At 50.6% G+C, this 211,919-nt stretch overlaps 12 protein-coding genes across 30 annotated transcripts; 8 read left to right on the plus strand and 4 right to left on the minus strand.

Moving 5' to 3' along the window:
- The first annotated feature begins 6,382 nt into the window (after positions 1-6,382).
- Positions 6,383-55,694, plus strand: Mtmr14 (myotubularin related protein 14). 4 transcript variants are annotated; one of them, XM_042679809.1, is made up of 19 exons: positions 6,383-6,621; positions 10,154-10,302; positions 16,664-16,772; positions 24,900-24,975; positions 25,294-25,354; positions 29,184-29,306; positions 30,575-30,648; positions 34,297-34,367; positions 35,320-35,394; positions 39,646-39,712; positions 40,056-40,141; positions 40,392-40,468; positions 40,686-40,722; positions 42,797-42,867; positions 43,443-43,501; positions 43,650-43,788; positions 44,489-44,668; positions 51,661-51,811; positions 55,106-55,195. In XM_042679809.1, the coding sequence occupies exons 1-18, from the start codon at positions 6,466-6,468 to the stop codon at positions 51,791-51,793; spliced, it is 1,743 nt and encodes a 580-aa protein (XP_042535743.1). In that variant the 5' UTR covers positions 6,383-6,465; the 3' UTR covers positions 51,794-51,811; positions 55,106-55,195. The 4 variants fall into 4 exon arrangements, with proteins under 4 accessions (XP_042535743.1, XP_042535744.1, XP_042535741.1 ...); XM_042679810.1 differs by having other exon boundaries at positions 51,697-51,811; XM_042679807.1 differs by having other exon boundaries at positions 6,385-6,621; positions 51,656-51,811; positions 55,106-55,694.
- A 1,290-nt stretch (positions 55,695-56,984) lies between these two features.
- Cpne9 (copine family member 9) lies at positions 56,985-78,904 on the plus strand. Its single transcript, XM_042679811.1, has 20 exons — positions 56,985-57,070; positions 57,849-57,889; positions 58,005-58,051; positions 58,127-58,230; positions 58,534-58,570; positions 58,965-59,044; positions 64,165-64,228; positions 64,838-64,941; positions 65,088-65,192; positions 66,096-66,137; positions 66,427-66,502; positions 66,594-66,647; positions 67,259-67,320; positions 68,173-68,219; positions 69,145-69,326; positions 69,509-69,636; positions 76,397-76,499; positions 76,966-77,023; positions 77,347-77,420; positions 78,530-78,904. The coding sequence occupies exons 1-20, from the start codon at positions 57,003-57,005 to the stop codon at positions 78,713-78,715; spliced, it is 1,662 nt and encodes a 553-aa protein (XP_042535745.1). The 5' UTR covers positions 56,985-57,002; the 3' UTR covers positions 78,716-78,904.
- A 3,108-nt stretch (positions 78,905-82,012) lies between these two features.
- Positions 82,013-100,475, plus strand: Brpf1 (bromodomain and PHD finger containing 1). Of its 7 annotated transcripts, none has more exons than XM_042679849.1 (14): positions 82,013-82,236; positions 84,222-84,830; positions 89,639-90,598; positions 91,442-91,604; positions 91,985-92,116; positions 92,464-92,610; positions 93,384-93,693; positions 94,018-94,338; positions 94,632-94,916; positions 95,380-95,527; positions 97,617-97,753; positions 97,856-97,974; positions 98,311-98,465; positions 99,622-100,475. In XM_042679849.1, exons 2-14 carry the CDS (start codon positions 84,232-84,234, stop codon positions 99,803-99,805), a joined length of 3,660 nt encoding a protein of 1,219 aa, XP_042535783.1. In that variant the 5' UTR covers positions 82,013-82,236; positions 84,222-84,231; the 3' UTR covers positions 99,806-100,475. The 7 variants fall into 7 exon arrangements, with proteins under 7 accessions (XP_042535783.1, XP_042535784.1, XP_042535786.1 ...); XM_042679850.1 differs by having other exon boundaries at positions 82,128-82,236; positions 94,021-94,338; XM_042679852.1 differs by having other exon boundaries at positions 82,128-82,236; positions 92,464-92,592; positions 94,021-94,338.
- A 1,982-nt stretch (positions 100,476-102,457) lies between these two features.
- Positions 102,458-108,980, plus strand: Ogg1 (8-oxoguanine DNA glycosylase). Of its 3 annotated transcripts, none has more exons than XM_042680095.1 (7): positions 102,458-102,721; positions 103,045-103,292; positions 104,424-104,603; positions 106,213-106,394; positions 108,252-108,402; positions 108,524-108,577; positions 108,760-108,980. In XM_042680095.1, exons 1-7 carry the CDS (start codon positions 102,495-102,497, stop codon positions 108,978-108,980), a joined length of 1,263 nt encoding a protein of 420 aa, XP_042536029.1. In that variant the 5' UTR covers positions 102,458-102,494. The 3 variants fall into 3 exon arrangements, with proteins under 3 accessions (XP_042536029.1, XP_042536027.1, XP_042536028.1); XM_042680093.1 differs by having other exon boundaries at positions 108,524-108,573; positions 108,776-108,922; XM_042680094.1 differs by lacking the exons at positions 106,213-106,394; positions 108,524-108,577; positions 108,760-108,980 and having other exon boundaries at positions 108,252-108,345.
- A 43-nt stretch (positions 108,981-109,023) lies between these two features.
- On the minus strand, positions 109,024-120,420 carry Camk1 (calcium/calmodulin dependent protein kinase I). 2 transcript variants are annotated; one of them, XM_042680096.1, is made up of 12 exons: positions 120,367-120,420; positions 118,467-118,581; positions 115,582-115,713; positions 114,278-114,352; positions 114,021-114,159; positions 112,949-113,075; positions 112,778-112,853; positions 111,706-111,818; positions 111,176-111,254; positions 110,978-111,065; positions 109,347-109,464; positions 109,024-109,241 (listed from the first exon to the last, which is right to left on the minus strand). In XM_042680096.1, exons 2-12 carry the CDS (start codon positions 118,547-118,549, stop codon positions 109,159-109,161), a joined length of 1,113 nt encoding a protein of 370 aa, XP_042536030.1. In that variant the 5' UTR covers positions 118,550-118,581; positions 120,367-120,420; the 3' UTR covers positions 109,024-109,158. The 2 variants fall into 2 exon arrangements, with proteins under 2 accessions (XP_042536030.1, XP_042536031.1); XM_042680097.1 differs by lacking the exon at positions 120,367-120,420 and adding an exon at positions 118,875-118,995.
- A 9,766-nt stretch (positions 120,421-130,186) lies between these two features.
- On the minus strand, positions 130,187-140,604 carry Tada3 (transcriptional adaptor 3). The gene is made up of 9 exons (XM_042679642.1): positions 140,372-140,604; positions 139,534-139,758; positions 137,121-137,371; positions 136,888-136,993; positions 134,878-135,019; positions 134,683-134,786; positions 133,123-133,232; positions 132,189-132,374; positions 130,187-130,709 (listed from the first exon to the last, which is right to left on the minus strand). Exons 2-9 carry the CDS (start codon positions 139,738-139,740, stop codon positions 130,517-130,519), a joined length of 1,299 nt encoding a protein of 432 aa, XP_042535576.1. The 5' UTR covers positions 139,741-139,758; positions 140,372-140,604; the 3' UTR covers positions 130,187-130,516.
- A 416-nt stretch (positions 140,605-141,020) lies between these two features.
- On the plus strand, positions 141,021-153,160 carry Arpc4 (actin related protein 2/3 complex subunit 4). The gene is made up of 6 exons (XM_042679643.1): positions 141,021-141,209; positions 144,546-144,664; positions 145,735-145,846; positions 148,105-148,200; positions 150,012-150,182; positions 152,288-153,160. Exons 1-6 carry the CDS (start codon positions 141,207-141,209, stop codon positions 152,291-152,293), a joined length of 507 nt encoding a protein of 168 aa, XP_042535577.1. The 5' UTR covers positions 141,021-141,206; the 3' UTR covers positions 152,294-153,160.
- Positions 153,161-156,516: 3,356 nt separating this feature from the next.
- On the plus strand, positions 156,517-178,210 carry Ttll3 (tubulin tyrosine ligase like 3). Of its 4 annotated transcripts, XM_042679639.1 has the most exons (15): positions 156,517-156,595; positions 158,535-158,703; positions 158,817-158,914; positions 160,606-160,734; positions 162,462-162,576; positions 163,255-163,353; positions 164,682-164,880; positions 167,138-167,286; positions 168,735-168,978; positions 171,493-171,928; positions 175,937-176,109; positions 176,714-176,790; positions 176,956-177,182; positions 177,350-177,458; positions 177,644-177,933. In XM_042679639.1, exons 1-15 carry the CDS (start codon positions 156,548-156,550, stop codon positions 177,841-177,843), a joined length of 2,472 nt encoding a protein of 823 aa, XP_042535573.1. In that variant the 5' UTR covers positions 156,517-156,547; the 3' UTR covers positions 177,844-177,933. The 4 variants fall into 4 exon arrangements, with proteins under 4 accessions (XP_042535573.1, XP_042535571.1, XP_042535574.1 ...); XM_042679637.1 differs by having other exon boundaries at positions 176,956-177,458; positions 177,644-178,210; XM_042679638.1 differs by having other exon boundaries at positions 156,548-156,595; positions 158,538-158,703; positions 176,956-177,458; positions 177,644-178,210.
- Positions 178,211-181,656: 3,446 nt separating this feature from the next.
- Positions 181,657-184,953, minus strand: Rpusd3 (RNA pseudouridine synthase D3). Its single transcript, XM_042680151.1, has 9 exons — positions 184,814-184,953; positions 184,516-184,634; positions 184,119-184,163; positions 183,937-184,030; positions 183,344-183,451; positions 183,175-183,259; positions 182,878-183,001; positions 182,544-182,683; positions 181,657-181,925 (listed from the first exon to the last, which is right to left on the minus strand). Exons 1-9 carry the CDS (start codon positions 184,936-184,938, stop codon positions 181,734-181,736), a joined length of 1,032 nt encoding a protein of 343 aa, XP_042536085.1. The 5' UTR covers positions 184,939-184,953; the 3' UTR covers positions 181,657-181,733.
- A 207-nt stretch (positions 184,954-185,160) lies between these two features.
- On the plus strand, positions 185,161-189,559 carry LOC122108170 (transformer-2 protein homolog beta-like). Its single transcript, XM_042680152.1, has 2 exons — positions 185,161-185,249; positions 187,963-189,559. Exon 2 carries the CDS (start codon positions 188,004-188,006, stop codon positions 188,835-188,837), a length of 834 nt encoding a protein of 277 aa, XP_042536086.1. The 5' UTR covers positions 185,161-185,249; positions 187,963-188,003; the 3' UTR covers positions 188,838-189,559.
- Positions 189,560-193,695: 4,136 nt separating this feature from the next.
- Positions 193,696-201,785, minus strand: Cidec (cell death inducing DFFA like effector c). Of its 4 annotated transcripts, none has more exons than XM_042680157.1 (6): positions 201,700-201,785; positions 200,247-200,324; positions 198,825-198,984; positions 195,455-195,613; positions 195,186-195,376; positions 193,696-194,246 (listed from the first exon to the last, which is right to left on the minus strand). In XM_042680157.1, the coding sequence occupies exons 2-6, from the start codon at positions 200,297-200,299 to the stop codon at positions 194,084-194,086; spliced, it is 726 nt and encodes a 241-aa protein (XP_042536091.1). In that variant the 5' UTR covers positions 200,300-200,324; positions 201,700-201,785; the 3' UTR covers positions 193,696-194,083. The 4 variants fall into 4 exon arrangements, with proteins under 4 accessions (XP_042536091.1, XP_042536092.1, XP_042536089.1 ...); XM_042680158.1 differs by having other exon boundaries at positions 201,735-201,776; XM_042680155.1 differs by lacking the exon at positions 201,700-201,785 and adding an exon at positions 200,519-200,576.
- A 3,610-nt stretch (positions 201,786-205,395) lies between these two features.
- On the plus strand, positions 205,396-207,983 carry Jagn1 (jagunal homolog 1). The gene is made up of 2 exons (XM_042680161.1): positions 205,396-205,553; positions 207,049-207,983. The coding sequence occupies exons 1-2, from the start codon at positions 205,465-205,467 to the stop codon at positions 207,509-207,511; spliced, it is 552 nt and encodes a 183-aa protein (XP_042536095.1). The 5' UTR covers positions 205,396-205,464; the 3' UTR covers positions 207,512-207,983.
- The last annotated feature ends 3,936 nt before the right edge of the window (positions 207,984-211,919 follow it).

A 211,919-nucleotide genomic window follows, 5' to 3' on the forward strand; every position in this document is an offset into this window, starting at 1 on the left:
AATAAACTACTCAGAAAAAGCTCGAAGTGGCGCGTGGTCTCAAGTGGTAGAGCGCTAGCCTTGAGCACAAAGAGACTCAGGGACAGCGCCCAGGCCCTGAGTTCAAGCGCCAGGACTGGCAAAACACCCAAAAATAACAGTGCCTGCCTGGAGTATGTACATCCTAAGTTCAAACCCCAATACCATCCCCACCTCCAAAAAAGGGTGAAAAGGCAGCCACAGAATGACCAAAGCTCTTCGCAATTTATATATTTCAATTTGTATCTAGAATATCCAAATGTCTTCTACAAATCAGTAAAAAAAAACAAACAAACTAACAAGTCAGTAGAAAAGTGGGCAAAAGGCATTCACATGAAAAGTTATATTCAAACTAGCAATAAATGTAGCAAAAGGTGATTAACTTCATTAATCAGGGATATGCAAATTAAAACCAAAATTAACTCTGCTGAACAAGCCAGATGCAGAAAGTACACATTGTATGATTCCGTTTATAGACATGTCTAGTGACAGAAAGCAAATCACTGGTTGCTGGGGACAGGGATGAGTGGTGTTGGCCGAGAGGAGACTTAAGGGAACTTCCTGAGAGGGGTTGATACAAATGCTTGAAATCGTGATTATGGAGGTGATTTTATAATTTGGTATCACTCGTCACATGGATGAAGTGAGTGCATTTTATTGCATGTACTCTGTATGTAAACAAAATTGCTTTTGGCTGAGTGCAGTGGTACATGCCTGTAGTCCCAGCTACTTGGGAGGTTGAGGCAGGAGATTGTATAGTCTAGAAGTTCAAGGCCAGTCAAGGTAACAGTAAAAATATCAAAAAGAACAAAAGTTTAAAAGAGTAAAATTGATCGATATAGATTGGTTGATTATTGAGTGTGTGTGTGTGTGTGTGTGTGTGTGTGCTAATCCTGGGGCTTGAACTCAGGGCTTGAGCTCTCTCCCTGAGCTTTTAAACTCAAGGCTAGCATTTTGCCTACCATTTGAGCCACAGCTCCACTTCTAACTTTTGGGTGGATAATTGGAGATAAGGTTTTCAAGAACTTTGTTGCCCAAGTTGGCTTTGAACTGCGATCCTCAGATCTCAGTTTCCTGAGTAGCCAGGATGACACTTATAAGCTGCTGGCATGCTACTAAAATTGATTTTTAAAGCACACCACGGGGGATGGGAAGGTGGCTTGGTGGTAGAGGCTTGCCTAGCAGGCACAAAGCCCTGGGTTCCATTCCTCAGTACCACATACACAGAAAGAGCTGGAAGTGACACTGGCTCAAGTAGTAGAGTGCTACTCTTGAGCAAAAGAAGCTCAGGAACAGTGCCCAGGCCTTGAGTTCAAGCCCCAGAATTGGCAAAAAAAAAAAAAAAGAGCACCATAAGGTATCATTACATTCCCACAGAGCTGCTTTAACTAAAACTTCCCACAATAGAAAGGACGCAGAGACCCTGGAACGCTCACAGTTGCAGACAAATTATATATTTTTTAATTTGGCCAGTCATGGGGCTTGAACTCAGGTCTGGGTGCTGTCCCTGAGCTCTTTTGCTCAAGATTAGCCCTCTACCACTTGAGCCACAGTGCCATTTCAGATTTTTTCTGAGTAGCTAATTGGAGATAAGAGTCTCACAGCCAGCGTGGGTGGCTCTTGCTAGTAATCCTAGCTACTCAGGAGGCTGAGATCTGAGGATCATAGTTTGCAGCCAGCCTGGGCAGAAAAGTCTCTGTGAGACTCTTATCTACAATTATCCTCTCAAAAACTGGAAGTGATGCTGTGGCTCAAGTGGTAGAGCACAAGCCTTGAGCACAAAGAGGCTCAGGGACAGGCCCTGAGTTCAAACCCCACAACCGCCACCACCAACAACGAAAGTCTCATGGATTTTCCTGCCCAGGCTACAAGCGTAAGCCACCAGTGCCTAGGCTGTAAAATTATATTTATACTGATCCTGTCAATTCTACCTAGATATATGCATATATGCCTGAGAAATGTCTGTATAGACTTGCCAAAAAAATCTACTAAATAATTCAAAGTTGCACTATTTTAATAGCATAAAATGGAAATATATATACAATATATTTATTTCCATATATGTTATGGATATATATATATATATATATGATTTATTCAATGGAATAGCAACAAGAATGAAGAACTACTATTCTACTATGCAGAAACAGACATTATAAGTTGAGAGGAAATGGCCAAACACAATAAAGCACATATTGTCATTCCATTTGACTGGAGTTTAAAACCAGGCAGAAGCTGGGGTTGGTGTCTCACTCCTGTAATCCTAGCTACTCAGGAGTCTGAGATCTGAGGATCCCGGTTCAAAGCCAGCCCAGGCAGGAAACACTGTGAGACTCTTATCGCCAATAAACCACTCAGAAAACCAGAAGTGGCACTGTGGCTCTAGTAGTAGAGCACTTGCCTTGAGCTGAAGAGCTGAGGGATAGAGCCAACGCCCAGAGTTCAAGCCCCACAACTGACTAAATAAATAAAAAAAAATAAATAAAATACTAGGCAGAACTAACCTCTAGAGTTAAAAGTCAAGAAAGAAAAAAAAAAAGTCAAGAGAGTACTCTCCTGGTTAGGAGGTGGTTAGTGACAGAATTGGCAGGTGTTTCCATTTGTATATTTTGGCCTCTTGTGAATCTTGTAAGAAAATGAGGTCTTGGGGCTGGGAAGATGGCTCAGTGGTAGAGCGCTTGCCTTGCATGCCTGAGGCCCTGGGTTTGATTCCTCAGCACCACATAAAGCAAAATGAAAAAAGCCGGAAGTGGCGCTGTGGCTCAAGTGGTAGAGCACTAGCCTTGAGCTGAAGAGCTGAGGGACAGCGCCCAGGCACAGAGTTCAGGACCCACGGCCGGACCCCCCCCCCCCAAAAAAAAAAAAGGAAAGAAAAAAGAAAATGAGGTCTTACTGTTTGGGTTTGTTGTTGTTTGGGTGTGAATTTTGTGTTGTTTCCTTAAAGATAGAGTCTCAGTGTGAAGCCCAGGCTGGCCTCAAACTCTCCATCTTCCTGTCTCATCCTCTGTGGTGTGAGATTATAGATGTGTAGATGTGTTACTATGCCTGCCAGTAGATAAGTATTTTAATTAGGATCAAAATGACTATGATTTGACAACACTACACTTTGAGCTTTACATTTCCTGTAACTTAGCCAACTGGTTGGCTGATAGTCATGATGTTTTTTGTTTGAGACCATGGTCTTACTACATAGCCCAGGCTGGCCTCAGATTCCATATTCTCCTGCCTCTCAAATGCTAAGATTACAGGTATGAACAACCATACCACTTTATTTATTTATGTTTGTCTTTTTCTATGCCAGTGGGGCTTGAAGTTAGGGCCTGTGTGATGTCTCTTAGCTTTTTCTGCTTAAGGCTGGTTCTCTACTTCCACTTCCATATTTTGGTGGCTAATAAGAGTCTCAGGGACTTTTTTGCTTGGCCTGGCTTTGCTGAAATCCTCAGATCTCAGTCTCTTGAGTAGCTAGGATCACAGGTGTGAGCCATCAGCACCAGCCCATAGTGACCTTTCACAACCAACTTATAGCTAAATGGACCATGGCACATATATACAACAGATGGTGTTCTAGATCTTCATCTCCACAAACTAACATTTTTGAGACAGTACGCTTCATTGTACTACAAATCCCAATGATGTCAGACTGCCAATGGAGACATCTCAACTCTGCAAGTAATCTTTAGGAAAAGGCATTCAAGCACTCTTATGGTCTGGCCCCACCCCCTTCAGCAATGTTCAGGGTTTAGAGAAGTGATTGGATCTTCAGGGCTCTGACCTCCGTATCAATGGATGCACCCGTGATGGGTTCATCATTTGATGGGCATTTGGGAAGTGATGGTCTAGTTGAATGGAGTGGGTAGTTTGGGACATTCCCTTGGGAGCTATGTCTTGCCCTCTCCCTGGCTTCCATGAACAACTTTGCTCTGCCATGAGTTCTTTATCATGATGTTCTGCCTCACCAACACCTCGAAACCACAGAGCCCAGTGACCATGGCCTGAAAACCTGCAACTGTGGGTCAGGATAAACATGTCCTCCTTTGACCTGACTTTCCCACAGCAATTGAAAGGTAACAGAGACACCAGATGCCCTGCCCTAGTGAGGCAAAGCCATTAATGCATTGATCTCAACTAATGACAACCCAGACCTTGAAGAGACAGGTGTCTGGACCCTTTGAGCAATTTCTTCTGCACACATAGTCTTTGGTTCTTCATTAGTACTGTTGGCTCAAGTAATTTTCTTTTGTCTGTCATGCAAGAAACAGGTTCATTCCAGAACTATCTTTGTCTCGTGGTTTATAATTTGATTACAGAATAAAAGACTCTTATCCCCTCACCCTACCTCATACACAAAGTAACAGAATCATTGAAATGAAAATTTCACCTGTTATTGGGGAACTGAGACACTCTGGCTGGTCCAGTGTAACCAGCATGTGTTGGCTTCAAGGGTGCTGATATATATGTTGTACCTCAATAAAATGTTCATCAAAAGTACAAAATAATTTCAACTGTCTGAGAAAAATGCAACACAGATTGGTTATGAGGATCTTATGTGATGGACTGTCTCTTGCTTTATTCCCTTAGGTCAAGCAGAGCACCAGGTGCTTGCTCACCTGCTTGCCCTCAGACAAGCCATTTGGACCTGGACTCAGCTGAAATTCCCCTCACTCCAGGTGGAGCATTCCACTGTAGGCTTGGCCAAGGACACTGCCCTGAGCCCTCAAGAGACCATAGCCCATATTTTTATTTTCTGCTTCCTTGGTAAGCCCTATATAACCCATCCCAAAATCTAGTCCCTTGCACAACCTCCACACTGGTGGGAAGCTCTATGCCCCTCCCTGGCAATGAACAATCCTAGCCGTTGCTGAAGGGGTCTGGCCTATTCCTTTTCTGTTCTCCTCCATTTTCCTAACACCATTAAGGAACAGTATCAATCTTGTTGTTAGGGTTGTTAAATGGCCTTGTGAACATGTACTCCCCCCCCCCCTTTTTCCTTTTCGCCCTGGTCCTGGAATTTGAACTCAGGACCTTGCCCTCTTACTTGGTTTTTATTTCAAGGCTGGCACTCCACCATTTAAGGAACATTGAATATTTTGCTGGTTAACTGGAAAGGCATCTTCTACTCTTCTGGCTGTGAACCAGGATCTTCAGACCTCAGCCTCCTCAGTAGCTAGGATTAGAGATGTGAGCCATCAGGCGCCTGGCTTTTTTTTTTATTATTATTATTGTAAGGTCCGCTCCTGGATGGCGAGCAGACTCCACCCTCCTCGCAGCAAAGTCTCCACCCATTACCTGCGTTACCTAGGCAACTGGCACACCTGGAAGAGGTCACATCTGCATCCGCTGAGGTCACACCTGAATTTGATGTGGCTACACCTTTCTCCGCCCATACCCTAGATAAGGCCTAGCCCAGGCCCAGACGCTCTCTCTCGCTGCTCTTTTCTAGTTCTCTCTGCTCTCTTGCTGCTCTTTTCTAGCTCTCTCTGCTTTCTCTCTGCTCTAGCTCTTTCCTCTCTCTCCCAGCTCTCCCTCATTCCCAGGCCTTTCCCAGCCACGTGGAGTGGCAACTTTGCCTGGTCCCAGCAGGTCTACTGAATAAACCTACCCCTTACCTGAATACCACGTGAGTGCTGGTGCTGTTCTTACTCGGCAACCTCTTTTTAAAAACCTATCATTATTATTATTAGCTAATCTGTTAGAGGCAAATACTTAAGCACTCACAGATGACATAATGTGGTGGATGGGGTTTGATTTAAAATAAGTCCTGGGCTGGGCAGGCTCGATTGAACCGGAGCGATGGGCCTAAGTTGCTTGAGCCCGTAAGTACCTACCCGAGGGACCATTAAACTATCATCTCCACTTCTGTAGATGCTTAACATAGTCTGCCAAAATGGAAAGCGAGTAAGGCTATTAAAAAGAAAAAGAGAGCAGAGTTGGTGGGGTGATGCGCTGCGTGGTCGGGAGCCCTGGAAAAGAGCTTTACGCAATGCTGTCTTAATATTATTTATTACGGTTAATTTGGCTCCTAGCCCTGTTGGTTCCCTCCTCTCTCCGTAATGGTTTATCCCACTCTCCCGGGTTCTTCGCCACGGTTCCGTTCCTACTAGCTCCCAGGCTGCCCTCCCCGCCGGCAGCCCCAATGGTTTAGCCCGGCTTCCCCAGGGGAAACCCCGAAGGGCGGAGCGCGGGCCTCTGCCAGGGGCGGCGTTCCCCTCCGCGAGTCCACTTGGATCGCTCCGCGTCAGGGGAGGGCCGGTCTTCGTGGGCAGGGCGCGATTCCTGGGCTCTGATTGGTTACATCCGAAGTAAACATCCGGCGAGTTGGGGCGGGGCCGGAAGTGGGAGAAGAAGGCGGCGGCTGGGGCGGTTTTGGGAGCTTCGCGAGTCGGAGTCGGTGCCGCCGTGTGCCATGGGCTGGGCTGAGGCGCCCTGAGGGGCCGCGGGGGCTGGGCCATGGCCGGCGCTAGGGCCGCCGCCGCCGCCTCGGCGGGGACCTCTGCCTCCTCGGGCAGCCCGCCGCCGCCGGAGCCGGGGCTGGGGGAGCTGCTGGAGGAGTTCTCCCGGACGCCGTACCGGGCTAAGGACGGCGGCGGGACGAGCGGCTCCAAGGTGAGTCCCGAAGGGGCACCGCGGGCACCCCCGCCGGGCCGGGGTCCGGAGGACGGGAGCTGGGGGGAGCGCCCTGCGGAGGACGGGGCTTTCTCCCGGGTCGGGGCCCCCAGGGACGCGTGGGGCTCCGGACCCGTGAAAGGAGGCCGAGGGCCCGGGGCCGAGGAAGGAATTGCCCCTGGGGTTTGCCAGCAGGGTCCGAGCCGAGGGCTGAGGTGCCAAGGCCGGAGAGGAGAGCGGGAGGGAGACAGTATCCCGCCCAGCGTGCCGAGAGGGGGTGTCTGGACAAAACACCCCAAATCTTAAGTGAAAATAGGCTGGGGGTGCCCCCGGGTTAGAGGTCAGGTGGAGGGGGCCAAGGGTAGCGGGGCAGTTCGGAGTCGGACGAACCCGAGCGTGTCGCCTCCTTATAAGGGCCCAGCATGACTTCGGCCCAGCCCTCCCCTTCCTCCACCCCGCAGGAAGACAGTGCACACACACACACACACACACACGCACACGCACTCGGCCTCCACGTTACACACACACGCACACACACTCGGCTCCAGACACACACACACACACACACACGGCCTCCACGTTACACACACAGCACACACTCGGCCTCCACGTTACACACACACACACAGACACACACTCGGCCTCCACGTTCCTTCATCCGAGGTTCTCAGTTCCTCTTTTCCCTCCCACTCCCTTGGGGTTTCCTCGGGGCATCTATAATCACCAGACCTGGCCGGCTTCCGGCCTAAGAAAACCCACCTAAGCGCCGGCTGGTGGTGAAATGGGAATCTCACTGATCCTTTCACCTCTCCTTCCCACGTGGGTTTGGCAACTTCGATCAGATCAGCTTTCCAGTGCGACTCTCTTCCATCCTCGGCCTCAAAGCGCTGGGATTTGGCTGGGACATACTGTAGGTGGCATCTGCAAGTCTTTGAAGTAACTCAGGGAAGGAAGACCTCAGTAAGAAAGGGGCTCTCTTTCCAAATAACCAAGTGTTTTTCAGAGCATCAGCTGGGTTACTTGTTAAGAGTAACCTAGAATTGGCGCTTTTTTGGACTGTACTCTGGCATTTATTCTGAGGTTTTTAGTTTGCTAAGCAAGTACTCTGCCTTATACTCCAGTCCTTTTGGCTTTAATATTTTTTTATCTAGAAGGTAGTTGGGATTACAGACAGGTATGTACCAACTTGACTAGCTTTAGAATTTGCATTTTTTTAGCAGGCTTGATAATTACATACCCTGAGGAAGCCATTATGAATTATTAGCTTCCTGAGGGTTTTTTTTTGGACCCCTTTTGCATCTTACCCCTGAAAATTACAGTTGTCATGTTATACTTGACAGTAACCCCAAGCTAGCCTTAGTGTCTCTTTGGGATCCTTGAGCTCATTCAAAGTTGTTTTTTGTTTGTTTGTCAGATGGGGCTTGAACTCAGGGCCTGGCTGCTGTCCCTGAGTTCTTTTGCTCAAGGCTAGTGCTCTACCACTTTGAGCCACAGCTCCATTTCCAGTTTTCTGGTGGTTTATTGGAGAGAATAATCTCACTGTCTTTGAACCTCCATCCTCAGATTTCAGCCTCTTGAGTAGCTAGGATTACAATTCACCTGGCTGTTTTTTCTTTTATTGGCAATAGTGGAGTTTTAGGGTCTCAAGCTTGCTAGACTGTAGTGATGCTGTGGAGCCAGACCTCCAGCCCTGTTTTGACTTGTTATTTCCAGGATAGAGGTCTTGCCTCACACCTGGACCCATTCTGAGTTGCAGTCTGACTAACATTCCTATCATTGGTGGAACCACAGGCATGCCCCCACTACATTCGCTGATAGGTTGAGATGGGGTTGTACTGACTTCTATCTGGGCTGACCTTGGACCATAATCTTCCCATCCTCAACCTAGCCAAGTAACTAGAGTTACATGTGTGAGCCGTTGATACCCACTAGGTGGTTTGGTTTTGAGACACCAAGGTCTGCCCTGATGCCATACTGATATCCTGATTCCAAGTTGATCTTAAACATGGGGTCCTCCTGCCTCAGCCTCCTGTGCTGGGATTATAGGTGTATACCACCACTCCCGGCTTTCTTACAAAGTTCTTCTGATGTTAAGCAGATGGTGTGTAAGGAGGCAGTTTTTACTGATGACACTGACAAGAGTCTGAAGGTACTAGATAGGTTCAGGGAGGTAAGGAAAGCCTGCTGTCCAAGGAACATGATGGATTATTGCCAGTTATACTAGCTTAGAGTAAGAGTAAGGGTTGGTTTTTGGTTTTGTTTTGAGACAGTGTCTCACTGATTAGCCCTGGCTATCCTCAGACTCATGATGATCCTCCTGCCTCAGCCTCCCAAGTGCTGGGAGGACAGCAAGATTTCTTACATTTTATGGGTCGTCCACTCATTTGAAGTTAATGAAAGCTATACTCCAGCTGGGTGCCAGTGGGTCACACCTGTAATCCTTGCTACTTAGGAGGCTGAGATCTGAGTATCACAGCAGACAAATCCAGAGATTTTTTTTTTTTTTTTTTTGGGTCCGGTCGTGGGGCCTGAACTCTGGGTCTGGGCACTGTCCCTCAGCTCTTCAGCTCAAGGCTAGTGCTCTACCACTTGAGCCACAGCGTCACTTCCGGCTTTTTTCTTATGTGGTGCTGAGGAATCGAACCCAGGGCCTTGAGCATGCAAGGCAAGCGCTCTACCATTGAGCTACCTTCCCAGCCCCCCAAGAGATTTTTTTAAAAAAATCTCCAATTAACCAGCAAAAAGCTGGAAGTGTAGGTGAGACTTGAATGGTAGAGTGACAGCCTTGAGTGAAAAAGCCAAGTTATAGCATGAGGCCCTGAGATGAAGCCCTAATACTGGCACCAAAAAAAAAAAAAACAAAAAACTGAACAGCCGGGCCCTGGTGGCTCACGCCTGTAATCCTAGCTACTCAGGAGGCTGAGATCTGAGGATCGCGGTTCAAAGCCAGCCCGGGCAGGAGAGACCGTGAGACTCCTATCTCCAATAAACCACCAGAAAACCGGAAGTGGCGCTGTAGCTCAAGTGGTAGAGCGCTCGCCTTGAGCTGAAGAGCTGAAGGACAGTGCCCAGGCCCAGAGTTCAAGCCCCATGGCCGACCAAAAAAAAAAACAACTGAACGCAGCATGACATACAATATGGAGGCAATTCAGGATCCTTCCTGAAGCATTTCACATGTGGTGTAATTAACACGAGGGGCCTGTGACCCAGATTCATGTCTCTTCACAGCATTGAATAATAATAGTCAATCCCAGTGACCTCTCTAGATCCGGGGCTACTTAATTCTCAAATTCAGAACTCAGGAATCTTCCTGTTGTTGGTCGTGGGGCCTGAACTCTGTCCCCCATCTCTAGCTCAAGGCTAGCACTCCTACCACTTGAGCCACAGCACCACTTCTGGTTTTTTCTGCTTATGTGGTGCTGAGGAATCAAACCTAGGGCCTCATGCATGCAAGGCAAGCACTCTACCACTGAGCCACCTTCCCAGCCCAGAACTCAGGAATCTTTATATTCACTTCTTCTCCTCTGTACAGGTTGAGCGCATTGAGAAAAGATGTCTAGAACTGTTTGGCCAAGACTACTGTTTCAGCGTGATTCCAAATGTGAATGGGGATATCTGTGGCCACTACCCCCGGCACATCGTATTCCTGGAGTATGAATGTTCTGAGAAGGAGAAAGACACGTGAGCATCATGTGACTGGGGCCTAGGCACTCACCTGCAGCTGGGCAGGGTAGACTCACTTTCCCCCGGTGCTAACAGGGTGTGATGAGTTGGGATGGCAAGGTGGCATGACATAGAATGAGGGTTAGGAAGTCACAGCCTGGGATTATTTTACCCCTACTCTTCAGTTCATTGTTGTAAGACAGCTGTCACCACTTTTCACCTCTCTGTACAGCCTCAGTGGCTTTTGGGTTTTTTTTTTTTTTTTGTGAGTGTATGTGTCAAGACAGACAAGAGCATTTATCATATAGCCCTTAGCCCCCTAACGTCTAAAATTTGAGTTTACTTCCTGGCTGTCCCATTTTCTGGCTAAGCAAGTTATTTAACCTCTTTGTCCTCAGTTTTCTCATCTATAATTCCCTGCCTCATCTTAATTAATGCCTATAATGACTAGTTAAAACTCTAGAAAAGGTGGCTTGATCAGTACCTACTGATAAATGGTGCTAGTACATGCTGACATGTTTGTTGTAAGAATTAGAAATAAGAGCTACCTTTTTATTTTATGCCTACGTGGCCTGAGTGTTTTATGTAAGTAACAGTTCTTACCAGAGCAGACACTTAAGCGCCTGATGCACGAGGTAGCCCCTAAGTAGTAAACGGACAACTGATCAAACATTGAGGCTCCAGAGTTGCTTTTTTTCCTAGTGTATGTGTGTATTTGTTTTTGAGACAAGGTCTTGGCTATGTAACTACCAGGCTAGCCTCAAAATATCTCAACCTCTCTAGGAGGCTGGGATTTCAGGGTTGCATCAAGACATTTAGCAACAAGACCCCATCTCAAAACTTGGCAGTTCAAGCAATGTAGCAACAAGACTATCTCAAAAAGAAAAAGAGAAAAAGGGGAGGGGGAATTAGGGGAAAAGGGAGGGGGAGAAAGAGGGAGAGAGAGAGAGAGAAAGGAAAGGAAGAAACAGCAAAAAGAGAAGAGAAGCTGGGTGTGGTGGTGTTGCATGCCTGTAATTCCAGCACTTAGGAGGTGGAAGCAGGATTGGAAGTTCCAGGCCAGTCTCGGCTACAGAGTGATTATAGACAAGTACCACCTCAATTTAGAATAGGGTCATGATCATCAGGCCAAGTACTTGAGGATTATGCGTGGGTGTTACTGGTTTTGAGCACTCATTAGGGTTATAGATTCTCTGGTAATTCTTCTGGGTCTTCAGAACCAGAATTTCCAGAATCTAATTTCTTAGATCTCCCTAGCTCATCTAAGCAGCTGCATGTCACTGGGATCCAGAGAAGACTTATGACCAGAGGAACAACCTAACTAACTCAGAAGGATTAGAGGGAAGAGCCTTAGTTTCCTCATCTGAAGGGTGGACATGTCTATAAAAATGCCTTGTAAGCTGGGCACCAGTGACTTACTCCTGTAAACTTAGCTACTGAAGAGGCTGAGATCCGAGGATCGTGATTCAAAGCCAGCCTGGGCAGAAAAGTCCCCGTGAGACTCTTATCTCCAATTAACCACTCAAAAACCAGAAGTAGAGCTGTGGCTCAAAGTGGTAGAGTTCTAGCCTTGAGCCAAAGAGCTCTCAGGGACCATGTGTAGGCCCTGAGTTCAAGCCCCATGACTGACTAAATAAAAATTCCTTGTGAGGTCATGCTGGGGTTCCCTAAAAAATGGATGAATTAAAGATTCTGTGGAGGGAGTGGAGGCACAGATTAGTTAATAGAGCACTAGCCAGTGAGCAAAATCGTCAGGTACCAAGTTCAAGCCCCTGTCTTGGTCCACCCAACTTAAAACAGATTCTGTGAAGATCCTAGAAATTGTATCACATCCTGGGGGTTTCTAAGCCCCTCCTGCTAGAGTTTGGTACATTTGCTTTCTCTAATCCTGTGACCTACAGGGCTTTGAGCAAGATTTGCTTTTGTTCCCCTTTTGCATTCTCATCAGTGCTGGCCAAGGAGTGGCTGGTGGTTTCATCTGTGTCCAGATGGCATTCTCAACTTTGTGATTGAATCATTGGGGGGATCTCTTCTGCATGGTGTCTCTGAAGTAGGGCCGAATTGTTTTCTAACAAGCTCCCAGCTAATGCCAGACTACCTTTTAGTAGTACATGGAAAGTGAAGATTGGGCCTCAACGAATCTTTTCCTGAAAGGAAACATTTTCATTGCTAATCAGGTCTAGCCATTAAAGAGAAGGAAACTAATGTTCACTGATTGCTTACTGGCTGGCAAGTGTTAGCATTTTGCACACCAGCCTAAGTTGTGTAACCAGCCCCGCAGTGAAGAAGACAAAATTACCCCATCCTATGGAGAATGAAGTTGAAGCCCAGAGAAGCAACTTGCCTCTGTTAAGGTCACCAGATTGGTGTTAAAAGCCAAGTTTCCTGATTCTTTAACCGGCTCCCCCTCTCCCCCTCCCAACCTTGTCCAGCAGGGCTTCACTGTCCAGGCTAGGACCACTGTAATACGTCACTCTAGGGAGTTATTGGAGGGTTGTGTTTTTTGCTTTTGTTGGTTTGGTTTTTGCAAGCTGAGGAATGAAACCAGGGCCTTTGGCATGGTAGGCAAATGCTCCACCATTGAGATATATCCTTGCTTTTTTATTATTTCTTTTTGCTGTGCCCAGGTTGGCCTGGAACTCTGAGTCCTCCCTCCATCTCCTGAGTGCTGATTACAGCCAGCTTTTTGCGGGGAGAAGGGGGCAATGAGGTCTCATTGCTAAGTTGCTAGTGCCTTGTACTTAGTCCTTCCTCAGCCTCCCAAAATACTTGACATCTGGGCCTGGCTCTGGAACTGGTTTTTAACTTTTCATGTCTTTCAGGGCCTTGAAGTGGTACAGAACTGATTTCGCATAGGCCATGCCCATTTGTTTTAGGAAAAGAGAGCTTGTTTCCTCCTTCCCTCCCTCCTTCCTTCCCTCTTTCTCCCTCCCCTCCTGTCCCTCCCCTCCCCTCCTTTCTTTCCAAAGGTCTGAGACTGGGACTCATACCTGACACTTTTCACTTATTGGCTAGTGCCATGCCTCCAACCCCAGAAAGGAGAGTTTGGATACACTTGAATGAGAACAAAATCAGTTGTTTGCTTCTTTATATATTTGGCTCTGGTTTTACTATGTCACTAACCAGACATGGTTAAACATGGTAGAACTAAATTCAGGAAGTGCTTTGGGCTAGTTAACAAACCTCCATAGTTAAGCCTTTCATGTCTAGGATTCGAAGCCTAGACAGATTGCCCTCAACAGCTGAGATACATTAGTCACCAAGGTTTCACTGAGCTACTGCTGGGTCACCTCAGGAATCAGTGAGAAATTGTGTAGATGAAGTCCTTAGCCTTAAAAGTCTGCTGGGAGGGGCTGGGAAGTTGGCTCAGTGGTAGAGCGCTTGCCTTGCCTGTCTGAGGCCCTGGGTTCCATTCCTCAGCACCACATAAGAAAAAAGCTGGAAGTGGCGCTGTAGCTCAAGTGGTAGAGCGCTAGCCTTGAGCTGAAGAGCTGAGGGACAGTGCCCAGGCCCAGAGTTCAGGCCCCACGACCGGACCAAAAAAAAAAAAAAAAGTCTGCTGGGAGACAGAGACCAGTAAATAAGCAACTAATAGTCCAAAAAAAACTAGAGTTAGGCAAGTAGAGGTGAGGTGCTTGGGGGATGTTGACTAAAGCCGTGGCCTTATTGGCTGTTCACAAGTTTAGAATCTCCTCTGGCCTGCTGACTTTTTTGTGTGTGTGACTTTGAGCTAGTACATTCCTAACTTGGTTTGTTTATAATAAGAGGCTGATGTGGATATAAGCCTTGCTTTGTATCTCATATCTTTTTTTTTTTTTTTTTTTTTAATTTAAAATTGGGTCTTGCTCCGCTGCTCAAACTGGCCCCAGTATTCCTGCTTTAGTCTTCCTAGTAGCTGGGAGTAAAGGCATATACCCACCACTATGCCTGAATTTCTCCTATCTGTTAAATAATAATAACAGCAGTATTTATCTCAGCAAGTTTTGAGGAACAAGCAGCCTAGCTGGTCTTAGAAGCTTCCTGATAGAAGTTACGTTACCTTATGTTCTTCATTATTTAAAAATAATTTTTGTTTGTTTATAAATGCTGCCCATGAAAAATAAAATTCAGTTAGTTGATTTAATAAAATACATGATGGGGCTGAGAAGGTGGCTCAGTGGTAGAGTGCTTGCCTTGCATGCAGGATGCCCTCGGTTCTATTTCTCAGCACCACATAAGCAGAAAAAAGCCAGAAGTGGCGCTGTGGCTCAAGTGGTAGAGTGCTAGCCTTGAGCTGAAGAGCTGAGGGGCAGCGCCCAGGCCCAGAGTTCTGGCAGCATGACTGACAAAAAATAAAATACATGTCAAAGAAAATTTTGCTACCTGAAAACATCTTGGTATAAATTTTAGTGTCTATTTGCAGACATAAATATGTAAGCCTACATTCAAAAATGAGTCTCATGTGCCAGACACACAGCTCTCTGCTTATCTCTGCAATAAAAAATTCTAAGGATAAATGGTAATAAAAACTAAAAAATAAAATAAAAATAGAAACTAGTTAGAAAACAGAGGTAGAAGTTGTTGGGATTTTTTTTTTTTTGGGTGGGGAGGGGCAGTTCTAAGGCTTCAACTCAGGGCCTGGGCATTGTCACTGAACTCTTGTGCTCAAGGCTAGCACTCAGCCAATTGAGCCACAGCTCCATTTTCGGCTTTTTGGTGGTTAATTAGAGATTCCTGCCTGGTTTGTCTTCAAATGGAGATCCTCAGAACTCATCACCTGAGTAGCTGGGATTATAGGTAAAGAGCCATCACGCCCAGCCTGAAACTCAGCTCTTTTAAGGAGAGAACATTAGTGTCTTGCTCCACTCTTAATGGCTAGTTACTTGCACCACTGGGAAAATTTTCCACTCAAACCTTTCTGCTTCTTGTTTCTCTTACTGCCAGTAGCTCTAACTGGCAGGGTGAGGCTTTTGCTAAAGGCTGGTTGGTGAATTTCTGAGTATGACCTTTCTTTTAGGGAAATGTGATTTGGTGTGGGTGGGGATTGCTGGAGCTCATTTCTAACCTAACTCTAGGAGTTCCCCTTTCGAACCCAGTGTACCCACTTCTGCACCACTCAGAGTCACTGATAGCTTCTGTTTCTTCTCCTTGACCCCAGTTCCCTGCCCTGTGACTGTTTGGACTGTTAAAGGTTAGGGTTAGGATGTCTTAGAACCATGTGTACCATGACCATGTCATCACATTCCCTAAAGAAATCCCAGAAGTTGCCCTGTGGTTTCCAGACGGTTCAGGGGATACCAGATCTTACTCTGAAAATAAAATGTTGAATACTGTCAACATAACCAATGTTCAACTTCCTGGGTGTAGTTCTGCCTCTTATTTACCAGTGTCTTTATCTGAGTTCATTTTAAAAAAAATCACAGATCCCATAAATATTCTGAAGCCAGAATTCTGTTTTAAGTGTGTGCGTATGTGCACATGCTTGAACACAGGTAGTGGAACTTGAACTCAGGGACTCCTGTTCTTGCTCAGCTTTTTTAGTCATGGCTGGTACTCTTAACACTTGAGCTACAACTTAGATTTTAATACTTAACATATTTTTCTTTTCTTGAAAAATTTAATGTACCAGTGCTCTGAAATTAGGAATTAATAGTATTCATTGAATTTCCAGTAAGTATTTTTTTGTTACTGTTTGTTTTATAACAATAGTGGCGCTTGAATTCAGGGTCTCGAGCTCTTGTTTGTTTTTATTGCTCAAGGCTTATGTGCTCTAGCACTTGAGTCACACCTCCACTTCTTCGCAGTGAGTATTCTTTTTGTTGTTGTAGTTGTAGTTGTTGTTGGTTGTAGGGCTTGACCTTATGGCCTGGGTGCTGACCCTGAGCTCTTTTGCTCAAGGCCTAGTGTTCTACCACTGAGACACAGCGCTACTTCTGGTTTTCTGGTGTTAATTGGAGTTAATAGTCTCTTTTTTTTTTTTTTTTTTTTGGGTCCGGTCGTGGGGCTTGAACTCTGGGCCTGGGCGCTGTCCCTCAGCTCTTCAGCTCAAGGCTAGCACTCTACCACAGCGCCACTTCCGGCTTTTTTCTTATGTGGTGCTGAGGAATCGAACCCAGGGCCTCGAGCATGCAAGGCAAGTGCTCTACCACTGAGCCACCTTCCCAGCCCATGGAGTTAATAGTCTCATGGGGACTTTTCTGCCCAGGCTGGCTTCGAACTGCAATTCTCAGATCTCAGCTTCCTAAGTAGCTAGGATGACAAGCGTGAATCACTAGCACCCAACCCAGTGGATATTCTTATATATGTTTTCAGACCTTGTTTGAATCTGTGGACAAACACACATAAATAGGTGGAGTTCCCACTGGAAAGCCATACTAACCTGCTCTTGCCTGTGTGTTAGGTTTCAGAGTACCGTGCAGGTGAGCAAGCTACAAGACCTCATCCACCGCAGCAAGATGGCCAGGTGCAGAGGACGGTTTGTTTGCCCAGTGATCCTGTTCAAAGGCAAGGTAAGGGCCTCCCTGTAGCCTCAAGCTCCAAGTCCTGTTATGCCTTCATGCACAATATAGAGTCTTTTAGTTCTCTACTAGCCAAAGATCAGTGGCTGGTTCCTGGGTTTCTAGTGTGGTGGGAAACAAGCCATAGAAAACAGATTTGAAGATGGTTTCAGGGCAGTAGGGGCAATTCATACCAGGGTACCCCATTGCTAGTTCAGATCCTAGTTCTAGTTACTTCCTACCTGAGCATGGCCTCAGTTCACTGAAGAATAAAGTGGAAGAAGTATATCTATATCAAAGCTTACAAAATCAAATATTTTTTCTTTTTTTTTTGGCATGGGGCTTGAACTCTGGGCCTGGGTGGTGCCCCTGAGCTCTTCATCCACCATCCCAGCCTCTATTTTTTCATTCTTTTCATCATTAAGTATTTATTGAACATACATTATATTCTAGGCTGTTTCAGACCTCGAGAAATAGCAGCATTTGAGGCAGACAAAAGGCTTCCCCGGGCTGGGAATGTGGCTTAGTGGTAGAGGGCTTGCCTAGCATGTGTGAAGCCCCGGGTTTGATTCTTCAGCACCACACAAACAGAAAAAGCTAGAAGTAGTGCTGTGGCTCAAGTGGTAGAGCGCTAGCCTTAAGCATAGGAAGCTCAGGGACAGCACCCAAGCCCTGAGTTCAAGCCCCAGGACTGGGGGAAAAAAAATCCTTCCCCTAATGAGGCTTATTATTTTAGTATAATTACTGTAGAGTTAATTCCCCAATATGACTTACTTTATCCATCTTGTCATCTTTTGGTATAAGTGATATTGCTTTAACGACAAAGGAAACAGGTTCAGGGTAGCTGAATAACTTGCCTAAGCTTACTTAACATAGAAAACAGAGCTTGGATTTGAGCTAAGTGTGGTGTTCTGTAATCCCAGCACTTGGGAAACTGAAGTAGGAGTATTGTGAATTCTAGGTTACCCTGGGCTATGTAGCAAGACCCTTCTCAAAAAAAAAAAAAGAAGAAAAAAAAAAGAAGAAAGAGCTGATGTTTGAAGCTCTCTAATACCATGTTGCAGTCCACACAAGGCAGCAGTGTGGACTGATGTCCTAACCAATCATTTGCAGAAAGCTGGACATGGCTTGAGAGTAACTGGAGAGCAAGCATGATGCGGATGGACAGTACAGGAGAACACAGAAGTGTAAGGGAGAGGTACCAGGAGGCCTCTACAGACAGTGAGGTTGGTGCATGTCATTGCAGACCATGGAGGAGACTAAATGCTTCTAGGGTGTTGGATTTGCCATGAAAGCCCTTGTGATTTTTGAGTAGTGAAGTCCAGGAGGGCGATGAGCAGTAAGGTAGCCTGCTGAGCAGGTGTCCAAGTACTCTGCAGCCTACAGTTGCAGTCACCCAGCATGGGTGGTGAAGGACTGAGGAGAAGAGAGGCTGAATATTGGCTTAGTCCCTGGTGTGTCTTTGTAAAGGAGAAGGACAATCAGGAAAGACAAGGTGGGAAAGGAGACTGTTGAAGGCTTTTTTGGGTAGATACTTTTTGGCAAAAGTATGTTGAGATAGTAAACCAGATTAAAAATATATACAGGTAAAGTATACACATATCCAAGTGCTTGGCCTAGAGATAGTTTGCTCACGGATCTTTATTTTACAGGAACCAAAGCTGAGTTGGAAAGAGATAGAATACCTTGCCTTCAGAATTATATAGCTAGAGATGGAAAGGGGTTCACGCAAGTATGTCTGTTCCACTTCACTCTCTCAACCTTTCTGCTAAACTAAACTATACAAACTCTTTTGACTAGAAGTGTTAATAAACGGAGTATGTACTCATTGAGACAAAAAAAAAGTATGTTGAAATGCTAGGTCCCAAATCCTTCCTCTTGACATTTAGTGAAGTTTACCAGTTAACAATTTACAGAGTGCTGCTCTGGTAGAGCACAGTGCTTGTCTTTAGAAATCACACGAGAAATACTACAATGTTTTCCCCAGGGTGGTTCACAGATCAGCAGTTCAAGGATGGACTTGTGGAAAATATTCCCTGTCAAATAGGAACAAGAAATTACATTTTATTTACTTATATATGTATGTAAGTATTTATTTTGTCAGCCATGGGGCTTGAACTCTGGGCCTGAGCTCTGTCCTTCAGCTCTTCAGCTGAGGGCTAGCGCTCTACCACTTGAGCCACAGCACCACTTCTGGTTTTCTGGTGGTTTATTGGAGAGAAGAGTCTCATGGACTTTCCTGCCCAGGCTGGCTTTTGAACCTCAATCCTCAGATCTCAGTAGCTAGGATTACAAGCATGAGCCACCAATGCCCAGCTTAAGAAATTACATTTTAAACTTAACCTTCCGTCCAGATTCACAAAAGTGTATCAATGTGTGTATGTTGACAAGGATCAGACTCTGAGGAGTCCTGTAGCAGTCCTTTGTCTGGAGACTGTGAGTAAGGAACTTGTGATTACATTTGGGAAATAGCACATTAAGCAACTCCAGATTCTTGGGTCTTAGTCCAGAAGAGAAGCTTAGACAGGCCCGTGAGGAAAGAGCCCAGGGCCAGCAAACTGCAGAGGGATGGCTTTGAGGTTCTTCGAGGGAACTTGCTGTGGTGGATTGGCTTCACTATGAATTCTGCCGCCTTCTCCCTTTGCATCTTCTCTTAGCTCATCCCTCTTAGCTTTCTGAATCAATGTCCACACATGGCACACCTGCTGCAGTTGTCTGTTCCCTTTGATGTAATTGCTGTGGGGACAGAGGGCTTGCTTATGGCCATCCTCCTGGTGAGCAGACTGGGCAGCATGAGAGTTCCTGCTCCATGGGAAGACACTGCTCTAGAGTAAGCAGTAGGAATCCCTAGTCTAGGTGGAGATCCACAAGACTGTCATTGGAATTTGAGTAGTGAGTATGGCATTCAGAGGGAGTTTGGAGAGGACATACTGCACTCCATTGAAAAGATTTATGCTGCGAACTGGTGACCAGGTCCTCAGATGTGTGGCTCACAGCAGCACTTGTCCCATATGCCAGGGTGGCAGTGTTCCTACCAACACTATTTCAGTGCTGCTTTCTTCTAGACTAGGGAAGGGAGGAAGTTTTGCTCAGAAATGCCTGTCAGCCGGGTGTTGGTGGCTCACACCTGTAATCCTAGCGCTGACTGAGGCGGCTGAGATCTGAGGATCGCGGTTCAAAACCAGCCCTGGCAGGAAAGTCCGTGAGACTCTTCTCTCCAATAAACCACCAGAAAACCAGAAGTGGCACTGTAGCTCAAGCGGTAGAGCGCTCTCCTTGAGCTAAAGAGCTGAAGGACAACGTCCAAGCCCAGAGTTCAAGCCCCACGACCGACCAAAAAAAAAAAAATGCCTGTGTCCTGTACCTTCCCAAACTCACTTCAGTATGGGTAATGCAACATGAAGTAAATGTCTGAATTTATCTCATTTCAGTTAAAGCTGTGACAGTCACAGCTTTTTTTTTTTTTTTTTGGTCCGGTCATGGGCCCTGAACTCTGGGCCTGGGTGCTGTCCCTCAGCTCTTCAGCTCAAGGCTAGCGCTCTACCACTTGAGCCACAGCACCACTTCCGGCTTTTTTCTTTTTGCTTATGTGGTGCTGAGGAATCGAACCCAGGGCCTCATGCATGCAAGGCAAGCGCTCTACCACTGAGCTACCTTTCCAGCCCCTAGTCAAAGTTTTATATTAAAAAATGTTAAAAAACAATTTACTTTGAGATAAGAATATCTTTTTTTTTTTTTTTCTTGTCCTGAGGCTTGAACTCAGGGCCTGGGTACTGTCCCTGAGCTATTCTATACTCAAGGTTAGTATTCAACCACATGAGCCACAGCGCCACTTCCAGCTTTTTCAGTTTATGTGGTACTGAGGAATTGAGACCAGGGCTTCGTGCATGCTAGGTAAGCACTCTATAACTAAGCCACATTCCCAGCCCTACATCTCCTTTTATACAAAGAAAATTTAGCATCCTACTTGATATATGCTAAAATACATGTCAAACCAGGTACAGGGTGCACACCTGTTATTCTACTCAGTAATTAGGCAGGAAGATCAAAAGTTTCAGGCCAGTCTGAGCTATATACTAAGACCATGTAAAAAAAAAAGGAGGGGGAGGGGAAAGCCAGGCACCTGTGGCTCATGACTGTAATCCTAGCTGCTTATTAGCAGGCTGTGATATGAAGGATTGTGATTCAAAAACCAGACCAGGCAGAGAAGTTTCTGAAACACTGTCTCTTAAAATAAACTCAGCAAAAAAGGACTAGAAGCATGGCTCAAGAGGTAGGACACCAGTCAAGGAAGCAGGCTGAGCACTGTGAGCCCCTAAGTTCAAAAACAAGAGGAAAGGCTGGTGATGTGGCTCAAGCTGTCGAACCCTTCTTTAGCAAAGGGAAGACACTGTTTCAGTCCCTGGTACCACCAAACTCTTTTATCTTCCCCCAGTTCTTTCTGCCTGTTGTCTCACATAGACAAGTAAAATACATACCAGGTTTTGAAGACTTAATAGACACATGCACATGCACACAAACACAGTTGGTTTCTTGGAGGATTGGGGACATAGTTGAGACTATGTAGCCCAGGCCTGCCAAGAACTTCTTTGTAGCTTAGGATGCCCTTGAATTAATTATTCTCCTCCTTCAGTCTGCCAAGTCCTGGGATCACAGGTGTGTTCCACCACACCCATTTAAATACTGATTTTTAAAGTAATTACATATTGGTCATATTTTGAATGTTAAGTAAAATTTTGAGTGTTGGAATTAGGTAAAATATTTCATTAAAAAACTGAGGCACCAATAGCTCATGCCTATAATCTTAGCTACTCAGGAGGCTGAGATCTAGGGATCACATTTAGAGCTAACCCAGGTAGAAAAATCCATAAGAGTCCTTCTCTATTTAACCAGATAGGAGGTGATAGGAGGTATGGCTCAAGTGATAGAAGCAAGCTAAGGTGAGAGGCCCTGAGTTCAAGCCCTAGCTTCAGCAAAAAAAATGAGTAATAAATCAGTTAAAATGTATAGTACTAAAGGGTAAAATATACTCCTATACCATTTCTCTTCGTGTTTCTTTGTAGCCTTTGGTGTCACATAGACACTAGAAAGGTTTGAACTCAGGGCCTATACTCACTAGGCTTATGCTCAGCCGTTGTGCCATGGCCCTCAACCCTGTATGTGTCTTTTAAACAGTTGAAATATGGGACAGTTCATCTTTGTTTCCTCCTTTAAGAGATAGAAATCAGATCAGTCACTTTTGTTTACTTATTGTCCTCCTCCTTTAGTGAGTTCTAGGGATTGGACTCTGGGCTTTGCACCTGCTAAACATGTGCTTTCCCACTGAGCTATACGCCCCGCCCCCCCCCCCCCCCCCCCCCAGTCCACTTGTAGTCTTTGTGGCAAGTTGGCCACTAGATTGGCAGATACTGCCAAGTGCTGTTCCACATGTGCAATTTAAACCATTCAGAATAAGCTAACAGGAGACCATTTGGAGTAAACCTTGCTAAGCTATAGAAGCAATGAACTATACTGTGGAGCCCCAAGGCTGAAGAATAGGTGTTGAGAGTTACCGTTGGTGATGGGGTGAGCTCTTTTGCCAGGCCTTGTCTGGGATCTTCTTGAAAAGTTTTGTCTTCTACTTGGGAACTTGGTCACTCATTCTTGTTTATTCAGCTATAATTTTTTTCTAGTTTATCAAGATTCTGGGTTTAATCCCCAGCAGTGAAAACAATCCCACAGCAATACCGACTATATTTCCTTGGTAATATCTTTTTTTTAAAGAGGAGTACTTTGGTTTGAACTTAGGACTTCATGCTTTCTATGCAGGTGCTCTATCCCTGAGCCATGCCACCAACCCTTTATTGCATTGTTTTGTTGAGATTTTTGGTTTTGGTGCAGTACTGGGACTTAAGCTCAGGGCCTTGTGCTTTTGCTTGAATTTTTCACTCACAGCTGGTATTCTGTCATTTGAGCCACACCTCCAGCCCAGCTTTTTGCTGGTTTATTAGAGATAGAGACTTGTGAACTTTTTTATTTTTTATTATTTTTGCCAGTCCTGGGGTTTGAACTCAGGGCCTGGGCACTGTCCCTGAGCTGCTTTTTGCTCAATGTTAGAACTCTACCATAAGCCACAGTGTCACTTGTGGTTTTTTCTGTTTTTGTGGTACTGAGGAATCGAACCCAGGGCTTCATGCATGCTAGGCAGGCACTCTACCGCTAAGCCACATTCCTCACTTTCTTGTGGACTTTTCTACCAGGCTGGCTTCAAACTGAAATCTTCAGATCTCATTCTCCAGAGTAGCTAGAATTGTAGGTGTTAGCCACTGGGTGTCTACCAAGTGTCACTGGTTATTTTTGAGATAAGCTCTTGCTTTCTGCCTGGTCCCGCACCTGGGCTGCAACCCTCCTATTTATACTTGATGCAGCAGAGTACACATTACCATATCCCACTTCTTCTGTTGGAGCGCAGCCTGAAAGCTTTTTTGCCTGGGCTGGCCTGGAACCATTATTGTCCTAATCTCAACATTCTGTGTGACAGGCATGACCACTATGCCCAGCTAATGGTTGGGGAGAACCTCATAAACTTTTTGCCCAGGCTTGCCTTAAACTTGCTTCTCCTGCTCTCAGCTTCCCAAGTTGCTAGCATTATAGTCATAAGCTACTGTGCCTAGCTGATCACTCCTTTTTTTTTTTTTTTTTTTTTAAATTCCTTTTTTTAAAAAAATCCAAAATACAGCCAGAAACTGTGGCTCACACCTAAATCCTAACTATTCAGGAGGCTGATCTAAGGATCATGAATCCAGCCCAGCCCTGGCAGGAAAGTCCATGAGACTCTTATCTCCAATTAATCACTAAAAATGCTGCAAATGGAGCTGTGGCTCAAGTGGTAGAGTGCTAGCCTTGAGCAAGAAAACTCAGGGACAGCACCTAGACCCGAGTTCAAGCCCCAGGATTGGCACCAAAAAAATAAATAGCTCCCTTAATTGTTCCCTTTTCCAGGCACTAGTCACTCATGCTTCAATCCTAGCTACTCAGGAGGCCGAGATACAAGAATTGTGGTTTTAGCCAGGCGCCAGTGGCTCACGCCTGTAATCCTAGCTACACAAGAGGCTGAGATCTGAGGATCCTGGGTCAAAGCCAGCCCAGGCAGGAAAGTCTGTGAGACTCTGATCTCCAATAAACCACTAGAAAACCGGAAGTGGTGCTATGGCTCAAGCGGTAGAGCTCTGGCCTTGAGCTGAAGAGCGCAGGGACAGTGCTCAAGCCCAGAATTCAAGCCTCACCACCCACAAAAAAAAAAAAAAGAATTGTGGTTTGAAAGGAGGAGGTAACAATGCTCGATAGGAAATGTACTCATTACCATACTCATGTAACTATAATCCCTCTGTACAGTATTTCTACAATAAAAAAAAAAAAAGAATTGTGGTTTGAAAGGAGGAGGTAACAATGCTCGATAGGAAATGTACTCATTACCATACTCATGTAACTATAATCCCTCTGTACAGTATTTCTACAATAAAAAAGAAAAAAAGAATTGTGGTTTGAAGCCAGTTCAGGCTAAAAAGTCTGAGAGACTTACCTCTAGTTAATCAGCAAAAATACCAGAAGCGGAGGTGTGACTCAGGTATTAAGAGTGCCAGCCTTGAGCCAGAAAGCTGAGTGAGAGCACAAGGCAAGCCCCAGTACCAGCAACCACCACCCCCCCAGCAAAAAAAGTGCTTCCTTCTAAGCTAAAAAGTTGCCACATGGGCTTTGTAGCAAATTCCAGCTTCTTGATTGTCTTCATTTCCTTCATGTCTCTGGGCTAGTTTTCCTTTTCTCCATCTGTCAGCTGGCAGTGATGCCCAGTGATGCTCCACCTTCCTCATGCCCTGTGAGGTGGTGGTGCTGTTTTGTCAGTACCATGCCCAACATGTGGTACCCGTGTGCCACCACAAGTTTTGTCCATTACTTTTAGTAATGGACAAATGCTTCAGATTTGGGGGAGAGACTCTGGATAAAGGTGGATTAAGGTTTAGACTGGGCTATGGTAGCATCTATCTATGCCAATAAGACTGGGAAGTGCACTAAGACCAAAGCTTCAGTAGCGCCAGGGGTTCTTTAGCTCTGCATGCTTCAGAAAACTGCCTGACGCTGAAAACACTGTTTGTCTTCCAGCATATTTGCAGGTCGGCCACGCTGGCTGGATGGGGGGAGCTGTATGGACGCTCTGGCTACAACTATTTTTTCTCAGGTGAATATTGAGCAGCTTTCTCTGGGACTAAGAATGAGAACCTGGTCATGAAGTAAAGCCCACAGCCACGGTGGCATAGGTGGAGGGTGCAGGCAGCCGGTATGGGATCAGGGCATTCCTTTCAACAGGAGCCAGGAGACAACAAGAATTCCCTCGAGAGGGAACTCAAGAGGACTGCTGTACTTACGGCCTATAATCCTGAAGGATACATGAGGCGTGTCCCTGGGAATGGTTGCTGGGATGGTGGCCCTGGTGGAATCTTCTAGTGGAATCTCCTGGTGGCTGCCCTCAGTGCTGATAGACTGGTTTCTCTGGCAGGGGGTGTAGATGATGCCTGGGCTGATGTAGAGGACGTCACTGAGGAGGACTACACTCTCCGGTCAGTGCTTGGCTGCTGTGGGCAAGGGTTGGGTTGGGGATGGTATGTGCCAATAGCAGCTTAATGCATCCTGGTAGTATGCTGTCATCACAGTGCAGGTGAGTGGATTGGCTCTTTATACCTATCTCCCAAGTCTATCCCCAGGAAATAGTGTACAGAATAGTGGCCTCATCCCAACACTGATTGTTGAATACCTGAGCAGTCTGCAGGCAGAAGGAAAGCACAGCAGGACCTCAGGATCCTACAGGTCCAACACAGTTCCCTAATGGCTGCATTCACTTTTTTTTTTTTTGGGGGGGGGGGTAGGGGAGTCCGGTCCAGTCGTGGGGCCTGAACTCTGGGCCTGGGTGCTGTCCCTCAGCTCTTCAGCTCAAGGCTAGCACTCTACCACTTGAGCCACAGCGCCACTTCCAGCTTTTTTCTTTTTGCTTATGTGGTGCTGAGGATTCAAACCCAGGGCCTCAGGCATGCAAGGCAAGTGCTCTACCACTGAGCCACCTTCCCAGCCCCTGCATTTACTTTAAAGTGTCTGTTGGGATGTTAATTACCAGCCAGGTGTTTCAAAATACCTGAGACAGGTATAGAGTGAGAGCCTGGAAGACTCATCTTTCTCATCTGCATGGTTAATACCACAGAAAGAACTTGATATAGCCAGATGCCAGTGGCTCACGCCTGTAATCCTAACTACTAAGGAGGCTAAGACCTGAGGATTGTGATTGAAAGTCAATCTGGGCAGGAAAGTCTGTGAGGTTCTTTTTTTTTTTGTTCAGTTGTGGGGCCTGAACTCTGAGCCTGGGTGCTGTCCCTCAGCTCTTATCTCAAGGCTAGCGCTCTACCACTTGAGCCACAGCACCACTTCTGGCTTTTTCTGCCTATGTGGTGCTGAGGAATCAAACCCAGGGCCTCATGCATGCAAGGCAAGCACTCTACCACTGAGCCACCTTCCCAGCCCCGACTGTGAGATTCTCTTGTTGTTGTTGTTGGTTGTGGGACTTGAACTCTGGTCTTGGGTGCTGTCCCTGAGCTCTTCAGCTCAAGGCAGGCTCTCTACCCCTTGAGCCACAGCACTACTTCCAGCTTTCTAGTGGTTTATTGGAGATAAGAGTCTCACGTAAGGGCTGGGAAGGTGGCTCAGTGGTAGAGCGCTTGCCTTGCATGCATGAGGCCCTGGGTTCAATTCCTCAGCACCACATAAGCAAAAAAAGAAAAAAGTAGTGGTACCATGGCTCAAGTGGTAGAGCACTAGCCTTGAGCTGAAGAGCTCAGGGACAGCACCCAAGACGAGAGTTCAGGCCCCATGACTGGACCCAAAAAAAAAAAAAAAAGAGTCTCACATAGACTTTCCTGCCCAGGCTGGCCTTTGAACTGTGATCCTCAGATCTCAGCCTCCTGAGTAGCTAGGATTACAGGCATGAGTCACTGGCACCCAGCCTGTCTGTGAGATTCTTATCCCCACCGAAGTACAAAAAACAAAACAAAAAAAAGGCTAGAAGTGGAACTGTGGCTCAAGTACTAGAGCACTAGCCTTGATCAAAAGCAGCTCAGAGTCAGCACCCAGGCCCTACCTTCAAGCCCAGGACTGGCACCAAAAAGAAAAAAGGAAAAAAAAAGAGCTTGGTACAAAACAGTGTTAATGAACCCTTCTAACACTTTCTTCATCACACCTATGCTGGACATTGAACCTAGGGTCCTATACATGCTAAGCAAGCACTGTACTACTGATGCATACCCCCAGCCCAATTTTGAACTCCCCCTTTTTTTTTTGGTCGGTCGTGGGGCTTGAACTCTGGGCTTGGGCGCTGTCCTTGCATTCTTCAGCTCAAGGCGAGCACTCTACTGCTTGAGCCACAGTGCCACTTCCAGTTTTCTAGTGGTTTATTGGAGATAAGAGTCTCACGGTTTGAACTACAATCCTCAGATCTCAGACTCCTAAGTAGCTAGGATTACAGGAGTGAACCACCAGTGCCCAGCTTGAGTCCCTTTAAAGGAAGGAAATGGGCTGGTTTACATTTCTTTTTTTTTTTGGTCGGTCGTGGGGCTTGAAGTCTGGGCCTGGGCACTGTCCCTCAGCTCTTCAGCTCAAGGCGAGTGCTCTACCACTTGAGCTACAGTGCCACTTCCGGTTTTCTGGTGGTTTATTGGAGATAGGAGTCTCACGGTCTCTCCTGCTCGGGCTGGCTTTGAACCTCGATCCTCAGATCTCAGCCTCCTGAGTAGCTAGGATTACAGGCGTGAGCCACCAGCTCCCGGCTGGTTTACATTTCTATACCCTTCCCAAATGGTTCCAAAACCAATACTACAGGGTATTTTTCAAAACTCCTTTGTGTGGTTGGTGTCGCATGGAAAATCTTTAACCAGAGTTGGGCATCTCTGGAATGCACCCTAGTAAGATCACTTGCCCAAATCATGGCTCAGAGCATGACAGAATGTCTTTCTGTGCTTGGGTTCTGCCATTTGCTCTCAAAGCAGTGGAGCTGGCTTGTGCTCAAGAATTTTTGGCTCTTCCAAGGTCAGGTGACCACTGCCTCAGCCAGGGCACCTTCTGCAGCATATGCTGTTCTTCTTGGAGACTGCTGGAAATGTCAAAGCATAGATGTTTTCTTTTGCCAGTCCTGAGGCTTGAACTCAGGGCCTGGGCACTGTCCCTGCTTTTGCTCAAGGCTAGCACTCTACCACTTAAGCAACACAGCACAACTTCTGTTTTTTTCTGTGTATGTGGTACTGAGGAATTGAACTCAGGGCTTCACACATGCTAGGCAAGCATTCTACCACTAAGCTACATTCCCACCCCCAAACATGGACATTTAAAGAAAAAAAAATTATTACTTGGGTGCTGGTGGCTCATGCTTGTAATCCTAGCTACTCTAGAAGCTGAGATCTGAGGCTCACAGTTCAAAGCCAGCCCATGTAGAAAAGTCCCTGTGAGATTCTTATCTCCAGTTAACCACTCAAAAACTGGATGTGGTAGAACACTAGCTTTGAGCAGAAGAGCTCAGGGACAGCACTTGAGTTTAAGCCCCATAACTGACAAAAGAAAAAAAAATAATTGGACAGCTTACTCTTTCTACTTCTACCCAAATCTGCATGGCTGATTAAAGGTAGCCTGGGATTCAAAAAACTTTATATCTTGATCCAGGTGCTGGTGGCTCACACCTGTAATGCTAGCTATTCAGGTTACTAAGATCTGAGAATTGAAGTTCAAAGCCAGACCAGGCAGGAAAGCCTGTGAGACTTGCCTCTAATTAACCACCAGAAAACTGGAAGTGGTACTGTGGCTCAAAGTTGTAGTGTTTCAGTGTTGAGCAAGAAGAATTCAGGGATAGCACTCAGTCTCCAAATTCAAGCTCTATGACCAAGAACAACAACAAAAAAAAACTTTTATATTCCTCCTTGCCTCATAGATCTACTAAGCAGAGGGAATTCATAGAACTCAAGTCTAAGAATTTCAGTCTGTTATAAGTGATGCATGTGGCTAAAAATGGTCCTAAACTGGGAGGGAGGGGAGACGGAGTGGAGAACAACTTTAATGGAATCTCAAAGACTCTATCAGCCACCAGCTGATGCTTTTTAGAACTGAGATTATGTTGAGTCTTCTGGCTTAATGTCAAGCCGTGCCAGAAAGCGCTCTCCCATTCCGACTGGAAATTGTGCTCCTCTTTGAAGTGTCCCAGAGATAGGGATAATCTCTTAGAAAGTCACCTTCTCTCCCTACTCCCTGTGCATCTAGAGAAGAAGAATAAAAGTTCTTGATAATGACAGCTGTCCTTTTCTGAAGGTGCTTTGGCTGAGTGAACACGTGGTGTAACTTTTCCTTCTGACTCTGTTTCAGAAGTGGTGACGTGCATCTTTTTGATAAAGTCAGAGGCTATGATATTAGGCTGCTTCGGTATTTGTCAGTCAAATACATCTGTGACCTGATGGTGGAGAACAAGAAGGTGAAGTTTGGTATGAAGTAAGTATAGGGCACCCACCCTGAAATGGGTCAGGGGGTCATAGGAACATGACAGCTACAGTGTGTGTGCTTGTTCTAGGACTGTCAGTGTATCTTATGCTGTGTCTTCAGATAGCCATGAAGGGTGTGTCTCTCTTTTGTAAACAAGAAACTGAACACAGAGAAGTTAAGTAACTTGCTGGAGGCTGCACATTGGTGATAGTGGATGTCAGGAGTCTATACCCAGTACCCTGCTGCCCCCTTCCCGTCTCTTTAAGTTCTGTGCCATTCCTAACACATTAGAATTTCTTTTAAAACAGAACCAACAATTCAGTGGGTTCCTAATTTTGATTCACTGATTACTGATATATAAAAATAACACATAAGGACCAAATATAACTGTATATACTAATGAAAAGCTTTAAAAAAATGGAACTTGGGCTAGTGTAACAAAATTGTAGGGACTTTTTCCAAAAAATTTTTTTGTCTTATCTGTGGGTTTTTTGTTGTTGTTGTTTGCCAGTCCTGGGGCTTGAACTCAGGGCCTGGGCATTGTCCCTAAGCTTCTTTTGCTCAAGGCTAGCACTCTATCACTTGAGCAACAGCGCCACTTCTGGCCTTTTCTATTTATGTAGTACTGAGGAATCGAATCCAGGACTTCATGCATGCTAAGCAAGCACTCTACCCCTAAGCCACATTCTCAGCCCTTATGTTTTGTTTTAAAGTAATATTTAATTATCTTAAAAGGTTGTCTTAGAAAATAGGGCATAATCAGGCTAAAGTCAGAGCTCAGCCTGCTACTGATATCTTGAACTTTGCTGTGCCCTTCTCCCTTTGTCAGGATGGCCCCCAGTGCCTTTCAGAGGCTGCTTTCCCTGTGTAGAAATGGCCTCTGTGGCTCTCAGAGAATGCAATAGAGCAGAGTTCCCTCACAGGCCCCCATTTCAATCATCTCCTTGATTAAATTTGTCTTGCTCCCCTTTCCAGGGTCAAAGTGACTACACCGCATGCATTGTGGGTATGTGTGGACAGTGATCCTCCAATTTCAGGTTCCAGTTGAGGCTTGCTGTAGTGAAAAAGACCTCTATCATTTGAGATGTTGGAGTAAGATAGAGAAGTTAGATTTCTTAATTGTACTGTTAAAGGTAGTTATTCTTATGTCTGAATGATAGTTTTGGTTTTGTTTTTAGCAGAATGCATCATTTAAAGTTAGGAAACACTCATTTGGGAAACTATGTTTGTGTGCGTGTGTTCAGATGCTCTAGCACCATGTGTTCCTATCTTAACAGTATAACCTCCTCTGAAAAGGTGGACAAAGCCCAGCGCTATGCCGACTTCACTCTCCTCTCCATCCCATATCCAGGTAGGAAGCTCTTTTCTAGTCAAGTGACAGGCTACCTAGGCTGCGGGACCTAGGGAGCCAGGAGCAAGCCTATGCTTAGGTAGGAGCTTGTATCCAGTTAGTGTGGACAGTTGGGCTTTAGTCACTAGGTGCTCACCCGATAGGTGGAATGGTGTCTTAGAAGGGCCTTTCAACTCTAGGTTCCCAGGATTGAGATCTTTCACTGGCACTCAGCAACAGTCAGAACTTGGAAAGCCTTAGCTCAAGGTTTTGTTGTGAAGATGAGATCATGTTCATCCTGCTCAGGCCATGAGTTGTGGGCTTTCATGCGAATGTTTTGCACTGATGAAGATATTTGTGGACGTTGCTCTTGGAAGCTGTTCTGGGAGTGAAAGAAAATGTAATTGTTATGTCCACAGGGGACTGTACAATGTTGCAGAGTGCTCTGGTGTCTGCACAGCCATGGATACAGCACACACAAATGTATATGGCCTGTGGCTAGACACTCTCCTTACCCTGGATACCCTGGTTACTGGAGGTGTGGTAGACCTGTACAGTGCTCCAGGCCTCAGTCATCCCTGCCTGCTGGGCAATGCCAGGCTTTGCTGGCCACAGCAGGAGGTGTAGAGTCTTTGAAACTCTCCTATTTCTCAGCACCAGCATCTGCCTTCAGTCTTAGCTTAGACGTCATCTCCTCAGTCCTGGAGCCACAAAGCCCAACGCAAGGGCAGGCTGGTGACAGCCTCATTCAGAACTGCAAATCATGTAGCACCTTGTAGGAGAGACTGTCCTTATCAGACAAGCTGGTGGTATTCAGACCCACCTCTTGTGTGACCTGGCACCCTTGTGGTGGCCTCCATCTTAGTAGGTTATCCCCCTCCTCTGCCAGTTCAATGTCCTATAGAACTGGTCCTAAAGCCATATGTCCTTGAAGAGCCCCTCAACTCTTCCAAGCTTTGTTTTCATCCTTTATACCTGAGGATACTGACACTTACTTCAGATAGCAACCTTAATGGCCTAATAAGGAATTGATGGAAGAAAGATTCTCTTCCCTAAGAGTATCCTGAATGGCTGGGCAGCTGAGTTTCAGAACTAGTATCCGACTCCTTGGAGAGACCAGGACAGGAGTGGGCAGGGGGGAGCACAGACCCAACTGAAGTGTCTGGACCGCAGGTGTGCCGTCTGAGGAGCCAGTCTTTGCTTTCTCTGCCTAGATTTCAGTCCAAGTTGGAATACTAGTGTGGTGTCCTTTATGCTGTAGTTTAACAACTTGTTACCAGACTCCTCATATAACACTCTTTGATCCTGTTACTGTCCTAATCCATCAATTTGACTGCAGTCCAGCTAATTTACAACTGAGATGTTTGTGGTGATGTCTCGTACCAGCAAACCAGGGATGTGTTTTCACTAGACAGCATGAGGGTTAAGTAAACAGTGGTACTTCATCCATAGAATGAATAGGATGTAATTGTAAAACAGTGCTCAAGATGGTGAGCAGGATATGATTTTTTTAGTACATTCCCATTACATGAAGGAAAAGAGACTTAACAGAAAATATGCCAAAATGTTATGATCTGTCTGAATGTTTTTCTCCTCTTCGCCCCCAATTTTTTTTTTTTGTATTTAATCTGATAGTTATATGTGTTGGGGATGTAAAAACAAAAAAGCAGGAAGTAGAGGGAGAACGCCCTCCAGATAAGGAAGACAAGGAGAATACTTTTTTGTCTGGTAGTACTAGGATTTGAACTCAAGGCCTCATACTAGGTAGGCAGATGCTATGCCACATGAGCCATCCTTCACCCTTACAGAAGCACCCTTTACTTGACATACTTATATTACTTTATAAAAAAGAAAAGTAAATTACCATTAGCTCAAATCATGGACTGTCTTTGATGCCTGCCATATAAGGATCCTCAGTTGAACCCTGTAAGTACCTTGAATCCCAGACAGGAACTGTGATGCTATCAGTTCTAGCTCTAATAATTAAAAAAAGCAGGGCTTAGATGAAATGGGAAGTGTTCCCTACCACTTCTCCAGGCACCAAAATAGATGAGGCCAAACCCTGCCCCACTGTCTAGCTTGTTTCCTTCTGAGTGAGTTGCTGCCATCACCTGCTTTTCTTCTCTGTGGTCTTGTCTGCTGATGGGTTCTGAAGCCTGTTCTGGTAGTAAGCATCAAGCGCTGTCCTGGGTACTGGGTCTCTTTGCAGAAGGGGATCCGTTTCTGTACCATGAGTTGTGTCAGAACTCAGCCTGCAGGATTAACCAGCCGCCGGGCTTCAGAGAAGCGGCATTTCACTGGGCCCTAAGAGTTCATTGATAGCTCCTCTCAACCTGGGCTCATATGCTCAAGAGCTCTGTCTGATATTTATGATTTTTCTTTCTCCTGGTGAAGCACCCTAGAAACAGGCTGAAGTGTTGTGCTGCCAAAGATTTCCTGACTTGTCATTCAGTAGCAGGACCTGAAGGGTTTATGTGGAATGCAAGTCCTGCAGGGGGGTGTCCCATCTCCACAGGGACAGGTGACCTCTCTCACTGCTCAAGTATATTTTTTTGGCCCGTAGCCCCTTTCGCTGAATTGAGACAATGGTTTTCTTGCCTTCCGGGACCTCACTAGACTTTTTGTGGCCAAAGCCCCGTGCTGTCTGAAGTCTGGATGGACCCTTGTTGAGGAACTGAGAACAACTGAGAGAAAGCCACCCCCAGGTGTCCTCTCCTGCCCTGTGGCTTGACACTGAGAGAGCTGCTAACCCCCGTCCCTGGGATTGTTCTTGTGCTGTCGTCACCCCACAAAGGCCAGCCATAGTTCGGGAGTAAGCCTTATCTCTCAGTCAACAGAACAGTTGGCTGAGCCATGGAACTCCTGTTGTAGTGTGCTGCCATTTGAGTGCTTCCTGTTATATATGTATAACTGTATTTCAGCCTTAAGCACCCATCCCACAAGTAAGAAAGGCCAGGCTTAGTGACTACGCAGCTTGTTCTCAGACAGAGCAAGGAGAAAGCCGAGATACGAAGCTGGAAGAGCTGCTGGAGCCGTCTTCCATCCACTCTGCCCCCACTGTTTCCCAGGCCTCAGCCTGCTTGAGTTTCTCAGGAAGTTTTAGTGAATGATGTGGAAAAGTACCCTTTGCCTGCTTATCTGGAGGAGGCAATGCCTCATGAGCACCTGTTGGGTTGCAGGTATTGTTCACTTCCTCTCCAGTAAGTTAGAAGTTCAGTCTCTACTGAAACTGTGAGGTTAGCATTACTGTCCTCGTGTTAGCAGTGAAGAAGACCAATCCTCTGTAACCGAGTGGTTGCTGAAAGTGTTGAGGGTATCACTGTGAGCCATGCTTTTGCCCACTAAGGCTGGCACCCAGACTACTGGGACAAAGAACCGGCAATGAGTGGGAAGTGACCAGATCCCAAGGAGCACAGATGGAACCGTGGGGACAGGTGGTACCTTGGGGCAGGTGTGTAGCTAGGGATCCAGAGAGGTTACCAGGGGCTTCCTCTCTGCCTCTGCCATTGCCCTTGCCAGTTGGCCTTGATCTTCTCTGGGGCAGCTGTGTAATTGTATATGAGCTGCTGGCTCCTTAGTCCTTCAGCACCAGGGCTATGGACTGGCTAGGGGTAAGTCTTCACCTTTGCAGTAGGACCAAAGGTGTCCTAACTCTGCCTTCTTTTCCAGGCTGTGAATTTTTCAAAGAATATAAGGACCGGGATTACATGGCCGAAGGGCTCATATTTAACTGGAAGCAGGTATGAGCAACAATATTTAACCTGTGTTTCTCTGTGAAAGGAGACTAAGGAGGACAGCTAGCTACATCTCTTTGGGAAAAATAACTACCATTTTTTTTCCCTTGCCTGAGTAGTCTCATTATTTCTTTTCTCGTCTATACATGTAAAATTCTTAAAATACATACTTTGGGCTGGGCATCAGTAGCTCACACCTCAGGAGGCTGAGATCTGAGGATCGCAATTCAAAGCCAGCCCAGGCAGGAAAGTCCATTACCTCCAGTTAACCAGCAAAAAGCCAGAAGTAGATCTGTGGCTCAAGTAGTAGAGCACTAGTCTTAAACAGAAAAGCTCCAGGATGGCACCCAAGCCCTGAGTTCAAGCCCTAAGACCAGCACAAAACAAAAACTAAAAAGTACTTTGTTCTATATGCCCCATTTTTGTTTGTGTGTGTGTGTGTTGTTTTGCCTTTGTTTGTTTGAGACAGGGTCTTTGTAGCTCAGGCTGGTCTGAAACTCATGGTTCCCCAGCCTCTGTCTCCTGATTACTAAAATTATAGGCATGTGGCATCACAACCTGCTCCTCTCCCTTTTTAATGTCTTCCATTCTAGAAGGTAATTTTTCAGGGTCAAAGTAGGAAAAGTTCTTCCTCTTCTTCAGTTCACTTTCTGCATAGAGTGGGAACAGCATTCTACTCATTCTCTAATCAACAAAGCAGGCATGGGAAATCCACTACAAGCTGGGTGCAGGTGGATCTTGCTTATTGCAGCAGCAAACACTACTCAATTGCAGTCATCTAATTTATACTTTGATTTTTTAAGCTCTCAGTGCCAGAGTAGCCCAAGCAGCTAGCCTAGAGAAGGCAAGAACTATGGAGAGATATCCTGCCTGTGGTAACCACAGCTTCAGAGCTGTGACATACTACAACCTCTTCTAGTGGTCAGTCTACATCTCACAGGTATCCTTCTGTTCCCAGGACTACGTCGATGCCCCATTGAGTATCCCCGACTTCCTGACTCACTCTCTGAACATTGATTGGAGCCAGTATCAGGTGAGGGCCTGATCAAGCAGGCAGGAGGGTGGTGGGACACCAGGGGACTCTGGATCACGAGATTCTAATACAGGCTTAATATTGTGATCGCTCTCTCCCCCTCTTTCTCCCTCTTTTTTCTCTCTCTCTGCCCTTCCTCTCTCTCCCTATTCCCTCTCTCCCCTTTTTCCCTCTCTCCCCCATTCTCCCTCTCCTCTCCTCTTCTCTCTCTCCTGTCTTTCTTCTCATTGGCTTTTGGCCCAGAAAGTCAGCTTTTTGAATGTGATTCATTGAAGGATTTTCATCCACCAGAGGGTTCTCTTTGCAGGGATCTCATGGAGCCCACTTCATGACTTTTCATTTTTCCTTTAAAATCTGTGTCCTGACAAAGAAAATGTAGAGCTGTCTGACCTCATTTGATTATAGGAACTTTAAAATTGTTTCCATTGTGTTTTTTTCCTGTCACTGTCTGCCACAGGAGGGCCCTGTTGTACTGAGTACATCTGTATCTTTGTCCTACAGGCCTCCAGTGGGCTCAGTTGCCACTTATTTGAAACAAGACAACTAGCCTTATTCCTGCCCCCTTTCCCACTTCCTGTTCTCTTTGCTTGGCTCCCCCCTCTCAGCTTCCTCTTGTCTGGCTGACACGCTGCCCCTCAGAATATGGCTCGGTGTCATCAAGAAGGGTTTCTTAATCTATATCTCCCCTCACCACCTCCTGTGCACATCTTTTATGGAATTTTCCACTGATTCTGTGAGCTCCAAGAGGATTGGGGGACCCATGGCTTATGCATGCATCCCCAGCACAGAAACAGGCATAGAGCCTAGAGCTTGAATAGCCAAGCCAGTGAATAATGAGAAGCATCTGCACCTCGGCTATTTTCCTCTGTCTCATCTGGACAACTCCCACACAGCCTCGAGGTTTCCCTTGCTTAGAGAGGCAAGGCAAGCCTACATCTGACAACTGCCCCCCCGCTTGTAACGACAGGGATCTTATTTATCTTTTCTCTGAGTATTCAACCCTAATCGCAGGATAGGTACTCAGCGGCTATTGAATGAATGAATGAATGTCAGGTGTCCCCTACGGTGGTATTAAGGGGGAGAGCGGACCAGTGGTGTGTTTTGGGCCTGATGAAGGAATATACCTGTCCATTGGTCTTACATCCCGGGCTGTGCCTAGACAAAATGAATGTCCAGAGGAACCTGCAGGCTTATGTCTTAGTCTGTTGTATGTAGAGGTCTCAGGCAGACCCTGCCCTAAGCTTCCCTTCTTGTCCCTTCTGGCACCTTTTTTTTTTTTTTTTCCATTATGCAGGTACAAACGTTCTGATGAACTACTCACCAAATAAGGTCTTAACTATAGGCCCCCAACATGCTCACTTCTTGAGAGGCTGAATGGCTTTGGGCAGAGTACTTCACTTTCCCCTAAAAGTGGGGTTGACAGCTCCTTTTCTAGGCCCTAATAGGATCCCTAGGTGCAGGTGTTCTCTGAAAGTGCCAAGCCAGGTTTCATGGTACTGAGGACACAGGCCACTGGCTAGTGTTTATTATGTCTTAGAGTCATAATAAACACTGATAAAATTGCAGTCTTCCCACAGGCCTTCTCTTCAGTGCTGCCCCGCTAGTTTGTCATCTTCAGTTCTGCCCTTTCCTGCCACTCAGCACTGGGGTCCCAGGACCCCAGTCTTCACCTCAGTGATTGTTTTGTCTATTGTCTACTGCAGGTGCCTCCTCCCAAGACATACTTGGGAGTTCTGAGTCAGGCCTCTGTGATCCTTGCAAGTGTCATTCATGCAGTCTGCTGTCCAAAATGAAGTTAGTGTGGACCACCATTTATCCAGGAGCTCAGACCTTGATGCTATCCATCTCCAAGCCCCAGTATTCTCTGGATCTCTGCCCCTGGTGAAACACTCCAGTCTTTACCTCCATCCATCTCTTGTGCACTGGGAGAGATAAATCCAGGGAGAGGCACCAACTTGTCACCTGCATATCACATAGGAAACGGAGAGAAAACAATTTAGCCTTTGAAGTGAAGGTAGAAATTTGCTAGGCAGGAGAACAAGTACCACAGGGATGGAACTAAAAAACATAATGCTTGTCCTGCTCTGCTTCCAGAAGCTTCCTGGGAAGTGGAGGATGAGCGGCAAGAAGTTTGAGTTTTCCCCAGGCCTTCCTGACAAGTCCCCTCAAACTTGTTCTTCACTTGTAGCAAAAGTCTCTACAGTGTATCATGACTAAAAATGTGGACTTTGTTTCATCCCTAAGCTTGGCAATGTGACCTTGGGCCGTCTTTCCATCGCTCTCCCTGTCTTATGGCTCCTGTCCCCAGCCCTGGGAATGTGCTTTCTCTCTCTGATTGTAGGCACCTCCTTCAGAGCTGCCCAGCTAGTTGACATTCCACAGAACCAACCTTGGTCCCTGCCCCTCCCTGGCTGCTGTACTTCCCCTCAGCCTGCCCACCCCTCACTGGGCTTCTGCTACAAGGCTCCTGCCTCGGTTCTGCTTCTCCTTGTTCCTTGAATCCTTGCTCCCTGGACATCTCTTGGCAGTGGTATGCCTCCCATGTCAAGCTCCATGCATTGAGAGACCCTTCAGTAGCTCTCCAGAGCTACTGAAAAGTGGGTCACAACTCTCTGGGGGTGCAGGAGGGTCAGGTAAATGAGCCTGCTTGAATTCCTGGGAAATCCATTGCAATTACAGGTGCTGCATTCCCCTCCCCTGCGGGAAGTGCTCTCTTGCTGGCATGCGCAGCCCTCTGCACACAGCCCAGAAAGCTGATAGGCAGTTTTGTCCATAGAGAGCAGAGGCTGTCCCCAGCTGGGGAAACGGGCTCTGCAGAACTGGGTCAGGCCCCTCCATGGAATCCCAGATTCAGAGTAGGTTGCTTCACAGGGCTTGGTCTAAACCTCTCACTTGGGCTTAGAACAGGTTTTCCTTATTTCCTATTTCCCACCTCATATAAGTCTCCTTTTTATCTGCCAAAAAGACTGTATTTATTACTCATAAAAAACATATAACCGGGCGTGATGGTGCATGTCTATAATCTCAGCACTGACAAGGCTGAGGCGTTACATGGCAAGGCCCTGTCTCCAGAAACAAAAGAAAAAAGTTAGTGACTAGCAGTGAAAAGTGGCTCATACCTTTGATCAAAAGCTGAGGTCTGAGAATCCATTCAGAGCCAGTCCAGGCAGAAAAGTCCTTGAGACTCTTATCTCCAATTACTCATCAAAAAAGCTAGATTAGAGAGGAATGGCTCAAGTGGTAGAGCACTAGGCATGAGCAAAAGAGCCAAGTGAGAGCACAAGGCCTTGAGTTCAAACTCTGTTACTGCTGACACAAAGTGAAACATGTTAAGAGAAGGTTAGTGCTGTAGTTGGTTTCTGTGATGTAAAGAGTGCAAGGAGAGGCAGAAAGGGCTCCTGGGGGCATTGAATCTCTGGGGAATGAGTGTCTCAGGTTATCTGGGGTTTGAGAGCAAAAGCCTTATCTCTTGTCACATAATAATGCTTATCAATTTTGCTTATTTTTTGTGTTGGGGATGGAACTCAGGGACTTGTTGTCCATGCACAAATATGTATGCTCAATCTCTGAGTTACACCCCCAACCAACGTTTTAGTTAGCTGGTATTTATTTTTGGCCTCTTTTTTTTTTTTTTTTTAATGGGGTATGGGACCTGAACGCTGGGCCTGGGTGCTGTCCCTCAGCTCTTCAGCTCAAGACTAGCACTACCACTTGAGCCACAGCACCACTTCCAGCCTTTTCTGCTTCTGTGGTGCTGAGGAATCAAACCCAGGGCCTCATGCATGCAAAGCAAGTGCTCTACCGCTGAGCCACCTTCCCAGCCCCTATTTTTGGCTTTTCTCACTATGTGGCCCATGCTGCCATGGAACTCGGATCACCCTTCTCTCTCTACTCCTGAGTGCTACGGTTAAAGGCCTGTGTCACCATTACAGGCCAGCATTTTGTTTGTTTGTTTGTTTTGGGTCCGGTCATGGGGCCTGAACTCTGGGCCTGGGCGCTGTCCCTCAGCTCTTCAGCTCAAGGCTTGTGCTCTACCACTTGAGCCACAGTGCCACTTCCGGCTTTTTTCTTTTTGCTTATGTGGTGCTGAGGAATCGAATCCAGGGCCTCAGGCATGCAAGGCAAGCACTCTACCACTAAGCCACCTTCCCAGCCCCGCAGGCCAGCATTTTGTTTTTGGAATATTTTAAACTCCAAACATGAATCATTAACATTTACTCCTAGATCCCTTTTCTCTCTTTTGCCCAACAGAGTTGGGACCTGGTGCAACAAACACAAAACTACCTGAAACTGCTGCTTTCTATAGTTAACAGTGATGGTGAGTCTCTCTCTCCCTGAGCCCTCAAGCCAGAGCAAACACAAGGCAGGGACATGGAGCAGTACCACCTACATCTCCTAGGTAGTCACTGTGGAGCCTAGATTCTTTCCCTGAAAGCACAAGAACTGTAGCCAAGAGAAGAGGTGCTACAGACCAAGGCATATCCCACCAAGCCAGCACCCACTTGTGGCGCTAGGCTGGAGAAGAGTCTTGAGGACCCAGAGAGGGCAGCGGGGAGGTTGGGTAGCCTGGCTCCTTCACCTGAGCCAGGGTGGCAATGCTTCCCTTCTCATCAGCCCCTGTCTGGTTCTTCCCTGGGCTCCTGTTGGTGGTGTGCAAGCAGATGACAGTGGGTTGCTGGTACACTGTATCTCAGGCTGGGATCGGACCCCCCTCTTCATCTCTCTCTTGCGCCTTTCCTTGTGGGCTGTGAGTATGGCTGGGCCCTGGGGTCGGGGAGTATTCAAGAGGCCCTGCTAATAACCTCCACCGTTAGGATACTGTGGGAACATCTCCAACGGGTAAAGATCTGGGGTGAGGGAACCACTCCCAAGGTGTCCTGCTTACCCCTGGTTTTGGGGTTCTTTGCCAGCCTGTGTTGTCACAGGGCCTGTGGATGGGGGGCAGTCCCAGGGTGAGCAAGCTTATGGTGGGAAGGCAGCTTTCCGGTCTCTTCCAGGATGGGCTCATCCACATGTCCCTGAAGCCTGCTGAGATCCTCTACCTGACTGTGGCCTACGACTGGTTCCTCTTTGGGTAAGCCTTTGTGGAAAACTGGACCTTGGGGTGGAATGGTGACTGAAATAGTGTGGTGGCTGCCATGTCAGGGTCACAAGAAGAGTTTGGTCCCCTGTCCCTTGGGAAGGACAGAGATGCTGACAGACCTCACCTGACTGTGTGTTGCTGGTGTCCAGATCTCCCTTGCCTCATTGTGGTATGGTTTCCTTTGACGTATGTGTTATCCTTTTTTCAGGCACATGTTGGTAGATCGGCTCAGCAAAGGAGAGGAGGTGAGTGCCTCTTACAGACTGTGAGCACAGCTCAAGGCTGACGGAGGGACAAAATGATGGACTGTCTGGTTGACACACTGCGGGGGGCTGCACAAAGTATGGTGGAAAAAATAGGAGCACAGAGCTCCCATCTGGACTTCAGGGTCCTCCTGCACCATGGAGAGAGCCCTGGGCGCTGAGCAGTTACCTAGCTGCCTAGGACCTATCTAGACAATTTCCTCCATTCTGGTGACCTGCTTTTCTGTGCTGATACCCACGAGCAGGTCTTTTTGTGCCCCTCATCCTCACAGCTGAAGGATAGAAGCACTTCTGTCTTTCTGGCACTTTTCAACCCCAGAGCCACCTGTGTATCCATGGTCCTGCCGCTCCTTGCTGCTGAACTGCGTCTAGACTCTGTCCTGTCTCTCCTGTCTCTCAGCATCCACTCCTCTCTCTCTGCCCATCCGTGCCTAGCCTTCTTGCTGCTTCCAAATCTTTGCCTGCCTGGTATGCTTGTTTCCCCAGCACACAGACCTGCAGTTGGACCCAAGGATGCCTGCCTCTACTTGTCTTCCCTAGAGCTGGAGTGACCTTCAATGGCCTATTTTGAGTTACTGATACCTCACTGAGGGACCCAGGTGCTCAGCATGGGAGCTGTTCCTCTTCCATCTCCCCACCCCAGCTTTGTGAAGCATCTTTCTTCTTTCTCATCCTCCTGAGCCTACCTCCTTCCTAGGCATCTTATCTCACACCACCTCCTTTTGTTGTTCCTGCTCAGCTGTTCCTCTCCCTACCAAATCTCTTCTTCTGAGCACTTATCACATCTGCCAGGACTGTGGAGCTTATAAGCCTGGTCCTCAGAGACCTCAGTGAACTGTCAGAGACAGCAAGCAACTTTGGCATTAAAATCTGGGCAGAAAGTCTCTTTGTAGCCTCTTGTTTGGGGATTTTGCTGGTTCAGGACATTCTGTCCTCCACCTCATCTCCCTTGTTCTCCAAAGCGGACCAGATGCTACCTTCAGAGACTCAGAGCGGTGATAGAGTTGAGCTAAGTGGGGTCAGAGTTCCAGCCCTGCGTTCCTCACCATGTGCAAGGGTCTCAGTAGCTGATCTCCAGGGTAATCGCTTCCCCACACCTAGACACTGACCTGCAAAGCAGCAGACAGAACCAAGGTCTATTAGGCGTCTTTGCCAGCAACCCTCCTTTGAGCTTCACAGAGTGCATTAGCACATTAAAGACTGAAAGTCTTTAATTTTATGTAACACAGTATTTTCATACTGACCTAACTTGAGCAACCCTCTGCTCTTTTGAGCAAATCTTTTGGGGCCCTGTGGGATACTGGGTAGGTGTTTCTCTGAGCAAGGGGTTTGTGGGGATTATTAGAGGCTTTTGTAGACCACACAGACAGAAGCCTTGGGTATCCACCCTGGAGTCCACTGGGGTGCTGGCTGGGCACTTATAGGAACCAGGTTGCCCATCTCACTCCCAAGCTAAGAGGGTCGCTCTGGGCCCTGAGTTCAAACCCAGTACTGCCAAAGACCTGGCCCTCACAGTTCTTGAGCAGGGCAGACACCAGGCCAAATAATGGCTACCTCCACTCCAGTTTTCTTGATCTTGTTTCTGAGTGACCTCTGCCATATGCTCCCTTTTCCTTTCCTGTATACCTGCTGTGTCATCAAACCCCAGTCCCAAGATCTTGCTCCCTGCTGTCCTCTGCCAGCTTCGTTTCCTGGGTTGCTAGATTGTTGTCTTCATCCTTCATCTTCAGCCGATAACAGGTTGAGAATGTGTGTTGAATGTGAAGGGGGCTTGGAAATTCTGACCTGGGCTCTCATTTCCTCCTTTACCCCAGCCCAATCCAGCCCAAAGGCGTCTCTTTACCAAACCCTGCTGAGCTTCATCCAAAAACTCCTGGGCCAGAATATCCAGTGGAGTGACTTCAAAGCAGGGCCTTCTCCACAGAGAGATTTACCAGAAAAACCAGCTTTTCACTCTTGGGAGTTCTGCTACTTCAGCCTTCCACACAAGCTAGCTGGTCAGCCTTTCTCTCTGGGAAAGGATATCTTACTGTATGTTGCGTTTTGTCTCCTTCAGATTTTTTTTTTCTGCTTCAATTTTTTGAAGCATATCACCTCTGAGGAGTTCTCTGCACTGAAAACCCAAAGGTAAGCGAGGCGTACTCTACAGGAGGCAAGTTACCACTTATCCCTGCCCAAATTCTCTGGCATGCACGCACTCCCTTCTTCTGGGCCCAGGCCAGGCATCCCTGCTGGGAGTCCTGAGGTGAGGAGGGCAATGAGTGATCTCTGGTGAGGAAGAAGAAGAAGAAGGCATGATACTGCAGGGAGAAGCCAGCCCACAGGACTTCCCACACTCCTAAGCTGATGGTCATTCTCCCTGGAGTCCCTGCTTCCAGCCTGGGACATGCAGGCTGCATGGCTGGTAGTTGTTTTAAAATCCAGAACCCTCAAGAATTGAGAGTTTGGTTGCCTTCCTACCCAAGGCTTCTAGCACATTAGACTTGAGTTCTCAGATGCCAAGCTAGTAAAGAGGAGATGGGAGTGCCAACCTCAGAAGTCGGTTATGTGTGTGGCATACAGAAACAGAATGGAGCCCAGAAAGGCCTACCTCTAGGTAGAACCTCCTCTCTGAGTTGCCAGGGAGTAGGAGCTATCCTCCAGGATGGGCAGGGTTGGAGGTTGGGAACAGAGGAAATTCCCTGCTTGGGTTCTTGTTCCAGGAGGAAGAGTTTGCCAGCCCGGGATGCAGGCTTCACCGTAGAAGATATCTGCATGCTGAGTGAGTCCATGGCCCCAGCGGGCTTCCCCTCCTCAGCATAGCTGAGTGTAGCCCACGCAGGAGCTGACCAGCTAGCTGGTGTGGAAGAGATGGTGGACTGGTGATGGGAGAGAATAACGTGCTGACCTGTGGCACTGGCTTCTTTCAGGGCGAAGAGACCGAGGCAGTACCACCAGCCTGGGCAGTGACTTCTCCCTGGTCATGGAGAGCTCTCCAGGGGCTTTGGGGAGCTTTACCTATGAGACTGTGGAGTTGGTCCCGGCAGGAGCACAGACTCAGGCAGCTTGGTGAGGAGCCAGACTGGGACAGAGCTTACAGCTGTGGCCCAGGGCCATCAGCCCCAGGGAGCCAGGCTAGAACCCCAGGAACAAAGGGGCCCTTGACAGAAGGTCCAAGAGCACAGCTCTATCTCCTGCTGTCTGTACGGGCACTCAGAGGCCAGCCATCTGGTTGATGAAGGGCACTGCCTGGTGGCCCAGGAGCATAAAGGGCCTGGCCTCCCTGTGGAACCAAGAAGCACTGGCCAGGTCGGGGAGGCTCCTGTCAGAGGAGCTCCCTATGCGCTGTGCCTGGTGGGGGAAGGGCAAGTTAGAGAAAGGAAACAGAATGTAAAACGGTGGTTAGTGACTAGACATACTGACGAGTCCCTCCATGGAGAACATGATAAAATCTGAGGCCCTAATGTCTTTCTCCATAGACAGTGGCAGTTTGTATAACAATTTCAGAAAGGGAAGCAGGGAGTTACTGTGCCTATTATCTAAGAATTATTTTCTGGCACATCCTCTGAGGCTGGTGGTCAGTGTAATTTGGATGCCACAGTCAGTCCCTCTATAAAGTTCTAGCCCTCGATGCCTGGGCCTTTGAGCCTGAAGAAGTACTGAGAGCCCACTGCCTGTAGCATCTTCCCCATAGGCAGAAGGCAGTCCCTGGGCTCCAGTGCTGGGCCTTCTAGGGGTCCCTGCTGACGGTCCTACTCTTCCACCTCAGGAGGAAGAGCTGCTCATCCTCCCCACAGAGTGTGCTCTGGAACCGGCCGCAGCCCTCGGAGGACCGCCTGCCTTCCCACCCAGGGCTAGCTGAAGCCAAGTCTTCCAGCTCCTCATCCTCAAACCATTCTGACAACTTTTTCAGGATGGGCAGCAGTCCCCTGGAGGTTCCCAGACCCAGGTGAGGAGTCCCAGGGCCTGGCTTACCAAGGCTGAGGGTAAGGATCCTGCACCTGAGCTGGTGTCTCTAGAGGTATCCTAGGTGGGATTCCTTGTTATATGGCCTACCGTAAAGAAGCTGCAGGCCCACTGTTGGGAAGATTTGTTAATGTTGGAACACAAAGCCAGGGCTGCTTTGTAGAGAGGTTTGAGAGTCCTTCCTGGATGGAACCTTGCCCAGTCCAGGGATCTCCAGAGAGTGCAGTGATTGTGATGTGACAGACTGGGAGTCAGGGCTGCCTCCGTGTGCTTCCAGTGATAGATACTAGCCCTCTCGGTACCGCACATTGTAATTGAAGAATCAAGTATAGATGTTCTGAGTCCCTTTGGTTCTCACATTCCATGTCCACGTTGGTGGGATAGTGAAGAGATGAGGCTGTGGGGAACCACAGCATCCCTACACACCTGGAGAAGCCACACCTCAGCCAGGATGTGTAGGGGCATGGCCAAGCAAGCTGATTAAAACTGAGCAGTAGGCCACAGGCTTAGGAGCGGAGGATGGACTGATGCTTAGGGAAACATTTCCCAATTGACCATACTACTTTATCCATTTCACACCTGTAAGGAAAGAATCCTATGGATCACTGTGCTTTCTCAAATTTTAACATCTAGTCCTTCTGGAAAGAACAAAGCAGTTGTGGCTCCAAGATACTCAAAGAATTCCAGGCTGCAAGAAGCATGAGTTCTGGGGTCCAACCCAGATCACAGCTCAGCTCTGCCATGTAATGTTCATGTATCTTCAGACTGTTTCCTCCCTGGTAATAGAGCTATTACAGGGAAAGACTTTCCAAAACGTCTGGAAGCCTCTTCCCTACTCTGGACAAAAGCAGGGAGTGAAGGAAGAAGAGCCAGATCCTCCTCCACAAGGAGGCAGGTGAGGTATAGGTGCGCAGAACCTCCAGGCTGCACTGGCCAGTCTCAGGTCCTGTGTGCTCACCCCTGCAGGTGATTGACCCAATGCTCTCTGTGCAGAGCTGAGTCTGTTAAACTAAGACCCGGAGACTTCTGCCCCACAGGGGTTATAGTAAATGCAGCTGACCAGAGACAGTGCCAGGCAGACAAGCCCACATGCCTATGCCCACTATCACCTGCCGTGCTCCCTAATCTGCATACCTGGCTGTCCTCAGGGTTGCTCAGGGGCTTCAGTGGCACTGTGGGACACTTTTTTGGCCGGTGACTGTCGCTCAGAGTTCCTGCCTCCTTTTTTTCTGTGCAATGTTGCTGGACAGAGGGAGGAAAAGAAGAGTCTATTATCTTCTGAGCCCTGTCCCAGTCTAATTGTGACAACAGCTGGGAGCGCCCACACTGACCTGCACTGGCACCCATTCCCACACCCCACCTGTGTATCCTCCTCTTCTTGCCTCGGATTCCACTTCTCAGTCCTGGGAAATCCTCTCATGAGAACTGTTTCTGTGGTGGATAACTTGTTGTTGATCCAGTATGAACACCAAGGCACCTCCTTGTGAGACTGGAGAGTTAGGGGCTCTATCTAAGCTCAAAGCCCTGCACCTAGGGCTAGGCAGAGTCTGGCATAGCAGGACCTAAATAGGCACCTTGAAGATAAGGCATGGGGCCTTGTTGTGAGGTGTTGGGAGGTTCTGCTCTATTCTAGGAGTGCCTGCCTAGAGTCTGGCCAACCAGATTCTACTGAATGTGATTTGTTTGCCAGAGGTTTTGAAAGATTAGATTATTCTGATTTGGAGCAGTCTAATTATGTATTTCTATTAACATTCAAATTAATTTAGTCTCTTTTATCTTAAAGTTCCTAAGGGATCCAGCCATTAGCAGCTCTGCCTGTTAGGTAACAGTAGCCAATCAGGTCTTTAGTGTGGCAGGAAGAACTGTACAGAAATCAATCCCTTGTGAAAGCTACCTGGGCCAGCCATACGTTCCTCCCAGCCTTTGTGTTCTGGGTTTTATGTGCTCCACAGGCCCCAGCCTCTCTTGAAGCTGGACTCCCTTGTGCAGACCCTGTGAGGTGTTGCCAGGTTGGGAGGGAAGTTCTTTAGAGTCCCAGTTCCACATCCCTCACAAGAAGGACAGGTGGCTTTTTAATACCTTTCACCACTGCTAAAACATCATCTACAGGGCTGGCGAGTGCTCTGAGCCCAGAGCAGCTCCCCCAGCTCTGACTAGGAAGTCACTCTGCCCCAGCTCAGCGGGGCCTTGGTCTCTGCTCTGGAGTCAGACATCTAGGGAAAACGGGATTGCTTGCACAGCATCATCCGTACCCAAGGAGGATGCTGCCACCACTGAGCTCAGTTTGAAGCCAGGCTGCCTGCAGAGCAGATGAACTTGTCTGAGGCTGACCAGCAGCCCGGTTGAATAGCTAAGTAGCAATACAGGAACCAACTGCCACTGCTCAGTTAGCTGCTCACCCAGCCACTGCCACTTGCTAACTGCCTCATTAAAAGCAGGGAGTTCTGTCCCAGGCTGTCTTTCCCACCTCTCTCCTCATCTCCCCCCCTTCTACCCCCTCATTCCTGGAACTTGATCTCTAGGCCTGGGCACTGTCGCTGAGCTTTTCTGCTCAAGGCCAGTGCTCTGCCACTTGAGTTCCACTGCTGACTTTTTGTGTTTAATTGGGGGTAAGAGTCTCATGGACTTTGCTACCCCAGCTGGCTTTGAACCAAGATTCCTCAGATCTCAGCCTTCTGAGTAGCTAGGATTAGTACCAGCTTGAGCCACCCGTGCCTGGCCCCCAGACAGTCTTTGAGGCAGAGAAGCCAGACTCCTCTCTGCAACACACAGTACCTATCCCATATCTGGTTGTTCCTTCCTGGGGCCCCGGCTCCAGGCTTGTTGAGAAGCAGCTGGCAACATAGGAAGCTTGAAGCCAAAAAAAAACTGCTGTAGGAGGACAGAAGTCCTCAGAGGATGATGTGCACGCTCAGTCCTAGTGCTGTTCACTCAGGACTTGGATGGGGCATCTTTGAGAAGCATCCTTGGGTGGGCCGATTGGTTCTGGAAGGATTAGTTTAGATTTGGTGACATACAGACCCCCCTAAAACCCTAATTTCACTCAGTACTAATTCCTTTCATGACTTTGTACATGTTACTTGATGAATTTTGTCTCCACTTTCTGGTCTGTGTAATCAGAGACCTAAGAGAGACAACTGCAGAGTCCCATTTTAGCTTTGTATTTTCAATTCTACTGCAGACTGGTTGGTTGAGATACTTCCAAATGAAAGTACCAGAAAACACATCCAAAACTAGTTCAACATTGTTTAAGAGAAAGATATGGAAGAGTCCAGTGGAAATGCAGCCTTGAGGTATAGCCTGATCCAGCTTCCAACTCCATTTCTCTGTGGTCTTTGTCTCCTACCTCCTTCCATGTGCCAGTTTGATCACCTGGCCAACTTCCTTCATTGTGGCCAAACTGCTGTTGGCAGCTTCTGAGACCACATCTGGCTTCCTTTCTCAAGCCTAGAGATCACTGTTAGAAAGCTTCATGCTCTACTTTGGTTGGAGAATATATATGTCCATCTACAAACCAGCCCTTATTGTCTTCACCCTTGTTAAAAAGGAAAAGCTTTGTACATTGGCTAGGATGGGCTTTGACCAGACTTCATTTCACTCAGTTTTGCCCTTCCTCACTGTGACTTAGAAAAAATCACTAACCTGAGCTTAGCTTCCTTTCATCCCAATTTTTCCAAGTGAGAACATTGATTCTGGGTTTGGATTGAAATGTGATAATGAAGTACCTAGCACATAGGTTTGTAAGCTAGAGCTGTGATTCAAGGACCTTTCTCAGTCATTTCTCTGCAGACCTATGGGACACTTGAGGGCACTGGCACCTGGTAAAAGGCCAGATCTAGCATCCCACCCAGAGCCATCTATTCTTGCCCGTGTTCAAGCTGCTCTGCTTGTATCCAGAAAGGACTGTCTAGAAGACCTGTGCTCTGGGTCTGTCTTAAGGCACCTGGCAGGAGCAGGAAGAGTGAGAATTTTAGGCTCTGAGCCAGGGCCTGGGCTGTGTCCTCAAGGAGTGAAATGTCGCTGAGAATCTAACCTCCTGCACAGAGGTTCTAGGCTCCAAGATGTGGGCAGATGACCTCTGTAGCTTTGTGGTGTTGTAGTTTGAGGGTAATTTGGTCATATTCCTACTAGTCCAGAGTGGTAGAGCAGTGGAAGGCAGAGCACATTGTAGGAGCACAGGCAGAAAGCCACTGTGATCTTACTAAGCAACTCAGATGAACCTGTATACGTGGCTGAATATGTCACAGCCAGGAGTCACACATGCCTGTAATCGTAGCTACTTAGGAAGCTGAGATCTGAGGATCTCAGTTTGAAGCCAGCTTGGACAGGAAAGTCTATGAGGCTCTTACATCCAATTAACCACCAAAAAGCCAAAAGTAGTGCTGTGGCTCAAGTGGTAGAACACTGGCCTTGAGCAAAAAAGCTCAAGAATAGCACCCAGGCCCTGAGTTCAAGCTGTAGAACTGGCATAAAACACCAGTGTAGATAGATGTAGGTCCCTCTTTCCTGGGTCTCTAGGTGGCCCTTGAACCTGCTAATCCAGTCCACTATTTCTGAAACCCTGCTTATTAAAGCATGCTTCTTATTTTCAAATGTGGGAACTGGTCACTTGCTACCTGTTCATTGACAAAACCTCCAACAGGAAGATTCATTTGAAACTTGTGTTTATCCTTGAAAAATGTCAAGGACCATCCAAGATGGCTGCCTACTGAGAGCTGTTTCTGGTCTGTAGGATCACATACCTTCTACTGCCCCCTGTGCTGCTTAACCTAACAGCCACCCTCTGCTGCCTTGGGTGTGCTTCTTGCTTGGACCCCAGGGAAGCAAAGGGAAGTTTCAACATAGGTGACCAGGAATCCTTGAAGGGAGCCAGGCTAGAACTCTCTCTGTTGTCTGTGGAACTCTCTGTTGTCGGTGGCTTTGCTAAAGGCAAGGTTATCCTTGGATTGCTTTAAGAGTCAGGTATGGTTAGGGGCATAAGAAATTTCCAAAGGGCTGGGAAGGTGGCTCAGTGGTAGAGTGCTTGCCTCGCATGCATGAGGCTCTGGGTTTGATTCCTCAGCAGCACAGAAAAAGCCAGAAGTGGTGCTGTGGCTCAAGTGCTAGCCTTGAGCTGAAGAGCTGAGGGACAGCGCCCAGGCCCAGCGTTCAGCCCCACAACTGAAAAAAAAAAAAAAAAACCACCAAAAAGTTCCCAAGCCAAGTGTTGTGGCACATGTTAAGGTTGAGGCCAGCCTGGGCAAATTTAGCAAGGCTCTCTTTCAAGAACAAAAGGGTTGGAGAATGTGTAGCTCAAGTGATACTATGCATGCCTGCAACTGTGAGGCTCCGTATTCCATCCACATTACTTCCTTGGTTGGAGGGAGTGACACCATGTTTCTTGCTTTCACCTTCCCAACTTTCAGTCCCTCAGCATTGGTCATTAGAGCCTGTTTCCTGTTCTCTATAGTGCAAACCACAGGAGAGACTGAGGAGCCAGTCTCTGCCTCTAGGGGGGTTGGGCTGGCTCAGAGCCCAGTGTGGCCTGGAAGAAGCCCAGGGCAGGCTTCTCCTGGGAAGTTGTCTCTTTGATTTACAGACTGCCTGAGCCCAGCCAAGTTTCTCCATCTAGAAACTAGGAAGCCCTGCTCTGTCAGACCCTAGAGGTTTCTGTCAGGTAGCAGACCATGTCCTGTTCTCAACCCTAATGGTGCCATCACAGACCTTGTAGAGCGTAGGACAGTGATGAATGTGGTGAGTCTGTATGTCACAGGGGTTCCAGTTCAGCACAGCTTTAACGTAAAAATCCATCTGTTCTCCGTTGTCTCAAGGTGGTTTGTTTCAGGACAAATCTGCAATCAGACTTGGGTTTACCGATCTCTCCCGCTCATTGGCTGTTGGGCCTCAAGCAAGTGTCATAACTCATCTAGGCTGCTACTTCCCCATCTGCAGCAGGATGGTTAAGGATCACCAGAACTGCATGGCTGGTGGGGGCTACCATGGGAGGTCTCCTTGCCAGCCAGCTGGGTAGGCCAGGGTCAGTGAGTGTTTTGCTCTGTTTCCCAGCCCCATTGGCAATTTGTGCTGTTTCTGGGACCCTGCTTGGGCCCCTTCCAATGTTGAGGAGTAAAGAATAAAGGGTCACACATCAGACAATGCACTCCGGGGACTGGGACCTGCAGTAGGTGATGGAAGCCCTTTGCTTGGTTCCTCCCTGTCCTCTCCTGACCTCCACTAAGCCAGGCTGCTACCAGGACACAGGAGAGGGGTTGGCTGTGAGGAGGGAGGAGGTGGCAGCCGTAGATTCCCAGCACATCTTTCCTCCCCCAGATCTCCATCAGAAAAAGGCTTGAGGAAGCTGTCTCGTTGCCTGCCTGATTCATCCTTTCCCTCTGGGCATAGCCCATGAGTTTGCTGAGTGACACTTCTGAGTACAGACTCTGGGTCCTGGAAGGCACTGCAAAGGAAAAGGGACCTCAGGGCTGCCGTCCACTCACTCTTCAATCTAGGTCACCACCCTTCACAGTTCCCAAGGGGCCTGTCCTCTCTCCCCTCAGATCAGATCTCAGCGGTCCTACATTCTGCCCTTCCCACCCTGCACATCTGCGTGTCAGAAAGAATGGGGGGCCCGGGCCCAGCCTCCTGCCTTGCTCCCTCCTTGGTGCTGTTGAGGTTTTGCTTGCTACATCAACCACCAGGACAAGCACGTCTTGCTCTGGCTTTGGATCTGACTCACCTCTTCCTCCCTGCTTTGCTTTGGTTCTTTTGCTTCTGTAATCTGCTGTACAAAGCACTGTCCTCGTAGCCAGGTGGACCTTACAGTCTCTTCTTTCTCAGGCTCTACTAACCCAGCTTTGTTGGCACTTGTGAAGGAAGTGGTTGGCTTTTGACTTGCAGACATGGCCCAGGGCCACTGTATCCCCCCAAGGCCTCCCTGTCAGGCACATAACTGACTATGCATCATCTCCCCTCTCTCTCTTCTCTGCCCCAGATCAGTGGACCATCCCCTGCCCGGATCCTCTCTCTCCACAGACTTTGGCAGCTGGCAGATGGTAACGGGCTGTGGCAGTATTCAGGAACGGGCTGTCCTGCACACAGACTCCTCTCTCCCTTTCAGCTTCCCGGATGAGCTCCCTAACAGTTGTCTGTAAGTGTCTTGCTTGAGGAGGCAGGATGCTCCCCTGCTCCTGTCACAAGCCAGTGAGCAGGCCGGACTGGTCAGGAACACGACAGAGGCCATCCCCAGGGAACCGCTTGGGATCCCTGCTTGCAGCTTGCTGGACTTCCCATGGCGCCAGGGAGGCTATGGGCTGCTGAGGAAGTGCATTAGGGTTCACGTTGACTCTTCCCAGCCTCCAAAACCATCCACAGTATGTCAGGTGTGCCCTGAGGGAAAGCTGGCTGGACTGTAACTATAGAAGATTCTATTTCTGTACAAGGCTTTGCCTGACATGAGAATCCTTTGAAAGCAGAACAGTGAGGTAGGAAGGTGGGTGTGTATGCTGGAGGCCATGGCCAGAGTGGTGCTCAGTCCTGGTCTGTACTTCTGAGCAGAGCCAACGGTCACTTTCTTGCACCCTCACACACTTACCTTGTGTGCCACTTTTGCCTTTGAGCAGCAGAAAGACTCAGATAACAATTCTAGATTGCATGATTGCAAAATCCTTCCTCCGAGGCTCCACAACTGGACTGCCATATCTTAGAGGACTTAGAAATGATGTGAGCCACTGACCCTGCCCCCTGCTTGTGTGCTGCTATACAGATGTCAGGCAGGGCTCCCTCCAGTGATAGGAAACAGGGCTTGCTCCCAGATGCACCCAGAAATGAGCTTTTCTCTCACCTCCACACTGAGGGCTAGATAGCTTCAAATGCTGGAGCCCCAACCCCTACCACCAGAATCCAACTCATACCTACACCTGCTGGCTGGCCGGAAGCAGGGTGCCTTGTGGTTGGACAGGAGGGGCTCTGGTTCCGGCTGAAGGCAGACAGGGGCCGCCAGACCTTGAGATCAAGGATTATGTTCACAGGTCCAGACCTTGTGGCTGGGAAGTCACCAAAGTGTCTTTGAGCCTCCTGTGCCTGGACCACCCTCCTTGCAGCCAGGCACTACATCTGAAGCAAGATAGCTTGGATTTTTAGAAGGGGGGGGAAAAGACTTGGACTTCTCATTAGGAACTTCCTGTTCAGCCAGAATGTCCTGAGAGCCATCTATGACAGCAACACAGACAGCGACCACCCTTCACCCTCCCCTATTTGAAGCACCACAGTGGGCAGTGCCTGCCTCAGGCCACCCAGTTCAGGCCCTGCAAATGGGGCCTCAGATTGTACTTCTGAGCCCCAAAGCAACCATCTAGGTCTGGAAAGTTGGCCGAGAACAGCTGTGTGATCTCAAGCCTCCAGGTGGTGGGTTGGAGTCCCGTCAGTTCTTGGTGAAGCTTAGTCTCAGGGAAACGTCTCAATCCTAGCGGCTCTGCCCAGCCGCTGTCTCAGTCATGGTCTCAGCCTTGACTTCTCCAAGTCTCTTAGCCCAGCTCTGGACAGGGAATGGCACTCCGGTAGGTCTGTTGCCTGCGGTCTGGGCTCCAGTTTTCTATCTCTGAATAGGTTGGCCTCTGTTCTTCTGCTTCCAGCCCAGGGGCAGGCAGGGGCAGGCAGGAGGAGCAAGTGTAGACCTGTAGATGTTCCATTTCTTCACTTAGGCTGGAAGCTAAGGGACACACTTCTGGTGTCCAGACCATGTGAAATGGAATAGAAAGTAAAGTTCTGGGGCCATGTGTCTTTCCCCAAACACACAGGGTTGCGCTCCCATGTCAAAGGAATCCCACACAAGCTCATTTCTGGTGCTGCTGCAGGAGCTGTTTGACTTCCCCCAAGCCTGCAGCTTCTCTCTGCTTCCCAGCCCAATCCCATCTGTGTGCTTCCTGGGCTCCTGCTTGGCCCAGTCCTCAGACCTCCATCTGTTCCCCTAAACCTTGGGCTTGGGAATGTGGCTGTGTCTGACAGATTCCCAGAGATAGTTTAGGGGGTAGGAAGGAATAGTCCCAGTGCCAAGGTAGATGAGAATTAGGGGTGCATCCCACAGCCCTGGGAGGACTCTCCAGTAGAGACTGTGGAGGGACAGCATGCAAGACCCGACCTGTCCACAGTGGGTGGAGCTGGTAACTTGGGCCTTATTTAATTTAAAAAAATATATTTTTTTTTTATTTAGTTTCAGTCTTGGGGCCTGAACTCAAGGCCTAGGCAACATTCCTTAGCTTTTTGGCTCAAATGCCACTTCCTGTTTTCTGGTGGTTAATTGAAGATAAGTCTCACAACTTTCTTGCCTGGGTGGCTTTGAACCTTGATCCTCAGAGCTCAGCCTCTTGAGTAGCTAGGATTATAAGCATGGCCCAGCTTCGGGCCTTTTTTTTTTTTTAATCAAAGACTTGATATTAGCCAGCCTCATATGGAGGCTGTAATGCCAGATAAAGAGAGAAGAGAAACTTCTGTCAGTGTCCAGAAAGGCCAGGGAAGGAGAAAGTATCAGCACACATCACCTGGAAAAACAATCATCTTCATCTTACCAGCAGTCAGGGACAGGTGTAGCTAAGCCTAGTGGTTTCTACCAAGAGACCTGGTCTCTGCAGGGCCAGAGCTTCCTCCCAAGTACTATCAGGTCCCAGCTTCAAGAAGGCTGAGGCTTCTAGTAGCTGAGGCCTGCTGCCCGATGGGGGGAGTTTCCTTACTGGAAGGTATGGGGGTGGGGGAGCTTACCTTAGCTTGTTCTTCCTAAAGTATGAAAATGAAAAACAGTTGCTTCTCTCCTCCCCTCCTCCCCCACCACCACAGGAATAGACATTTTCACAACAGAAAGTTCAGGTCAGTGCTCCCTTAAAGTTACTGTTCTGGGTACCAGAGGCTCATGCCTCTAGTCCTAGCTACTCAGGAAGCTGCGAGGAGGATCAAGGTTCAACACAGGGAAAAAAAGGAAGTAGAGCTGTGACTCAAGTGGAAGAGCCCTAGCCTTAAGCAAAATAAACTCTGGGACAATGCCCAAGCACTGAGTTCAAGCCCCAGGACTGGCACCAAAAAAAAAAAAAATGCGCACTGGTGGCTCAAGCCTGTAATTAATCCTAACTACTTTGGAGGCTGAGATCTGAGGATTGTGGTCCAAAGCCAGCCTGAGCAGAAAAGTCTGTGATACTCTTCTTTCCAATTAGCCACCAAAAAACTGGGAGTGTCACTATCCTTGAGCAAAAAGCTCAGGGACAATGCCCAGGACCTGAGTTCAAGCCTCAGGAAAGACAAAAAAAGTTATTGCTCTTAGGTGGAAAGAGGAGCCCATGGCCAAATATCTAAGCTATCTGACCAGAGGATAGATGCTGGCTGGATTCTGTGGTGTAAGGGGGGTGTTGGATCCTACCCGGTGTGAAGCATTCATTCTCTTCCCCCTTTCCCATAGGCTTGCAGCCCTGAGTGATCGTGAGGCGCGGCTGCAGGAGGTGCGCTCAGCCTTCCTGGCTGCCTACAGCCGCACCGTGGGGCTCCGGGCAGCAGCACCCAGTCCCTCTGGTGCCATTGGGGGTCTGCTGGAACAGTTTGTCCGCGGTGTTGGCCTCCGGGGCACCAGCACCACCACTTTGTGAAGCAGCCAGCCCAAAGTTTCCTGCTCCTCTCTCAGCTGAGCCTTAGTGGAATCAAAGCCATGCCTGGCCAAGGGATACTTGGAGTTCCGGGGCGAGTCTCACATCCCCGTTCACCATGCACATGGCAGCCCCAAAGCTGAGCAGGGCCAAGGACAGGGTTTTCTAACCCCCAGCCTCCTGACTGGTAACTGCTGCCCCTTATCACTGCCTCTTACCTACCCCACTCTGCAGAAGTCCATCAACTCAGAACTGTGTTGGATTTCCCTGGGGTCCTGTAGCGGCCCTGACATCATAAAGGAGCCCAATCTCAATTCTTATTTCCTGAGAAGGAGGGGTTTTCTGCACTGAGAATGAGGTGACTTGACACCAATCACAAAATAAAGTCAAGGTTTTTTGGAACAGCCATTCCTCTGCTTTCTCATTTGGTTACTCTTTGTAGCCATTTGGAACTATGTCTTTGTGTTGTATGAGTGGTAATTTGGTTTTGGTTTTTTTTATGGGGGTAGGGGAGACCTGGAATAGGAAAGTCATTAGAGTCAGCTTTGTCCTTCAACACTTGAGCTTTGAAGGTGGCCGTGGATGCCTGAAGTCAAAGTGGGAGAAGGGTCCCCAAACTCAGTGGGCCCTCGTCACCTATGGCTGTGATTCCAGGGCCACCTGGGATCTTCATTTGCTCAGATTAAGAAACTTCATCTCTAGCAATGTCTGAGGCAGCGTGGACCTCGTGTAAGGAGCCTGCAGCCCCTGCTCTCCCTGTGGTGGAGGGCCTGGCATCTGGATTTGGGAAGCAGTAGTTGGTGCACATGTGGAGGAAAGGGCCAGAAGCCTTTCGTACTGCAGTGTGAGCACACTGCATAGTGGATGTCAAAAGGCTTCAGAGGAGGCTGAGCCCTGGTGGCTCACACCTGTAATCCTAGTCTCAGAAGGCTGAGAGTTGAAGCCAGCCAGGGCAGAAGAATAACTAAGACATCTCCAGCTAACTGTCAAAAAGCCAGAAAGAGACATGTGGCTCAAGTGGTAGAGCAGTCAGCCTTAAGCAGAAAAGACTGAGGATCAGGGTCCCCAGTTCAAGCCCCCATGCTGGTAAGCACAAAAAGTCTTCAAAAGCCTGAGCAGGTTCTTCAACAGCTACCATGGATTTATTTTCCTGTTCTTAGATTGCTGGAGATCTTACAAATCTCCCAAGTAGGGGCTGTCATTGCCCAGGGATACTGAGAAACTTGCCCAAGGTCACACAGTTGTTGCTGGGACTAAGAACAAATGTAACTTCTCCTTTTTGGAGACCCAGGTAAACCAGAAATGGAAGAGACTGATAGGGAGCCAGGCTCTAGAGGCTCCGGCCCCGACCTCCGCCGGGTATTTCAGCACCAGGGCTAGTTCCGAGGCGTGCATTCCTGCCCTGACCGAAGCCCTGCTCCCGGTGCAGGTCAGAGTCGGGGTCCGGTCCGGGTAGGGTTCCCCACGCTGGCTCCCGCCCGCTCCCGTGGGGCGGGGGGCCGCCCGTGGGGCCGGGCGGGGCCGTGCTGCCATCTGGAGCCGCCGCCGCCGGCCACATAGCCTCAGCCACAGTCGGGGCGCGAGCGGAGGAAGCCGCCAGGGCTGGAGGAGCCGCCGCCGCCGCCGCCGCGCACGGGCCGCCCCTAGCCCGGGCGGCCGGGCACGCGGGCGGCCGGACACGCGCAGCCCCCCGCCGCTTCAGCCACTCCACCCACCATGTCTCTCGGCGGAGCCTCGGAGCGCAGCGTCCCGGCCACCAAGATTGAAATCACCGTGTCCTGCCGGTGAGCGGGCCGCGCTGGGGGGGGTCTGCAGACGGGGGGGGGGGGGGGACTAGACCCGAGGGGGGGCCGGGCCGCGCTGGTGGGGTCTGCGGACGGGGGGGGGGAACTAGACCCGAGGGGGGGCCGGGCCGCGCTGGGGGGTCTGCAGACGAGGGGAGAACTAGACCCGAGGGGGGGCCGGGCCGCGCTGGGGGGGGTCTGCGGACAGGGGGGAGAACTAGACCCGAGGGGGTCCGGGCCGCGCTGGGGGGGTCTGCGGACAGGGGGGGAACTAGACCCGAGGGGGGGCCGGGCCGCGCTGGGGGGGGTCTGCGGACAGGGGGGAGAACTAGACCCGAGGGGGGCCGGGCCGCGCTGGGGGGGTCTGCGGACAGGGGGGAGAACTAGACCCGAGGGGGGGCCGGCGCGGGAGACCCGGTCGCTTGCTGGCGGGATGGGGGGTCTCCAGGGGCAGCCTCGCCCCGCAAGAAGGGCTCCAGGGCGGGTCTGCGGCCCCAGGGGCGGGTCGCGGGGCCGGGCATGGGGGCCGAGCTGGGTCCCAGGACGACGAAGTTTGGAGCGAGCCCCTCTGCGGGGCCGGGGGGTGGGGGGGGCACACGGGCATCGGGACGGCAGAGGGGTGGAGGCGGCCCGGGTCCGGGCGGAGGTTTCCGGCGCTGTCCGGGGTGCCGGCACTGCGGGACACCCCACACACGGGGGGGGGGGGGGCGGGGGAAGGGGGCGCGATCCGAGCCCCAAGTCCCCAGAACGACCGCGCTCGGCGTCGCTTTCCCCCTAGGAGCCTGCTAGACCTGGACACCTTCTCCAAGTCTGACCCCAGTAAGCGGCCGCGGGGGCCGGGAGGGGAGTGGGGTCGGGACGCGACCCGAGGGCCGGCGGGCGCGGCGCGGGGTGCCGCCGCCCTGACGTCCCCCCCACCCCGCTCCCGCCGCAGTGGTGGTGCTTTACACTCAGAGCCGGGCCAGCCAGGAGTGGCGGGAGGTGAGTGCGAGACCCCCTGCCCTGCCCCGGCCCGCCGCACGCCCCGGGCCGACTCTCCACACCCCCCACCCCCAGTTCGGACGGACCGAGGTGATTGACAACACGCTTAACCCCGACTTCGTGCGCAAATTCGTCCTGGACTATTTCTTTGAGGAGAAGCAGAACCTGCGCTTCGATGTGTGAGGCCCCGCCCAGAAGTCAGGCTTGGCCCCGCCCCCGACCTGGATCGGCCCCGGGTTCCCGTGGCCCCGCCCCCAAGCCCACCTGGGTCTCAATCAGAAAAGAGCCCACTTAGGCCTAGCCCCGCCCCACGCCCAGGTGAGCCTCGCTCCGGGACAGCGTCCAGCAGCCGGTCTGGGGTGCTCACCTTAACTTCCCCTCGGAAGTCCAAGGCTGCCCCTCCCCACAGGCGCAGAGCCTGGCCCCTTCCCCGCCCCTCTCCCACCCAGTCCCACCCCACGCTGGTTCGACTCTCTCCCCAGGTACAATGTGGATTCCAAAACCAACATCTCCAAACCGGTAAGCAAGCGGGCCCCTTCTGGCCCACGAAGGCGCTCAGGTGAACCCCACAACCTCCCCAGAGCTCCTCCCACCCCGCCCCCTCTTCAGCCCCCAGCCCCAGCCTGCTCCTGCCCGGTTCTCCTGCTTGCACCCCTTCCTCATTGCTTCTCTTCCTTCTCGGCGGCCTCCGCTGGACCTGCAGAAGGTGAGGCTGAATGAAGGGGGCCGATGTGGGCGTGGGACAGTATGGTGAGACCAAGAAGCAGAGCTGGCCTGTGGACAGGGCAGTGGCGCTGGCAGTGTTCTGAGTCTCAGAATTACCCCAGCTACAGCCAGGGGCTGCAGGGCCAGGGAGGGTTGGGCTGGGCCTTCCTCCATCCCTGCCCCAGACCTCACTGACTGTGTCCTGGAGCAGGATTTCCTGGGACAGGCGTTCCTAGCCCTAGGAGAGGTGATCGGAGGCCAGGGCAGCCGTGTAGAGCGACCCCTCACGTGAGCTGAAAGGGAAGGGATGCGGGGAGGGACGGGAACCCCTCCCAGACTTTCCTTCCCAGGGTCAGTGGTGGCTGGGACTGGCACTGATCAGGAGACTTCCCCATGGGCCAGCACCCCTGGAGAAAGATCTCTAGGCTCTGCTCAAAGCCACCTCAGGTTTGGCAGGTCCCCTTCTCTCTTCACTCTTCCTTAAGTCTCAAGGAACCTTCCAGGTCACTCCGGAAGCTTTGAGGAACTAAACCAAATCCTCTGGCATCGCCATTACATTCCTCACAACCACATATTAACCAGTTCTAGACACCTGTTCCAGGCACTAGGGATTCACCTATTCTACCACCTGTACTGAGCACATATTCAATGTCAGCCCAGATTCAAGGGTGGAGTCCCCCCCAACACACACACACACACACACACACACACACACACACACGCACGCACACACACACACCCTCCCGGAGCTCATGCAATACTTGACAGGATGGTCAAGAAGCCCTCAGAGGCTGGCTTTACCCAGGGTGGAGGAACAAGCCCCAGGCACAGGCCAATGACAGTGCAAAGTCTGGCTCATTTGGTAGGGAGACAAGTGTGGCTGGAGGGGTGAAGGCAGGAGGGTGAGGTTGGAGAATGACCAGTTAGAGCCTTATAGCCTCTAGGACTTGAGCTTTAACTCTGCTGGGGGTCACAGCAGGGGTCTGAGCAGAAGCGTGACCGTACTGACTGCTGGGGGAGAGAACAATGTAGAAGCAGGGAGAAATTAGAAGGTTAATATAGTCTGGAATGTTGGTGCTTGTCTGTAATCCCAACTAATTGGAAGGCTGAGACAGGAGACAGGAGCATTGAGGTTCCTAGACAATCCTGGCAAAAGTTATTGAGACCTTATCCCAAACCAGCCAGTGTGATGGAATATGCCTATGGTCAGCTATCTAGGAGGTGAAGGTAGAAGCATCTTGATCTACAACAGATCTGACCCTATCTGAAAACAAAAACCAAAGGACTAGAGGGGGTGGCTCAAATGATAAAGTACTTGCCTAGCAATCAGAAGGCTCTGAGCTCAATTCTGAGTCTACCAAAAAGGTTATTATCCACTACCACTGTACAGCTAGCTAGCTGTGAAAGAGGGAAGAAGTGGTCAGTTTCTGGATATATTTTGAAGGAGGAGCTGACAGATTCCTGATAGAGTGAATGAGTGGGAGACAAATAGAGCAGTTGCTGAAGAGGTCAAGGCCTTTGGCCTGAGCAACAGGAAAGAGAGAATTGTGCCACCAGTCCAAATGGTCTTACAGGCTCAATCCTGAAATCCTAGCTACTTCAGGAGGCTGAGATTTGAGCATCCTAGTTCAAAATCAGCTCTGGCATGAGACTTATCTCTAAATAACCACCAAAAGTGGAATTGTGGGCCAAGTGGTAGAGCACCAGCTTTAAGCAAACAAGACAAAATAAAACAAAACAAAACAAAAAACTCAGGGATAACACCCCAGGCAAACTTCAGTATTGGCGTGTACACACACACACACACACACACACACACACAACAATGGAAGAGCCAGTTGGAAGGACTCAGCAGTTCAGTCTGACATGTTGAATTTCTTATGTTCTGTCAGATATCAAAGGGACCTATCAAATAAACAATAAGATACATGAAATGTAGATGCTAAGGTGTTTTTCTGAGGCCAAGAAACTTGTTCTTTCTTGTTATCTTCTTAAAGGAAACAGCTATTATTAGTGCTTTTTTGTTGTTATTTTCTAACAAACACATACTGCTGAACAAGTGTGGGAGTTTTACATTTAACTTCTTGCAAAGCTGAAGATATTTTTCCTATCAGTCATGATAGCAATTACTGTACAAAAGATCACCCACTCACAAAAACGACCATATCGCCACACCGCAACATTGCAGGGACAAGAGTGATGGTAAGGTTGAGCTAGCCCAGGCTACAGAGTAAGACACCGTCTCAAAAGGAAGTCACAGAGATGTAGCTCAGTGTTAGAGCACACGTTTACCATGTACAAGGCTGTGGGTTCAATCTCGAGACAGCAACACATAGGTGATAGATAGATACATAAATAACCTCCCAGCTTTTTTGCTGGCGCTTTACCACTTGAACACCCAGTCTGGCATTTTGCTAATTAGTTAGAGATGGAGTCTCTTGGACTTTTCTGCCTAGGCTGGCTTAACACCTCAATCATCATCAGATCTCAGTTTCCAGAATAGCTAGGCATGAGCCATGGGCTTTTTTTTTTTTTTTCATTTTTGCCAGTCCTGGGGCTTGAATTCAAGGCCTGAGCACTATCCCTGAGCTTCTTTTTGCTCAAGGCTAGCACTCTACCACTTGAGCCAGAGCACCACTTCCAGCTTTTTCTGTGTATGTGGCAATGAGGAATGGAACCCAGGGCTTCGTGCATGCTAGACAAGCACTCTACCACTGAGCCTCCTTCCCAGCCCTTGTAATTTTTTTAGGAGAAAAAAACATAGCACATTTACATGCTGGTGAGTAGAAACTGAAAACCTGAAGAAATACTTAAGAGAGACAGGACTGTTGCTGGTGTGATGTCCTTGCGCAGGCAAGTCAGTGTGGAATGTGGTACCCAGCAGAGAGGTAGAGAGGCACATGGGCACTTCTTTTATAGCAGCAATGGGAAGGCACAGACGTAAGGGTGGTTGTGGGTGGACTTTCTCTTCTGGTTGCTGCAGTTTGTCAGGGAGAGGGAAACAAGGTCACTAGCTGACTGAGGGTGGAGGGAGGAGTGAAATTGCCATGTAGCACATCTGGAGAGGGAGAGGCCGTGGGATGAGCAGCAGGGTGGTTACCAGGCAGCATGCAGGAGCTTCAGAGGTTTATTGCCATGCGTTTGAAAGCAAGGCCAGTTCCCATGATTGCGTGTTTTCTCTGGCTATGTTCAGCAGCATGTGGGCCATAGAAGTGAGGTGGAAAGTTGGATCTAGCTAGGGCTGAGGTTCTCCCCACATCATAGTGAAGGAGGGCCTGGGAGCAGAGGCAGGATGCAAGGATGTAGTTCTTGTATCGCTGACTGCAGTTTATGGGGGTGTGGAGGAGAACAAGAGGGAGCTAAAGAACCATAAATAACCTGGCCATGGATCGGCGATTGGTTAGTTTACTATACAGCTGAATAGCCCCTGTTCCTATCTGCATCCTATTCTCTCTTGTTAAGGTTCAGAGACTCAGGATTTGAAGATGCCAAGGAAATAATTCAGTACTCACTTTAAAACTGGGGAAAGCTGGTCTGGCACTGGTGGCGCATGCCTGTAAATCCTAGCTACTCAGGAGGCTGAGATCTGAGGACTGAGGTTCAAAGCCAGCAAGGGCAGGAAAGTCTGTGAGACTCTTATCTCCAATTAACCACCAAAAAACCAGGAAGTAGAGTTGTGGTTCAAAGGGGTAGAGTGCTAGCCTTGAGCAAAAGAGCTCAGGGACAATGCGCAGGCCCTGAGTTCAACCCCCATGGGCAAAAAAAAAAAAAAAAAGTGAGGGGAGAATTCATATCAGGGTTTGGGGGTATAGCTCAAGCAGTTCAACACTTGCCTAGTATGTGTAAGATCTTGGCTTCAATGCATGGTACTGCACACACACATCACATCACATACCACATTGCATGTAAGCTCCATGGACTAGAACCTAGCACCCTCCTGACCTGGCTTTCTCTCTCTGTCACACTTTGGATCCATATAGAAATCAGAATTTGTTTTTTAAGTTTTTTGAGCTGGGCACCAGTGGCTCACACCTGTAATCTTAGCTACTCAGGATGCTTGAGATGTGTGGATCGAGGTCCAAAGCCAGCCCTGGCAGGAGTCTGTTGGACTCCTAGCTCCAATAAACCACCAGAAAACCAGAAGTGGCACTGTTGTTCAAGAGGTAGAGCGCTAGCCTTGAGCTGAATGGCTCAGGGACAGTGCTCAGGGCCAGAGTTCAAGTCTCACGACCGACCAACAACAACAACAAAGTTTTTGGCTCAAGGCTGGTGCTCTACCACTTGAACCACAACTCCTCTTCTGGCTATTTTTGTTGGTGATGGGACTTGAACTCAGGGCCCTGGCACTGTTCCTAAGCATGTTTTCCTGAAGGCTAGTGCTCTACCACTTTGAGTCACAGCACCACTTCTGGTTTTCTGGTGGTTAGTTGGAGATAAGAGTCTCAGGGACTTTTCTGCTTGGGCTGGCTTTGAACCTCAATCCTTAGATCTCAGCCTCCTAAGTAGCTAGAATTACAGGTATGAGCCACCAGTGCCAGACATATAGGAGGCTTTTATCAGCAAGGTCCTTAGGGAAAGTGAAAATATCCTTATAAACACTGTTTAAGCACATGGTAGTGTCCCTCTTTTGTGTTTCTATTGGCATTTGTTTTGTTGAGATAGTATCTCATTATATAGCCCAGGTTGGCCTTGAACTTCTGATCTACCTGCCTCAATGTCCAAAGTCCTGAGATTACAGGCACGCACCCCCACCTTTGGCTCCTAGCCTAAATAAATAAATAAACAAACAAATAAACTGCTCATGGTCTTCAGAAAGCACAGAAGCGCTGACCTAGCAAACCAGCCTTTTGCCTTGGCTCAGAACAGAAATTCCTCTCCCTTCTTCAGAGGACTACGTCACATGCCTCTGGCTTCCTGGCTTTGACATTCCACTTCCTCCAGGAAGCCCTCCGAGGGCTGGCAGAGCTGGAAACCTGTGTAGGTGACAGGGTCTGCTACGAAGGATACACATGTCCCTATCTATAATGCTTACAGTTGCTCTTTCTTCTAAGCATTCATTCAGATTCTCCACAACCTTTCACGCGTGGTCTTCATTCCCATTCCATGGAGGAGAAAAACAGTACCTTGCTGAGGGTCAGACAGCTTGAAAAATCATAAAATTCATTCAGAGTCCACTAGTTCTAAATTGCCTTTGTCCCACTACTCTTCGGAGATTTCCTCTAGGCTAGCCTAGCTCCACAGCAGGCCCCTCCCAAGTCAACACACGGCCTTTCTCCACCAGTCCAGGGGGACCCACATAGGGAACTGTCAATAAAGAGCAAAAGGTCCCAGGGGCTCGCCTAACCCCAGATTGGCTGCCCCAACCCTTGTTGCCTACTTCCCTTCTTTTCTGCCTTTTCTGTGTCCAGGGGTGTACCAGGCAAGAAGTGTGGGACCATACTGCTGACTGCAGAGGAGCTTAGCAACTGTCGGGTCAGTAAGGGCCACACACTATGCTAGACCCAGGAGCTCCCTTCTCTCACCCAGACTCCCTTCAGTGGACCATAGAAAAGCTGGGGAAGAGCTGGGCGCTGGTGGCTCCCGCCTGTCATCCTAGCTACTCAGGAGGCTGAGATCTGAGGATCACGGTTCAAAGCCAGCCCGGGCATGAAAGTCCATGAGACTCTTATCTCCAATAAACCACCAGAAAACCGGAAGTGGTGTTGTGGCTCAAGTGGTAGAGTGCTCACCTTGAGCGGAAGAGTGCAGGGACAGCGCCCAAGCCCAGAGTTCAAGCCTCATGATCGACCAAAAAAAAAAAAGAAAAGAAAGGCTGGGGGAAGAAGGTGGCTCAGTGGTAGAGCGCTTGCCTTGCATGCCTGAGGCCCTGGGTTCAATTCCTCAGCACCACATAAGCAAAGAAAAAAGCTGGAAGTGGCTCTGTGGCTCAAGTGGTAGAGCGCTAGCCTTGAGCTGAAGAGCTGAGGGACAGCGCTCAGGCCCAGAGTTCAGACCCCATGACCAGGCCCCCCCCCCCCCCCCCGCTAAAAAAAAAAGGCTGGGGGAAGTCTGGCTTTCAACAAACTCCCTCTCCATCCCTAGGACATTGCCACCATGCAGCTGTGTGCAAACAAGCTTGACAAGAAGGATTTCTTTGGGAAATCAGACCCCTTCCTTGTGTTCTACAGGAGCAATGAGGATGGCACGTGAGTCACATGCCCCCGTGCTCCGCAGGCTACGTATGCAGCCAATGCTTAGCCATGGGGATCTTGGAAATCTGTATGAGTGTTGGGCTCTATCTCTGAACTCAGTCCTACCTCCAGGCAGGTTCCAATCTCCTGCTCCCTTCCAGGTTCACCATCTGCCACAAGACAGAGGTTGTGAAGAACACACTGAATCCCGTGTGGCAACCCTTCAGCATCCCTGTGCGGGCACTGTGCAACGGAGACTATGACAGGTCTGTCTCAGAACAGCTGAGTGAGGGCACCAGAGCGGCAAAGAAGGGAGGTTCCTGGGCCCTAGAGTGAAGGAATGGGTAGATGAACAAATGAATGAGCAGATACATGGAAGGATGGTCAGATGGGCGAGGAAGCTGGAGAATGGTTGGACATATGTGAATGGAAGTGTGAAAGGATCATTAGAAGCTGGGCACTGGTGGCTCACATCTGTCAACCTAACTTCTCAAGAGGCTGAGATCTGAGGATCCCAGTTTGAAGCCAGAGTAGGCAGGAAAGTCTGTGAGACTCTTATCTCCAATTAACCACCTGAAAACCAGAAGTGGAACTGTGGCTCAAAGAGGTAGAGCACTAGCCTTGAGCACAAAAGGCTCAGGGACAGCACCCAGGCCCAGAGTTCAAGCCCCAGCACTGACAAATAAGTGAATAAATAGACAAATAAATAAACATCAGCTCAATCACTAACTATGCAATCTTAGCCACATTACCTTGGCTGTGCTTCCTTCCCTCCTTCCTTCTTTCTTCTCTTTCTCCTTTCTTCCTCTTCTTTTTTCCTCCTTTTTTTCTTCCATATCTGCCTCCTCATCCAAAAGTATAACTAATAGTACTTACTCTTATATAGTGAAATTGCTAAATTAAATGAGATAATCTATGGAAGTACTGAGAAAAATATCTGGAATACCAAAGTCAGTACATGGTGGAAGAATCACGCTTCTGATGGCAACAGCAATAATAGGAGGAGACGGGCCCAGGCCCAGACCGATGAATAAAAAGTCGGAAGGAGGAAGGTTGAAAAATGAACAGGGTGATGGACGGGAAGATGACCAGTGTTTAGATGAGTGGGTGGGGGATGTCTCTGGGACTCACTAAGCACATTGGGCCTATGTTTATCTTGTGTATTTCAGAACAGTGAAGATCGACGTGTATGACTGGGATCGAGATGGAAGGTAGAATTGCCCCATATATCCCCTTCTCCTGCACTTAACCCAGATACCTCCCTGTAAGTGCGGCATAGTCCTTCACAAGGAATCCCAAAATGCCTTGGGAGCAGAGGATGATGATAGATACTGGGCTGGGGACAGCTGATCCAGTCTCTCCTCCCTTTTCTTCCTCTTATGGTCCCAGCTCTACCCTAGGAGCTCAGGAAGTGGATGGGGTGGGGGATGGAAACGATGCGTTCAGGCCTGACACCGGCAGCAACTGCTGCTTATCCACCCACCTCTGGCCTCATTGCAGCCATGATTTCATTGGCGAGTTCACCACCAGCTACCGAGAGCTGAGCAAGGCCCAGAATCAGTTCACAGTGTATGAGGTGAGAGCTCCAGCCCTGCCTAGTTGACCCGGTCCTCCCGTCCAGGATGCTCGGACTCCGCTTCCCACCATCGCTGTTGTCCTCCACTCAGGTACTTAATCCTCGGAAGAAATGTAAGAAGAAGAAATATGTCAACTCGGGAACCGTGAGTGCTCCCCAGAGCTCGGGGCTCCCTGGTCCTCTTTCTGCCCCACTGACATACATGACCATGGGGGAGGGGAAGACAGTGGCACAGAGCACTTGGCTGTGGTAGCCATGGGCAGCAGGTGGCACTGTTGACATTTTTCTTTTTCCTTTCTTTCTTTCTCTCTTTCTTCCTTTCTTTTTCAACTATGAAAAATTTTTATAGAATTAAAATAAAAAATCTGAGGGGCTGGGAATGTGGCTTGGTGGTAGAGTGCTTGCCTAGCATGCATGAAGCCCTGGGTTCCATTCCTCAGTATCACATACACAGAAAAAGCTGGAAGTGGCGCTGTGGCTCAATGGTAGAGTGCTAGCCTTGAGCAAAAGGAGCTCAGGGACAGCGACCAGGCTCTGAGTTCAAGCCTCAGGACTGGCAAAACAACAACAACAAAAATTCCTTAAGTTGCATTTGCAAATGTAATATACTTTCCAAATCCAAATCCATTTCCGACAGCTTCCCCTTCCAGAACTGAACATGGCAGGACAGGCTGGCACAGGGGTGGAGTCTTGGGCCTCACGTCTCCCTTCTGCTGCCCTTTCCAAAGTGGCAGGGCTGCCTCTTCTGTCCCACAGGTGACGCTGCTCTCCTTCTCTGTGGACTCAGAATTCACTTTTGTGGACTACATCAAGGGAGGGTTAGTCACAGACCAAGAACTGACAGCCCAGTAGTGGGCTTTCCGTGTGTGTGTGTGTGTGTGTGTGTGTGTGTGTGTGTGTGTTTCCGTGTGTGTGTGTGTGTGTGTGTGTGTGTGTGTGTGTGCTTTGAACTGCAATCCTCAGATTTTCTGAGTTGCTAGAATGACAGGTGTGATCTACCAGCGATTGGGTAGGCTTTCTTATTTATCAAAGGTGTTGTATAAAGTGCAAAATGTCACCTCTCTTCATTCTCTTTGCAGGGATCCCTTCTAGTCCCACCCTGGGAAGACAGCTGTCTGACCAGGGTCTTCAATACTGGTCCCAATAACCTGAATGGCGCCCAGATAAAAGTTATGGCTAGGAGCTGGGTATATATAGCTCCGTGGTGGAGCATGTGCTCAATACCTTTAAGGTCCTGGATTCAATCCTAGCACTAAAAAAAAAGTTATAGGCGGACAAGGAGGAGAAGTCAAGAGAAAGGGAAAGCAAAGCAGACTATAATGGATATTTTTGCTTGGTACTGTGGAGGCAGGCAGACTTTGCTTCCCTGAACCTCCTTTTTTCTCCTATGAGAAATGGAGATTTGAATGACTACTGCAGGGCTCTACAAAGGGTTAAATCACATAGAATGCACTTGTCACAGAGCGGCTTTAATTCGTGCTCCAAGTGTGGCCTGTGCACCCACAGCGTTAGAGTCACTCGGGAAATGTGTCAGTTCACCTAGACAGCCTGGATCAGAACCTACAATTTAGCATGAGCGATAGGTGGTGTGGATGCATGTTCATGTGTGAAAAATACTGGTGTCATAGCAACTGGTCCCTCCCTACTCAACCCATCTCCTTCCCCAACAGGACACAGCTGAACTTCACCGTAGCTATTGACTTCACAGCTTCTAATGGTGAGTAATGGATAGGGGAGCAGAGGTGGGGGAGATGGGTAGAAGGGACCTAAGGAAATCCTGTCAGGGAATAAGGGTTTACCACCTCAAGAAGGCTACATTTATGTAATGCCCCACCAGGATGGAAGGAAACTATGAAGTACACAATGGGGAGATAGATAAATCAAGTCAGGCAAAAAGGATAGATAACTGGCACAAAGAGGAGTAGCTATGGGAGAGAATGGAGTAGAAGGAGAGGGTAAGTGAACAGGAGGTGAAAAAGCAGTGGGTAAGTGGAACCGAGTGGAGAGATGAGTCAGTGATTGATAAGTAGATGTATGGATGGTGTGTTGGCAGACAGACAGCTACTCTAAGTTGAGGAAGTAACAGTAGGTAGAGGAATGGATCAGTGGACAAGAGAACTGGGCCCAGGTGGTAGAGCGCTTGCCTTGAGCCGAAGAGCTCAGGGACAGTGCCCAGGCCCAGAGTTCAGGCCCCACGACCAACAGAAAAAGAGAGAGAATTGGGCCAGTGTGAGAACAGATAAGCAAGGGAATGAATGGAATGGACAGGGATGGCTGACTGGAAAAAGTGATGTGATTATCAAGATGGAAAGAAAACGAGGATGAGTGGTGAATGGATGAGTGGTGGATGGATGGACAGCTTAATTCTTAAGGGAATGTAGCTATAAACAGACAGATGGGTAGATTGAAAAATGGATTTATGGTCAGCTACTTAGATAAATGGCTAAGTGGATGGACAGATAGAGGGACAGGTGAGTGTAGAGAAGGATAAATGAGCAGATGGATGTTAGGATCAACAGTGAGGAAACACAGGTGGAGGGTGGATAAAGGGCCAGATGACTGGATACATACAAGGATAAGAAGATGAACGGACACATGGGTGATCAAGTGACCACAAGGCCGGGGCTCCTGTGTCCCTACAGGGAATCCCCTGCAGCCCACCTCCCTGCACTACATGAGTCCCTACCAGCTCAGCGCCTACGCCATGGCCCTCAAGGCAGTGGGGGAGATCATCCAGGACTACGACAGTGACAAGCTCTTCCCAGCCTATGGCTTTGGGGCCAAGCTGCCCCCAGAGGGAAGGATCTCTCACCAGTTTCCCCTGGTATGGTCTGGCTCCACCCAACATGATGGATGGGTTTACCTTTCACGGGCTACCAAGGGCAGCAAGCTGTGAGAGGGTCGAGGGGGCACCGTGGGAGGGAAAAGGAAGGAGTCAGCTGGGATCAGAGTGTTCTGGGGCACACCCTGCCTGGGCTCAGCTTGGCAGGACTTTTTCTTTGACAGAACAACAATGATGAGGACCCCAGCTGTGCGGGCATCGAGGGTGTGCTGGAGAGTTATTTCCAGAGCCTGCGCACTGTGCAACTCTACGGGCCCACCTACTTTGCTCCTGTCATCAATCAGGTGGCCAGGTATGGGGGCTGGGGAAAATTAGACAAGGGACTGACCCCCAAAGGACAGTCAAATCCCTATGGGTGAACTCAGGTTTAGCCAGGCTCTGGTACTTAATACTGTGGGACAGCTGCCTACTAGGAATCACATCCCAGCCTTGAGATGGCCTTGAGTTTACATAAGAGAGAAAAGAGGGCACCATTGGCTCAACCTGTAATCCTAGCTACTCAGGAGGTTAAGATCTGAGGGTTGCGGTTCAAAGCCAGCCCAAGAAAACAAATCTGTGAAGCTCTTATCACCAATTAACAAGCAAAAATCCAGAAGTGGTGGTGTGGCTCAAGTGGTAGAGCACTAGCCTTGAGCAGAAAAGCCAAGTGAGATACAAGCCCCAGTACTGGCACGTGCACACACACACACACTCACACACACACTCTCTCTCTCTCTCTTTGTGAAACTGATTGGCATATAGTGTAAACAATGAAATTTCTCCCTGTAATGCTAGATCTGGGGATCAAGGTTCAAAGCCAGAGCAGGCAGAAAAGCCAGTGAAACCCTTACCTAGAATTAACCACACAAAAAAGCCAGAAGTTGGGGCTGGGAAGGTGGCTCATGCATGAGGCCCTGGGTTCGATTCCCCAGCACCACATAAGCAAAAAGAAAAAAAGCCAGAAGTGTCGCTGTGGCTCAAGTGGTAGAGTGGTAGCCTTGAGCTGAAAAGCTGAGGGACAGCGCCCATGCCCAGAGTTCAGGCCCCACAACCAGACCCAAATGAAAACAAAAACAAAAACAAACAAAAAAAAAGCCAGAAGTTTAGTTGTGGATCCAGTGGTCCAGAGAGCAATAGCCTTGAGCACAAAAGTCCAGGGTTAGGCTCAGGCCCAGAGTTCAAGCCCCAAGTCACTCTGACAGCCACTGAAGGGATTATGGATGTAAACGGAATCCCTGACAGGCTTTCCTTACACAACCATAAATGCATCAGACTGCATGTAGCATGTCACTGTTGATTTATTATTTACTATTATTCATTACATAATATATAATTATTAAAACATATCATATGTAATATAATTATATATTATATACTTGTTTATATTGTATATATCGTGTAATAATTATATATTATTATTCCGTTGTACATACGGGCTTCACTGGGACACTTCTATACATACATACACTATATCAACCTCAGCCCCTCTTCCTTTCCCCTTCTCCCCTTGTTAAGATCATGGGAAAAGGTGCCTGATTTTATTTTCACGCATGTTCATAAAGCACTTGACCACATTTACCCTTGTCTGCCCCTCTAGTCACCCTCCTGCTGTCACCCCGAGCTTGGTTCACTTTCTCGTCACTCTTGGGTGTGTGTATTCATTGGAAACCATGCAGGTTTTCACCATGATATTTCACACACGCATTATATAATATTTTAATCAGAATAATCCTTTTTTATTGTTCTCTTTTCCCCATCCCCACCCTTCCCACTACTTTTTTTCCCCACTAATTTGAGTTTCTGAGCTTTTTTTTTCTTGGTTGCTATTGCTATTAAACATGCTGTGTGTGTGTATGTGCACACGCTTGTATGCACACATGCACATGTGCATGCACACACACCAGGGTCAGTCCTGGGGCTTGAACTCCAGACCTGAGCTCTATCTCTGGGCTTTTCTTTCTCTCTTTTTTTTTTTTTTTTTTTGGGGGGGGGTCCAGTCGTAGGGCCTGAACTCTGGGCCTGGGCACTGTCCCTCAGCTCTTCAGCTCAAGGCTAGTGCTCTACCACTTGAGCCACAATGCCACTTCCGGCTTTTTTCTTTTTGCTTATGTGGTACTGAGGAATCGAACCCAGGGCCTCATGCATGCAAGGCAAGCGCTCTACCACTGAGCCACCTTCCCAGCCCCTGGGCTTTTCTTTCTCAAGGCTTGCACTTTACCACTTGAACCATAGCTATAGTTCCAGGTTCTTGTTAATTAACTGGACATAAAAATGTCACAAGCCGGGCGCAGGTGGCTCACGCCTGTAATCCTAGCTACTCAGGAGGCTGAGATCTGAGGATTGCGGTTCAAAGCCAGCCCAGGCAGGAACATCCGTGAGACTCTTATCTCCAATAAAGAACTAGAAAACCGGAAGTGGTGCTGTGGCTCAAGCAGTGGCTCAAGAGTGCTCGCCTTGAGCTGAAGAGCACAGGGACAGCACCCAGGCCCAGAGTTCAAGCCCCATGACCAACCAAAAAAAAAAAAAAAGAATGTCACAAATTTCTCTACCCCACCTGACTTGAAACAGTGATCTTCAGATCTCAGCCTCCTGAATAGCTAGGATTATAGGTGTGAGCCACTGGTGCCTGGTTTTAAATCTATTTATCTGTCTGTCTGTCTACTTCTCATATAAGTCTTTCATCTATTTTAAACAACCTGATCTTTGACAACTGTACTGATTTATTTATTCATATAGTAAACATTTGGTGAGGGATATGTATCATGAGTATGGGCTCTAGAGCTAAACTAGCTAAATTAAATCATTGCACTGTTTCTATCATATACTAGCTGTGTGGCTTTGGCCAACACTCAACCTCTCTGTGCCTGTTTCTTCACTCCCTTGTAAAGGAAGAATAATAGAAACAATATCTATATCATGAGATTGTGGTAAGAACCAATGCTGGTGGCTCATGCCTGTAATCCTAGCTATTTAGGAGGCTGGGATCTGAGGGTCAAGGTATGAAGCCAACCCAGGCAGGGAAATTTGTGAGATTCTTATCTCCAGTTACCAGAAAACCAGAAGTGGCCCTGTGGCTCAAAATAGTAGAGCCTTGAGCACAAAGAGGATCAGGGACAGCACCCAAGTCCTGAGTTCAAGCCCCATGATCCATAGGGGAAAAAAAAAAGATTGTGGTAAAGATTTGTCAATACAAGTCCAGCACTTAGAATAGAACCTACCGCATCCTAAGCCAGGCTCTGTTAGCTATTCCTGTTACTATTCTTATAGCTGTTACTATTCAGAGGGCATCTGCTATAAGCTGGCTCTCTGGAGACACAGATCAATCAGATCTGGTTCCTGCCCTTGGGAGCTCCTGCCGTGGTGCAGGCCACAAAGACAGAAGTATAAATAAATCATTACCTTCTGTAGGCCAGCTTTTCCCAGACTTTTCTAGCAAGTGGCCTATCAGCAAAGGCAGGAGACTGCATCCCTCTGAGGGGACTGAGGGCACAACAGAAAGCGGCTAGGCTAAGAACATCTTTGGTCTCCATAGTTGCTCCTACAAACTAATGCAGATTTTATGTTCTTCCCATATTGCATCTATGTTGCTCTGAACTGTGTGTATGTGCACACACGCGCGTGTGCGTGCGCCCCTTCTAGGGCGTGGACTCAGGGCCTGGGCACTGTCCCTGAGCTTTTTCACTCAACGCTAGCGCTCTACCACTTGAGTCATAGCCCCTCTCTGGCTGGTTAATTTGGAGATATGAGTTTCGTGGACTTTTGCCCAGACAGGTTTTGAACTGCGATCCTCAGCTCTCCGCCTCCTTCCTGAGTAGGGGGGATCACAGGCATGAACCACTGGCACCCAGTACTGCTTTTGTTTAAGAAAAAAATCTTTTTGCCAGTCCTGGGGCTTAAACTCAGGGCCTGGGCACTACTACTTGAGCCACAGCTCCGCTTCTGGCTTTTTCTGTTTATGTGGTACTGAGGAATCAAACCCAGGCTTCATGCATGCTAGGCAGGCACTCTACTACTAAGCCACATGGGTTTTTTGTTTTGTTTTGTTTTGGCCAGTCGTGGGGCTTGAACTATGGGCCTGGGCGCTGTCCCTCTGCTCTTCAGCTCAAGGCTAGTAGTGCTCTACTACTTGAGCCACAGTGACACTTCCAGCTTTTTCTCCTTATGTGGTGCTGAGGAATCAAACCCAGGGCCTCATGCATGCAAGGCAAGCACTCTACTACTGAGACACCTTCCCAGCCCTGCCACATGTGTTTTAAGCGTAGTTATAGTCACCTAGCTTCACTTATGAGATCATGCAGTGGGGTGGATTTATCCTTGTGTCCCCTTCATTTCCCCCAAGGTAAAAACCCGCTAGGAGGTGCAGACAGCCCACCTCTGTGGACAGGGCTGTGTTCTGCAGGCTGGAAGGCTCCAGTCTGCTGTGGATGGAGCTGCTCAGCTGGGTTACAGTGAGTTGACTTCATCCGAGGAGGGAGGGCGCAGAAGACCAGGAGAAGGAATGGCTTGTATAAATCACAGAGCCAGGAACCAGCAGGTCAGTAGACCGTGAATCTGATTGGAGTGTAGGAGAGTCCAGAAAGCAGGCCAGGTATGGAGCGCGGTGGAAACAAGGCTTTTGTCTCTGTTGACTGAGCAGCTTTGAACTCAGGCTTCACTGACCCCTGAAGCTGCTGCTTAATATCTCTGAACTTAATGTCTTCTCATTTTAATGAAAGCCAGGCACCAGTGGCTCACACTTGTAATCCTAGCTACTCAGGAGGCTGAGATCTGAGGATTGCAGTTTGAAGCCAGCCCGGGCAGGAGAGTCCATGAGACTCTTATCTCCAATTAACCACCAGAAAACTGGAAGCGGTACTGTGGCTCAAGTGGTATAGCGCTAGCCTTGAGCTGAAGGACAGCCCCCAGACCCAGAGTTCAAGCCTTATGACTGACCAAAAACAAAATAAAAAAACTGAAAGTTGCACTGTGGCTCAAAGTGGTAGACTGCTAACCTTGAGCAAAAGAGTTCAAGGATAGTGCCAGGCCCTGAGTTCAAGCCTCAGGCTGACAAAAAAAAAAGTCAGAAGTGGAGTCGTGGCTCAAATGGTAGAGTACTACCCTTGAGTAAAAAAGGTCAGGGAGCAGGGTGCTGTAGCTCATGCCTATAATCCTAGCTACTCAGGAGGCTTGAGATCTGAGGGTTGAGGTTCAAAGCCAGCCCAGGTAACAAGTCTGTGAGACTCTTTATCTCCAATTAACCACTAGAAAATCAGAAGTGGCACTGTGGCTCAAGTGGTAGAGCACTCACCTTGAGCTGAGGAGCTGAGGGACAGCACCAAGTCCCACAGTTCAGGCCCCATGAACAACCAAAAAAAAAAAAAAGCTCAGGGACAGTGCCCAGGCCCTGAGTTCAAGCCCCAGGACTGGAAAAAAAAAAAAGATAAAAAAAAGAAAAGAAATAAACTGGGTGCCAGTAGCTCACATCTGTAATTCTAGCTACTCAGGAGGCTGAGATTGAGGTTAAAAACCAGCCCAGGCAGATAAATCTGAGAGACTCACATCTCTAATTAACCACCAAAAGCCAGAAGTGGAGCTGTGGCTCAACATGTAAAGCACCAGCTTTGAATGAAAAAACTAGACAACAATGCAAGGTCCTGAGTGTGTCCCCAGTACCAACACACACACACACAAACACAAATAGGAATAAAGAGGATGCCCACCTCATAGAGAAGCCCTGAGGATTAAACTAGACCACTGTCTCACGCAAGCTTCTATGGTTTTGTTACACTGCAATCAAGCCTGGCTTCCCCACACTGGTCACCATCTCCTCAGCTGACTTTCCAGAGCACAGTGGCAGCCACAGGTCCAAGATGGACCTCCCATGCTCCCAAGCCTTTCCCTTATATCCACATCCCCCAGCTCACAAATACCTCAGGAGTGGCCCTCACCACCGGTCCAAGTTCATCTCTCCTCTGCCGTTCCTCATGTGACTTCTACAACACCTTCTCCGTGCTTTTACCTCTGGATCTTTCTGGAACATTTTTCTCCTTTACCTCCCCATCCCTGCTATAACTCTGCCCACCAGTCCCCTGGCTAACCCCCACTTACTTTCCAAGTCTTCATTACCTGTTGCTGTAACCTCAGTACTCCCTAGTGTGCAAGCATCTGTCCCCTGCTACATACTCGGCAGTGAGCTTGGTGTGGCACACAGCAGGTGTACAATGGCTGTTTGTGAAATGAGTGAGTTGCAAGAAAAAATTCTAGGCCAGGAGGATGGGGCCAGAATCCATGAGCAGGACCCTAGGGATCCTGACCAACTCCCATCCTGGGCCCTGGGTACACTGGGCCAGAACAATATGGTTCTGCACTCATCATGGCCCTGAGGGTTTCAGAGTGCTGTCCAGTAGGATCGTCAACCCTGATGGAAATGCTCTGTCTTGGGACCGAAGGAAGTCAGGAGACCAAGGTCTGCCACTGCTTTTCTAGCTTGTTTTCTTTAAATGCATATTAAAGGTACTGTGGTCTGTGTGTGAGTGTGTGTGTGCGCGCGCGTGCGTGCGTGCACATGTGCACTCACATGCGCAAGCACGTGTAAGAGCTGGTACTGGGTTTTGAACTCAAGACGTCACGCTTTTGCTTGTCTTTTTCACTCAAGGCTGGTCATCTACCACTTGAGCCACAATTTCACTTTGACTTTTTGCTTGTTGACTGGAGATAAAGAGTCTCACAGACTTCTTGCCTGGGCTGTTTTGAACCTTGATTCTCTGATCATCTAGGATTACAGGCATGGTAGCTGGTGAGGACGCCAGTGTCCAGCTTCAGATGTCACTTCTTTCAAGAAACCTTCCCCATCATCATGAGCAGCTCCCTGTGGTCGTTTCCCACTGCTCTTTGTGGTCTTTGGGTTAACAGCAGCAGGAGAGCTTGCTTTTCCCTCCTACATGTCTGCAGTGCCCACCATAGTAGGTCTGGTGGAGCAGCAAGGACTCCAGAGGCCCCAGGTCTGCCCATATGCTGGCTGTGGAAGTTGTGGGGTTCAGGTGTCCTGTGGCCCCAGGGCTTTCAGCTAGCCCCTATCTTGTTCTTCCATGCAGGTCAGCAGCCAAGATCTCTGATGGTTCCCAGTACTATGTTCTGCTCATCATCACAGATGGAGTCATCTCTGACATGACACAGACCAAAGAGGCCATCGTCAGCGTGAGTCTCAGAAGGGGCACTGAGGGCCATGGAGAGAGAGCTGTCTGCCTGGCCCTTCTCAGCCAAAGTGCCAACTGCTGTTTTGGAGTGTTGGTATTTGCCCTGATCTTCCAAGGGCTGCATTACAGGAGAGGAGCATTGAGCTCAGAGAAGGCAGACCTTTTATTATGGGCAAGAAGCAGGTCTATCATTTGTTCAACTGGGAGACCTTTTAACAATTACACTGGAGAGCTAATAATTTTTCTGCTCTAGAAGACACTGTATATCTTTCCAGGTTGCATAATAGATACACATCCTACATGCTAGTAGCTCATACCTATAATCCTAGCTACTCAAGAGGCTGATAGTCTGGAACAAAGACAACCAGCTACCGTACTCACAAGATGTACACATGACACACAGAGAGGATTCTAAGTCGCCCCTCTCGTTAAGGCTGCTCACCCCAGTCTTTCCCCTCTTCCCACAGGCCTCCTCGCTGCCCATGTCCATCATTATTGTCGGTGTGGGACCAGCTATGTTTGAGGGTGAGTAGAATGGAGAGGACTGGGAACTGGGGAGAACAGGAGGGGTCTGGGCACTCAGGTCCACCTCAAACGTCAGGGTGCACAGATATCTCTGTGGGATCCTGGCTAAGTCACAAACCTTCCCAGCCTCGTTTCTTCTTCATAACCAAGGCTCGTGATACTGGTCCTTTCCTCTTGTCAAGTTTGTAGGAGAGTAGATTTACTAGTAATGATGTTGATAATTCCATAAAGCAAGTCGTTGTAGACATTCCCATGGTGACTCTGGAGGACAGCTAAGAGGGAAGGGGTTGGCCAGAGTCAGTCAAAGGGTGTCTTTCCTGCAGCAATGGAAGAACTGGATGGTGATGATGTGCGTGTGTCCTCCAGGGGGCGCTACGCAGAGCGGGACATTGTTCAGGTAGGCCTGATGGGGAGGAGGGAGAGGCTAAGTAGCAGCCACCTTCCTTACTTTCCTCATCCTTCCACATTCATTTGATAAGGTTGCTTCTGCTTGGTGGATCTATGGCATAGATCTCCAAGGTCCCTGCCCTCTAGTGGAGGCAACAGGTAATAGACAATCAGCAAGCTAAACCCTTGCTGTGATGGTGTTAATTGCCCTCAGAGGAATAGCCAATGCCATTATAAATACAGCCCATAGTAGGGAATCTGGCTTGGAGATGAGGGAAGGCTGTGTGAGGAAGTGACATTTGAGCTGAGTCCTGAAGGAGTTCTAAGTCTTACGGGCAGAGAAGCAGCCTCTGAGAAGTCCCAGGGGCTCCAAGCCGGGTAACAGGATCTACTGAGCTAGAGGAAGGAGCCTTGTCAGTGCTCTTGAAGGACTTGACATGAGTCAACAAGACTGTCAGACCTGCATTTTAAAGGAATCTGTCTGCTTCCTGGAGGGGAGCTTCTGGGAAGGTAGGAGGAAAATCAGAAGAGCATAAGTAAGAGTGGCATGTGTTCATGATTACGTGGAAATGTACTGGAAGACAAAAGAGAAGTCCAGCAAGATTAAAAAACCCCAAAAAACTCTTGTCTGCTCTTCTGGCTTAGCAACATGCAACTACATCAGTAGGAGTATTTCAGTGGACTACACAAAGCCAAATTAGAGTGAGCTGAGGAGGGACAGAAGGTGAAAACAAAGTGGGCAAGAATAAAACAAATACAGGGGCTGGGAAGGTGGCTCAGTGGTATAGCGCTTGCCTTGCATGCCTGAGGCCCTGGGTTCGATTCCTCAGCACCGCATAAGCAAAAAGAAAAAAAAGCCGGAAGTGGCGCTGTGGCTCAAGTGGTAGAGCACTAGCCTTGAGCTGAAGAGCTGAGGGACAGCGCTCAGGCCCAGAGTTCAGGCCCCACAACCGGACCCAAAAAAAAAAAAAAAGAATAAAACAAATACAGAAAACTGTCCAAGATGAAGGGAGAGGGATAGTGCGATACTTGGAAAGAGATGTTAAGGACTGAAGGTGAAACCTCCCTGCTACACCTTCCTCTGGCCATGGCTCACAGCTTCCTGTCTGTCTGTTCTAGTTTGTCCCATTCCGAGACTATGTTGACCGATCGGGGAACCAGGTTCTAAGCATGGCCCGACTGGCCAAGGATGTGCTGGCTGAGATCCCTGAGCAGCTTCTGTCCTACATGCGCACGAGGGACATACAGCCTCGGCCCCCACCACCTGCCAACCCCAGCCCCACCACAGGTCCAGATCAGCCTTGAGGAGTTCAAATATCCGATACCTCGCCATCTGCTTGTCTGCTCATCCCCTGCTGACAGCCAGAGGCACCTGGATCCTGGGCCTCACTGGGAGGGCCAGCCCAGTGGACCAGTGCTGGCTGACAACGTGTCTACCCCGCGGACTGCAGAAGGGCCTGGCACTGTTACCGCCTCCCTGCCTTCATGCCAATAATAAAGCTGATCTTTACTCTGCTTCTGTGTCATGGGTCTTGGGGGGGAAAGACCAGGAAGACCAAGGGCCATACTAACAGGAGTGAGGAAGGATGGCTTCGGCCAAGCACTTCTTCAGATATTACAAATATTTTAATAAGAAATACTCTGGCCGGGCGCTGGTGGCTCACGCCTGTAATCCTAGCTACTCAGGAGGCTGAGATCTGAGGACCGCGGTTCAAAGCCAGCCTGGGCAGGAGAGACCGTGAGACTCCTATCTCCAATAAACCACCAGAAAACCAGAAGTGGCGCTGTATGTAGCTCAAGTGGTAGAGCGCTCGCCTTGAGCTGAAGAGCTGAGGGACAGCGCCCAGGCCCAGAGTTCAAGCCCCACGACCGACAAAAAAAAAAAAAAAAAGAAATACTCTGTGTGTGTGCGTGTGTGTGTGTGTGTGTGTGTGTTATTCTCAGGAGACAGATATATAACTCTCATTAGATTCTCAAAGGGATTTTTTTTTTTTTTTTGTCGGTTGTGGGTTTTGAACTCTGGGCCTGGGCACTGTCCTTCAGCTCAAGGGTAGTGCTCTACCACTTGAGCCACAGGGCCACTTCTGGTTTTCTGGAGGTTAATTAGAGATAAGAGTCTCACAGAAGTGGCCCTGTGGCTCAAATGATAGAGCGTTCGCCTTCAGCTGAAGAGCGCAGGGACAGCGCCCAAGCCCACAGTTCAAGCCCCACGACCGACCAAAAATAAAACAAAAAAAGAGTCTCACGGACTTTCTTGCCTGCACTGGCTTTGAACTGCGATCCTCAGATCTCACCCTCCTGAGTAGCTAGGATTACAAATGTGAGCCACCAGTGCCCAGCTTCTCAAAAAGATTCTTGACCTAAGAAGAAAATAGTTTAAGGAAAAAAACAAACAAACAAAAAAGGCATCAGTGGCATCAGTGACTCACACCTGTAATCCTAGCTACTCAAGAGGCTGAGATCTGGGGATCATGTTCAAAGCCAGCCCCAGCAGAAAATCTGTGAGGCTCTCATGTACAATGAACCACCAGAAAACCAGAAGTGGTGCTGTGCTGTGGCTCAAAGTGGTAGACTACTACCTTTGAGCAAAAAAGTTCAGGGACTGATGGGCACTGATGGCTCACGCCTATAATCCTAGCTACTCAGGAGGCTGAGATCTGAGGACTGCAGGGCAAGAAAGTCCATGAGACTCTTATCTCCAATTAACTACCAGAAAACCGGAAGTGGCGCTGTATCTCAAGCGGTAGAGCGCCCGCCTAGAGCTGAAGAGTGTTCAGGGACAGTGCCCAGGCCCAGAGTTTAGGCCCCACCACCCACAAAAAAAAAAAAAAAAAAAAAGTACTCATTACCTAACTTAAGAAACCGTAAGTTAGGAGTTGCTATCTCATGCCTGTAATCAGAGCTACTCAGGAGACTGAGATCTGAGGACTGAGATTCAAAACTAGCCAGGGCAGGAAATTCCATGAGACTCTTTTCTCCAGCAAGTTACTCAGAAAAATCCAGAAGTGTTGCTGTGGCTCAAGTGGTGCTAGTCTTGGGCACAAAGAGGCTCCAGGAACAGTGCCTAGGCCCTAAGTTCAAGCCCTAGGACCAGCAAAAAAAAAAAAAGGGCAACCCCCTCATATCACCTTTATAATAACAATAAGATATAAAATTATTTAGGCTGGGAATGTGGCTTAGTGGTAGAGTGCTTGTGTAGCATGCATGAAGCCCTGGGTTCAATTCCTCAGTAACACATAAGCAAAAAAAAAAAAAAAAATAGAAGTGGTGCTGTGGCTCAAGTGGTAGAGAGCTAGCCTTGAGCACAAAGAAGCTCAGGGACAGTGCCCAGGCCCTGAGTTCAAGCCCCAGGAATGGCCAATAAATAAAACACAATTGAGTAAGAATGTACACCATACTTTGCAATGGAGATTAGAACCGTAGTTTGCCATTGCTTTTTGGTATTAGTTAAGGTTTCATTTTTTTTTTCTTTTTTGTGGCTGGGGTTTAGATGAACCAAAGAGAAAGTCTCAATGTGCAGATTAAAGGATCTGTACTTTAAAATAAAGGAAGGGAAGAATTCAGCAACTTGCCTACAGTAACAGAGCCGGTAAATGTAGTTTAGGGTACATCTGCCTGTTTGACATCACTTTCCACCAACCATGCTGCACTCTCCCAACCCACAGGTTCCTAGGTCCTGAATCTCACCTCTGCTACCCAAACCCTTCCACAAGGCCCACCAGCAGCCGCAGCTCCTCCCCTGGTCTTCAGACCCACACCTTCCCCCTTCCACACACCCTGCCTCCCCTTCCACTCCCCTGCACCTGCGCCTCCAGCCTCACGCTGCTTTTTCCCAGCAGTGTCTTTATCCCCAGTCCAGCTCCGCCTTTCCACAGCCTTCTAAAGCTCCACCCTTGCTCTCTCGTGGTCCTCTCTTCCCGGTTACTTCCACGGTTGGTCCCTGTATTCGCCCGCCCACAGAGTCCTGACTGGGCCCGGGCTGAGGCGTGGCCCCGCCCCTTCGTCTCAGGGCCCGCCCACAGTCCCGCCCCTCGGGCTCCAGTTCCGGGCTCCGCCCCCGGCCCCGCCCCACCTCGCCGCCTTCCTCGGAGACCAAGGCCGGGTCCCCACCGCAGCCTGGGCGCCGGCAGGGGGAGGAAGTAGGAGGGAAGAGGCGGAGGGGGAGGGGAGAAGGGCGGGCTCTGCACGCCCAGCCCCGCGCTCACACTCTGTGCCCGCAGATTCGCCACAAACGGCCGGAGGACGCGGGATCCCCCAGATCCTGTCTCTTCGGACGCCCGAAGCTCGACGGTGCGGTGGAGGTGCTGGGCGAGTTCTGTGGGGAGCCTGGGCCGTCGCAAGTGCGGAGGAGGGCCGCTCGGGGCTCCGCGGGCGGGCGGGGATGCGTGGCGAAAGTGCTTCCGGGCCGCGCCGCCGCGCCGCGTTTACCTGAGCCGACGCCGTCGCCGCCGCCGCCGCCTCCGCCGCCGCCGCTGCCTTCACCGCGACGGTCCCCGCCGCCGTCCCCGCGCCGCCTCCGGAGCCCCCATTGTTCCGGCGGCGCCGGGCCCCAGACCCGGCAACCTCGGGGCGCCCCGGCCGGGCGGCGGCCGGCCGGCTTAGACACTGGGGCGCCGGCGGGACCGGGAGCGGCCGGGGTCCGCGCGGGAATTCCGGGCAGCGGGGCCCGAGCGTGGGGCGGCCGGGGCCGCGGCGGCGAGCGCCGCCGTCTCCGGAGTGGGGGGACTCCCCCCCTGTTCCCGCCCGGTCTTTTCCCGCCGACCTCCCCGATCGGGGTCGGAGCCCCGGCGGGCGCCCCGGCGATGAACCCCGCCTGGAGGTGGCCGGTGAGTGGGGGCCGCGGGAGGGCCGGGAAGGGTCGGCTGCCGTCGCGGAGCGCTCGGGCCCGCTCCCCGGGGCCTGCCTCCCCGCGGGAGCTGACGGGGCGGCCGCCCGCAGCCGCGGCCCCGCCGGCCGCGGGCCCTTCGGGGCCGGGGGCAGCAGCGGAACCGCCTCCAACTTTCCAACTTTGTGACAAAGGGGAAGCGGCGCCGCCTCCGGGCGTCGGGGCTGCGGGGCAGCTCGGGTCGGGCCTGGCCCCCCGCCCCACCCCGCCCCTACTTCCTCCCGCTTCCTCCCCGCACCCTGTGCTCTGGAGTTGGGGAGGCTGAGCCCCGGACTCTCCCCGTGGGCTTTCCGATCCGCGTTGTCGTCTCACCCGTGTGCCTCTGCCGCCGAGTCCCAGTGGGCGCCCTCGGGGCCCCGACGCCACTTGGGGAACCGGGGCAGCCAGAGCCAGAGTCGCAGCGTTCACCTGGGACCCTCCTTGGCAGGAGGAGAGCTTGTTTGCGTCTCTGTAGCGGGTTTGTGTTTAAAGACGCAGCTCCCGGTAGGCGGTCGGTTGAAGGTGTAGCGCTAGGGTTGTAGCAGTCGGGGGATGTTGACCTCGGGGCTGGAGGAGCCCACTTGCCGGCTGGAGCCCGCGAGGAGAGAGGCCAAAGAGGGCTCAACGTTTTCTCGGGAGCTCCGGTGGCTCTCTCCCTGGGGTGGTGCCAAGTTCCTAGTTGAACTCAACTAGGCCAAGAGAAATTGGGCCAGTCTCTGACCAGCTAGGCGTCCTGGGGTTTGAGGCCATCTGCTACCTTTTCTTACCCAGGCGCGTTGGGAAAGGAACCAGCCTGGAGCTGATGCTGCCTAGATGGTCATGTTCTTGTTTGTACCCTTAGGACCTGGCACTTGGTAGGTCTTCCATTAATATTGCAGGAGTAGGTGAATGAGGAACGCTAATGTATTTTGTAGTCCTCAGCTAAGTGATCTCAGTTTTTCTTTGGGTCTACATCTCTGCCTCCAGAGCGCCCCAGAAAGATCTCAGAAACTGATTCTGTTATACAGTGATTGCTGGAGTCCAGGACTAAATCATTGACTACTGGTTAAAGCTTCTACAGGAGCTGAGGAGAGCCTTCACCCCATTCTTCTCAACCCTAGAATCTGGTGATTCCCTCATTCAGTTACTCATTCAACAGATTTTCATTCATTTGTTGGAAACCAGGTGTTGAATCCATTGCTAAGTACTGGGGAGATAGAAATGGACAGACAGCTCTGGTATCTACTGCCCAGCCCTCCGTCTAGTGGGAGGAGACAAAGAACTTCCAGTGTGGTAAATGCTGTGCTGGAGGAGTGACAGAGGAGTCATGACAGAAGTCTTTTGAAGAATGAATGGCAGCCCACCCTTCAGAGAGACTAGAGGCCTTCCTCCTGCAGACCGCCTCCCACACTGAGAGGTTATGACTGAGGGGATGGCAAGTTGCGTTGTGGAGATAGAAAGTACTGCAATAGTGAGAATAATCTAGAAAGGAAGACAAGGGCGAGAAAGTGAACAAGTGTTGTCCAGGAGAATTTAGACTTTATCCTAAAGAAACTGGATGGTCAGGAGGCTTTCAGTCTGAAGATGGGAGTAAACATTGCTACTTTGTAGAAATATCTCAGCTCACATTATGTGAGATTGAGCTAAAGAAACTAGATGTAGGCAGAATGACCAAGAGGTCAAGAGGGCCCAGACCAAGGCCTTGGTAGAGCACTGGAGATGGTTAAAGGTATGGTTCAGAAGGAGAGCTGGGGCTCAAGTAGTAGAGCACTAGCCTTGAACACAAAAGCTCAGGGACAGTGCCCAGGCCCCGAGTTCAAGCCCACGAGGGACACACAGACAAAAAGTAAGTGGACCAGAGGTTGGTGACCCTTGTGGAGAAGGAAGGAAGATGCGAGAGTGGCGTCTGTGGTGTAAAAGTCTGGGGACTCTTTCTCAGGCCTGCGCTGACTGATCTGTGTCTTCCAGATGTGACAGCATGGGGGTGGACTTTGATGTGAAGACTTTCTGCCACAATTTGCGGGCAACTAAGCCTCCGTACGAGTGCCCTGTGGAGACCTGCCGCAAAGTATACAAGAGTTACAGTGGTATTGAGTACCACCTGTACCACTACGACCATGACAACCCGCCACCCCCGCAGCAGACGCCCCTCCGCAAGCACAAGAAGAAGGGTCGCCAGTCACGCCCAGCTAACAAGCAGTCACCCAGCCCCTCGGAGGTATCTCAGTCACCTGGCCGTGAGGTGATGAGCTATGCGCAGGCCCAGCGCATGGTGGAGGTAGACCTGCATGGCCGAGTACACCGCATCAGCATCTTTGACAACCTGGATGTGGTATCAGAGGACGAGGAAGCTCCTGAGGAGGCCCCTGAGAATGGCAGCAACAAGGAGAACACAGAGACACCTGCAGCTACGCCCAAGTCTGGCAAGCATAAGAACAAGGAGAAACGGAAGGACTCCAACCACCATCACCACCACAATGCTCCAGCCAGCACTGCTCCTAAGCTGCCAGAGGTGGTGTACCGAGAGCTGGAGCAGGACACCCCTGACGCCCCGCCCCGGCCCACTTCCTATTACCGGTAAGGCCGCCCCCACCTCCCACGACCGGAGAACTGGTCATGCAGGCCTCCGGAGCCAGAGAGCCAAGTAGATAGGAGAGTGGCAGGGATAAAGGATAGCACTGTCTTGCCAGGACAGTGAGAAGAACTGGCCCTCTGTGGAGGATGGCATTTAGCCTGCACAGCCACGTGTCAGGTCCTGCATTCACTGCTTTCCAGTCATTACCTTACTTTATTCTCACACCTTTTAGGCAGGTATTCTCTTTGCAAAGATAAGGAAGCCGTGGTCCAGACAGGGGCTGGGAAGTGGCTCAGTGGTAGAGCACTTGCCTTGCATGCATGAGGCCCTGGGTTCGATTCCTCAGCACCACATAAGCAAAAAGAAAAAAAAAACAGAAGTGGCGCTGTGGCTCAGGTGGTAGAGTGCTAGTCTTAAGCTGAAGAGCTGAAGGACAGCACCCAGGCCCAGAGTTCAGGCCCCACGACTGGACCCTATATATATATATATATACATATATATATATAGGGGCTGGGAAGGTGGCTCAGTGGTAGAGTGCTTGCCTTGCATGCATGAGACCCTGGGTTCGATTCCTCAGCACCACATAAGCAAAAAGAAAAAAGCCGGAAGTGGCGCTGTGGCTCAAGTGGTAGAGCGCTAGCCTTGAGCTGAAGGGCTGAGGGACAGTGTGCCCAGGCCCAGAGTTCAGGCCCCATGACCGGACCCAAAAAAAAAAAAAGGAAGAAAGTGTCCAGACCTGTCAAAAGTCACAGGCCCATAGGAACTCAGACCCAGTCCCCTCTGGTTTTTCTAGAGCTGGAAAGAAAAATCTCCTTTCTCACTGTGTGACCTTGGGAATCATAGCCGACTAGAGATCCCATCTGCAGAGCCAGTAGAATGTAATAGTCATTCATTTCACTGTGTCCTAAAAGCAGCTTGTAAGTCTGCAAAGGCCATTTTCTCCCTATTTGTTCTATGATTGTCATCTGTCTTTTAGTATGTGTAAGCAGTAGTTCCATTGCTTCTCCAGTGGCCCTTGATTTCCTTTAGTTTTTACTTTGTATCTCATTTCTTCTTAAACATTTACTTGATCACAGTAACTCCTCTATTTAAAAAGAGACATTATAAGGCTAAATTGCTTTAGCATAAGGTAAACTAAGTGGCAGGAACAGTAGTGTGGTGGTAAAACTACATTCAGAAATCATAGCTGATGGGGGCTGGGAAGGTGGCTCAGTGGTAGAGCGCTTGCCTTGCATGCATGAGGCGTTGGGTTCGATTCCTCAGCACCACATAAGCAGAAAAAGCTGGAAGTGGGGCTGAGGCTCAAATGATAGAGTGCTAGTCTACAGCTGAAGAGCTGAGGGACAGCGCCCAGGCCCAGAGTTCTTGCCCCACCACTGACAAAAAAAAAAATCATAGCTGAAGGATAGCAAGAAAGTAAATGTGAAACCCTTTTTTTCTTTTAAGTATTGTTCTTAGTAAGGTGTTGTACTAAAAGGGTTACCATTTCATAAGCCAGGTAATGAGTACATTTCTTTTTTTGGATAATGTCACCCCTTCCTTCACTTTCCCCCAGTAGCCTCTTGTCCCTGTCCACAAGTTACACAGTTTTTGGTTTTGGTTTTGGCTTGCCAGTCCTGGGGCTTGCACTCAAGGCCTGGGCACTATCCCTGAGCTTCTTTTGCACAGTGCCACTTATGGCTTTCTCTGTTTATGTAGTACTGAGGAATTGAATCCAGGGCTTCAATGCCTGCTAGGCAAGCACTCTACCACTAAGCCACATTCCAAGCCTAAGTTACACAATTTATTGAAACGTCTTTCTTAGAGTCTTGGCCTCCAAGGAAAAGAGAAGGTTCTGATGAGTTTGTTGAGTGTTTTTTTGTCACTTGACCAGAAGGTCTGATGTTTGAAAAGGATTTGTCATAAAGGCTCACATGTAAAAATCAGGATATTAGTTTGTGTTTTTTGCACCAGTCCTGAGGCTTGAAGGTACTGGGTCCTGGCTAGCACACTACCACTTGAGCTGCAGTTCCACTTTAGCTCTTTGGTGGTTAGAGATAAGTCTCAGCCTCCTGAGTTGCTAGGATTGCAAGTGGGAGCCGCCAGCACCCTGTTTATGAAGTTGTTTTTACCAAAGTGCAGTCTACATGAAGTTATGAAATCTCAGTTCCTTAAAGGCAGATGTGTAGGGACTCAGTGGTAAGTGTGTTTCCTCTTGCTTTCTTCCTCACTTGAGTCTTCATCTCCCTCTTCCTCTCTTCTTGTGTCAGTTTAGACCAGTTTAGCCCTGTCTAATTAGCACCATGCCCATTCTCCCACTCCCAAACATGGATCCTTTTTTGGGCATCTGGTCCCTCTTAGTGACTTTAGTACTCCCAGTTTATCTCTCTGTTTTTTTTTTTTTTTTTCCTCCCTCCACTCAGATTCATTCTTTCCTCCTGGGGAGAAGCTCTGTTCTCAGGGGAGCAGGTCTTAGCTATTGTGAGTTGCAGTTAGTGGGGGGGTGGGGAGGGCGGTGTTGTATGGAATTACCCCAGTTAGCAAAATTCCCCAAGTTTTGGAAGTGCTTTATAAACTTGAGATCACTTTTTGTTGTGTGCATTCTAATATGCTTCCTTAGCGGGGAGGGGGAGGTGACACGTCAGCTGCAGTGTCAGGAATTGTACATGACATTCAGCCTACCTAATCTGTGCCACAGCCTGTATTCTGGGAGCCTGGGGTGTATGTTACATACATAATGACACCCAATGTCACGTGTGTCGTGGCAGAGGAAAGGGTGAGGCGTGGTACTTAAGAGTGGTGCAAGTCCTGGGAGGCTCCAAGTAGTTCACACCAGCGCTGAGTCATACGTTTGCTCAGAGTGCAGGCTGCACTCACCCTGGGGAAGAGGTGAAGGGCCAGCGAGGAAGCCGCTTCCTGCAGATGCGTTCATTCTGTCTCTTCCCTGCCACCCACATGCCTTCCAACTGAGCGCTACTGAGCACTTCTTTCTGTGTGGTGATGCAGACTCAATCCTGGCCCCTGCCCTGTAGTAGAGGAGTTAGACACACACACAGCCATACTGCAAGACAAGGCAGGTCAAGTCTATTTGAAAGATGATAATAAGGTTAATGTTGAGGGCTGGGAATGTGGCTTAGCGGTAGAGTGCTTGCTAGCATGCACAAAGCCCCAGGTCCGATTCCTCAGTACCACATAAACAGAAAAAGCCAGAAGTGGTGCTGTGGCTCAAGTGCTTGAGTGCAAGCCTTCAGCAAAAGCAGCTTAGAGATAGTGCCTAGGGCCCTAAATTCAAGCCCAGGACTGGCAAAAAAAAAAAGATTAATACTTATTCAATATTGTTCTACACTAAGCACTTCACCTATATTAAGTCATTTCATGCTCACAACAGCAGTGTGAAATTAGTTGACATGAGCACTAACACTGTGCCATTGAAGAAAACAAGGCCCAGAGAACCTCAGCTCACATACTTGTTGTCCATCCTATATGGCCCAGAACCTTGGTTTTTTTGTTTGTTTTTTTTGGGGGGTCCAGTCATGGGGCCTGAACTCTGGGCCTGGGCGCTGTCCCTCAGCTCTTCAGCTCAAGGCTAGCGCTCTACCACTTGAGCCACAGCACCACTTCCAGCTTTTTTCTTTTTGCTTATGTGGTGCTGAGGAATCGAACCCAGGGCCTCATGCATGCAAGGCAAGCGATCTACCACTGAGCCACCATCCCATCCCCTGGCCCAGAGCCTTGTGCACCTGGCTGGCTCAGCCCATTTCCCTTCTAGCAAGTGGAGGGTAGGGACAGGAACTACATTTTGCTGGTGCCAGCTCTGTGCCACTTGTTTGAGGCTGTTCATTTTTGTGATGCCATTTAATCCTGGCAGCATCTTTCTAAGTAGGTGACATTATCCTCATTCTATCAGTCAAACAGGTTCGGAGGGTAGCAGTGCTGTTTTAGAGATCACAAAGTGGCAGAGTCAGGATTTACATCCAGGTTAGAAGTTGAATTCCTGTTCTTCCGTTGCAGTTACGATATGAGTCCAGACTCCAGGAGCATGGCTAGCTTGTGGCTGCCGTGTTGTGTCCCAGCTGCCTGCAGCAGCTCTCTGCTCCAGGCCTGGGGCTTCACGGGTGCTGTAGGGTGGCGACGAACAGTGTGGTGCTGGAGATTGGATGCCGCCACTGCCGGTCACTATCTGGGTGACCTGTCTTATTGGAAGGTTTCGTTTCTCAAAGCTACAGTTTCCTTAATAAAGACAGTAAGAAAGAGCATTGAGTGTGTTGAGGCTTAGTTCAATGCCTAGCTTATAGTAAGTGCTCAGTGATTCTTAGCTATTATGATTGCTATCCGTCCAGGCTATTCAGAAAACCAACATAGTGCCTGAAGATGGCGGGAACCCTGAGCTGGTACTGTTCTGGATGAAGAAAGCCCCTGGCAGCAAGAGTCAAGGGCGTCAGCCTTTGCTGAAATGGTTTATGTGTAATTTGACAGTGATAGATAGCCAAGTACCTTTCTTCCCCTGACTCCTCTCCATGACCAGACTATCACATAGCCCTTAGCTGCCCCAAACGCCCGCTCTTCGCGAGCCTGTCTACGCCTCTGGAACCCAGGGGAGGTGGTGTCGTGGCAGCTTTGGGGACAGGCGCTTCGGAGAGGCAGGCCCAGGTTCGCACGCAGCTCTGCTGCTTTCTCACCAGTCAGGTGGGCAGATGCATTAATTTCCCCCAGCCTCAGGCCCCTTTTCTACAAACCAGGAAAGACCCTGGTATCTATAGAGGCTGGGGTAGAGCTGAGGGCGGGAGAGAAGTGCCGGCCGTGTGATGCTGAGTCGCTGGTGCGCACGCAGGTACATCGAGAAGTCTGCCGAGGAGCTGGATGAGGAAGTGGAATACGACATGGACGAGGAGGACTACATCTGGTTAGATATCATGAATGAGCGGCGGAAGACTGAGGGCGTGAGTCCCATCCCCCAGGAGATCTTTGAGTACCTAATGGACCGACTGGAGAAGGAGTCCTACTTCGAGAGTCACAATAAAGGTGACCCCAATGCACTAGTGGATGAAGACGCCGTGTGCTGCATCTGCAACGACGGCGAGTGCCAGAACAGCAATGTCATCCTCTTCTGTGACATGTGCAACCTGGCCGTGCACCAGGAGTGCTACGGCGTCCCCTACATTCCCGAGGGCCAGTGGCTGTGCCGCCGATGCCTGCAGTCACCCTCTCGAGCAGTGGACTGTGCTCTGTGCCCCAACAAGGGCGGTGCCTTCAAGCAGACCGATGACGGGCGCTGGGCCCATGTGGTGTGTGCCCTGTGGATCCCCGAGGTCTGCTTTGCCAACACGGTCTTCCTAGAGCCTATTGACAGCATCGAACACATCCCCCCAGCCCGCTGGAAGCTCACCTGCTACATTTGCAAACAGCGGGGCTCCGGGGCCTGCATCCAGTGCCACAAGGCCAACTGCTACACAGCCTTCCACGTGACATGTGCCCAGCAGGCCGGCCTCTACATGAAAATGGAGCCTGTCCGGGAGACGGGCGCCAATGGCACCTCCTTCAGCGTCCGCAAGACCGCCTACTGCGACATCCACACCCCCCCAGGCTCTGCCCGCCGCCTGCCTGCCCTGTCCCACAGTGAAGGTGACGAGGATGAGGAGGAAGAGGAAGATGAGGGTAAAGGCTGGAGCTCAGAGAAGGTCAAGAAGGCCAAGGCCAAGTCCCGGATCAAGATGAAGAAAGCAAGGAAGATATTGGCAGAGAAGCGGGCAGCCGCACCTGTGGTGTCAGTGCCTTGCATCCCACCGCACAGGTATGTGGGCTGGGCAGTTGGATGGGCAGGTAAGGGATGAAGCAGCTCTCTAGAGAGGAACTGCCAGGCCCTTGAGTGGAGGGGCAAGACGGGGTTGTATTTTTCCTGTCAGAAGCTGCATAGAAGTAAAGTTAAATTCAAAAGAGGTTATGTTAAGTAAGTCACCCAGCTTTTCCCTAGGAGCCAGAACTTAACTTTTACTTGGCAAACCTAACAGATGTTTTGAACTGTTCATTTTGACAGGGTGGTTTAAGTTAGGAAGAAAGGATGGAACAGCCACAATGGGAGGGAAAAAACAGGTCTGACTATGGAAGAGAAGTGAAAAGTGGGGAAGACAAGGCTGAAGTGTAGCTCAGTGGAAGAGTCGTGCCTAGCCTGTACAAGGCCCTGGGTTCAATCCTCAGTACCACCATCGCCACCCCCAAAAAGTGGAATGTAACCTGCTGTTCATCTGGGCTGTGGTCCATCATTGTTCACTTTCTTGTGCTATTTGGCTGATTCTTTCTAAGTTTCTGCTGCAGCTGTAATATAGCTCATTTGATCTTAGCCAAGAAGTAAAGTACACATACTTTACCATGACACCTTCAAAGGCTCAAGCTGAGTGGGGGGATCCCAGGGTCAAATAGTACCCTAGGCTGCAGTGGCCACTGGCGTACAAGTAGAGATCTGACTTAGTGTTGAAAGCTTGGTGGCACCACTCTGCTTCAAGGCCCTCTCCCCCAGCCTTGTTACAGGAGACATAGTCCCTGTTTGTCCCCTTTAAGGAGCTGCTGTCATTGGTCACAGATCCTTTTTTAGAGACTCAAGACTCAAAAGGTTCTTCTCCTTGTCCCTATCTCCCAGACTCAGTAAAATCACCAACCGCCTGACCATCCAGCGGAAGAGCCAGTTCATGCAGAGGCTGCACAGCTACTGGACACTGAAGCGCCAGTCACGGAACGGGGTCCCGCTGTTGAGGCGCCTGCAGACACACCTACAGTCTCAGAGGAACTGTGACCAAGTTGGGGTACCGTGTCCCAATTCCCTGTGGACTATGGAAACTAGTGCCAAAATGATGAGGGCTGAGCCTTGCACTTGTCAGAGGGCTTATGATATTTCTTCCTTTAAACTAGTCCTCGAATGGGGCTCAGAATGAAATCTTAATACACTGATCAGCTGAACGGAAAGGCATTGTTCCTATGTGTTCATTCACTCGTTTAGCAAACACAATGAGCATTTACTCATTGCCACATCCTGGAGACAGACAGCTTGAGGAGCTATCAATAAATTCTGTGCTCTCCTTTAACTTGATCTGCTCTTGACCCAAGTTCCCAGGATGATGTTCCTCTCTTCTGGCCTCCTCTCTGGCTTTCTCTTCATTTCCTGATCCCCCTTTTGCTTCTGCAGAGAGATTCTGAGGATAAGAACTGGGCCCTTAAGGAACAGCTCAAGTCCTGGCAGCGGCTCCGGCATGACCTAGAGCGAGCTCGGCTGCTGGTAGAACTGATCCGAAAGCGGGAGAAACTCAAGAGGGAGACGGTGAGTGCTCCTGGGCCGGCCCTGGTTTCACAGCGGAGCATGTGTCCTACGTGGCCTTGTGCCCAGTGCTGTCAGGCCTCCAGGAAGCAGTATGTGGCAGGAGGGTGTGCACAGAACCCTGGCAGGTGACCCAGTTGGCACATGCTAGGAGCCGAAGGGAAGGCCAGGAGCTGGGGGACATCTTCCTGCAGAGGGTAGACAGACCTGAGGGAACACCCCCAGCCTTGGGGATGGAAAATGAAGGCAAGTTTCTAAGCCAACAGGGATCATCTCTTCAGACCTCTTTGCCAAGAGACTGGCCTGGCTGGGCCTGGCTCTGGCTGATCAAGTCTTCTTTTATGTGTCAGATCAAGGTCCAGCAGATTGCCATGGAGATGCAGTTGACGCCTTTCCTCATCCTCCTTCGCAAAACCTTGGAGCAGCTCCAAGAGAAGGACACGGGCAACATCTTCAGCGAGCCGGTCCCTCTGTCTGAGGTAACCGAATTGGACGAAGTAAGAATCCCTTCCCCTCACTCCATCTTCTTTCTGTTCCTCTCCCAGTTGGACCCCTGCTGCAGGTCTGGGCCAGGGACTAGGCGGGGCCCTTGAAGAGAGGGGCTGGTGGCTCTGGGGCAGGATGAACTGGAGCCACATGTATCACCTGGACTCTGTCTTGTCCCTGTCCCACCCCAAGGCCCAGAATGGGAGGCAGTCTGCACTCCTTCCCCAGAGGCAGGGCTGAGTCTGCCAAATGAATAACCCCAGGGCAGGAAGACACTTTCGGGGTGCTGAACCCTAGAACGGAGACTTAAGAGGCTCAGCACCTAAAGAACCAGCTCTGAAGCCCTAGGTCCTGACTGGCAGACTCTTCTCTCTGAAAGGTATAAAATGAGAGGCCTGAGGCAGTGCCTCTTGTACGTTTTAACGCTAAGTATACAGAGCAGCAGGAATGCAGGTGGTGTTGTTTCTAGAGGAGTCCCCTGGCCATTTAATTCAGAAGCCTCCCGCTGCTCTAGGAGGTCGATGTGCTGTATTTTTCATGATCAATCTTCAGGAGAGGAAAACAAGGCCCAGACAGGTTTAGAAGCTTGCCGAGGTCACCCAGCTTGGGACTGGCAAAGTGATGACTAGAAGCTGGCTTTCCTTTCCCCTGTGCTTCATGCCTGCCTCTTAACTGGTGGGAGGAGGTTGCTGGATGCATCTCGAGGGGAGGGGGGGTGTTAGGAGCAGGGTTTGGGGAACGAGGGCATATCTCCACTTAAGACACGCCCACCCTGCTCTCCTAGGTACCTGACTACCTTGACCACATCAAAAAGCCCATGGACTTTTTCACCATGAAGCAAAACTTGGAGGCGTACCGCTACCTGAACTTTGATGACTTTGAGGAGGACTTCAACCTCATCGTCAGCAACTGCCTCAAGTATAACGCCAAGGACACCATCTTCTACAGGGCAGCGGTGCGGCTCCGTGAGCAGGGCGGCGCTGTGCTCCGTCAGGCCCGGCGTCAGGCAGAAAAAATGGGCATTGACTTTGAGACGGGCATGCACGTCCCCCACAGCCTGCCTGGAGATGATGCCCCACGCCACCCTGAAGATGGTGGGTGATGAGTTATACACGCACACACAGAGGCCAGTGTCAGGGAAGAACAGCTTTCCAAAAGTCCCCCCTGGGAGCAGGCAGTATAGGCAGGTAACAGCTAGTCTGGACAGTAGCAAACTACTCCCAGGGAAGCTCCCCAAGAAGCCAGACTGAATGCATAGCAGTTCCTGCCATCCTGCATCTTGGTGCTGCTATTTTACTGAGACCTGTTCCTGGCGAGAAGCTAAGGGAGGAAGAGTGGGTTTCTTGCTGCCTGCCCAGGTTCAAGGGGCTGAGTGGGCTGCCATGAGCCTGACTTTTTCCCCTCAACCCTTGCAATAGCAGAGGAAGAGCGGCTGATCCTGCTGGAGAACCAGAAGCACCTGCCAGTAGAAGACCAGCTGAAGTTGTTGCTAGAGCGACTGGACGAGGTCAATGCCAGCAAGCAGAGTGTGGGCCGCTCTCGGCGCGCGAAAATGATCAAGAAAGAGATGACAGCGTTGCGGCGGAAGCTGGCCCACCAGCGGGAAACTGGCCGGGACGGGTCTGAGCGGCATGGCCCCTCCAGCAGAAGCAGTCTGACACCCCACCCAGCAGTCTGCGACAAAGATGGCCAGACAGACAGTGCGGCGGAGGAGAGCAGCAGCCAGGAGACAAGCAAAGGTCTGAACCCCATAGCGAGATAGACCACAGAACACATCAGACTTGGGCTCTGCCACCCCTGGGCAGAGGTCCTTCCTGTGAGCTAGCTGTGCTTTCTCCCTCATCCCCCATCAGGGGCCTCTTAGCTGCCTCCTCTGGCTGTTTGTATGAGTCACTGTCTTGAGTTCCACGTCCCCCAGATACCTCCCCATCTAGCTGGAGTAATGGTCCTCTATCCCCAAGTCCTGCCCTTGACATCTGCCCTTCTCACATCGGGCCCTCACCAACTCTCCTTCTCTCCTTCTCTGCTCCAGGCCTGGGTCCCAACATGTCCTCAACCCCCGCACATGAGGTGGGCAGGAGAACCTCAGTTCTGTTCTCCAAAAAGAACCCGAAGACAGCTGGACCGCCCAAGAGGCCGGGCCGCCCCCCAAAAAACCGGGAGAGCCAGATGACCCCCAGCCACGGAGGCAGTCCTGTGGGGCCCCCCCAGCTCCCCGTCATGGGCTCCCTGCGTCAGCGCAAGCGGGGTAGGAGCCCCCGGCCCAGTTCGAGCTCAGACAGCGACAGTGATAAGTCCACAGAAGACCCCCCGATGGGTGAGCCCCACCATCACCCAGCGCCCCACCCCCCCAAGAATGAGCAGAGCTGCCATTCTTCCCAGCATACCTCCAGCCACCCTTTCATTTTTCCCATAAAAGAAACAGCTAGAAGGGCCCTCAGCAGTTCTTTGCATTCCATCCCCTCATTTCTTAGTTGGGAAAACAGACCCAGAGACACTGAGACCCGTCTAGATTTCTGTCCAGGGCCCCTCTGTTGTATCACTTCACCTTTTCTCTTCTCGCCTTCCTTGGGGATCTCCTGCTGTGTAAGCCATTTGTGTTCCAAGGCCAGTAGCTGCCAAGGGAAGCAAGGGGTGGGGCAGGGCTGTGGCCATGGTGGTAGACACTGCCCAGAGCTAGTGCTCCCGGCCACAGTTGGAGGACCAGTCCCTCTCACCCTTTTGTTCTGCTTTACATCTTCCTGACTGATTCCTTTCCTCCTCCCCCTCCTCCATCTAAGACTTACCAGCCAATGGCTTCAGCACTGGAAACCAGCCTGTGAAGAAGAGTTTCTTGGTGTACCGCAATGACTGCAACCTTCCCCGGAGCAGCTCCGACTCCGAGTCCAGCAGCAGTAGCAGCAGCAGTGCCGCCTCAGACCGGACCAGGTACCAGCGCCCTCCATCCAACTCAGAGCTAGCTCCCGGCATGTGTTCCAGGGCCCATGGGCCTTTCCATGCTTCTCTGCTCAAGTGGGGGAGGGGAGGTGGCAGCCATCTCTGTCTAGACTACGGTGCTTAAACCTCAAGGTCTCTGCAAGATAAATGGGCTAGGTCAGCAAAGAGAACTAGCTTGGATTAAGTTAGTACTTTGGAACAGCCTAATGGTATTGATTTGGCCTACAGATGTAGTTGGCTTGGCCAGCAAAGTATTTTATTGTTTTTTGTTTTTTTTTTTATTGATAGGCTACATAAAATTTCTAGTCTCTATTCTCTTTAAAAAGAGAGGATCTGAGCCAAGTCAGATGCCAGTGCCTATAATTCTAGCTAGTGTGTGTGTGTGTGTGTGTGTGTGTGTGTGTGTGTTGGATTTATTTGGGTTTTTTTTTTTTTTTTTTTTGCCAGTCCTGGGGCTTGACCTCAGGGCCTGGGCACTGACCCTGAGCTTATTTTGCTCAAAGTTAGCATTCTACCACTTGAGGCACAGCACTACTTCCGGCTTTTTCTGTGTATGTGGTATTGAAGAATCAAACCCTGGGCTTCACACATACTAGGCAAATACTCTACTACTAAGCTACATTCCCAGCCCAATTCTAGCTACTTGAAAGGCCAGGTTGAGATAGAGTTTGTGAGGAAACCCTCCCATCACCCACCCCTGATGTAATAATCTAATAGCTGGGCATGGTGATATACAACTAGTGGAAGGTTGACATCAGTAGAATCATGGTTCCAGTCCAACTCTGACAGAAGTCCACAAACTCCCATTTCAATAGAATCTGGGTATGGTGGCACATGCATATCATTCTAGCTAGAGCAGGAAGCAGAAAATAGGGTCATAGCTGTGGCCCAAGTGGTAAAATTCTAGCCTTGAACAAAAAAACCTCAGAAACAGTGCCAGGTACTGAGTTCAGTCCTTAGGTGGGACTGGCACGTGTGCATATACGCACGCATGCGCATGTGCGTGTGCGCATACACACACACACACACACAAAGAAAATAAGGCTGGGGGCTGGGAAGGTGGCTCAGTGGTAGATCCCTTGCCTTGCATGCATGAGGCCCTGGGTTCAATTCCTCAGCACCACATAAGCAAAAAGAAAAAAGCCGGAAGTGGCGCTGTGGCTCAAGTGGTAGAGCGCTAGCCTTGAGCTCAAGCGCTGAGGGACAATGCCCAGGCCCAGAGTTCAGGCCCCACGACCGGACCCAAAAAAAAAATAAGGCTGTAGTTCAGACTCCATCTCAAAAATAGCCAGTGCCATGAAAGGACTGGAGGCATATAGTAGCACACTTGACTAGCAAGTACAAAGCCCTGAGTTCAAATACCAGTATGGCCAAAAAGCAGAGGAGGAGGAAAGGGGGAAATCTGGTCAGTATCACCTTTAGACAAGTGTACTTTCCCCTCATTACTGAAGCAAGCTTCACCTCCCATCAACCCGACCACCACCCTAGTCCCTGAGCATGTGTGAGTTTGAACTCCTTTTTTTGCGGGGGGAGAGGGGGTCTGGTCGTGGGCCTGAACTCTGGGCCTGGGCGCTGTCCCTCAGCTCTTCAGCTCAAGGCTAGCGCTCTACCACTTGAACCACAGCGCCACTCCTGGCTTTTTTCTTTTTTTTGGTCCGGTTGTGGGGCCTGAACTCTGGGCCTGGGCACACTGTCCCTCAGCTCTTCAGCTCAAGGCTAGCGCTCTACCACTTGAGCAACAGCGCCACTTCCGGCTTTTTTCTTTTTGCTTATGTGGCGCTGAGCAATCGAACCCAGGGCCTCATGCATGCAAGGCAAGCGCTCTACTACTGAGCCATCTTCCTAGCCCTGGCTTTTTTCTTTCTGCTTATGTGGTGGTGAGGAATAGAACCTAGGGCCTCATGCATGCAAGGCAAGCACTCTACCACTGAGCCACCTTCCCAGCCCGAGTTTGAACTTCTTTACAGAAGTTTCTGCTTTCCAGAAGCCTAGAGTTTGGAGTGTAAAAAGGAGAAACAATACTACCGTGTCATTTCCATTCTTGCTTTTTTCCAATTGAATTTCCCTATCTTGTCCACAGCACAACACCGTCAAAACAAGGCCGGGGTAAGCCCTCTTTCTCTCGGGGCACATTCCCAGAGGATAGCAGTGAAGACACCTCAGGCACCGAGAATGAGGCCTACTCCGTGGGCACTGGCCGCGGCGTGGGCCACAGCAGTAAGTACTCTCACTCAAAGCCAGGGATGCTGGGCACCCAGTGTCAGGGCCTTGCCAGCCCTCTAGCGGCTGACCCGCCCCCTCTCTCCCGTTCCTGTGAAGTGGTGAGGAAGAGTCTGAGCCGGGGAGCCGGCTGGCTGTCAGAGGATGACGACGCTCCACTGGACGCTCTGGACCTCGTGTGGGCCAAATGCCGGGGGTATCCATCATACCCGGCACTGGTAAGCTTCCGCTTCCCTTGTCCTGCCCCTTGCTCCCCAACCCCAGCTTGTCTCTGCTTAGCTGTGGAACATGGGGTTCCTCAGCAGAGGCGTGGTAGACAAATGCAGCTTGAGTGTCCCAGAGAGCTCCCCGGTTTCTGCATCTCTTCCTTTACTTCCTCTTGGCTCCGTAGGCCCTGAAGTCATTCAGCCCAGGAAGCAGCCATGGGTCAGCATTACAGCCGTAGTTGTATGATGACTGTTTTCTGACCACTACACAGTCTCCAAATTCCTGGCTAGGGTATGCTTTGTGGAGCAAATGAGCTGACGCAACCTGGGCTTGTGTTATACCCTCAGATCATTGATCCAAAGATGCCCCGAGAAGGTATGTTCCACCATGGGGTTCCCATCCCTGTGCCCCCATTGGAGGTGTTGAAACTTGGAGAGCAGATGACCCAGGAAGCCCGAGAGCATCTCTACCTCGTTCTCTTCTTCGATAACAAGCGAACCTGGTAAGGAAGGGGAGGCCATCTGGTATGACTCACAGCCACAGAGGCAATCCAGAGTGGTATGGGGGCGGACTAAAGAAACTCTAGCAACAGACAGACGACCGAATCTGTGACAGAGCAGTGGGGGAGGGAGGTGGAACAGATCTTGAGCAAAGGGGTTGTGTTAGTCTTAATAGGCTGAGTGGGCACTAACGCACAAGTTATTGTTAGAAACCAAAGGACCAGTGACAATGACAAACCCACATGGAAGCTCTTGGCCCTTCTTCCATGGTGCCAAGATAATGATAAAGTAGGTATAAACATTAAGCTATAAATCCTTGCTCTGTCAAACTTGCATGTGTAGTCTGTTAATAGCCCACAGATGATAGTGAAGTCTGTCTGCCTATGGGACAGGACACCTATTTCTGCTTAAGTCAGAGCTCCATATTTTTACACAAATAGCCTATAGTGATCCTAGCTCAACTGTTGATTAGGCTCACCTAGCCCCCTCCCAGCTGTCAGCAGTCTCTTGAGGAATGGGATGTGGGTCTTTTTATTGTAGAATTCAGGGTCTTAAGTTTGCCCACTTGAGTCCCACTTCAGCCCCCTCCCGTTTTCTTGTGTGTGCCAGTACTGGGGCTTGAACTCAAGGCTTTACACTCTTGCTTAGCTTTTCCACTAGTGGCTGGTGCTGTGCCACTTGAGCCACCCTTCCACTTCTTCCAGCTATTTGCTGGTTATTTGGAGATTAGTCTCCGATTTGGCTGCCCAGGCTGGTGCTGAACCATAATTCTCAGATTGCAGCTTCACAAGTAGCTAGAACTATAGATATGAGACACCCTTGCCCAGCTCTTTCTTTTTTTAGATAGCATCTTGCTTGTACTTGTTGCCCAGGGCTGGTTTCTGGCCCATGTAACTGGGATTACAGGTATTTACCATCATTGCTCACTTAATGTGTTGAAAGAGGGGGGTCTGCTAACTTTGCCTAGGACTTTGTACCATAGTTCTCCTGATCTCTGCCTCCCAAGTAGTTGAAATTAGTGGTGTGCATTATTTCCAGCTAGGACTGTTTCTTAAATCTCCAAGAGATCGTGACCAGTGATTGGGACCCAGGAGGTATTTCTGAATGACTGCTTGTTGTCTCTGAGATAATTTATTTGATCTTCACCTTGTCCTATAGGCAGTGGTTGCCCAGGACAAAGCTGGTTCCTCTTGGTGTGAACCAGGACCTAGACAAAGAGAAGATGCTGGAGGGCCGCAAGTCCAACATCCGCAAGTCAGTACAGATCGCCTACCACAGGGCCCTGCAGCACCGCAGCAAGGTGCAGGGTGAGCAGAGCAGTGAGACCAGCGATAGCGACTGACCTTGCCCAGCAGAACACAACCAATAGTGCCCTAGGACCTCTCTCTTTCCCTTGCTCATTGCCCTGGAGTGGCTCCAGCCTCTGCACTGACTCATTCCTGGTCTTGGGGCCAGTCTCAGGGGAAGTTGGGTTGGGGGAGGTCCCTCCTGCCCTGAGTGCAGCTGGACTGTACAGAACACTCCAAGGGCCTGTGGTGACTTAGTGCAAGGAGAGGGGAGGTCCCACAGGTCAAAAAGAGCTCCAGAGACTATGGCATTGCAAAGCAGGGTGGTGGACCAAGGTTAGGACACTGCATAAAACAGACCTGCCACCACCTCTGCCTGCTCATGCTAGGAGAATCTATAACTGCCTAGAGGCCTAAGGCCCCTGAAGGTGGTGAGGTGAGCAGACATCTTCCCAGCCTAGCAGTGGGACGGATGTCTGTCGAGCCCAGAAGAGGGACACTAGGTGACCCCTCCCAAGCTGTTGTATATACTGTAATTATTGGAGAATTTAAATTATTCTCATTTGTAACTGCGTTTCCGGGTCGCGCCAGAGTCATTTGGTACTAAAAAGACAGGGCCTTGTCCCTATTTCCCTTCTCTTTCCCTTAGATTCCCCTACCTTTCAAACTGGTTTGTATTTATTTCAAAGGAAAATATATTGATTCTTAGTAAATAAAGTCTATTTAGAATTCTTTGTTCTTATACCAGGGCAAAGGGATTCAAAGGGAGGGGGAGGTGTGGTATATACCAAGAATGGTTATAATAGGGCCCAAGTGGTTGCTGGCCTCTGTGCCTGCTAGTTACACAACACAGCAGGCAGATAATAGGAGCATTCCCATTTCCACTGTACATGGAGAGCAGCATGTCCTAAACTGTAAGCACCTTTAGATACAGTTTTGTCTAATCTGTTAACAGTATCGATGGGTAGGTTAATAATAAGCTGGTTTCCAGATTTGGAGGCTTAGAAAAGTTAAGTGAGGACTGGGAAGGTGGCTCAATGGTAGAGCGCTTGCCTTGCATGCCTGTGGCCCTGGGTTCAATTCCTCAGCACCACATAAGCAAAAAAAAAAAAAGCCGGAAGTGGTGCTGTGGCTCAAGTGGTAGAGCACTAGCCTTCACCTGGAGAGCTGAGGGACAGCGCCCAGGCCCAGAGTTCAGGCCCCACGACAGGACCCAAAGAAAAGAAAAGTGAGGTTGGGAAGGTGGCTCAGTGGTAGAGTGCTTGCCTTGCATGTATGAGGCCCTGGGTTCAATTCTCTCCACCACATAAGCAGAAAAAGCCAGAAGTGACCGACAAAAAAAAAAAAAAAAGTGGACTTGCCTGTGTTACCACAACTAGGATAAGATTAAGCTCAGATCTAGGTCTGGAAAGCTGCCAGTGGCTGTAGTGTGCCGAACCACCAAGCAGAGTCCACTGCTGTTTCCTTTTCGGACTGCTCAGCTTTGTCCTTTGCCAGAAGCAAGGCCCAAGTGCTTCAGTTATGAGGCTGGTACCTTCCTCCTTCTTAAAGCACCAGGGAGCAATATAGAGGTGTAAAGGGTGGCTTTCCTTCCCCAACCTGGACACCTTTTCCATTCGAACAACACTTTAAGGGTGCCTTCCACACACTGAGCGCCTGTGGGTGGCGTTCCACAGATGACAGTCACAGAATGACAAGACTGCCCAAGCCTTGCAGCCAGTGGAGAATCAAGACACCCGTGTGGCATGACATGCTTTCATCAGCTGCAGATGATGCCCTCGGAGCGCCTCGGCCTAAATTGGATAGCCCCAGTCATTGCTACAGGGCTAGAACTGTCCCCGGCCCCGAATTCTGATGTCTCCTAGTTGCTTTGTCTTCCTCTAGTTAGAAACGATTTGGCCGGGCGCCGGTGGCTCACGCCTGTGCTATCTACACAGGAGGCCGAGACCTGAGAATCGCGATTCAAAGCCAGCCTAGGCAGGAAAGTCTGTGAGACGCCTATCTCCAAAAAACCACCAGAAACCATCCTTCCTCTGTGCAACGGCAGGTGTGCCCGGCTGAGCCGCCGCCCCGTAGGCCCCTGGGCCGGGCTCCGGAGACGCTCCCACGCGGGGGAAGGGGCGGGGGTCGGGCTGGAAGCTTCCGAGACAAGAAGGCCTGGGAACCCGAGCCCAAATGAGGTCAGGCCGCCGAAGAGAGAACGCACGGCTGCTCCGACGCGCGCCAACCTCGTCGGCGCACAGAGGGCCGGCCGCCGCGTCGCGCCCGAGCTCTCATTGGTGCCGCACTCTCCCTTCCTCCTCGGATTGGCTACCTCTGAGATTTACTTCCGGTCCTCTGGAAAGCCGCTCTCCGAGGGTCCGCCAACCAACGTCGCGCCCGGACTCTCATTGGTGGCGTACTCTCACTTCCTCCTCGGATTGGCTACCTCTGAGCCTTACTTCCGGTCCTCGGGAAAGCCGCTCTCCGAGGGTCCGCCCACCAACGTCGCGCCCGGGCTCTCATTGGTGGCGTACTCTCACTTCCTCCTCGGATTGGCTACCTCTGAGCCTTACTTCCGGCCCCCGAGAAAGCGGAAAAACAGGCTCGCGCTTCCTTCTAAAAGCTTCCATTGCTGTGGAGTCGCGGAGCGCGCGCCGAGGTTCTGGGGCGGGAAGCTCACGTCGGAAGGAGTGGTCGAGGGAGGGGCAAGGCTAGCAGGCGGGCGGGAGAGGAGGAATTGAATGAGAGAAGGAGGGACCTAAGATGAGGCTCCGTGCTGGGGCCGGGTGGGAGGAGCCTGGGGGCGTGGCCCTGCACGCGGGGTGTTCAGGCCGCCGCGGGGCGAGCGCTGCTCTCCTAAAGGTGGCTTCTGCCTGGTGGCTCATGAGGCACCGGACTCTGGCCTCTAGCCCGACTCTCTGGGCCTCCATCCCCTGTCCACGCTCTGAGCTGCGCCTGGACCTGGTTTTAGCTTCTGGACAGTCCTTCCGGTGGGTGACTGCGTCGGGTGTGGGGGGAGGTTGGCCCCTTCTCGGGACTTTGGCTCGACTTTCCCCATCAGGGCTGCAAAGGAACGTTGGGGCAGGATGGATGGGAGGGGAAGCCCTGGTGGCAGGCCTGCTACCCCTCTATAAAGTAGAGGTACCAAGTGCAGTGCTGCGAGGACCATGCGATAAAACCACTGAAAAGATCACCATTTTCACTTTATAGTTAGTAAACCTCTTTTGCGAATGGGGCAGCTCTAAGACTGGAGGTGTACCCCAAAGGAAAGGAAACCCATGTAGAGCCTGTCTCTCTGCACCTGGGTGCTTAGGTGGAGGGAGCATAGCCCTGCACACTGGAGTGGCGTACTGGAGAGCCGAGTATGGACACTGACTCAAACCGAAGAGCAGCTTTTTTGCACTGTGTACCGAGAGAACGAGGGTTGGAGTGGCAGGCCGACATTGGAGGAGCTGAAGGCCATCCGAGAATACTTCCAGCTGGATGTCAGCTTGGCTCAACTGTACAGACATTGGGGTTCTGTGGACCCCCACTTCCAAGACGTGGCTCAGAAATTCCAAGGTGAGTACAAGACCTGGGCAGAGAGAGGTTGGGGTTCTATGTGCATTGATTATTTCTCTATGATGAGGCCTCACTGTAAAATGGAGGTTGCAATATACCACATGAGATCTTAAGGATTAAAGGACCTAATAAGTGTAAAGTGTGTGTGTGTGTGTGTATATAATAATTCCTGGCACATTGTAAATTTTTTTTCCTGGGTGCTGTCCCTGCGCTTTTTCAGCTCAAGGATAGCACTCAACCACTTTGAGCCACTGTTCACTTTTGGTTTTAGGGTGATTAATGGGAGATTAGAGTCTCTTGGACTTTCCTACCAGGGCTGGCTTCCAACTTCATTCCTCAGATCTCCGCCTCCTGACTAGCTAGGATTACAACTAGCTGCCCACACCTGGCTCATTATTAGTGTGGCCTGATTGGATGTGACTCCGTTCATTCTGTAAACAGAGAATGGAGCATGTGCTATGTGACTGGAGATATTAACAAAAAACAGTATGTTAATCTCATTGTGCGTGTGTGTGTACATGCCATTATTGGGGCTTGAACTCAGGATGGGTGTTATGCCTTAGCTTTTTCTTTCAAGGCTCATGCTTTATCACTGGAGCCACACCTCCACTTCTGGCTTTTTTGTAATTAATTGGGCTTCTCTGCCCAATTAAAGCTGGCTTTGAATCACAATCCTCAAATCTCAACCTCCAGAGTAGCTAGGATTACAGGTATGAATCACCAGCGTCTGGTTCATTGTGGGTTATTGATGAGATGCTATGAGAAATGAGAGCTGTAGTATTCCTTTCTCTAAATTTTTTTTTTTTTTTTGTCGATCATGGGGGCTGAACTCTGGGCCTGGGCACTGTCCCTCAGCTCTTCAGCTCAAGGCTAGCGCTCTACCACTTGAGCCACAGCACCACTTCCTGCTTTTTTCTTTTTGCTTATGTGGTACTGAGGAATTGAACCCAGGGCTTCATGCATGCAAGGCAAGCACTCTACCACTGAGCCATCTTCCTAGCCCCTCTCTATCCTGGGATTTTTCTATCCTGGGATTACCTAGAGCCTTAAAAAAGTGTAGGATCTTATACAAGGGTGGGAGAAAGTCACTTCCAATAGCAGGTGCTTCTAACCATGCGTTCTGGTCTCCAGGTGTGCGACTGCTGCGACAGGACCCCACTGAATGCCTTTTCTCCTTCATCTGTTCTTCCAACAACAACATTGCCCGCATCACTGGCATGGTGGAAAGACTGTGTCAGTCCTTTGGACCTCGGCTCATCCAGCTTGATGATGTTGTCTACCATGGCTTCCCCAGCCTGCAGGCCTTGGCTGGTGAGTAGGTGAACCCCCTAGCCCCCGCCTGTTTTGAACAGGGAGAATTGTTTGATTCTCCTCTGGTCACCATCTCCCATCTTAACATTTCCCCATCCAGAGCTGTCCTTTCTAAACAGATCAGCCCCCGTTCTATCACATCTTCCATATGAATCCCTGAAGTGTCAGCACCACACTAGTCTGGATGTTTGCGAGGAGACTCAGTACCTCTTTAGAGAAATATTTATACACAGTGTTCTGTACTTTGGGGTTAACAATATGCATTCCAGAGACAGACTGCCAGACATGTCCCAGGTCTGTCACTTGGACACATTCTTTAGTATTTCTGTACTCTGTACACCTGTGTGTGAGATGGGATAATCATAGCACCTGTCAAAGTTGCTGTGAGGAGCCCAGCGCTGGTGGTCCTAGTTATTCAGGATGCTGAGATCTGAGGATCACAGTTTGAAGCCAACCTGGGCAGCAAAGTCCATGAGACTCTCATCTCCAATTAACCATTGGAAAGCCAGAAGTAGCTGTGGCTCAAAGTGGAAGAGCTCTATTCTTGAGCAAAAAAAGCTATGGGACAGTGCCAAGGCCCTGAGTTCAAGCCCCACAACTGATTAAAAAAAAAAAAAAAAAAAAAAGTGGTCTTGAGTCTCTGCTCATAGCTTAGTCGTCATAAGATCCCAAAAATTTCATTCAGCTCTCTAAACCTTTCTTGACTTGTTTGTGTAGAATGGGAATGAATGGTGAATAGAGCAGTCAGGATGCATAGAGTGGGTTAAGAGCATAAGCATTTGGTATCCCAGACCTTACACAAATTCCCGTCTCTACCATGTCCTGCCTTGAATATCTTCTAAGCCCTCCCTCCTTTTCTCCATCGGTAAAATGGGAAAAAGAACAGTATGTCAGCAAGTTCCTCAAGAAAATTAAGCAGGGGGGCTGGGAAGGTGGCTCAGTGGTAGAGTGCTTGCCTTGTATGCATGAGGCCCTGGGTTCTATTCCTCAGCACCAAGCAAAAAGAAAAAAGCCACAAGCCGGGCGCTGGTGGCTCACGCCTGTAAACCTAGCTACTCAGGAGGCTGAGATCTGAGGATCGCGGTTCAAAGCCAGCCCGGGCAGGAAAGACCGTGAGACTCCTATCTCCAATAAACCACCAGAAAACCGGAAGTGGCGCTGTAGCTCAAGTGGTAGAACGCTCGCCTTGAGCTGAAGAGCTGAGGGACAGCGCCCAGGCCCAGAGTTCAGGCCCCACGACCGGACCAAAAAAAAAAAGAAGAAAATTTAGCAGGGTAATATATGTAAAGGGCATCGCCCGTGGGTCTGTCCAGCACTGATGGAAGAACTGATCTGGTATTTTTTATGAGTCTTTTAATCATGGGTGTGAACTTTCTTGAGAAAGTCTAAAGAACCAAAGTGGAGAACTCCTGAGCAAAGAGTCTTTCTCAGTTACCATATGAGTAGTGCTCAGAAAACATACCCATGCAAATGGCCCTGACTCCTAGTGGACAGTAGGGAGGGAGGGACATTCAGGAAAAGCATCTCTGTGCCTGAGGTTTTACAAACATGCCTGAGGATAGAAAGGCTTGAGGACACCTGACCCCTGCTCTCCTGTCTACTCCCACAGGGCCGGAGGTAGAAGCCCACCTCAGGAAGCTGGGCCTGGGATACCGTGCGCGCTATGTGTGTGCCAGTGCGCAAGCAATCCTAGAAGAGCAAGGTGGGCTGGCCTGGCTACAGCAGCTTCGAGAGGCCCCCTATGAGGAGGCTCACAAGGTCCTCTGTGCCCTGCCTGGGGTGGGCACCAAGGTGAGGCTCCAGAGAGGTAGGAGCTGCCCCTTTCACTCACATAGAGTAGGAGAGTTTGAACAAGGCAGGCCTGCACATTGTAATGGAGGCCTGGCTTCTGAAGGAACTGGAAGGAAAAGATGTAAGCAGATACTTCATTAGAGGGAAAAAAAAAAAAAGGAAGTGGTGCTGTGGCTCAAGTGGTAGAGTGCTTGCCTTGAGCTGAAGAGCTAAGGGACAGCGCCCAAGCCCAGAGTTCAAGCCCCACAACTGACAAAAAAAAAAACAGCAGAAAGGAGACAAAAGGCATTGCTCTTTGAGTGGATTCTCAGAAAAGCCATTTGTATGGTTGCCCACATGTGTTGCTGTATTTATGCAGAAATTTCCAGAAGGAATGGCAGGAAGCTTAGTACTTGTTACCTTTAGGGGGAGAAATAGGAAGATGTTTCTGTTTTCCAGTTTGCCTGCCTCCCCCTCCTCTTCCTCCTTCTCCTCTTCTTCTTCCTCTTCCTCCTCCTTCTTCCTCTTCTTCCTCTTCTTTTTCCTCTTCCTCCTCTTCTTCCTCCTCATTTTCCTCCTCCTCTTCCTCCTCTTTTTTTTTGTTCTTTTTTTTTTTTTTGGGGGGGGGGGGTTGGTCGTGGGACTTGAACTCTGGGCCTGGGCGCTGTCCCTGAGCTCTTCAGCTCAAGGCTAGCACTCTACCACTTGAGCCATAGTACCACTTCTGGTTTTCTGAGTGGTTTATTGGAAATAAGAGTCTCATGGTCTTTCCTGCCCTGGCTGGCTTTGAACCACGATCCTCAGATCTCATCCTCCTGAGTAGCTAGGATTACAGGCGTGAGCCACCGGCACCCAGCTTCTTTTTTCTTCTTTCTTCTTTTGCCATTCCTGGGGCTTGAACTCAGACCTGGACACTGTCCCTGAGCTTCTTTTGTTCAAGGCTAGCACTCTATCACTTGAGCCACACTTCCAGACTTTTCTGTTTATGTGGTACTGAGGAATCAAACCCAGGGCTTCATGCATGCTAGGCAAGCGCTCTACTTCTAAGCCACATTCCCACCCCCCAGTTTGTTCTTCTCTTGAAATTACACATACTTATAGAACATTTGGTTTGATATTAACAGGTTAACTAGTAGTAAGATAATTTGTATTTGGAACTTGTCTTCTTCGTAGTTCTCGATGGTTTAGGAAATGAATTTTTACCTAAGGATTTTTTGGGTTTGGGTTTGGTTTTGTTGGGGGGATTTTACTTTTTTTTTTTGGTCTGTCATGGGGCTTGAACTCTGGGCCTGGGCTCTGTCCCTCAGCTCTTCAACTCAAGGTGAGTACTCTACCATTTGAGCCACAGCACAACTTCTGGTTTTCTGGTGGTTCATTGGAGATCAGAGTCTCAGGACTTTCCTGCCTGTGCTGTCTTTGAACTGGATCCTCCAGCTAGGATTTACAGGCGTGAGCCACTGGCACCCGGCTGCTTCAATTTTTTAAGGTCTTTTTATGGTACTGGAGATTGAACCTTGCTTGTTAAGCAAGCACTTTGCCACTGAGCTACATCCAAGCCCGAAGAACTTTTTTAAAACCGAGCTCCACACTCCAGCCTAGCTTTAAATCTTGGTGCCTGTCCCCAGCCATGGGACTATAGCCAAGGCACATGACATTTTGGAGCTTGTGTGAGATGTGTGCGCTGACTCCTTTTCCCAGGTTGATGAGAACTGGTCCCACAGAGGTGTCCACTCAGTGGCAACTCTTCAGATTCCTTCTGGGATGCATAGCAGGTGAACATTGAGTGAGCTGATAGAACAGTGGTGACGGCAGGGTGAGGAAGCCGCTGCTAGCTACACCCTGGCGTCCCTCCACAGTGACTCACTCTGCTTATTGAAGGTGGCTGACTGCGTCTGCCTGATGGCCCTGGACAAACCCCAGGCTGTGCCCGTGGATGTCCATATGTGGCAGATCGCCCAACGGGACTACAGCTGGCACCCCACCACATCTCAGGCCAAGGGTCCAAACCCCCAAGCTAACAAGGAGCTGGGTGAGGAGAGGGGTGCTGGGCGTAGTTCCTGCTCCCCCACACCACCACGGTGGATGGGGCTGGGGGCGGGGGAGGGGGAGGACAACAGGGGGCCCAGTTACTGTAACCTCTTTTGATTTAGGAAACTTTTTCCGGAGCCTATGGGGACCTTATGCGGGCTGGGCGCAAGCAGTGAGTGTACCTCAGCTTCCCCTCCTCTCTAGCCCAGACCCTAACACCCTTCCTCGGCCCTGACCCATCTCCATGAATCTCCCATGCCATCACAACTCTGCCACCACCCCAGTCCTGACCTCATGACTCTTTGGTTCCCGCCCCATCTCCAGCCTTGGCCCCAATGGCTCCTCCTCCCCACACAAGCCCCTCCCCCGCACAGGTGCTGTTCAGTGCCGACTTGCGCCAGCCCACCCACCGTGCCCAAGGGCCACCAGCAAAGCGCCAGAAAGCATCCAAAGGGCCAGAAGTTTAAATGGGACACGAGAGAAAGGAATTCTCCAACACTTCCACACCTCTGCTTCTTTCTCCCATCCACACCTCTTGTCTCCTGTTGGGGAGGGATCGCTGCAGCTACCTCAGGGTGACACAGCAAGGGGAGAAAGGACTGGTAGAGGAGACAGAGCTGACTGTGATTTTATCTTCTTACCTTTATTACAAGAAGGAACAATAAAATAGAAACCTTTGTATGGAAAATGCAGTGAGGAGGGAGAGGGAGGGGGTGGGGAGGGATGGGCCAGGGAAGCGGGCAGGCTGCCTTCCACCCTAGAGCTGGGGGGGCAGCGTGGGGGGCACTTTCTGGCTGGGATCCACACAGCAGTCTCGACAGCAACAGCCAGCCACGGGTCCTGCATGGGAGCAAGGACAGAGTTGGGGGGGGCAGCCCTCCACTCCGGGCTGGTGCCTCCTCATGGGCCAGCCATCTAGCCCTTGCATGCTCCCGAGCTCCTCACCTGCAGTGGTTGGTGTCAGCAGCTCCCCGTGGCTTGCCGCGCGCCCCTGCCCTTCCTGGCTGGTGCCCAGCTGCAGCTTCCTCATGTGCCGCACCACAGCCGTGGCATTGAAGGCTTGCTGCCGAGAGAGGAGAGAGACTTCTGGGGACCGGGAAGTTGGTGGGCCAGGGTGTGGCAGGGTGTGGCACACAGGTGTTAGTGATTTCCCTGGAGCCCCTCCAGACCAAAGCTTTGGTAAGTTGCAGCTAGTCCTATGGATTTACAGGTTGATCCTTATAGTCATTTTATGAATTTATGCATGCACATACACATACAAGGTGCACATGCAGACACAATTCATGTGTAGAAAGCACTGTCGCATTATGTCGTGGACACGGTTCTAAGCACTTTACATGGTAATTTAATATTTACAAAACTCTGAGGCAGGGGCTGGGAAGGTGGCTCCATGGTAGAGCGCTTGCCTTGCATGCCTGAGGCCCTGGGTTCGATTCCTCAGCACCACATGAGCAAAAAGAAAAAAAGCCGGAAGTGGCGCTGTGGCTCAAGTGGTAGAGCACTAGCCTTGAGCTGAAGAGCTGAGGGACAGCGCCCAGGCCAGAATTCAGGCCCCATGACCAGACCCAAAAAAAAAAAAGAAGAAGAAAACTGAGGCAGGCACCGTTAATACCGCTAACTTCAAAAAAGGACACTAAGGCATAGAAAGACACACATGTGCCTGCGTGTCTACCACTTTCTATTCAGCTCTCCTCCCTCAGCAATACATTCCTCATGTCCCTCAAGTTCAGAACAAACCAACCTCCCAAGACACGCGTCAGCCCTGGGATCCGTCCACAGCCATGGTACCATTGTCCTCAGTCCCCGCTGGAAGTTGGGCAGCCCTCGCTCTTGCCTGATTCCCTCAGCCTGCTTCCATCTTCTGTCTTTGCCCCCTGTGATTCTACACCTCCAAGGCCCTCTGCTCTGTTACCCCGTGTGGGTCATGGCTTGCCATCCTGCCTGCTTCGGCACAGCTTCCTCCTGGGTCTCCCAGTCTCCTCTGTGGCCTTCACGGCTTCCTGAGAGCCCTGCTGCAGGCATGCTCCCCGGAGGCTCAGCCCGCAGCATCAGGTTGCTCCTCCATTGTGGGATGCAAGGCCTGCTGGCCTGACCCCTGCCAGATTCTCCACCCTGGGCTCCTGCCACTCTGCCCTCAGCAGCTCTAGTACAGGGGCCTTTGCATACCTTGTCCTGCTACCTCAGACATACTGCTTGCGATTGGCTAATTCCTATTCGAGTGACAAGTCTGTCAGTTGCCACAGTTAGGACCTTCCTAGGCCCCCAAAGACTAGCTCAGATGCTCTTGGAGAAATATAGACTGTTCTGTAACATAGATTACTCACTATTATGGTCTGTAAGAAGTGTGTTATAACCTGTAGAAGGATGTTATAGATGTATTGACCACCAAAGACCCTCTGAAGTTGGGTAGATGTCCAGGAGCATTTGTTGAATGAATGAGTGATTGAATGAAGTCCTTCAGAGAGTCCTGTGTGCTGGATTTGGTTCCGGGTGCCATGCAAGCTGGGCCTAGATGGGGGCGGGCAAGGAGTCCTTGGGAGGCCAGGACCCAGGGCAGAAAGAACATGGCTGCTCACCTTCCACTTGCTCTTGGCAAAGTTCTTCTTGATCTGCTCACTCACGGACTGGTGGATATTCTTATCCAGAGCCGTGTCTCCTGCAATCCTGAGCGGAGATTGTGGAGGGCTAGCTCAGAGGGTAGCCCTGGGAGGGTCCCATGCCACAGCCCAGTGCGCAGCCTGGTGGGGGGGGGGAGGGCGGGAGGCGTCTCTCACCATGGGTGCTGCAGGGCCTGCTCACAGGTGAACCTCTCCTCTGGGTCCTTTTCCATCAGGTGCCGGATGAAATCTTTGGCTGAACCAAAGCCAAGACAGCATAGTGGTGCCTGTGGAACCATTCCCCCCACCCCTCCAGCAGGCTGGGCCGGGCCACAAAGCAAGACAGAGAGGCCAGGCCAGATCTACCCATCTACCACGCTGGTCCACCTCTGAAGCCCTCCCAACCCAGGCTTCAGGCTTTCTCCTTTCTTAAAAATATGTTTATTGGGACTCCTCTTTAGGCCCCCCTCCTGATGGATTGCTCTTTACGTGTTAAAGAATACAGTGTTTGAAGATTGAGTGAATAAATGCCTACAAGTCTCTCAGACTGGGGGCCAAGCAGAGGGAAACTGGAGGTAGCAGTGTCTGATCTCAGAAGACTCCCACTCTGGGGCCAGGGAATCTGCTAGAAGGGAGACGATTGGGAGATACTACAGAGAAGAAGTAGAGACAGGACCCCCGAGGGAAGAAGGCAAAGCCCCAAATACCAGAGTCAGAGATGTCGTCCCAGTAAGGAGAGTCAAACTCGTACTCAGCCTTCAGAATCTGTTCAAAGAGTTTGGCATCGTTCTCATCATAGAAGGGGGGGTAGCCGCAGAGCCTGGGCAGGGAGAGACTGGTGCTCACTTCCGTTCTCACCAGCTCTGGGATGACTCGTGGGCAGTCCCAGGAGACCCATAGGAAGGGGGTTCCTCTCCCCTCCCTCCTGCCCCACTCCTGACTGCCAGCCCTCCACACCTCCCGCCTTGCAATCCTCGAGGCCTTTGCACTTGATTTTCTCTGCTGAACCTTTCTTCCTCCTCTTCCACTCAGGATGCCAAACGCCAGCTCCACTGAAGACCTTTCCTTCCCTGAGCCTACCTGAAATGCTTGCCACCCCCTGCCCCTCATTCTGCCGCCTGCTCTTTACAGCATTTTTTATCACCTTTTTTTTTTTTGGCCTGCCAGTACAGTGTTTGAACTCAGTTCCTTGAACTTGATCAGCTTGCCTGCTTGGCTGGCACTCTACCACTTGAGCCACACCTTCAGTCTGGCTTCATTACTGTTTTGATTTTCTTTTTTCTTATTTATTTGGTCAGTCTGGGGCTTTAACTCAGAGCCTGGACACTGTCCCTGAGCTCTTTCGCTCAAGGCGAGCACTCTGTCACCTTGAGCCACAGCGCCACTTCCAGCTTTTGGTGGCTAATTAGAGACAAGAGCCTCCGGGATTTTCTTGCCCCGGTTGTCTTTGAACCAGGATTCTCAGATCTCAGCCTTCTGAGTTGTTAGGATTACAAGTGTGAGCCACCAGCTCATGTTTAGATTAATGTTCAGGCTTTGTGTAGGCTAAGGTTTTGATTTCTTGCCAATTCTGTCTCCCCAGCTATGCTGCCAGTTCCCCAAGGTCAGGTCCTTGTTCTAACTCCTAGTGCCTGGTACAGTGCCCCAAGGCATTTCTACTGAAGGAAGAGATGTTAGTAATAGGTGGACGCTGCTGTGGAGGAGAGGGGAGGGGGAGAGGAAGGCATGAGAAAGGACAGCGGTGGAGCCACACCTGGCCATGGACCCAGCCCCACTTACAGGATATAGGCTATGACCCCAATGGACCAGCAGTCCACGGCCTTGCTGTAGGGCTTCTGGGCCAGGACCTCAGGGGCTGTGGAAGAAAGGGGAGATATTGGTGATCAACTTCCCCCTTTGCCACTCCCAGTGCCATCCCTGCCCTCAGCCTCAGCCCAGGGCTCTCCGCACCCACGTATCCTGGGGTCCCACAGGCTGTGGAGAGCACACTGCCCGGATCCTCCATCTTGGAGAGGCCAAAGTCGGAGATCATGATCTTGGAGTCCTCATCCAGGCTGTAGTAGAGGAGGTTCTCTGGCTAGGAGGGAGGGAAGGAGGAGGAAGGGGAATGAGAGAAGACCAGAGTCCAGTAGAACATCGTAGCCCCAGCCCCTGAGAAAAAGTGGAACCTCACCCCCACTTCCATTCCACCCCCCAAAAAGATACTGGGACAGTCACAGAGCTGCCCGCGTGATGGAACACCTAAAAATGTCAAGGAAGTTGAGGAAGCTCCCGGTTGATTTTTTTGGGGGGGGGGAGGGGAGTCGGTCGTGGGGCCTGAACTCTGGGCCTGGGCGCTGTCCCTCAGCTCTTCAGCTCAAGGCTAGCGCTCTACCACTTGAGCCACAGCACCACTTCCGGCTTGTTCTGCTTATGTGGTGCTGAGGAATCGAACCCAGGGCCTCAAGCATGCAAGGCAAGCGCTCTGCCACTGAGCCACCTTCCCAGCCAGTCTGGTTGATTTCATCTCTAGCACATTCCCTGCAGGCCAGTCTGAACAAGCCCATTTTAGAGACAGGAAGGCAATGCCTCCAGAGGCCTGGTGGCCGTCTGACCACTAGCCCAGCTTGGATGTGGCAGGGCAGAATTCAAACCCAGTTCTGTCTCGCTCCCAGGCTCCTCTTCCAGGTGGGAATGAGATGTACCAGACACCTCACACCCTGTCCTCGGCCAGCAGGAGGCCAGGCTCCTGGCCACCTGTAAGCTTTGTTCTCACATTCAAGTTCTCTACTAACGGCAAATGTGGCATTTACTATCAGAAAGATACAAAACACCACTGGGGATCACGTGACAGCACAGCTCCCTTTGTGTCTTTGAGTAGCTGAACTGGAATGGAAAGAGGGGGCTTAGGGGTCAGAGGTGTATTTTGCAGGTGGGTGCAGTGAGGGGTGAGAGTTACTTAAGGTCACACTGCATGCAGGGTTTGCAGAGGCCTTGCCCCAGGGGCTCAGTTCACCAAGTCCCCACCCTCCCCAAGCCCCACCTTGAGGTCTCGGTGTACAATGCCCAGGTCGTGCAGGTACTTGACCGCGTCCAGCACCTGGAAGATGAGGCGGCTGGCATCCCGCTCGGTGTAGAACCCTTTCTCCACGATTCGGTCAAACAGCTCCCCACCTGACACTCTACAGTAGGTCAACACAGAGGGACAGCTCAAGGGGGAGGCCCCCTAACAGCAGGAACCAGATAGAGCGGGCTAGAAGGGACAGCAGGGGAGCCGCGAGAAGGGGCGGGGCCGCTCACAGCTGCATGATGAGGTAGAGGTGGCCCCCACTCTCATAGATGTCATCCAGGGCTACAATGTTAGGATGCTTGATCCTGGAAGGAGAAGGAGGGGATCAGCGCTAAGGACCCTCAGCCACTGCCCCATTGCTTGCAACCAAGAACCCTGAACACCACCAGTAAAAGCCGATTCACCACAATTTACTATAAATTCTTGGAAGGTAAGAAGGTAGAGCGGCCAGCACTGGGTTCTGAGCCCAAATCCTGCCTCTGCTGTATGTTCTTTGGGAACACCGATGGGTATATGACTTCTGGGCAGGATTGGTGGTTTGCTTTGGTTTTGTGTTTTACTACTGGGGTTTGAAGTTGGGGCCTGGCACTTGCTAGGCAGGTGCCTTACCTTATCCCCAGTCCCTGGCTTTTTTGTTTGCTTCTGATTTGCTTGGACAGTGCTTGGGTTTGAGCTCAGGGCCCTGAGGAAGAATGAGGTGCCATCTCCCCACCCCCACCCCCATGTGTGTTCTGGTCCAGAGCTCTGTTCTGCTCACACTGCTCCAGCACTTGGTGAAAACCCTGCTCAGCAATACTTGTTGAAGCTCTGTGTGTCTGAGCTTCGCCACCTAAAAGTGCAGTAAATGCATATCTCCCTCAAAGAGTAGGGGTGAGGAGCATGGGAGACATGCAGGCAAGATGCCTGATACACAGCAAATGTTCAATTTTAAAAAAACTAATCAGGAGACTGAACTTGAGGAGAAGAACGTAGCTATCTCACAAGCTTGCCATGTGACTTTGGGCAAGTCTCTTGCCCATTCTGGGCTTTATTCTCCCACCCTTATCCCCTCATAGGCCAAGGAAACCAATCTTTTCCATCTTGCCCAGTGTGGCTGGGAAACAGAGAGACTAGAAGTGAGTAAGCTAGAGTTTCAGCATGAGTGCTTCTCCTCAGGGGTCATCACACCAGCAGTTTGAAACTGCTGTTTGGCTTCAGTGTGGTGGGGGAGGGGAGACCTGCTGTGGGTCCAGAGATAACATGAGCTGAGGGATGTGGGTTCAAGCCCTGACCCAGGGTTAACCGTGAGTCCTGATTGAACAGATTGAACTTCTGTAAATATAAATAGTCCCTGGCATCTCAGCCACATCAGTCAGGTTACCCAGTGTGCCAGCCACGTGAAACCAAAGGACCTTGAGTGCTCCCCACACCCTGCCAAGTGCAAGCTCTTATCCCCACTTTACAAGCAGCACGCGGAGGCTCGGAAAGTTTAAAGGAGTCCTCCAAAGCCGGAGACAAGAAAGGGTGAAGGCAGTGTCCTGTGTGGCGCACGCACTTGTGCAGGACAGCGATCTCATTCTCCATGCTACCCTCTTTGCCTTCCAGGGCCTTCTTGGCGATGCATTTGATGGCCACCAGCTTCTGAGTCCTCTTGTCTTCTGCTAGGATTACCTCGGAAAAGGCCCCCCTGTGGGAAGAGGATTCTCAAGGTGAGAAACTTTAACCCTAACTTCCCTTTCACCTTTTCCCTCATCTGTAGATTGTTCCAGACAGGTTGGTGACCTGGGCAAGGCAATCAGTCTTTTCCCTGGCCACAGTAACTGCGGTGTGATGAGAGCCAGGTATGAATGAGGAGCCATTCCTGCTGCACTGCTATGAGGTCAGCCTGAAACAGGTGGCGGTCATTTTTTTTTTATTTTATTATTTTTTTGGTCGGTCGTGGGGCTTGAACTCTGGACCTGGGCGCTGTCCCTCAGCTCTTCAGCTCAAGGCGAGCGCTCTACCACTTGAACTACAGCGCCACTTCCGGTTTTCTGGTGGTTTATTGGAGATAAGAGTTTCATGGACTTTCCTACACAGGCTGGCTTTGAACCGTGATCCTCAGATCTCAGCCTCCTGAGTAGCTAGGATTACAGGCGTGAGCCACCAACGCCTGGCTGGTGGCAGTCATTTTTGTCACCACTTAAGAAGAGCCTCCTTGAGAACAAAGACCACACCAAGGAAAGCAGACCTGAGAGGCAGTCATAGTCCATGTCCTGATAATGCGACCCCTTTTGGGCTCTTGGATCCAAGCAGGCCTAAAGTTTGCCCCTGAGATTTCAAATTATGTACTGTACATGGATAATTCATTCCTATTTTTGCAGAAACCAATTTGAGTCCTGGCTCATTTAATAGCCCTTTAGCGCCTTGAAGACCCTTCAGCCTCACCTGAGGACATTGTAGAAATGCCACATTCTAGACCCCACTGTATTCTAGCAAGGTTCTTGGGTAATGTGTATGCTTACTAAAGTTTAAACACTGATGAGGGGGATTTGCTGGGCATCCTTTCCACACCTTCTTCCCCAAGGGACTAGGAAGTCCTCAGTCAAGGAAGGCATGTCCCTTGGTGACACTCCTGTCATCAGGATAACGAGTAGCTACAGCCCTCTCATCACTGGCTTTACTTGGCCTTTCTCCAGTTTGCGTCCCACACTGTGTTCCAGTGACTGTCCTGAATGGTCAATTTCCTCTAAGTCGTGTGTGTGTGTGTGTGTGCGCGCGTGTGTGTGCGTGTGTGTGTATGTGTGTGTGTTCATGCACATGCACTGCTCCTGGGGCTTAAACTCAAGGCCTGGGTGCTGTCCCTGAGCTTTTTTGTTTTTTGTTGGTTGTGGGGCTTGAACTCTGGGCCTGGGCGCTGTCCCTGAGTTTTTCAGCTCAAGGCCAGCACTCTCCCACATGAGCCACAGCACCACTTCCAGTTTTCTGATGGTTAATCGGAGATGAGTCTCATGGACTCGGGCTGGGAAGGTGGCTCAGTGGTAGAGTGCTTGCTTTGAATGCATGAGGCCCTCGGTTTTGATTCCTCAGCACCACATAAGCAGAAAAAGCCTGAAGTGGAGCTGAGGCTCAAGTGGTAGAGCACTAGTCTACAACTAAAGAACTGAGGGACAGCGCCCAGGCCCAGAGTTCAAGCCCATGACCAAAAAAAATCAAAAAACAAAAAAAAGAGTCTCATGGACATTCCTGCCCAGGCTGGCTTTGAACTGCCATCCTTAGATCATAGCCTCCTGAGTAGCTAGGATTACAGGTGTGAGCCACCAGCGCCCGGCTGTTCCTGAGCTTTTGTGCTCAAGGCCAGCGCTCTACCACTTGACCTACTGTTCCATTTCTAGCTTTTGGGTGGTTAACTGGAGATGAGTTTTATAGCCTTTCTTGCCCATCTGAGTTGTTTTATTCTTTATTTAGGCTTTTTTTTTTTTCTAGTTCATGGAGAAAAGAGTCTCACAGACTTTTCTGCCTGAGCTAGCTTCGAACCATGATCCCCCTAGGATTACAGGAGTGAGCCACTGGCACCTGGCCTGCTCTAAGTTTTAAGTGTCTTACTGTGTCTTTTGGAGTAACATCCAGCCTTCGTAACCTGCTGTCAAGGTCCTGCAGGGACTTTTCTACTCCACCTCTAGCCTCTTTTTCCACTCTGAACCAAGGAGGTAAGATGAGCCTCCCTCAAACACTCAACCACACCCGACTCGGGGGTGGTCATTAGAGCAGGGCTGGCCAGTCAAAGTAGCCTCATTTCTTCCTCCCCCACACTTCACCTCTTCGTGCTTCTACCTTGCCTCTGGGCCTTTGCTTACCTCTCCTTCCTGGAAGGTCCCTCTGGACACATGCACATCTATGCGTCCTCCAATCCCTAGATTTAACGCCCCAACAGTCTCCCTAGTGAGAAGCCACAGCGCTCTCTGGCCTCTACTCCAACCTTACTTAGTACAACACACACCTCTTGTCATTTTCGATGGGTCTGTCTCTTTTGCATGTCAAGGACCAATTTGAGGGACCAATGTGAGGTTTAGGTAATGTCTGAATTCTCAGCATCAAGAAAAGTCCCCCCCATTCCCCCCCCCCCGCCCCCGCTGTTTCCAAACCTAAGCCCAAGCAGCTAGCTCTTGGTAAGGGCTTGGATAAATGATCCCTCTGTTCTCCTTGACTTCCAGATTCTCATTAGGAACTCACGGTGCTACAAGAGCAGCTTGTGTCCACCCAGTGCCAGCCAGAAATGAAAAGCTGGACCAGTCTGAGCCATGGCTAGGCTTCCTCAGTGCCTGGTCTGTAGACACAGGAATTGTTAATCAACTAGCCACAGGAAGCACCGCCCTGAGCCCAGCCATCCAGGCCCAGGAGTGAGGGAGGCTCTTCCCAATTCCACCCCCAACTCAGGCAGCGCTCCACCCTGACACTCACGTGCCCAGAACATCTCGGAAATCATAAATGTCCCGGATGTCCTCTGCCTGCTTCCAGCAGGGGCCTTCCACTGCTCCTGGCATGGCCCACCGCCCCCCGGCCACAGCCAGGGCTCCTGGAAGAGGAACGGAGAGAGAAGCTTGGTAAGGTCGAGCCTCCTCTGGGAATTGATCCCTGCACCTCAGTCAGTGATTGAGCCTGCACTTATTCATTCCTTCGTTCATGGATTCAGTCATCCAACATTCATTCACTGGTCATTTGTTCATTGAGTAATATCTCGTCAGCAAATTCCTACACCTAGAGGAAAATCTTTCATGGTAGCAGCAAAATTCTTTAAGGAAGTCATGCATTCCTTCATTCCTTTACTCATGCCCTCTTCCCAGCTTCTCCCTCTCCAGGTTTACATACCAAGGGAAAACAGGGAAAGCCAGCTTAAAGGAAGAAGCACAGGGCCCCCCCCAGAACCAGCAAAGTCTCAGCAGCACTCTGGAAATGGCTGGGGTGTCTCCTCTCCCTCCGCCTCCCTGCCTTGGCCTCTCAGAAATCAGGTTTCCGGCAGTCTGGGCTTCCAGCAATATCTCAGCCATGTTTTTAAATAGCTCCTTCTCACGGTTACCAAGGCAACAGCAGCCACAGCTGGAGTTCCCCAGACCTCTCCCTCCTAACTCCCCATGTGGGTCCCAGCCAGCCTGTCCCGTCAGGGCCTCGGCCTGTCCCGCCCCAGCTTGGACCTTCCCTCTCCTGAGGCCTCCATTATCACCAGACGGAAAATGGGGAGATGGCACTGGAGATGGACAGACCTGGGTCCAGGGACACCCAGCTGACACCCACCACGGGCTCCAGTTCAGCCATGAAGGGCTGGTCTTCCACTGGTCCTTCCAATAGGCAGCCAGGCTGGGGCCCACCCAGAAAGCACAGTTTCCCAACCACCCCAAGATCACACAGTGAAGCCCCCACGGAGCCTGGCCTGCTGTGCGGCCTCTGGAAGGCTACTTTCTCCTCACTTTCCTCCATAGAATGAGCGGAAGTCGTCCTGACCAGAGAGAGACTGAAGGACTGGGGCGGACTCGGTTCCGGGGACCCTCATGCCTATCCCAGGAGCAGAAACAGCAGAGAAAGGAGACTGCAGGGTACGCTTTAGAGGATGAATCTTCAGCCCACCTGGACAACTGCAGAGGCACCACCAGCTCCCTACCCAGCACCAAATACCCCCCAGCCTCATCTACCCCAGAACCCAAACTGCCTGCATGTGCACCTACATCCAGCAGTCTCTGTCCAGATGTTTCCACACCTGCTTACACTCACACCCATGAATACACATGTGCAAACGCCTCCCCTCAGGTGGACGGGCCTGTCCACCCCGCCCCCGCCCACTGGGACCACTCTTCCACCACAAAACACAGCAGCAGGGCTGGTGCCCTGGCTCGGGTAGAGCACCCGCAGCGAGGGCAGGGCCCCGAGTTTAATCCCCCATACTACAAAAATTTTTTTTTCCTACAGGAGGTGCAGCTCAACGTGTGTAGAGCCTGGCCCAATCCACCAGCTCACACCCACAGCCCCTACCAAAAGCTGCGTGGAGATCCTCACCTGACACCCTCCGCCCGGGGCCCACGCCCGAGGCCCCAAACACAACGGGACGCCCCAGCTCCGACGGACGCACCCCCAGACGCCCATCCGCAAAGACCGGCTCGAGGGTCCCTCCCTCCGGACCGGGCGTCGGCACATCGGAGAGGTAGGACGGACACCCAGACACCCCATCTCCGAATGCCCACGCCCTCCCGCCAGCTGCGGGCCGCTGCGCCCATCAAGCGCCCCGGGGCTCGCGGGACACCTGCTGGGCCCGGGAGGGGGGAGGCCCGGCCCCGCGCCGCCCGCGGGCGCCCCGCCCGCCCGGCCCTACCTGCGGCTGCCCCGCCGCGGGGCTGGCGCGAGGCCGAGGTGCTGGCGCGGAGCTGGGCGGTCGCGCGCCCTGGCCGCCCGCCCGCGCTCGGTGGCCCGGCTCGGCTCCCGGCTGTCCACCCGCCCGGCTCGGCTGGGCTGCGGCTGGGCTCCGGTCCGTCTCTCCTCCGCCCGCCCGCAGCTCTGATGTCAACGTGGGCGGAGCGTGCGGCGGAGCGGGGACGGGGAGGGGGACCGGGCAGCCCAGGCGTTCTGCCAGCTTCCTGCCCTTGGAGCCCCAGGGGGCAGATGGGGTCTGGAGAGGGGTGTGTGTGTGTGTGTGTGTGTGTTGTGTGCATGTACTAGTGTGCACAGGTGTGTGTGTGTACGCGCACTCACATGGCCATCCTGGGCCTGTCCCTGAGCTTTTTGATCAAGATTGCCCCCCCCCCCCACTCCTTAAGCCACAGCTCCACTATTAGTTTTTTGGCAGCTAATTGGAGATAAAGAGTCTCATGGACTCTCCTGCCCAGGCTGGCTTTGAAGCAAGGTCCTCAGCCTCCTGAGTAGCTGGGATCACAGGTGTGAGCCACCAAGCATGGGGCTGCAAGCAGGATTTGAACTCTCGGGAAAGAAACTGGCAGGTTTCACCCTGTGGCCTGGTAGCTTTGTCCCTTCCTCTTACCCCAGCCCAGAGCCCAGAATCAGCCCCCCATGAAGGGCTCTGAAGAGTTTGGAGGAGTGAAGAAAATGGCCGGGGAGGGGGGAGGGGCTGGGAAGGTGGCTCAGTGGTAGAGCGCTTGCCTTGCATGCCTGAGGCCCTGGGTTCGATTCCTCAGCACCACATAAGCAGAAAGAAAAAAAGCCGGAAGTGGCGCTGTGGCTCAAGTGGTAGAGCGCTAGCCTTGAGCTGGGGGACAGTGCGCAGGCCTAGAGTTCAGGCCCCACGACCGGACCCCCAAAAAAACAAAAACAGAAAATGGCCAGCGGGGGCAAAGGGGAGCCCCAGCCCTGCACAGAGAGACAGGGACTAGGGGAAGGGGGGGTTAAGTCCAGATCCTGAAGGAAGTGGGCCAAAGTGGACCAAGGTCCCATGTGACTGGGTGGCCGCCAGGGCCCTTGGGTGGGTGGGCAGAAGCCAGATCCCAGAGCTGCAGGCATGGGCCAAGGACCTGACCGAGGTCAGTTTATGCAAGGCTCCTCGGGCATAAATCCAGGGCCGGTTGCAAGAGGGGAGATCTTGCCAACAGAAATGGGGCTGTACTCGGCCAGCCCAGGAAGCCCTCTCTCTTCCCCTAGTGGGCTTGCTGGACTTCTCCCTCCTAGATTCCTGCATTTTCCAGCTAGAGAGGGCCAGAGGATCTTGCTGGTACCCCAGCTGCTTTCTACTAGCTTTGCTCTCCCTCACAGGATGGTCTGTTTTTAGGCCTGTGTCATAGAACAAGATGGCTGAGGTTCCTCCAAGGGCTGATCTGGAACATGCTTTCCTTTGCAGAACCTCAGTCTCTTTCTCTAGAGCATGGCAATATCGACATCTGCTAGAATTCTCCTGAGAATTCCATGAGGCCGTGGATGTGAGGTGCTTAGAACATTGTAGCTCAAAACACAACGGTGAGACTCCACATCAACCCTGGCTCAAAGAAAGGACCTTATTTGGCCAGAGACAAGTGGCAGAATCTCAGCATGACAGATAGCCTGTAGTCTAGCTAGAGTTCACAGTCTATAGTGAACTAGAGTCTATAGGCTCTGTCTTTTTTTTTTTTCGTCAGTCATGGGCCTTGAACTCTGGGCCTGAGCACTGTCCCTGAGCTCTTGAGCTCAAGATGAGCACTCTACCACTTGAGCCACAGCGCCTCTTCCGGTCTTCTGGTAGTTAATTGGAGTTAAGAGTCTCATGGACTTTCCTGCCCAGGCTGGCTTTGAACCTCGATTCTCAGATCTCAGCCTCCTGTGTAGCTTACAGACATGAGCCACCAGCACCCAGCTAGGTTTTCTCTTTTTTGATACTAAGGATCAAGCCTGGTGCTTTGCCTAAGTGAGGCAAGTGTTCTACCACTGAACGATATCCCCAGTTCTTGGTGTTTGGAGACGGAGTCCTGCTAGGCAGCTCAAGCTGCCCTCAAATTTGAGATCCTCTTGGTGCTGGGATTAAGGACATGCAACACCGTGCCCTTACCTCACCTTTTTTTTTGTCAGTCGTGGGGCTTGAGCTCTGGACTTGGGCTCTGTCCCTCAGCTCTTCAGCTCAAGGTGAGTGTTCTACCACTTGAACCACAGCGCCACTTTTGGTTTTCTGGGGATTAATTGGAGATAAGAGTCTCATGGATTTTCCTGCCCCGGCTGGCTTTGAACTGTGATCCTCAGATCTCAGCCTCCTGAGGAGCTAGGATGACAGGCATGAGCCGCCGGCACCGGCTTTTTTTAAATTTTTTAAGATGAGATCTCACTGTTTTGCCTAGGCTGGTTAGTCTTGAACTGAGCTCAAATGATTCTCCTGCCCACCCTCAAGTACCCTGTAAAAATATTTCTACTAAACAAGGAAGACATGATCACTGTAGGAAAATTACATAAAATGGTTAGATCACAAAAAGTTCCTTTCTAGCACTTGCCTTCAAGTGAAATAATCTGAGTGGTGCCAAGTAACAGAGTCCCAGACTGAAACCAGCTTTAGCAGAGAAGAATTTATAGTTCGCCAAAGCTGGCCCAGGAGTGAGGGAAAACCACAAGAACCCAGGGCTGGAGACTGGAACCAGAGACCTAATGCAGAGGGGTTGCCTTCTTTCTCTTCACAACTCTCCTTGCCCCCCACCCCCACTTTTTTTTTTTTTTTGCTAGTCCTAGGACTTGAACTCTGGGACTGGGTGTTGCCCCTGGGCTCCTTTTGCTCCAGGCTAGCCCTCTGCCACCTGAGCCACAGCTCCACTTCTGGCTTTTTCTGTGATTAATTAGAGATAAGAGCCTGTGGAGTTGCCTGTACAGGCTGGCTTTGAACCACAATTCTCAGACCTCAGCCTCCTAAGTAGCTAGAATTACAGATGTGAACCACAGGTGGGGACCTGGCTGCTCCTTGCCTTGATCTCCCCTTTCCTCTGCTGGCCAGACAGGGGAGAGAGACAGAGAACGGGGTGGGGGAGGGGCAGCCCTGGCTTCCCCGCTAAGCCCAGTGGGAGAGATGCCCCCAGTTTCACATAGGATTCTCAGAGAAGGGCCGTGGCTGCTGGAGCAATGTGCCCTCCACCCTCTACTTGACCTGTTGCCAAGCGAACGAGGTGCCACGCTGGAGTCACAAGGATAGAAGAGTGATCTAGCTGAAAGAAAATGGCGGGCAAGCACCAACAAATCCATCTCAGCCTGTTCCCACCAGCCCCGGGTAAGCAAGGCAAACTTTTTTTTTTTGTCAGTTGTGGGGCTTGAACTCTGGGCCTGGGCACTGTCCCTCAGCTCTTCAGCTCAGGCTAATGCTCTACTACTTGAGCCACAGTGCTACTTCCGGTTTTCTGGTGGTTCATTGGAGATAAGAGTCTCATAGACTTTCTTGCCCTGGCTGGCTTTGAACTGTGATCCTTAGATCTCAGCCTCCTGAGTAGCTAGGATGACAGGCGGGAGCCACAGCCGCCGGGCTCAGGGATAACTTTTTTGGCATATTTTCTTCCCAAATGTTGTAGGCATATACACACATACACTTCCGGTGAGCAAATTTCACAGGGCTAACCCAGAAGGAGTCAAGGAAAATAAACATATGAAGAAAAAGGGAATTGTCTTTTCATCTCCTTTGTTTTCAAACAGATGACAAACTAAAACTAGGTCAGGTATGTCTCTCCTTTCCCTGCATTCTGAAAGCAGAAGCCTTGTACAGCCAGGGAAGCCTCTGTCACTCCAGCCTCCCTCTATCAGTTCTTTCTTTTTTTTTTTTCCTGGGGCTTGAACTCAGGGCCTGGACACTGTCCCTGAGCTTTTGCTCAAGGCTAGCACGCTACCACTTGAGCCACAGTGCTGCCACTTCTAGCTTTTTCTGTGTATGTGATCCTGAGGAATTTACAATGAAGACACACTTCAGGATAGAGAAACATTTACTAGACAATGGGTTAATACTTTTATTATGTAAACAGCACATAAAATTTATAATTAGCTAAAAACCCAATAAATAATCAAAGGACATGGATGAAAGTCAGTAAACCTAGGACATTTTCTATTTCACTTGTAATAAAAAAGTACAAATCAGAAGAAGAGGTCGTTGACAGACTTTGAAATTTGAAGCTTAAGAAAGCTGGTAACAGCAATAGCTATGTTCACAGGATGATTGAGTACTCCTAAATCTGGTGGAGGTACTTACTAAAGATCTTTTGGAAGTTGAGTGTAGCAGTTAACACCTGTATTCCTAGCTACTGAAAAGATGAAGGCAGGAAAATCAGGAGTTTGAGGCCAAGATAAACAAAGTTAGCAAAATTCTAAGCATATAAAGAAGAGACTAAGATTTGAGGGCTGTGGTTCAAAGCTAACTCAGACACTGGCTCAAGTGGTAAAGTACCAGGCTTGTAGCTTAAGGATTAGAGCACTTACACAGAAAGCACAAATCCTGGGCACAATTTCTAGTAAAACACACACACACACACACAGATCTTTCAGAAAACAATTTAGCAATCTGCATCAAAGGTTTAATTAACATCCAACCGCAGCCCGATCCCCTCCCCAGACACCCACCCCCCACCCCCCACCCCCCCCTCCCCCGCCAAATTTCCAGGCCTTTGGATCCAGGAATTTCTAGGTAGTTTCAAGGATATAATCTTTTTGTGTGTGGTGGTTATCATGGGGCTTAAACTCAGAGCCTGGGCACTGCCTCTGACCAATTTTAGTCAAGGCCAACGCTTTACCCCTTTGAACCACTTCTGTTTTTCTGGTGATTAATTGGAGATAAGAGGCTTTGAACCACAATCCTCAGATCTCAGCCTCCTGAGTAACTAGAATGACAGGTGGGAGCCAGTGGCACCCAGCTTTTTTTTTTTTTTAACAATGTCACCTTCCCTCCTTCTCGCCCAGTTTTCCCCTCTTATTTATTTATTTATTGGTATGTGATCTTACTAAGTTTTCCAAGGCTGGCTCCAAACGACAGGGTTCAAGCAATGCTTCTTTCCCCCTCAGCCTCCTGCATAGCTGGGCTCCAGGCCTGCGCCCGTACACCTGCCTTGCACATGTCCAATAGCTGAGCCACTTTCTGATTCTGCACATTCCAGGCCTGAAAGTTCTCATTTTATCAAGTTCCCAGGTCATACAGATGTGCTCTGCACGCGGAGAACCGCGGTCCTGCAGGTAAAGTCCCGCTTGGTATCCTGCTCTTCAGTGTCTCTCCCTGCCTAATCCCAGCTTCCTCTCTCCTTCCCCTCCCCGGCACAGCTGGGGCTCAGTCACACGGAAGTTCTCACCTCTCTCTAAGCAGGCCAGTTGTTCACACCTCCGTGGACTGCTGTTCCTTTTGTCTGGAATGTCATCCGCCTGGAATCTTCCTCCTAGAGGCTTTCTCTGCTCAGGACAGATCAAGTCCCTCTGGGCTCCAGGGCCTGGGGACCGTGTTTACTCTTCCATTGTAACTCTTTGCCTGGGTTTGGATTGTTTTGGAGCCTCCCTCTTCTTGCAAGCAGTGGAGAGAGGGAGGGAGTGTGAAGGAGGAAAGGCGGGCAGGTAGTGGAGTGGGCTATGGGGGAAGCGAGCTCGCAGCTCCAGGCATCTGGGCCTAGTCCCCTTAGTCCTCTCCAGTGAGTCCTGGGCCCCAGGCCAGAAAAGGCCATTGCTCCTGACCATGTTCTCATAAAGTTGCAAATACCGGGTCCCTCTCAGCACCAGTCAGCGGAACCAAGAGCCTTTCTTTCTTTTCTTTTCTTTCTTTCTTTCTTTCTTTCTTTCTTTCTTTCTTTCTTTCTTTCTTTCTTTCTTTCTTTCTTTCTTTCTTTCTTTCTCTCCCTCTCTCTCTTTCTTCCTTCCTTCCTTCCTTTCTCTCTCTCTCTCTCTTTCTCTTTCTTTCTTTCTTTTTTTGGTCAGTCATGGGGCTTGAACTCTGGGCCTGGGTGCTGTCCCTCAGCTCTTCAACTCAAGGCTAGCACTCTACCACTTGAGCCATAGCATCACTTCCGGTTTTCTGGTGGTTTATTGGAGATGAGAGTTTCATGGCCTGTCCTGCCCAGGCTGGCTTTGAACTGTGATGCTCAGATCTCAGCCTCCTGAGTGAGTAGCTAGAATGACAGGCGTGAGCCACTGGTGCACCCCCCCCCCCCATGAGCATTTCTGAGTGCATGGGGATCTGTTGAGGGTCAGGCCATCAGCCCTGCACTGGCGCAGCTGAAGGTGTGTGGGACAGAAGAAGTGGTGATATATATGCTTGTGCGTGCCTTCCAGGTCACACTCAGGAAGCTCTCCCCCCAAACTCGCGAGAAAGGGTCACAGTAGCTTTAGGTTAAAATTAGAGTTTTAGCTGAGTGCTGGAGGCTCACATAAGTAATCCTAGCCACAGTCTGAGGACTGTGGTTCAAGGCCAGCAGAAGTAGAGCTGTAGCTCAAAGTTGTAGAATGCAAGCCTCGAGAGGAAAAAACAAAAAATTATCGTCAGTCATGGGGCTTGAACTCAGGGTTTGTGCACAGACCTCTGCGCTTTTTTTTTTTTTTTTGTCCATCCTGGGGCTTGAACCCTGGGCCTGGGCACTGTCCCTCGGCTCTTCAACTCAAGGCGAGCGCTCTACCGCTTGAGCCACAGCGCCACTTCTGGTTTTCTAGTGGTTTATTGGAGAAGCCTGCCCAGGCTGGCTTTGAACCGAGATCCTCAGGTCTCAGCCTCCTGAGTAGCTAGGATTACAGGTGTGAGCCACCAGAGCCCGGCTTCTTTTCTTTTTCTCAAGGTGAGCACTCTACCACTTTGAGCCACAGCACCACTTCTGGTTTTCTGGTAATAATAAGAGTCTCACAGACTTTTCCTGCCCAGGCTAGCTTTAAACTGTGATCCTCAGATCTCAGCCTCCTGAGGAGCAAGGATATCAGGTGTGAGCCACCAGCATCCAGAAACAAAAAAAAGAAAAAAAAAGTTTTGAGGGAACTAATTGTATGTGGGGAGCCCCGCTTCTTCCCGACTCCATAGAGAAGGCCTCCTTCCACGCAAGCACACACAGATACAGTCAGAAGCTCTCCATCAGGGATAGCACTTGCTGCGGGCAGTAACTGTGCCTGCCCCAAGGCCACGGTGACGCTTTGTATCTGGGCTTCAGCGTCTCTGCATCTCTGCAGCCCGGCCTGGTGTCCAGCCCGCTCCTTGCCTTGCAGACAGGTAGGGAGCATCAAACAAGACCTTTAGCTCCACTCGGCACTGTTCCTTATGCTGCAGCAGAGAATGACTGCAGCTCACAACTCATTCTGGAAAGTTCAGTCTCTTCCCTTATGAACCAGAGCCAGTCTGTCTTCTACCACTGGTCCTTTCATTTGTAATATCCACCTTCTCCTCCTCACACTTCTACCTAGCTCCCATCCCACTTCCTCCACAAAACTATCTCTGTTCTTGATGCCTACCATACAGATAATCTGGCCTCATGAATGTGGTCATGTGTGGTTAATTAAGAGAAAAGGGTCTTAAAGCTAGGGCTGCTTGGTGTGGCGGCATCAGTTGGACACTACCCATGTGTAGGGACTACTGTTTCTGTAACTTGTAATGGGACCAGGGCCCAGTGAGTTACATAAGGAAAAGGCTCCACTTCCAAGTCAAAAGACCTGAGTTTGAATCCTTCCTTAACCAAACAACACAAGTAACTGTCTAAGCCTTGGTTGTTTTTGTCTGTGAGTAGAGTCTTGTTAGTCTCTACTCTAGGGGTCACAGAAGATTAGGTAGTTTAACAAGTTTACAACAGTACGTGGTAACTGGCTAACGTTTACGGCACACTGAACTGCACTGTCATAACTACAGCTGGTGTCTCATTCATTGGTGTCTTCTCTATGAGAAGGCGGTAGCACCCTGGGGACAGCCAATCACTGAAGAGTTGCAGCAGCAGCTCGACCCTGGTCCCTGCTGGTAGGAGGCAGGGCCTCAGGCTGCCCCTCAGGAGAGAGGACCCTACTCTCTTGCCAAAATACACTTAAATTTTTTTTTCATGCCAGTCAAAAGCCTGGGCTTTGTCCCTGAGTTTTTTTGCTTGAGCCACAGCTTTACTGTCAGCTTTTTTTTTTTTTTTTTTTGATAGTTGCTTGGAGATAAAGAGTCTCACGGACTTTCCTGCCCAGGCTGGCTTTGAACCATGATCCTCAGATCTCAGCCTCCTGAGTAGCTAGGATTACAGGCGTGAGCCACTGATACCCAGCTCAGCTTGCTTTTTTTTTTTTTTTTTTGGTATTTGATTGGCGATAAGAATCTCATGGACTTTCCACCCAGGTTAGCTTCAAGCCATAATCCTCAGATCTCAGCCTCCTGAGTAACCAGGATTATTACAGGCATGAATACTGATCCCCAGCCAAAATACATTTGTATTAGGTCTTTTTTTAATTTATAAATGACAGCATCCAAAGCAAACTAGCCTAAGCTAAACTCTTCTGTGGGCTAAGAAGTCTACTGGGAGATCTTGTGGCTTCAGGCAGGGCTGGATCTAGGCTTCAGCATTAGGATTGTTTCCCTCTCCACCTCCTGGCTTTGCTTTTGCTGAGCTAGCACATCCTCCCACGTGAGAGGAAAGCAGTTTGATGGCTTGCCATGGAAAAGGAAGTACAACTGTCCTCCCAAGAGCAATCTTTTTTTTTTTGGTCATGGGGCTTGAACTCCGGGCCTGGGCACTGTCCCTCAGCTAAGCTCTGAGCTTGGTTTAAGGAAGGCCTCTGAGTGGCCCAGTTTGTCACATGGCCATTCCCTGGAACGTCTGTCCAGCATAGTTTAAACAGTGACTGTCTCACAAGAGACACATACGATGGGTATTTATCCCATAGAGAGGTGTTATCATTCTTTATGGTTCCGTGTATGAGGTTGTATGCAGCCTCTCCTCCCCTAACTTCCCCATAAAATGTGAACGACTGCTTTTCCCCCGGACTCACCTAGGAAGAAGGTGAGGCACAGGAAAACATCTCCATCTGTCCTTACCTCAGACTGACTGTAAGAACCTCTCCCTGCTCAGCTCTTGGTGGGCTCTACCCTCTCTGTGCTGCCTGGGTTTGGTGAGGCAGCAGCTGCTGATGGAACCCGTTTGTCCTCCTGAGCCACAGGGACTGCTTCAAGGATACTGGGAAAGAGCTTCTCCTCTGGGGAGCATCACAGAAGCCAGCTGACTCCTGTGCTCCCTCCATTTGACCTTGACCCTTCCTGCCTGCTACCCAAGACCTAAAGGGAAGCTGTGGAGGTCCTTCTACCTAGGAGTAAACCCAGCAGCACTCGGGAGGCTGAAGGAGGATCAACAGTGAGAGGCCAGCCTAGACTACATAGGAAGACCTTGTCTCAAAAAAAAGCTAGCTGAGGGGGAGGCTGGAGTGGGGGGACGCCTCAAGGCGCACGCGCACACCCCACGAAGCCAAAAGACAAAAAGAAAGATGTGGGCTGAGGATGCCCAACTGGCCAATCCCGAAGGCAGCACTGCTGCGAGAGCCCCACCGACACGCGCTGCGCTGCGGGAGCCCCACCGACACGTTCTGCGGCTTCCTTACCCGCAGCCGTGGCTAGCTCCAGGAGGTGCACAGCCGAATGCCAGGGGTGAGTGACCACAGGGCACAGCCACCACGCGTGCCCGCCTACACCATCGCCACCCACTCTAGTCCCTTCCCAACCCACAATGACCCTCACGCAAAGTAACTCACGCAAAATAACAGACACTCGGCGACGACGACGGGGTATTTTGTGAAAAACCACAGCAGTCACTTTATTCTTGAGTTTGCACTTTACAAAACCACAAGGGGGAAGTGTTTGAGGGGAACAGGTGGGGAGTGGGGGAGGGCAGAGGAAGAGGAAGACCCAGGAACGAGTTCCTCGTGCCCAGCTCGGGGGCCAGGCAGGCCGGCCAGGCTGGCCCCGCAGGGCCTCGTGTGTCCTGGCTGTACAGAGCTAGACCGAAAGGCCGCAGCGGAGGGCTCAGCCCTCTGGAGACCGTCACCATTTGATGGGCAGTGCGGTCCAAGACTGTTGGCCCCCAAAGCAGGAAGTGGGAGGAAGGCAGCCAGGCAGCTGAGGGTTACCCATCCAGCAGCTTCAGAATGCTCTCCCGCTCCTTCAGGGTCTTCCAGGCCTGGTCTTTTTCCTTCTTAGTAGGAGTCCGCTTCTTCTGCCGGGCAGCCATGATCTTACGAAAGGCGTCCATCACTTCATTGTCCGCCATGCGGACCCGCTGTCGCAGCTCCTGCCGGCTCACCTCCTCTTTTGCCAACCTGTGAGAACCAGCCGCCAAATACCATGCATCATCTGTCCCAGTGTGGTCCCTCCCTCTTCCAGACTGAGCCCACCCACCAGGCCAGACTGGCATTCCCTTGGACCATTGTGTTACCACCATCAAAGTACGGAGCCAGGGGCTGGGAAGGTGGCTCAAGTGGTCGAGCGCTAGCCTTCAGGTGAAGAGCTGAGGGACAGCGCCCAGGCCCAGAGTTCAGGCCCACGACCGGACCCCCCCCCCAAAAAAAAACAAAAACAAAAAGAATGACAAAGTACGGAGCCACATTTACATGGGACTCTCTGCTAAGGCACTATTTTCAGTGCTCTAAAAAACATGGGCTGGGTGCAGTTGCTCAAGCCTATAATCCTAGCTACTCAGGCAGAAGATATGGGGGATGTGGCAAAAACTCAGTCATGTGTAAAAACTCACGAGGGGCCTGGGAAGGTGGCTCGGTGATAGAGTGCTTGCCTTGCATGCATGAGGCCCTGGGTTCTATTCCTCAGCACCATATAAGCAGAAAAAGCCGGAAGTGATGCTGTGGCTCAAGTGGTAGCGCGCTAGTCTTCAGCTGAAGAGCTGAGGGACAGCGCCCAGGCCCAGAGTTCAGGCTCCACAACTGACGAAACAAATCAGGACACTCCACCTCAGTCAATGAGTGGGCACCACATTATGCAGCTGTCACCACAAGCCATGAGCGCAGCACAAAGACTGGGTGCGGCACATGCGGATGTCACCTCAGTGACAAATGGAAAGAAACAGGAAGACCACTGTCCAGGATGGTCCAGGCATGAAGGAGTCTATCTTGAAAATAACCAATGTAATGCCAGGTGCCAGTGGCTTACACCTGTAATCCTACCTGCTCATGAGGCTGAGATCTGAGGATCATGGTTCAAAGCCAGCCTGGGCAGGAAAGTCCCTGAGACACTTTTTCTTTTACTTTTTTCTTTTCTGGTCCTGGGGCTTGAAATCTGGGCTTGGGTGCTGTCCCTGAACTCCTTTTGCTCAAGGCTAGCACTCTATCAATCACTTAGGCAACAGCAGCATTTCTGGTATTTTCTGTGATTAATTGGCAATAAGAGTCCCATAGAGCCAAGTGTGGATGGCTCACGCCTGTCATCCTCGCTACTCAGGAGGCTGAGATCTGAGAATCGAAGTTCAAAGCCTGCCTGAGCAGGAAAGTCCGTGAGACTCATCTCCAATGAACTATCAGAAAACCAGAAGTGGCGCTGTGGCTCAAGTGGTACACTTGCCTTGAGCTGAAGAGCTCAGGGACAGCGCGTAGGCCCAGAGTTTAAGCCCTATAACTGACAAAAACAAAACTCCAGTTGATCAATCATAGGTGCTGGTGCCTGGCACTGGCACTGGCTCAGGCTCTCCTGGGGTGCAGAGGCCCAGCCAGGTGTGACAGGTCTGTCCCAAGTCCTCACGGGTGACTCAGTGGCCGGGCCACACTGGCCAGTGCCTCCTGTGAGCTCACCTCAGCAAGTCATGCTTCTTGGTGCGGTTGTGGGCACTGAGTGCCTTCAGCTCAGCTTGCCGTTTGCGCAGCTCGGCGAGGACTTCATCTTCCGAGTCCTCTGCGGGACGGTCCTCAGACTCCAAAAGGCCCTGGGCGATCAGCTCCTCCTTGATGCGGCTCTCCAGGGACTTGGTGTGTGGCACGCTGTGGGCAGGCATGGCCCTCAGCTGGAGGGACACCACAGGGGTCCCCGCTCCTCACTTGGAGAACCCCTCTCCATCCATGTATAACTGTGCTCCACACGCTGCTACATATTCATTGCACTCTTTTCTTAGCCCAAGTTTATTCCCCTACGTTTACAGATTTAAATATATTTTAAGTAAAAACAGGATTATCCTATCTGTATTGGGTTACAATGAACCTTTTCCCTGTTTGGTCCTTTACTAGGTACACATCTTCTCATGTTAAATGTAATTCTTGGGCTGGGAAGGTGGCTCAGTGGTAGAGTGCTTGCCTCACATGCATGAGGCCCTGGTTCGATTCCTCAGCACCACATAAACAAAAAGCAGAAAGTGGCTTAAATGGTACAGTACCAGCCTTGAGCTGAAGAGCTGAGGGACAGTGCCCAGGCCCAGAGTTCAAGCCCCATGACTGACCAAAAAAAAAAAAAAAGTAATTCTTACTATGATTAACAACTGCGAGTTAGATCATCATATGGAGTTAGGACAATTTAGCAAACCAAGGCCCCTACAAGCTGGACATTCAGGCTATTCACAGGAGCCGTGGAGAACAAGCCTGGACTAAGCCTGTCTGCCGAAGTGCTAAGCCAGCACTCACATGCGATATTTTTGGTCTTTCCAAGACTGTCCTCAGCCTCTTGGTTAATGAACGCCTCCTCATGCACATGCTGAGGTGGGGTTGGGCTGTGAAGTGCAGACATGACGTCACTCACCTGAAGGGTTTGTTCTGATTGCGAGGAGAGGTGCTTGCCCCGTCTGCCCCTGATTCCTTCCCAGACATGTCCGGAATGGGGGAGTCCTCCATAGGGGAAATAATATTCTCCTAGAAGACCAGCAATGGGCAAAGGAAGAGCTGGAGCATTTCCATTCCCTGCTCCTGTCACCTATGTGACCTGCTTTTCTCCTTTACAAACTACTTGTGTTTTTACACTTAGTTTTCAAACAATAAATTTTTTTTTTTTGGGAGGTCCAGTCATGGGGCCTGAACCCTGGGCCTGGGCGCTGTCTCTCAGCTCTTCAGCTCAAGGCTAGCGCTCTACCACTTGAGCCACAGCGCCACTTCCAGCTTTTTTTTCTTTATGCTTATGTGGTGCTGAGGAATCGAACCCAGGGCCTCAGGCATGCAAGGCAAGCGCTCTACCACTGAGCCACCTTCCCAGCCCCTAAACAATAAATTTTTAATTTCAAGTTTTGGGTAACTTCTGATTTAGGATAGTAGACATTGAAATAAAACATAAAATTGGCACTGGAGACATGAGTCAAGTAGTAGAATGCCAGCTGTGAGCAGAAAAAGCCAACAAAGCTGAATACGGGCACACAAAAAATTCATTAAAAATGTTAAGAAAAAATATACATAAGTGAAATGTAACAAAAGTTTCAATTAGCTTTTTACTTTTATTTTTGTGGTCAGTCCTAGGGATGAAACGCTTGAGCACTGTCTCTGAGCTTCTTTGCTCAAGCTACATTCCACCAGTTGAGCCACAGCTCCAAGTCTGGCTTTTCTTTTTGGTGGTTAGTTGGAGAAAAGAGTCTCACAGGCTTTCCTGCTGCACTGGCTTTGAACGGCAATCCTCAGATCTCAGCCTCTTGAGTACTAGCAAGCGATTCAACTAATTATTTTTTTAAGTTTGCATTAGTTAATCAAGGGAGGATTCCATTGTTACATTTTCCCCATTGTTGACAAGGTATTACAATGTACCTCACCCCTCCATAACTCTGCGCCCCCTCTCCCCTCCCTAAACAATTTCCACAGGCTTCATTGTTTCCTTTTCATAGTTGTAAATAATCACTGCTGACACCAGTCACTCCCTTCCTCTCTCCTTTTTGGCCCCATCCTCTCCTAGCACTCTTCCTGGACAGTCTATTTCTCCTTCCCCCCACTTTCCCAGCCCCCTATCTAAAATTTTTTTTTAATTTATTTACTTTAGTGTCAAAATGATTGTTGTATTTCCCATCCCACCTCTTCTAGGAAGCCTTTTCAAAACGCTTAGATCATTTTAGACATTCCTCCTTTTTGGACTGATACCAAAAGAAGAGGCCACAGAGGAGTGATGGAAACACTCAACAGCCATGATACCATGGACACTCAGACGCTCAGCTAAAGTACCGTGGAGCGAGGTGAGAGAGGGAGAGTGGGAGGTGGCTTCTAAGATACAGTAATGTATCATGGTGTGATCACCATGGTGTGATTACTACAGGCTCAATCGTGAAGAGAACCCAAAGTGTCAAACCAGAAAGGGCATGGCATCTTGTTGTGAACAGGCGGTGCTCACCTCCACCAGGGCCTGCAGGAGGCGCTGCGTCAGGGCGCCAAAGGGGCACCCATCTTCTGGCTGCTCATGCTGGGCCTCCGACTTCTTCAGCAGGGCATCCACATCTGAAGCAGGCAGGGAAGAGGGCGACGGGTGGGCTGAAGTTGTGGAAAATCAAATCCTGGCCTGGAGTGGACAGGAAGGCGAGGGGCCTACCTTTAGTGTCCAGTTCCGTCAGAGGCCCCATGAGACCTTTCTTCTTGTCAGCCACAGCTGCTGCCCGGGCCCCATCCTTCTGCTCCTCCAACAGGTCCTCCTGGGCCCAGCGCTGGGAATAATGTTTTCCTAGGGGTGGGATCTGTAGGAGAAAGATCAGTTGGCCCTGAGTGGTTAACAATGGCCAGATACTGCCTGGAGAGGAGGCTTTCCATGCACTTGGCATTGCCAATATGCTTTTCACTCAGTCTCTCCGTGTGTGTGTGTGCGCGCGCGCGTGTGCATGTGCGCGCACATGTGCACAAACCCAGCGCTGTGGCTCAATGAGGAAGCACTTGCCTAGCATCCCAGGCCCTGTGTTGGATTCTCATCACAAAAAGGAAGAAACAAGCACTGGTGGCCCATGCCTATAATTCTAGTTACTCAGGAGACTGAGACCTGGAAGACTACAGTTCAAAGCCAAATCAGTAAGAGTCCACCCTGAATTGACTAGTAAAATGCTAGGCTGGAGGTTTGGTTCAAGTGATAAAATGCCACCCCTGAGCAAGAAACCCAAGTGAAAGAACAACGTCCCAAGCTCAAACCCCCATGTGGGTGCATGTACGGGCACGCGGTGTGCATGTACACACACACATATACAATTAAGCTGGGCGCAGCGGCATCCACCGTAGTTCTAGTCACTGAGGTTGAGGCAGAAGGGTCACTTGGTCTTTGGGCTTTAAGGATAGCCTGAGCAAAACCATGAGTGCCCATCTCTTAAAAAATGAAAATTAGGGGGCTGGGAAAGTGGCTCAGTGGTAGAGTGCTTGCCTTGAGCTGAAGAGCTGAGGGACAGCACCACATAAACAGAAAAGGCCAGAAGTGGCACTGTGGCTCAAGTGGTAGAATGCTAGCCTTGAGCTGAAGATCTGAGGGACAGTCCACACCCAGGCCCAGAGTTCAGGCCTCAACACCAACAAACACAAAGAAAATTAGCAGGTGCCATGGGCTCACACTTGTAATCCTAGCTAATCAAGAGGCTGAGACCTGAGGATCCAGGTTCAAAGCCAGCCCTGGCAGAAAAGTCTGTGAGACTCTTATCTCCAATAAACTAATCAGAAAAAGCCAAAAGTGGTGCTGTGGTTCAAGCGGTAGAGCACTAGCCTTGAGCTCAAAGAGGCTCAGGGACAGCGCCCAGACCCAGAGTTCAAGCCCCAGGAATAGCAGAAAAAAGAAAGAAAAGAAAAGAAAATTGACTTCCTGAACTCAGATCCCTGCACTTGCTAGGCAGACATTCTACTACCTAAGCCATACCTTCAAGCTGTGTGTGTGTGTGTGTGTTTTATATATCATATATGTGTTTAAGGTCAACTCCTATATATTTCTATTTCTCCTCCATCCTTTGTTATTTTATCTATTACATGTCTATACAATGTGTTTCCATCAGTGTAGACTTACAATTCGTGATGTGTGTGTTGTATAATAAAGAAATAAAGTCGGGCACCAGTGGTTCAAGCCTGTAATCCTAACTACTCAGGAGGCTGAGATCTGAGGATCATGGTTCAAAGCCAGCCCGGGCAGGAAAAGTCCATGAGACTCTTATCTCCACTAGAAAACCAGAAGTGGAGCTGTGGGTCAAGCGGTTAAGCGCGTGCCTTGAGCTGAAAAGGGACAGCGCCCGGGCCCAGAGTTCAAGCCCCACAACTGACCAAAAAAAAAAATAATAATAATAAAATAAAATAAATAAGATGAAGAAAATAAGAAAAGATGCCTTAGAGGCCTGCATGCAGGGTGAACGGGAAGAGAAGAGGCCAGCTGGTAAAATGGGGTGAGGCTTGAACCACAGCAGAGGGGAGGAACACAAGGGACAGGGCAGACATCAGAGACGGCAAAGCCAGGTGCAGTCAGGAGGAGGTTCTGCCAGCAGAAAGCAGAGTCTGAGCTTGGGCAGACAGGAGGCGGGAAGCCTTTACTAGCTGTATCCTGAGGTCACTCTGAGCTCTCCTGTTCTAGGTCTGTGGGGATTTCTACCTTGTAATGCTCCGCCTCGTCTTCGGGGGGCTTCAGAAGTTCCTCCAGCGTGCGCACTTCCTCGCTGGTGATATCGGCACAGTAAGGCTCCACGGATGCCCAAAACCTGTGGGGAGAAGCAGATCCTGAGAGGGAATCCACGCTCTTCCGCACTCAGCCTTGGGTCCCAATAAGCCTCCATTTCGAGGACCCCAAGATCCTCCAGCCCCCTTTTGTGTTTTCTGGCCCACAACCTGTTAGGAGCATCATTCTTTGGGATCCGTGGCACATCAATTGGGTCATCAGTGAATTCATATTCCTGGATCTTGGGCTGAAGGTTTTTGGATTTGGGTCGCCCAGGGCCAGGGCCTGGCCCGTGTCCCATCTTCCCTTCCAGTTTCTGCTTCTTGGGCTTCCCATGTTTGGGGGGAGCTCCAAGCTCATGGTCTCGACCCAGCTTCAGGAATCTGCGATCACCTTTCTTATCCTGCCAATCAGTGAGGATCTGAAATTTACAGAGATGGTCACTGAAGAGAGGGGAAGACAGGACAACTCTCCAGCGAGTAACATGAGATCTGCAATCCAAAGAGGCTCCCAGGTTTTTCCCCATTTCTTTTACTTAACAAACTCCTACTCACCCTTCAAAATGCGTTTTTTTTTTTTGGGGGGTCTGGTCGTGGGGCCTGAACTCTGGGCCTGGGCGCTGTCCCTCAGCTCTTCAGCTCAAGGCTAGCACTCTACCACTTGAGCCACAGCGCCACTTCCAGCCTTTTTTTTCTTTTTGCTTATGTGGTGCTGAGGAATCGAACTCAGGGCCTCATGCCTGCAAGGCAAGCGCTCTACCACTGAGCCACCTTCCCAGCCCAAAATGCATTTTTTTTTGGTGCCTTTGTCTCACATAACTTTATTCACATACTGCTCACCTTCCTATTCACTCTGATTCTTCTTTTTTTTTTTTGGGTCCGGTCGTGGGGCTTGAACTCTGGGCCTGGGTGCTGTCCATCAGCTCTTCAGCTCAAGGCTAGCACTCTACCACTCAAGCCACAGCGCCACTTCCGGCTTTTTTCTTTTTTTTGCTTATGTGGTGCTGAGGAATCGAACCCAGGGCCTCCGGCTTGCAAGGCAAGCACTCTACCACTGAGCCACCTTCCCAGCCCATCTGATTCTTCTCTTTATCCACAAGCTAGTCATACACAGTTCACCAGGAAGGTCAAATAAATGACCACAAGCCAGCGTATTCAACACTGGGAAAAAATCACTCTTGGTGAAGTCAAACATGGCTCCCAGGAAGCCTTTTTTTTTTCTGGTGGGTCATTAGGCTTGAACTCAGGCACTGCTGTCCCTGAGCACCATAGAGCATTAGTTAAGTTAGCTCTACCACCTGAGCCACAGCTCCACTTCCAGTATTTTCTGAGATTGATTGGTGAGTCTTACAGACTTTCTTGCTCAGACTGGCTTTTAACTGTACAGCTCTCAGCCTCCTGAGTAGCTAGGATTACAGGCATGAGCCATGGGCACCAACTTAAGCCTCCTTCTCCTCCTTTTTTTTTTTTTTTTCCAGTCCTGGGGCTTGAATTCAGAGACTGGGCACTGTCCTTGAACCTCTCTATGCTCAAGGGAAGCGCTGTACCTCTTGAGCCACAGTATAACTTCCAGCTTTTTCTGTTTATGTGGTACTGAGGAATCGAACCCAGGGCTTCATGCATGCTGGGCGAGCACCAAGCCACATTCTCAGCCCCTTACACCTTCATTTTAAACATCATCCAGCTAGCTAGGAAGCCTGCTCAGCACAAATTACCTGGGATTCTTGGGTGCTACAATGTAACTAACCATGCCACAACCCTCCTCAGAAAACTCTCATGAATCCCTATACCAGGAAGCTCATTGGCCCTGGCCCTGTTCCCAGGATCCAGCATGATCAGTACCCAAGTCTCAGGAGCTCATGCAGTGATTAGTATCAGTTGTATCACAAACAACATTTAGCCCAGTGCCTGTGGCTCCTGCCTATAATCCTAGCTCAGGAGGCTGAGATCTGAGGATCATAGTTCAAAGCCAGCCTGGGCAAGAAACTCTGTGAGACTCTTATCTCCAATAAACCACTAGAAAACCGGAAATGGTGCTGTGGCTCAATTGGCAGAGTGCTTACCTTGAGCTGAAGAGCACAGTGACACCACCCAAACCCAGAGTTCAAGCCCCACTACTGACCAAAAAAAAAAAAAATTGAGGTGCTTACTTAGTGTCAGATGCATTTTGCTGAACCTCTGTGAAAATTCTCTAGTTCTCACAAAGGTTCTAGGATGGTCCTGCTATTGGCTAATTTTGTAGATAGGGAAACTAAGGCTTGGGGAGGAGGTACTTTCTTCAAGTCACATAGGGAAGAAATAGCAACACAAGCAAGTGCTGAAGTCAAGGTTCAAATCCAGGTCTCTCCACTCTCTGTGTTGTCAAATCCCTACTGGCCAAAATTGTCCTATGTCTCTCTCCTGACTAAGAGCATATTGGTGGCAGGAGTCCACAGAAGCTTAGTGGATGAAAACTCTTGGCCACATGCAGAGGTATTTTACAAACTAGACTCAGTCCTTCAGCCTTAGCAGATGGAGGTAACCTAATGACCGATACCCTAACTCCAATGTCTGTCTCTGGTGATGTCCCCTCTCTGGGCATCACCTGGGTTTCAGCCTCCAGCACACGCAGGCGGCGGCTCGCAGAAGACAGCAGCGTCTCCAGCTCCAGCTGCAGGGTGTCCAGCTCCTCGATACCGATGCCATCATCCTCCGAGCGGGCCAGCACCGCCGTGTAGCGGGGACAGACCTTCAGGTGGTCCACAGACTTGAAGTCGTGGAATTGCAATGGGCAGTCCTTCAGCTCACTCATGGCCCAGGAGATGAGACCCTGGAGAGAGGGCCATACATGAAATAGCACGAGAAAAACCCAAGGGAGTTTTCCATGGGGAAGAGCCTCAACAAGGAAGCCATGTTTGAGGGCACAGCTCCTACTCAGAGAACACACTGGTTACCAAGCTGGAGCAGAGCTTATCTCATTCAATTCCTCGCCCAAACCCGGAAGCAGGAGCTACTCAGATCTCCATTTTACAAAGGAACTGCAAGGGAAAGAGTAGGTGTGTGCAGTCTGAACCCAGGGCATCTCCTCTCTGCAGCCCTGACTATCAAGGTATCACAGTGCAACGGGCTCGACTTCTCATCTCCTGGGTTCTGCTGGGCCTTTAATTTTCAAGCCTCCAATCCTTCCAAGGTTCTCGGGGGCCGCCCAGATTCTGCTCCTCTCACCACGCCTTTCCCCCTACCCGAGGTGGTTTGGAACACGCAACACGCGCTGCCCAGACAGAAGAACTAGGTCAAGCCCGTTCTCTACTTCATGTGCCCTGAACACGTTCCTACACCTGAGTCCTGGCAGATCCCACATGCACGACGGGCACGAGAGGGCTCGGTCTGTTTTTCCCGTAACAAGTGCGGCTCTGTAAAATGGGGTCGACCACAGTACCTACCTCCCTGGGATGTTCGGAGGATTAGGCGGTGATGCTCGTCAAGAGCCCAGTTAGTGCCTGGTACACAAGTGGGACTGCTTAATGGCTGACCCCAGCCGTGGGTCGCCCCAGGGTCCCGCCGCCAGGGTCCCCGTCCTCTAGAGAGCCCCTAACGCGGCCCCCACGCCTCCGACGGCCCCCTGGCCGCGGAAGGGGCGGGGAGTCCGGGGCGACCGGAGCAACCGCCTCGGAACGGGCTTATGGGCGGGCCCCCCGCGGCTGACGAGGGGCGGGGAGCCGGGCGGGGAGCCCGACGAGCCTGCGGGGCCCGGGGTGCGGCCAGGCCCGGCGGGGCGAGGGCGCTAGGCCCTGGGCGAACCCTAGGAACCGCCGGGACGGGGTGGGGGGCGGCGGCGCCGAGCCCCCGGGGCGGCGGGCAGGCGGGGCCCGGAGAGAGGACGTGAGTGCACACCGGAAGGAACGTAGGCCTCTGCGGCCTCGACTTGTCCTAATTTGGTGCCCAACTTGAGGTCGGGTTGGACTATTGCGTGACTGGGGGAGGCGGAGGCGGAAGCTAGAAATAGTGGAAGGCGCAAGCCAGAGCTAGATACGTGGGTACCGGGAAAGCCATAACGTGGCGCACTAATGCAGGGCTGGAAACATACCAGAAGGGCCCTGGCGTCCAGAAGTCCTAAGGAGCCCGGGGCTCGTGGGCTCGCCCCCCCCCCGTTTGGACCAGAGATGGTATCGCCCGGAAGTCGGGGCGGAGACTGCGGCTGCGCTGCTCGCAAAAGGTCAGACGCCGTGGGGCTGGCGACTTCCGTACTTCCGCTTTCCGGCCCAGCCAGCGCCCGCGATGGTGAGAGCGCCGGGGCCCGCTGTGGGGACCCCGCACCCCCTTCCGTTCAGCCTCGGGGTTGTGGGTTGCGGGGCGCCGTCGCTTGCTTCGGAGGCCCGTGGCCGTGTGGGGGCTCGGGGCGGGTGGGGGCCGGAGGGCGGGGCGCGGACGGCCGCCGGCCGGAGCAGGCCCTCGGCCGCCGGCCCGGCTCCGCCGCGCGCCTGAAATACTCCCGAAGCGGTGCAAGTCGCAAGTGGGGCTCCCCGGGCTCCGGCCGTGCCTCGGGGCCTGCTGTGAGACCACCTCCGCTCGCCCCCCCAGAATAGCGCCGCGCCGAGCACACCCCCTGCCCCCTCGGCCACCCGACGGTTTCCGGGGCGAATGCCCGCCTGTCCTCCTCGGCTCGGCGTGTCCAGCCTTGCTTCTGCCTCCGCGAGCGACCCCGTGTGAGCTGACTCGACGGCGCCGGCCCTTCCCGGCCCGGCAGGCCCGCGTCCGGTGCCTTCTCTGGCGATCCGCCCCTGGCCGCCCGGCCGCGGCGGCCGCGGGGTTCCGGCGACAGCTCCCCCGTCGACCTTTTCAGTGCTCCCGCCAGGTGGGCCGGCGGCCGTCCCGAGGCGGCCTAAAGCTAGACATCGTTCACCTGGTGCTCGCTGTCCTCAGCTTCACACCTCAGTTCGAAACCCGGCATTTCCTTCCTTCTTTTGATCCGGTTGAGGACGTGCCCGTACAGTTTTAAAACTTGTACGTTGGTTGAGCTATTTCGTGAGCCTGTTGTCTTTTATGCTTGAAAGGGCAAGTGTCGGCCACCTGCAGGGTAGTTTGTTTTGTTTTGTTTTGTTTGTGCTACTACTTGGACTTGAACTCAGGGCCTGTCTCCTCTTAGCTCTTTTGCCCAAGGCTACTAATTGAGTCACAGTTCCACTTCCGGACTTTTGCTGGCTGATAGGAGATAAGACTTTTTCTTCCTCGGGCTGGCTTCCCACTGCAATCCTCTATTTCAGTCTCCTGCGTAACTAGGATGGCAGGCATGAGCCACTGGTGCCCAGCTCACTTTTAGGTCTATTGTGTATAAATGTTACCAAAAAACAGCCATGTAACTACTAGACTCAGGATCCATCGCCATAAAGTTTTCTCAGGTCTCTGTAACCCATCTACTTCGGACCCCTCTAACCCAAACCACCACTAATTTTTCCTGTATTATTTTGTCTTTTCCACATTATGGATCAAGGAAGGCCAATTCCTAAACCAGCCCTAGGGCCTTATAAGACCCTTGAAATCATTTGGTGCATGTTGGGATAAACTCTTGTGCTGCCTCTTGATGGCCACTGCCCACAGCCATCTGCCCATACTGATAATTATGTGGCTGAGAACAAGGTAAATGGCCCTTGACAGAGAAAAGGGTTCTGTGTTGCCAAGGGTCAAATCTAGAGCTTCATACAAGGTAGGCAAGCATGCTGCTTCTGAGCCATAGGAGTGCACCACCGTTCATTGGGATCTTTTTAAAAAATTTTCTTCTGCATCAGATGTCAATCCAGCCCCCTCTGACTGAATGTCCTCTTCACTACCCCTGCCTGCATTGACACTTTTTCCCCCCCAGTCATGGGGCTTGAACTTTGGGCCTAGGCGCTGTCCCTCAGCTCTTTAGCTCAAGGCTATCGCTCTATTACTTGAGCCACAGCACCACTTCCAGTTTCCTGGTGGTTAATTGGAGATTCTCATGGACTTTCTCCTGCCTGGGCTGGCTTTGAACTGTGATCCTCAGATCTCAACCTTCTGAGTAGCGAGGATTACAGGCGTGAGCCACTAGTGCCCAGCAACACTTCTTGTAAAAAAAAAAAAGTTTATAAGTATACATATATACATATGTGTGTCTCACTTCCCTTTCCAATCCATTCTTCAGAGAGCCACTGTGCAGCCACAGTCACACAACTTCCTCTTCAGAAAGCCCCCAGGGTTCTTATCTTAGGAAAAAAGAAGCTAACTCAGTAGCCTGGCATTTGAAATAATAATCTTATTCAGCTTGCCATTATAGCCTCATCTATACAATTTAAATGCTTTTCAGGTACATAAACCTTGTACTCTCATTACTCTCTCTATGGAACTCATAATATCCTTTTGTTAGAGTATTAAGTTAGTGAATTCATGTGTTCATTTCTATAGAACATTTAGTAACAGTAAGTTAGATATTAAGCTAGCTGTGAAGTATGTAACTGAATAAAATAGGCCTCATGAATAAAGTAGATGTGGTCTATAGACCATGAGCCTTAGCATCTAGTGAGGAACCAACTTTACAGATGAAGCAAAGGATGTGTCACTGTAAATTATAATAAATGCAATGAGGGGAAAAGTCAACTTTTTTTTTTTTTTTTTTGGTCGGTTGTGGGACTTGAACACTGGGCTTGGGCGCTGTCCCTGTGCTCTTCAGTTCAAAGCGAGCACTTTACCACTTGAGCCACAGTGCCACTTCCGGTTTTCTAGTGGTTTTATTGGAGATAAGTGTCTCAGAGTCTCACGGACTTTCCTGCCCAGGCTGGCTTTGAACTGTGATCCTCAGATCTCAGCCTCCTGAGTAGCTAGGATTATGCTAGGATTATAGGCGTGAGCCACCGGCACCTGGCTAAAAAAGACTTCTGAGACAGGAAGAAGCCTTCCCTAATAAGCTAAACTACAGATGACTTAAGCAAACAGAGAGGGAAGCCTGCAGACAGTTCAGCCTGTATCAAGTCCTAAGGTGAGAAAGAACTTGACTGAGTGACCAGCATACTTGAAGCTGCTCCCTTCCGCTGAGAAGATTCTCATTCTACTTTGTCTCCTGAAATCATCCTGGTCTTGTTACCAGTCAAAACCAGTTTCTTCTTCATTTGATATAGATTACTTCTAATTTTTAAACACTTCCTCCCTCCTTTTTTATCCTCTACACAGGTGAGCTATTTCTGCATGGACAATCTTTGAATTTCCAGCTCGCTCACTCCGTGGCAAGCGGTAGACTTGCATACACGTTTAGCATAGTAGATGGTGGACAGTCAACTGCGTGCCTATATATATAGTCACTTACTCAGCCTCAGCACCTTTGACATTTAAGGCTGGATAATTCTTGTGCATGGTAGGATGTTTAGCAGCATGTCTGACCTCTATCCACTCCATCTCTAAGCACATCTTTACCTGGTTATGACAGTCAGACGTGTGTTTGACACATTGTCAAGTATCCGTGTTTCCTGTTGAGAACTGCCACTTGAGAGTAGACTGAAAGGTAACTTGAAGATGTAGGCTTTTGTGTTCACTTGGGAGCCAGGGGTTTGGTGGGTTTGGTGAGGCAGGTTCTGACCCTTTCCACCTCCTGGTTTGTTCTAACAGACTGCCACTCTCCGCCCCTACCTGAGTGCCGTGCGGGCCACACTGCAGGCTGCCCTCTGCCTGGAGAATTTCTCCTCTCAGGTTGTGGAAAGACACAACAAGCCGGAAGTGGAAGTCAGGTAGGAAAGTAAAAGGTCAGCGTGGGGGATGAGGGGTGCTGCACACTGGGATGACCTGTGTAAAGGGTGCTATGAGCTTAGAATTGTCAGCACAACTTCAGTTGACATTTTTTCTGGCCTCCAGATGGTTTTCAATTTGAAGTAAAGGAAGTAGAGCTATGGGTTGGTGGGGCATGGTACATGGGAGGAGTTCCTTCAGCAAGATTGTGTGATAAAAGATGTATTAAGGGAAGTGGCACTGTGGCTCAAGCGGTAGAGTGCTTGCCTTGAGCTGAAGAGCACAGGGACAGCGTCCAAGCCCAGAGTTCAAGCCCCACGACCAAAAAGAAAAAAGAAAAGGTATATTAAGCTGTTCCTAAAGTATCTCCTATGGACTCAAAGCCACTGGCCAATTAAAAAGGGAATTCAGCTGGGCGCTGGTAGCTCATGCCTATCATTCTAGCTGTTCAGGAGGCTGAGATCTGAGGACCACAGATGGAAGCCAACCCAGGCAGAAAAGTCAGTAAGACTCTTACCTCTAAGTAACTAACAAAAAAAGAAGCTTGAAGTGGAGGTGTGCTTTAAGTGGTAGAGAGCAACTGCCTTAAGCAGAACATTTCAGGGACAGCACCCAGACCCTGAGTTCAAGCCCCACAACTAACAAAAAAAAAAAAGGAATCTTACAGACTTTCCTGCCTGGGCTGGCTTTGAACCATGAACCTCAGATTTCTGTCTCCTCAGTAGCTAGGATTACAGGCATGAGCCATAAGCACCGGCTGTGCGTTTTAATGTCTCTCAATGCTCACATGTGGAAAGGATTCCCTTCACAGAAAAGGGGATGAGGTTCTAAAAGGGTTACATGCCACGGAATGTGACAGACGTGGACAGATTTCAAAACCTTGTCACCCTTACTCTACAGTGTATGCATTTTTGCTGAAGAAAACACTTCCTAGCCTCCATATTGGAGGACCTGTGCTGGGAACCTTCTGTTTCTTAGACTCTTCAGTCTCAGATAGAGATTCCAGGGCATATTGTGGGTTGCTGTGACTGGCATATTGGTATTTCAGAGGCCTCTTATTTTATGATTTCAGGAGTAGCAAAGAGCTCCTATTACAGCCTGTTACCATCAGCAGGAATGAGAAGGAAAAGGTTCTCATTGAGGGCTCCATCAATTCTGTTCGGGTCAGCATCGCGGTGAAACAGGTGAGTTGTCTTGAAGAAGGCCTGGAGTTCAGAGCTTGCGCTAAACCAGGGAGGACAGACAGTGCCATGGAGCCAGTTTAATATATATAAAGATTTTACACATGTGTGTGTGTGCGCGTGCATTTTAATTTAGTCCGGGAAAAAAATCTGCATTGGAACTTGAACCCAGGGACTTGCTCTCTTGCTTGGCTTCTTTGCTCACATTTGGTGCTGTACCACTTAACCATGCCTTCAATACAGCTTTTTTGCTTGTAATTGGAGATAAAGTATCTTGTGGACACTGCCCCAACTGGTTTCAAACTGAGATCCCCAGAACTCAGCCCCCTGATTAGCTTAGATTATAGGCAGGAGCCACAAGTACCCTGGTAGTTTATTTGTTTTTATTTTTTGCCAGTCCTGGGGTTTGAGCTCAGGGCCTGGGCACTGTCCCTGAGCTGCTTTTGCTAAAGGCTAGCATTCTACTGCTTGAGCTACAGCACCACTTCTGGCTTTTTCTGTTTATGTGATACTGAGGAATAAAATCCATGACTTCGCCAAGTGCTGGTGGCTCACGCCTGTAATCCTAGCTACTCAGGAGGCTGAGATCTAAGGATCGTGGTTCAAAGCCAGCCTGGGCAGGAAAGTCCATGAGACTCTTATCTCCAAAAAAAAAAAAAAAATCCAGTAGAAAACCGAAAGTGGCGCTGTAGCTCAAGCGGTAGAGCACTCGCCTTGAGCTGAAGAGTGCAGGGACAGGGCCCAGGCCTGAGTTCAAACCCCACGACTGACCTCTCCCCCCCCCAAAAAAAAAAAATCCAGAGCTTCATGCATGTTAGGAAAGCACTCTATTGCTAAACCACATTCCCAGCCCTAATTTAGTTCCTTTTACTTAAACTTGAAAAGAAATGCTTAAACCATAAGCGGAAAAACAGTTGTCACTTGCCACAATAGTGGAGGATGCGGAAAGTAAACACAAGAACAGAACAGTGTTACCAAATTCAGACTAGATACTGTTTACCAGAGAGTTTCAATCCTGAGGCCTAAGAGGGGAGTTTTTGTTTTTTCGGGGTTTTTTGAATTATTATTATAAAGGTGATCATGTACAAAGGAGTTACAGTTACATAAGTCAGTATAGAGTAGATTTTTTTTTTTTTTTTTTTTTTAGTATCACCCTTTCCCACCTTTATGCGGGATACCTGGAGGTATGGAGGACATCAAGTTCCTTGCTGCATAATTGTTTTAGAAATATTGAGAGTTTAGGGGCTGGTAAGGTGGCTCAGTGGTAGAGCACTTGCCTTGCATGCATGAGGCCCTGGGTTCGATTCCCCAGCACCACATAAGCAAAAAGAAAAAAAAAGCCGGAAGTGGTGCTGTGGCTCAAGTGGTAGAATGCTAGCCTTGAGCTGAAGCCCAGAGTTCAGGCCCCACAACTGGACCCAAAAATTAAAAAAAAAAGAAAGAAATATTTGAGAGTTTAAAAGAAGGGAGAGGGGCTGGGAAGGTGGCTCAGTGGTAGAGCGCTTGCCTCGCATGCATAAGGCCCTGGATTTGATTCCTCAGCACCACATAAGCAGAAAAAGCCAGAAGTGGCGCTGTGGCTCAAGTGGTAGAGTGCTAGCCTTGAGCTGAAGAGCTGAGGAACAGCACCCAGGCCCAGAGTTCAGGCCCAGGACAAAAAAAAAAACTAAATAAAATAAATTTAAAAAAAATAAAAGAAGCCGGGCGCTGGTGGCTCACGCCTGTAATCCTAGCTACTCAGGAGGCTGAGATCTGAGGATCGCGGTTCAAAGTCAGCCCGGGCAGGAGAGACCGTGAGACTCTTATCTCTAATAATCCACCAGAAAACCGGAAGTGGCGCTGTAGCTCAAGTGGTAGAGCGCTCGCCTTGAGCTGAAGAGCTGAGGGACAGCGCCTACGCCCAGAGTTCAAGCCCCACGACCGACAAAAAAAAAAATAAAATAAAAGAAGGGAGAATGTTCAGGGTTGTCTGATGTTCAGCTTGTGCCTACAGCCAGGTAGTGTACTTTCTGCACTCAGGACATAAGCATGGTAACGGCAGCCTCAGTACAGTGTGGCAGAATAGGAATGGGTGAGGGGGACTGCAATAATGCCCATGAACTTAGGGGTGATGGAAAATACCTATTTTCACTTAGCAGCCATTTGCAGTGTAGGCAGGGATTACTTCTACACCAGACCTGCCTCGTCCCATGAGCCAGGAGAGGGGAAGGGGTCTGCAGCCATGGAAGTGTCAGCTTTGTTTTCTTCTTTCTTCCCTCCAGGCTGATGAGATTGAGAAGATTTTATGTCATAAGTTCATGCGCTTTATGATGATGCGAGCAGAAAACTTCTTCATCCTTCGAAGGAAACCAGTAGAGGTAACACCTGTGCACAGTCCTTATGTTCATTCCTGGAATTCTGTCACTCAGTGGCCTGGCATATTTTTTCTTTTTTTGTGTCATCGCTGGGACTTGAACTCAGCGCCTAGGCTCTGTCCCTTAGCTTTTCACTCAGGAGGCTAGCACTGTACCACTTGATCTATAGCTCTACTTCCTGCTTTTTGTCAGTTATTTGGGGATAAGAGTCTAGCTTCAATCTTCCATCCTCAGACCTCAGTCTCCTGAGTAGCTTGAGATCCCCCTCCCCCTGCTCCTGGGGCTTGAAGTCAGGGTCTGAGTGTGTATATATATTGAGTTTGTGATTACATAAATTTCACAGTATTGTGGGATAGTGATACTTAAAGTCACAAACACATTTTAACCTTAATGAGGTGCGTTGTCATTATTGTGGCCTGACCTTCTCTTTGCTCAAGGCAAGCATTATACCACTTGAGCCACAGTGCCACTCCCAATTGTTTCCTCCCATCCCCACCACAAGATTTTTTTTTTTTTTTTTGCTGATAGTGGGGCATGAACTCTGGGCCTAGGCTCTGGCCTGAGCCTCTCTATGCTTAAGGCTAGCATTCTACCACTTGAGCCACAGCACTACTTCCAGCTTTTTCTGAGTAATTTTTTTTTTTTTTTTTTTTGTCATGGGGGCTGAACTCTGGGCCTGGGTGCTGTCCCTCAGCTCTTCAGCTCAAGGCTAACACCCTACCGCTTGAGCCACAGCACCCCTCCTGCCTTTTTTCTGCCTATATATGGTGCTGGGGAATTGAACCCAGGGCCTCATGCATGCAAGGCACTCACTCTACCACTGAGCCAAATTCCCAGCCCCTGAGTAATTTTTTGGAGATAGGAAGCTCATGTATTTTCCTGCCCAGGCTGGATTTGAACCGTGATCCTCATATCTCAGCCTCCTGAATAGCTAGGATTATAAGTGTGAGCCACTAGCACCGGGCCGGATATATCTTATATGATGAGATGCACATAGGCACTGTGCTTTTGTGTTCCTCTCCTAAGAGTATCCTCCTTTGGTCTCACTGTGTGAGATTATTTCTTGAACCAGTATTGCTGCTGCTTCAGTCATAAGGTATCCATTGCCTGAATTGAGTTGGCCTTCATCTCAGCTGGAGTGGTGGCAAGAGAGCTTGCAAGTTTGGGAAAAGTTGAGTTTATGTATTGCACATCTTCCTAAGGTTTTACAACGAAAACAGTACAATGAATTAGGAATCCTTCCCTTACTATTGGAGTTTTCTTGACTTTGTATTTAATTCCTTTCTGCAAATTTCTTGCCAGGTCATCTTTTTTTTTTTGGCCAGTCCTCCTGGGGCTTGAACTCGGGGCCTGGGCACTGCCTCTGAGCTTCTTCTTTGCTCAGGGCTAGCACTCTACCACTTGAGCCACAGCGCCACTTCTGGCTTTTTCTGTGTATGTGTTACTGAGGAATGGAACCCAGGGTTTCATGCGTGCTAGGCAAGCGCTCTACCACCAAGCCGCATTTCTAGCCCTCACCTCTGTTTCTTATTTGATTGAATTCTTCTAAACAAGATTCCAGTCCTTCCATTCTCCCCTACCTCTGGGCCACATCAGTCTCACAGAGATGTTTGATATACAGAATCTTCAACCTGACTCAGTTGCTTGGGTCCCACGTAGGTCTGCCCCCATCTCCAAAGCAAATGGGCTGCTGGCTGAAGTACATGTTATTTGGGAGAAAGTCACAGCCAGCTGGGAGCATGTATGAGGCCTGCTGCGTGTCCTTGTGTGGTAATTCCCATTTCTTCTCTTTCCCTACTCACTTTCTTCCATAGGGTTATGACATCAGTTTTCTCATCACCAACTTCCACACAGAGCAGATGTACAAACACAAGTTGGTGGACTTTGTGATCCACTTCATGGAGGAGATTGACAAGGAGATCAGTGAGATGAAGCTGTCAGTCAACGCCCGTGCGCGCATTGTGGCTGAGGAGTTCCTCAAGAATGTAAGTCAGGCACCAGTGGCTCATGTCTGTAATCCTAGCTACTCAGGAGGCTGAGATCTGAGGATCATGTTTTGAAGCTAGCCTAGGCAGGAAGGTCTGTGAGACTCTTAACTCCCATAAATTACTCAAAAAACCTGGAAGTGGTGCTGTGGGTCAAGTAATAGAGTGCTAGTCTTGAGCAAAGAAGCTCAGAGATAGCTCCCAGGCCCAGAGTTCAAGCCCTAGGACTAGCAAGAAAAAGCCGGGTGCCGGTGGCTCACCCTGTAATCCTAGCTACTAAGGAAGCTAAGATCTGAGGATCGTGGTTCAAAGCCAGCCCCTGCAGGAAAGTCCATGAAACTCTTATCTCCAATAAACCACCAGAAAACTGGAAGTGGTGCTGTGGCTCAAGTGGTAGAGCGCTTGCCTTGAGCTGAAGAGCTGAGGGACAGCGCCCAGGCTCAGAGTTTAAGCCCCACGACCGACTAAACAAAACAAAACAACAAAAAAAAACGGAAGAGAATCTAAGTCGCCCATCCAGCTCTCCTGAGCTACAGGGCAAGTTTCACATGTGCCCTGATGAGCTGTGCGCTCTTATCTCCTGAGTCCATAGGACCTCTGGGGAACAACTGGCCGGCCACCTTTAAGCCGCTGGATATTGGATGTCATTTGTCTCTTGTTAATTTGTGTGTCTTAAAATGTCTATGACATTTTAAGTGCCTCATGCCTGTAATCTCAGGAGGCTGAGATCTGAGGGTCGCAGTTCAAAGCCAGCCTGGGTTAACATCTATAAGACTCTTATCTTCTATTAACTACCCGGAAACTGGAAGTGGAGCTGTGGTTCAAAGTGGTAGAGCACTAGCTTTGAGTAAAAAGAGGCTCAGGGACAGTTCCTAGGCTAATTGAAGCCCCACAACCCCCCCCCCCCCCCAAAAAAAAAAAAAAGAAAGAAAGAAAAGAAATGTTCATGGTGTCCTTCGTGAAGTAATTTGTGAATCGTGGGAATGTAGACCAGATAATCATTATGTAATTCCACACCTATAGCAGACTTAAATTTTTTTTTTCAGTGTCTGTTTCTTAGGCTTAAGTCATGATTTTTTTTTACTTATTTCCTTCCCATCACTGCAAAGACTTGCAGCTTCAGTTCCCTCTTAAGTTGTTTATGTGTCTACTCAGAAGACTGCAGTCCTTTTCAGGGAGGAATTGTTTATATTGAAGGACTGACGGCAGAGTTGTTCTTGTCCAGATAGTTGGGACATGACTTTCTTTTTTTCCTTCTTCCAAAACAACCTTTGGTTTGTTGAAACATTCCACTCAGAGTTGACTGCGCTCCCTGGGTGGTAGGTTTGGTGTTTACTGCTACCAATATACATGCAGCCCAGGAGGAGCCCAGATTCCTAAATACAGAATTCACCCACTTCCCTGGGGCCTAATTATACTGTGCTAGCATGCAGGAAGCTGTGCTGTGTGCCTGGCAGGTTCACCAGAAGGAGGATGGTATGTTAATAATTCTCTCAGAGAAGCTGAGTAGTACATGTGATTTCCTATGAAAGCATAGTGCCTGGTACTTGGTAAGCCTTCTATGATTGGTGGAAGGCCAGGGTGCTAGGAAGCCTTGGTTCCCCTGTAATGGAAGGGTGGTATAATTCAGCATTTTTGACTGCTGCGTGGACCAGGTAGTCTTGGGCTGCATTTAGTCCTTAACCATTGGTTCCCAGCTTCTGTTGTAGCGTCAAAACTGTTCTAGGCACCATAGGGAGATGAAGGCAGAAAACATTTCTAAGACTTTTTGGCGTAACCCCCCAGAGCTTGATAGGTAACACCAGATCCTGATTCCTCTCCTCTTGGCCAGTTCATTCCTCAGGCCCCTTGGATATGAACTCCATGTTTAAAGAAACCAGATTTGACCCAGCAAACAAGGCAGTGTCGGGGGAGCTGCGGGAAAGCGCCAAACCCCTAGTTTTTCTGCAATGACATAGGTTACCACTGAAGTCTCAACTGGATTTAAGATTGAGCCTCAGCCCAGCCCTCACAGCTGTGAGCTCTCAGGTCAGCCCACTTCTCAGCGCAGGCCTACCAGGACACACTAGTAACCGCCACACCCTGCTGCTTGGCTCTCTCTGCAGTTTTAAACCATCTGGCTGGATGTCGCGGCCTCCCCCTCAGCCTCCCTGTGTGTGTCTGCGTGGTTCTGCGAAGGCGCCCTGGAGTCACATCCTGGAGCGGTGGCGGCGGCGGCGGCACCAGCGGCGGCGGGGAGTCTGGTTGGGTGGGCACAGATGCGGGAGGGGGTGGTGTGCTTGCTAGCTGGGCAAGAAAGCAGCAGTGGACCTTTCCCCGGGCCACACGTGCCTGGTCAGGCTGGCTTCTGATGTTTAGTCCCCTGGGCTGGGACAGATTTTTTTTTTTTTTAATGTCCTGAAACTTAAAACTCTGTGCTTGTAGGAGACCCTAACCTTTTTCTCTCTCTCTCTCTCTTTTTTTTTTTTAAACTATCTCCACCTCCAATGGCTGTGACTGGTCCCAGTGATTGTACCTTACTGGTCGCTGTGGGTCTAGGCGGGCCTGGAGCCAGAAGGCGACTTGTTTTTTTCTCCCTGTGTCACCCCAGGTGGGGAGAGAGGGAGGCCTCAGACTCCAGTCTCTCTCCCTTGCTCTCTTATCCCGAAGCCTCCTTGGGCCCAGGAGAGGGACCCTTTGCCAGTTCCTGGGCTTTGCCTGAAGATGATCACCCAGCACTGGTTGGGGACAAGGGCTGAATCCATGATTACCAGCCATGCCTAGGAGCTGGGGCCTTGCAGCTGGTGAGGCGCCAGCCCCGCCTTGTCTGTCAGTGCAGTGCCTGTGCTAGAGGTGGAGAGGTGAGCCCTCCAGAGCTCCCAGCGGCTCTCCAGCCCACTCTGGCTCCTCTGCTCCCACGCGCGCTATCTCTCTTCTGAGTCTCGTGGATCCTCCCTCCCCCAATTAAAGTTTCTTCATGCCCCTTTGGGGCCGCATGAGGTCTGTGCTCTGTGTGTGTGTGTGTGTGAGAAGGGAGTCTGGGCTTCTTCCCCCAGGTTGTGTGGCTCACTTTGGGGCCCAGCACTCCGCCCCCATTGTACCTAAGGCACCGTCCAGTCTGAAAATGTCCACTTGTAACACAGCTTTGGTGCTGTTCACATAATGATGTCTGGGCCAGAAGGTAGCCTCAAAGATCCCATCTTGGATTGGGAAGGTACCTCAGTGGTAGAGTGCTTGCCTTGCATGCATGAGGCCCTGGGTTCGATTCCTCAGCACCACAAACAGAAAAAGCTGAAGGTTGCCCTGTGGCTCAAGTGGTAGAGCACTAGCCTTGAGCTGAAGAGCTGAGGGACAGCGCCCAGGCCCAGAATTCAGGCCCCACAACTGACAAAACAAAACAGAATGAAAGATCCCATCTTGAGGATAAAAAGGCTGAGGTTCCATGGGACATAGTGGCTTACTGCAGTCTTCCAGCTTGTGAACAAGAGGGTAAAGTGGCCCGTGCTCAAAAACGAGTTACTTCCCACATTTTATTTCTTTGGTGTGAGTCCTGGGGCTTGAAATCAGGGCCTGGGCATTAGCCCATAAGGCTAGTGTCCTTCCACTTGAGCCACAGCACCTCTTCTCCCTTTTTCTGAGTAGTCTGTTGAAGAGTCTTCACAGATTTTCCTACCCAGGCTGGCTTCAAACAGTGATCCTCAGATCTCAGCCTCCTAAGTAGGACAGACAGGAGCCATCAATACCTGTGAGCTTCTTTTGCTCAAGGCTAGCACTACCACAAATCAAGGGCCACTTCCGGCTTTTTCTGTGTATGTGGTGCTGAGGAATCAAACCTGGGGCTTCATGTATGCTAGGCAAGCACTCTACACTAAGCCACATTCCCAGCCCCTGCCATAGTTTCTTAATCTATAAACTTGAAATTAATGTGAACTATGACAGTCCTTATCCCTGTATCTATGCTGTTCAACTTCCCAGTGTGATAAGTGTTAGTGGTGATAGGCACCAGTAAAAGTGAAGAAAGGTAAGTAAATAGGTACATTGAAGAGTTTTGTATTTGCTGTCAGAAGTTTGCAGGCCACGAGCAGAAGGGGTTTCCGGAATGGCTGGCTTGTGAGCTGAGTTTTCCAGCATTTCCCTCAGCCAGCTGGATCTTATGAAGAGAACAAGGAAATGTTGAAGTGAGGAAGACCTGGGGTGGGGTAGCTTGAACAGCTATTGGCCCCTTTGTGACACTACCTCTGTGACCTCCTGCTGGGCTGAACTAGTTGCGCCCTCTGGTGCAAGTGGCTGTTACAGCTTTGCAAGGAATGTTGAAGGTGCTCTTGGCAAAGCTGGAGGACCCAACGAAAATGACATCTAGTCACTCAGCTATCTCAGGACAGCATCATTTGGGTGAGCAACCTCAAACCCTAGCTTATCCTAGATTTATCGTCCAGCATCCTAAATCCCTAAAACCAGAGTTGCAGGCTGACTACAGATTGGGTGCTCGCCAGTCTCTACTCTCCTGCGACATTCTCTTGGGAAGCACTGTTCCCCCCGTGTGGTGGGTAGGAAAGGTAATCTCAGATCAGCTGGACATCTCATTCACCTTTTCTGTGTGTATGTCCCTGTCCTGGGACTTGAATAGGCACTGCTAGAGTTTGCCTCTCAAACTGCTGGTGTTAGGTTTTTGGGTGACACAGGCAGACCTCCAAGTGTTTGTGGAGCCCTGGCATTTGGAGCAGGCTGTTCTGAGATTTAAAGCAAAGTATTTAACTGCCTTAGATTTTTTTTTTTTGAGTGTACTGGTCCTAGATATTGAACTCAGAGCCTGTCCTAACACTACCATTTGAGCCATAGCTCCACTTGTGGCTTTTTTTTTTTTTTTTTTGTCGGTCGTGGGGCTTGAACTCTGGGCCTGGGCGCTGTCCCTCAGCTCTTCAGCTCAAGGCGAGCACTCTACCATTTGAGCTACAGCGCCACTTCCAGTTTTCTGGTTTATTGGAGATAGGAGTCTCATGGTCTTTCCTGCCCAGGCTGGCTTTGAACCACGATCCTCAGATCTCAGCCTCCTGAGTAGCTAGGATTACAGGCGTGACCCACCAGCGCCCGGCTATGGCTTTTTGTTTTTTATGCTTGATTGGACATGAGTCATAGACTTTCCTGCCTGGGCTGGCTTTAGACAGAGATCCTCAGATCTCAGCCTCGTCCCTGAGGAGCCACCAGAGCCTGGCTTCTCTGACTTTTAAGGTTAGTGCATGGTCTTGGCCTAGGGGTCAGAGAGAATCATTCCGATATATTACATTTCTTCTGCAGTTGGCTTATGATTTATTTTTCCAGGTTTGGGGAGGGGGGCCTAAGTGTGTGGCCTGAACGATCCTATCGCCATGCACCGGGGTCCCCACCTGATGCTTTGTCAGGCTTCGCCACATCAGCTGCTTCGTGTCCCCTGAGTGGACCACAGCTCACACCAGTCCCCCCAGAATGCCAGTCCTCCTGCAGTGGCTCCTGGCTCTTTTGCTTAAATGTCACAGGCCGAGAGGCTGTCTGATGGCTCTCATTTGCTTTCCTGCCCTTAGACTATTAGTTAGCCGGGGGACCCCCAGTGACCCAAGCCCCAGGGCCCTGCACACGGGAGCTGCTGACACTAGTGCCGACGGCCAGCCCTTAGTGCCCAGCCGGTCAAGCGAGGCCCAGAGTCCGGCCCCGCTGGACGTCCTCAAGCCCCGACCCCAGGGCCCTGGGCGGCCGAGCCTCCAGTGGGGGGAGTGGTTTCCCAGGCGACAGCAAACAGAGGGCGGGGCGGGGCGGGGCGGGGGCGCTGTGGGAGCCGAGGCCGCTGTGGGAGGCCGGGCGGAGCGAGGCCGGCTGCGGGGCGCATGCGGGGCTCTGGCGCCACGCTGCTGCTGAGCGCCGGGGATTTGGGGTCCGGGCTGCGGAGCCCGCCCGCCTGCTACGACCTCGAGGGCGGCCCGGGGCAGGATTGGCCATCGCCGCCGCCGTTGCCCTGGGTGCCCGGCCCCGAGTCCCCGCCGCCCGAGAGGCTGCCATGGCCGGCCCCGGCCCCCGCCGAGCCCGAGGGGTTGCTGGCCCGCAGCTCCGCCGCTGTGTGCTGCCTGCCGGACATGCTCGCCCAGCCCCAGGGCGCCCGGGAGCCCCCGCCCTTGGCCCCCTACATCCAGGAGCCGGATGATCTCCGCTCGCTGCCGAGCGGTGAGGCCGCCGGGCCGGCCGCGGGGGGGGGGGGGGGGGGGGGGGGGGAGCAGGGAGGGCGGGGAGGGGGGAGGGCACGGGGTGCCGCCGCCGAGCCCCGGACGCCCGGGCTGAGCCGCCAGCTCCCGCTCCTGTGCCCGCGTCTCCTTGCAGGTTCCTTTCTCTGGCAAGGCTTCTCGAAGGCTTCTCACCACATGGGCCGGCTCAGAAACGCCAAGATCCACGTGGAGAGGGCTGTCAAGGTCGGAGGGGGCCCGAGGGTGTGTGTGTGCGTGCATGCACGTGTATGTGTGTACACAAGTGTTGTACATGTGTATGCATGTGTGTGTGTGTTGGTTCCTGTAGTTCACAGACTTATTTTCTAACATCCTGAAACCACAAAACCCCTGCACCTGTGTGTGCGCATGCATGTATGTATGCATACAAGTTTGTGTACATGTGTATGCATGTGTGTGTTGGTTCCTGTTTCACAGACTTATCCTTAAACCACAAAACCTCTGCACCCCATACCCTTCTCAAGCACCTCCCCACCTTGACTCTTCCTCTGCTTTGGGTCCCTACCTTGCTGTCCCATTCCCTTGGGAAACAGAGATGGATGGCTTCAACATGTCTAGCGACCCTTTGCTTGTTTGGGTACCTCGTGTCATTCTGCACTGCCACACACTGGCTTCCTCCTGGCTTTCCTCCTCCCTCCCCAGCTGGGCTGTTTTTCAGCTGCCTCTGAAGGTTCTTGGAATATTGGTGGTCCCAGAGCCCCCCATCTCTCTTGTGGGCTTCTGAGTCCAGTCAGTGTGCTGCCCCCGGGTCAGCCGCACCCACTTCCACACTGCGACAGCCTGCTCTTCACGCTCATACCGCTAAAACCATACTCTAATTTGCCTTCCTACCTCTGTTACTCAAGTCAGAAATCTTGTCTAATCCCATCAGTAAAACCATCGTCTCTGTCTCCAAAACCAAATCTTAACCCTGGTGCCTTCTCCCCATCTCTGCCCTGTACACCAGCATGTTGTAACCTTCATTCTAGCTATTGTGATGGTTTTCCTGTACAAACCACAACAGCTTTCTGTGTGTGTGTGTGTGTGTGTGTGTGTGTGCGCGCGCGCGCGCGCGCGCGCACGCACTCGCGTGCACGCATGCGCCAGTGTGTGTATGCCAGCACTTGGTCTTAAAACTCAGGGTCTGGGCACTGGCACTGAGCCTTTTCACTCAAAGCTGGTGCTCTAAGCCAGGCGCCAGTGGCTCACGCCTGTAATCCTAGCTATTCAAGAGGCTGAGATCTGAGGATCACGGTTCAAAGCCAGCCTAGCCAGAAAAGTCCATGCTTTTATCTCCAATAAACCACTAGAAAACTGGAAGTGGTGCTGTGGCTCAAGCAGTAGAGTGCTTTCCTTGAGCTGAAGAGCTGAGGGATAGTGCCCAAGCCCAGAGTTCAAGTCTCAGGACAGAAAAAAAAAAAAAAGGCTCCACTCTGGCTTTTTGGTGTTAATTGGAGATGAGTCTCAAAAGACTTTCCTACCCAGGTTGGCTTGAACTGTGATCCTCAGATCACAGGCTTCTGAGAAGCTAGGGTTACAGGCATGAGCCATTGGTTTCTGGTCTCAGAATAGCTTTCAAGTGTTCTGCCACCACTTGTTCCCTACTGTCTATTCTCTATTTAGCAGCAAGCTAGACTTACAATCCTCCAACTGTTGACTGCCTCCCCTAGGCCTTGCTGCTTTGTGCAACTCCTTACATAAAACCCAAGACCAAGTGTCAGGACTGCAGTACCCTGCATAAGCACATTGTCCCCATTCTGCTCAGTCTGGCCACCTTTCTTTTTTTTTTTTTTTTTTTTTTTGGGTCCGGTCATGGGGCCTGAACTCTGGGCCTGGGCGCTGTCCCTCAGCTCTTCAGCTCAAGGCTAGCGCTCTACCACTTGAGCCACAGTGCCACTTCCGGCTTTTTTCTTTTTGCTTATGTGGTGCTGAGGAATCGAACCCAGGGCCTCAGGCATGTAAGGCAAGCGCTCTACCATTGAGCCACCTTCCCAGCCCTCTGGCCACCTTTCTCCTCCTGACCTCCATCCAACCTCTGGACCTTTGCACATGATAATTCCTTCTGCCTGTACTGCCTGCTTCACCAGCCTGCCTTGTGATTGACACTTAGTGCTAACTGAACAAGTCTCCATCTCTTATTTTACAGCAGAAGAAGATATTCATGATCCAAGGCCGCTACCCAGTGATCCGGTGTCTTTTGCGCCAGCGGGGCTGGGTGGAAAAGAAGATGGTCCACCACACTGCCACTGCCCTGCATCTACCCCAGAAGGATCTGGATAGCTCAACCATGGGTGACAGTGATACCACAGAGGATGGTGAGCAGGTCCCTTCCTGACCGGAAGCTGCCCCTTTCTAAGTCCTTTCAGGGTTGTGGCCCTGTAGGCTAGTGGGGTTGGACTCTCATCCAGTCTGGTCTCTGCATCCACAGAAGATGAAGAAGAGAGTGAGGAGCCGCAGTCTTCAGACCTGTTCAACTTGGATGGTTTGCTGGAATTTAATGACATAGATGGGACACACGCTTTGATGGTGAGGGCCCTGGGTGTCAGCTGAGACAGGGGGTCAGAGGAGGCGGTCTACTCAGAGAGAGAGCACTCATGTCCAGCTAGGCAGCCTCGTGTCCTCTAGGTCTGTTTCCCCATCTGCATAAACATCATAAGGCCACAGTGAGACAAGACTGGCCCCTTTTCTATGTATGGTGGTGGTTCCCTTCCTTCTTCTTTCTTTGCCTGGAGAAGGCTTAAACTTCAGTGTGAAGCTGTGGACACGCATGGCAGGCCAGGACAACTTGGGTGCAGAGCTTGGCACCACCCAGATCAGGTTGAATTTCATGTGTAACTTTTATTTTTATTTTATTTTTTTGGGGGGGTCCGGTCATGGGTCCTGAACTCTGGGCCTGGGCACTGTCCCTCAGCTCTTCAGCTCAAGGCTAGTGCTCTACCACTTGAGCCACAGAGCCATTTTTTTTCTTTTTTTTCTTTTTGCTTATGTGGTGCTGAGGAATCGAACCCAGGGCTGGCATGCAAGGCAAGCGCTCTACCACTGAGCCACCTTCCCAGCCCCTCATGTGTAACTTTTAAAATTTAACCTCAAAAATGAATGTTTAAATTCTTAATTCTTTAATGTAGTTAACTTCTATGTTAAATACATTACATTTAATTTTTAAATTCTTTTGGAGACTGGTTCTCACTATGTAGCCCAAGCTATCTTTGAACTCCCAAACTTCCTACTTCAGCCTCCTGAGTGCTAGGAGTATGCTATTATACCTGATTTGAAACTTCTGGGAGTCATGGCTCAGGTGGTAGAGTGCTTGCCTAGTAAGCTGAAAGCCCTGATTTCAATCCCCAGTATGCAAAGAAAGAATTAAAATAATTAAAAGCCGGGCACTGGTAGCTCACACCTGTAATCCTACCTCTAGAAGCTGAGATCTGAGGATCGCAGTTCAAAGCCAGCCCAAGCAGGAAAGTCCATGTGACTCTTATCTCCAGTTAACCACCAGAAAACTGGAAGTGGCGCCATGGCTCAAGTGGTATAGCGCTAGCCTTGAGCTGAAGAGCTCTGAGACCAGGCCCAGAGTTCAAGCCCCACGATTGACAAGGAAAAAAAAAAAAGATGTAAAGCTGGGCACCATGGCTATGCCTGTCATCCTAGAGTCTCAGGAAGCAGAGACTGTGGATCATGGTTCAAAGCCAGCCCAGGCAGGAAAGTCTCTGAGACTCTTTCCAATTAACCACCAGAAACCAGAACTGACGCTGTGGCTCAAAAAATGACAGAGTACTAGCCTTGAGCAGAACTCACTCAGGGACAGCACCCAGACCCTTAGTTCAAGCCCCATGACCAATAACAACAAAAAAAGATAAAGAACAGGTCCCAAATCCTGGTGCTAGTGGTGTTAACTAGGATGGAGAGACAGGGGTCACAAGAGCCTCTGTGCCAGGTGCCAGGCCCTCAGCTTGGACCAGGCAGGTCATGATGGCCATGGCCAAAGCAAGGTGCGAAGCTGTGTTCTTCTGTTGTGCATCTCAGTGTCTGCTCAAGGCTGAAGGCTGGCCTGCGCTCTGCTCACCCAGCTGTGCCCGGGGGAAGACACAGCCTTTCTTCCTCTGTGCAAAGATGGTGTGTGGGTAGAGAAGGCCTTGGAAGCCTCTCCTTCCTGCCCAGCAGGGTGAAGAGACACCACCCACACTACCCTCCCTGACTTTTTCCTCTCTCCTCACTAGTCCCGCATGGTTAGGAATCAAGTTCCCTACCTCATTTGGACCACGAGGCGGGACGTGTTGGACTGTCGCTTCCTCTCCAAGGATCAGATGATCAATCACTATGCCCGGGCTGGCTCCTTTACCACAAAGGTGAGTCCCCAGGAAGTGCGCGCGCGCACACACACATGCGCACACACACAGACACACACAGACACACACAGACACACACACACACACACACACACACACACACACACACACACACACACACACACCTACCTTGGGCTGGCAGCCCCGCTCCTTGCTCTCCTTCCAGTAAGAGAGTTCCTAGGAGAACAGGAGGTGTAGGATTCAGTGAGACTCAGACAGACAATATCTATCTAGTATGTGTAGGTGAAAGAAAGAAAGAGAGAGAGAGAGAGAGAGAAAGAAAGAAAGAAAGGAAGAAAGAAAAGGAAGGAAGGAAGGAAGAAGAAAGGAAGGAAGGAAGGAAGGAAGGAAGGAAAAAAGACAGAAAGAAGAAAGGACAAAGAAGGAAGGAAAGGAAGGAAGAAAGAAAGAGAAGGAAGGAAGGAAAGAGAACAAAGAAACCCACATCAAATGACTGTGAGCAAGGAGATAGAGAATGGGTTCAACTCACTTGCTTATCTCCTGGGCAGAGCAGAGCAGAGCTAGCTGACTCCCAGAAGTTTCAAATCGGGTATAATGGCATACTCCTAGCACTCAGGAGGCTGAAGTAGGAAGTTTGGGAGTTCAAAGATAGCTTGGGCTACATAGTAACAACCAGTCTCCAAAAGAATTTAAAAATTAAATGTAATGTATTTAACGTAGAAGTTAACTACATTAAAGAACTAAGAATTTAAAAATTCATTTTTGAGGTTAAATTTTAAAAGTTACACATGAAATTCAACGTGATCTGGGTGGTGCCAAGCCCTGCACCCAAGTTGTCCTGGCCTGCCATGTGTGTCCACAACTTCATTCTAACTTACTTTTTTTATTACTTAAATTTTATTCTAAAAGTGATGTACAGAGAGGTTACAGTTATATGAGTCAGGTAATGAGTACATTTCTTTTAATACCATTACTGGGACTTGAACTTAGAGCCTGTATGTTTTCCCTTAGCTTTTTCTGCTCAAGACTGGCATCCTACCACTTGAACCACAGGTCCCTTTCTGGCTTTTTGGTGGTTAATTGGAGATATCTGTCTCAGATTTGTCTTTCTGAGCTGGCTTTTAACTGTGATCCTCAGATCTCAGCCTCCTAAATAGCTAGTATTATAGGCATGAGCTGCTGGTGCCCCACACTTTACCTGTATTTCTTAGCAAATGGTGTCTCCTTTCTGCGCTTCACTTTCCTCATCTTTGAAGGACTCCCTTCTAAAGTTGTGGCAGGGCTGCATAATTGGGCCTGTCATTATATTGCTGGTGTGGGCATGGAGGGCTTCCTGCAGGAAGCAGGTCTTTTTTTTTTTTTTTTTTTGCCAGTCCTGGGACTTGAACTCTGGGCCTAGGCACTATTCCTGAGCTTCTTTTGCTCAAGACCAGCACTCTACCACTTGAGCCACAGCACCACTCCACTTCTGGATTTTTCTTTGTGATACTAAGGAATTGAACCCAGGGCTTCATGCATGCTAGGCAAGCACTCTGCTGGTATGCCACATTCCCAACCAAGGAAGCAGATCTTTACAGATATGAAAGGCTAGGTGCTGAAATAAGGACCATTCTCTGTAGAGAGGTGCCCCGGACAAGCATGGGGACAGATGGGGGACACAGCCAATCAGGGCCTTGCTGACTTCTGGACTTATGTTCTGTGTGGGAGATTTCCTTTGAGTTTTCTGGGCCTGCCCCTTCCAGCCCTCTTAGCAGCTAACTCCATAGGTCGGCTTGTGTCTCAACCTTCGGAATTTGCTGTGGTTTGATGAGGCTGATGCTGATTCCTTCTTCCCACGCTGCTACCGCTTGGGGGCTGAAGATGAGAAAAAAGCCTTCATAGGTAAGGAGACCCTAACCCCAGGCCAGGACCTCTCACATGGAAGGAGCGAGGCTAAAGCAAGGCCTCCCCCCACGCCTTCAGCTTCCCTGCAGATTTCCTTCCTTTCCCCAGCCCTGGCCTCCCTCAATGAGCCTCCTTGATTGACCTTCAGTAAAGATTAGGAAGTTTAGCATATATTGTAGAGCAGGCTCTAAAAGTCTGAGGTTCAGTCAGTGTGGAATCCAGAATAAGTCCCAGGCCATGGGTAAGTCCCATTGGCTGGATGGGGTCCTAGGAAAGGCTGCAGGCTATGGGTTCCCAAAGTAGAGTAAGCTTTAACTTCAGAATGTGCTCTAAACTCACGTCAGAAGTGGAATCCAGATCCGATACTAGGTTTAAAATTATATTCCGAGTCCGAGTAGGTTTTGGGCCAAGATCTGGTTCCTAGACTTAAGTTTCAAAAGTGGATGAGGATGAGAAGAAATGAGAAAATGGGTCCAGGCCAGATTCTGAAGACAGACAGACCATGTGTCACATCTGGCCACATGGTGGGTCTGACAGTGAGACTGAAGCCGGGTTCTAGAGTCAGGGTAGAGTCAGGTCCCAGATCCAAAGTGGGGCAAGTCATGATCAGGTTCCAGAACCAGGACAGGCCTCTAGCCTAGGGGCTGAGCAGGATATCCCCTGCTTCGGGAGCAGAGGACTTTTGGCTGACAGCTGCCCGCAACGTTCTCAAGCTGGTGGTGAAGTCTGAATGGAACTCATGCTCTGGCCAGGAGGAGGAGGCAAAGGCCCCAGGTGAGCGCTGTGGTCCCTCTACCCCCCACCTGTATGCTCCCATCATCCACCAGCTGTTCCCCACACCTGTGGATAGTCCACATCTCTATGACCAGTCAGTACCCTTTCCATCAACCTGCCCCATCTGTTAATCATCTGCTCATTCACCTACTTACTGACCAGTCCATCTGTCCATCCATCTGTCCTTTCTTCCATCCACAATTACCTCCATATTCACTTTTTTCAGTCTGTTCATTCCTATCATCCTACCTCTCCTTCCACAGATACATCTGTCCGTCTACCTACGTTTCTGTCCTGACTTCCACCTGTCGGTCCCCCAGACCACACATCCGTTCTGTCCCAGCCACTCACACACCTGTCTTCCCATCCATTTCTTAGTGCCTCAGCCCTGGTGGGGCCTGGCATGTGAATGAGTCATACCCTAGGCAGGGCAGACATGGCTCATCTCTGGTCTGTGAGGAGTGAAAGCTGACAGCTTTCAGGTGTCCTGGGGACCCCTTCCACCTGAGCACAAGGAACATGGGGAATGATGGGGACTTGTCCTTTCTCTCTCTGCACTTAGCTCCTAAGCAACTCTAAGAGTTGTAATCTAAGAGTTCTTCAACCAGAGTTCTGAGACGGAAGGGGCAGCTCTGGGGGAAGGAGGAAAATCCTCAGGCAGACTGTCTCTGTTTCTGCCTGCTTCCGTCTCCTGTCCTAAGGGTGTTGGTTTCAAGGAAGACTGTTGTGTGCCAGGCTCAGGAGCCCTGCAGTTTGCAGGCCCTGCAATTAGGCTTCTCAGGTGGCGGTTCTGGTGTGTGGGGAGGTAGGGGATTTCGGGGCCTTGGCTGTATAAAGTTTGGGACTACTGTAGACACTGGAGAATGTCAGGCCGTCGATGCACACCAGTCCTTGAGGGCGCGGTGTCTGCTGCGTCACTCTCAGGGATCTGCTGGGCTTCTGATCTAGCAGCACAGATGTAGGTTAGTGCTATGTGGCTTAAGGATTATCAGTGTCTTGTCAGGGTTCTGGATGGGTCTGGATTTCTGGTGTATGTTGGGATGTTAGAAGCCAGGTCAGATTTGGTTTCATGTCTGTCCAGGCTCACCGAGGCCATGGTTACAGGCGCATTTTAGGACCTCAGGACCTCAGACATGTGAGCAGTCCTGGGCTGGGAGCCACAGGCCTGCTGGGCCTGTGGGCCAAAGATACCTTGGGGACTTTGGGTGGAGCCTCCAGTGAGGGCCAAGGGTGCCGTTCTAGGGTTGCAGGCCTCAGGTGAGTGGCTCAGGTCACCGTCCTGGCCTCAGTGTGGAATAATGAGAGGCCCTCCCTCCCTATCTCTGCAGGAGACAAGGAGCCTAAGAAATCGGAAAAAAAGCCGGTGCTACCAGTGACCTACGAGTTTGTGGATGAAGCTCTGTGTGCATGTGAGGAACATCTTAGCATCCTGGCACACAAGGACATTGACAAGGAACTGGAGGCTCCACTCTATCTCAGCCCTGAGGGCTGGTCTATCTTCCTCCATCGCTATTACCAAGTAGTCCAGTGAGTACCGGACCGGGCAGTAGCTGTGGGAGGAGGACCAAGTGTGGCCTCTCAAGCTAGCACACACCTCATTTCTTTCCTTAAAACAAATTTGTTTTTTCTGGCAGTCCTGGGGCTTGAACTCAGGGCCTGGCACTGTCTCTTAGCTTTTTCATTCAAGGCTGGCATCTTACTTCTTGAGCCACAGCTCCACTTCTGGCTTTTTTCTGTAGCTCATGGAAGATATGAGTCTCCTGTATTTTTCTTCCTAGGCTGGTTTTGACCCATGATCCTTAGATCTCAGCCTCCTGAGTAGTTGATTGAAGCCATGAGCCACTGGTACCCAGCTAATGAGTCCTTTTTATGAAGGCAACTTCTAGAAGGCTGAGAGAATCTACCAGAAGAGACCTATAAAATATTTCATCATAAGACACACACATAGTGTTGGATGGCTCAGTACCAGCAGTTAGCAATTCACTGACTACTACTGTGTTTCTCTACATTTTTTTTTTTTTTTTTTTTTGGTGCTGGTCCTAAGGTGTGAACATAGGGCCTGAATACTGTCCCTGAGCTTATTTGCTCGAGGTTAGAACACTACCACTTGAGCCACAGCTCTACTTTGACTTTTTGAGTAGTTATTGGAGATGTCTCATGGACTTTCCTGCCCGTGCTGACTTTGAACTATAATCCTTAGCTCTCAGTCTCTGGAGTAACTAGACTTACAGGCATGAGCCACCAGCGCCCAGCTTCTACTTTTTAAAAACAAGCCTATGCTTAGTCAACCAGGTCTTCATAAAGGTTCATTTTCCACAAAAACTTTTTTCCTAAGTATAAAATACCACACCACTTTTTCGACTATTCCTGTCTCTTACAGCACCGCACATAACACTCTCTGAGCCCATCAGGTGAGCTGAGCAGATAGTCAATGCCATGAATCATTGGGAGGCTTGTTTAGTGTGCATGTGTGGGTATTCCCAGGAGGCCCTGCTGAGCCCCCTCCATCTGGCTATCCCTGATCCTGGGGTTCCCTCTCATAAAAAGCGAGAAGATGGGGGGGCGTGTTCCATGGTGGAGACACTGGAGAGGTTGAGACGTGACGGAGAGGGTAACACCCCTTCAGTAGAGCTTTCCCAGCTATTCAGCAGTGTTTGACCCCTCTGTGGTTGTGACTCGGTTTAGTTGACATTTTCCATCCTGTAGTGAACAGGGTCCCCCTTTGTCCCTGAACCCCTGTCTAGATAGCAGTTGCTGAGGTAGATGGCTGCTGGAGTACACGCCTAGCCCCTCATTTATTCAGTTAGCCAACTGTGGGAGCACAGCAAGTATACACTACACAGATCTGCAACTACAGAAGCCTTCCCGGGGGGAGGGGGGGTGCGGCTCCGTGCATGTGCTAGCCTGGGGGCCCTCAGTGCAACGCCCAGTACCAATAGCAGAGCGCTGAGAGCGGGGAACAGGCAGAGACCCAGTAGGTATATGCTGAGGCTGAGAGATGGGAAGAGAAAGCCAGAAGAGGCTGGCCCGCATGTGCTTGAATTAGACCCAGAGGAGACCCCCCAGTCAACCAGCTAAGTCCAGAATAGGAAGGAAGGAAGGGGGAGCCCCCAGAGGTCCCTGTAGGAGAAGCAGTGGTACATTTGGCTCCCACCTCAGTCAGTCACTTAACTCTTCACATTCAGTTTCCGAATGCACATGCTTCCCCAGTAGAGCTGTTGGGAGGATTTGTGATACAAAGCAGAAAACCCTTGGCATAGCTCCTGGCAGAGTGATGTCCCCTAGGAACTGCAGGCTTGTGCCAAAGGCAGAGTCTTTGTTTTGTTTTGTGATGATACTAGGACTTGAATTCAGGGCCTGGGGCCCTGTCCTATAGCTTTTTCTCTCAAGACTGGCACTCTACCACTTGAGCCACAGCTTCACTTCTGGCTTTTTGGTGGTTGATTGGAGATAAGAATCTCATGGACTTGGCCATGGTCCTCAGATCTTAGCCTTCTGAATATCTAGGATTACAGGCGTGAGCTACAGGCATCCCACCAAAGATTGGCAGGAGGTAGAAGATTGGAGGTATGGGGAGTGTATATGAAGTAAATGGAATTTTCCCAACCTTCCTCACTCCCATAGTCTGGACAAATGAGGTAGTGTGAGGTGGAACAGGAGTGGATCTTGAGGGGAAGGTATGATTAATACTGGTTGGACCTTGACCAGGGGAGCCTGCATCTCCCTTGTCTCTGCCTCCCACCTGCGCCCAGGCTCTTCTGTCTAAATCACCATCTCCTCCCAGCCAGGGCGCACAACTCAAACACCTGGACACTCAGGTCCAGCGCTGTGAGGATGTCCTACAGCAGCTAAAGGCTCTGGTACCCCAGATCGACATGGAGGGGGACCGCAACATCTGGATTGTGAAGCCAGGAGCCAAGTCCCGTGGACGAGGTAGGACTCGGTCCCTGCTTCCCACACCAGCACCCATGACGTTCACCCCCACTAGAGTGCAGAAAGGTCCATAGTGCTGGGGTTACATGAGTGCTACCATGCTGGGTACGCAGTCTTTCTTTTTTCTTTCTTTTTCTTTTTTTTCTTTCTTTCTTTCCTTTTTTTTTTTTTGTCAGTCATGGGGCTTGGACTCTGGGCCTGGGCACTGTCCCTTAGCTCTTCAGCTCTAGGCTAGTGCTCTACCACTTGAGCCACACTGCCACTTCTGGCTTTTTCTGCTTATGTGGTACTAAGGAATTGAACTTAGGGCTTTATGCATGCAGGGCAAGCTCAATCACTGAGCCACTTTCCTAACCTCCCCCTTTTTTTTTACTGGTTGTGAGACTTGAACTCTGGGCCTGGGAGCTGTCCCTCAGCTCTTCAAGCACTCTATCACTTGAGCCACAGCACCTCTTCCTCTTTCTTTCTTTCCTTCTTTCCCTCCCTTTCTTCCTTCCTCCCTTTCTTCCTTCCTCCCTTCCTTCTTTCCTTGCCTTCCTTCCTTCCTTTCCTCCTTTCCTTTCTTTCTTTCTTTCTTTCCTCCCTCCGTCCCTCTCTCTCTCCTTCCTTCCTTCCTTCCTTCCTTCCTTTCTTTCTTTCTTTCTTCCTTCCTTCCTTCCTTCCTTTCTTCCTTCCTTCCTTTCTTCCTTCCTTCCTTTCTTTCTTTCTTTCTTTCTTTCTTTCTTCCTTCCTTCCTTCCTTCCTTTCTTTCTTTCTTTCTTCCTTCCTTCCTTCCTTTCTTTCTTTCTGCCTGTCTGCCTTTCTGTCTGCCTTTCTTTCTGTCTTTCTTTCTTTCTTTCTGTCTGCCTTTCTTTCTGTCTTTCTTTCTGTCTGCCTTTCTTTCTGTCTTTCTGTCCGTGTACTGAGGTTTTGAACTTGTGGCACTTGTTTGGCAGGTGCTCTTTCCACTGAGTCATACCCCCAGTCCCTTGTTCTATGTAACATTTTGTCCATACACTTCTTCTCAATCAAACAAACATATTTACTTAGAAAAAAAATTTAAGTCCTTAGCCGGGCGCTGGTGGCTCACGCCTGTAATCCTAGCTACTCAGGAGGCTGAGATCTGAGGATCGCAGTTCAAAGCCAGCTGGGCAGGAAAGACTGTGAGACTCCTATCTCCAATAAACCACAGAAAACCGGAAGTGGCGCTGTGGCTCAAGTGGTAGAGCGCTAGCCTTGAGCTGAAGAGCTGAGGGACAGTGCCCAGGCCCAGAGTTCAAGCCCCACGACCGACAAAAAAAAAGAAAAGAAAAGAAAAAATTTAAGTCCTTAGCAAGGGGAAGAGGGTTGTGGTTATGAGTGAACCCTTTCAGTTCCATGAGAGTGAGAGCTTATGATGGGCAGCCATGGTCCCCCGGCCCTTCTCCCAGCCCCGCCTGACCTGGCTCCTGCCTGTCTGTGTCCCGCAGGTATTGTGTGCATGGACCACCTAGAGGAGATCCTGAAGCTGGTGGACAGCAACTCCCTGATGATAAAGGACGGCAAGTGGGTGGTACAGAAGTACATTGAGCGGCCTCTGCTCATCTTTGGCACCAAGTTTGACCTGCGACAGTGGTTCCTGGTCACTGACTGGAACCCACTGACCGTGTGGTTCTATCGCGACAGTTACATCCGCTTCTCCACACAGCCCTTCTCCCTCAAGAACCTGGACAAGTGAGCATCGGGGCCAGCAGGGGAGGCAGCCCCATAGGCTGGAAATTACTGCTGCAAAGCTGCATTGCACACACAGACTCGCAGGCAGGCAGGCCTCCATCCACCACCCTTCCTTGGTCCTGTGGCTTATCAAGAGTATCCCAGGCTGACCGCTGTTCCAGGCCCTTGGGATATAGGGGTGACCAAAACATGATCTCAGTTCTCCAATGCTTATTTACCAAGCGCGGGTAGCTCACACCTGTAACCCAGGCTACTCAGGAGGCTGAGATCTAAGAATCACAGTTTGAAACCATCCCAGGCAGAAAAGTCCATGAGACTCCATTAACCACCAAAAAACTGGAAGTGAATCTGTGACTCAAGTGGGAGAGTGCCAGCCTCGAGCAGAAAAGCTCAGGAACAGCGCCTATGCCCTGAGTTTCAGCCCTAGGACCGGCACAAACAGAAAAAACCTCTCATATTCTAAGCAGGGGGAAACACAAGCAAAGAACATAACACATCAAATAATCTAATATGTTAAATGGTGATTTGGGGGGCTGGGAAGGTGGCTCAGTGGTAGACTGCTTGCCTCACATGCATGAGGCCCTGGGTTTGATTCCTCAGCACCACATAAGCAGAAAAGGCTAGAAGTGGTGCTGCAGTTTAAATGGTAGAGCACTAGCCTTGAGCTGAAGAGCTGAGGGACAGCGACCAGGCCCAGAGTTCAGGCCCCATAACAGATAAACACACCACACACACAAACACACAAAAGTGATTTGTATTATGAGAACCAATATAGAGCTGAGTAAAGCACATGAGAAATTTAAGAAGAGAAAGGCAAGGCAAGATATGTTGTTAACTCTGGGGACTAAGCTTTCCTTGTTGAGCCCTGGGTCTGTAGCTTCCAGACTGTGTGTGCACCTTGGCAGAGGTGAAAACCTGCTTAGGTCTCAGTGTCCACAGGTGGAGAGTAGAGGCTGTCATATGACACTCATCACTGTAGCTATCAATAATTGTGATTTGAGTATGCCTGAGTCATTTTTCATATAACCCAGTGAAAACCAGGCACTGCTTGCTTGTGCCTGTAGCCCTAGCCCCTCAGAAGGTTGCAATTAGAGGATTGTGGTTCAAAGCCAGCCCAGGCAGGAAAGTCTATGAGACATTTTTTTTTTCTTTTTGGTTTGTTGTGGGTCTTAAACTTAGGGACTAGGTGCTATACCTGAGTTTTTTCACTCAAGGCAAGCGCTCTACCACTTGAGCCACAGCTCCACTTCCAGTTTTCTGGTAGCTAATTGGAGATGAGTCTCACAGACTTTCCTCTCTGGGTTGGCTTCACACCACAATCCTAAGATCTCAACCGCCTGAGTAGTTAGAATTACAAGCATTACTGGCACCCAGCTTGTTTGTGAGTCTCTTATCTCCAGTTAACTAAGTGGCTAAATGGTAGAGCCCTAGCCTTAAACACAAAAAAAATCTCAGACACAGTGCCCACGCTCTGAGTTCAAGCCCCAAGACTGGCAAAAATAAACAAAACCCAGTGAGGGTCTGGGAACGTAGCTTAGTGGTCGAGTGCTTGCCTAGCATGCATGAAGCCCTGGGTTCAATTTCTCAGTACCACATAATCAGAAAAAGCCGGTAATGGCGCCGTTGCTCGAGTGGTAAAATGCTAGCCTTGAGCAAAAGAAGTTCAGGGACAGTGCCCAGGCCTTGAGTTCAAGCCCCAGAGCAGGAAAAGAAACAAAAACAATAGCCGGGCGCTGGTGGCTCACGCCTGTAATCCTAGCTACTCAGGAGGCTGAGATCTGAGGATCGCGGTTCAAAGCCAGCCCGGGCAGGAAAGACCGTGAGACTCCTATCTCTAATAAACCACCAGAAAACCAGAAGTGGCGCTGTAGCTCAAGTGGTAGAGCGCTTGCCTTGAGCTGAAGAGCTGAGGGACAGCGCCCAGGCCCAGAGTTCAAGCCCCATGACCGACAAAAAAAAACAAAAACAATAAACAGTGAGGCAAGTTCTGCTGCTGCCTTCAGTTTGCAGATGTCAAGGGCATGCATGTTAAAAGACTTGCCGAAGAATTTCCAGCTTGTCACAAATAGGGGTGGGACTGGAACAGGCATCTTGCTCACCTCACCTTCTAAGGAGGGGAAGGCTCGCTGGACTAGGCCCCACGGTGGTCCTGAGATATGACTGACTCTGGCTCTTGAAAAGTGTGGGACTGGGGCTGGGAAGATGGCTCAGTGGTAGAGTGCTTACCTTGTATGCATGAGGCCCTGGGTTCAATTCCTCAGCACCACATAAGCAGAAAAAGCTGGAAGTGGCCCTGTGGCTCAAGTGGTAGAGTGCTAGCCTTCAGCTGAAGAGCTGAGGGACAGCGCCTAGGCCCAGAGTTCAGGCCCCACAACCAGCCAAAAAAAAAAAAAGAAAGAAAAGTGTGAGACTCAAGCCTCTTCCCAGGGGCCTCATCTCAGTTGTGTGAACCAGGTAGGCCCAGCTTAGGTGCAAGACACCAGACCTGAGCCTTGGCTTTCTCCTCTACCCTAGCTCTGTGCATTTGTGTAACAATTCCATCCAGAAACACCTGGAGACCTCATGCCATCGGCATCCGATGCTGCCTGACGACAACATGTGGTCCAGCCAGAGGTTTCAGGACCACCTTCAGGAGCTGGGAGCCCCCAAAGCCTGGTCTAATATCATTGTACCTGGAATGAAGGCTGCTGTGATCCATGTACTTCAGACCTCTCAGGACACAGTGCAATGCCGGAAGGCGAGCTTCGAGCTCTACGGTGCAGACTTTGTGTTCGGTGAGGATTTCCAGCCCTGGCTGATCGAGATCAATGCTAGCCCCACCATGGCACCTTCCACAGCCATCACTGCCCGACTCTGTGCCGGTGTGCAAGCTGACACTCTGCGCGTGGTCATCGACCGGCGGCTGGACCGCAACTGTGACACAGGCGCATTCGAACTCATCTATAAGCAGGTGAGGTGGTGGGCCCCAAGTAGGAGCCTGGAGGTCCATTGTGGGGAGCCCCATAAGAAAACATAGGGCGGGCTGGGAAGGTGGCTCAGTGGTAGAGCGCTTGCCTTGCATGCCTGAGGCCCTGGGTTCGATTCCTCAGCACCACATAAGCAGGAAAAAAAAGCCGGAAGTGGCGCTGTGGCTCAAGTGGTAGAGCACTAGCCTTAAGCTGAAGAGCTGAGGGACAGCGCCCAGGCCCAGAGTTCAGGCCCCACGACCAGACCCAAAAACTCCCCCTACCCCCCAAAAAAAGAAAGCACAGGGCTTGACCATCAGACTCAGTTCAAAACCTAGTCTTGCCATATCCCCTGATTAGGCCTGTTCCTTGTCTTTAAAGCAAGAGTTAACACCTTGGTTCTTAGGGTATGAGAATTAGAGTTGATCTAAGTGAAGTGCCCGGCACACAGAGAAAGTGGCACAAGTTTTAGCTATTGTCATTAATCAGGTGGTTAGGATGGTCTGGAGAAATATCAGACACTACCAAGTGGCGGCTGCAATTGCTAGCAGTAGTCGTAGCAGTAGGAGGAGAAGGAGGAGGAGCAGTAGTAGTAGTAGTAGTAGCATTAGTAGTAGCAGTAGTAGTGGTAGTATTTGTCTTATTCATCTTGCTCTATAAAGGGATTTGAGTCTGCTAATATAGCATAAAGTCAGAGTTTTAAAAATCAGAGACTTGAAGCCCGGATGCTGGTGGCTCACATCTGTAATCTTTGCTACTCTAGAGGCTGTGATTTGAAGCCAACCCAAGAGATTCTTAACTCTAATTAACTACGAAAAAACAAGTTGGAAATGGAGTACTGTAGCTCAAGTGGTAGAGCACTTGCCTTAAGCACAAAAGCTCAAGGACAGTGCTCAGGCCCGGAGTTCAAGCCTGAGGATCAGCACTCAAAAAGAAAAAAAAAAAAAAAAAATTAGAGGGGCTGGGAAGGTGGCTCAGTGGTAGAGCGCTTGCCTTGCATGCCTGAGGCCCTGAGTTCGATTCCTCAGCACTACATAAAGAAAAAAAAAAACCAGAAGTGGCGCTGTGGCTCAAGTGGTAGAGCAATAGCCTTGAGCTGAAGAGCTGAGGGACAGCACCCAGGCCCAAAGTTCAGGCCCCACGACCAGACCCACCCCCCAAAAAAACTTGATTTTAAGGGTTTTCTGAGCTCTGGGAAGTAATTTTTTGTGGCAATTTAATTATCTTCTGATTAAGATTCTGATCTGCCATGGTTTGGGTTCAGGGAGGGAAGATGCTAATGGTATAAATTAAATGGCCTCATTTATCGTTCCCGATTGTGTCTTAGATGAGTATGTCAGCATTTTGATTTCACAAAATGTGTTGGCCTATGCTGGTGGCTCATACATGTAATCCTAGCTACTCAGGAGGCTGAATCATGGTTCAAAGCCAGCCTAGGCAGCAAAGTCAGTGAGACTATTCTCCAATGAACCATCTGAAATTCAGAAGTGAAGTTATGGTTCAAAGTGAAAGAGCGCTACCCTTGAGGAAAAAAGTTCAGAGACAGCACCCAGGCCCTGAGTTCAAGCCCCTCGACACCCCTCCCCCCGAAAAAGTGTTTTGTTCCCTCATATTCCCAGATGTCTTTCATTAGCGATTGGTTTGGGTGTTTTTAGGCCAATGTGTAATGAAGCTCCACACCTTCATTGGTGGTTTTGTCTCTGGTCTCTTCATCTAGGACAGCCCCATTGCTTTCTCCCCATTCTGATCTTTTGAAGGAACCTACTGTGCTTTGTAGAACTGTGCCACATTTTGAATTTATCTGATTGTTTCCTGTGGTGTTATTTAACTTGCTTTTCTGCTATCTGAATGCCCTGTAAACTAGAAGTTAGGTCAAACACCTTGATGAGGTTCAGGTTAAACACTCTTTTGGCAAAAACACCTCAGAGGTGGGTTTTTTTTTTTTGGGTCTGGTCGCGGGGCCTGAACTCTGGGCCTGGGCGCTGTCCCTCAGCTCCTCAGCTCAAGGCTAGTGCTCTACCACTGGAGCCACAGCGCCACTTCCGGCTTTTTTCTTTTTGCTTATGTGGTGCTGAGGAATCGAACCCAGGGCCTCAGGCATGCAAGGCCAGCGCTCTACCACTGAGCCACCTTCCCAGCCCTCCTCAGAGGTGTTATGGGTTCCTCATGACATACTGTGAGTGTCGCACTATCAGCGATGTGGGTTAAGGTAGTTTCCTACCAGATCTGGTCATTAGACGTTCCAACCTCCCCTTTGCAATTATGTATTTGTGTAGAAGCCTGTTTTCTGTTGTTAATAACACGATAGCATGTGGAGGGGGACATAAAATTCATAAAGAAGAGAGGTTTAGGGCTGGGAATATGGTTTAGTGGTAGAGTGCTTGCTTAGCATGCATGAAGCCCAGAGTTTGATTCCTCAGTACCACATAAACAGAAAAGGCTGGAAGTGGTGCTGTGGCTCAAGTGATAGAGTGCTAGCTTTGTGTGTGTGTGTGTGTGTGTGTGTGTGTGTGTGTGTGTGTGTGTGTGTGTGTGTGTCTGTGTCTGTGTGTGTGTCTGTGTCTCTGTGTGTCTCGGTCGTGGGGCTTGAACTCTGGGCCTGGGCGCTGCCCCTCAGCTCTTCAGCTCAAGGCTAGTGCTCTACCACTTGAGCCACAGCACCACTTGCAGCTTTTTCTGTTTGTGTGGTACTGAGGAATCAAACCCAGGGCCTCATGCATGTGAGGCAAGCACTCTACCACTGAGCCACCTTCCCAACCCAAGCGCTGGCTTTGAGCAAAAAGAAACTCTGGAACAGTGCCCAGGCCCTGAGTTCAAGACCCAGAACTAGTAGCTGGGAAGGTGGCTCAGTGGTAGAGTGCTTGCCTTGCATGCCTGAGGCCCTGGGTTCGATTCCTCAGCACCACATAAGCAAACAGAAAAAAGCCGGAAGTGGTGCTGTGGCTCAAGTGGTAGAGCGCTAGCCTTGAGCTGAAGAGCTGAGGGACAGCGCCCAGGCCCAGAGTTCAGGCCCCACAATCGGACCAGAACTGGCAAAAAGTTAAAAAAAAAAAAAAAAAGAAGAGGAGGGATTCATTTTTTTGGTTCACGTTGTAGAGGTGCAGAGTGAAAGCGCTGCATCGACTGGCCTTGTTGCCAGAGTCCTGAGGTGTGGCACAGGACCTGGAGGCGCTGGGGCTGGGGTAGGAGGTACAGAATTGCGCATGCCTAGAATGCACTAGGTTCTGGGTTCCATCCTGTTCCTCCTCTGTATGTGTGTGTGTGTGTGTGTATGTGTGTGTACTAGTCCTGGGCTTTGAACTGTGTGTGTGTGTGTGTGTGTGTGTGTGTGTGTGTGTGTGTGTGTGTACTAGTCCTGGGCTTTGAACTGTGATCCTCAGATCTCAGTCTCCTGAGTAGCTAGAACTACCGGCATGAGCCACCGGCGCCTGTTTTTTGTTTTTTTTTTTTCTTTTGCCAGTCCTGGGGCTTGAACTCAGGGCCTGGGCACTGTCCCTGAGCTTCTTTTGCTCAAAGCTAGCACTCTACCACTTGAGTCACAGAGCCACTTCCGGCTTTTTTTCTGTGTATATGGTGCTGCGGAATGGAAGCCAGGGCTTCATGCGTGCTAGGCGAGCGCTCTGCCAGAAGGCACCTTCTCAGCCCAGTTGGCTTGCTGGCTTGTTTTTGTGGTATGGGGAGCTTAGCCCAGGGCCTGACCTAGTCTAGGCAGTCATTCTCCCATTGAGCTGCCTTGCACCCAAGGAGATGATGGCGTGGTGCTTGCTCCGGCACGGCTGGAGTTGCCTGCTCCTCTGGGCCATCAATCCCTATGCCCTGTGAGACTCTAGTAGTTTCCTTAGAGGATGGAGGCGGGCTTTCTTCCCCAGCCTAGAAATGGCTCTTTGGCCTGTCTCATCCAATAGCAAGGTAACATCCTCATCACTGGGAATTGACTCATCCACCCGTGCCGAGTCCTGCCAGACCCAGAGTGGATGGGCACTGTCTGAGTGGGCCTTGTCTCTTCCCCGCAGCCTGCCGTGGAGGTGCCCCAGTATGTGGGCATCCAGTTGGTGGTGGAAGGCTCCACCATCAAGAAGCCGTTAGCAATGTATCATCGGCGGTCGGGGACCCGGCCAGCACTCCCTCATCTGCTGACCCAGCAAAGCCTTGGAGAAGGCAAGGATTCAGGGACCCTTACCCACAGGTCAGCTTCTAGGAAAATTGCTGGGGCCAGGAGCCTGGGGCACATTGAGAAGCCAAGTTCCACTGCTACCACTTCAGTCCCCAGAAAGGGGAAGAAAGGCAAGGCAAAAAGTGCCACAGTCCGGGTCTGCCCTGCCCTCCGCAAGTGGAAACCCTCCCGGCACCAGGGCAGGGCACGATTTCACCCGTAACCTTTGCCAGCGGGCACAGGCAACCCTACCTGCTGATCATCTGAACAAACCCAGCCCCTGGGTTAGATCATTCCCCTCAGATACCCTCCTATAACCGGATTTGCCCTCCTGCGAAAGACCCCCCGTAGCAAGTAAAAGCTCTTGCTCACAAAGTACTTTTAGGTTTATTGCCAAATGCATTTTGTCCCCTCCAAAGCTGTCCCCCAGGCAGAGGGACTGCTGGCAGTTGTTCTGCAAGATGGCAGGGTCCAGCCCCAGGGTGGAGTCCAGGCCTTTGCTGCCGCTCCGCTCTGTCTCTGCCTCCCTGGACAGCGGTCTCTGGAGGACATGACTCCTACAGCCCCGAACTGCACTCAGCAGCTCCGGTAGCCCTCACCACCGCCCAGTAAGGCTACTTTTGTCCCCATTTTCCAGCCAAGATAGCGGGAAGTGTGAGGAAGTTGTCCCAGGTTGCACAGCTCAGAAAGGACCATCCAGAGACGCAGACCCAGGTCTGTTGGATTCCAAACCCTCTGTTCCTCCCTCTGGAGGAGGCGGGAAGGCCGCACTGGCTCCCACCCTGCTCTGTCTTGCCCCACCCTCTGCTTCACCTTGTGGGGCTGCTGGTCAGCCTTTGGCCCTCCACCAGGCCCTCACAGATTCCCTTGCTCCCACAGCCCCCTCCCACCTCCCCAGCCTCCACACCAAGGCCCAGCTGCCTTCCCCCTGTGTGCTCCGACCCCAGGGCCGGGTCCTCAGGCTGCAGCACAGCAAGCTGGTGGGCTCTAAGGTCCTTTCGACTACAGGCAAGTCCTTGATGACTCTACCCACAGCCAAGGTTCTGATGTCCTTCCCACCTGCCCCTGACCTCAAGGTGACACCCAGCATCCTGAAGCCAAGAAAGGTGGGCCTTGAACTGACTCACACCCCAGGGAGGGGGGCGGGTAGCGCTGAGCACTGGGACAGGAGAGCAGGGGGGGCCTCCCCCAGGCAGCCGCGGACTCTGCCACACTCCCCCTCTGGAGACAGATTCCTGATCATCTCTCCCTCTCCCCCTTCTTTCACACCGAGGCTGGTGGTCCTCAGCGCCTTCAAGCCCCCCATTGTGGAAGTGCCACATGGCCTCTGTCCTTTGAAGTTGGACCTCTTCCTAGCAACCACAGGAAGGTCAAGTCCAAAGGCAAGTTCAAGGCCAGACTCTGCGACAGCTCCAAGGCTGAGGCATACCCCATGGAGAGGCTGAGCCTCCCTGTATTTGTACCCCTTACTTTTGCATTCCGTAGCCTGAGAAACTCCTGCTCCGAACCCCCCTGCCCCTGTCCTGGGTCTAGCCCCAAATAAAAAGCAGTGAATAATGTATTCCAGGCTTGGCTCCACTGCTGGTGGAGGATGAAGAGCGAACGGGGGAGGCCCCTCCACTCCAAGGGGCAGACGACTCTCCCATGCAGCGAGGCGCAAAGCCCCTACCCACAGGCAGACACGGCTTCCTGGACAGGACACCGGGGGACAGGGGGACGGGAGGACCTTCACTATGTAGATGTGGAATGCAAGTCTGGAAAAGGTGACGTGGGTTGCCCAAAATCATGGGGCAGCAAGTGGAAGGCAAGGCACATGCGGTCACAACCGCTGTACACCAGGATCCCCAGCCCCGGCCGGGCAGGGCTGGCAGGGTGACACCTGGTGGACACAGGAATGACACAGAAAGGGAAAAGAGATGTCAGTGTACAGAGGGGACAGGCCTGTCCCTTCTTCAGAAGGGATCAAAAGCCACCTAAGAGTAGAATCTCCAATGAGCCACAGCCTTGAGAAGTCTGACCTTCCCTAGTGTGGTGTGTGGGATGGTGGTCCTCTAAAAACGACCTGCAACCCATGAAGTATGTCTTTACATGGAAGATGTTGTGCAGGTATTATTAAATTGACATCTCAAAATGAGACGGTTCTGGATTATCTGTGTGGGTCTTAAGTCTAATGACACCAGTGTTAGTCACTGAAGATGACAGAGGAGATCCAGACCTTGGAGGGCTGGGAATGAAATGAGTAGAGATTAACTGTATAGAAAGCATACACATTTATTTAAAGTGAGTCTGATGTGGCCGGGGACCTACATGAAGGAAGGCTCAAGACGCAGTCTCTTCCAATACTGGACAGAGAAGTTAATGAAGCGGCTAAATTCTGAGGGGAGGCTAAGCAGACAAATCCATGCAGTGATTTACTGTGCAGTGCTGAAGATGATGGGACACTGCCAGCCCTCCAGTGATTTCAATAAGGTCTGTACCGTCACTTTTGACTTCCTTTTTGGTGGTTCTGTGGTTTGAATTCAGGCCTCACTCTTGCTCAGCAGGCCTTGAGCCATGCCCCCAGCCTCGACTTGGGCTTCTCATCCTCCACAGGAGCGGGGCTTTGCACTTCCGCACCCTTCCCAGGGGGGCTTGTCTTTTAAAAACAGCACAGCCAGGTGTGGTGGTGCATTCTGGTTTTTGTTTTTTTTTTGCTCAAGGCTAGCACTCTACCATTTGAGCCACAGTGCCATTTCCTGCTTTTTCTGTGTATATGGTACTGAGGAATGGAACCCAGGGCTTCATGCATGCTAGGTAAGGACTCTACCACAGAGCCACAGTCCCAGCCCCACAGCACACTCTTGTTATCCCAGAGCTTGGGAGGCTGAGGCAACTTCCTGGGTTTGTCAATATAAGCTATAGAGCAAGGTCTCATATATATATATATATATACACATATGTATAAAATGTAAATTATATAACATTTTTTAAAGGAGGGTGACATGGTGGGGAAAAACAGCACAAAGGTGAAAGTGATTCTTTTCTTTGTGCTAGTATTGAGGCTTCAACTTAGTGACTCAGCCCCTTAGGATGATACATTGTCAAGGCAGAGGGACTGGGAGAGTGGCTCAATGGTGAACCACTTAGCATGCAGGAAGGCCTGCATTCCATCCCCAGCAGCCAATGGACAGCTGCACAGAGAACCCGGAGCCCTCCGAGGGGACCACTACTGTCACCTTGGTTTTGGACTTCAGGCCTCCCAAACTGTGAAAACTGTTTGTTTTTTTTTTTGTTGGTAGTGGGACTTGGGCACTGTCACTCGACTCTTCAGCTCAAGGTGAGCACTCTACCACTTGAACAATAACCCCACTTTCAGTTTTCTGGAGGTTAAATGGAGATAAGAATCTCTGGGAGGGCTGGGACGGTGGCTCAGGGGTAGAGCACTCGCCTTGCATGCCTGAGGCCCTGGGTTCGATTCCTCAGCACCACATAAACAGAAAAAGCTGGGAGTGGCGCTGTGGCTCAAGTAATAGAGCACTAGCCTTGAGCTGAAGAGCTGAGGGACAGCACCCAGGCCCAGAGTTCAGGCCCCACGACCAGCCCCCCCCCCAAAAAAAAAAAATTGGGGACTTCCCTGCCTAGGAGGGTTTGAACCACGATCCTCAGGTCTCAGCCTCCTGGGTAGCTAGGATGACAGGCGTGAGCCACCGGCGCCCGGCTGCTTCTGTTGTTCTAAGCCACTCAGGTTGTACTAGGTCTTTCCCGCAGTTTATGGAAATGAATGTATTAGCAAAGCTGGTCACAGGGGTGCTTATCTATGTGGTAAAACTTACAAAGCAGAGCAGGGCTGTGTTGGCAGCCCACACGTGTAACCCTAACAACTCAGGAAGCAAAGACTGGGGAACACCATGGTTCTAGGCCAGCACAGGCAAAAAGGTTGAGACCTGACTAGAACAGAAAAAGCTGGAGAGAGTGGCACAGGCCTCTGTGTTAGCTACCGCAGGAAGCAAAGACAGGAGGCTCATGATCCACACTACCCCAGGCCAAAAGTTAAGACCCTCTAGAGCAAAAGAGCCTGCTATAATGGCTTATGAAGCAAAGCACCTGCCTAGCAAGCTTGAAGCCAAGTCCAAACCCCAGTAGTACTGCCCAACCTCCAAATATGCTGGCAGTGTGGTTCAGTGGCAGAGTGCTTGCCTAGCATGTTTGAGGCCTGGGGTTTGATCCCCAGCACTGGAAGAAAAAAAAAGCCTTCTCTCATGACATGGTAAACAGAAATATCCTGGGTGCATTGTCAGAAAGACTGGTAGAAGCTGGATACCAGTAGTTCACACCTATTAATTCTAGCTACCTAGGAGGTCAAGATCTGAGGATTGTGGTTCAAAGCCAGTCTTGGCAGGAAAGTCCGTGAGACTCATCTCCAATGAACCACCAGAAAATCAGAAGTGGCGCTGTGGCTCAATTGCTAGAGCGCTCGCCTTGAGCTGAAGAGCCAGAGAAAGCACCCAAGCCCAGCTCAAGCCCCATGACCAACAAAAATAAAAATACTGATAAGCTTGTAGGTGTAGCTCAGGTAGTATGTTTTTTTTTTTTTGTTGGTCATGGGCTTTTATACTGAGCCTGAGCGCTGTCCCTCAGCTCTTCAGCTCAAGGTGAGCACTCTACCGCTTGAGCCACAGCACCACTTCCAGTTTTCTAGTGGTTTACTGGAGATAAGAGTTTCACAGACTTTCCTGCCCGGGCTGGTTTTGAACCGCGATCCTCAGATCTCAGCCTCCTGAGTAGCTAGGATTACGGACGTGAACCACTGGTGCCCAGCTCTGGTAGCTAATTTGAGGTTAAGTCTCATGGACTTTCTGGCCCAGGCTGGCTTTGAACCAGGATCATCAGATCTCAGCCGACTGAGTAGCTAACAGGCATGAGCCCCTGGCACCCAGCCCTATTTCAATTTTTTAAAGTAAAATATAAGTATCTCACTTAGATGGTGAACCTAGTCAATTTGAGATAAAACCAGAATGTCATGTGGGGGTGGGAAATGTCGAGTCAGGCTATAAGGACTTGTGGGTGTGAAATCAGCTGTGGAAGATGGAAGCAGTTCAGGAGGTGGCCGTGGAGCTGGCGGCACATTGGAAAATCACCATCTAAGTGTACTTAATTCCACAGAGGCCAGCAGTGTAATGCACTCCTGCAGTAACGCTTCTTGAGCCCAGGAGTGGAAGCCAGCCAAGGCAATGTAATAAGAAGAAAAAATGAGCTGGGCACTGGTGGTTCATGACTATAATTCTACTCATGAGGCTGAGATCTGAAGGTCACATTTCAAAAAGCCAGCTAGGGCCAGACAGTCCATAAGACACATCCCCAAGGAAACACCAAAAAAAACAAAAGTGGTTAAAAAAAAAAAGCTCAAGTAGTAAAGCACTAGCCTTGAGCAACAAAACTCAGTACCCAGACTCCAAATTCAAGCCCCAGGACTGGCACCAAAAGGAGGGGGGGGAAATGATTAAAATGGTCAGCTTTCAAAGGAAGCCACCAAATACAACTGAGCAAACCACAGGCCACGGAAAGTATCTGTTTTACCAGCAAATCCGCCAAAGCAGAGCCTGAGGTAGGAGTTTTTATTATTTCAAGTCCACAGAGAAGCCACTTGCCCAGCGCCACACAGTGAACCAGTGGAAAGGCTACGGCTCGGGGAGCCCGAGGCACTGCAGAGTCCTGGAGAAATAGGGGGGCAGGGGAGCCAGGAGCTCGGCAGGAGCGCCCGCGGAGCTGGTGCCTGGGAGGAGAAGGCGGTGCAGGTGGAGGTGCAGAGGCAGCTGGGCAGCCTGGGAGGGAGGGAGGCGGAGGCGGCGGAGCAGAGCGTCACCCAAGACCTGAACGGAAGAACCAAGGCAGCCAGATGGAGCGCGGAGGGGAATTGAGGCCAGCCCCTCTCCCTGTGTGCAGCTGTCTTGTACACATACACACACACACCCCATGGCTGAGCACACTAATTCCCACACAGCAGCAGATGCTTGCTGGGAACTTCCCAAACCACTTTCCTCCTGGCCACACAGCTAAACACCATGTCCAGCCCTTCTTGCCACTGGACAAGTTCATGGGATGACACCTGTAGTCCCGGGATGGCGGTGTCAGCAGGTGAAATCTTCATCCACAGAGCGTGCCCTCTCAACTGGCGGGGTCCCTGCGTGGCTGCCCGCCCCTACCCTCTCCCACTCATCACACTGCATGCGGGGGGGTGGGGGGGCGCACCTCGGTACTTTGGGCTCAAGGTCAGGGCATTGAGAAATACCCTACCACACACCCCAGACTTGAGGGGGCGAGCGTAGGGAGGGCTGTTGGAAGTCCCTCTGCTTCAGGGCTCCCACTTGCCACGTGGGCAGGACGGGCCCAAGCCACACAGCTAGACAGGGGGAGTGAGCGCAGGAAGCCAGGAGGGCACCCGGACCACACCCCATGCTGGAAGGAAGCAGGCGCATGGGCCTGGGCACCTGTCTCCGGGGCTTGGCATTCTCAGCTGGCAGGAGGAAGCGCTGGCCGAGGACGGTGCCCACTCGCGCGGCGTACGTGTGGTCCCCAAGCACCGGGCAGAGCTGCAGCACCATGTGTACCTGCAGCTGATCGGGAAACGCTGGACGAAGAAGACGGGACGTGGCGGACAGCCTCTCCCCCCCTCCCCTGGGGAGTCCCTCCCCCTCCCCCAAGCACAAGGGCAGTGAGGGCATGGGGCAGGCAGGAGGGTGAGATCGTGGCGCTGGCTGAACTACCGGGAGGACAGTCCTCATTCCCACCGGGGCCCCAAAGCCGGCCAGAGCTCCAGCCCACCTGTCAGTGGCTGCAGCTGCACCAGGGCACAGCCGGAGCCCGCGGCCATGACACGGAAGTGGCTGAGGGTCCTCCTGACGCCTTCCGTGATGTCCTTTCGGGATGGGCACTTGACAGGAACACCCTGTGGGGCCAGCCAAGCCTGAACAAGGTTCCTACGCACCTGAGAGCTGCACCCGCAAGACGGCCCAGGAGGCCACTCTCCCCGGCCCAGGGGGCCACTCTCCCCCCATCTCCCTCCCCAGACTCCTCTGGAAGGTGGCAGAATTGGAGAGCCCCCTTCCCCGCCCGACTCACCTGGCTGATGCCATTAGTGTGTGCCAGGGCCAGGGCCACGCGAATCTTCCCCTCAGAGTGGCTCGGGATGCCATCAGTGACAGCACTGAGAAAGGGTACGAGACGTGACAGGGTGGCCCACGGGACCCCCACTCCCCGCTGCCCCCACAGCCTCCCGAACTCCGCTCACCAGTAGGTAGCTGTGGGCCTCTGGGCCCTCCTACAGTGGATAAAGAACTTCTGCAGGTGGCTTGCTGTCTGGGGACAACTGGAGAGTACTACAAGCCCGGAGGGCTCCCTGGAAGAAGGGACAAATCACACAAAGTGCGTGGGCCCACTCACAAAATGGGACCCCTAGGCGCTGCATGCTGGTGGCTTACACCTGTGAGCCTATTTGAGAAGCAGAGATCCGAGGATCCTGGTTCAAAGCCACCCCAGACAGAAAAGACTCCATCTCCAGTTGGCTAGCAAAAAAGCTGGACGTGGAGATGTGGCTCAAGTGGTAGAGCTCCAGACTTGAGAAAGCCAAGCAGGAGCACGAGGCCCTAAACTCCAATCCCACAAAAACACCCCTTAGAAGGAATACTGTTCCACTCAAGACCAAACAGTAATGCCACAGCCGTAATACAGACCTGAGAAACAAGGTTTCCCCGCCTGAGCCAACAAGGTTGGGTAGTTCATTCTATTTATTTTGCCCTGGCCCCCAGGGAGCGCCGATTGCCAAGTGTGTGCCACGGGCAGGCGCTCCACGATGAATTTTCTACATTCCCCCTCATCACTCACTTCCCAGGTGCTCGCACCAAGTGGAGCTCCCCAGTACCCAGGGACTGGCTCAGTTCGGGCAGCACCGACTGCAACGTCAGCTCTCCTGGCTTTCCTACAGAAGAGGAAAAAGAGCTTCATCCCCACCCCACCCCTCCCTTGGAGACATCATCTCTCATTCATTACCTCCCAACACCCCCTACCTGACACGGGCAGCCCCGCTGGCTTGTTCAATGTCACTAGAGGCCCTGAAACATATTACACAAACATCAGCAAAAGCCAACAGTAATCGCGAGTTTACAAAGCACCTTCCCACGCAGCTCAGCACGTGACCCCACAGTGAACCCCAACCTCGCGTAAACCCACTGGACACCTCTCCTCACATAAGCCCGGCTCACTGCCACCGCAGGGCCTTTGCACTTGCTGTCCTACGTCTCGCAGGGCTTAGGCTCCTTAGTGTCTTGGAATGCCACCGAGAGGTCTGAGTCCCCGGTGAGTGCCTCGCCACCACAGCGTCTCCCAGCAGAGATCGCTAGTTCCCAGAGCCCCGAGGCGACGCGTGGCCCGGCGGCGGCGGGGCTCCGGCCCGGGGCCCCTCACCTTCCCGGCGCAGCAGGGCCGCCCGCAGCGCGTGCAGCAGCTCCTCCCGCCCGAGGCCGCCCGGCCGCGGCCAGCCCGGGGCCCCCGCGGGGTCCGCGTCCCGAGGCTGCGGCTGCCGCCTGGAAGAGGTGGACGGAGCAACCATGGGGCCGCGGTGTCCGCCGGCCCGGACCCCGCCCAGGCCGCCCGCCCGGGGCTCTCGGAACTCGGGGCCCCACGACGCAGCGCGGGGCGCGCGGCACGGCAGGGTGGGGACCCGGCCCGCCCCCCTCGCCAAGGCCGGGGCGGCGGTGATTACCGGGCCCGGGTGCCGAAGCTCGCGTGCCGGAGCCGCGCGCAGACCCCCGGCCCCCGGCGCCAGCCCCCGGAGAGCCGGCCCCACACCCGGAAGCCTCCCATCTCCGGAACAAGGCCACGGCGCATGCGTCCGGAAGGCCCCCCCACCGCTCTGACCAGCGGTGCTCCGATTGGTCAAGCCGACTGTCAATCAGTAGGCCGAGCGGGCGGGGCGCCGCCGTGGGTAGTTGAGACTTTGCCTGCGGCCCGGCACGAAAAGGCGCAAACTCGTGCTCGTGCTCTTGGGGAAACTGAGGCAGCGGGCTTCCTCCCCGGCTGAGCTCCTCGTCTTCCGAGAAGACCGGAACAGGAAAGGCCGGGGCTGGGGTGGAGTTTCCCCTCCACTTCCACGGAGTTTCGGACTTGAGGCCGTCGGCGTGCACAGTTCTGTGAAGCAAGTGAGTGGATGGGAAGCGGCCCCGGCCCCGGCCGCCCGCGCGGGCCCGAGCGGGAGCGGCTCCGCCGGGACAAAGGCGCGTCCGGCCCGGCGCCCGCCCGGGCCCCGGCCCGCTCGCCGGGCCCCCGGGGCGGGGCGCGGGCGCGGGCGCGGGGCGCGGGCGCGGGCGCGGGCGCGGGGCGCGGGGCGCGGGCGCGGGGCGCGGGCGCGGGGCGCGGGGCGCGGGCGCGGGGCGCGGGGCCTGGCCGCCGCCGGCCTCGGCCGGGCGAGGCGGGAAGCCGCGGGCGCGCGGCGTGGTGGGCGGCGCTCGGCGGGGCGGGGGGGGGGTCCGCCGGCCCGGGCGCCGCGCACGCCCCGCCGTCCACGGCGGTGGGAGGAGCCCGCCGGGAGCCCCGGAGGGCCCCGGAGGCCTGGCGCAGGCCGTGCCGCGCGCCCGAGCCAGCCAGGCCCCGGGTTCAAGCCCCCGCGCCGCCCCTCCCTCGGATGCCCGCAACAACAAAGAGGTGCGGAGCGGAGCGGACGCGAGACGGCGAACAAAATGGATTCTGTGCTCTGCTGTGTGAAGATCACGTGCAGGGCAAACTTGGGCCTGGCGGGGCGGGCCGCAGCCCTCGCCCTCAGCTGGGACTACTCGTCTCCAGTAAACGGGCCCCCAAAGCCGGAAGTAGAGCTGTGGCTCCAAGGGTAGGGGGCCGGCCTTTAGCAAAAGAAGTTCGGGAACAGCACCCAGGCCCTGAGTCTGTAGCCCAGGGGTCGGCGCAAGAAAGGAAAGGAAACAACAAAAACAAAGCCTGCTGCGTGCCAGTAGCTCACACCGTAATCCTATAATCCTAGCTACGCACCCTAGAGGCTGAGATCTGAGAATAGAGTTCAAAGCCAACCTAGGCAGGAAAGTGCATGAAGAGGCCCAAGTGATAGAGAGCCCAGGCCCTGAGTTCAAGTGCCAGGACACTCTCTGTCCCCCCCCCCCCCCAAAAAAGGGCAAAACCCTCTGCATCTAATAACATGGGAGTGGCCCGTAGCAGGTGGTGCTTTAAAGGAAATGCACCTCTCAGTAGGGCAGCCACAGGCAGGAGATCGGAATTTGAAGCTAGCCCTGGCAGAATTCCCAAAGCCTTAATCTAAAAACAAACCGAAAGAGCCGACCACCGGTGGCTCACACCTGTAATCCCACCTACTCAAGAGGCTGAGATCTGAGGATCGTGGTTCAAAGCCAGCCAGGGCAGGAAAGTCCGTGAGAATCTCCAGTGAACACCAGAAAACCGGAAGTGGTGCTGTGGTTCGAAGTGGTGGAGTGCTAGCCTTGAGCAAAAAGTGCTCAGGACAGCACCCAGGCCTTGTGTTGAAGCTGCACAACCAATCAAAAAAAGGGGGGGGGGCAAAGTTAGAACTCCTGAGGCCTTCCGTTCCAACCTCCAGCCAGTATATGGGGGGAGGGAGGGAACATACATCTTTTAAGTTGGTGTGACTCAATCTCCACGTACTAAAGAGTAAAAGTTACTAGACTGTGTGAAGTATATGTACACACATACTCTCACTTTTTCCTCTTGGAGTTATCTCTTGGTTAAAAGTGTTGTCTCTTCTAAGGCTCTAGAATATGACACATAAATTGTTTATAAATGATCTAGTTTTAGGATTCTTTTTTGGGGGGGGGGGGTGTCCGTCCTGGGCCCTGAACTCTGGGCCTGGGCGCTGTTCTTCACTCAAGGCTAGCGCTCTACCACTTGAGCCACAGCACCACTTCCGGCTTTTTTCTTTTTGCTTATGTGGTGCTGAAGAATCGAACCCAGGGCCTCATGCATCCAAGGCAAGTGCTCTACCACTGAGCCACCTTCCCAGCCCCGTTTTAGGATTTTTTTATTGTAGTTTTTACTGTCTCAGGGCTGAGGAGGGAATCCAGGGCCAGTACCCTACCACTGGGCTGCTCCCACAGCCCTGGTTACAGCAACAGAAAAAATTGTGATGGTTAATGTTGCCTACTTAATTGGATTGAAAAGCTTAGGAGAGCCTACTTAGATGTTTTTACTTTTCTTTTGCCAGTCCTGGGGCTTGAACTCAGGGCCTGGGCACTTGTCCCTGAGTTTCGGGAAGCTCAAGGCTAGCACTTGAACCACAGCGCTACTTCTGGCTTTTTCTGTGTGTGTAGTACTGAGGAATCGAACCCTGGACTTCATGCATGCTAGGCAAGCACTCTACCACTCAGCCACATTCTCAGCCCAGCAGAGCATACGTCTGTTGTTGTCTGAGAAGGCCTTTGCTAACTGGATTGGCTCCTGAAGACCCAGATCTAACAAGTGACTAATCCATGGATGGTTCACAGTCTTTATTGGTTTTGTTTTGCATTTTGGTGGTAGTCCTGGGGCCTGGTCTCTGGGGAAGCCGTCTGCCACATTAGCCACGCCCCCAGCCCAGGATCCCAAATTTGCATAAACTCAGGCGGTGGTGGGACTAAGGAAGCTGGGGTTTGATTGGAGGAGGCGAGTCACGTGGGCGTGGCCTCGTGGACTATATATGGTCCTGAGTCCTTCCTGTTAAGCCTCGTCTGCTTCCTGTCTGGCGTGACGGTAGCTGCTCCCAGGGGCGCTCCCCGCCATGATGGCCTGAAACCGTGAGCGCGATTAACCTTTCCTCCTCTGGCCCCCGTCCGACGATTACTTGTCCCCATGCCCGAGGGGAAGATGGTTATAAACACTGTGACCGACGTGTTTTTGCAGGCTTGAAGCCCGGCGAGCGGCGACGAGGGCGGGCCGGAGTCATGAGCGACAGCGGAGAGCGGATGTTCGACGACGACGAGCGGGAATCCCGCTCGGCTTCCGGAAGTGGAAGCGCCCCGGCCCCCCGGAAAGCCGCGGGCCGCTCCCCGGCCAGGTCCCGCTCCCGCTCCCAGTCCCGGCCCCGGTGCCCGCGGGGCTCCCGGCGGCGGTTCTCCAGGTCGCGATCCCCGCCCCGCTCCCGCCAGCGATCCAGCGGCAGGGACTACAGTCGAGACCGCGGAAGACGGCGCAGCCCCAGCCGCTCCCCCTCGCCGTCCTCGCAGAGGCGCCACGGCGGGAATCGGGAGGACCCCGACCCCAACTGTTGCCTGGGCGTGTTCGGCTTGAGCCTGTACACCACCGAGCGGGATCTGAGGGAGGTGTTCTCCAAGTACGGCGCCATCGCCGACGTGTCCGTGGTGTACGACCAGCAGTCCGGGCGTTCCAGAGGGTTCGCCTTCGTGTATTTTGAAAGCGTAGACGACGCCAAGGAGGCAAAAGAGCGCGCCAACGGCATGGAGCTCGCCGGGCGGAGGATCAGAGTGGATTTCTCCATCACGAAGAGACCGCATACCCCAACACCGGGGATTTACATGGGAAGACCTACCTATGGCGGCTACCGGCGCTGGGATTATTACGACCGAGGCTACGATCGCGGCTCTGACGATCGAGAATACTACGGCAGAGAATACTACGGCAGATCGTACAGGGGCGGGGGGTGGAGAGCCCAAGACCGGGAGCCCGTGTACAGAAGGCGGTCACCTTCTCCCTACTACACCCACGGCAGGTACACCTCGAGGTCCAGATCTCCGTCCTACTCACCCCCGCGCTACTGAAGCACCGAGTGGAAGACTTTCTGAAACCTGCCGTAGAGCTGCGAAATCTTGGGACAGTTTTGTTGTGTTTTTTTTTTTTTTTTTAAAGAAAAAAAAATCGTCTCCTGTTTGAAAAGTGAACAGCGCCTAGTGAAATTAGTAAGGATGTAACTACTTTTGGTTGAAGGGGAAAAGGCTCTTTTCATTCTGCATTTGTGTGCTTCGCTGCTTGCTTTAAGTTTAGTGTTTTCAGAAAAGTATGGTTTGCATGTTTTTGTTTTCTTTTACTTTGACTGCTGAGAAATTTCTGTCGTACAAACTTGGTGTAAAACGTTTTTCTACCTAGTCCTCGATCTTCTCAACATTGAGGCCTGTGTGTAAATACGTTACCAAAAGGCAAAAAGCCAGGATGAATAGTTGCTTTCTTTCTAGCATATCAATGCTTAGCACAGAACTATTCACAGAAAATTGTCAGTAGTAAATTCAAAGACAAAAGTACCCGTTTTCCTCCAATACATAACATACCATATTTAACATACCTGCAAATAAGTTTTAAAAATATGCTCTGTAGCCTTTATATTTTTTTTCTCTGTAACTCTGTACTGCTAGTATTGGAACTAAAAATCTTTTCAATACAGCAAATGCGTAATGCTTATGTAAAAGTGGGTTTGTGAGTCTCTATGTAATTTGTGTATATGGCGGGGAACAAGAGAAGAATTGTGGATCATATGCCTTAAAAGAGCTCTTTTTTGTTCGCCCTCCCCCATCCTAGGGCTTGAACTCTGGGCCTGAGTGGGGTCCCTGAGCCTCTTTGTGCTAGCACTTTACCACTTGAGCCACAGTGCCACTTCCCACTTTTTTTTAGTAGTTTATTGGAGATAAAGAGTCTCACGGGAACTTTTCTGCCCAGGCTACTTTTGAACTACAATCCTCAGATCTCAGCCTCCTGCGGAGCTAGGATTACAGGCGTGAACCACCGACACCCGCCTTAAAAGGGCTGTTTGTTTCTCAAAGCTAGTGTTAATTTTACCTAGTTTCCACAAGTAATATATTTCACAGATACGCACTTGTTCCTCAAGTTCTCAAGACTACATGAAGACACTGCCACTGAAGACTTGACTTGTTTTATTTTTTTGGCACTACTGGGATCCAAACTCAAGATTTCATGCTTGCTAGTTAGGTACTCTACTGTTGAGCCATGCCTCCATCCCTTTAACTCGCTATTTTTGAGGTTAGGGTCTGGCACCATGATCCTAATATTTGCTTCTCACCATAGCTGGGATGAGAGACAGGTACCACCACACCCAGCTTCTTTGCATTGAGATGAAGTCTCAAAAGACTTTTATTCTCAGGCTCTTCTGGAGCCATAATGTTCCCCGATCTCATCCTAGCTCGGAGGACAGGTGCACTCTACCAGGCCCAGCTATTCGTGGAGAAGGGCTTTCAAGCACATGATCAGGTTGGCCTCAAATTGTGATCCTTCCACTTTCACCCTCCCAGGAGCTAGGATTCAGAGGTTAGTCACTGGCCCTTGGCTTGTGTATTTTTAATTGTAGATTTGGGGATTTAACTGTAGATTTGAGCTCCATTGCAAGGCTAGTGCTCTACCACTTGAGACACAGTGCCACTTCCCACTTTTTTCTTTTTGCTTTATGTGGTGTTGAGGAATTGCAAGGCAAGCACTCTACCACTGAGCCACCTTCCCAGCTGCTCTACCACTTTGAGCCACAGCACCACTTCAGTTTTGAACCAAGATCCTCAGATCTTAGCCTTTGTATAGTTAGGATTACAGGCGTGAGCCACTGGCGTCCAGCTAGGGATATATATTCCACCCCACCCCTCAGTCATGGGGCTTGAACTCTGGGCCTGGGCGCTGTCCCAAAGCTAGCACTCTACCACTTGAGCCACAGTGCCACTCTGGCTTTTTCTGCTTAGGTGGTGCTGAGGAATCAAACCCCGGGCCTCATATATGCAAGGCAAACACAACCACTGAGCCACCTTCCCAGTCCCAGGATATAGATCTTAATGGTAGAGTGCTTGCCTAGTATTAACATAATGATTTAGAGTCAATCCCCTCTTCTGCAAAGAAGAGGAACCATAGATTCAAATCATATTTAAATGCACAAAAACGGGAGGATGGTGACATTTTTAACAAAAATGCAAGTGTTTTCTTTTTATGAGGGGCGGTACTAGAGTTGTGACTCAAGGTCTGAGCGTGCTAGGCAAGCAAGTGCTCTGCTAATAAACACCTCAGCCCTGCCAGGGATTGACACTCCCATCTTGAGTGTAGGACTGCTTTGTCCTAAGTCCCTTAGTATTTTAGAATCCTGAGGCCTGTTCACCTCATTACCAGCTTGAGAAGACACTAAGGCCCCCTAACTACAGCACACCTCTCTTGGCAGTTCGGGCCCCAGGAAAGGCCATTTTCCTATTTGGGCCAGCTACTGGTCCTCCTGGGGCTCTGCCTCCTTTGTTCTTGGGCAGTTTCCCTCCCTACTAAATGGCAACACTTCCCTCTGTCCATCCCGGCATGACTTCTCACTCCCCTGGGCCTTCTTTCCTGGAAGAAAAGGAAGAACTATATTTTCCCTGGGCTGGCGGGGCCCCGTCCCAGCCGGCCGTGGTCAGTCACCACAGACTCATTAGGGAATCTCCGGGCCTTAGGCAGAGGGGCCCTGAGGACAGAACCAGCTTGCGTCACCTCCGTCTCAGGAGCTGCTAGGCCACAGCTTCAGCAGGGATAGAACAGAAATAATGCAAACATCATGCCCTCTGGCCAGGCAACCTGCTTCCTTGGAGCCAGCCTGGCCCCAAGCCAGTCTCCAGCAACAACTGTAAGTGCAGAACAGCCCAGAATAGAAGGTGTTTTCAGCTGGGGTGTCAGTGGCTCAGGCTTGTTGGCTCAGGCTTGTAATGCTAAGCTACTCAGAAGGCTTGAGATCTGGGAATGGAGGTTCCAGACAGCCCAGCCTAGGCAAGAAAGTCTGAAACAGCAAAAGCTGAGTTTGAAGTGGAGCTGTGGCAAGTGCTCCTCAGCTGGTCTTGGCTGCTCTTGCCACATTGGCTGCAGGCAGTAGCTTTCCAGCTTGGGCAACTCAGCCCTTTGTTTCAGCATTAACAGTCCAAATAGGTTTTATAGTAGGAGTTATGAAGTAATACAAGTTTTGAAATTGAGGATTGCAGACCAAAGCACAGCCACCTACAAGGGCAGCCTTCCGTGTTTGGCTTATGTGAGCTGGCTGTTGCTGCACTGATGAGATACTAATCCTCTTTGAAGCTCACTTTGAGGAGTACTAGACCAGTGCTCCACTGCTGCTAATAGCTCACTTCCCAGTCTTGAGGTCCAGAGGTCTGGAGCATGAAAGCTAGGCAGTCTAGCAAACTAATATTGGGCATTGGTTAATAGCCTTGTAGCTTGACTGGTATTTTCCCACCAAAATATTGCAAATTGTGTTATTACAAGTTTTGACACTGAAGCTGGGTACCAGTGACACATTTGTAATCCTACTTCAAGGCTGAGATCTGAGGATCCTGGTTGAAAGTAAACTGGTGCAGAAAAGTCTGCATGACTATCTCTACTCACCAAAAAGCTGGAAGTAGAGCTGTGGCTCAAGTGGTAGAGCACTTGGGGTAGGGACAAAAGCTCAGGAATGAACCAGGTGCTAGTGGCTTATGCCAATAATCCTAGCTACTCCAGAGGCTGAGATTTGAGGATCACACTTCCAAGTCAGCATAGGCAGGAAAGTTTGTGAGACTTTCCAATAAACCAGCAAAAAGCCGGAAGTTCAGCTGTAGTTCAAGTGGCAGAGCACTAACCTTGAGCAAAAAAGCTCAGGGATAGTGCCCAGGCCCTGAGTTCAAGCCCTCTCCTTTCCCTCCTCAAAAAAAACAAAAAGGGGGAGGGGCTGGGAAGGTGGCTCAGTGGTAGAGCGCTTGCCTTGCATGCCTGAGGCCCTGGGTTTGATTCCTCAGCACCAAATAATCAAAAAGAAAAAAGCCGGAAGTGGCGCTGTGGCTCAAGTGGTAGAGCGCTAGCCTTGAGCTGAAGAGCTGAGGGACAGCGCCCAGGCCCAGAGTTCAGGCCCCATGACCGGACCCCCCAAAAAAAAAAAAAAGTAACACTGAAGAATTCGAAAAATGAATTCAGCCGGGTGCCAGTGGCTCACGCCTGTCATTCTAGCTACTCAGGAAGCTGAGATCTGAGGATCACGGTTCAAAACCAGCCCTGACAGGAACGTCCGTGAGACTTATCTCCAATAAACCACCAGAAAACTGTAAGTGGTGCTGTGGCTCAAGTGGTAGAGCGCTAGCCTTGAGCTGAAGAGCCAAGGGGACAGCGCCCAGGCCCAGAGTTCAAGCCCCACGACTCACACACACACACACACACACACACACACACACACACACACACACACACACGAAAAGAAAAGTGAATTCATCCATCGGATAGGCAAGTTTCATGTGGGATTGGCACTTGGATTGATTATCCCTTGCACAGGTCTCAAATTCAACAGACATTTTTTTTCTATTTTCCAGCAGACTTCTAAAATTAACTTGGACTCTCTGTAGAAAAGTATTATTTCCTATAATAGCGAATGGTTTGAGAACAGATTCCTCTCTTCCTCCCATAGCCCTCCCCCCAAGCTGGGCGCTGGTGGCTCACGCCTGTCATCCTAGCTACTGTGGAGGCTGAGATCTGAGGATTGCAGTTCAGAGCTAGTCTGGGCAGGAAAGTGTGAGACTCTTACCTCCAGTTAATCACCAGAAAACTAGAAGTGGCTCTTTGTCTCAAAGTGGTAGAGCACTAGCCTTGCAAAAGAGCTCAGGGACAGTGCCGAGTGCAAGCCCCAGGACAGAAAGAAAAAAAATACAAGAGATGTATCAGCATAAATAATTTATTGCAAACTCTGCAGTACATTAGTGGCTCAACAAGTCATTTGAGCATTCTGGGCAGAAAGCAAGAAGGAGAGAGTGGAATGAAAGCGCTGCATGGGAACGTGACATCCTTATAGCGTGCCCGTGACCCACCTTCATCAGCTAAATGACCTGAGGCAGGGAGGAAGGAGCTGGGTCAGGCTCGGAACTGGAGTTTCATCAGTCAGCCCGCCCAGGTTCCAGAATTGCCTTCTGCCTCCACCGTCCTGTGCAGAGAGGGAGGGGTGGGAGGTAAGCTGTTTAGCTAGCTGCCAGGCTTGTGGGTGCTACCAGTCAAGCACAGGGTTCTGGCTTTGCCTTTGGCTGGGGCAGGCCTCCAAGGGGTTGGGCCTTCACTGCAGTATCTTCAGACAGGCAGGGACGAGGGAGGGCGCCTTGGCCTTGGCGGGCTGGGCCTCTTCCGTGGCATCCAGGAACTGTTGCATGTAAGTAGAGGTGCCCAGCAGCAGGTGGCCTGTGGTCTGCATGCTGAAGAGCACCCAGCGAAGCATTTCCCTGGGAGAAACCACGACACGGATCAGAAAGATGGCGAATAACCCTTCTTGTGCCCCTCCAAATGCCTTCACAGTGCCATGCCAACCTATAGGAATTGGGGTCACCTCGGCTTAGTGATGGTCTGAATACCACAGAGATGGGACAACTAAAACACTCTCTTATTTTAGAGCAATGCACAGGCAGGAGCAGGAGCTGGCTTCCCCCAGCCGCTAGGACTGCATCCACAGCCAACTTGACTAAGATGGCTGTCTTCACCAAGATATCCCCAGCTTCGCTGGGTGCCAGTGGCTCATGCCTGTAATCCTGGCAACTCAAGAAGCTGAGATCTGTGGATGGAGGTCCAATGCCAGCCTGGGCAGGAAAGTCTGTGAGACTTATCTCTAACTAACCACCAAAAGCAAAAGAACAACAACAAAAAAAACCCAGTATAGCTATGATAGAGCACTAGACTTGAGCAAAAAAGCTCAGGGACAGTGCTCAGGCCCTGAGTTCAAGCCCTATGACTGACCAAAAAAAAAAAAAAAAAGATGGCCTCATAAGGTTTTTGTTGTTCTTGTTTTTAGGTGCCAATACGAAGGCTTGAATTCAAAGGCCTCGTGCTCAAGGCTGGCACTCTACCACTTAAGCCACAGTTCTACTTCTGGCATTTTGCTGGTTAATTGGAGGTAAGAATCTCGTGGACTTTGCTGCCCAGGCTGGCTTTGAACTGTGATCCTTGAATCTCAGCCTCCTGAGTAGCTAAGATTACAGGCATAACTCATCAAGCAGTACCCTACCAAGTCTTTTATGTCCTCCTTCAGGCCAACCAAAGTAACTTACATAACATGGCCTTTCCCTTCATGACACTCTGTCCCAGACAGTGTCCGCTCCAAGTGAACCAACAGAGACTCTGCCTTTGCCTTCTACCCCACCCCACCCAGCTCATCCCAAGCTACTTACTTCACAATCCGCTTGGCCTTGTAGCAGTGGAGATCATAGGACAAGGAGTATGTGTTATAGAGAGTTGCCTTCACATTCAGGCAGCCAATGAAGTCCTGTGGATTCAGCTTATACAGGTCAAAGGTTACACAGGCCACATCAATCTTCTTGTCAGGCTCCTGAGAGCGGGCCAGTTGATACCTAGTCCCCTGCTGCCAGACAAACGAGTGGTTAACAGCCTTCAATGATTTCCAAGCTCCAAGCTTCCCCCTGCTCAGAAAGGATCTCACCTGCTCTGCCTGGGGCTGCCATTTCTGCCCCTTTTGGAGGATCATGAACACTGTGTCTCCTGCCAGGGCCTGGAAATACTCTTCTGTCTCCACAATGGTGCCATCTTCCTCCAGCACCAAGGTGAAGGATTTGCCTTTCAGCTTGAAGACATCCCGGACCTGAGGAATCGGAGTAGTGAGGGTCTGGCCATCCCCAGAGGACCACAGAGCTCTTATGGGGGACTTGCTATCACTTCTGCTGCCGGGGGAAGATCAAAAGCACCGGGACCCAGGGATGGCACTGGCCCCAGCTGTTTACTGTGGGACCCTACCCACCCTTCTCGGGTTGGCTCTTAGTACCTAGAGAGCCTGCTAATAATCCAACAGTCATGTGCAGCTTTTAAATTAATTGAGTGCTGAGGACTCACGCCTGTAATCCTAGCTACTCAGGCGGCTGAGATCTGAGGATCTCTGTTCAAAGGCAGCACAGGCAAGAAAGTCTTGAGATTCTTATCTCCAATTAGCCACCAGAATACTGGAGGTGGTGCTGTGGCTCAAACTGGTAGTACTAGCCTTGAACAAAAAAAGCTCAGGAACAGCACCCAGGTTTGAGTTCAAGCCCCTCCCCCCCAAAAAAAATTTGAGAAGTTGGGCACCAGTGACTCATGCCTGTAATCCTAGCTACTCAGGAGGCTGAGATCTGAGGATCATGGTTGGAAGACGCCCAGGCAGGAAAGTCCATGAGACTTTCTTTTTTTTTTTTGTCAGTTGTGGAGCTTGCACTTCAGGGCCTGAGCACTGTCCTTGAGCCTCTTTGTCCTCAAGGCTAGTTCCCTACCACTTGAGCCATAACACCACTTCTGGTTTTTGAGTGGTTAATTGAAGATAAGAGTCTCATGGAGACTTTTCTGCCTGGGAGGGTTTCAGCGTGCAAGCCTCTGATCTCAGCCTCCTGAGTAGCTAGGATTACAAAAGTGAGCCACAGGTGCCGGGCTTCATAAGAATCTTATCTCCAATTAACACCAAAAGCAAAGTGGTACTATGACTCAAGTGGTAGAGCACTAACCTTGAGCCAAAAAAGGCTCAGGGACAGCACCCAGGCCCTAAGTTCAAGCCCTATGACTGACCAAAAAGAATCTGTTAAGGGATTGGGAGGTGGCTCAGTGGTAGAGCGCTTGCCTCACATGCATGAGGCCCTGGGTTTGATTCCTCAGCACCACATAAACAGAAAAAGCTGGAAGTGGCACTGTGGCTCAAGTGGTAGAGCGCTAGCCTTGAGTTGAAGAGCTGAGAGACAGCGCCCAGACCCAGAGTTCAAGCCCCACAACCAAAAAAAAAAAAAAAAAAAGCTACTGAGGTAAATAACATGCCATAAATTCACGCGTTTTAAGTATATAATTCAATGCTTTTAAAATTTTTTTTCAATGCTTTTTTAAAAAGTATATTCAAAGAGCTGTGCAAACTAAATGCCAATTAACTACTCAAGAGACTGATATCTTCAGATCTCAGTTCAAAGCCAGCCCAGGCAGACATGTCTGAGAGACTCTTATTTTCAACTAACCAGCAAAAAATAAAAACAAAAACCCAACCAAGTAGAGGTGTGGTTCAAGGGTTACAACAGCCTTGAGCAGAAATAAAGCTAATCTGGGTGTCAGCGGCTCAAGCCTGAGATCTGAGGATTTCAGTTCAAAGCCATCCTAGGCAGGGATGAGAAAACCCATGAGACCCTTATTTTATCTTTATTTTGTCAGTCATAGGGTCTGAACTCTGGGCCTGGGCGCTGTCCCTCAGCTCTTCAGCTCAAGGTGAGGGTTCTACCACTGGAGCCATAGTGCCACCTCAGGATTATTTCTGCTTATGTGGTGCTGAGGAATCGAACCCAGGGCCTCATGCATGCAAGGCAAGCACTCTATCACTGAGCCACCTTCCCGTCTAAGACTTATTTCTAATTAGCCACCTCAAAACTGGAGGTCCAGGTTGAGTTTAAGCCCCACTACAAGAAAGAGGAGGGGGAGGGAACAAGGGAGAAAGGAAGGGAGCAAGAGAGAGAGGGAGGAAGAAAGGAGAGAGAAAAATAAAAGGAAGCAAGGAAGGAAAGAAGGAAGAAAGGACGGAAAGAAGGAAGAAAAGGAAGGAAGGAAGGAAGGAAGGAAGGAAGGAAGGAAGGAAGGAAAAGAAGCTAAGTGAAAGTGTGTAGCCTGGGTTCAAGCCCCAGTATTGGCACACACTCACATAAAAAATGTTGTGCAGGGGTTGGGAAGGTGGCTCAGTGGTGGAGCACATGCCTTGCATGCCAGAGGCCCTGAGTTTGATGCCTCAGCACCACATAAGCAAAAAGAAAAAAGCCAGAAGTGGCGCTGTGGCTCAAGTGGTAAAGCGCTAGCCTTGAGCTGAAGAGCTGAGGGACAGCGCCCAGGCCCAGAGTTCAGGCCCCATGACCGGACCCAAAAAAACAAACAAACAAAAAAAAAATGTTGTGCAGGTGGGGCACCAGTGGCTCACACCTGTAATCCTAGCTACTCAGAAGACTGAGATCAGAGGATCACAGTTCAAAGCCAGCCTGGACAGGAAAGTCCATGAGACTCTTATCTCCAATTAACCACCAGAAAACAGGAACTGGTGCTGTGATTCAAGTGGTAAAGCACTTGCCTTGAGATGAAGAGGTCAGAGATAGTGCCCAGGCCCAGAGTTCAAGACCCAGGACTGACAAAAAAAAAAAGTTGTGCAGGTGCCAGTGGCTCATGCCTGTAATCCTAGCTGCTCAGGAGGCTGAGATCTAAGGATCGTAGTTTGAAGCCAGCCCTGGCAGGAAAGTCCATGAGACTTTTATCACCAATTAACCACAGAAAAAGCCAGAAGTGGTGCTGTGGCTCAAGTGGTAAGGTGCTAACCTTCAGCTAAGGACCACTCCCTCCCTCCCAAAAAATGTTGTGCAACCACTATCTAATTTCACCACATTTTCATCACCACCAAAAGAAGTATAGTGCCCATCAGCCATCGAATTTTGTGTCTCTCCTTTTCTCTCCAACGGCAGCCTGCATCTACCATCTGGATTTCCCCTGATGCTGAGTGGAAAGCTGTCTCACTGGTGAAGTCTGCGGCAACCTCAGCACTAGTAAATAACCTCAGTCTCATACAGATGCCACAGTGGTCCTCGTCTTCCTCTTCCGTTCCAGATACCTGACAGATCAGCCAACTGCCCGCCCCGTCACCTTGCAGACCTGGCCCTTCCATCAGACAGTGGTCCAAGCACTCCGGCTGCATTGGAGCTGGCACCGCAGGGGAACCTTTCACCATTTAAGGCCTGACCCTGTTTCCTTGCAGAATCCCAGGGCACACAGAGCCTGGAAGATGGAGGCAGCCGCAGGGCCCGCTCCCAGCCGAGGCTCACCTTGCGGAGGAGATCCTCCAAGCTGCGGGCCATGAGGCCTTTGCGCACTTTCCGATCTGCGGAGCTCACTCTGCAGGGCCGGGCCGGGGCCCTCCGGGCTTCCTGGCTGGGTTCTGACAGCAACTGCTGGGTCACCACTGCGGTGCTCACGGCCACGTGCCTGGGGAGTTTGGAACGTCTGATGAGCTCGCTGTGGCTGCAGCTGCGGCTGTGGCTGCGGCTGCGGCTGCGGTGGGTATCAGTGCCCCTCACACACCAGGCTGGCTTTTTTTTTTTTTTTTTTTTTGCCAGTCCTGGGGCTTGAACTCAGGGCCTGGGCACAGATTCTTTTGCTCAAGGCACTCTACCACTTGAGCCACAGTGCCACTTCTGGCTTTTTCTGTGTATGTGGTACTGAGGAATCAAACCCAGGGCTTCATGCATGCTAGGCAAGCACTCTACCACTGAGCCACATTCCCAGCCCCCAGCTGGCTTTATCCTGCATCTCCTCACGCGCTGGGCCGCTGACTCAGAGCCGCCCAGAACACTTCCACTGCCCTGTGATGGGGTTCAAGTCACCTGCCGAGGCAGATTCTCATTCCGTAGGTCTGGGTAGGGCTTGGTGGGAGGGAGCTACATGTCTAACACCATGAGCAAGGTGATGAGGTCCACCCATCCCCCCATACCCACTTCCTCTCTTAGTCTTATGTCATCTGTAAAGTGGGGTACTTGGGGGCACCACTGGCTCACACCTATAACCCTAGCTACTCTAGAGGCTGAGATCTGAGGATCATGGTTCAAAGCCAGTCCAGGCAGGAAAGTCCATGAGACTGTGTGTGTGTGTGTGTGTGTGTGAGAGAGAGAGAGAGAGAGAGAGAGAGCATGCTTGAACTCAGGGCCTGAACCCTGTCCCTGAGCTTTTGTACTCAAGGTTAGAGCTCTACCACTTGAGCCATAGCTCTACTTCTGGCTTTTTTGAAAGTGGTTAATTGGATACAAGAGTCTCATAGTCTTTCTTGCCTAGCTTTGAACCTCAGTCCTCAGGTCTCAGTCTCATAAGCAGCTAGGATTACAGGTGTGAGCCAGCAGTGACTGGCTTCCATGAAACTCTCTGGGTGGGGGGGGGGAGGAAGGAGGAAGAGAGAAAGAGGGAGAAAGAGAGACTGGGTGCTCCTCTCAGTACCTCGGCTTCCCTGTCTATTCATGTGGGCCAATAATTCTTGTCTCCCATGAGATCAGGACTGAAAGCAGCCAGCACAGAGCCCACCTACCCGTCCGGCATGGAGAGGGGTGGGAGAGGGGCAGTGTGCACTTCCTGCGGGACGGGTCAGGATTACAGGCTTAGGCTCTACTCCAGACCTCCTGAGTCAGAGTCCCAAGGGGTAAGGTGGTCTAAGCGCCTGCTCAGAGCATCCCCTTCCCTTCTGCCCTTGGCTTCCTCACCTGCATAAGGACTTGGGGTACAGAAGGCTCAGGGACTTCATGGCGTATTCCATCCTTTTCAGCTGGACCGCATTGGACCTGGGAGGGAGGCCAAAGGAGCTGGTTAGGGTGGGATAGGAGGGACTGTTTTGCCATCTAGCAAGCTCCTGACTTGGTCTCTCTTCTGAAATGACCCTCAGCTCCCCAGCCCTTCTCTGCTGCCCCCACCCCAACGCTAACTATGAGTGAGCTGGACCCCCCCCCCCCCCCGGCTCACGCTCGGCTGCACTCACTCCATGTCTCTCTGACGCTGGCACTGGTCACACTGAGCCGGACGTCTAAGTCCAGCTGAGGCCTCGCCCCCGTCCCCAGGGGCAGAGTCCACTTTGCACTGGCTGGCAGTGAGTCACGCCCCTTGTCATTCTGGAGTTACCGTGGCCACCTAGAGTTCTGAGCCTTCACCTGCTCTCTGCCATGGCTCCTTGAGCAATCAAGCCCCCTGAGACTTCCTACTGGCCCCGAGAACCTTCTGTGATGACCGAAGTATTGCAGGTTTGTGCTCCCCCCAAACCAGACGCTATCAACTGCGTGTGGCTATTGAGCCTGTGAACGGTGGCTAATAAATAGGACTAAGAAGCTGGCTTGGTGATATTTCTGGAATTTGAACTAATTTAAATAGCCACAGTGGCCAGGTGCAGGTGACTCACGCCTCTAATCCTAGCTACTCAGGAAGCTGAGATCTGAGGATCTCATTTCAAAGCCAGCTAAGACAGAAAAAGCTGTAAGACTCTTATCTCTAATTAACCACCAAAAAGCCAGAAGTGGAGCTGTGGCTCAAGTGGTAGAGTGCCAACCTTTATAGGAAAAGCTAAAGGGCCGGGCCAAGGCTCTGAGTACAAGTCCCAGTACACATGTGCACACACACACACACACACACACACACACACACACACACACACGAATAACCATGGTGGCTTTTGGCTTCCAGCATTCACACTGGACAGTATGGGCCTGGCAGGAAACCCTAGCTCTCACCTGCTACTATTTTTTTTCCCCCTAAATCAAACCTCCGCACGGCCAGCTGCCTCCACCTGCAACGCCTTGCCCTGACTCAGAGCTCAAAGTTTGCTGTCCCCAAGCCCAGCTTCACAGCTTCTGATTCCTTGAAAAGCCTTTTAGAAGATGTTCAGAATGAGCGCGCCATCCTGCCTTGCTAGCCACCGGCCTGGCCCGGGCTTTCAGCTGCGGCTCTTCCTCTTCTCTGCCCCCGCATGGGGAGCCCAACAAAGCAGGGAGCAGGGAACAGAAGCCCCCTGGCTAGTCAGGCAAAATCACTGCTCTCCTCCTCACAACTTGGGGTTCCCCCAGGTGGCCCCCACAGAGGCAGAAGGCCCTCTTCCCCTCTTGGCCCTCCACTTGCTCCGGGTTCACTCATTCTTCATCCCTGACACAACGCTATGGAGCATCGCCATACCTGCTCTCTAGGACCAAAAGCTTCCAACGCCTCACCTCCCCCTCACAGCCTCCTCCTCAACCGCAGAGCCAGCGCCAGCCCTGGCCGCCCTCCTGCCATTATATTCCAGCTCCCATGAAGCCACTCCCCTGGCCTTCTGCCCCAGCTAGGGAAAAGAGCAGAGGTCCAGGGGCTCCCCGGGGAGTTGCAGGCCAGCCTGCCTTCCGGAAAAGCCTGAAAGGAGGGAAGAAGGCATATTTCCACAGCTTGGCAAAGGGGCACAGCCCACCAGGATATCAGGCAAGAGGGCACAGAAAGCAACGTGTGGGCTCTGCTCCCAGCTCCACTCCACCCCAGACTGGCCACTGGCGCTGATCTGAGTTGCTTTACTTCTGGGAACCCTAGCTTCTCTCATTTGTACCATTCCTGGCTTGTTTTTTTTTTTTGCTTTTGCTGTTGTTATTGTTAGTGTGTGTGTGTATGTGTGTGTCTGTCTGCCTGTGTCTGTGTGTAAATGTGGTATGCTAGTCTTAGGGCTTGAACTCAGGGCCTGGAAGCTGTCCCTGAGCTTTTTCACTTGAAGTTAGCATTCTATATACTATTTAAGCCGCAGCTCTACTTCCAGCTCTTTGGTGGTTAATTGGAGATAAGAGTCTCTTGAACTTTCCTTCCTGGGCTGGCTTTGAACCTTGATCCTCAGGTCTCAGCCTTCTATGTAGCTAGGATTACAGGCGAGAGCCATCAGGGCCTGGCTCTGGCTCCTGTTTTCTATGCAGTTATAGTGAGAATTAGTGACAATCGAAGTAAAGTCTTTTCAACTCACATACAATAGAGGTGATTATATTATTGATTATATATTTAATGAATAATAGCAGAAATTAACACACACATCCTTAAGAGAAATGAAAACTTACATCCATATATCTATTTTGGTAAGTTACATAATCTTTTTATTTATTTATTTATTTATTTTTGTCGGTCGTGGGGCCTGAACTCTGGGCCTGGGCGCTGTTCCTCAGCTCTTCAGCTCAAAGCTAGTGCTCTACCACTTGAGCTACAGCGCCACTTCTGGCTTTTTTTTTTTTTTTTTTTGCTTATGTGGTGCTGAGGAATCAAACCCAGGGCCTCAGGCATGCAAGGCAAGCGCTCTACCACTGAGCCACCTTCCCAGCCCCGGTAATTTTTATTTTTATTTTATATATCAGTCACAGAGCTTGAACTCAAGGCCTGAGCACTGTCCCTGAGGGTCTTCCCTCAAGATTAGTGCTCTACCATTTTGACATAGCACCACTTCCAATTTTTCTGGTGATTAACTGGAGATAAGAGCCTTTCCTGCCTAAACTGGCTTAGATCTCAGTCTTCAGTAGCTAGGATTACAGGTGTGTACCACTAGCACTTGGTTAGTTAGGTGAATTATGTGTTATATAAATTATATCTTAGCTGGGCGTTGGTGGCTCAAACCTGTAATTGTAACTACTAAGGAGGCTGAGATCTGAGGATGGCCATTTGAAGCCAGCTGGAGCAGGAAAGTCTGTGAGATCCTTATCTCCAATTATCCACTCAGAAAAAGCTAGACGTAGTGGTGTGGCTCAAGTAGTAAGAGTGCTAAGCCTTTAAAAGACAGCAAGCCCCTCCACTGGCAAATAAAAATTAAAAACAAAATAAAACAAGGTGATATTATAGCAAATGACTGCAGCGAGAACTGGCTTGGATTTAGCTCTGAGACAGGTTTGAAGTCTTAGAGGTACCATCCAAGCAAAGCTAAGCACCAGTGCATAGTGTTTGAGAAAGGAACCAGCAGGCTGAAGCAACAGGAACCTAAGTAGCTTATCCTTCAGGCTGACCAGGAGCCAGGAGGGAAGCGCAGCAGAACACTTCAGGAAAGAAGCACTGGGGAAAGGGTCACCCGTCCCTGGGCCATTCAGGCCTCAGCATGTATTGAACATTCTGTGTGTACAGGCTGCGCCATGATAAAGAGGCCAGGGGATGACTCAGAACAGGCCAGCGCTGATGGACAAAGTGCAGCGCAGAAGGTAGGCACCAAAAACGTGAAGCCAGGCCCCTTTGGCTCACGCCTGTAATCCTGGCTACTCAGAAGACTGAAATCTGAGGATTATGGTTCAAAACTAATCCTGGAAGAAAAGTCTAGTTGTGGTTTAAGAGGTAGAGCAACTTCCTTAAGTAGAAAAACTAAGGGATTACCAGGCACCAGTGGGTAATCCTAACTATGCAGGAGGTCGAAATCTGAGGATCATGTGTCAAAGGCAGCACAGGAAGAAGAATCTGTGACTCTCCAATTAGCCACCAAAAGACCAGATGTGGCGTTGTGGCTCAAGTGGTAGAGCTCTAGCTTTGAGTACAAAAGGTTAGGGCTATCACCCAGGCCCTGAGCTCAAACCCTAGCCCCAGCACATAATAAGAGATGTAAGTCAGATGCAGTGGTACATACTGTAGTCCCAAACTAAGGCTGGGACAGGAATATTACTTAAACCTAGGAGTTTGGGATCAACCTCCCAAGTAACTTTTTTTTTCTTTTGCCAGACCTGGAGCCTGGACACTGTCCCTAAGCGTCTTTTGCTCAAGGCTAGCAATCTACCACTTGAGCCACAGCACCACTTCCAGCTTTTTCTGTGTATGTGGTATTGAGGAATGGAACCCAGCTAGGCAAGCACTCTACCACTGAGCCACCTTCCCAGCTCCCAAGTAACTTTGAATGCAGCAGTCACGCTGAAGTTTTTCAGTTCTTCTAACAGCAAACCACCATCCACTTCTGGATTTCTTTCATCATCCCAAGCAAACTCTGTACTCATTAAACACACTCACCATTACTCACTGCGCTCCACCCCACCGTTCTACTTTTTTCCTTTACAGATGGTATTATTTGGATTTTTTTTTCTTTCATGGCCTTAACATTTCCAAAGAGCCCAGTCCAGTTGTCTTGCAGGGTTCCTGAGTTTGGGTATAGGGTTTTGGGGTGTTTGTGCAGGGATTTCACAGATGCAAAGCTGGGTTGCAGTACTGGGATTTGAACTCAGTGTACCACGAGGTATCAAGGTGTCAGTGTGGCATAGTATTGGTTTAGGTAACTTTGGTCACTTGTCTGAACGAGCATGCGCCAGGTTTCCTTACTGTGAGGTTCATGCTTTCTCTTTGCTGCTGGATTCAGGAACTGTTCAATGTGTGGGAGCACGAAAGTCACAAACACTTCTAGGTCTCAATTTCCTGGTCTGGGAAGTGTGGACAGAAGGTGTGTTGTTGTATTTTGTCAGTCCTGGGGCTTGAACTCAGGGCCAAGGCACTGTCCCTGAGCTATTGTGCTCAAGGCGGGCGCTCTACCACTTGAGCCACAGCGCCACTTCCGGTTTTCTGGTGGGTCACTGAAGGTAAGAGGCTCTGGGACTTTCCTGTCGGGGCTGGCTTTGAACCGCCATCGTCGGACCTCAGCCTCTTGGGTAGTTAGGATTACAGGCGTGAGCCACCAACTCCCTGCTGGCAGAAGCGGAAAGGATCAGTGTGCGACGAGCCTTTGGCAGCAAAAGACGCCGACGGCGGGCTCGGCACGCAGCTCGCCAGGGGGACTGGGCGGGGCCGCGAGAGCGAGGGCGCACGCGCGGGGCAGTGACCAACGAGTCGGTCCTCCAGAGACAGAGAGGCCGGAAGTTTGCTTCCAGCGCCCGGGGCCGCTGGGTAGCCGGGCTGAGCGGCGCGTGGGGACCTCGGGGGGCTGAGCGGTGGGCTGGTGGGCGCGGGCCGGCACGGGGGCGCTCCGGGGTCGGATCCGGTACCATGGCGTCTCGGGCAGGGCCGCGAGCGGCCGGCACCGACGGCAGCGACTTCCAGCACCGGGAGCGCGTGGCCATGCACTACCAGATGAGGTGAGGAGCGAGGCGCGGAGCGGAGGCCGCGGGCGGGCGCGCGGGCGCAGGCGCGGCGGCCGGGCCCCGGTCCGGCCTGGCCCCGCGTCCGGCCGCGGTGGGGGGAGGCCCTCCGCCGGCCGCCGCGCACCGCCGGGCCCCCTCCCGGCCACCCTCGACTCCCCCGCGCGGTCCTGGAGGACCAGGGAAAAGAAGCACGTGAAGTGCAGGCAGGCAGGCCCGAGACAGGGCGCCCACGTTTCAGGTCAAATGTGCAACCTACAACTAATGTACGAGGATGTAAGTAAGCGCTGTGAGCTGGAAGAAGAAAAAAGCTCGGGGGCCGGGAAGGGGGCCCAGTGGTAGAGCGGTCGCCTCGCGTGCATGAAGCCCTGGGTTCGAGTCCTCAGCACCACATGCACAGGAAAAGCTGGCAGTGGCGCTGTGGCTCAATGGTAGCGCGCTAGTCTTGAGCCAAAGAAGCTCAGGGACAGCGCCCAGGCTCTTGAGTGCAAGCCCAGGACTGGCAAAACGAAAGAAGTTCATTATTAAAGAGAAAAAAAGCAACATCGGACCCTGCCATCCAAGAGTTTGAAGTCTAGAGGTGACATTTTTTTCAGTTTTCCACATCTTCGAAAACGAGTATTTTAAAATAAAAAAAAAAAATTGAAGAGTTTTCTTTTTCTTTCTTTTTTCTTTTTTGTCGGTCGCGGGGCCTGAACTCTAGGCCTGGGTGCTGTCCCTCAGCTCTTCAGTTTAAGGTGAGCGCTCTGCCACTTGAGCCACAGGGCCACTTCTGGTTTTCTGGTGGTTAATTGAAGGTAAGAGTCTCAGGGACTTTTCCTGCCCAGGCTGGCTTTTGAATTGCTAGGATTACAGGTGTCACCAGCACCCAGCCTATTTTTCTTTCTTAAATTCATTGAGTTCTCTCAAAATGTTCTTAGCATCTTTCCAGAGTTTTGAAGAATGACAAGCTCTTTAGGGGTTTGCACTCAATCATAGGGCTTGAACTCAGGGCCTGGGCGCTGTCCTGAGCTCCTTTTGCTCAGGGCGAGTGCCTTACCACTTTGAGCCACAGTGCCACTTCCCAATTTTTAGTGGTTGATTGGAGATATGTGCTCAAAGTGGTAGAGTGCTAGACTTGAACAGAAAAGCTCAAGGACAGCACCCATGCCCTGAGTTCAAGCCCCACAACCAATTAAAAAAAAGTTTTTCCAGTTTTATGTCCCTTTACCACCCCTCCGCATGTGCTCTTGCCATATTCAACCACTTGGTCCCCTGCTGACGCTTCTGTATATGCACGCTCTTGTCCGCATAGAATGACCATCTTCCCTCAGCCTTGAGAGCCTGTCTGACACAGTCCACTTCGGGATAGCCTTCTCTGCCGTTTTTTTCTCTTGATTCCTCGTGCCCAGCCTCAGTCAGAGACTGCCATTCAAATTTGTATCCAGTACAGTTGCCTGGCATATAGAAGAATTTGAATGAAAGGTGCTTCTCCCTGTGCTTTGCCCCACAGTGTGACTCTCAAGTATGAAATCAAGAAGCTGATCTACGTGCATCTGGTCCTATGGCTGCTGCTGGTTGCCAAGATGAGCGTGGGACACCTGAGACTCTTGTCACATGATCAGGTGGCCATGCCTTATCAGTGGGAGTACCCCTATTTGCTGAGCATTGCGCCCTCCCTCTTGGGCCTGCTCTCTTTCCCTCGTAACAATATCAGCTACCTGGTGCTCTCCATGATCAGCATGGGGCTCTTCTCCATCGCTCCCCTCATTTATGGCAGCATGGAGATGTTCCCTGCCGCACAGCAACTCTACCGCCATGGCAAGGCCTACCGCTTCCTCTTTGGGTTTTCTGCTGTCTCTGTCATGTACCTGGTGTTGGTACTGGCAGTCCAAGTGCATGCCTGGCAGCTGTACTACAGCAAGAAACTTCTAGACTCTTGGTTCACCAGCACACAAGAGAAGAAGCGCAAATGAAGCCTGCCTGATGGTCTGCTCTCCGGTGGAGCCTGGGCTCCCCTTGAGCCGAGTGAGGTGGACAAACTGTTCCTGTCTCTTCTGGTGGTTTGGGCAGCTGTAATGTTGGTACCTAATGCAGACAGGGTCGCATTTTGGCCTAGAGTTCTGTTGCTGATGTGGCAAGAGTATATTTAAATTATTTCTGATTCAGCAGCTGGGTGACCAACAGCCATGCAGTAGCTGGGTGAAGTTAAGGCCGTTGGGTGTTTTCCTTTAATACCAGGCCTTATCCTTGCCTCCTTTGGTCATTATTCCCATTTCTATTCCTCATCTCTTTACCACCAGACAGCAGGAAATAAGGAACAAATTAAGTCTGCTTCAGTCTATAGGCAAGAAACACCTCAGACACTACACCCCCTGCAGGCTGTGCTCTACTGCAAAGCATTTCAATTTAACAGACCCTCAATAAAGTTCCTAAGACTGCCCTGTCCACCCTGTGCCTGTATTTGGGATGTGGTCATGTGAAAAGTGTTGTTTGGTGGCCTTAGACACTTGGAGATGACTAGAGGTTCCCCGCAAAACCTGGCAGTGATCACAAGGAAAGGACAGGGTGTGGAGAACTAGCTCCACCCTCTCACCACAGCCTGTTGCTGATGGGTCAGGTACGGAACCTCCCCATCCATAATGTGGCCCATTCATCTGGTTTGGTCATAGGCTCTTTTGGTTGAATATCTGTGTTTAACAGTCAAATGACTGTTATTCTTAAACCTGTATGGTAAGATCAAAAAGAATTTTAGAGTAGCTCTGAGATACCTTTGGAGATTTCAGTCCATGGTTGCTTAGCCTACTGCTCTTGGGCCTGTGGGTACTGCAGCAAGAAACTTCTAGACTCTTGGTTTGCCTGCATGGTGACTATCATGCTAGGAACGTGTACAGAGGAAGCTGCTGTCTTAGGGAGTTCAGAAAGTTGAGGCCAGGTGCGAGTGCCTAACACCTGTAATCCTAGCTACTCAGGAGGCTGAGATTTGAGGATTGCAGTTTGAAGTCAGCCTGGGCAAATGTAACTACTCAGAAAAAAAAACGGAAGTGGTGCTGTGGCTCAGGGACAGTGGCCAGTCCCTGAGTTCAAGCCCAGGACTGGCAAAAAAAGAAAGGATGGAGTCGTGCTATCCCCTCCCTAGGGCAGGCCACTAGTAACTTGTACCAGGCCTTACCCCTTGAAGGTTCCACCACCTCCCAGTGGCATCAGAGGCCTGCCGCTGAGCCCTTAACACATAGGCATTTGGGAGGAAATTCTCAGAAACTGTGCTGTACATGGAAAACAACCGATGAACATGATGAGTGGAACAAATTAGAAATGAGGGCACCAGGTGCCTGTGGCTCACACCTGTAATCCTAGCTACTCAAGAGGCTGAGATCTGAGGATCGCAGTTCAAAGCCAGCCCAGACAGGAAACGCCATGAGACTTTTCTTTTTTTTTTTTTTGGTCATGGGGCCTGAACCCTGGGCCTGGGCGCTGTCCCTCAGCTCTTCAGCTGAAGGCTAGCACTGTACCACTTGAGCCGCAGCACCACTTCCGACTTATGTGGTGCTGAGGAATCAAACCCAGGGCCTCATGCATGTGAGGCAAGCGCTCTACCACTGAGCAACCTGTCCAGTGGCCCCCTCCCTCACCACACTTATCTCCAATAAACCACTCAGAAAACCAGAAGTGTTGCTGTGGCTCAAGTGGTAGAGCACTATCTTTGAGCTGAAGAGCTGAGGGACAGTGCTCAAGCCCAGAGTTCAAGCCCCACGACCGGACCAAAAAAAAAAGAAATGAGGGAAGGGGCCGAGTGCTGGTGACTCCTGCTTGTAATCCTACATACTCAGGAGGCTGAGATCTGAAAGCCAATCTGGGCAGGGAAGTCTAATAAATAAAGCTGCAAGGGGCTGGGAAAGTTGCTCAGTGGTAGAGTGCTTGCCTTGCATGCATGAGGCCTTGGACTCGATTCCTCAGCACCACATAAGCAGAAAAAGCCAGAAGTGCTGTGGCTCGAGTGATAGAGCGCTAGCTTTGAGCTGAAGAGCTGAGGGACAGCACTCAGGCCCAGAGTTCAGGCCCCATGATTGGGAAAAATAAGTAAAGCTGCAAGTGGAGGTGTGGCTTAAGTAGTAGAGAGTAACAGCCTTAAGCAAAAAAAGCTCAGGGACAATTCCCTGTCCCAGAGGTCAAGCCCCAGTACGAGCACACACACAAAGATGTAATAATTTGATGAAATAAATGTCCTTTCATAGCTACAAGTCTGACAATGTTTTTTGCATGAAAGATATGTCATTGGATGATAGCCAGATAGTTGCCAGATTCTACTTTTTCCATGGTTGCAGTAACCCATTTTTGTCGAACATGATGCTTATACCACCCCTCCTATCTACCGGCAGAAGTTCTAACTGCAGAACCTTGGGTTGATGTCCTGTTGACCATCTCAAATTCAGTATGTCCCAAACTTAAACTTTGCCTTCTGCATCCGACTTTTCCTATGTCTCTATTCAAGTGAGTATACCAAGTGCAGCTGTAGATGACGTTCATTCCTTTGAAAAACCTAAATGCTTTTATCTCTTTCTAATCAGTTCCAATCCCTCAGTCCCTCAACGTTTAAACTTGGACTGTGTCTCAGTTGATAGAACACCTGCCTAGCAAGTGTGAGCCCCTGAGTTTAAACCTCAAATATTACTTTATATACTTTACAGTGCCTTGGAAGACCCTTTTTAAGAATTATTGTCGGGGCTGGGAGGGTAGCTCAGTGGTAGAGTGCTTGCCTGGCCTTCATGAGGCTCTGGATTCGATTCCTCAGCACCACATAAGCAAAAAAAGCCAAAAGTGCTGTGGCTCAAGTGGTAGAGCCCTAGCCTTGAGCTGAAGAGCTGAGGGACAGCACCCAGACCCAGAGTTCAAGCCCCACGACCGACCAAAAAAAAAAAGTTATGGGGCTGGGAAGGTGGCTCAGTGGTAGAGCACTTGCCTTGCATGCATGAGGCCCTGGGTTCGATTTCTCAGCACCACATAAGCAAAAAGAAAAAAGCCGGAAGTGGCACTGTGGATCAAATGGTAGAGCGCTAGCCTTGAGCTGAAGAGCTGAGGGACAGTGCCCAGGCCCAGAGTTCAGGCCCCACAACCGAACCCCCCCCCCAAAAAAAGTTATTGTCAGCAATGATAACAAAAAAAAAACATTTGTTTTCTGCTTGTTGGGATTCTGTTTTTGGATTTTTTCATACCAGTTTTTTCCTGCCTTATGTTTGTGGTATTTCCTGAGGCAAACAAGGTCCCCCTTTTGGGTATTTAGTGGAGAAGACCCCATTTGTATTAGAAAATGTGAGGTTTTGTACAATGCACCTACCAGTCATACTACTGAGTTGGACCCTTCCTATTTTCCAATATGGTGACGTATTATGAGCACTTATTATACTGGGTAAAGGTGGAAGGAGATGGCTCTTGTCTGGACTAGAGAGTAAAGGACTTAAGAGGGACTCTTAAGAGCTAATTCCTGTCCTTGAGAAAGGCAGTGTGCCATTGGAGTGCACGCAGTCCCTGATGCTGGTTGCATTGCAATTCTAGACAGTGGTTCTGGCAGTTGGTCCCTTGCAGAAAAGCAGAAGTTAGGAAGGAGCACTTGCTTACTCGTCCTAATTAGTGTGCCCAGCACACCCTGGACCCGGCACTGCTCCAGCAGACCTTGGGAACTGGAACTGGTTGTTACAAAGAAGATCCTGGAGCTGATGCTCCGTGGTCTGTCCAGAGTCCACGCATGGATCCAGCTGTGTAGAAAATGTCAAGCACCCCTCCCCCCCCCCCCTGCCCATTCTCCAGTATATTCTACATGAGGCTTTTCAGAATCTTTAAGTCATTAGAGCATGAAGTCTTGGTAAGCTTGTGGTCACAAAGCAGAGGTGAAACAGGCTTCAACCACCTTCGAGCAGGCTAAGGCTCCAGTGCTTAAGCATCACCCCACTGTCTTTCCTCTAGCTAATTTCCTGTCCCGGCCAGCTAGTTCCTTGATCCTTCCTCTTGACTTTTGCCTAAGTGTAACCACTGATCACTCACTGCCGTAAAACCTTGTTCTTCCCTGCCATTTGAACATTTTCCTTTTTCTTTTTTTTTTGGTCCAGTCGTGGGGCCTGAACTCTGGGCCTGGGCGCTGTCCCTCAGCTCTTCAGCTCAAGGCTAGCGCTCTACCACTTGAGCCACAGCACCACTTCCGGCTTTTTTTCTTTTTGCTTATGTGGTGCTGAGGAATCGAACCCAGGGCCTTAGGCATGCAAGGCAAGCACTCTACCACTGAGCCACCTTCCCAGCCCTCCTTTTTCTTTCTTTCTTTCTTTTTTTTCTGGTTGTAGGGCTTGAACTCAGGGCCTGGGTGCTGTCCCTGAGCCTCTGTGCTCAAGGGGA

This window comes from Dipodomys spectabilis, unplaced genomic scaffold (assembly GCF_019054845.1).
Source record: "Dipodomys spectabilis isolate Male_0828 unplaced genomic scaffold, ASM1905484v1 ptg000054l, whole genome shotgun sequence".
Taxonomy (NCBI): domain Eukaryota; kingdom Metazoa; phylum Chordata; class Mammalia; order Rodentia; family Heteromyidae; genus Dipodomys; species Dipodomys spectabilis.

Excerpts from the sequence above, each read along its gene's own strand:
- Mtmr14 (XM_042679807.1), top strand. The coding sequence starts at position 6,466 with ATGGCCGGCGCTAGGGCCGCCGCCGCCGCCTCGGCGGGGACCTCTGCC. Across the intron at positions 40,723-42,796 it reads GGCTCAGCAAAGGAGAGGAG|ATTTTTTTTTTCTGCTTCAA; the intron begins GTGAGTGCCTCT and ends TGTCTCCTTCAG. Across the intron at positions 51,812-55,105 it reads GAGCTCCCTAACAGTTGTCT|GCTTGCAGCCCTGAGTGATC; the intron begins GTAAGTGTCTTG and ends CCTTTCCCATAG.
- Cpne9 (XM_042679811.1), top strand. The coding sequence starts at position 57,003 with ATGTCTCTCGGCGGAGCCTCGGAGCGCAGCGTCCCGGCCACCAAGATT. Across the intron at positions 64,229-64,837 it reads AGGAGCTTAGCAACTGTCGG|GACATTGCCACCATGCAGCT; the intron begins GTCAGTAAGGGC and ends CTCCATCCCTAG. Across the intron at positions 77,421-78,529 it reads CAGAGCGGGACATTGTTCAG|TTTGTCCCATTCCGAGACTA; the intron begins GTAGGCCTGATG and ends TGTCTGTTCTAG.
- Brpf1 (XM_042679848.1), top strand. The coding sequence starts at position 84,232 with ATGGGGGTGGACTTTGATGTGAAGACTTTCTGCCACAATTTGCGGGCA. Across the intron at positions 92,117-92,463 it reads AGAAACTCAAGAGGGAGACG|ATCAAGGTCCAGCAGATTGC; the intron begins GTGAGTGCTCCT and ends TTTATGTGTCAG. Across the intron at positions 92,593-93,383 it reads AGCCGGTCCCTCTGTCTGAG|GTACCTGACTACCTTGACCA; the intron begins GTAACCGAATTG and ends CTGCTCTCCTAG.
- Ogg1 (XM_042680095.1), top strand. The coding sequence starts at position 102,495 with ATGAGGCTCCGTGCTGGGGCCGGGTGGGAGGAGCCTGGGGGCGTGGCC. Across the intron at positions 103,293-104,423 it reads CGTGGCTCAGAAATTCCAAG|GTGTGCGACTGCTGCGACAG; the intron begins GTGAGTACAAGA and ends TCTGGTCTCCAG. Across the intron at positions 108,403-108,523 it reads CCAAGCTAACAAGGAGCTGG|GAAACTTTTTCCGGAGCCTA; the intron begins GTGAGGAGAGGG and ends CTTTTGATTTAG.
- Camk1 (XM_042680096.1), bottom strand. The coding sequence starts at position 118,549 with ATGCCAGGAGCAGTGGAAGGCCCCTGCTGGAAGCAGGCAGAGGACATC. Across the intron at positions 111,819-112,777 it reads GGGGTCATAGCCTATATCCT|GCTCTGCGGCTACCCCCCCT; the intron begins GTAAGTGGGGCT and ends CTCCCTGCCCAG. Across the intron at positions 109,242-109,346 it reads GCTGACACCAACCACTGCAG|GACCCGTGGCTGGCTGTTGC; the intron begins GTGAGGAGCTCG and ends GCTCCCATGCAG.
- Tada3 (XM_042679642.1), bottom strand. The coding sequence starts at position 139,740 with ATGAGTGAGCTGAAGGACTGCCCATTGCAATTCCACGACTTCAAGTCT. Across the intron at positions 137,372-139,533 it reads TGCTGGAGGCTGAAACCCAG|ATCCTCACTGATTGGCAGGA; the intron begins GTGATGCCCAGA and ends TGTAAATTTCAG. Across the intron at positions 136,994-137,120 it reads AAGAATGATGCTCCTAACAG|GTTTTGGGCATCCGTGGAGC; the intron begins GTTGTGGGCCAG and ends TTCTCCCCACAG.
- Arpc4 (XM_042679643.1), top strand. Across the intron at positions 144,665-145,734 it reads AAGCCGGAAGTGGAAGTCAG|GAGTAGCAAAGAGCTCCTAT; the intron begins GTAGGAAAGTAA and ends TTATGATTTCAG. Across the intron at positions 148,201-150,011 it reads TTCGAAGGAAACCAGTAGAG|GGTTATGACATCAGTTTTCT; the intron begins GTAACACCTGTG and ends TTTCTTCCATAG.
- Ttll3 (XM_042679637.1), top strand. The coding sequence starts at position 156,548 with ATGGGCCGGCTCAGAAACGCCAAGATCCACGTGGAGAGGGCTGTCAAG. Across the intron at positions 160,735-162,461 it reads CTGGCTCCTTTACCACAAAG|GTCGGCTTGTGTCTCAACCT; the intron begins GTGAGTCCCCAG and ends CTAACTCCATAG. Across the intron at positions 162,577-163,254 it reads TGAGAAAAAAGCCTTCATAG|AGGACTTTTGGCTGACAGCT; the intron begins GTAAGGAGACCC and ends CTTCGGGAGCAG.
- Rpusd3 (XM_042680151.1), bottom strand. The coding sequence starts at position 184,938 with ATGCGCCGTGGCCTTGTTCCGGAGATGGGAGGCTTCCGGGTGTGGGGC. Across the intron at positions 184,164-184,515 it reads GGCCCTGCTGCGCCGGGAAG|GGCCTCTAGTGACATTGAAC; the intron begins GTGAGGGGCCCC and ends AATATGTTTCAG. Across the intron at positions 184,031-184,118 it reads AGCGGGGCTGCCCGTGTCAG|GAAAGCCAGGAGAGCTGACG; the intron begins GTAGGGGGTGTT and ends CCTCTTCTGTAG.
- LOC122108170 (XM_042680152.1), top strand. The coding sequence starts at position 188,004 with ATGAGCGACAGCGGAGAGCGGATGTTCGACGACGACGAGCGGGAATCC.
- Cidec (XM_042680155.1), bottom strand. Across the intron at positions 198,985-200,246 it reads TACCCCAAGTCCTTATGCAG|GCACGTGGCCGTGAGCACCG; the intron begins GTGAGGAAGCCA and ends CAAACTCCCCAG. Across the intron at positions 195,614-198,824 it reads TGGAGGATCTCCTCCGCAAG|GTCCGGGATGTCTTCAAGCT; the intron begins GTGAGCCTCGGC and ends CCGATTCCTCAG.
- Jagn1 (XM_042680161.1), top strand. The coding sequence starts at position 205,465 with ATGGCGTCTCGGGCAGGGCCGCGAGCGGCCGGCACCGACGGCAGCGAC. Across the intron at positions 205,554-207,048 it reads GCCATGCACTACCAGATGAG|TGTGACTCTCAAGTATGAAA; the intron begins GTGAGGAGCGAG and ends TTTGCCCCACAG.